Below are 288358 nucleotides of genomic sequence, written 5' to 3' on the forward strand. Positions count from 1 at the left end.
ACCGCAAGAATCCGTGACCCCCGGATTTGAACTATGGTCGGGGCCTACGCCAAAGAACTATACTGTGTTACATTCTAACCTTGGTTGCTAACTACTGTTAAATAAACTCATATGTCAAGTCTTAACCTATCTTCGAGTCTTTCTGGTAGAACTAATAATATGTGTGTGAAGTGAATGAGTGCAACCTATGAAATGACATGAATGACATTTTCTGCGCGTCCCTTACTTAGAAACCCGAGCTTTTTGGAATTAATAAAAAAATCTTAAAAGAGCTGCTAATATCAAACTTCTTTAACCCAACTGTTAAAAAATTGACCCTTTTCATTTTATTGCGTTTTATTTAATTACCCAAGACCAGAAAAGCTTGATAAAATGCTGCACTCTAATAATAAAATATTGGTTAATAATTACAGACTTCGGAAAGAGAAACTTTTATAATTACTTCAAGTTGAAGCAAGCTTTATTTTCAATCTAGGTGAATATAAAATAAATAGATAAAAAATAAACATTTAAAATATAAACTGAAGATAACTATGACATGAATTGCAATAGCATAAAGTAAATAAATAACAACTATTTGAATTAAATGTTTCTAATCACCCTTTTGTTTAAAATTATGTTGCTTGTTTTGAACTTATGGTCAAAACTGATTTTTAAAAAATAGTGCATGTTGTTATTTGAAATTTTAAACAAATATCTAAGTATTTATTTATTTATTTATTTAGACAAAGATTAATGAGAATGTTTTTTAAAACATTTTTATATAATTTCGCACAAACCCCGGTATGGACATAGATATTAATGAGCTCAGCAAGTTTGTTGTAATGCGTATTATGCTTTCGTGAATTCTTGTCAAAACAGATGTTTTTTTACTATTCTGTGTATATGTGTATTTATCGGTGCGCACCTTTGGACATCTGTACATTTCAAATCTGTCAGTCAGCTCGAGTCTTGTCGATCTTAACTTTTTAACGTAAACCAGTCCTGAACTTTTTCTCTTTTAATAACTCTTTAAACATCAAGCAAGTCCTGCATTTTATTTTCAAATTCCTGCATGTTTTTAAACAGAGACACGCATGTGGATGGACACGCATCTTTGAATTATTAGGTTAATCATTTAGGATGATGCACCTTTCAGAAAACATAGAAAAAAACGATCATTTTTTATGTTTACTTAGGGACTGATGTAGGCTACTTATTTTTTTCTGAAAACCTCCCACTCATTAAGACAGCATGGGTCACATTAGGAACTGTGCTGACACACAATACACATTCAATGGTGATGTGCAGTATTGTTCCCGCTCTCAAGTTTGTTATTTTAATAATACAGTGATGCATAGCACATAGGCACAAGCTGTATGGTGCTTTGAAAATGAGAAGGGTTTTCTATGCATATAGTAGAATCAAGTTATTTGTCTTTTTGATTTGTATTAGTAATATATTTTAAAGATATTTACAGTGATAATTATAATAAAACGCAAAAATGCATTTAAAATTTTCATTTTCATGTAATTTGACAAACTTCCGGTTTAATACCCACCCACTTTCGGTTCCATCTGAATACAAATACAGATACAAATAATTTTGAGATTGTTACAAATACAGATACAAATACTGACTCTGCTGCACACCCCTACTATTTTCTATACAAATAAATCAAACAAACACAGTCTAGCCACACAGTAGCAGCCCATATACAGCTTATGCACTAAGTATTTTGGAGCTTTTTATGAGGAACAGGCTATTATTGCCCTGGTCTCAAAACTAATTGTGTGTTACACATCTGAGAACCAAAGTTCCCCTGATCGCCAATAGCCCAACAAAAACCATTTCAAAAACTGTACACAATCACTTCTGTAGGTGTCAAGATAGGAATGAGATCGTGATATTGCCTTTAACTTACAACCTGTTGCATCAGAGACATCTTTTAATAAACAGTCTGAGTTAAGGGGGAGATGTTTTCTTGGCGGTTCTCAGTGGGAAACAGGATTGTTTGACGTAAAGACTTTAAAAGATACAAAAAGAGTAGAAGTACCATGGTGTTCTGCATTGGTGCCACAAAGCAGAGCAATAATATCACACTGTACCTTAAAAATAATGAAACTTCAGTATAAAACTGATACTGAAATATAAAGATGCAACTTTTTAAATACATCACTGTATCTGCAGTAGTGCTTGCTTGCCATGGTATCAAAAATATATACGTATAACCGTATGTTGGTATCATGACAACCTACAAAACATAAACAACCCTATGTTTTTCTAATTGTCCTGCAGCGTTAAAAAGTGTTAGAAATTAATGGCTACTGCACTTTTTATTCACTTTGATGACATGAAATAGCAGCATTACAGCTCATTTCATTATTTATTAATTAGAGGGTGGTCGACGTAATTTTAGGAGCCGGAAAGCAATTGCCAGTTTTATTTCTCAGATCATTAGATCTTTGCATGTTGAGCAAACTTATAAAATGGCTACATTGTTGCCACACGTGAAAATGTGTGTGAGAGAGAGAATATTTGTTTGTATTCCACAGGGCTTTAATGAAGGTTTCTTAATAAGTGTAATAAAAACAATTTAGTGTTCCGACAGAACTGGAGAAGAGACTCAGAAAATACTTTTTAAAGGGTCACATCACAAGGAATAAAATTTTTCTTGATCTGTTGAGATAAGAGCTTTACATTTTATATAAAAACATACTGTGGCTTTCACAAAAAAAAACTCTTCTCACGATTTAATGATAAATGTTTTGTACCGCCTCTTATTAGGGTTGGGCATTACGACCAATTTGGCATTTGGATTTGATTCTTATTTATAGGGTTTCGATTGCATTCGATTTTAATTTGCAGACATGGAATATTTAAATATAGAAGCTAACTAAAACACTAAGCTCAGGGCCGGCGCTAGCTATAGGCAGAGTAGGCAAATGCCTAGGGCCTCAAGCTTGGAGGGGGGGCCTCCATAACTGCTAAATCCATGTGCGCTAGTCCGACAGCAATAAATACAGTTCCCTTTCAGTCGGTCACTACGACGTCACGTCGTGACCGACGAATTGGGAACCGCTTCGCGGGTGACCTATATACTTCGAGAACTATAAGAAACGCCAATGAACTTGGCATGCAGGTATTTGCATAATGCCGGCGCCGCCCCGCCAGGTGCGTATATAAGGCGCAGGTGCACAATACCAAATTAGCTTTATTGCTTCGAAGCCGGCAGACATCTGCTCACGAGAAGCTATTCTGAAAAACTGATCTTCGTAGATCCTGTTCTGTGGGAAGAAAAAAGATCTCAGCTTGCCAAAGTTGGTTGGGCGAAGACACCTCAGCGGAGGCTCGCAGTGTTTTTCTCTCCACCCTTTCTCTCTCTCTGTCTCTTAATTTAGGACTTGAGTTCGAGTGAGTGCGTTGCCTCTCCCTGTGTGTTTCACCAGCTTGCACAAAAGAGTGATTTCCCTAAAAGAGCAGCACGTTTGAGCTTTGTGTCTTTTTAAAGACAGCCACTCATTCGTGTCACGGTTGTGGTCGTCTTTTTAAAGATGGATTTCCGTCCGTGTTCGGTTTCTGGATGCTGTGTGTTCATCGCCCCCCGGGATGGCCACCAGCGTTGTCTTTCGTGTCTGGGGCTCCAGCACGCAGAGGCAGCGTTGCGTGATAGTTCATGCTCCATCTGTGAGGGCATGACTATGGCGGATTTGCGGAGACGGGTGTCGTTTCTCCGGGAACGGCGCCCGCCTTCCAAGTCTGGTGCTGCTAAGAGCGCAGCTACCAGACTTGCGAAGGATGACCTCCGTATAACGGTGCTGGGTCGGTCTGCTGGTTCGTCCAGCAGCTCTCAGCACCCTGATCCGTTGCCAGCGGAGGTCCCGATGGAGACGAGCGGCCCGTGTTCTACGGTGTCCTCGCGCTCTGTCGAGCCTCCACCCGACGCGATGTCCACCGTAACATCGGAAGGGGGGTTGTCAGCCTCGGACGTCGATCCGGATCCGCTCCCGCCTTCGGGCCAGGTTGCGGCTTCTGTGTTCGACCCCGAGATGGCAGCCATGCTCGCTCGGGCGGCGGAGGCGGTCGGCTTGGAGTGGACTAAACCTCCCCCACCTGAACCGTCCCGCCTCGATGATTGGTTCTTCGGCGGTGCCAGGGCTTCTCAGTCCTCGCCCCCGGTGCCTTTCTTCCCCGAGGTGCATCTACTAACTAGTTAAGAATGCCGAGGGTCGGCTCGTGTGTCGGCTTGGAGCCTCTATTTTGGTGCTGCACATCTGCACCAATATGGAAGGCCATCGGGGCAAAAACGTCTAATAAACTGTTTTTGCCTCTCCTCCACCGCCCTGATAGCTGGTGTTGCGGAGCATCCGCTGTCTACCTATCACTGATGTATTCTCTGTAAACCTGTGTAGGCTAGGCGTCCACATTTGTCCCCTACGTGGGGTTCATTTGTGTGTATACTCCGTGGGGTACTAATCCTCCATGTTTTCCTTAGCAGAGCCTGCTCTGCATCTCTCTGCATACTATGTTTTGTTCAGAGACTTTTTATGAGCAACCTATCGGTTGTTTCATATTTTATGTCATCCATTCAACCTTCTTAGGGGATGGCTTCCGCAGTGTTCTAGCTCTGCTCAGTTTAGACGCTTCCCCAGTTCGCTGCTTCACTATCGTGGGTTAAGGAACAGGTAGTGACCGGCCTTCTGCATTTCGCCTTAGGTTCCGCCCCTTACGTGGAGGGCGGAGGGCTTTTTCAGACACTGGAAGGGTTCAGCTGCAGTGGCGTTTTGGTAGGGATTCCCAATTCGTCGGTCACGACGTGACGTCGTAGTGACCGACTGAAAGGGAACGTCTCGGTTACGTATGTAACCCTCGTTCCCTGAAGGAAGGGAACGGAGACGTCACGTCCCGTCGCCACAGTTTGCTGTTCCATTGCTGTTTTCAGGCCGGGCACTGCTGCTCGGCTTCTCAGCAATAATATAGCTAATTTGGTATTGTGCACCTGCGCCTTATATACGCACCTGGCGGGGCGGCGCCGGCATTATGCAAATACCTGCATGCCAAGTTCATTGGCGTTTCTTATAGATCTCGAAGTAGATACTTACCCGCGAAGCGGTTCCCAATTCGTCGGTCACGACGTGACGTCTCCGTTCCCTTCCTTCAGGGAACGAGGGTTACATACGTAACCGAGACGTTTTAAGGTGAGTTCGACTTCATGCGCCGCCGCCGCCGTAAGAACCGCAGGCGTTTGAAATCAAAGTAACGTGAGAATGATTGATAAGCAAACTCCTCTGTATGATTTCTCGATTCGCTCTCGCGGTGCTTTGATATCATCCACCTGTCGGTTCTTGCAGCACCTCATGAAGTTAAAGAAGCCTAGATGAACAGCATTCAAATCTCTGCAGCTGACCCACTTTGAGTGACGCTGAAAGCAGCTATCACGTCCTTTCCCTGCTTAGCAAAAGCGGCATGCAAAGACAGTTCAGCATATGATGCAGGTATTTTAAAATAATGCATTTTAAAAATAATCTTAGCTTTGTTCTGTTTATCAACATAATTTCAGGACAGATCAAACGTGAGCGCTGCTGACTCTGTTTAGACACTTTGAATGGGTGTGCACGATAGCATCGCGTGGGGAGCTGACTATCAAAAAAGTCAAGTTAAAAAAGTTTGTATTTAAAGTCAAACAGCAAAAAAAACCTGCCGTTGTTGTGGATATTTAAGGTATAAAAATTTATTGAAATACATATGAATATAGCCATTGTCTAATAGATAACTTTATACTGTAAATTGGTTCAGCAAGGGGCTGATCACACCAAACGCGTTTATGACAGTTGTAGACGCCTTTTTTGAATGATATTCTATGGGCAGGGAACGTTTGCGCGCTGTTTATGCGCGCTGAATGCCTTGCGGTTTTTGCACCCGGCCGCAGCACGCGCTTTTGAAGGAGCGCTGAGCTGAAAAGCGCCCAACGTCATTTGCGTCTTTCCATTGTCCAATCGAATGAGGGGAGAGGCGGGCCTTTCGTTGTGGTGACGGAGGTTTACAGTTGCTTTGATTTCTTACAGAGTAGGAAAACACTTTCTCAGATTATTCTGAAAATTAGAGGGGTGTGAGGGGCCTCCAACATAAATTTTGCCTAGGGCCTCCAAATATCTAGAACTGGCCCTGACTAAGCTATACCATTGAAATACATTTACATTAACAAGAGGACCACACAACTGCTTGATTATATTTTTCTTGTCCTTAGAGTAACAAACATTGTTACAAGTTATTGACCAATCAGCATCAAGAATGGGACCAAATTGTTTTATAAATGTAAGGTGGTGTGCTTTGAAGAAAGCAAGTGAATCCATTTGCAAAAGGTGTTTATTTGAAAAATCCCAAAAAGGGCCAGCAAACATATCCATTAAGGGTGATCCAAAAACGTTATCCAAAACGGGCACAAGGTCAAGGCAGGCAGAGTTCACTCAAAATCCAAATATACAAGCACGGGTCAAACACAGCCAGATAAACAGGCAGAATACAAATAACAGACTACAGGAAACAGAGTACAGGGAAAAGGGGTGGTTGGGCTAAGCATTAATCAGCCAGGAACAGGTGAACAGGAAGTGACTTATATACAAAAACAAACAGGAAGTGTGAAGCGTGACATGGCATGATGATTTTCAAAATAAAAGTCAGAACAGAGCAGGATATCAAAATACAAGTACAAATAACAAAATACACGAAATACAGAAAAATACAAGACAAAACCTTACAAAAAATAAATAAATGCACAAATGCAAGAATGTGTGAACTAATGCCTTGTTCGGTAAATAGATGTTATGATATCAGTAAAAACTGCTCAGAATACAATAACATTTAAGAAAGAAATACTGTATTTCTGGGGATCATGAGTTGACCTGATTTAAAAGTTTTTAATCGTTTTAGCAGAAAATGTAAACATATTACTGCATTATTTTGCCATCACATCGTTTGATAATTAATAATAATAATAATTAATAAAACCTTAATTGGCTGCTTCAGGTGTGTTTAATTATGGTTAGGGCTAAACTCTGCAGGAGAATGGCCCTCCAGGACCAAAGTTGCCCATCCCTGCCCTACATTACATAATTCAGGGCAGTACATACATCTGTCAGGTAACAGAGGTGTTTCTAAAATCCATTGATTTAAAAAACAGATGAGGATTCCCAAAAAGATGGCAATACTGCATTGCTATACAACTGTCAGTCACAATGTGAGAATAAAAATATAATAAATAAATAAATAAAAAATTACAAAACACACCCTAGCTTACATTGTTTAATCCACGTGGAAACCGAAATCTATTATAAATATGTTTTAACAAATAATGCATCAACAAACTTAAATGCTATGACTAATTTTACAATATACCTTGTGGTATGATACCTTTTAGGTATCACTTACTAAAGTATGCCAAAGCACACATTATTAACACAGAACAAAACTGTCACTTTTTGTTCAATCTTCATGTAAATCTCAATTCATCACTGTATCGAGTTAAACGATTATTTTCAGATGATTAATGATGGGTGAATATTTCCTTCATAATCCATTGATTGACAGCACCTGTTTGACTGACAACACGTAATCACCACATTTATTATTCCCTACCTTATAATATAGTCCACTTAAGGGAGTGTACAGTATAAACATGAACATTAACATAAACATGAACAAGAGTAAATTATTCAGACACGACCTGATTATTTGCTGTTGACAAATTAACTTGTGGCGCCGGAATTCATTCGGTGCGAGCCTTAATTTTATGCAGCATGGATAGCCTATTGCGGTACATTATATAATTGAATGGTGCTCTCTCGTTGATTTAGACACTGATATAAATTGTCTGTCCTCTAAAATAGTGCAATATACAGACCAGTATGTAGCGATTTTTAGTGATGGTCGCTTTCGAAGCGCTGGCACTGCTTCTTGAGGCTTTGAATATTGTTCCAAATAATTGGTTCGGAGTGTGTTTCAGACTGGCCAAGTCACGTTTTTATCAAACAAGGCTTCGAAAATCCGATGATTCACCACTAGGGGGCTTTAATCACAAATGGCCAGTGTCTAATGGTTAGTTTTTTATGCAAGTTCCTAAAACATTCATCCTTCTGAATAATAACACTACAATTTTGTCTACTTTTTTGTTTTTAGACAGATACAATGGCAAACATGTGCATAATTAAAAGGGGAGTAAGTTTTAATGATCTGTTTGCCCTAAATAAAACTGAAAACACAAAATACACTTTTACTTATTGCTTAATTAATTAAAATAATTTATTATTCTGAAAAACATATTTTTAGAAAAAATATTGCTATTGTTTTGTAAAAAGTGTAAAATGTTTGGAGGGATTTTGTTGCGTTTACACTATTTTGACCAGCAGGTGTCGCCAGCGTGTGTGGTGTTTCGAACGCTTCCAAAACTGAATCAATTTGCAAAACAATTGATTCAATTGATTCGAAGCTTTAAAAAAATCTTCGTTTCTCCCATTACTAGTGATTTTTGGACATTGAAGTGAGGCGTTAACTTCCCTGAAGTTTGCGTTTATGATCACGTATTCCTGGGTGGCGCGTCTTCCCTGCTAAAAAAAAAACAATAGACACCATCACATCAAATTCTATTGGTTTTATTGGGAATTTTATTGGTTCTAATGGAATATGGCCCAAAACACACTACAGTGTATTGGTCTTTGTTGGTCTCTAATGGTATGAATTGGTTCTATTGTTTCTATGTCTTGGTTCTAACTTCTTACACTCTGAGGCTATTTTGGGGATTTCCTTCTGGATTTAGCCTACCCAATTTCAAAACCTTCCAATACCCACATGCAGAGGTGTACATACAAAAGTTTGATATCATTTTACAGGAAACCCTTTGAAATTTCATAAAACACTGTTGAAAGTGCAAAACATGGTCGTATGTGATGTCAGTCCTCTAATAAACATACAAATAAATAGGCATTTTTGATGTTTTTTTTTTCTAAAGTCTGTATTTAAAAGTGTATAACTCTGGACCTGGGTGCTCCAGCTACATGCACACCGTTTTGTTTGATTCCAGCAGTTGTCAGCTTACAGATGCAAAAGTTATTTTACTCTAACTGAAGGGAGGATTAATACCCTTTTTGTATACAATTTCTGCCTAAAATATTTGAAGTGTCCCCATAACCACATACAGTGGAATAAATGCAATATCTTTATATAATTTTACAGAAAACCCTTTCAAGTTACATAAAAAGCTGCTCTTTGTGACAAAAATGTTTTATTAAGTTGTTTTTTTTCATATGATGAAACACCAAATTTTCTTTTTTATGTTGTAAACACTGTCTTTGATAGTGTATAACTCTGGTTCTGTGTGCTCTAGCAGACTGCAGACAGTTCTGGTTGTTACCAGCAGCAGACAGTAAACACCAAAAAAAGAATGAAGCATGTCGCATTCAAAAGATATTCTTATTTTACTGAAGGGTGTGAAAATAAATTTTTCATATAAATATTAATTTTTTGTTTTGCACATATAATAAATAGCTAGGGATTAATTATGCACACAACCAAAGAAAATGCTGTGAATGGACTCATTTTTTAGAGTAGGACCTAAAATAAAAGATGGTGTATCATTTTGGCTATATGTGCTATCTTAAGCAGTTCATGCTCAAGTTTGACATACGTTTACAAAAAATTATTTTTTTACCTCATTATTCATTCAACGATTGTTGGATATGTGATGATAATACAACAAAAATGCCCATGTTTGTCATACTTGAAAAATATGAAATATGTGAATATTAAATGATATAAAAAATATGGGGGGGGGGTGATAGTGTAAATTAAGTGTAAATAACTTTCTGACAGTAAAAGATCTCAAAGTGATGCATATCTGCAGAAAGTAGAGATTCTAAGCTTTCAAACAGTATCTCATATTTGGTACTGGGTCCATGACAGACCATTAAAAATTAAAGGAATATTTTATATTAAGTCATAATAATTAATTTTGGACCCAGTACAGGGTCCACAGAGTTAAATTGGCTAATGGAATATGGTAAAAGTGAATGGTTCCTATGGTATTTTAATGCAAACCATTAGAATTTTCTTTAATGGTTTTATTTATTTTTTTCAGCAGGGTTCTTAGTTCATTTTTCAAACTGAGATATTTTTTTTATAAAAAAATACATATTAAAAAGTTATATTGCAGCATCTGTCTACTAGGTAAATAATCTTTATTTAATAAAGAATATATGTGTTTTTAATTACATTTTGTTTTAAAAACAAAATAGTTCTGGAAAGTAACAATTTATGCTTAGCTTAATTCTGAATGCATTAGATAAATGCACGCTTATGGAGTTATTGTTTTGTGTTTCATCTAAAGTAGAGAACAACTTTAATTTGAACTTATTTGCCTTACTGTTGATTTAATTCAGAAAAACATTGCATGCACTTCCAAGGTTTGCATCTCATGGATCCCTTGTTTGTTGTAAAGGAGCCTAAAAGAAATAAAGTCAGAATTTACAAACAATATTGATATAAGTCGCAAAGTTGTCACAGTATTTGAAAACAATCTGACAGGCACAGATGCATTTGCATTTCATTTACAGCTGAAGTACACTTATCAAGGCATGAGACATAATAAACTCTGTCAGTCCTTTGTTGTTTAAGCAGAGGAAAGGTGCAATATAAAATACAGATGAAGTGAAAGAAGTCTGTTTCCTCTGGCACAATTAAACAACCTGGGAGCATTATATAATTTAATCTCCAGGGTGAGATGTAACTATCTATCAAATTGATCAAAGTTGTTGCTCTGTGAAGGTTATATATCCGAAATATGGTGTCTAAAGTGTAAACTTATATTATGAATACCTTTAAGTTACTTTTGCCTGTGATGCAGGAAAGCAAGAGAACACATGACGCAACTATCTGTAAACTACGAGCACTTGGATGAACTCTCCAAGTTGATGGACAAGTTGAAATTATAAAAGTAAAACTAAGAATTGATGCCAAAATTGGTGCAGACAAAAATAAACACATAGCAGGATTGTTTGTGTACCTTACTGACATGTCAAGTCACAACAGTTTCATCTCAAACTGTTAGGTGGATCTCCTCTTGACTCTTTACCCACCCAAGACATACCTTTTTAATTAGAGGCTTATTCATACCACATACGTCACAGTCACATGCCTTCAGTGCCAGTTCAAGCCGGACAAGATGTCTACCCGGCATGCACTGCTTTAAGTAAGTCGCTGATCGGTCTGCGCAGTCGAACGCACCTTTATACTTGTCCAGTTTCATCTGCATGTGTCCCAGACCACCTGAAGTGGTTTGAGCGATGGGATTTACATCCGTCTCGAAAATGTTTCAGTGTGGGCATGTAAATTGGTGTTTTAACGATTGCCTTTGGAGGCAGCATTCCAAGGCAGGAAGGCATCAAGCCATGAAGAAATCCAATGTTTGCTTTACTTCCTGACTCCTGAGATACACTCATCGTCTTGTCTCACAATTCATTGTTAAAAATTGAGCTTCACAGATGCCAATGAAGCTTAGTCAACTTATATGCAGTCTCCATAGGTTCGATATTTCTAGTCTTAGTCACTTTTGAAATAGAAAAACTGATTTATCCTGCTATGTTTCCCTTGCTATCATGTTTAAAAGAATGAAGGCTGTAAAGAATAAATAACATCAAGGTCAACTTCTGAGAGTAGTCTTTGTAATTTTCTCTACAATGCACATTATGCTAATTAAATTCAGCATTCTTTAAATTCAGTTTGCCATCTGCTTCTTAATTTTCTCAAACATTTTAATCTGATGCCAGCTGGAGTGGCTTATTAAAGGGACATTCCAATTACATATCTACCATTTTCTGTGTACCTGCTATGATAATGATTCTCGCAGGTCTGTTTAAAAAACATAAATGTGCAATAATGGCAGATTTTGAATGCATCTGATGAATATGCATATGCTTTATTTTACCATTATCTCTTTTTATATTGCTTTAAACTCACATAATGTCTGCACTGATTACTTGCAACATTTGGAAATGTTGATATATTTTGTGCTTTGTGGATGTTTTAATGAAGTGCATCTGATCTTATCACTCTTTTTTAAAAGTGCAATAAACACACAAACATAGCAGTCCATTTTCATCCCTCTGATGTACTCTTTTTTAAAAGTGCAATATACACACAAACAAAGCAGTCCATTTTCATCCCTCTGATGTACTTAATAAAGTTCTGTGCAGTGACTTATTTTCAGTGGTAAAACTCAATACGTTTACAAAAAAGCAAAAAATGAATTGACAGGCAGTTGACAACAAACTATTGCTCGTGCAATTCATAAATAGACTTCTTACTGTGGGTTTACACCAGACGCGAGTTCAATGATTTGCGCGAGAAGATTACATACAAAACGCTTGTTCGACTTCCTGCGGCGCTGCTATAACTGACAGGCGCCGCATGAAGTCGAACAAGCCTAAAGTCAATGCAAAGACGCAATCAGACGCTTCCTCACATGGGGGATGTGAATGACGCAATATGGGCAGCACATTTGCCGCGAAAAAAAACACACTATTCGACTAGCTGGCTACTCTCAAAACGCTCCCGCGGTACTTTTAAACCATATGACACAGTCACGTACCTTCAGCGCCAGTTCAAGTCAGACAAAATTACTAACCGGCATGCACTGCTTCAAGTCAGCGGCAATCGGTCTGCGCCGCATGAAGTCGAACACACCTTATGTCTCAACTTTTCAAGGGCCAATGCAGGCGTCAGCCAATCAGATTGTCTTCTGCAAATAACCTAGTGCATACCCTAGCCAATAACATTTTATGCAAGACCATAGAACAGAGGAGCATAAAAATGGAGGAAAGATTAATCATTGCATATGGTCAAGAAAGATCCTCTTTGACTCTGACTGGATTGTGCACTGCAAAAAATAAGACAAAAAGTACTTGTTTACTTGTTTTCAGTAAAAATATCTAAAAATTCTTAAATTAAGATGCTTTTTCCTGATGAGCAAAACACCCAAGAATATGTATAGTTTTTTGACAAAAATATCAAATTTAAATGATTTTGTGCATAAAACAAGCAAAAATTAAAAATCTGCCAATGGGGTAAGCAAATTTTTCTTTAATTTTTCTTGATTTTAGTGTTTAAGAAAAAATTTCAAGATTTTTTGCTTTCCCCATTTTTTTTTTTTTTTTTGCTTGTTTTATGCACAAAATCACTTAAATGTAATATTTTTGGCCTAAAAACTAGACTTATTTTCTTGGGTCATTTTGCTTATCAGAAAAAAGCATCTTAATTTAAGAATTTTTTGATATTTTCCTGAAAACAAGACAAAAATACCAAGATAATTTTTTTCTTGAAAATCATTTTTTACAGTGTGTTACATGGTGCACTATTTAAAAAGCTGCCAATGAAGTCAGAGACGGCGTCTGTTTCTAAGTAATCCAATGAAGCTCTGCACTTGATATTTTAACCTATTGTCCCATATTGTATTATTGTTACAATTTTATCTACATTATGACCCACACCCCTTCCAGGTCACCCTTAAATAGACAACAATAGTGAAAGAATAAATGTAAACATGCTTAGAGCTTTTTTTTTAAACACGACTTGACATTCAAACCCACACTGCAAAAAAATGATTTTCAAGAAACAAACATTTTTAGTATTTTTGTCTTGTTTTCAGTCAAAAAATCAAAAAAGTCTTAAATTAAAATGTTTTTTCTTGATGAGCAAAACGACCCAAGAAAATAAGTCGAGTTTTTAGACCAAAAATATCAAATTTAAGTGATTTTGTGAATTTTATTGAAAATCATGCACCTTTCCCACATGAGCACCAAGACTCAATATATGCATCATCATCATCATCTTGTTTTGTGGTGGTCCAAACACTAAATGGTTAATGATGAAAACAGGAACAGAATATTTTTAACATTAAGAAAAGATGCACATCAAAAGCCTGAACAATGTGTATGTGAACTTTAAAACATCAAAGCAGTGCGCTATAAAAGTCTTCTCATACATCATTACTTCTCCTTCAGAGGTTCATCTGCTCTTCTGAGGTCTCGGATAATGAGTGAAATTTTAATTGCCCACTGAACCTTTGCATCTGTTTTGACATAGAGAATAATTAGACATATGATTAGGAATGATTACAGTTTGGTGAGAAAGTTTGGTTGGTTTGAAAATTTTACCTGGTCCGAAATGGTGTTTAGAGAGTTAAAGGCTTACACTGGGATATTAATTCAACTTTTTCGGGTCCTTTTTTACAATCGCCATTCATTCAGCACTAATATAGATTTAGCAAGAGAAACGGAAGTGCATGCATTATGTCAATGAAAAACTGTAAATGCACAATGAAAGAAGGTGAAGTCAGTGTTTAATTTTTAAACATGTGTTTATTTAAAGACACAGAGATGAGGAGGAAAGTTGGGAAAGTAAAGTGATTGTGCAGAAAGTTCTCGGCATTACGCTGCTGTGACTGCGGTCTGTGTTTGCTGTGAATACAAATGGAAACAGCTGGAAAGCTCAAGGGACAACATCTCTACTGAGCTTTGCTTCAAAGTCACATCAAACTAAACTCGGATACTGTGTGCATGTGTGTGTGCAAAGAGGGCTAAGCGGTTTTGTTGTATGAAGATGTATGTGCACCGATAGAAGAGAAACAATAGGAATCTCTGAGTCAACATAATGTGCATGTTATTCCAAAGAAAATGTCTGTCTTTGTACTTGTCTTCAAAACATAATAATTTTCCTTTTCGTCTGACATGATTGATTAATAATAAATAATGCAATGACAACATAGGAAAAGCAACCTGCCATAAAAAAACATTGCTTTCATTTTTCACAGTTTAGAAACCCAAATCCTATTTGAGATCTGCACTGGTTTCCTAAACCGATTTTTGTTCTTCACTTTTTGTTTTTCTGTGTGTCTCTTTGATGGCCAGCAGTACTGATAGAAACATGCACACAGACAGAGAGCATAATGGGCTGTTAATGGATAGACAGAAGTCCAGTCAGAAATGCTTGTGTATAAATCATCAACTGTTTGTATTTTCCATTTCTTCTTTAATGAAGCCAAACTGAAAGCTCTCATTTCCTCTTTCTGTGATGCTGTTAAAGGAGCATTCATACCTCCAGAGGTCACTGTGGCAAATCAATGAAAGATAGAGTTTGTGATTAAAAGCCAAAGAGGGACATTAACAGTACATTCATGCATTTGGCAGAAACTTTTATCCAAAATGACTTACAGTGCATTCATGGTACATTTTATCAGTATCTGTGTAGACCCTGGAAATCGCTAACGCAGTGCAGTACAGAAACACTTTAGTTCATTTACCTGGACTGATCTGTGTAGATGAAGCAGGTTGCATAACATAGCCGGGTAAAAGAACTAGTCTGATCAACTAGCAATTAGTTAGGGATAATCAGTCTTACTTATCAGGTTGAAATTAGATCAGTCTACAACAGTTATGCTCAGTCTTGAAGACAAAAATTGAGCCGTTTGAACAGTCTGAACAGTTTATGCAACCGGCCACAACTGACTTGTGTTGTTAATAAAAGTGCAATAGTTTTAAATGCAGTTTAATGCCTAATTGACTGTGCTTTTTAATCAAAGCCTTTACACAACCTTGCACAGGAATTGTAAGAGGAAGAACAAGAAATCACAAGATTAAAAAGCAATGGTGCAAGCTGCTCCTAAAGCTCCTGCTGTCCACAGCTTATGTGTTAAAGGACCTGTATTCTAGACACTGCTCTTAGATCAGTGTGCAACTGTGCTCAGGTGACAGAAGTAAAACACGTCCATGTTTAAACACATTATTTGCAAAGATTGAGTCAATATTAAAAAACACAACTAAATGGCATATGCAATTCAGAATCCGATCTAAGAAATTAAGATTTCTCACATCATATAATTCACATTTTTATTATTTAATAATTTGTTAAAGCACAATATGTGGGATTTCACTACTAGATGTCACATTTGCAAAACAAAAAAAGGTTCAATAGCATCATGAAGGAAAGTAGAATCAGCATAATGATTTTCAAGAAAACATTTTCTTAGTAATTTGTCTTGTTTTTAGTAAAAATATCTAACAATTCTTAAATTAAGATGCTTTTTCTTGATGAAATATCAAATGTAAGTTATTTTGTGCATAAAACAAGCAAAAAAAATCTGCCAATGGGGTAAGCAAATTTTTCTTGAATTTAGTGTTTAAGAAAAATGTTCAAGATTTTTTTCTGACCTCATTGGCAGATTTTTTTTTTTGCTTGTTTTATGCACAAAATCACTTAAATTTGATATTTTTGGTCCATAAACTAGACTTATTTTCTTGGGTAATTTTACTCATCAAGAAAAAGCATCTTAATTGAAGAATTTTTAGATATTTTTACTAAAACCAAGACAAAAATACTAAGAATTTAAATTTTCTTAAATCATTTTTTGCAGTGTAACCACCACTTCCACATTTGTCCACACACTGCAAAAAATCTGATTTAATTGATTTTGTACATAAAACAACCAAAAAAATCTGCCAATGGGGTAAGAAAATTTTTCTTGAATGTTTAAGAAAACTGTTCAAGATTATTTTGCTTACACCATTGGCAGATTTACACAAAATCACTTAAATTTGATATTTTTGGTCACAAAACTAGACTTATTGTCTTGGGTCGTTTTGCTCATCAAGAAAAAGCATCTTAATTTAAGAATTTTTATATATTTTTACTGAAAACAAGACAAAAATCTTGTCTTACATTAAGACACATTTTCTTAATGAGCAAAACGGCCCAAGTCTAGTTTTTAGAAAAAAAATATATAATTTAAAAATCTGCCAATGGGGTAAGACATTTTTCTTGAAAGTGTTTTTTTTTTTTTGCCTTGTTTTAAGCACAAATTTACTTAAATTTTATGTTTGTTTGTTTTTTGTCTAAAAACATTATTTCATTGATGGGCAACAATGATAGGGATGTGGCATTATTTAAAATAGTAATATCTCTGGATTTACAAACCCCTGGGAACTTTTGGGATAATGTTAATACACAAGCATGGGATACATCCCTGTTTTTTTTTTTTTTTTTTTTTTGCTTTGTTTTTTACAAAAATCATAAATATTGTGGCTGTGTTATTTGACCTTTTGTGCTTTTGAGCTTCACATTTTACCCCTCGTTCAGACCCCCAGCGACTTTCTCACCCATCTCTTTCAGTGAGATGTTTCTAAATCTAGTTCTCATGAACACATGAGTACCATCCACCCCAGTAACTGATGAGAGAAAGATGACGTGAACTCCAATGCTTCGGTCTCATTGGAGTCGCTCCATTCATCATTTGCACAAAGTTAAATGTTTCTTAACTTTCTTGCATCGTTGGACATGACCATCCGGTCACCAACGGTCACTTTCGCTCGTGGCACCGGAAGTCGCGAAGCTTCCAAAGAAATGAATGAGATCATATCACTGCTATTGCTAGTCATTGGCGTTAGTCTTTAAACTCCACATGCCAACACAGTTTACACATTTTTTATTAAAAGAAAATTTGTGGTTTATGAGTAAAAAAAAACCTACATGCACAAGCATCTAAGGTAATAAAAATATATTTTTTACTTCGGTTCTTTGAAGTTCTTGCCTTTAGGCATTATATACTTTAAATGATGTTAACTCCTCAGATAGTAGATGTTTGTGTGTCCTTGGCAGAATAATTACCCAGGCACTCATTGGCCACAGTTACCTCTCCACGGTGCAATCTCAAATCGTGACAAAAGACAGATGACTCAACTCTTTTCTGACAAGACTCTCTCTGAAACCTCCTCTTGTCTTCTTGATGGCTGTCGTGTGCTAGTTGTTCCCGTCAAAAGCACGTCTCAAATCTGTCGCTCTCTCGCCGTCTGTCTGTCTCTCTGTCCCGTTTAAACTCTGCTGCACTGTTCGATGGCTCCTGCATGCAGCAGGGATCACTGGGCTTGTTGTGGGGTTTTATAGAAGATTGTTGAGTCTCGCGAGGCCTCCAAACATTAACGCTCAACCCTTAGGATCTTCATTCAAAGCCCACATCAGTACCTCTGTGGGACCCAAAAAATACAAAGAGTAATGCACATGGCAGTCCCTGATTTTTTCACTCCATGCAGAATTACAAACAAAAGAAGATCAAACAGTCTGGATATCTAAAGCTTTGGAACCAGACAGACGTGTAGTGAGGTAGCAATGAGCTGGACTACACACACCGACACATACTGAGATAACACTGATCTATACATCAAGAAGTTAACTTTTAGTTTTATCCCACACTTAATTGCATCTCTGTGTGCACTAGGTCTCCTTATGAATAATGGTATCTAATTTTGAAAAATGCTAACTTAAGCCGACTAGCAATGAAATCATGATCCCATCCTCCATTTAAATCGCCATACAAAGCCACGCCTCCTCCAAAACACATGAACACGCACAGACCAGAAGCCCATTCATGTCTCATTCACCAGTGAGAAAACTTTGCAGTACAAAGTGAATAACGTTACTAAAATAACCAACATAAACAACTGTTTTAAATCGGAATAAGGTTTCGGTTACATAGACGTAGTAGTTTGCTTGTCATTTTGAAAACATAAATATCGTTAAGCTAATTCGTAAAGGTACTCAAACTACATAAGCAACACAATGTTTAAATATAATATCTAAAGCCATCTAAATTAAATTATACCACATACCTTTTCCAAAAGAAACACTGCAACTCTTTCAGACTCTTTGCCTTCCACAGCCGTTTCCATCTCGTAGAAAAGCAGTAAAGTTACCAATGTTAATTCGTGTTTTTGCTCTTTGCCAATCCAGACAGTTTTTGTCGTTGTTGTTTCAAAAAAAAAAAATTGTTTTGTGTAGGGTCACCATACGTTCATCCCAGACGTGTCCTGGCCAGGATTTCGGGTGCGTCTTCCAGAAGTTGAATTTGTTGACAGCATACGTCATCAATGTTCTCATGTTTCAGTTAAAAACATAAGACATACAATCATAGTTTCATTCTAACCTTAAAATGTAATGGTTGCTTTTCTGAAATAAAACCTCGATGATGTATGCAAGCAACAAATACGACTTCCGGAAGACGCACCCAAATTCCATGCCAGGACGCGTCCGGAAAGAATGGCACGTATGGTCACCCTAGTTTTGTGGCTCCTGTGCATGTTATAAATTCATCAGGAAAGTTTGTTTGCCTGCCTTTCTTCCTCTGTTTACTGATCGGACGTGAAATTGTGAATGAAGTATGATGTCTGTGTGAACAGGGTGCACAGTGGCATGCAAAACAAATATACAGAAGGGGAGCAAAAATCGCATGCGTCCAATTATTGCATTCGGTCCGAGTTTAATGATTTGTTGAACATTTTTTGGTCCTACGCCTTTCACAGATGACATATATTTATACAAATACATTTAGACAACTTAACATAGTGATGGATGTGAGGAGACTTTCAACCAGCATAACTAAAACTGTTTCTGTATCAAATCAGATGCCCTGCTTTTATTATAATAATGATGTGGCTTGAAGATTGAGAGTCAATCACTGGAAGGGGATAATACATTGTTACTAAAATATATAAGGCATATTGACAGCTGTTAAGCGGTTTCGTAGAGCTGTTTCCAAAAAACTGACCCATTTAATTTAATTGGAGAACTAAATGATGACTTTTGGTGCAAGAAAACTTGGCCCACATAAAAAAGTAAAAACAAAATTATAAAAAATTATGATATGACCCCTTGTTTAGATGCCAAGATTTTAAAACTTCAGACCTTTACAGTCGCCTGGAAACTTCAGAGCCTTTTAATCTTTTAACTTATATTTTGTTTCTGATGGCCTTGAGCATACATGTGTAAAAGATAATGTTGTTTAGTAATAAGCTTCACTATCTTTAACTATCAACTTTGATCTAGTATATTTCAGTAATGAAAGACACAAACAAGCGTCAGGTCAGCAGTGGTACAAAATCTCTCACTGCATCAACACATCTGATTAACACTTTGTACTTTCCTCCGGTCCTGTGCACCTGCTGTACTTCTGATGAGCATCATGCACGTAATGATGAGGAGTAAAGAGTGTTTTAACACCTTGTCGTCTCTGATTTCCTTCTCCTTGTTAGATACTTTAAAAAACTTCTCTGGCTAATTCTGGGTGAGACGCACATCTTGTCTGTATGTAAGGGAGCAAGGAGATGTGGTGCTAAAACCATTTAAACACAATTGATTATCTTTTAATTAGTCCTTATCTTCATTACCTTGCTTTAAAAACATTCAAACAATTCACCACCAGGTTGTCCAAGGTACTTGACCTTTAGGGCAACCAACTGGTATTACAATTAAACCCCTCTACAACTTCAAGCTAGTTTTAGCTGGCACTTAATATTAAAAGAAAGTAGGAGTCCCATGCTAGGTTATTTTCAACCCATTGTCGGGTCAAAAAGGGACAAACCCAATTATTTAGTTATAAATTAACCTATGCAGGGTTGTTTTAACCCTTCTTTGAGTCAAATAATTAGGGCTGTCAAAAGATGAATCACGATCAATTGCATACAAAATAATATATTTGTGTGTGATAAGATAAGATATATATAATATCAATTATATCAAAATCTATATATCTATATATATATAATGTAAATGTTTTTTTTAAAATACATGCATTCAATCGTGATTAATCTTTTGACAGCCCTACAAATAATATATATTTTTTCTTAACTTAACAGTTTGTCCCTTATTGACCCAAACATGGGTTTAAAATAACCTAGCCATTTTTAGAGTATAAATTAAGAGTGTGGTATTAAGGGTTTTTTTTTTTTGTCATATTTAATCACATTAAAACTCAATAGTTCATTAAATGCTCGAAAAATTCTCCCCATGAATTTCTTCTGGCACATCTAAAACAGTTTCCATTGCTTAATAAAAACAGATCATCGTCTCCCTCTGGTGGTGATTGTTGGAACAGCAATGAAGAAGTTACTACCAGACATTAAAGGGACAGTTCACCCAAAATGTAAATTCTGTCATAATTTTCTCCTCATGTTGTTCCTCAGGTTCCTCATGCACCTGTGTGCGTTTCTTTTTTCTGATGAACACAAAAGAAGATATTTTGATAACTGATGGTAAGCACACAGCTGATTGTAACCATTGACTTCCATAGTAGGAAAACAAATACAATGGAATTTAATGGGTACAGTCAACTGTGTGCTTACCGTCATTTATCAAAATATCTTCGTCATCGTTTCTCTCAATACTTTCATAATATTTGTTCAGTAATAAGCTTCACTATAATAAGGTTATAAGGTTTGTAACAAAATGAGGATGAGAAAATTATGACAGAATTTTCATTTTGGGGTGAACTATCCCTTTAAACCAGAGGTTCCATAAAACATTTTTTATTTGTACATTACAAAAATGTAACTGGAAATGAATTGCAAAGAATTAAAGTGAATAATTTTTAATGTACATGCATACTTGAAGGTGTATAGCAAGCATGAAACTCAATAAACTCTGGTCATAAGTTATACATAAACAAAGTATTTATTTTTTTAAATATTAGAAAATTATAAATTAGGAGAATCAGGGCAAATTTAATTTTAATATAACACAGCAACATTTACTTTCGGCCCACGACCCTCAGTCAGAATTGATTTCTGGCCCTTGGTAAGAAAAAATTTGGGCACCCGGAACCACACAATCGAGTCAAGATTCTGGGTTTCCAGTAAAAAAGCAGGAAATAAAAAATAATTAAATAACAAATGACATATGACATATTTGTAAGAAATGAATAACAGTCTGACACAATAGCCATGAAACTCAGATGAATGGTTTCACGACCAAAGCTTTTATCACATTGTGCAATGTCAAATATCACAGAGAAAGAGAAAGATCGAAAGTACCATAGTAATATCAATATCATGGATTTTTTATTTTCATTATTTTCTAATAATTTAATTTCTTTTTATTATCTAATCTAATAATAGTACTGTGCCCTGGTGATTCCGTACAGTAAGTAGCCTACCCTACAATAAGACGTAATCCTTGGTTAAATATTAGTGTTAAATATAAATAATAAACATGACGTGTCTTTTCTATATCGTTTTTGACGCATTGCAAACATTTTCAACATATCGACACAAATCGGGTGCAGTGGGCTAAAAACCGGGGAATCTTACATGAACCAATCAGAAGCGATAACGCCACAGAAGAAGAAAGACGTAGATGGCAGTGTAACGTGTTGCCACAGGTATTTCAATATCATTGATATTTAATCTTCTAGTGACTGTGTTTGTTATAGACTCATGAATCTCATCTACAGCATCATCGTTCATTTGCATGACTCCATCAATTTATTTCCTTTTTCTATTTCTGTCACACAGACATCAAAGCAATCTCTTCATCTCATCTCATAAACAGATCCGGGGATAAATTGCGATTAAAGAAATGCAGTAAAATCTTGTAGTGTATTACACAAAATCGTCATTTGAAAGGATGATTATTGCTGAAATATGGCACTGGTTTTATAATTCAGATGCTCGTGTCGTGTACTACTAACTAATTACTACTAACTCGCTGTTTTGTGGAAGCGCATTACAGACACAAGAGGGCGCACAAATTCAAGCTATCAGTTTAATATTGCTGATACAGTAATTTACGGTATTATGATTTAAAAGGTTTATTAAATAGTATGAGTTGTTGGAAATTGCTGCAACCCAGCCTGGTTTATTCAGCAGGGTTAATCTTGTTTCATGAACTTTAAATATATAGGCTACTTAATATCTGGTAATAAAATGCATATTACGCACAATTATTTGTGTTTAGTTCAATCCCTTACGGAAATTAACCTTGATTTTATTATAATAAAAATGTAAAAAATATATTATTTTATTGCATAATGATTACCATTAGTAAAACTATGGTTTCATAACAAAAACCATGGCTTGGTTGCCGTAGCAAAACTATGGTTAATTTGTGGTAACTACGGTTTAAGTATAGTAACCATGGTGTTGTTTTTATGGCCATGAGAAGAGAGACCCATAACTAGCATGACTTTAAACATTAGCAAGTATAATTCTGTGGGGGGGTGAAAGATTTTGGTGAAGAATCAATGGCGTCTTGCATGAGGATCAAACCGCTGATGGATTTACAAGTAGCGCATTTTATGACTTAATCTTAGACTTCATGAACATATAATAATTATATTCATCCATATGTGTGAATATATACATATATTATAACATCACACTTGCTTTTCCCGCATGCACACTGGTGAGTTATGTTTCTGTGCGCATCAAATGATTTTTTTTTTTGTTTATGCATATGGCGAATGGATGATGATGCAGTGAATAACTGGTGTATGTTGTGCGTCAGAATCAGAGGTCCTCCCATCGTGTTTCCATGTTACTGCCCCTCTCTCTTTCTCTCCCTCCCTCCCTCCCTCCCTCCTCTCTTCTCTTTTGGCATCCCCCATCCCCCACTGCTCTATGTGCTTCCATACAGCCGTGAAAAATCAACCGGAGGAAACATTCGCGTACACAGAGGAGAACAGACTAACCCTTACCAGCCCGGAAAGATCGTTCTTAACCGGGATCATAGATTGGACAGGACTGACCCATCTGAAACATCGCACTCTGGTGAGTTTGATTAGATTTATGAAGCCCAGAGCACTCTCCAAAAACACAATCAAGCCACCATTCGAGCTTCACCACCATCAAACACCAGCAATGCCTTTCGCTTGGCCATGTAAGTGATGGTGAAGCGCTTGCTGGCGGTATTTGATAGTGACTTTGGAGAAAAGAAACGCATTTGTTTCAAGTATCCGAACGGAATATCGATGAACGATGTTTGCGGGACGCACGCGTGAATAAGACAGATTTTTCTCCATTCCCTTGTCATGCATTTGTGCATTCCACAGAGCTGAGACAACAGACAGAGAGAGAGAGAGAGAGAGAGAGAGAGAGAGGCTCAAAATGGTGTCTGGAGGAGTTTGAGGCCTTTAAACAATTTCAAAGATCCGACCACAAACGCTGGTATGAGCGAATATCACGCGCGATTAAAGAATCGAACGCATTCGTGTGCAACAATGTAACGGCGATAATGACGCAATAAAGACGCGAGTTCTTTTGTTACAATGTAACGCGCCATCGAGCGCCAATGTTACTTTCTCTGTTGTGTCGCATTGCACATGCAAGATGGTTTTTTTGTTTGTTTTTTTTTTGCAGTGCAATGCATTTTGATTTATATATTTATTTTTGTAAATGATCAGTTTTTGTCATTGCATTTCTTGTTCGATTGATACAAAGGGAAACGTGCAGCACATTTCTCCATAGTGAACAGAAAGTCCGCGTGTTAAAAGACATCTGTCACGATCATTTATTTATGAGTGTATTATTTAGAATAATTATTATTATTACGTATATTACGATGCATGCATGCGTCATTTTGGTGCTACAGTACAGAGAAAATACAACAATGTCGGGCAGTTACTGATACAACAAAGGGTGACACTTTACAGTATCCATGTTACTTAAATTACGTCATAATATAATTTATTCATTACCTTAATAAATGCAACAAAGACTATTTACATGCAACTCTTCATGTCGTTTTTTATTTATTTAATTATTTTGCTGTAATATTATTTTTATTGTAATATGTTGTCATTACTTTTCATCTTATTTTTTAAAGCCAAGACATTCTTTAATATCAGACATTTGCAAGAATGATATGTCCACATGGGGAGTGTGACCGAACAAAAATGTGAATAATTTATAAAGTGAAGCCAACATTGATTATGATCTACTTGACTTTAATGCTTGAGTCAACACAGATTTCTTCCTCATTATTTGCTGTCCAGTCCAACATTCCAATACTAAAAGCGTCAATAGCTCCTGTGATTGATGTGCTTTATGTTACAGTGCTTGAGCAGAGAGCGTTTTGTTTTCATTGATAGATGCATTATCAGCTCCAAATTCAATTTGCACAGAGAAGCTCCATGCCTGTTCAAGGGGTTATGCATTGAGGCAAAGGTGTGTTGGGGTTTAATTCTGTTGAAGCAGTTGGGTTTTTGTCATAAAGGATTTCTTCAATGATGTTTTAGATGTAGCAGGTGTTCTGCTGGAATATAATGGTTAAATGCTTTTGTAAATGATGCAAAAATGGTTTCAATAGTGGCTTTTGCAGCATTTATTGGCACTATTACTCTCATACATATTGCATACATATTCTATACATGTAAGATGTTGAGGAGATTGCTATTACGTTTTTTAAGAAAAGAAAATCCATTCAATAGACTCATTAAAGGAGAGATCAGAAGTATTTGTGACCCTAACTAAGTCGCAGGGCTCACCAATTTTAAAATCCTTGGTAGCCCTTTGGACAGGCACTCTTCACTGTTGGGTAGCCTGAAATAAATGCAAGTAGCCCAAATAAAAAAGACAATATTTTTAATGTAGAAAATTAATAATTCCTGGATTTCAGTGCAAGCAAACTCTTTCTGCTCATCTCCACACTGAATCTACTCACCATTTAGTAGTGATTCAATGGGTCACAAAACTCACAGTTTGGATCATATAATGTTTTTTCCAGTCACAGATTGGATTATTTTTCCGATTAGAAAAATAGGGGCTACTGTCGCTTTAAGAGCGAGCTCTGCATGGAACCACATAGGCCTAATGCAGGGGTCTTGGGGCCATTTCTGAAAGGGACATCTTGTTGGTGTTCATCATCAGGGTGGACATTAGCTTTTGTGTGTCAGACAGCATTGTCCAACTATTGTGTCTCTTACTTGTTTGTCATTATTCGATCCAGAGAACTGAGATACATAAGCTGATCAGTTTTGCACAATTATAGTAAAATTAAGATTCGCCCATGACTTAATCATCCACACTCCCAGCGTTTAGTAACTGGGCGGCTGATATTTCTCATGAATGTTGAGAAAGTCTACAGTTCACCACAGTTTGAATACGGCTGAATGGTGACGCGTTAATTGTCACAGCTTGCGTTAATGTCAGAGGTATTTTTCTTACTCCATCTTTTATGTCCGCTTATGTGAGGCTGTTTTTTTTTATACTGCCAGTGAGCCAAATCCACAGTGGCGAGTGTAAATGGACGGATTATAATAGACGCACCCTCAGCTGTGTTGGTTTACACGTTCACTGTAAGAGACCCTAGACAAACACACACGCACAAACCCTGAGGGGACTTTGGTTTCCCCTGATAAACAGGAACACAGAAGATTCAGATCCGCCTCCTGGCTATAGGGGAATCCCATTAGATGTGTGATGCTGGTTCAGGGTATCAATGTGCACTCGTGTAACATAATATTCAATATTAAAGGAGGAGTATTTAGCCTTAAAACAGAAGTCATCCAGCGGTGGTTGCGTATAAAAGTGACTCTTGTGTTTTGAGGTGTTATCTGCGTACCTGTGAAAAATAGCCAAAGGCATTTTGAACGATTTACTGTTTTCTACTTAAAACCATCCTATGTAATGTAAATAACATTGTGTAAAATATAACCTTGATATCTTTAATATTGACTGAGTACGATCATGTTGCAGATTAAAATCAAACTTTGGTGCTCCATATCTTATTAGATTCACAGACAGGGTTCACATTTAGGCCCAATCTCATTTCTCTGTCTTACCCCTACCCCTTAGTTTTGCACGTTCACGAGAGCGAAAGGGCTATCCCAATTGGGCCTTACACTCACGTGAATGTGCAAAACTAAGGGGTAGGGGTAAGACAGAGAAATGGGATTTGGCCTTATAGGTTAAAATATCACTTTTAAATGCAAATTAAAATTTGGTAAATAGAATGTTTAATAAAGATTTTGAGATATTTGCCCTCTGTATTTCTTAAATGGTTGAGATTTATTTTTTTAACGATCATCTATTAATAAATCTTATATAATATATGTGTATTTATTACTATTAATTAAATTTATGTTAGATGCATTTTAGTTTTTTTTGTTCTTCCAGGACCTGTTGAACAAAAGGTTTCAGAGATCAGAGTAAAAGATGTTGTTAGAGGATAATAAGCAGCTAGTGAAAGCAGTCGGAGTATTAGTGAGATTATCCTAAATACTGTCTGGCTCACTTTGATGTTAATTTCATAATAAAACAGATATACTCTTTGGCTTAAGACTTAAAAGAATGAGCTAACTGAATATATCTTTGACATTTAGACCATTAAAAGCTTAAGGATGGGATGGGTACATTGTTAAAAAACAAAACTGATAAGTTGGTAATGTAATTTTCACTTTAGTGGAAAAATGTCTTTCTTAGTTAGTATTTTTGTCTTGTTTTAAGCACAATTATCTAAACAAATTCAAGTCAAGATGCATTTTCTTGATGAGCAAAATGACCTAAGAAAATAAGTTAAAAAAATGTCAAATTTAAATTTTGTGCATAAAACAAGCAAAAAAAATCTGTCAATGGGGTTAGCACATTTTTCTTGAATTTTTCTTAAGTTTAGTGTTTAAGAAAATGTTCAAGATTTTTTGCTTACCCCATTGGCAGATTGTTTTGCTTGTTTTATGTACAAAATCACCTAAATTTGATATTTTTGGTCTAAAAACTAGACTTATTTTCTTGGGTCGTTTTGCTCATCAAGAAAAAGCATCTTAATTTAAGAATTTTTTGATATATTTTTTTCCTTTTTTACTAAATTCTTATTTTTGTCTTGGTTTCAGTAAAAATATCAAAAAATTCTTAAATTAAGATGCTTTTTCTTGATAAGCAAAACGACCCGAGAAAATCAGTCTAGTGTATAGACCAAAAATATCAAATTTAAGCAATTTTGTGCATTAAAGAAGCAGACAAAATCTGCCAAGTGTTTCTTGAATTCTTCTTGAATTTAGTGTTGAAAATGTTGAAGATTTTGTGCTTACCCCATTGGCAGATCTTTTTGCATGTTTGATGCACAAATTCACTTGATATTTTTGTATAAAAACTAACCTTATTTTCTTATTTTTTTGCTCATCATTTGATATTTGTAACAAAAACAAGACAAAAACACTAAGTAAGAGTCATTTTTTGCAATGTGGTTGTGAGTTTCTTTAGCAAGCCGTTAGTTGTGTATTACGTGGTGCATTTATAAACTCTCAGTGTGAGTATCGATGAACATCATTGCAGTCGTGTGTGATCCGGGACGGATCTGGATGGGCGTATTTTTGGATTTTATGTGGGCAGACGCTGAAATCGCAGCCTCGCTGTGCTGCTCTGTGGTATAAATGAAACTCCTACTGGTTCTGTCACGCCAAACATATTAAAATGTCTATGATTTGACTTCCTCACAAAGGAGTAAACCGAGCAGCCTCTTACTGTTAGAGCGCCTTCGGGTTGCATTGAAAAGCGGCTGTAACTGAATTACGGTAAACCGCAGATCATAAACACACACGTAGACTTATACTACACCACCCAAAGTCTAATTTAGACAGCATCACAGCTGTGCTACAGTATGTGAAACACATGCTTCAAGAAAGTAGTACCCTGAGGTTCTTCAATAGTAACACTTTAGGTTCACTATCATGAACCCCTCCTGGCAAATTGAGTCATAATGAGAAAATTCAAAAATCTGTATTTTCTCATTTTCTATAAAAATCCTTAACAAATTTTTGTAATTTATTTTGGAATCTGGCAATAAATGAAAGAGCTACACCTGCTAAAAGTCAGCAAAATCAATTTAGAGAAAAATCAGGTTAAAGTCCGTCAAGAGATGGTTTTTGTGTCTCGTTGCTCATAATAACAAGCGAGTCCTGCATTTTAATTTCTCATTTCTGGATGTTTTATAACTAAAACCAAAATGTCAGACGCACAAGTGCATGCTTCCGATGGACATGCATCCTTTGTATTAGGAAATATTTAGGGAGGTACGCCTCTCAGAAAACATACAAAGAGCATTGGGATGGCTAGACGAGTGCTTAAGCTATGCATTTTTTGGTCATTTTACTGACTGTTAGACTTTGGCTTTGAGTGTCTTTTAATTAGGAAAAACAAATTTAAATAACAGAAAGATTTATTGGCAGATTCAAAAGATTTATCAGCCAATAATTAAAAATATAGCCACTGCAGTATATCTGTCTGTCATTAGTAACATCAGTCAGTTTTTCTCAACAGTTTCTGTTGACATAGAGCCAAAAAAATAAAGGGGTGGGCTATTTGACTTTGGGAAGTTATTTGGGAACACCCTTGCGACCATTCAGAACATCTTAGCATTGAGGGCATAGTATTTTGTTTGTTATAAGTTATTTGTACTGTATTTGCTAACATGTATGCATTAGCTTTATTTTTTGGATTTACAAGTCAAACCTGTAGATGCGAATCACTTGATTTGACATGAGACGATTCTACTTACGGTGATCCTTTCTTATCTCCTAGGTTTTCTCGTTCATCTCTGATATTTGCTCACCACTGTTCTCTCAGAAGTACAGTAGACCCTCATACACGCTGGGATGTTTTTTAATATCAGACAAAATGAACCAGCTGCCCGTCTGATCATCTGAATGTGTGATTGTCCCTGAAATGTCTGGATAAATGAAGAATATTGCAGCCACACATTTTTGTGTGTGTGTGTGTGTGTGTGTGTGTGTGTGTGTGTGTGTGTGTGTGTGTGTGTGTGTGTGTGTGTGTGTGTGTGTGTGTGTGTGTGGTACGGTCTCTGCCAGCCGCTGGCTTCTCTCCATTGTCATAATATGAGCAGAAATCCTGCTGAACAGACAGATTTTGGTAAATGTGGTTTCTGGGTGGAAGAGTGATTCACTGTATGTGGATGAATACAGTACATGCGTATGTTAAAGAATTACTCAATTTTCATAAAAAATTCCAGATAATTTACTCACCCCCATGTTGTCCAAGATGTTTAAGTCTTTCTTTGTTCAGTCAAAAAGAAATAAAGTTTTGGGAGGAAAAAATTCCAGGATTTTTATTCATATATTGGACTTTAGTGGACCTGAACGGTTTGCAGTTTTAGTGCAGCTTCAAAAGGCTCTAAACGATCCCAACTGAGGCATAAGCATCTTATCTAGCAAAACCATCCTTATTTTGCCCCCCCACCAAAAAAATTACTTTTAAACTACAACTTCTCATCTTGCACTTCGACGTGATTACTTAATAAATAAGGTCACGCTGGCGCATAACACAGCTTATGCACAGGGTTCCCACAGGTCCTTGAAATCCTTCAAAGTTTTTAAATCTGGGAGAAAAAATTCAAGGCCCTGAGGAAGTTTTTGAAAATATACATACATAGATACAGGTCATTGAAAGTGCTGGAATCTATTTTATGCAAGAAGTTTTCTGGAAAAAATCCATATAATTCCCTGTGTAGGATAATATCATAAAAATGCTAGACTTTTTAAGCACACATGCTAAACTGTTCACTTTAAATGCTTATATCTTCTGTATGTGAATGTTGATTCATACCAAAATGCTTTTTTTGCATAGTTTGACACATGAAAATGTCTCGGGTTACATGTAGCTGCATCTCCCTTGCTATACTTCCTGCGTCCCTGTGACGCCATCTTTGGCAATATTTCAGATAGCGATATACTTCCTGGCTCCCGCGTCACCCTGCCTTTGTCATTAAGACTCACCATTGGTTGAATTTGATATACACATTCAGACGCACATTTACCCCTGGAGGCATCCCCAAAGTGTCACCGCAGTGAGGCAGCGAGAGTTCCCTCGAAAGGGAACTGTTTTAATGTATTTTAATAGGTAACACCATCGAGCACCAACCTTGCTCTTGAAAGTCCCCACATTTAGTCCTTGAATTTGAGGGTATTGGACCTGGAAAGTCCTTGAAAGGTCCTTGAATTTGTAGTTAACTGAGGTGTGGGAACCCTGGGTGCAAGACGTGATGTTGTGGGTAAAAAGTACTTCTTTTTGCGAAAATGATGATTGTTTTGCTAGTTAAGACCCATATGCCTTTGTTGGGATTGTTTAGAGCCATTTGAAGCTGCATTGAAACTGTAAACTGTTAAGGTCCACTAAAGTCCACTATACACTGCAAAAATGATTTTCAAGAAAAAAAATTCTTAGTATTTTTGTCTTGTTTTTAGTAAAAATATCTTAAAATTCCAAAATTAAGATGGTTTTTCTTGATGAGCAAAGCACCCAAGAAAATAAATCTAGTTTTTAGACCAAAAATATCAAATTTTAAGTGATTTTGTGCATAAAACAAGCAACAAAATCTGCAAATGGGGTAAGCAAATTTTTCTTGAATTTAGTGTTTAAGAAAAATTTTCAAGAATGTTTTGCTTAGCCCATTACTTGTTTTATGCACAAAATCACTTACATTAATATTTTTTGTCTAAAAACTAGACTTATTTTCTTGGGTCATTTTGCTTATCAAGAAAAAGCATCTCAATTTAAGAATTTTTAGATATTTTTACTGAAAACAAGACAAAAATGCTAGGAAAACTTTTTCTTGAAAATAATTTATTTGCAGTGTATGGAGAAAGATTCCTGAATGTTTTCCTCAAAAAACATACTTTCTTCTCAAATGAACAAAGAAAGACATAAACATCTTGGATGACATGGGGGTGAGTAAATTATCAGTGTTTTTTTTTTATAAAGGTGGAATATTCCTTTAAGGGGCTGTATAGATGTATATATTTAGCAAAATGTTGTGAATTTCTTTATGCTGAAGAGAATGCTAAATACTAGTCACCAGGGAAAACGTTGTAGTGCAATTGGTTGAGCATGGTGCTAGCATATCAGAGGTCATGGGTTCAATTCCAGTGAACACACATACTGTATAATGTATAGATTGAATGAACTATAAGTCGCTTTGGATAAAAGCATCTGCCAAATGCATAAATGTATACTGCACAGCAGACTTTGCAAGGGAGTAGTATGGTAGTATACATTCCAGACATACCCATTGATAAGAACATTCTTTCCTCCTTTTTATCAAGGAAGGAAAAGGTGTCAAGAAGAAAATAACAGAAGCTGGGGAAATGCATTTCTGGTGTTACTGCCGCTCTGAGGGTAAATGAATAGAGAAACCCAGGGCATCAGCACTGACAGGGGCATCTCGGCACACCATGTTGGTTTTCAGGCAATTGTTTGCTGCATAATGGTCTATACAAAATGGAGGTAGTTGCTCCATGAAAGGCAGGATTTAAGGCAGAATGGACCTTTTTTGAATCAGAGAGGGTCAAGCTCTTGCAGGGTAGTTAAAACAATGGCATTTTTTGGGAGGGAGGCACTCCCCTCCATGCCTTGTTCTCATTCAGGTCCGTTAGGGAATCACTAGTTAGGTCTATTGTGTGGCAAGTGTTGTTGAATAGCTAATTAAGCCTCTTATAAGTGTTTTATGAAGTCTCTGTGTGTAAAAGAGAGAAAGAGAGATTAAGACCTGCAGGGTTTCCTCAGGGGCTTGTGAATGGCTCAGGACTTTCCTCCTCCTGCACCTGTAAGCCAGTAACAGATGACCAACACTATAGATGTGTCAGGACATTTCTCATGTGCACATCAAAAGTTAAAGTCTGGCCTAGTTACAGCTCTGAAGTTTGTCATTGACATCTGCCGTCCATTAGCACTGCAATTCATTTTGAAACTGAAAACTCATCCGCTCGAATTTGTTTGCAAAGCTGTCTATGTTGCAATGCTGGCCATTTCAATAAAGGCTTTGAATAAAGAGAAGTGAGGCTGTATTTTGGTAAATTGTGGTATGTTATCTAAAGGTGTGTTCACATTTGGTTTAGATTTGGTTTTATTTAAATGAACTCTGGCCCGATGGCTTAATTGTGATTTATTTGAGTAAGCATGAACGCTGACAACCAAACTTTAGTGCAGACTGAGACCAGTAAGAAATAGGTTCAGCCCACTACTGAATGCACTCTGGTGCAATTCAAGAAGCAAAGATATCTGAACAAACCAAATAAAAAAAATGCACATCATTTCATAACATGGGAAGAAAGTTGAAATAAGGATAATAAATAATAATGTGTAATATATATAGAGAGGAGAGCGGGGCACAACCTAACGCTTTTTTTTGTTTTGGCTCAATCATTAAAATTGTTTGAGTTTGATGAATTATATTTTTACACAAGCAACACACACATCTCTGCTACAAATGACCATTTGAAGTTTGTTTCTAGTACTTACCATTCTTGGACAATTACACCAAACGTGACAGAAGTGCAAACGTTACAACTTACCCCATAGGTGGGGTTGATTGTAACAGGGAGGTGGTTAGTTGTAACACTTGATAAAGATTACGTTTGCAAATATTTCAATACTATTTTGTCTATATACTTGAAGTGGATATTGTTTATATAAGTGTCTATAACAGACAAGTATCTACACTATTCATCCCTCATCTAACAATAGTTCAATTATAAATGGATACAAATGTCTAAATATGTTAGAAAAAGCAGCACAATTATGATTTTTTATATGTGATGCAGTCTGTAAAACCATACTAAAGTCTCAAAATCAAATTCTGAGATAATGAGCATCAAAGTCTGATTTTAGCCATTCATTTTTTTATGGTTTCAATCTTTGACGTGACCTTATTTAATCAATATTAAAGATATGAACAAAAATTTATTTTAACATACGATTTTTGATAAGTCAGGCACATTTATTTTGTTGGCAACCAGCAATCATTCGTGTGACGCCTATTTAAAACAACGGCAAGAATTACGCTAGCGTTAGCTGTTTTCATATCATTAGTGCTGAGGGGTTAGTTAACACAGCGTTAGAATGTGAAATATTTTCAAGCCCACCAAAAAGTTGCTAAGAGCTGCAAACATATTTCAAAATGATGCTGTGTTTTAGTCAACAAGACACTGATTAATATGACATATTGGATTTGGTATCTTACACACCCAACTTAGAAACCGAAAAAACGATTTTCTTACATAACACCAAAACACTCGTTCATCAATAACTCTCTGGAAAAACATTATACCTTTCCAATAATTAGCGGGAGACCTTCTTTTGGCAATGTGCGAAAAAATACCGGAAAAACAAATCGTTCAAACCTGTGCAACAATGTAAACAGGTCCGTGTTACAACCAACCCCGCGTTAGTTTGTGCCCCGCACACCCCTATATATTAAGTGATAAGTGATTTTGAGATTTTCTCTCAATGCTGTTTGATTAATATGAGTGACATACAGGAGCAAAATTAGGTAACTTCCACTTTAAGACAAAAGTCCGTATCCAATATAATGTTACACATGCATTTTTTATTTTACTTTCTCTTAAGACCTAAACGGCGTGTTGATGATACTTGCAAAGACGGGAATTTTGACATGTATGGTAGGGCTGAAACGATTAGTCGACAACGACAAAAGCTGAATAATCATTCTGTTTAGTCGATAATCGGTCTAATAATCGATAGATTATTCGATTATCAAAATAATCGTTTGTTGCAGCCTTAACATATGGCCATATTTAAGGCCAATAAAGCAGCAAAAATGCTCACAAACTCAATAAGCAGCGGATGCGCGGTCTGCATGCTTCTCTTACACAGAAACAGCGCGCGCACATTTAACTCTGTTGTTTGTGTTTCAATGGCTTAGAATCACTTGATTTAAAACTACAGTGCTTAAATGCGTGAACAAACGTTACGTTTTTGTTACCACATGCACAGTAACTAAACTCGATAGAGACGATAGTCCAAAATCCCTAGCGGTTGACAAATTGCTACCGGTTTATCCCCCACCCCTAAATTGTATTAGATTGTAGGAAAGCTGTGTTTGAATGCAGGTATTTATAGACTGTGTTTGTATGAACATTTATGCTTGTGTGAAGGCAAATTATGTTCACAGCTGTTAAATTGCTGTCTCTACCAAATTATAGATATAAATTCACACATGGCTTGGCATTGACAGATGAATAGCTGTCTCTTTGTCTGTCTGATCTGTCTCTCCCCCCTCTCTCTCAGTCTCTCTGTCTGTCTCTCTCTCTCTCTCTTTCAATTGATGTGTGCTGTATTGGCATGACAAATATTTTACTTGTTTTGGCAAAGCATTTACATACAAGTATACAAATCACTCTCTCGCACTCTCTCTTTTTCTTTGTTCTTGGATCTGATTGTAAATATTAGTGTAAATAATCTGTTAATCTCTCGTACTTTTATTTATAACAGACCTTGGTGATGTGGAGGCGGTGCAGCGGTCCGTATTACTGCTGAATTTACGATGGTTCTGCGGGGGCAGCATGACCCCATCAGTGCCGTGAAATGAATCGGGCTTTGTTTAACACGAGACTGTCATGGCTCAGATCATTACAGGATGTCAAAGTTTATACCATAAATGAAATTCACGGAGGTCTTTACAGGAGTATAGTACATTTGTACAGCACTGTCACTTTAAATCTAAGGGCCGGTAAGTGGCCTGTACAGTAAAGTACAGTAAAGTAAAGTGCTCTGTCTGCATATATTATTTCTGTTTAAATTTGAAAAAAAACAGGGGTTTACGTTTGCAAAATTATTTTAACCCTTAACTGGACAATATAATAGTCTTTTATATATCAGAATTCAAATGGTAGTCGGCCGGGGGCGTGGCAATCAAAGGGGCGGGGCGTACACATCATGATGAAAATGTAAATATTTTTATTTAAAACACAAAAATAACATTTTATTTTGAAGAACCTATGACAGAAAATGAACACATACTAGATTATTAATGAATTAAATATATATATTATATACAGGAATAGCTGCATGATGAAGTGAAACTAAAGGGTTAATAAACACAAACTGAAGCAAATGTCTGGCGAACGATGACAAAAATTGTAAAAACAGATTTTTTCCCACTATTAATTATATTATCTTAAAGTAGTGTGACTACTGTCCACGTACAGTTCTCACAAACACGCGTTTTATCAACTGGCTATCCTCCAGACATGACGGACCACGTCTTTATCTTATTTCGGCCGTGTGGTGCGCGTGCATGCTCGTGGTGTGAAGCGCATCCGCGCTATTCTCCGAGATGTCTTATCAACTGGCTAGTTATCCTCCAGACAGTGACGGTCCGGACCACGTCTTTCTCATTTTTCCCGCTCGAGGTGTGAAGTGCGTCCACGCTATTCTTAGAGATGCGACCTAGTTTAGGCGGTAGGGTTTTCCAGCTAAGGCGGGCCACCCGAACTGCAAAGTGCAGCCGGAAACCCTGCAGGGATATAACACTAGCTGCAGGTGTATCTGTTATATCTGTTAAATAGACAGCGGTGTGTACTGTCTGCCATACAGGTTAGCTTGTCTTTCTCCTACTGTTTGCACACATCACACAGCTGGACCTAACAGCAGTAAGTGTTTTGTCCCCACAGCATGCTCACCACTACAGACACACAGATCGTGTCTGATCTTTTCACAGTAGCTGTTTAAGCTCGTATTATCTAAATAATTCAGACGTGTTTCACCTCCCCTCTCACTATGTGTGTGTTTCTTTGTGTCTGTATGTGTGCGTCTGCACTGCGGCTGTCAGATCAGAGTGATGGCGGAGGAAAAACCTCTTTTCCTGTCGCTCCCCTCAGGAGGAAAACTCCTCCGCCACCCTGATCTCATCCCAAAGCGAGGAGACGCTTTCACCTCGTCTGTGTTTTGCTGGTCTACCTGCGGTGGTGCCAGGCTTCAAACTTGGTTCATTTTTCAGATCAGAGATGAATGTGTGGGTAGGAACACAGAAATATGGAAAGTTTTTAAACAAGTAGACATAGAACAATTTCAGAAGGTTGTTTGCCCATGTAAATCTCTCAGTATGGTGGTTACAATGCCAGGGTGTACAGGGCTAGTAGGGTGTCTGCTTACTGTTCCAAGACAAAAGAGCCCATTTCCAAATAGGGATGGGCATATTGAGTAATATAATATTTGAATATTTGAGCTCATAAAAAATTCATATTCGAATATTTGTTTATGACTTTAATTAAGACATACGTTTTTAAAGTTTTATGCTATGTATTTTTTATTTTGTCACAATTTCACAGAGCGAAGGCTGACAAAATGCATTGCATCTCCTGGGATTCTCCTGTATGTGCATTAGGGTTGTGCATCGATGTATTGCGTTCCCCATTAAAAATACCTGTCTGAAATCGATTTTGAATCGTAAGGCTCCGATTCTGTGTTTCATGCACAGCTTGTGCGTGTACTACGGCTCTGTGATCAGTAGGAAGTCCTTATCGATCTAAAATCACTATGAGTTTGAGTCGTTTATAATGTGCATTTCAAAAAGCAACACTCGTTAAACAAAATCATTCAAAATATTATTTATTAATATGAAAATACCTGAAACAATTCGAAGAACAGCAATATAAATATGCCTCTAGATATTTCCTGGAATAGCGTTTGCAATACTACTTCTTCTGTTGTAGCATAAATGGAGTTTCTGCATGAGAGCGCCCTCTGGTTTTTGGATGTGGCGGCATTTCACCGTAATTCATTAAAAATTAATTTATTGGGAAAATGCGCATTTGCACTATTAATTGTCACAGCCCTAATGTGCATGCATGACCTACGTGTACAATTTACGCCGGGTTTCAAAAATCCGGTGGTGCGTGTACAGTACATCCTGATGCCGAAAATTGTGTCACGCACACTGTATGCAGACCCTCACTGACTTGTAAAAAGTGGGCCATACTCCGGCCTTATGTTTTGAGCAATAGTAACGCTAGTACACTTATACCGTATTTCCCAGACTATTTTTTCATAGTTTTCATTATTTCATATGAACCAAGAGAAACCATTACCGTCTACAGCGGTGAGAGTCCGCTCCGGTATTTATGTAATTCAATGGATTCAGTGATGTGGAATGACATCGGGACCTTTTTGAACTTAATTTGGCTTGTCGTGTTAATTTAACCTATTCAGCCTCTCAGGTATGTTCTGTATGCTATTGTTTATTGTTTAAATAACTGTTAATGTTACGTTAACATGTACGGACACCTATTCAGCCTGCTGTTCTGTGCTATTGTTTAGTTGAATAATTTGCCTTTCCAGATTTAATGTCTGTTCTTTGGTTTGGATTTTGTGAAAAAAAATTCTAAATTAACGTGACGTATACTCCAGTGCAACTTATATATGTTTTTTTCCTCTTCAAAACGCATTTTTGACTGATGCGACTTATACTCCGGAGCGACTTATAGTCCGGAAAATACGGTATTTGTGGTGTAAAAACCTCTATTCTTATTAATTTAGAACTGTTCAAAACCGTTATAATTATAGTTGTTTTTGTCTATAGTGTGAACTGATTGTATTTTGGGAATGTGTGTATTTGTGGGTCTTTACTCTTGTAATGCTCCTCACACAGCAAACCCCTCAAGAAAGTTTTTCAGAAGTCAATCTCTGATTTCTGTTCCTCAGGCTGGTGTCTGTTCTTCTCCAGTGGTTGCAGAAGTTATGATTTATTCAGTGTGTTTGTGTTGTTCAGCAGAAGAGAAAAGAGAGATGTGTTTGCCTGAGGGCCAGTCCAGGGAGAAGATGCTGTCATACCTTTAGACTTTAAACTCACAGATTAAGACTCTTACCTCGGTGCATTGTGCAGTGTTTGTTGAGTATTGACTATTTTAGACAGTCTGATATAAGACTAAGTTGATTCTGATTGTGGGCATAATTAGGATATATTAACAAAAAATATATATAATATGACCCTGGAAAACAAAACATTTCATAAGTCACACGGGTATATTTGTAGCAATAGCTAACAACATTTTATGGGTCAAAATCATAGATTTTGTTCATGCCAAAAATCATTACAATATTAAATAAATATAATTTAGTTATTTTGTCAAAATAAAAATTATTTTGTACATTTCCTACCATAAATATATCAAAAATAATTATCATGATTAATATGTATTGCTAAGGACTTCATTTAGACAACTTTAAAAACGATAAAAAAAATATTATTTTGCATCCTCAGATGACAGATTTTCTAATATCTATTTGTTGACCAAATATTGTCCTATATACAAACCATGCATTTCGGGTGATGTATACATCTCAATAAAAAAATAACCCAAAGACTGGTTTTGTGGTCCATGGTCACATATATGAAAAAATTTGATCTTGACTGAGCGTGCACATTAGCTGGACCAACAATAAGTATTGTAAGGACATGGCACTATTTGCATGAAACTGCGATAACCTGCTAAATAATTTAATGTACAATATGCAACACAATAATACTTTTAGTTTGTAAAAATAATTTGAATAATAATAAAATATATTATAAAAAACTAAAAATAGTTTATTTATTTTTATATATATTTTTAGCAGTATAAATGTTTGCATTCTTTCTGGAAATAGAAATCATTTTTTTCTGTCTCACCAGCCTTTCCACTATCAGCTTCGACCTAAACTATGACTAGGCATAACTTTTTGAAGTATTAAAATCATTCAGTTGTTGCAAACTATTGCAAAATGTGTTTTGCAATATTCACATTTGCAATATTTTTTATTCTGATATATCTTGCAAACCTAATTATGGATAAACAATATGGACTTTTTATGGATTTTATCATGGTATATTTGTGCATTTATCTCAATGCAATATATAAATACAGCACCATTAACCTCTTTACTCTTGTAATGCTCCTCACACAGCAAACCCCTCAAGAAAGTTTTTCAGAAGTCAATCTCTGATTTCTGTTCCTCAGGCTGGTGTCTGTTCTTCTCCAGTGGTTGCAGAAGTTATGATTTATTCAGTGTGTTTGTGATTTTGGCTGAAGTAATATGTGCATACAGTCTTTAAAAAAAAAAACTCAGAACCACAAACATTGTTTTTATTTCAAGGGATTTGAGTAGCTGTGCTCAGTCACACTGTTCAGTCACGCTGAACCAAAAAATCAAATAATCTCTCTTGAATGTCATTTCAATAGCCTGATGAGGTGAATGCAATGCTGCTTAGTATCACTGTGCATGTGCGTTTCCCTAAATATTGTTTTCTGTCTCTTAATTCTGCAGGGTAAATATAATAGCCCTATGCAATGCACCTTTCAGCAGCGTGTTACATAACTGAATCATAACAGCCAAACTGTGTGCTCGGCCAGAGAAAAAAGAGAGAGAGCAGAGCGCTCAAGGGCACTGCAGCAGTGTTCAGATTCACCCTGATGTAAAGAGAGAGAGAGAGAGAGAGAGAGAGAGAGAGAGTTATTCATAGAGCATAAGGAGGGGGATGGAGGAACTGATTTGGTTAGAAGAAGTAAGGGAGAGATTGTGTAAGATGAGAGCTATGATTGAGTAGGTATGAGAATCATAAGGACATTAAAGGTGTTTTCTGTATTAAAATAGTTTCTCCTGTCCCAGATTTTTATTTAGAGACTATAGGAAGTCCTTTTTTTCTTCCTGTATCCATGCCAGGTTGCCATGTTTGTCTGACTTATGTCAGATGTGGGAGTACAGAGAGAACCTGTTTGAAAACCGTTATGATTTCTGCTGTTACTTTTTACTTGACGCCAAAAGGTCTCCACATTGCACAAATTGGGTTCAGTTGTCGGACAACAAAAAATAAATCACAGAAGGAGAAACGTAAAGTCCGGACACTGATTAAAAATGCTTCAGATATTTTATTGATAGCCCAACGTTTCGACTTTTGGGTCTTCATTGTGCCTGATGTAGACGTGAAGGTCGAAACGTTGTGCTATCAATCAAATATTTGAGGTATTTTTAATCAGTGTGCGGACTTGACGTTTCTATTTTGGTGACAGAAACTGGTTCAAATTATAAATCTTAAAGGATTAGTCAATTTTCAAAAAAAAAAATCCAGATCATTTACTCACCACCATGTCATCAAACATGTTGATGTCTTTCTTTGTTCAGTCAAGAAGAAATTATGTTTTTTGAGGAAAACATTCCAGGATTTTTCTCATTTTAATGGACCCCAACACGTAACAGTTTTAATGCAGTTTAAAATTACAGTTTCAAAGGACTCTAAACGATCCCAAACGAGGCATAAGGGCCTTATCTAGCGAAACGAGAAAAATAAAAAATATGCACTTTTAAAACACAACTTATCGTCTTTCTCCGGTCCTGTGACGCGCCAGCACAACCTTATGTAATTGCGTAATGCCGTGGAAAGGTCACGTGTTACATATATAAAACGCACATTTGCGGACCATTTTAAACAATAAACTGACACAAAGACATTAATTAGTATCATTCGACACACAACAACATCGGAGCGGTCCTATTTCTCCACACTTGTAAACACTGGGGCGTAGTTTTGCATATGTCATCCGTGACCTCTTGACGTGATGATGTATTACGTGAGGTCGCGCTGGCAGGTCACATGACCGGAGATAGACGAGAAGTTGCAGTTTAAAGTGGTATGTTTTTTTTTCACTAGATAAGACCCTTATGCCTCGTCTGGGATCGTTTAGAGGCCTTTGAAACTGCGATTTTAAACTGCATTAAAACTGTTACGTGTTGGGGTCCATTAAAGTCCATTAAAATGTGAAAAATCCTGGAATGTTTTCTTCAAAAAACATAATTTCTTCTCGACTGAATAAAGAAAGACATCATAATTTTTAATGACATGGTAGTGAGTAAATTATCTGGATTTTTTTTTTAAGAAAATTGACTTATCCTTTAATATTTGCAACAGCATGCTTTAACGTGACACATTCACAGACAGTGCGTTTTTAAAGTACAGTTTTTGTGACCTAACTATGTATCGTTGTTTTTCGTTTGTTACTGTCATTATTTTTAAATATTTCTTCATTAACTGCTTCTCGATTCCATAACCAGAAAAAATGTGGAAATCCAATCGTGATGCAGATATGAAAGAAGCTATAAGCGTCTGTGCTCTCGCTCTCCCCGCAATATTCTCTCTCTTTCATGTACGTACATTAATATCAGTTAACGCTGTCTTTTTTATTGCGCTCTGGAATCCATTAAACCAGCCGTGTATTAGCAGTCAGACATTTTCCCGTACATCCGTACCCTCGTGAACGACTCCACAGGGACGTGGGAAGGGCAGCCTGGTGCCATTTACTGCTGGTTAGTTACCCAAGTGTGCACTCGAACCCTCATTGTGCACCCTTGATGAGCGTGTATGGCTTCTACAAGAGCTTATGAAGCAGTGAATATTACCTGCTCGGAATAACGACTACATTTTATTGTTTCGTTTTTGCTTTATTCTGACTGCTGGACTGTAAAATGTTCTTGTGTGTGTCACAGCAAATCATTTTAAATATCTCATTGTGTCATTTCTGCTTTATTTACATGGGCCATGAATATTTACATTTATGCATTTGGGAGATGATTTCACCTAAAATGTTCTACAGTGCATTCAAGGTTCAGACTTTTATCAGCATGTGTGTTCCTTTGGAATCAAACCTGTAATTAGAATGTTTTTTTTTTTGTTTTGTTTTTTGATGAAATAAATATCTGTATGTGTTGTTTTCTTTTGGTTATGCTGGTCACCCAGCCTAAAAATGCTAAAATCGTCCTGCCAGCAGACCTGGGTGTACACAAGTTAAAACCAGTAAACAAGTTTTGTCCATTTTAAGGTACACTGCACTTTTTTTGAAAATATACTCATTTTCCAGCTCCCCTAGAGTTAAACGTTTGATTTTTACTGTTTTGGAATCCTTTCAGCCGAACTCTGGGTCTGACGCTTGCACTTTTAGCATAGCTTAGCTCAATCCATTGAATCTGATTAGACCATTAGCATCGCGCTAAAAAGTAACCAAAGAGTTTGGATATTTTTCCTATTTAAAACTTGCCTCTTCTGTAGTTACATCGTGTACTAAAACTGACAAAAAATTAAGAATAAAATAAATTAAAAGCTGCGATTTTCTAGGCAGATATGGCTAAGAACTATACTCTCATTGTGGCGTAATAATCAAGGACTTTGCTGCCGTAACATGGCTGCAGCAGGGGGCGCGATATTATGCAGTGCCCAAAAATAGTCCCCTGCTATTGAAAGATACCAATGGGACTATTTTCGCCTGCTACATAATATCATTGCGCCTCCTGCAGTCATGTTACAGCAGGAAAGTCCTTGATTATTACACCAGGATGAGAGTATAGTTCCTACCCATATCTGCCTCAAAAATCACAACTTTTAATTTTCCGTCGGTCTTAGTACACGATGTAACTACAGAAGAGTCAAGTTTTAAATAGGAAAAAACCTCTTTGGGTTTTTTTTTGCAAGATGCTAATGGTCTAATCAGATTTAATGGATTATGCTAAACTATGCTAAAAATGGTACCGCCAGACCCAGAGATCAGCTGAATGGATTCCAAAAAAGTAAAAATCAAAGGTTTAACTCTAGGGGAGCTGGAAAATTTGCACATTTTCCAAAAAAAGTGGAGTGTCCCTTTAAATGTGTTTATGTGCGGTAAATGTTCTTGATTCACCATTATTGCATCAGCTTTTTCATTGAGCTGGTTTAAAATCTTGCACTCATAAGTATAATATTATAAATATTTTTATGAAACAATTGAACTTTATAATTGTAATGATTTGTAAGTTATAATAATTAACCTTCATTAATCTCAAACCTCGTGGTATTCATTGGTGGAAAATTGTACCTTAAAGTCTTGGGAGATGTATTTCCAAAGGCAGGAATTATGCTGTTAGGTCTGTAATTTGAATCTAAAGGCAGCCAATTGTATTGCCTCTGAACGTGATCCGAATGCACACACGCGTTTTAAGTAGATTTCCCGTTTGCATCTGTACGGCAATGGGATATTTCTTCATTACGCCATCAATCATACTGGCCTAGTGAGGAAGACATTAGTTGAGGGAGAAAGTGAGATACAGAAAGAGAGAGAGAGAGAGAGAGAGTATTGATGTGAGAGGGCACCTTTATCCATGATCGTCTCAAGGTGATTCGCTTACCTTTGATTAATGACTCATTGACTGCGACACACAAACAGTGTGAGAGATGCACGTGACAAAAAGATGCATGTATTGTGCACACAGTTCAGTTAAATACAGCGATGATGTTAAAGGGATAGTTCACCCAAAAATGAAAATTCTGTCATCATTTTTTCATTCTAAACCTGTATTACTTTTTTTCTGTTAAACACAAAAGAAGATATTTTGATAAATTATGGTAAGCAATTCTGACTGTAACCATTGACTTCCATAGCAGAAAACAAACATTATTAAAATATTTTAATAAATGATGAAGATGATGTTTTGATAAAGGGTAATCACACAAAGTACTCATTGAATTCTATTGTATTTGTTTTTCCTATGGAAGTCAACCAGCTGTGTGCTTACCATCATTTATCAAAATATCTTCTTTTGTGTTTAGCAAAATAAAAAAAACTCATACATGAATTTTCATTTTTGGGTTAACTGTCCCTTTAACCAGCTACCAGCAGTGCAATATGCTGTTCACGAGGACGCTATTGGATTGCTAATTAAATATACATAAACAACAAATATTTATGATGTTACTGAGACACAACACCATATGATGGCCGATATAATACAGATGTAATAATAGCAAAGGAGACAATGAAGATTGAAATGAGGCTACACTAAAATTTGATAGTGCATTTTTATTTGAAAGGGAAGATTTGGAAACTGATGTTGGATAGGGTCAGAATTAATATTATTAATATTACAATTTTGGGGAAAAAAATGTTTGTGCATAATTTTGGAAATGTCAGGAAAACACATTTCTTTGTACGTTTTAACAAATAATACATTAGAAATCTCATTAGATTGAATGTGACCGTTGCAAGGGTTTTTTACATTTCATTTACTTTTATCCAAAGCGGCATTACAAGTAAATTACAGCACATTTCAAGGTCGTCATCAATTTTACAGACACACAAATTTGTGTCATAAGTAGCATGGGTATATAGCAACAGCCAACAATTCATTGGATGGGTCAAAATTATAGATATTTATTAATGCCAATTAATGCAAATATTGTCCTATCCTAACACACCATACATCAATATAAATTATTTATTCAGATGATTTATAAATCTCTATTTTAAAAAATGGTCCCATTTAGAATTAATAATACACTTGGATGCAAGGCATGGCTTGGGCCTGATCACATTAAATAAGTGTCACAATAGTGATTTAAGTGCAATGTTTACGTTAAATGTACCTCAACCAGCACTGCTTTCCCCTGCTACACTGTTATTCAGTCTCATACTGATCTGTCCATCAGTGTGTGAAGATATATGTGTGCTTTGTTTTTTTATGCTAGTCACTTTATGTGTTGCTTGCTTGCGTTGTCTCTCTCTGTCTCTCTCTCTCTCTTTGTTTCACTCTCTCGCTCTCTCTTTGTCTCTCGCTCGCTTGCTGAGACCGCTGCTTTGCCTGCTTTGTGTTGCTTTGCTTTACTGTGCCTGTGCTTGATGGTTTGCCTTATAATCATGACCTGCTCTCGTTTTTGTTTGTTTTCTTCTTTTGTCATTTTCAGAATTGCATATCCATTCCTCTACCTCTTCATTTGCCTTTCCTTCACTGAGAATGGCAAGCGGGCACCCCAATGACAAATTCAGTTTTCTGTACCCAACAGACAGCAGTCAGAACATTAAGAGGTCAGTCTAGCGCTCGGCACCTTCCTGTGTGTGTGTGTGTGTGTGTGTGTGTGTGTGTGTGTGTGTGTGTGTGTGTGTGTGTGTGTGTGTGTGTGTGTGTGTTTGTGTGTGTGTGTGTGTTTGACTCATTCAGCTTCAGGTGAGTGATTTGTGTTTGCTCTGATGTGTGTAGGGTTACTGCTGTTATCACCTACATAATATCAGATCTGTATGACCTTGACTTGTTCTGTCTCTGAGCCATACCCAGGTTTCCCTGCCCACTGCTATTTTTATACCTTTAGTAAAGAGAGAGCAACGCTTTTACAAAATTAACCAGGTTTTACCATGGTAATGGGTGTAACATACAACCTTATTCAGTCCGCTGCCATGTTTGATTCCAAAACGAGTCTGTGAGGGATAGATGTCCAAAGCGTGCGCTTTAAACTAGGGATGCACCAATATGATTTCTTTTGGGTGGGGAGACGATACAGATATGAAACACTATACAGCTAGTTTATTTCTGCATCAAATTATTTTACTCCACATGGATTAAATCTATTTAACATCCAACTGACCAACATAATAAGAGAGGTACAAAGTAAAATAAAAAATGTTTCGAGATTTTGAGAAAAGCCCAGACCGCATACATTTTCCTAAATGCTCTTACTCTGATCGCATGGCTTACGTGAATGAGTAGTCTCTCACGTAATTAACTAATATACTCTTTTGTTTCTCCTCCCATCGCATGTCTGACAAATTATAATTTGTACAGATTTTATTTAATTATTTTGATAATTATTTTCAAAAAAATGCTGGATTATGCAACAGTCATGCAACTTATTGCCTTCACACAGTTAATTAATAAATAATCGGTATCTGCCTTTCTCTTGCCGATATGCAGATGGTTTCAAATTCATCAAAAAAAAAATCGGCGGCATACACATATGTGCATCACTACTTTAAACTAGAGATGTCTCTATACCACCAATTTTTCATTTTCAATTACGATACCAGAATTCCGAATATCAGCTGATACTGATACCTGCCTGATACTACTGTAATTAAATGTGTATAGTGCTTTCTGCTACCTCTAGTATAATTTAAATGTAAAAAATAATAATTTAATTTAATGATTTACAAGTTACAGGAAACATTAATAATTATTAATGGCAGTGTTTAGGAAAACATATAATAGGTACGTTTGATCAGTTAAGTATGCTAAATATTTTTTCCTTAATTGCATAAAACTGTCATAGTAAAAAAGCTTAAGTGTGCATATGAAGAGTTTCGTTGCAAAACGAGATAACTCCGTTTTTTTAATTTTTCAGAAATCAAATTTTTTGGTTGTGCATTCCAATTAATATCAATTCGACTGCAGATGGTTTGTTTGGATTTAAACCTTCATAACTTAAAAAATACAGCTAAGTAGCACTGTAAAACAAAATAATAACATTAGTGATAGACCGATATATCAACCAGCCGATATATCGGGGTGGTATTTGCGAGTTCCCTTTCAGTCGGTCACGACATGAAGTCTCCGTTCCCTTCCTTCAGGGAACGTGGGTTACATACGTAACCAAGACGTTTTATGTCTATCGCTGCCGTGTTCGCCGATTTTTTCTGGCATTATTTACAGACAGAGTGCTGGAAGCCGCAAGCGATTGGAGGTCATGTGACTAAAAACAATCAACCTTTCCATGACAGCATCTAAGGATGGTTCCATAGCACCCTCACCTGTTTTTACTATTTGTTAAATTTAGGTTTTTTAAGTTCAATAAATGTTACTTTTTTAAATTGAGACTTGTAACATTTGGCTCATCATTGTGTCATTTTTATGATGTAAATTGAGTGAGCAAAAACAGTATCGGCTCCAAATATCGGCTCAAGAAAATCAGCAGCATGTATCGGTCATCGGCTAAGGCTGATGAAACAAAAATCGGTATCGGCATCGGCACTGAAAAATCAATATCGGTCGATCCCTAAATAACATGATAACATAATAATAAACACGTTTTGACATAAATGTTTAAAACGGAGTTATCTCGTTTTGCAACGAAACTGGTCATATGGTATTTTGGGAATTATGCGCTTGACCGGACTTTTTATGCACATTCTGGGTGCAGAATTGATGCGCTACGTTTATGAGGTTTCTGGGTGCAGAATTGATGCACTTGAAGCATCCTTTCATGGGAATTCTTGCTACGCAATGGAAAGTTCATAACTGTTAAAACACAAAGAGAATAGATGCATCGTGTGCTCAGTACATAGTGAACTGCATCCATCCAACAGCTTACTGAGACTTTATAAAATCAGATCTTTAAAATAGCTTACAGTTTTGTGTATGTCTGCGCGTCTGTAAATGACGCATTTCATCCGTCTACTTCACCAGTGGATTAACTCAGTTTGCAAGTTACAGTGTTTCTATGATATTCTGTGTTAAATATCTTTAAATGTGCGTTTGTTCCTTCACATGAAGCTATTGAGTGTATTAAAAGACTTTGTATATATTGCATAAAACGTTTATGGTGCTTTTATAATACTTTGTCCTTTTAATAGCTTGTCAGTAAAAACCACAGCTATAGCACAGTATAGGAATTGGATCGGTCATGTTGTCGTTCCTCAATCCGATATCCGATCCAGCCTAAAAGCCCGGATCCGCCCGATACCGATCCAGAATATCGGATCGGGACATCCCTAGTTTAAACCTATTGTTTTGTACTAGGATGCTGGTTATTTAGCCATCAAAACACAGAAAATACATCATTTTTACAAATTTCCACAGGACAAAAAACCTCAGAAATCATGGAGTGTTAAAATGCAAAGGGGCATATGACCTAATTTTGAGATAAGAGCAGTGTTTTTTCATAATTTCTAATGATGTGCGCATGCTACTTTTTTCTTTAAAACACTAATATAGTCATATAACTTAGATTACAAAAACGCAAGGCATGAATACGTTAAAAACTTTTCTCCGGTGAGTTTTTTAAGCACATTGACCGGAATCAACAGAAGCAGGATTCATTTCTAAATAAATAATATTTGCACACAACTTTGGGGGTTCATGTGGGGTTTTACCTCTAACAATACTTGAACAACCAACTATCTTGTAAATAGCTTGTTATCAAGTCAATCACAGGTTATTAGGTCTTGAAAAAACTCTCGTGAGGTAAACTCTCACGTTCTATACAAACTGGAGATGTCTACTTAGTTGTTGTCATAAAATATTGTATTGTTGCACTATATTGGAGTTTTAAAAAAAGTAAACATGTTTACAACATGAGAAATTAATGATTAGCCAATAACCTAATATGCAAAACAGATATTATGTACACGATGTGCTATTCACATCTTACATTAGGTCATATGTCCCTACTAATTTTAACAATCCATGATTTTTGAGGTTCTTTGTCCTGTGTAAATTTGTAAAATGATGTATTTTCTTTGTTTTGATGGCTGAATGACCAGCATCCTGATACTAAACAATAAGTGTTAAGCGCACGCTCTGGACGTCCATCACTCACAGCCTCGGTTTAAAATCAACATGGTGGCGGACTAAATAAGGCGTATATGATTATATTAAAGACATTAAATTATTACATTTGTTAATAATCACCATATTGACCAATCAGCATCCAGCCTCACTCTTGGCTGTTGCCAAGCAACTTGGCACATAGAAATAATGCATGTGCATCATATATTGTGAATAGCATTGACTGTTCACAATCTGACATCCCATACTGCAGACGACTCCAGGCCAGATCTGTCCCGGAGTCGTCTTCTGTCTGGGATAGCATGGAGTAATGTATTGGTTACAAATTTGCATTTAAACAATATTCAGTAAGCAGCTACGATAAACACAACCTTTCTGTTTCCATAGTGTGTATTTTAGCAGGGCTGAGATTGACCAATCATCATCCAGAACTGAAACTCTCAATTTTATACTGCCGTTTTTATATGTATATTGAAAACTGTAAGCCAATAAAAATTGTAGACTTGGTCTAAGTGTTTATTTCTTTATTCTTTCCCTGACATCAAGTGTAATCTAGAAGGACGTCATGACCTTGATCTTGTGTACTGGTGTTTGTCAATGTGTGATCGCAATCATCACATCATCAGCTCGCTCTAACAGGCACATTCCCCTCTGACACATCACATCTCCTACACACGTACGCATATCACACGCTCGCATCACACCTGCTAACAGTGCACTGTTCACCACAGAGACCGTGGGTGCCTAAAAAGTATTCAAAGGTCTTAAGCTTATAATCGAGATTTAAAGATTTGCATTATGAACATCGCTGTCATCATTCAGGACCTAACAGTCAACTGAATGCATTTATGGGATGATTTTACTAAAATTTATTATTTTCATCCTTTAATTTCTACTGTGTGTGGTCGAGGTCCTTCATCCTCTTCCTTTACTTCCATTTTTATCATTTTATTTTCTCTCTTTTTAAATGTCTTCGGGTGAAAGCATCTTTCGCCTCTTTTATCAAACTATCTCAGCTAATAATAATGTCTGACAAATGTCATGTGCCCCAATGTCTCAATGAAATTGCTCTAGTCATGTTTGATTTGCACCAATAAAATGTCTTTTGTTTTAAAATGACTTGTTTTTGTGAAAACTCGATGTCTTTAAAAATATATGAGCAAGAGTATATGATGTCATGCCCCAGGGCTACTGTTGTGAAGAAATAAATTATGCATAATAATTTATAATGATTGTGAAATGTATTTCAAATGCAACGCTGTAAATCATCTTTAAATGTGTTTTTGTCATTATTAGAGTGATGTTTATCGTGTGAGACTGTAAGGACATGTACCGTATGTTGAATCTTGTTAGGATGTGCGTTTTGTGTGTTTGTGTGTTGGCGGAGAGGGATTATTTTGGTTTGTTTAGGAAGATTATACAGAAGTTACATCATCTGTGTAACTCTTTTGCTCTCTCTCTCTCTCCCTCTCAGTAAAAACAGGCTGTCTTCCACCATGAACCCGGTGTACAGTCCAGTTCAACCGGGAAACCCGTACGGAAATCCTAAGAATATGGCATACACAGGTACGTGTAAACCTTTTTTTAGGGGTTGGTCACATTATGATTTTTTGCAAATGTTACTTTCTTTGTAGGGGTGTGACGAGACACTTAATCCACGAGTCAAGACGAAACACGAGATTGGGTTCACGAGAACGAGACAAGACGATATTTTTACACTTTTTAAGAAACCCTCAATGATAAAATAAATGAATAAGAAACTGAAATCACATTATTTTTAAATGTTTTAACTAATCAAGGACTGGGCCTAACAATTATTTTGCTAACTGAAAATGAAGTAATTTGTTATTTTGGGGTATTAAAAATAGACCCAAGTGAGCAGTAGCATTTAAAATTACATAATAACGCAGATGCAATAATAATTGGTTCAAATAAGGTATTAAAACCAATTTACATTAGACAACATTAACAAATACATTACACTTGTGGCCTATAAATAAAAAGCATTATGTATGTATTATAACAAATGCCTGCAGGGGGCGATAGAGGACTCGTCTAGCGGACCCTGTCTTCACTTTCACTTTCACTTTAGACGGAGAGAAACGCTTATTTTTAGTCAAACAATGTTTAAATCCATATTAATATTTTATTATATGTCCATTTCTTTACAATAGAAATGATACAGACACTGTCATTTTTTGAGCAAGAACATGCAGACATTAAATCATGTAAACTCTGAGTGAAGGTTTAATCTGCTGAGACACATCTGACACTGATCAACAGACAAACACAACGCGTCTCAGACTTCACACGAGTTCACAAACGAACATTATTGAAAACCCAAACAAAAAAGCAAAAGCAGTAAAAGACAAATATAAGCATGCACTGTAATAGGGTCAAACAGAAAGCTGCATCCTCCGGAGGTCGCATTTGCAGGCTGCAAACGTCATCAAGGTTTATTTCAGATCATTAACTGAGTATAACATTCGCAAGTCATGAGCATATTACAACAATTTGCGATTAACTAAATAATTAGTAAACTTTATAATTGTTAGTCTCTAATAAGACAGTGATGAAGTAAATGCAGTTTAAAAATGCAACCTCCGAAAGATGCAGTCTTTTATTTGAGAAACGGCCAGCACCTCCACAAAAAATCTCATTTAATCTCAACACATTTAATCTCGCGAGATCTCGTCGCACGATATCTCGTCACACCCCGATTTCTTTGTGAAAAAAAACATCATACTTGCAGAGCGCTGAGTGAACCGAAATATCACAGTGTTAAAGGATTACGCAACTTTCATACAAAAATCACCAAAGATATTTTTGGGGTGGATTCCTGGACAGGGATTAGTTTAAGACAGGACTAGGCCTTAGTTTAATTAGAAAATATAACTAGTTTTAAACGTGCCTTACTAATGCCTTACATTACTTGTGTGCATTTTGAGGCAAAACATTAGGCACTGATATATTTTAAGATATGTCAGTGCAAGTTGTTTTCAGTTTGGACAGCTTTTACATTTATTTTTCTTTAAGTCAAAAAGAAATTACGTGTTTTGAGATTTTTCTCCATATAGTGGACTTTAGTGGACCTCAACAGTTTACAGTTTTAATGCAGTTTATAGGGCCTTATGAAATTGTTTTTATTTTTTCCCAAATTCCATTTCATTTATTTTTAAATTCCGTGTTTTCATTTTTCTGGTTTTAATGGTTTAAAAAAAAAATTCAGTGATCAAAAAGCATATCTTATCAACTGAAAACATTAATTGAATACAATTAAAGAGTTATTTATTGAAAGCTTTAATTAAAATGACATACAGGCCGATGTATTTTAGTTGTCACACAATGTACTTTAAGCATGCTATTGACAAGCAACCGAATGTTTAGTTTTAGTTTAGTTCTTTTAATCATAATACTATACTCATCTTGTTTGACCTTTCAGGCATCGGTATTAAAAGTAAATATATTACTTATGAAATTGTTTGTCAACAGTCTGACTTAACATAAGCAATAAATACAAATAAATCACTGCACAGTCCTCACTATATGAATAAAAATGTACATCTACAAACGTTGTTTAGTCATGAGTGATTTTCAGTTTTGTGTGTAATGAACATTTCTGACACAGAAAGCAGCTGGCTACTGTCACTTTAAGACCCAAAACTGCACTGTTTTAATATACTGGAAGATGCGAGAATATAATATACTGTGCCTTTAATCTGCTGTGTCCCAGGCTTTGATGAAAACCTGCTTTCGCTCTAAAGGCCACGCTTGTTATAGTTTGTAATGCATAACGAGAAACGCACGTTCCTTTCTTCATGTCCAACATAACACAAGAGGAAAATGTTTCTGCGTATTTCTGACATTTGCTGATCAATGAAACAAAAACTAGCATTTGAAAATGAGTTATAATGGGTTTTAAAAATGACTTAATGCAAAATGTGCCGAATTCCGTGACAATTTAATTTTTATGCTTGCATTCCGTAATTCCGTCTGCGTTTACGCATTGCAGAAATCATAGGACCCTAAGTTTAAAATTCAGTTTCAATGCAGCTTCAAAGGGCTCTACACTATCCCAACCGAGACATAAGGGTCTTATCTAGCGAAACAATCCTCATTTTAGCAAAAAAATTACTTTTAAAACCACAACTTCTCATCTTGCACTAGCCGTGAGATGCGCCAGCGCGACCCTGCATATTATGCAATCACATTGAAAGGTCACAGGTTACATATGTGAAATGCACACTTGCGGACCATTTTAAACAATAAACTGACACAAAGAAATTAATAAGTATCATGTAAACTGTTGAGGTCCACTAAAGTTCATTGTGAATGCGAAAGTGGAATAATCCTATAAAACGTGTTCACATTTAGGTTTAGCGTGTAATGTTAATGAATGCAAGCGCCTTACCTCGAGTGTGTGTGTGTGGGTGTGCGTGCGTGCGTGTGTGTATGCCTGTGTGTCACTCATAGCAGGTGTTTGTCTGCCGTCATAGCAACCGTAAGCTCATATTTAATGTGCTCTCATTGAAGGGATTCTCTCTGTCAATACAGCGTGTTTACACAGCAACATCTCAATGCTCTCTCTCTCTCCATCTTCAGTCTCTTTCATTGTTTCTTTCTCCCACTGCAATTACCCAGAGATTTTATTGCTCAGTTATGTCTTTTATAGCTCATAAGATATAATGCATTGATTTAAAATTAATCTCGTCTGAGAAGTCTAAAGGGGAAATAAAAAACACAACGAGACAAGATGCAGTGTAGAAGTAGCAAAGCTCGAATTATTTGATGTCTTTGTCATTTGCAGATTTGTGACCCTGTACCACAAATCCAGTCATACATTGCACGGGTATATTTGTACCAGTAGACAAACATATATTGTATGGATCAAAATTATAAATTTTTCTTTTTATGCCAAAAAAATAATTAGGATATTACGTAAAGATCATTTTCCATAAAGATGTTTTGTAAATTTCCTACTGTTAACATTAACTTTATTTTTGTAAGTGGATGCAGTTGCTGAGGACATCTTAAAAGGCGATCTTTTTTCATTGTTTAGATTTTTTTGCATCCTCAGATTCCAGATTTTCAAATGGTTGTATCTCTGCAAAATTGTGTCCTGTCCTAATAAACCATACATCAATGGCAAGCTTATTTATTCAGCATTGATGCTTCAAAAATTGAACCCTATGACTGGTTTTGTGGTCCATGGTCATATTTAAGTGTCTCAATTTGACAGATTAAGATAATTTTGAGAGCACTGAATCTGAGATTAAAAGTTTAGCAAATGAACTAAAGAAGCTGTTAGAATTTGAGATTTAGGTTTTGGTTATCATTGGATGATGTTTCAAAATACAGTGATCTCCATTTGCTTTTAATTTAATGTCAGTAACTCTTTCCCCGCCAGCGTTTTTTTTTTTTTTAGTTGCCTGCCAGCGGCAGCATTTTTTTATGATTTTTTACAAAAGTTAAATGCCTTCCAGAAAATGTTCCTCTTTAAATATATAAACATACAATATATTAAATGAAAGAAAAAAACTCCGCTTTCAAAAAAAAAAAATGTTTTATCCTACTTTTATTTGTTTGTTTTATCACCTCTCAAATATGGGTAGGTTTCTTTAAAGATAATTTTTTTTAGCAAATTCTGAGATAACTGTACTAGTCTTTGTGAGGACAGTTGAATGGATTGATGAGTTTTTTAGGTCATTTGATTGGAGAGATGCTGAGATGGAGAATACATAAAGAATCTCTACTGGTGTCCTATAGGATTCAGTGACCCCTAGTGGTTCATGACAGATTTGCAGGGGGTCAATAGAAAAACAAAAGCTTATTTATACATTGACCAAAATTCACATTTCTGTCATTTTGGGATTAATTGTGTTTTATCTCAGGGTTTTCTACAAAGTGAAATAAATGTTTACATGCAAATCAAAGCCTTGTGTAAGATTAACTCATGATCACAAAAACAGCATATGATGAAAATAAAAATTATAGGGATATTTAACAAATGGCCAGGTGTTGTTAAAGTGCGATGATGAGTTGTTAAGATTAAACGGTCCTCTCCCGAGAAGCCCTGCACATCTGACAGCTTGTGTTGTTTAGTAAGCGAGAGATGTGCTGGGTTTCACTGAGTCTTATTGAGATGTGATGGAGACCATCTGTGCTCATCCTTTTCAATAAAGACCTCACCTTTCTCTCTGCTTGACAGAGGTTATACAGAGAGTAATCTGTTTTAGTATATAACATAAATTTGTCTGTCAGATGTTTTTTATCTAAATGTATAGTTCAATGTGTACATTTTTTTTCTCCTTTCCCAGCATAATATATTAGTTTTCTTTAAATAGTTGAGCATCCAGACCGGCCTGACTCCAACAATGACATCAGCATCTTTTTTTAAATCTGATGCATTTCTTTAAATATTTAGTTATAGGCATTTTTAAACTGTTGTCTCTTTATATTTACAGGTTATCCTGGAGGTTACCCGACGACTGCCCCAGCATACACAACCAATCTTTATCAGACGGGCAGCCCAGGATATCCACAAGGTTTGTGTACACATGCACACATTGTACTTGCATATCTAAGCCTCTGTATTTTCTCTTGAAAAGCAAATTATTTAAATATATATTTAGTTTATAAATGTATTACTGCAGGTAAGTTTGTGCTCCACTTAAAGATATAACCATACAGCTGTAACAAACACACAGTGTACACAAATGTGTTCACACACACACACACAGTTCCTAATGCATATAACAGTGTACCAGATAATGGGCAGGTGGCTGATCAATAAATAATGTCTGTATTAAGTTAATTAAGCATATAAGCTAACGTCCTAAGCCCTGGATGTCCACATATGTGGACATGAATTTTTTTGATGTTTGCACCATAATACTTAATTCTGTGTAACGGGAACCTGTTGTACACAAACACAGACAAATACACTGCTTCATGTTCTTAGAAAAAAATTTAGTTATTATATTCATTGGTTCTTCCTAACCGCAAAATAGCTGATAGAAATCTGAGAAAAAAAGACAAACCAAAACTCGGATCTTAGGAGGTTAATGTTACACTTACTTTACATGTGCATTATAATCATCCATGCAGTGCATAGATTTTGGAAAGGACACTTATCCAAAAAAAAAAAAATCTGATGAAATTGTACTGTATGGCTAAAATATCAGTCACCTTTACCCTTATTTTGACTATGCCTGTTCAAAATAATGAAACATCGAGAACTCTCTAAAAGGAAAGAGTCGACTTTAATACACTTCATGATGATCTTTGAGACAAATAGACTGGTGATATAATACATTTGTTAAGGACTGTATGTACTAGAGATGTTCATATTGACCAGTTAACCGACTTTAAGAATTTATGACCGATCAATATTATTATTTAAAAGAAAAAAATATTTGTTAATGCGTGGTGCATTTCGCCACTTTTCTAACTTTAATTTGTGAATGGCCTGTGAATGACGCAAAGTATTTCTGCCTTGACGGTCTGGTAAAGTAATAATTTGTATGAGAAACAGGCCCCGGTACTAGGCATGCATACCTGGGGGGAAGTCAGGATTTTTGGGTGGGCAGCCATTTCTCGACAAAAATTATTCATACACTAAAACAATGGATGTTCAATTCAAGTCTTATAATATGTCCTTTTGCACGTTCAAATTTCCCACTAGACCCGGCCCTGATGAGAAATCATTTGTACTGCATATGTGTCTATGCTTGAGTTTAGCTGTATTTTTACTAAATAACAATTTTATATTAAAATCTTATCAAATTAATTTTATCTGAAAAATTTACTGTAATGAACATCCATAGTAAGTGTTTTATTCAGTCATTGAAATAATTTTGGTATATAACTCATAATGATCAGGCAGATTATGTGAAGCTTTTAGGCAAATAGTCCCACTGGTGATTACATTGAAGTTTAAAAGCTGTATTCAGGTGCATTTCGTGAAGAGAAGCACATTTAAGTGATTTGAAGATTAATTTTCCTCTTGTGTTATGTTAACGGATGTGTTTGGCACAGCTTTTAGTGTGGAGTTTGAAGCGGTGTTTTGCAAAAACTGTGAAATGTGTTTGCTTAAGCAGTCTTGTTTATGGATCAGATTTTGAATGTTTCGGATGTGAGGTCATTTATAGTGCAGCCCTGAACAGATGGTTGTATAAATTTCACCTGTGGTGTTTGAATGCGACCCGTCTGACACCTCTTTCAGATTCATATATTTGCTGTGTAGGTTATTTAGCTTGGTTGAAGTAAAGTTTGAATCTTCCTCTGGAAGATTTCTTGGTCATTTTTTAATTTGAGCTGGGTTTAGCCTGGGCTTGATCTATACACTTGGTCAGCACTTTTGTCAATATGTTTGTCCAGCACATTATATTACTCCCTCTGCTGGCTCATACGTGACCCTGCCTATGAAAACTCTCAAGTGATTTTTTTTGTGATGTACTTCAAATCATCCTACATGATGTAAAAAACATTCTGTGAAAATATAATCTTGATATCTTCGATATTAACAGAGTAAGATTATGTCAAACTTTGATGCTCCTAATGTCATATCATGAGATATATTTCACAGGAAGGGTCACATATGGTTCCCCCAAATATCTGTTTAAAAGCAAGTGGACCTCAGTTTTTTTGACTTTTTAATGTATTGATAATGTGCAGAAGAATCATTCCTCATTTGAAATAGTAAAAATGCATCTTGTTATGCAAACACATGGCTCTCTTTCACCTCCCTTTCTACGGCATCAGCAATTTCTGTTAAATAGTTGAAAATCTGCCCCTAATAAACCCGGCAGCAGCATGCATATTAAAGCATGCAAGTAAACTGAAGTGTTGTGATGCTTATGTGCAGCACTCCGGTGGCCATTGTGTCATTCCAGCACTTCTCTTTGTTTGTTGCTCATCCGCCTCTCATTGTCGCCTCCTCTTGGCAGTAAAGTGACATTGCACTTCTGCACCAAGCTTGTATTAGTAGTTTGTTATACTGTTAATATGTTTGAGCTGGAACCTGTTTGCCTCACATCTTAATGTTTTTATTTTATTTATTAGTAGGTTAAAGCCGACAACTTTAAAATGACTTGTTTTCCCACAGAATTTGGAAAAATGGATGAAAAAAATTTTGCTGACAAGAGAGCCTTATGGCGCTTTTCCATTGCATAGTACCCCACGGTTTAGTTTAGTTTGGGTCGGGTCAGCTTACTTTTGGGAGCTTTTCCATTGGGTGAAGTACGTAGTACCCGATACTTTTTTTCGTACCACCTCGGTTGGGGTTCCAAGCGACCCGAGCTGATACCAAACGTGACGCGAAAACACTGTAGATCACTGATTGGTCTGAGAGAATCGTCACGTCATCGCTATAATGTAAATATTAGCTTTAGCTTACTGCTAGCTTGCGCTGTCTCAAGCAAACCTGTTGTTATCTGTGTTCTGCTATAAGTTTCCAAACACCCTTTTAGCGATGAAAAACATCTGCAGGTTGAGAATCCAGGACACCATAACAGTTTTTTCCAGACTTGCAGTTTGTGGCGGCACATTCGCGACATGCACGTCCGCATTATATATGCTTAAATGCAACTTGAATGAGGCTCAGCGGAGCGCCGTCGACTGACGCCACGGGTCAGGTGTTTGAACAGAAACTGTCATGTGAGACAGAGGTAGTTATAAACGCGATGTGCAAACATCTATTTGTGGTGGCCAATTTTAATTTTGTGGCAGACTGAGAAATAAATGAATGTATGGGAATGTACAGCGACGCTCTCACGTGTATGATGTCACAGCAGTAGGCAGCGTAAATATAACGACACCCCTATAATCCCTCCCACTCCGAAGTGATACTAAACTCGATGGAAAAGCTAACCACGCCAAAGTGAGGTGAGCTGACCCGACCCAAACTAAACTAAACCGTGGGGTACTATGCAATGGAAAAGCGCCATTAGATTACATTTACATATACGTACAAAAGTAGCACGGGTATATTTGTAGCAATAGCCATCAATACATTGCATGGGTCAAAATGATTGTTTTTTATGCTAAAAATCATTAGTATATTAAATATGTATATTTATATTATATTATATTTATGCATTCTTTTATGCATAAATTAAGGATCTTTATGCAAAGATTCTTCTGTAAATTTCCAAACTTAAATATATAAATAAAATTATTATATATTGTTATACATATTATAAAATTATTATTATATTATATTGGTAATATGTGACGTTAAGGACTTCATTTGGACAACTTTAGGGGCGATTTTCTCAATATTTAGATATTTTATATCAGATTCCAGATTTTATTGTATTTTGGCCAAATATCGTCATATCATTTCAAACCATACATCAATAGAAAGATTATTTATCCAGCTTTTTAGATAAATAAAATAAAATAGATAAATAAAATTACCCCTAAGACAGTATTTTGGTCCAGGGTCACATGCTTTACTGCATTTTATATATGAAATATTGACTATGTTTAGTCAAAAATTTGAGGAAATCATTTGCTTCAATTGGTTAGATTATCTTACATAATTACATATATTGAAATGTATTGATGTGAACGTTTTCTATGTTGTGATTAATCCTCACAAACGATTACATTTAAATGTATTTCTGTGCTGCTTTTATAGTTTTGTATTGTTGCAAAGCAGCGTTGCAGCCTTTTACGAACATACAGTAAGAAAAAATTATAGGAAGGAGTAAAGTAAATTATAAAATACATGATATAAATGCAAACTTTTCATAAGATGTTTTATAAGATTAATGATATGAATTGTTAAAAAATTGTTATGAGACTGTTTCACATTTTGTTTATAATAATATGTACAATATATATACTTTAACTGATAGTTTACTTCTTTTGTTCACTTTCTGAAGTGTATGCGAGACATCCAACACATCAGATTAAAAAGTTTCTCTCTCTTGCTGTAGCTAAAAAGAAAATAATATTATGAATATATCCTATTTTCTATGAATAATCCATGAGTTGTGTCTTTGACACCCCTGAACTAAAGGCGTTTAAGGTTTGAAGTGTGCTCACTAGAAAGGCTGCTTGATCTGTAACACGAGTGCTTTTAGTGAGGACTAGTGTGCGTGGTTATGTAGTGCGCAAGCGTGGTTGGGTCTCCGTCGGTCGGTTGTAGTCTAGTTTCAGCTGTTGCTTTGAGCTGAAGTATGTGTGTAACTCTTCTTGTGTTGTTGTGTTTGTTTGGGACAGTGCTGCTGGTGAAGCAGGCCTGGCCCCAGACCGCATCAGCTCCGGGGCCCGGAGAAAGCTCCTATGACCTGGCTGTGGACGCTGGCTCAGAGAGCAGGCAGTACCAGGCATCTTCTACCGCATTCAGTAAATATGATTACTATACTCTACTGTAACTGCTGTGTGTTCCCATGTTGATCTATACAACATTCACACACGAACACAGACTGTACAGTACTGTAAGTAGAACCACTGTAAGACATACCAGTACACACATCACGCACACATCAGTACCTATAGATGTGATCTTCATTGTGAATTTCTGCGCTGGTTTAAATGCATATTTGGCTCTTATGAAAGCATACTTTGGTGATGCATACTATAAATCTCTTTTCATTAAAAAGCCTTTATTCTCTCATAGCTATATACAGAAGGTTTTAATGAAAGGAGTGCCAAGGTCATCCAGTGTCTTTGGAAATGGACTTTATGAGCCCTAGAACAGAACTCTTCAACCTTTTTGAGGCCAAGGACCCCTAATGGATAAAGAGGAGGAGTAGGGACCCTCAGTTCATGTATCAAACTAAAGGGGAAATTTTTAAGATGTAAAATAAATCTTTGGTGTCCCCACAGTACGTATGTGAAGTTTTAGCTCAAAATACCACACAGATAATTGATTATTGCATGTTAAAATTGCCGCTTTGTAGGTGTGAGCAAAAATGTGCCATTTTGGGATGTGCCCTTTTAAATGCAAATAAGATCCCCTTATGACGTCACAAGGGGAGCCACATTTTAATTACCTATTTTTTCGCATGCTTGCAGAGAATGGTTCACCAAAACTAAGTTACTGGGTTGGTCTTCTTCACATTTTCTAGGTTGATAGAAGAACTGGGGACCCAATTATAGCACTTAAACATGGAAAAAGGCAGGTCTCCCCTTTAAGACTGGATGTAAAATATATTAAAAGAATTCTTTTCTGTATTCACAGTCACATGCTGTTAACATACTACATTACATTTTAAATTTACTAAATAGATTATAACTTGGGAACAGTCTGCAATTCATTTCTAATCAAGTTTTAATATATTGTTATTAGCCTATGGCATTTTTTTATGTCTAATTTCTTGATCCCCCAAATTATTTTGAATTCAAACTATTTTTGGGGCGGACCTCTGATAATACCACCACAGACCCCCATTGAAGACCTGTGCCCTATACCATAATGCACCTTTATCACCATTTCACCTCATGAGAGTGACTCTACTATTGGACAGTGTTAAGTTTATACTCAGTATTTCTCACACCGTCCGTTGTTTCACTGAGCTTATTGCAGTGCATTCTGGGATTGCCTTTTTAAAAATTTTACATGCAGAACCAGGATAGACAATTTTGCTGTCTTTGGTTTTGAAAGCCTTGATGCCGTAATGGCGCATTCACACGGGGCGTAAGCGTTGACGCTTCCCATTCACTTTTAATGGGTGACGTCAAGCGTTGGTGAACTGAATTGTGGATCCGTCGGCGCCGCATCAGTGCCGTTGCTCGCGGCAGAAGTTGAACATTTCTCAACTTTTCAAGCGGCAACGCGTGCGTCAGCCAATCATATCGCCTTATGCAAATAACCTAGGCAGAGCCAGCCAATTACGTTTATGGAAGACCAGAGCTTGTGTTGCGGAAACAGGGATAGGCTATTGGCCACGCTTCAGACAAGCTTTCCGTTAAACGTTAACACTTACGCCCCGTGTGAATGTACCGTAAGGGGCCAGTCACACCAAAAGCGTTTATGGCAGTTGCAGGCGCCTTATTTGAATGATATTCTATGGGCAGGGAGCGTTTGCGCGCTGTTTATGCGCGCTGAGCGCCTTGCGGTTTTTGCCGCCGGCCGCAGCACGCGCCTTTGAACGCTGAGAGCGGAGAAGCGCTCGACGTCATTCGCGTCTTTCCATTGTCTAATCGAATGAGGGGAGAGGCGGGCCTTACGTTGTGGTGAGGGATGTTTACGGTGCATTCACACGGGGCGTAAGCGTTAGCGCTTAACGGAAGGCTTGTCTGAAGCGTGGCCAACAGCCAATCACAGTGGCCGCTACACATGCTCCGTTCTTCCATAAACGTAATTGGCTGGCTCTGCCTAGCTTATTTGCATAAGGCGATCTGGTCTGGCTGACGCACGCGTTCCCGCTTGAAAAGTTGAGAAATGTTCAACTTCTGCCGCAAGCAACGGCACTGATGCGGCACCGACGGATCCACAATTCAGTTCGGCAACGCATAACATCACAACAAGTGAATGGGAAGCGTTAACGCTGACGCCCCTTGTGAATGCGCCGTTACAGTTGCTTTGAAGAACCGGACTACACTCGCTCACTCTCTCCTGCGTATTTGTCTCTTTTTAAAGTTTCTGCTAATATGACAGTTAACAGCAAAAGAGCGCTCACGCAGCTGACTCGTTGGTTGCTTAGCAATATAAAAAGCCGCGTCGCACTGCTCTTTTTAAAAAAAGGCAGTGCATCGCGCCTTGCGTTTCGAAGCGTTTAAAGCACGGTTGGTGTGATTAGCCCCTAAGTGTGTCTTTGCATTGCAGTGTTTTAGAGTTCATATCTTACAGTGCATAGTACTGCAGTGTTTAAGATCAAATATGTTGGCTTTGAGTTATAATAGCAGCAGTAGTTCATTAAAATAACTGTGCTGTTGTCTTGCATTCAAGCTCTAGGCTTATCAGCATGTGTGTTCCCGGGACTCAAACCCATCATCTTATGCACTGCTAATGCAAATTGGAACGTTTGACAGGAATTCTGCATTAGATTATTGAGTATAGGTGATTGAATCTGCTTCTTCACGGTGGTTGAAGCGTGTAGCAACTGAGTTTTAGTTTGTTGGATTTATCAATGTGTTTAAACTGTATAGCTAATGATAAGATAAAGTGATGCCTCATGCATACCTGCAAACTAGCCGCTTTTCAGCAGAATTTGTCGTTGTGATTAAAATATGTAATTTATGTAAATCATGTAAATCCGATGGGATTTTTTTGGTGTTTGTGGTTGGTCTGCAAGCACAATAAACATCACATGAGTCAGAAATGGGTAGACTGGACTGAGTAGGCATCTCTCATTTTTGGTACAGCGCCTGAAGTCTTTTGGCCAGTTAGAATCAAGAGAACAGCATCCTCGTCTTTTTGGACCATCCAGTTGTGCCATGAAGTAGTCTGCAAGTCACTTTATTTATTTAGTCAGAGTACTAGTTATAATGCTTACTTTACATGTTAAAATAAAAAATGATTCTTAAGGGCTTATTATAGTTGTGCGTAGGTCCTACGGAGGGGTTCTAGCAGACCTATCACAGCACGTGCGGCGCGGTACACGTCGAGCTACGCATAGCCATTGCTATGTCGTAGGAACCTATGCACAATATAAATGACACTTTACAGAGAGGGAAGCCCCTAGACTCACATACAGGGATTACATTCCTAAACTTGTCACTTTTTCACCTCTTGTAAGTTACTTATTAACTTACTACCTGACAGATGGTGTGTTTAATTGTAATATTGTGAATGTGTATGTTTGTAGTTCATATATGCACTTTTGTCGAATTACAAACTACAGTTCAGTTCTTTACCACTGCTCACCACAAGGTGGCGACTCTCCACATATAAACCCATGTGAATAATTGCTTCTCGAATATGATGTGAGCATCATTCGATTAGTATACAACAGCTGAGATGCTTTGAGTTTTACCTAACAGCATTCCTCTCGCTTTGTCTCTTTCTCATTCTTTTAGGATATACAGCAGGAACGCCTTATAAAGTGCCCCCTACTCAGACCAATGGAGCCCCCCCTCCTTACTCCCCATCTCCTAACCCTTACCAAACGGCCATGTACCCCATTAGAAGTGCCTATCCCCAGCAGAACCTCTATGCTCAGGTAAGTCTCTTAGTGTGATGTTTTGACTAATTGGTTCTTCTCATAAAAGTCTCTTTGATATCATGTTTTTGGTCTTACGTTCACTTTGTCTTCTCTTTAGGGTGCTTACTACACACAGCCGGTGTATGCCGCTCAGCCTCATGTCATCCACCACACCACCGTGGTTCAGCCCAACAGCATCCCCTCTGCCATCTACCCAGCTCCTGTACCCGCCCCACGCTCAAACGGAGTGGCCATGGGTATGGTGGCAGGGACAACGATGGCAATGTCTGCTGGTAAAACGAGTTTTTCAGACTTCTTCTCATTTCGATGATACAGATTTATTTCAAAATCATTAAGTCCCAGTTTCACAGACAAGGCTTAAAGTCGCCATGAAACAGAAGTAGCGATTGTTTTATTTTCCCCGTTGTGACCTACATTCGAGTTGAAATGGCTTCTAAAATAAATAAAGGTAAGGTTGGACTTGTATTCCGTCCATCGAGAACTGATTGGATCGTTTGAAGTTGGGTCATGTTGGTGTTTGCTAATCGCTGCAATCTCTTCCTGGACCCCATCTACCAATCATACCCAAGCCCTGAAAGTGAAGCCAAAATGTCTCGATCGCCCCCGTGTCACTGGTCCCAGTATAGGTCATAAACCCCGCCTCCCCCATGTTATTCAATGGGACTTGAGACCAACTAAACAATTTAATTACACTTCAAATATCTTTTTCCCGAAGCTGCTTTCTGTCATTAACTGTAGTTTTAATCACGCTGATGTAAATTCAAGTGTTTGTTTTTAAAATAACTTTGTTTTTAGTTACTTATTTAATTTTATAAAAACAGTGGTGTCACGTCATGATTGACAGCTGTGATAAGCGCATTCTGCGAGAGCGAGGGTGGGGCCTTGCTTTCGCGGCTTTACTTCCTGCTCACTACTGCGCAGGACTGGTCCCAAATCGCTACTGCGCAGACTCAAGACCCAAGATGTCAGCGCCGTATCGGGACACTGGCGGCTTCACTTTTCACCAATGGGAGAGAGCTAATGGGCGTCGTCCATCTTTTTATACAGTCTATGATCATACCAAATGATCGGAGGTAAAAAGAGGTTGTTTTGAGAAGGGGAGGAAGTTTGCATTTTTGATTAAATAAAGATTTTTAAAAAATAATGAAGCTCACAGATAAGTCATTTGTAAAACAAATACCACAATATTACAATATTTTCTTATTTAAATTTCATTATGACTTTAAGCCAAGTCAAAAACAAGTGTATACTGTTTTAGTTTTTTTTGTCCGTGATACCATATATTCTACTCTATATACTATATATTTAACATTTTCTTCATAGAGCTGCTTTGAAACAATGCCCATTATTGCAAATTATAACAATGTGCACATTTGCGATGCAATAATTTCAATTGCTCTTGCGGTCGTAATCAAAAAATATTGTTGTATAATCTTTTGATTCTTTTCGACAGGTACCTTGTTGACTACCCCTCAGCACACTCAGATCGGAGGACACCCCGTCACCGTGCCAACATATCGACCCCAAGGAACACCTGGGTACAGCTATGTGCCACCTCACTGGTAGAGCCCACCTGCCAATCATGTAAGTCCCCTCCCACCCGACACCTCGGCTTCACCCATACAGTTCGATCCAGTCACTGAATGTTTGTTTTTCTTTCTCTAATCACAGATCTGGAGTCAAACATTGTATGCAACTACTAAAGTCTTACATTGGCGCTCTGTGATCAACAGTGAGGCGCCACCACGTCTGTTTGCAAGAACAAAAGAGAAAAAGTGCAAGGGTCACTTTATGCATTCTTATGTGTTTTTGTAAAAGCTGCTTTTTTATCTTTTAATTTAATTTTTAGTTTTCTCCTCATGTTTTTTGGGATGACGTTCTTGCATTCGTTTTTTTTTTTTTCTTCAGTGTTCCACATTTATATCTGTATGAGCTCCAGAACGATTTCGACCAATCACGCCTCTTCAAGCGATTCCTCTTTTGTGTTCAGTGTAAACGCTGGTGTGTAGGAATGTACCGACGCAATATCAGCACCCCTCGGGTCATTCACTCGATTATGCTGCCAAATTTTATAACCTTTAGATATCAGCACAGGGTTTTTTATTTTATTTACAGCAAACTTTTATTTCGGCATTCACCGCTCTCTCTCACCGGGAACATTTTTTATTTGTTTTTTTTATTTACTTTCATCAGATTTCGTTTCCATCGATAACAAGGGTGTCTTCCAGCTTGTTGCTGTGTTCCTGTAGATTTGTAAGGAATATATCATTAGTAGGCCAGTGCAAATGTGGTTTAACCTTCATTAGGATATCGAGTACATACAGTAATCTTAGTTATTCACTAAATAGGGAACGTTCGAGTGAGCCGGTTACTTTATTAGCTTATGTGTCAGGATAGCGTAAGCTTCTATATCGTGTATATTCAATTTATATAAATGTGTGCACGGGTGCTCTCGCAGGGAAATTGGCGTCACGCTCGTGGGGAACCCACGGTTTACGGCGTGGAAAAAAATGTATCAGTGGCACTTAGCTGGAGCCTCTGGGTGTGATGTCATCAAAGTGGCATTGAACCCAATGGATGTGTGCCAACGTCGAGGACGGATAGGATAGACACTACTTTGACTTGACCATTAAGATCGCATCCAGGATTCAAAGGGATTTTATCGCAACCTAGATAGCACTAAAAGCAACCATGTAGTTTTGGGTCAAGAGTGGCTGATATCTAATCCCTGGTCCTCTGTGAAATCTTGGGTCTGTAAGCCTACAGTTGCACAGATTTTAAGCGTAAAAGGGTAGTCGATCAATGCAATAATAAGAACGGCCTGCTTGAGTGGCTTTTAATTGTAATTTACAAACGTTTTCGAGAGAATTTTAAGTTCGTATATACGAGGCCTCGTATCCATGAATAGTGTATTCAGAAGTGACATATCAAGTATACTACGAAATGTTATACTAAAGCATTGCACATTGACAAATAGACATAACTTAACCAATTATACGGTACACTCTCATATTTAATGATGTAATTAAGAAAAACAAGCATTTAATCTAGAAACCATTAGTCTCGGTATGTCTCTGGACGTAATATTGTTGTCAGTACAAAACACAGTATCGCTCCATTTAAGTTCTTGTTTTGGCTAATCGACCACTGTTTCCATATAGTAAAGCTCAACGTGGGGAGAACCGATTCTCTGATCTTATGTGAAAGTAATAAAGTCTAGTAATGCATGTGTCATGCGTTTGAATGCAGTATAGTGTAATCGGATGAAAACTATGCCCTCGCTAAGCATGGTTGCATCATGTTGAATCGCAGCTTACGGATTGCTTTTATTAATGCGTTACATTAAAACACATTCCCTAAATAAAGGAGAGAAAGTGAATCTCACCCAAACATGTCCAGGTCACAATTTACCCTAAAATATATACGTTGCATTTTTCCTCTTTAAATTCTCATTGCATTAATGCAGCTTTATTATTGCCATTATTATTTTACTTGCATTACAGTAAAAAAATCAAAAGTATGAATTTATTAACGTTATTTTGCTTACATTACGGTAATAAAAATTAGGCGAGAACTGATTTGCTTCATGCTGTTTAAGCAAAAACTTTTTTCTTTTTTATTTTAGGGTGAGATTCACCTAAACATGACTGTAACTTTACTACATTAGGATCTGGAACTATAAAAGACCAAATGGTTTCTAATGTAGTAAAGTTACAGTAATGTATGTTTGGCTTGAGCAAGTCTAAGTCAAGGCCATTCCAACAAATGTAAAAACAGATTATTGATTGATAATAAAATTTTGCCCTCTGTGCCCCTTCTTCAGTATTACATCAAGCAATGAAATATTTACTCTATATCTTTGCAACAATTCAGACTGTATCGCAAAACTATAGTCGACATAATGAAACATTTACAAACCGATTGAGAACTTGGAGATATCACGGGTGATTCATTCAGTACGACCAGAATTTGCCATCCACTCTGACGTGTAACTTAGGCGCTTTTTACGTAAGTGTTATTTAAAGTTTTAATTAATGATTGATGTTCAGTTTTCTTCAATAGGAGATCTTTATAGTTGATCTGGAGTGGAGTGAATTACAGTTCATGTGGTTGAGAGGCATTTCAGAGCACAAGTCTTCAAAGGGTTTCCTCTTCACTTACTTGCTGATTTCGCTTTCTCTTCCTCATTTTGCTGATCCGAGGTCAGCAGACATTCAATATTATTTCAAAATTCCTGAAATACGAAACATCCGTACTTGTTTGCACACCCTCGTATCGCTCCATACGCGTACCCTGACGTGGTGAAGAGGAACGTTCACGTGGTGAAGTAGTAAAACGTTTAACATGCTTTATTCCAGTTCCTCTTCTTAGCCATACAATAACGTAATTTGAAAAAAATAATAAGAAAGTAAAACACTGTTAGGGTCTTTAAAACGGACTGCTATGCTATGATGTTTCATATATTTACCCGTCATCATTCCATCTGGAGATTTTGGTGTGCGTCATTGTTAAAACACACTGTTTCTTGTGAAACCCTGAGAGTTGCTTTCGCCCCGATTCGGTTTTGGTGTGAGCATTCGATTTCCTGTCCTCCGTTTGATTGTTTTGAACTCGTGATGTTAATATTGCAAACCCGTGCACTGTTCTGTTGTGTTGTTTCAGGGCATCGATCAAACGATTGCTTACTAGCGCCCGTGACGCATGCAGCGGGTTATTAGCTCCAGTGAAGTCAGTGTCACGTCAACAGTACGTCAAAGTCTTTCCGCAGTAATGATGGGTTATTTCACTTTAAGGCCATTACAGAATAACACTATTGTTTAGGATAACAGCGATTTACGTTTGACCCGTACGGAGAACGAGACTTTATGGTTTGCATTCGAAATGTAAAGCAAAAATGGGAAAGTCTTCCAGAAGTGATCTCCCTTCATTGAGTGTTAAAGACCTCTTGCCCCATGTGTTACGCACTACAGCGCGGTTTCTGGTGCCAGCGAGATGTCCGGGCCGTGTCCTTCAACCATTTTAATAAGGAGACCCACAGTAGACTTGTGAAATGAAGTGTAATTCTGTTTTTATCATAATGGGTTTTTTTATTGTTTTTTTGTTTTGTTTTTGAAGATCAGTTAGTGATCTCTGTGACATAATTAAGCCAAGTTTGTAATTGTATAATATTTACTGTAAGATGTAGAACATTCAATAACTATTAAAATCTTTCCAAAAAAAAAAAATTGTGCCATTTTTGTTTGTCTGATGATAAATGTATCTGCTCAGTTACTGGGTTTTTCAAGCACAACCATTTCTAGGGTTTACAAAGAACGGTGTGAAATGGGAAAAACATCCAGTATGCGGCAGTCCTGTGAGCGAAAATGCTTTGTTGATGCTAGAGGTCAGAGGAGAATGGGCCGACCGATTCAAGCTGATAGAAGAGCAACTTTGACTCAAATAACCACTCGTTACAACCGAGGTATGCAGCAAAGCATTTGTGAAGCCACAACGCGCACAACCTTGAGGCGGATGGGCTACAACAGCACAAGACCCCACCGGGTACCACTCATCTCCACTACAAATAGGAAAAAGAGGCTACAATTTGCACAAGCTCAACAAAATTAGACAGTTGAAGACTGGAAAAATGTTGCCTGGTCTGATGAGTCTCGATTTCTGTTGAGTCATTCAGATGGTAGAGTCAGAATTTGGCGTAAACAGAATGAGAACATGGATCCATCATGCCTTGTTACCACTGTGCAGGCTGGTAGTGGTGGTGTAATGGTGGGGGATGTTTTCTTTGCACAATTTAGGCCCCATAGTGCCAATTGGGCATCATTTAAATGCCACGGCCTACCTGAGCATTGTTTCTGACCATGTCCATCCCTTTATGACCACATGGGCACAGACCAAAAAGCTTGAGAGCCACTGCCTTGTAAGTGAATATAGTCAGTTGGTACTTAGTTGGTCAGTCATGAACATATCAAAGAAGTCCTTTCAAAATGATTTGTGACCCTGTCTGTCTCATAATCTAATAATGAGATGAGGAGCATCAAAGCTTGACTTCACTCATTGATTTCAATCTTTGGCATGACCTTAATCAATATTAAAGATAGCCTACAATATTTTAACAGAATATAAGGATAATTTTTGTAGAAAACAGTAAATCACAAAAAAAAAAATTATTACAAAAGAGATTTTGTTATGTAAAAAATGTGAAACTAGCACAGCAGTTTGATTAATTATGTTGCATGATGTGACAAAGGTCAATTATTAAAAAAAGCCATTTGACAACACAATGCAGTTTTCCAGAGAACTGTGTAATAAATTAATGTGCAAATATCCTGCTCTATTGTAAGTAGTCTATTGTATTTTGCTTGCCTTTTCAAAAGCAGGCTGGCAAGCATCTGCAGGTTATCTTTCATATTTCACACTTTTGATTAAAAAAGCAAGTGACCCTGGTCCGCAAATAAGGTCATAACAGTCGTTTTTTTATTGAGATTTATACATCATCTGAAAGCTGAACAAATCAAAAGCCCCACTGACTTCCATAGTAGGAAAAAAGACTACTATGGAAGTATATATACTAAGGCTACTAAGCAACAGCACAAAATTTAATTATTTAATATGCTTTGTTAATTTCAAATTCTAAATTTGTTTGTCAAAAAAAAATTTGGCAACTTTCCAATCTCTTATCTTATATTAATTATTAAAAAGCAATTTGACAACACAATACAGTATTCCAGAGAACTGTGTAATAATGATGGTTTATACAGTACATCATATAAAAGCTAAAAAAATAACAGATCAAAAGCCCCACTCATTTCCATAGTAGGAAAAAAGAATACTATGGAAGTCGATGGGGCTTCTGATCGGTTTTTGAATTTTCAGAATGACAGAATTAAAATGTTGGGGTCTCTTTAATATCCTAATGATTTTTGGCATAAAAAAATATAATTTTGACCCATACAATGTATTGTTGGCTATTGCTACAAATATAGCCTACCCGTGTGACATATGACCAGTGTTGAGGGGGCTGGGGGGGTCCCGGACCTCCTATAAGCATTGAGGGTCCTCCTATAAAGTAGTGGTCCGATATTAAGAAAGCTGTATGGATAATTGACTGATATATCGGCAGATAAATGTAATTCCAGTAAATAAGAGACAAAAAGAAAATTGCTGAAACTAAATAAACATTTGTTATGCATAACATTTATAAATATACCCTTTTAAAGCACTTAAATTAAAATATATTTACAAGACATAATTAATGTGGATCTGTCATCTCACGGTACTGTTTGAATAACACTGTTTTTTTATTACAAACAACTAATTTTAGTAATAAAGAATTTACTGGCCGATTCAAAAAAAATGATTGGCTGAGGTCGATAATAAAAAATCCAAATATCTGCCGATATATGGGTCTCTGCAATATATTGGCTATAATCCAGGATCACATTTTTGTAAAATCACAGCGATCCTATAATAACAGGGGGGCTTAGGGGACCCACCATAATCGTTGACATAATTCGAACACTGCTTATGACTGGTTTTGTGGTTCCAGGGTCATATAGTGATAAAGTTCTAGAACTTTGTTTTGTTCATTGTTCAATAAAATGACATTATTTAATGTGCAAAAACACATTAAAGTGTATTTGGAGGGGGTGTAATGGCCATTTGTGTGCTAAATCAGTCCTGTGTCCATTTCCTGCTATAATCAGCCAGCTGCAGGACTCAAAATCCAATTGACTTCATTCATTAGCATCAGTTCATGTATGGAGAATCTTACAGGCTCCTGCTCCTTATCATCAAACATAGATAATCTTCTCTTCAAACTGACCCTGGATTTCAGATAGAAATAAACTAATGGGGAATAAAAACCAAGTATGGAAGAACAGGAATGGTCTTGTCTACAATTACACCAATGTATGGTTATTTTAGTATTTTGGGAGATTTACGTATTGAAAAAATGTTTGCTGTCAGTCATGGGATACATCACAAATGCTTAACATGTCATGAGGGTCATAGTGATCAGTTTGCACTAAGAAACCCTATCCTATTGGTCAGTTCATGGGTTGTAGTTGGTAGCTGGTGCTATATTTACCAGAAAGCCCTTGGGCTCCCGTGGTCATTTTATAACCTGAGGCTTTCATGGATCTTGACAGTCAAGGTTCGGTCCTGCCGGTTGAACCATCATGTGTTAAAGCAGACATGTATGCCTGTTTTTCTTTTTTTTGTGTTTTTCTTCTTCTGCATCTAACTTGACACAGTTGGAAAATAAGCAGTAGGTACACATGACTTGACATGTTGAGTTGTGGTGTGCATGTGGGCAATTCCTTTCAACAGTGTTCCATTCAACCCCCCAAATCATTTCCTGTCTTCCCCGCCTGTTGTAAGTGAAAGGCCAAAAATTAAGGCAAATGAGTACAGAATAATGCTCCACTAAATGAATAAGCAAGATGAATATAATAGACTTTATAATTCAGAGTTTTTGCCATAAATCTCAACATAATGCATAGCAATTAATGTATTTTTGATTCCAGCATTCGTCTTTAGTTGATTTCTCTTTCACTTTAGGTATTTTGTGGCTTGCTGTTTACTTTAAAGACTCTTTACAGTACATGGCCACCATAAATGATTTCCTCTTTATTAGAATTTCTCTGGAACGGGCTACTGTAGGCATGTGGCCAGACAAGTTTAACAAAAGATGTCAAATTTTCCATAGTGAGATATTACAAAGACTTTAACAAACAGGTACTGGATTTCAAACAAACTGATTGTTAGTTGTGTAATAAATGCATAATGTAAAAGATGTGTCAAATTTTCCATAGTGAGATATTACAAAGACTTTAACGAACAGTTACTGGATTTCAAACAAACTGATTGTTAGTTGTGTAATTGCATAATGTTTTTGTTTTAGACTCTTCATTAAGAATTCCTGTTAAACGGAGCATCACCAGAATCATTTCTAAAAATAGACTTTGACCTGGGAATACTGGAAAAACATTTACGGCATTGCCAAAATTTAAGACCTTTGAGTCATCCACTTGACTTATTCATTTGAATTATGTTCAAGCTGAATTATATACAAGAGTAAAAATCTGTTTGATTCACCATGTTTATTTTTACATTTAGAAAAAAATACGTCATAAACTCTTACTGTTTTTCTGAATTGCTGAAACACTAAACTAACACTGAACTTAGTTCCCATGTGGCCTTAACCCAAAATCATTCACTCTTTTGGCAAAACCTTAAAAAAGTTTAGGTTTGTTTGCAAAACTCATGCACTTTTGGAAAACTAAAACACACGTGTCAAAACTCAAAACGTTTCACGCTTTTGCTGTACAGATGATACAGGTGTGTTGTATGTATGTTTATACTAACAAAGAATGGTTGTTTAAACTGTATGAATGCCAAAATGACTGAACAATGTAAAAAAAACTGTACCTTTTAGGGTACAAGTGGCTGTCACTGGGGTTTTACCCTCAAAGGTACAATTTTGTATGTTTAAAGCAAAGTACAAATTTCTACCTTGTAACGTTACCATTTAAGGAACAATTTTGTACCAGAAGCGTTGACAACAAGGTCGTGTAAAACTGTATTTCTCATAAATTACCATCCTTCTGCTACTTATACCAACAATGGACATAAGTGCAGTATGATAGCAAAATATGTTGGAGAGCGTTGCTAGAATATGAATATATTGTTTTGCAATGCAGCAATAGATAGCATTTAAATATTATTAATAAATCAAAACTAGTTAGCAGATTTATAAGTGAAATGTTTTCATAAAAAAAATCTACCCAGTCTCATAAAATTACTTACCTATAGGCACATAATTTTTTGATTGTGATACTGTCAAATATCCGTGTTTTTTCGTGATCGTATCACAAATTTCTGTTTACGAGTCATTGTCACATATTGGTTACTCAACTGCTTTTACCTATTTTCAAACCATTTTCGGTTTAGGGTTAGATTTGGTGTTTGCATTAGGATGTCACTTTAAGTATTGTTTTTTTGTATTTTCTAAATTTTAAACCATTGTAGCCTGGTGTTAGGGGGCGTGCACACCAAAGCTTTTACACCCGCGGCCGGCGCATGTTTTCAATTGATTCCAATGGAAACTTGCCGTTTTTCAAATAAGCAGGTGCTTAGTGGTTTTTCCATGCTTGGCACTGAGCGTCGATAGTTGAAAGAGATTTAACTTTGGGCGAAAAGCTCCACTCGTCAATGTCAGTTCTCACATGGCCGTCTAATCACAGTGGAGAAGGGGCGGGACAAGTATCCCAACAAGCAACCGGCTCACAGCTCAAGTATCACAGCTAAAAAGCGCTCGGCATCATCCACAGCTGGCATTTGGCGTCCTCAAGTTGTTTTTAGCCGTGTTCAACATGGCTGAAATCGAATTCCAGCTGTGGATGATGCCGAATGCCAGCTGTTTTTCAGCTGAGTGCCAGCTTTCTTTGGTAGCTCTGATACTTCAGCTACGAGCCGGTTGGTTGCTGTGGTAATGTCCCACCCCTCCTCCACCGTGATTGGACGGCCATGTGAGAACTGACATTGACGAGCGGAGCTTTTCACCCAAAGTTGAATATTTTTCAACTGTCGGCGCTCAGTGCTGAGCTTGGAAAAACGCAGAGCGCAAGCGACAATGGTAAGAAAATAGGAAAAATAGTTGAGTAACCAATATGTGACACTGACACGTAAACAGAAATTCGTGATAGATCAAGAAAAAACGTAGAAATTTGTGACAGTATCACGAAAAAGAATAAAAAATTATGTGTCTAGGTACGTGAGAGTTGACATAACTATAAAAACAAGTTGAAATTGCTTAACTTCATTTTAAGTTAAAGTAACATAAAAATAAATGTTGATTTGACAAAAATGCTGCAAATTTTTTACAGTGTACCGACTTGAGGTTCCAACTAAAATGGTTACGCTATAAATGCTTGAAATAGTAAATAATATGTGTACAATTTAATTATTTTCCAATCTGTATGAGGTATTACTGTACCTGTGTGGACCGAGAACAGAGAATGAAAAAAAGGTGGAAGAAAGAGAAGAAGCATTGAAAACTTATCATCCTTTCCTTGGAAAAATAAAAGGAAAAGGAAATTACCACACAAAAAATCAAATTAACAAAAAGCTCATCTCATTCGAAAAGAAGCCCTGGGCTTATCAAAAACCTATCCCTAATAATCACAGTACATAATGTTCACATCACACAATTTAAATTAAACACAGTTTTTAAAATAGGGCAATTTTTTCACTCCTCCCTTTATCAAGAATAAATCTTTTAAATCTTTTTTTTTTAGTAGTACCGAGATATATGAACACTTCTTTTATCAAGTTGTTCAAACCATTCCACAATATCACTCCACATATTGAAATACACATACTTTTGAGCTCTGTCCGAGCAAATTGTTGTCTCAAATCTAAAGTCCTTCTTCAGTTATAATCACATTTTACATCTATAAACAATTTTGTATGTTCCCAGGGAGTTGTTTATTTTTGCTTTATAAATAATTTGAGGAGTCTTGAAGTCTATTAAAGTTCAGAGTTTTAAACATAATAAATTATCATGATCATGGTATCCTGCATTATTTACTATCCTTATTGTTCTTTTTTGTGACCATGTGACCAAACCTAACTTAAAAAAATCAAATTGACCAATCAGAAGAGCACATTTAACCCCCACCGTGTGGATAAACAATCACTATGGGCACCCCTGTGGGCTCAGGAATGCATTATGGTCTGTGAGGACCAGATGAGGTTTGTGACACAGAAACAAAAAGTCCTGTTTTTCTCAGTCCTGCAGTTTCAAGAATGTCATCATCTTGTGTCAAAAACATCCCGCATAATTTATAAAGACCTTTAATAACCTCTTGATTTATTGGCATCCGTGATTATTAACTGGAATTATGGGCTTTGTTCGGGTGTTCCCATGCCTGGAGCTCTGTTTGAACTCGTTCCCCGGCATTACAAATGAGCAGAAATGTGCTGGGTAAAGATGGGTCACTTAAAATCTGTTAGTACTTGTGTTGTGAAAGTAAGATCAACTGTGTGTAAAATAACCTGTAGGACAAAAGCACATAAAAGGTCCAATAATGTGACTTGCATTTAAAAAAATAGCAATAATAAATATATAATTATTTAATTTATGTCTGACAAAAACTTTTTTCTGCCACATCAACTTGCAGTTAACTATTTGTTGTCATGTGACAACAAAATAAAACCCATGAAACAGAAAAAACGGTCTTAAACCTTTAATAGACCCCTGTTCCCCTCACATATCCATTTAATTTGTGTTAACGTTTAATATAATGCAGATTTATTATATTACAAAAGAAAACGTATTATTCCGCAAGCAAAAATTATAATCATATTTTGAACCCAGAAAAAACGCCACTACAGACGCCCTCATTCACGGCTGCCCCAGCAACCAATCATAAAACACTACTGGGCGTAACTTTATTCATATTTATGAGCCTCATCTAAAGGGGCGTGGCTACTGCCTGCAGTGTGTCGGTACGCGGAGCTTGAAAACTCATAAGCTGTTGTATGAATCACGAGAGCAGGATAACCACCAACTCATCTCGTGTGGATTTACACTTTACTAAAGTTTACTGTCGTCGAGAATGAATCAGGAGTTAATGCAAAGGTAAGTCTTGAAAGAAATGAAAACTTTAGTCATTAATATCGAGAAATTTGCACCTGTTTATTGCGCATTCATGGCATATATGTATAGCTATAGACATAAACATGACCTGTTTACATAGGCTACTAGTTACAAAGTCTATATACGTTTTGTATGTAGACTAGCATACTAGTTCTACATACATTTTTTTTTTTAAAATATGCCACCCTACTTTCCTTTACATAAAAATATGATGCTTTTCTGTTTGCTCTAGTGTTACAAAATTAATGAAATAAAATTGCTCTACCTTTAATAAATAAATAGCAGGCTATTAGTAAACATACTGTAACATACTGTTTTATTTCAAAGTGAAAAAAGCATTTGAATAGAAAATAGATATGCAGCATAAATATAAATATAATAATTTATTTACAATTTTATTTTACCCTTGTGCATTGTTCAAATTCACTACCCTTTCGTGTTGTTATAAATGAAACTGCTGTAAATATGTATCAGATTAATATTTTTGCATAAATCTGTTTATCAACATCAGTCCTACAAACTGCTAAATGTTTTAAAAAATTCCAGGATTTTAACTCTTTAATTGCCAAGTTAATAAATGATGTCACTGATTTGGGAAAAACACACACTAATAATTCTGTTATTTCAAGCCAGAAATTAAGCTTTGTTTTTGCACAGGCCTACTAAAGGGTTAATGGTGCCACATGGTGATCAACAGTAAAAATCAAAAATTTTACCTCTTTTTTTTATGATTGTGCTTTATTTTGTATCATAAAAATTGTACAATCAAAGCATCATGTAGCAACACTGTAAGCAAACAGTCGTAAAGGATTACAAATAACATTTAAAGTAAAAGGAATACACTTTAAAGAAAAAAAAGAGAAAAAAAATAAAATTAAAGAGGGTATACAATACAATTCTTTCAAAATAAGAAATTTAACGCATTGTAATATGTCTGAACCTTAAATTGGGTAATATTGGGCTTAATCCGAGCCCCAAATTTTACCTCTTAGCTAAGAATGCATGATTATGGTGTCATGGCTTTGCAATAAAAAAAAATGTCGTTATAATGTAGGTCAATGGGGCAAAAACAGCCACGAACAATGAGGAAGAAAAAAATAAAATCTGATGCTGCACAAAAAAATAACAATGCATCAAAGCCAATGTTTTTACTAATCTTTGACAAGCCCAAGACTGTCATAAAAGGTAAAAAAATCCAGTCCACAATCACTTTATATAATATTATATCATTTTGTGTGGTTTTCCCAAAATCAGTAACATCATTTATGAACTTGGCAATTAAAATTATTGGGGATTCCTTTGTAAACATTTGGAAGTTTTGATCAGTACTGAGGTTGATTAACAAATTTATGCAAAAAATATTAATCTGATACATTTTTACAGCAGTTTAATTAAGTGGATGTGTTCATCCCGAACAACATGAAAGGGTAGTAAATTTGCCCATGGTGTGTGTCAATATAAGATTTGTCACCAGAAATCATTTCATTTGCTGAAACACAGAGAAAGTTGTGGCCAAATTAAGACCCATAGTGGATGAAAACTTTCCCCAACAAATCCAGCAAACCAATATCAATAAAGCATTGGCCCTGTTTCAAATGCACAATATTCATTAATGTGTTAGTGCAGTTATGCAGCATTGTAAACCATAATGCTCTTTGTACAGTCTGCATCATTTCTGACCTGTTATTCGGATTAAAATTAAGATGTGTAAACAATTCTGAGGAATAATAAAAATTTGACATGATCTGATCTGATTCACTGGATATCAGTGTTTACAGTAGGAATTCCAGTAGATTAGAGACACTTCAGTAAATGGCTTCTGTGTTTTGGACAGGTCTCATAGATGGACAGCTATTATTAGTAATACAATTATGATGTGAGTGCAATTCCCATAAAAACAACACAAGCATTCCCGGACGTTGCTTAGCTGGAACTGCATGTTTGTTTTACAGTCCGCTCATTCTGCAGGTTTCATCAATTCATAGTCATGATAGTTTTGGAAGTGTTTCATTGTTTTCTGAAATGTCTTCTTCAGTATTGCCGTGCTGTGTGAATGTTCCCACTTGATGTGTTGACCGTTGGCTAAAGATATCTTTACTCTAGTGGGCTATTTTTGCACCCGAGTCATCTGTGATAAACCACATAAGATGTCCACATAAGAAGACACTTTAATCAGATTTCCTCCAGACAGAAGTGAGATTAAATTGAAAGCAAATGTAAACACATTCCCATCCCCTGCTTTTTGTGAAAGTACAACGGTAATCTCATATTTTACTTCTCCTTTAGAGTTTCAAAAGACATCTTAAATGAATCTGAAAGTGTGCTGTGATTTGAAAAGATATTTAATTGTGCAATCAAACGACAAAGGTTTAACAGACAGAGAACTGAATTCTTCCCAAACCAGATTAACCGGGCTATGCTATTTACATTCACTTAAGGATTAAGGTCATTTATAAAAAATACTTAGGAAACATAACTGAAATATGAATCTGTTCCTGTATGTAACACATAGTGTTTGCTGCGTAGGAGGTTGTTGGTTTGAATCCCAGAAAAACACATTCCGACATACTGATGGAAAAATATTTTTTAGCTTAAATGCACAGTAAATCGCTTTGGTTAAAGCGTGTTAATGCAAGTTTCCAAATTTTAAGGGAGTAGCTGCTGAGAAATGTGAGAGTTGACTGGTTGAGCATTTTGCAGGTACACAGTAAGTTCTTTCATTTTTATTTAGCTACAAACTGTTACATCACTTGTTTGTGCTGAAGAAATAGCATTCACAGTGAGAGCCTTGTTGTTGTGCTTGACCTTGCATGGAGACACGGTTGCCCTGAGAAAGTATTTGTTTCAACATGTATTAAAAATCAAATCTGTTGTACTTCTAAAAAACATTGGGAATTTTTAAAAATAACAATACCATACCAGTAAGGTTTTCCATTCTTTTCCAAACATCTCATGGATGCCTCGGAAAGATTATTGCGTGTGTCTGCCCAATCCACTTTCAGACTATTTGTCCAACCGATAAAAGATGAGAAGCATTTTTGGAAACTTGAATGTGTGACCCAGGACCACAAAACCAGTCAATTTTTGAAATTGAGATTTATACTTTCTCAGAATGCTGAATAAATTAGATTTTTATTGATGTAGAGTTTGTAAGGATAGGACAACATTTGATAAGATAAAATCTGGAATCTGAAGGTGCAAAAAATCATAATATTAAAAAAAACCTTTAAAGTTGTTAAAGTAGGAACACATATTACTATGATAAATACATTTTCTATATATTTACAGTAAATATCTTCCTGAAACATGATCTTTAATTAATATCCGATCATTTGTGACCCATACAATGTATTGTTGGTTATTGCTACAAATAAACCAAACTCATGCGTACGTACTGAATTAAATAAATTATCTACTCATCGACCGTTAAAACAGTATGGGTGAGCGGGGCACAAACTAACGCGGGGTTAATTGTAACGCAGCTACTTTACATATTTATACAGGGCCGAGCAATCTGTGCTGTTGGTCTTTTTCTCTTACTGTCAGAAGATCTCCTGTGATTTTGTAAAAAGTTTTGATGTGTTTTGGTTAAGATATTGAACATAAAAGTACATTTCTTCGTCTTTTTTTCTGAGTTGGGTGTGTAAGGGTGTTTTCACATATACACTGTTTAGGTCGGCCTAAATGACGTGTCGCTCCGAGTACGGTTCGTTTGGGTCAGTGTGAACACAACAGCCGCACTCGGGTGCGCACTAAACGGCCGTTCCGAGACCGCTCTAAACAGGTGGTCTCGGAGCGGCTGTCGCCGAACTCTGGGGCGACCCAACTGCTGGACCTCGGGCCGAACCAAATACAGGAAGTTCTCCACATGTTTGAGCCACTGGGCTTCCGTCGTGACGTGAGCCGGGTGTTATGTTGTGGGTTAACAACAAACAAGCCAATCCTGGTCCGTGGCAGAGATTCGCAGTCTCCTTTACGTTTCAGCTGATGATTTTATAAATCCACAGACAAATAGTGACATTACGGGCTTTTTAGCAAACGGCTCCTTGAGAAAAACTTTAATAGAACAGCTATGCAATTTCGCGTTAAAGCAAAGAAACTTCGCAAAGACGTGCATTGTTTATCTCCACATCTTGATAGCTGCGCTCTCCCTGTCAGGCTGGTTGTCGTGGAAACGTGGGGGTGGTCATGAGACGGTAAGAGCTGTCAGAGACCAATGACAGCGATGACCGTTGTCACATGGTGTACGGTGCGGCATTTCGAGTACAGCAAAAAAATATATATGTGAACACGGACCGCACTAACTGAAAAATGATACAATGTATTTTGGTGCGCTCCGAGGCCGCACCACGGTGCGCACCAACATATGTGAAAACAACCTAAGTCACCAAATCCAACCTTATATTATTTTAATCACTGTTTGTTACCTAAAACATAACAGCATTTGGAAACATGTCAACAACTCCTAGTAACTGATAGCTGGGATTAAAAACATTTTTTTCACAGCGGGGTTAGTTGTCACACAGTGTTACAATGAAGCCTCATGTATACAATGAAAATGAAATCAAAACAATATATATACTATTAATCAAAATTAAATACAATATCAGGTGAAATAATTCACAATTTTTTTGTCTTAATTGTGCAGCTCTTTTTAAAAAATCTATGCATTGATGCTTAATAAAAGGATGGTTAGATGAAGGATTATGGATGGATGAATGTGTGGATATCTATCTATTATAGGCAGATTTATAAACAATATCCATCTTTAGTATATAGACAGAATTTGATTGAATTATTTGAGTTTAAACTAAATTGTCTAGCAGGTGTTACAACAAACCCTCTGTTTGTTACAATGTTTGAACTCACTTTTGCTTTCACTTTTGGTGTAATTGTACAATAACGGTAGGTCCCACAAACAAACTTAAAGTGGTCATTTGTAGCAGCGATGTGTGTGTTGATTGTGTAACAAATTTATAAATCTAACTTAAATATTTTTTGAATGATAGAGCCAAAAGTGTTAGGTTGTGCCCCGGTCTCCCCTACGTTCAATGTGAACATGGGTAGTGTGAATGCAATTCAGACGTACTACATCCACCATGTTGATACATCACATGACATATATCATCTTAACTAATGAGGCATTGACTTGGATGGTGTTAAACAAGTGCATTTTAAGCATATTGAACAGCTGTTTTCCTTATATGTTTGCATTTGAATATCTGCATTATTTTTTTTTATATGACAACACCTCTCCTTCGTCTTCTTCGTTGGGTGACTCCTCTCTCGGGGGCTCCCAGAAGAGTAAAGGGGCCATCGAATGCACACACTTCAAAATCTTGCCGGAAGTAGTAGCTCATCTGGGTACTTTTCGCCTACTGTTTTTTGTCTGGTATGAATTCAGACATGGTGCTCTCCGGATGCGTCATGAGTTTAGTTGAGTGATGCTTTTGGCACAGACTTGTTGCATTAAAATGTGTGTCAGGAATTTGCGTTCATGCACATGCATGCTTGCATCACTGAGATCTGTCCAATAGTTTGCGATGTCAGGTTCAACCTAATTTAAGACTCTTCGGTTCAGATTGCTTCTTGCTCTCGAATGTCTGTTTTTGTCCATGTTAAGATCTGGAGACATGGACACAGGTGTAATGAGAGATATATGTAAACACACACTTACTAAACATCCATCAACCACGCAGACTTAAAGGGATAGATCACCCAAAAATGAAAATTCTGTCATAATTTGCTCACTCTCATGTTGTTACAAACCTGTATAAATGTTTTTGTTCTGATGAATGCGAAGGAAGATATTTTGAGGAATGTCTGTACACCATGGGTCTTCAACCGGGGGTCCGCGGCCCCCAGGGGGTCCGTGACGGAACTGCAGGGGGTCCGCCAAATGATGTTTAACGACAAGCTATTTTTTACAAACGTTACATGTCCCCTTTAAGTTGTGCACGTGCGTGGCCGCATAGGTTTGAAGGCGCGCGTTCAGTTTAGCCAGCGGACCAAAATACAATATCTAAAGATTATAAATGTCCACTCAGGAAGCAGCAGTAGCGACAGAAAAGTCATCATAAAACAGGTAAATCTTATGTGTGTCTTTCTTTCAGAATGTCATTTTAGAATCAGTGCGACATGTTGTCTCATCTATATTTCTGAACTTGGACGTACGGGTGTTTCACGCGGTTCAGATTTAAAGCGCTAATTCAACAGGCAAATGACACCACACCACGTCTGCATTTTAAACTGTGACAAAACTATCGCTCGCATTTAAAAATTAATGAAATGTGCGCCGTGAAGGTGCTTTGTGCAAGATTCATAGTCAGGTTGAAATCCGCCTCTCAAAAAGTTTCCCCACAGAGATGCGCTCGGACTCGTTGCATGTTGTTCTCCTGAGTCTGATATGAAGCTATACAGAAAATTAACCTGCGTTACTTAAACTCGTGACAATGATGATACACGACAAAGGCAACAGACCTCAGAATTATAAAGTAGCACAACCTCTATCCCCACCAGAATAGACAGTTTTTGTGCCATTCACCATGATCAGTCTTCTTTATAAACTGAAAGTGAAAATATATCACACTGCAAATACCTTAAAATAATATTATATTATTATTATTATATTAATATAAAAACGAAATCTACTTTAACAAAAAAATTATGCATGTTAATAGTATGGCTGTGTGACAATATGGTTTGTTTCTATTTATAAAACAGTTCCAGTCCTTGATTCTGATTGGTCATCAGTTGTACTTTACTCCACTTTGCATTGGACCTAATACGAAAAGGCAGCCTTTCGTACCTTACTGCTTACTTAAATATCTCTGTTTTACACATTTAGTATTAGGGGGTCCTTGCTCCATGCCTCTCTCATCTAAGGGGTCCCCGACCCAAAAAACGTTGAAGACCCCTGCTGTACACCATTCACTTGGAAAAAAGAATACTATGAAAGTTAATGGGGCTTACAAACATTCCTCAAAATATCTTCCTTTGTGTTTATCAGAACAAATAACATGAGGGTAAGAGAGAAATCATTTTTTTGGTGAACTATCCCTTTAAGATGTTCAAGAGACTCATCTTGTCTGGAAGAAGCTCTATAGAGGCTCTTATGGTATCTTGGGTATTATATCTGATTACAAACACAACACAGAGCAAATATTTGATCCAGACCATGCAACAAACCTTCAGACAGCATATGGTGTTGATCCATGTTTGTTTAAATCAACAGGCATGACCACCACTCCCTCCCATCCAGCTCCATCTCAGTCAACAGCGTGTTATTGCATGAATCCGGTTATGATGTCTGCTGTACATATAAAGAGCTACAGTCATGTTTTTGCTTTGTACTGTCTAGTTGTGACAGGGTAGAAATTGTACTTTTACAGACGTTCACTTGTGCAATAACTTTTTCCATATAAAGCTGCTAATGAAAAGCCAGTTAAACTAAGACATGCATGTCCTGAATTGTTTGTGATACAAATAAATGTTTCTTCTATGGTATCGTTGCGAAGAACACTCTTAAATCCCTTTAATTGTAATTACTGTTTTTGACTTAAATATTTGAATAGTTAAATTGTGTTGAATATATAGGCACCGTACTCAAACATGTTCAAGATATTTCTCTTTCTCAGAACTCATCCTGAGGCCAAAGTGTCACGTTTCCAAAACCTGTCTAGACAAATCTAGCATGCTCCCTTCATTCCAGCTGTCTCTGGGATGGAGAGAGCCAAGATACATGAAGATCTGATGACACCCGGGGTGCGGTGGATTGATGATTAAGAATCGAGGGAAATTGCCCAAGGTGCTTTAAATCCAATAAGACATCTGCAAAGTTCATGTAGGATTGGGCAAACGCAAGCTTGGAGCTCTTGAGAAACGGATTGTATCATTTCTGTTGTGTAAGAAGTTTGATGACGACTAGCAGTGATGAAAGAGAAGAACTGAAAATCTAGTGAACGTCTTAAGGCGTGCTTTCCGTAATCATTGTTTGGATAAGATCTTAAAGACGAGATGCAACCTGCAACATCTTGTGAAGCTTTCTAGTGTTTCACTTGTTGAAATGAAAGCCTACTGTGCATGAAAATTCATTTAATCACAGCCTCTCTTTAACATTATTGACTTTGTATTTGATGGTCTTTTTTTAACTTTTTTATCTTAATGAATGATGTGGAAGCACTTTATTTTTATAAGAATTGAGGCCTTTACATTGAGAAGTGAAAGCAGAAAGAGGAATGTGAATTCAGACTTTTCCTCTGTTGTAACGCAAGCTTGTGTCATATGATGAGTAAATGTGCAAGACCGTTATGCAACTCACTGTAAACTTCATTTGCCTCTAGCTAAACAAAAGCGGCCACATGAATATTTCAACAGTGCTAATTTAGCTGGATTACTTTCAACACGCAATGCCTTTTAAAAGGTAATTATTTATTAATTGAATGTTTGTGGAGGGTGGATCCACTTAATGATTTATATGTTATGTTTGTTCTAGAGATGCACAGATCGACCGGCCAGAGACCGGAATTGGCAGATTTTATGCATGATCAGCCGGACGGCAGTCAGTCTTACAACATTCCGATTCTGAGCCGGAAGTCTGATTCCTGTATGTAGTGTTTTTATAGCGTTTTCATCACGTTACATTTATTATTAAGATGTATTAAAAGTTTTAATGGCTTGGCTACTGAGATACTGTATGTGTGCATGCATGCAATGTATCTTTATTGTTCTGTAATGGTAAGTCAATTATTTTTACATGAATCACTGAAGTACAAATAAAAAAGCATTACTTTCGTGCATTATATCTTTTTACTAGAGCTGGGCATAGATTAATCTAGATTATTACACGGCTCTCTGGAATGCTTGATTCTGATTGGTCAGTTGAGACATTTGCAGGTTCGTTCTTTTCAAATAATAACCGCTCCAAAATAATAACGCATAGCCGGACTACTTGCACGAGTAAAATCGCTCCACGCCAATAAAGAGCAATAAAGATTACTGTCTGTTTGGCGCCATCTTGTGACAAACACTCGACAACCACGACAAGACACAGAGAGCTTACTGAGACTGAACTTGACAAAATAGAGCATGACAGCTACGAAGCCAACACACAAAAAAAGTACAGAATGGGCTTTAAAACTTCTCAAAGACTGGCTAAAAGAGAAAAAAATGGAGACAGACAAGTATGAAGCAGAGGATCTTAATAAGGTATTACGATCATTTTATGCATCTGTGCAAAGTTTCGAGGAAGGAGAAAAATGTTAATTTAAAACAAATTTAAAACTGGTTTTTTTTCTTATGTGGCAAGTAGCCGTGTAATAAGCGGGATAATGTAGAGGCAGCCGGTAGTTATTGGGAAATAAGCCCCTTCAGTGTGATACAAGACCCTCCGCTTCGCGTCGGGTCCTGATCACACTGTCGGGGCTTATTTCCCAATAACTACCGGCTGCTTCTACATTATCCCTTACTTAATCTCATACAAAATAAAAGTATTTTTTTTGCATAACATAAGTTTGTGCTGTGTGTAATTATTATGTATATATAAATACACACACATTCATGTATGTATTTAAGAAACATTTACATGTGTATATATATTTATTTATATTTTAATATATTCTAAATTATATATAAATAAAAAACAATATTAAAATAAAACATTTCTTAAATGTATATATATATATATATATATATATATATATATATATATATATATATATATATATATATATATATGTATGTGTGTGTGTTTAAATGTACATACTATTTACACACATCACAAAAACATATATATTTTGCAAAAAAAAACTTTTATTTTGGATGAGATTAATCTAGACTGTACTTTTTACCTTATATTTATACCCTACATGTTAGCTTTAAAATTATTGTATTAACATTCGAAATTGTATTATAAGATACATGATATTATTGCTTTTTTAGTGTAACCCATTCAAATCTTTAATCTTTTTAAATAGATAAAAACATACCGTGATGAAAATGCAATGAGAAACGTTACACTGAAACATATAGGGAACAGACTTAGACCAAACACCGGTCCTTTTGTTGCCAGTTGCGCAAGCAATAACGTCACAGCCACATGCACACTCACAGAAAAGCAGCACTCGAAACGTTATCCAACGTACCCGGAAACGTGATCCATTTAACATTAAGATCCCGAACCGCCGTGCAGTTCGCCTGTGCCTATTGATTTCTGCCCCGCTTCCGCAAATGACACGTTGATATTAGGCCCTATTTACGCAACACAGTCTCACACCCATGGCGTCAATATTTGACGACACTTGACCATGCGTCAATATGTTGACGCGGAGGGTATACCTTTCGCGTCACTTTTTGACGAACTGGGGACTTCAATACTATTAGGTACGCGAAATTAAACAGTTGTCCACTGACATTGGGGTTAGGGATAGGTTTGGGTAGGGATGTCATTATGTAAATCTAACCCTAAACCGACGCGAAAATGGTAGAAAATGGTAAGAAAATAGGAAAGAGAATTTCGCGTACCTGATAGTATTGAAGTCCCCAGTTCGTCAAAAAGTGACGCGAAAGGTATACCCTCCGCGTCAACATATTGACGCATGGTCAAGTGTTGTCAAATATTGACGCCATGGGGTGAGACTGGGTTGATTTACACGAACACGCTCGAGGGTTAAAACGTAAAGATATTTTATAAGATGTGCCTTTCGTTTACACGCCGACAGTGTTTTTGGGGCTTAAAAACGCAAAAAAGTGAAACCAACCCCCGGAGTGGAAATCTTAAAAACGCTCTACCGTTGTGTTTCCATCTAACGGGTAAAAACGCAAAAGTCTGCTCACGGTGGCTCTCGTCGCGTACGCGTTTACATCACAGGCATGTGCCAGTTCAGGAAATAACAACAAACATGATTATTTCCATACGTCAGACCTTCAATTTGCCATAGCAGCTCTGATAAAGTCTTTGTACGAAATATTCACAGCTAGTATTACTGATCAGAGAAGGCGCATTAATTACCTCTATCAAATTGTTAATGCGCCAATTCATCGAAGGCAAACCAGACGGCTTTGGATGAGACCTGGTTGAACAAGGAAGAAGGTTGTATGCAGGCGCGTGGACTTGGTGTTGTTGTGTGTCAGTGCTTCACATTGCCACTTAGCCGCCTGGAGTGCATACTACATCGAATATCACACACTTTTGCGTCACCATATGCATGCAGATTTCCCCCCAAAACTTGTATAACTGCGGAATAAAAAGTGATAATGCAACGCCACTTTTGCGTTTTCTCTTCAGATCGTTTCCATGTAAATGTAGCCTTAGTTCTCTACTTCCCTCGCCCGCATGCAGGACTCTGCTCGGGGGTGCGCTTCCCAAACAACGACATAACTGGTGGTTGGAGAAACTTACTAGCTTTTCACGACTGTTTCCTAAAAAAAAAACATAGTAACTGTGTCACACATTCGTCGTTTAAACCATGTGGATTCAACAATATAGTTGATGATTTAAAAAAGGGCGGGACTAATTAATTTGTTCAGGGGTGTTTCCCAAACAAAGACGTAACTTGCTGCTGAACCACCATTGTACGATGCATAGTTGGAGAAACTAACTACCTTGTCAAGACTGTTTCGAGAAAACACAGTAACTTTGTCACATATTTGTCATTTGAACCATGTTGGTTCAACAAAATAATTAATGATGTCAAAAAGGGGGGTACTAATAAATCTGTTCAGGGGTGCGTTTCCCAAACTACGAGGTATCTCGCTGCTGAACCACCATTGTACAATGCATAGTTGGAGAAACAAACTACCTTGTCAAGACAGACAATATAGTAATTTTGTCGCACATTCGTTGTTTGAGCCATGTTGGTTCAACAACATAGTTGATGATGTCACGTGGGAGGTGGAGTTAATCTGTTCAAATCCATTTAATGTCAGATTATTGCTGTAAATAACATACATTGAATCTAAAGACTGCTTTTGTTGTCGTGTTTTAGTTCTCTGTTGTTTAATTTCAAGTTATTTCATTCTTTTGCAAAAAATCTTAATCGGCCAAGAAAATTGCAATCGCTGGTTTGTTCCACTATCATTTATACTGATTTGGGGTGCGTTTTCCAAAAGCATCGTTAGCCAACCACTGTCGTAAGTTTCATCATTACTGACAAAGTTCAACGATTTGGTGTTTCTCCAAACCATAGTTCGAACGAACATTCGCAAGCTGCATCGCAAACTTGTGTGGTTTGAACAACAGCTCTTCACCATAGTTTCTTGTTATTATTATATGTAGACTTACGTTGATCATGCTTTTATACAAAATAAGCAAAAAACATGTTGTGCATTCTAAACCCATCATTCTAAAAATATAATTTTTTTATTTTACGTCTTTAAGTTTGTAAACAGAATTAAAGTGCTGTATTTGAAAACTGCACATGTATGCAGTTCTGCGAGCTTTAAGACCCTGTAAAGGTACAAAACAGTACCTTAGGGTTCCACCCCAGTGACAGAAAAGGTACAGTTTTAAACTTTTTTTGGTCGCAAGTTCTGTCGTTACCAATAGGGTTCCATGGTAACAACGACCATAGTTAGCGAACAATGCTTATGGGAAACGCACCCCTGTTTGATAATAAAGAATGGGGAGTGTTTTGTGAACCTGACAAAATCTTTATTTTTGCAATTCCATTTGTTGCCACTAGAGGCGACACTAAAATGAGACACTGCAGCTTTAAGGTGGATCATCTGATCAGTGGTGTGAATAAATTTAGGGTCACTACATTTTATTATTACAGTACAATTCAGCCACAAGAACATAGCCAAATATAGCAAACATAAACAAGGAAAGAAGATTGTGCAATCAGAGACTTCATATAAAACCAGTAAATTCTAACATCGGTTCTCATATCAGTGTCCCTCTTCCTGTCCGCTTGTTCATTAACCCAAAACCCCTGACATTATAATTCAAAAACGACACGCAAACACATTCCACTGCTAAAGTTTGCCAAAACTTTCAATTACTTTTTTATATAAATGTACGTATAAATACTACTTTAAATGCTTATTATGTGACCATACAACTATGCAAGTCAAATGTATAGGCCTAAATATTGTATATTTCAACAATGTGACTTTTAATGTGCTTTTACTAACTGAATGTCTACAAAACTTCCCCTTACTGCATACATGAATCATATTGAGCAACATCGCATGTAAAATGTTTATTGACATTTTTGACATAAATTGCTGGCTGATGAGGTGGTGGTGAATAGTTAAACATGGTATTGCAAAACCTTTTCAAAAGGCATGGAGAGCTTATTCATTGTTTTCACTCTAGTTAGGCTGTATTTTACTGCACTTTGGTTTTGTCTTGATATGGACTATATAAATGCACACTAAATGGATGCATAGTTTTTGGGAAGTTGCTTAGTTAGAAAAAATGGTAAAAAAAAACATAGGTACAAATATGTATACTTTTGGTACAAATATGTACCTTTGGAGTACTAATATGCACTCAGGTGCAAATGTGTACTTTTTGAACGGGTATAACGTCACTTGGGTATCACTTGGGCAAAACTTTTAAGGCTTTTTATCCCTAATAACAACCTCCTTTTAAGCAAGTACGCTTCCATAATTAGTTTGAGGCATATGGATGAGCAACACCAATGTTTCATTTTAGTGATAGAGATTTCAGAAAATAATTTAAATAGAACTAATAATGTTAATTAATAAAATAGGCATATCCCAGTCCATAGCATTCACAACATCATCTCATACATAAATATTTGTTTCTTCTGTTTTTCAGAAGGTGAGGCAGATTCTGTCGAGATGGCGTCTCCAAACATTTCCACTCAGTCTCTACCCTCCTGCACCTATAATGAAGACTTTAAGCGCTACCTCCTCCCATGCATCTACAGCCTGGTCTTCATCTTCGGTCTGCCGCTCAACTTCATCATCATCCTGCGCATCTGGGGCTGTCGGCGCGCGCTGACGCGCACCAAGATCTACATGCTGAATCTGGCGGTTGCGGACTTTCTGTACGTCTGCTCACTGCCGCTCCTCATCTACAACTACGCCAGCAAAGACTACTGGCCGTTTGGAGACCTCGCCTGTCGCCTGGTGCGCTTTCAGTTCTACAGCAACTTGCACGGCAGCATCTTCTTCCTCACCTGCATCAGTCTCCAACGTTACCTGGGAATCTGTCACCCGCTGACGCCGTGGCCCAGACGAGGCGGGCGCAAGCTGGCCTGGATCATCTGCGCGTGCGTCTGGGTGACCGTGGCGGTGCTTTGCGCTCCTACGTTCGAATTCGCCGCCACCGGCACCCAGCGCAACCGCACGGTGTGCTACGACCTGAGCGTGCCGGAGCGCGCGCTCGAGTATTTCCCGTACGGCATCGCATTGACGTGTCTGGGCTTCGTCTTACCGTTTGTGGTCATCTTGGTGCTTTACTGTAAAATGGCAAAGGTTCTTTGCCAACCATGTGAAGCTAGAGGAGACTCGGCGGAGGCAAAGACTAAAGCTGTTAAGATGATCATCATCGTAATGTTAGTATTTGCGATCAGCTTTTTGCCGTTCCACCTGACAAAGACGCTTTACCTGTTGGTGAGGACCTTTCCCACAGCATCCTGTGAACTGAGAAACTTGTTGTCTGTGGTCTACAAAAGCACCAGACCCTTTGCCAGTATGAACAGCGTACTGGATCCCATTCTGTTTTACTTCACCCAACCCAAATACAGACGCAGTACGCGATCTTTACTACTTAAGATCACTTCACAGAAAGAGCAAAAGTAAGGTTGACTTACCCTTATGAAAATTAACCATGGTTTTATTACAGTGAAAAAAACATGGTTACCAAAAAACAATCATGCTTTTGGGAACCATGGTCTTTCTTTATTCGTCATGCCATTCCAGCATCTATGGCTATTTATGGCAAGAACCGGTTAATCTATAAACAAGTTGATCAACACACAGGTTAGGGGAGGGGCAGTTTGGTATCTCCAATTCACCCAACTTGCATGTTTTGGCCCGTGGGACGATTCCGGAGAACCAGGAGTAAACCGTCCACACTGACACAGGGAGAACATGCAAGGCACCTGACCTAGGGACCTGGGGCTCAAAGCGGGGACCTTCTTGCTGTGTATGGTTTTCGAATACCATAGTAAAACCATGGTTTTGCTAGTACTAATCAACACACCAAAAAAACATGGTTACTTCACTTTTACCACAAAAACCCATGGTTAATTTTCGTAAGGGTTGTTGTGAGTGGGCCTTAAATTGTATTAACATACACTTAGACCATGTGTGCTATATCTGAAAATTTTGCTAAAACACACCATGAAGTTTAAACATTAGCTCCTATAATATATCAATGGTGTTTTGTGTATGAAGCGATACAAAAAGCATGAAGTGTATGTGTACAATGAAGATTGACTAAAGAAATGTGACTTCTGACTCATACAGTGTTTCTGTAATAAAAACATTTAAAGGGTTTTTATACCCTGTGAATGGGGAATGTGGATGGGGAGTTTGCCAGATTTTACCTGGCTGGGTTTCATTCAGTTACCAAATCTCTTAAAAATCAAGGTCCCCAAAAGGGTCTTTTTTACAAAACCTTTCTTTTGCACAAAAGCTTCTTTGTTAAGGTCCTACTGACTACAAAAAGGTATGAAGAACTTGTACTTTTTGACTTGGATCTTTGGAGAACCAGAAATGATTTTGCTTTGGCATCGCTGCAAAGACCCCTTTAACAAGCTTGATTTTTAAGAGTGTAGGTTCAGCTGATCTGTGAAGAGGTAATGGATTTTATTCAAAAGCAGATTTTCAGTCAAAGTCTGTAGAAATTAACAAAACTAATGTAAGAAGTGTAGGAGTAAAAATGTGATGGTGTCATTATGCGTCTAATATTAAGCGGATTCTAACAAAAGCTCCATCTGGGTAACACAGGACTGCCACATCTGCAGCACATTATCTGATAGTCATTATCTCATTGTGTCTGATGACTTAATTCGATGTCCTGCATGTCTTTTGTGTCATGTTATTGGTTGCACATGTTCAGTGCCTGATCCAGGAACAGAGAAATTTTGTAAAACTCACTCTGTGTTGATGCGTGGCATTAAAAAACAAGGCAATTACATTGTATTTAAAATACTTTACTTGATGTTTAAGCTTTAAAATTATCAAAACTATAATAGCTGTATTAAAAACAAGAAGAAAATCAAAGCAGAATTCACGTTTGCAAGTGAAAAAAGTAGAAAACACTGCACTGTAAAATTATTTTTTGCTGCCTGGGATTTTTTTTTTTTTTTTCATTTTAACTTATCTTGACTAGAGATTAGTTGTTATAACTTTTAAAATATATTTGAAATAAGTAAAGATAAATAATACTTGTAAATAAATAAAAAATTAAGGCAGCAAATAATTTTATACAATCATTTTATCTGTACTGTGACATAGGCTTTTGCATTATAAATGAATGTATGCACATTTCCTCCACTTGGCCAGTATCATGTCTGTGTAATTTTGTATTTATCTTTATAAAGATGAATTAATTTTGTCATTGAATGAAGGGTGGCACAAGTTCTGCTGAACTACTGGTCTGCGTCTTAAATTGAATAAACTGCCGGTAGATGGCGCACTGTACTCACACAACAAAAGGCAGACACTGCTACCGTCTAAATATTGCATGACAAAGTATTATTGTTGCATTTACATCGTAAAATACACTCTACAATCTATACCATATAATGAAGAAAATGTAAAGTTAATATAGTGCAAATCTATTGTCTTTCTACTTGTGTCTATATTGTCGTTTGTCTGTACAAAAACATTTACAAGTGCATATACAAAATATACTCAATGATAAATGCTTGTCTTAATAACAGTTAATGTTCAAAGAAAATGAATGTTTGTTTCATATATGAATATAAATACGTGAAGTAGATGTTAATATAATAAATAAAATCAAATTTTTGTCCTAAATGTACTTTATTCATTTTGAATCTCTGAATAGTGGAAAAACTTTGTTATTCCATTAAATGTGTCATGACATTAATTTGTCTGATTCATTTATGCATTCCTTATGGGTTTTTAAGGACCAGTCAAAAAATGCATATAATATGGCAAATTAAAATAGCTTTTGCTCCTCTATAAATTCTCTTGTTCTGCTGACCAAAAAAAAAAAAAGATTTTTTGAGAAATGTAACCAAACCGTTCATGAGCCCCATTCACTTCCATAGTATTCTTTTTTCCAACTATGGAAGTGAATAGGGTTCATGATCGGTTTGGTTACAAACATTTCTCAAAATATCTTCATGTTCATCAGAACAAATACATTTATATAGGTTTGTAACAACATGAGAGTGAGAAAATGATGACAGATTTTTCATTTTTGGGTGAACTATCCCTTTAACAAGATTTACTGAGTCATTGTTTTGACTCATTATGACTTTTAAATAAATTAATACTGTTCTTGTGTTATTATAAGCATAGCTTATGCTTGACTAGTGGTGTGGGAGAAGTCAAAATTTAGACAGAGACAGACATTATTGATTGCAACCACAGCCTGGCCACACAAAATTAAAAATAAGAAATGCATATAGTATTTTAAAATATTTTTATTTCATTAATTTGTAATAGAATATGGTTATAATATAGTTAATCTTACACTTTAAACACTTTTTTGCATTTATGCAAAAAAGAACATCAAACAAGAAAATAAATTCAAGTATACAAATCACAAAAAAAAACATAAAATCATAATAATTAACAAATTATTCTAATTTTTAACTATATTCAATGTCCTTTGCCTATTCGAAAAGGAGTAAGAAGAAAAAAACGTATTTAATCCCACCCCTTCTCCACAACTCAAAGCTTACAATAAACAACCCTCATTCCAAATATTCATACATCTTGTTTCTTATTCCTCAAAACAATAAAATAAAAAATAAAAAAGCACATCAATTATATAAACCAAAAAGAAAAAGAAATCTAAAAAAATGTACTATGAATTTTTTTTATTAATTTATAAATGTCTACAACTGAGGAAAACAATACTAAATAATAATAATAATAATAATAATAATATAAAATGAATACAGTGATGTTGATAACACAATAAAACCAAAGACAATTGATAACCCCAGAACTTCTAGAAATTTTTTCACACCCATCTTCATCTCTGTTCCTTTTGAAGACCATACCTAAATTTAAACTGATTTATGTTTGAGCATTGTTTTGATACTTTGTTAAAACTATTCCATATTCTTACTACAGAGCTTGAGATAAACATTTTCTCGTTGTCCAAATTCTGTTAATTTTATCTGTTAAATTATTTGTCCCCCTTAAATTATAACCTCCATCTCTTGCCTTAAATAATATTTGGCAACCGATTATTTTTTAGCTTTAAACATTATTTGGGCTGTCTGATACTTCACAATATCTAAAAATTTTAATATTTTCGATTAATGATCAAATAATGAATGAGTATGCTCTTTTTTTGGAGAACAAGTATTGAATGTAATAAACTTTTATAATTGTGACCCCAAATCTCAGCACAGTAATTAATATATGGTGAAACTAGTGAACAATACAACATGTGGAGTGATTTAAGATCCCAAACCTGCTTTACTCTGATTAATACTATTTAAAATACATTTAAATAGTGTTTTATGTTGTGAACACAAATTTAAATGACTCGTTTTGACCACTAGGGTGCGCTACAGTCATGTAACTTAAACATCAACCAGACCACAAAAAAAGGAAAAAAGTGAAAACCTTCGAAACAAAGAACTGCAAAAGTTTTTATTGTGTGTAAAGACTGAGCACATGAAACAACCGGGTCAACTAAACTAAAGTAGACAATAACTAAAACAAGCAACTGTACTAACTCTATATCTCCTTTAAGCGTGTCCAAACATTATCTATGACAATGAAGATGATGATTTGTCCAGTATTTTCCCAGACTGCTATCTGCTGTCTCACATCACAAAGAGGAAAAGCTTGATCGCCTCACATATTTCCCAGGGGTCTCTCTCTCACTCTCTAACCCCCGACCCCTTGTTTTAGTCCCGCCCTCAAGCAAAGCAACTATCTGCATGTAACAAGCCACAAGTTAGGGAAACACACAATTGTGTCAAAATAACATTGAGCGCACTTAGTCAACGCTGGACATTAAGGATGCGTTTAAAAACAGACAGTCGGCCAAGGAAATGGGATTTACTTTGGAAAATGTACATTATCCAAACTTTCCTCGAGTGCGTGCAGAGTTGAAACATTTGGGAGTTTTCTGCTCAAACTTTGAGCTCTTTCTAAATGCATGGATGGAAACCGTGGATGGAAACCGTGGATGGAAAATATGCGAAGAAAATACAACTAGTTAATTTGTTTTCGTAAACAATCGTCTGTTGTTCTTGAAGTTTTGATTTTCGGTCCGCACAACACTGCCAAGCGAGTTTTGAGGTTAAATGGGCGCATTGTAGGTTGTTTTCAGGGGTAAAGCAACCACCACGAAAGAGGAAAAGTGTGGACAGTTTATCAATGAACTGAAGAAAAAGAAAGAATAGTAAGTGGGAGGACAGGCAACGCGATGGCCGAAAGGGAGATGGAGAGGAAAGCGCCTGTTTATAGGAGCGTTTCTTTCAAAAAGCTGGAAAGATGGAACGCACAGAAGCGCCGATCATTTGGAGAGGATTTGGAGAGGCGCGGTGCCCTTCCCCCAGACGCCGCAGAGCCCAGCGTTCAGCCCTCACAAGCGACGACGCGCACTGTTACTGTATCCAGAAAAGTTTCCAAAATCTCCGCCGCCAGCCGCCAGGGCGCTGATCTGAGGAAAAGGTCTCGTGCGACCTCTCCGTCTGTACGCGAGCTTTCTGAAAAGTTTATTTCAAACGCGACGGGGGCGCAGAGTTCATCCGACAACACTGGAAATGTTAAAAGCTCAACTTTAGTTGTTAAAGGTGGCGAGGATTCGCTTTTGGACGACAGCGGCTGCTTAGCCAAGGAAGTTTTTGAGACTGCTACTGAGAAACTCAAGGAGAGTAAAAGATACGGTTCGGCTCAGGAATCTGTGTCAGGCTCGGATTCAGACAGAGGAGAAAAGCTGAGGGCTCGAAGCACTGTGGCTGACACCAGAACAGGTAAGAGAACCTAATCTAATCAAGTGTTTTATTTTTTCTTTCAAAATTTTCTCTTAAGCTCCATAAAAATTTATATTGAGGTTAGTGCCAAAATCCCAGTTTCTTATTTAAAGAAATAATTAGGTCAACGTTTTATTTTTGTCTTAGGGAGCCCAACATGTAAATCTCATCGCCGTTATCACCCTTCATATGTTGATGCAAACTGGCCAAGCGTTACTAAGATTAGAGAACTTTTTGGGGATGGATGCAGAAAGCAACACAGGTCGACATCTGATGCTGATGACTTGAAATCTGCCTGTCAACACCTCCAACATTCTTTCAGTGCTAAAGACGGTAGCTCGGCCACAGACAAAAGTGACCAACAATTCTTACACCATACGGTGGGCGGCTGGCAAAATACAAACAGCTCTGATTATGACAACAACAGACTGTATCTAGACTTTTCTACCCCAAATTCCAGTGTCGAAAGCCATTCCTGTGAGTTTAGCAGCGGCACAAGTTGCTTGATTTGTGGTCCCCCACAGAATAATAGTGAAAGTCAAAGCCCTGGTAGTAGTGACCTCCAGTCTTCTCCCCCAGCACCCCCACCTCGCAATAGAGCGAGTGTCTTGCCCCTCAGGACTCATTCGCTCGCTCACCGTTGGCAGCAGAGACAGAGGGCAGAGCAGCCGCAGCCACTGGATAGCTCACATTCTTCGCATAACTCCTCCAAACCACAGACGGGTCCTTCCGTGGAGCTAGCCGGCACCCGGGAAAGACTGAGCTCTGGAGACGAGGCCGAGGAGTTAAGTGAAAGCACGGATAGTAAGGCAGTTGTCAGCGGTGGAGGAATCGGCACACACCTCCCCCCATACAAGCATGGCTTCAGGACTAAGGTGAGGGCGAGGTCTTCAGGCAGTGAGGAGGACAGCCCTGCAACGCTAGCTCACCACAACAAGGACGTGAGACGGCGTTCACTAAGGAAGAAGAAGAAAAGTAGCTGCAGCAGGGACAATGATGTGTCTGATGACAGCGACGATCAGCCTGTAATGATGGAGCACTCGGAGAGGTATCATCAGTCTTGTGATTCTCAGCCGGTGAGCCGCAGGATTGAGGGCCTGCGGCCTAGAGGATGCTTTACGGGCCTGTCATGGACACGAGGTAACCCGTCTTCAGGTTCACATATATCTAAAGACAGCTTCAGGCAACTGTATAGAACTTTTGAGGGACCAGTTGGAGCCAGTCCTGTCCCACAGGTTTCACGAGTGTCAAAGGTCACCATACCTTCATTTTTATCCAGTCCAGTGGGGTCAAGAAGCAGTAGTAGATATTCCAGCACAGAGACATTAAAGGAAGAGGATCAACCAGGCAACACCCACATGTGTGGGGGTGCGTCGTCAGCTGTTCTAAGTAAAACATACCACGGTAATGCCACCATGTACCGCTCACCCAGTTTTGGCCACGGAGACAACTTTTCCCGTGGCCAAGTTCGAGTTCGTCCTAGAATGGTGCCCATTTTAAATCCAGCAGAGTCTAAAACGACCACTGCAGTAAATAAGGTATTTCAACATTCATTAAATAATGATAAAGACAAGAACAGGATCTCAATGTCGAACCCTGATATTTCTTCAGAAACTCTCTCGCTTCTCAGCTACATTAAGACAGATTTGTCTGAGTTAAGAATGAAGAGAAAAGGGCAAGGTGATGAGGACGGTCTGAACTCTGCATTTCAGGTTGGTCAAGGCACATCAGTGTACAGAATGGGCTCCAAAACACATCGGCCGCACCCTGGGCGGCCCTCTCTGAAGGACCTCACTGCAACTCTGAGAAGGGCGAAGTCTTTCACATACTCTGAGAAGCCAGCTGGTCAGAGATATTATGGAGGTGGGCCAGGTTTGAGAAGTTCCTCTGAGCAGAGGCTAGACTGTGAAAGTGGTGGTGAGCAGGTGGTGGTTTCTGACAGGGAGGTAGAGAGTGATGACTGCAGGAGTGCTTACAGTTACGAAGAGCCAATGCCAAGCCCTCTTCAAGACCACTATGTGCAGGAAGCCAGACAGGTAATAAGAGACATCTGTCAAATGGGTAAAAGTAAGGATGATGATGATGATTATGAGGAAGAAAGTTTAAAGAGAGAAAGCAGTGTTGCTACAGAAGACACTGAAAATGAAGATAAGTCGAAGCAGGAGGAGAGGGGGCTTGAACATGCTGTTTTTACAGGGTGTAAGGAAGAAGAGACTGACAGAGAAAGTGGAAAATGTTTACAGAAGGGAAATTCAGAGGAGAATGTGTTCTGTGATAAGTTATTGGATGAACTCTCGGGTCATGAATCTAGCCTGACCGATGAAGGAATTGTTACAGAGCCAGAGGTCGGCTCATATGGGGAGCCATCCTGTAGTAAAGACCTGCTGGGCCAGACCCTTACTGTTTGGAATCAGTCAGGGCTATACGAGCAGCAGTTGCCTGATACAAAACCAGATGAATCTCTCTCATCTCATGTTGCCTCTGTTAGGACAGAGCATGAGGGAGTAGCCATAGGAGGAGACATTAGCAGCAGTAAAAATGTAAACCAGGGAGCCTCAGAGGCTCCATCTACTCCCAGTGCTATTCGCAGGAGGAGGAAATTTTCCTCAGCTGGTAACAATGGCTCGGACTCCAGCAATGGCAGCAACGGAGAATCAAATGGTGAGTCTGCGTACAGATCGTTGAGTGATCCCATGCCTCACAGAAGGCGATCGATTGCAGAGGATGGCGGCAAGAGCTTCTCTATGGATAGCAATCTGCTCGGTTCACTCTCTTTAAACTCTAAGGTGAGCAGTTCCGTGCAGTCCTCGGCTGCAGACCTCTCTGAATATACAGGCAGTGCTGCCAGTGACCTCTCTGTTTGTAGCGATAGCCTCCGAGATTACAGCACTGTGATTCAAAGCATCGTGTGCGAACCTGGTGCCATGGACAAACTGATTGACGACAAAGCGAATGGCAAGGCGGTAAAGAAAAAGAGCTTTAGCGATCCCAGCAGACGTGGAGAACTGGACGAAGCTGTCACAGAATTTCAGCGACATCCCAGTGAGCCGATAAGCGAATTAGAACAATCAGTACCACCTTCCAGCAGTGAACCTATATTATCTGAGCAAAGAGATGAGCTGTGGGAACTAAATAGTGAGCGACAGCTTTATTGTCCAACCAGAAGGTCTCGATCCCAATCTGAGCATGTTTTACCTTCCCACCTTGGTCATAATGGAGAAGCAAAAGTGGCGGATGAGCCCTTATTTCCCTTTGACCCAAAGCTAGCTCAAGTTTTGTCACCTCGCATGACTCGTAGAAGTTCCAAGAAACGCACCAACCGCTTTACCCACCAGGTGTCTTGTGATGACAGTGAGGAGCAGAATGAAGATCCATCTTCCGAACGCCCTGATACCACCTCAATCCTTCCCAAGCTTCCAGTCGCAAAGGTCAGATCCAAACATGTCCGTCATGCCAGTGAACCTGCTACGTTTGTCCCAATATCCCCAGAATCCCACAAAATAGTCCAGGGAGAGGACACCCCATCATTAGAGGATGTCACTGAGCAATATATCTTGGGCTTGAACTCTCCTGAAGGCCCGTCGGAGATCCCTGCAGCCACTGGTGTGGCTATACCCAAGGGCCCTACATCGTCACCGTCAGGTCCTTCCAGCAATGCCGAGTCAAAACAAGAGAGGAAGTCCAGTGAGGAACTTGTCACTGCTCCTTTGAAGCTCAAACCAAAAGTGGTGAGTGAAATTCTGGTATTTGTTAATTTTATCTGTATTGTTGATGAACCTGGCACAAGGGCTTGTGAATTTGTTTTTATGGACAGCTGTTTGTCCATTGTCAAGTTCTTCTAATTTCTAATTATTCTAATGTGGTTGAGTAATAGAGGTCTTTACTTTGCTAGTAAAGTTGGTTCTTTTTGCATAGTTCTTAACTTTGACACCTTCATACTGGTGTGCTGGACTGAGTTGGTTTAAACTGATTATTACTCTGAAGAGAACTTGGATGAGAGTTTCCAGGGCTTTTGGGTGTGTGAAAATCATGTCTCTATCTTTTGATGTGTTAATATCCCAGGTTCTAGTGCATCTGAATTTACAACTCATGAGATTTGTTTTTGTCTGAACAAGATGGAAAAAGCAGAACTGAATGATGCTTCAAAGTAATAAGAAGGACATGTTTTTACCCTTTTTTTTCAACATTTATTATGGTCTGGTGCCTGGATAGTGTGTGTATCTCCTGCATTTGTTCCCTAACTTAGCTCCCTGTGAAAAGTTGTAACGTTTTGGCATTCTTAACTGGCATATTTTGAAGGGAGAGCTTTATCTTGTGTATTTATACTGCGGTTTATCCGTTGTGTGGAACATTCAAATGACTTGAATTCATGTTTAAAAATAGCTCTTGTTACCAGACTGAGCTTAAGTACGAATACCATTCAAATATCTCATATTTTGTGCTTGATGGTATATGTGTAAGGGCTGTCTTACATTCTCTCTTTGATTAATTTGTACTCTGTCGGTCTCGGACGCTTGGGTTGGTCATAGTTTCCTTCTGTCCACCTTTTATGGTGTTGTATTTTCCCAAGATTTCATCTGTGCCAGCTTCTCTTTTCAGTCTTGCGGTCCGCTGAGAGCTATTTGGAGTTCTTGCTTGATATTGGCTGATTATATAACTTACAAAGGGTGCAGATGAGCTTGTTTGAATGATAGCATGTTGGCTTACAGAACCCAAATTCCTCTTGTTCCTTTTTTCTTATGTGGGTCATTATGAAAAACATTGTGGAAAATGTTTGCCTAGTCATTTAGCTTGGAGACCAACCATCATTCACAGGGGTACACGCATGTCTGCACATCACCCGCCCCCATCCCAATTCAGTATACAAGTAAGGGCATCTCATAGGTTTGTCATACTAAGTGATTATCATGTTTTTTTATTCCCTCAACCTAACCTCGTCCCTTACACAAATTTGTGCATATCAGAATATCAGTAAAGCTGATCAACAAGGCCTTGTAACTTGTGAACACTCACTATCCAAAGTTATATACTGGAAAGTCAGTACTAATAAATGCATAGCTTGAATGCACTGTAGGTTGCTTTAAAAGAAAATGCATTGGTCATGTAATGTATCGCATCCAAAATATTTGCACAAATCTGTCTTTGACATGTTCGCCGTTTTGATTTGTCCCTCACAATCAAGCCTGCACATCCAGCCACACTGTCAAACATCAGGAGACATTTGTATAGTGCTAAAGAAAACACAAAGTTTAAATGAAGCTGAACGTTTTTTCCTCTTAAGCTTCTCACTTTAGGCTCCTTTCCAGACCCTAATGCTTTCTCTGTGACTCAGTGAAGCTCTGCTTGACATTTCTTTCATGTTATTTCTGCTTTCTTTACAGCATCCAAAGCTTTTGTCCACAAATTCCATTTACATACAGCAGATTCTGAATGTATGGGTTCATCTAAGCCTGCTTGTATTTGCATTAAATCAAGTGGCATTTTAAGTTGATTTACATTTAATTCACATTTACATTATGCATGTAGCAGACGCTTTTATCCAATCTACTTTGGGTAGAAAAATACTTTTTCTTAGCTATACATTTCAGCTATTTGTGGGAACTTTAAACCTGTTGGTGTGATTTTTTTTTCTTTTAGTGTATGTATGTACTCAGTCCCCCATCAATGAGATTGGTATTAAGATGCATTTTGGTCGATCGGATTACTGCTAAATACAGGTGTAAATGGGGAATAAAACATTTTGAGATTGTCCATTTTCGACCACATTAAGGTAGTCGAAAACGCATTCGGCCGGATTGCCACAAGCAGCAGACTCTGTCCTAATATAAGTGCGCATCAAATTAAACCCATCGTTTCTCCCGCTCGCGTTTAAACGAACAAAGCGGGACTCGCCCACAGTCTCCACAGACCATCCGCTCAAATTAATCATGACAGAAGCGGTCAAAAGTGGACAAAAGAGATGGAAAAGTAAAGGTGTAAACGTGAATGTGTGTCTCTCGTACACTTGTGATCTGATTGACGAAAACGCCTCTTAAAACCAGGTGTAAACAGCCCCAATGTGTGTTAGTAGTTCTCAGATTTAATGCTGGAAACCCAAAACACTGCACAGGGAACTACACTAACCTTTTCCACTGGTGGCACTTGCGCTACCAACTTTTTCAGTTACTGGCGCAAAATATGATTTGGTCGCACATATTTTTTTCAAGTTATATTAAGGCGCTCTGGATAATAATGAACAATAATGAAACTGTATTGCATACAGATATGCTTTTTATTTTACTTGCCATCTTTTAAACCACATGCCGCCTTGTTTTCTTAAACGTTGCAGTGTTTCCCACAGATCTGAAATGTACTTGGTGGTGGTAGCCGGTGAAAAGGGCAATTATTACCCACTGACAAATAATGGTCTACTATACATGTGATGTAGAACTAATAATGTGTGACACAACACAATACTTTGATTCATTGAAAATTAATATTAATTTCACATTATAGTTCATTAATCTAACCACCTTAAACTTTCTTTGCCATTAACAAAGCTGACACTGTTTGTCAAAGCACCACGAAAACACTTACTGTTTTTGCACTGATATATGAAGCAATTAGACCCCTTTTATCAAACTCAATATAATACAATACTATGTATAGTATATTAATAGGTCTATAGATTATAAATGTGACTGATGTTATAATGGTTATAATTTCTATTAGAAAGGCACTTTTACTGCTTTTGCTCTATCTTTCTATTTCTCTCTTGCCGATTTAAAAAGCTTAATCCACTCATTATTTCAGATTTAAAAGTCTACTTGCTGTCCCGGTGACAGACTTTACATTGCTTTGCTCGTTCAGTGCAATTGGCTTGACATTAGCATTGCTTTTTGCTACAATCTCTGTCCAAACTTAATATGGATATGGTTTTAGAAAATATATGGTTAATTAATAATAAGATTATTAAAAAAATGTGAGAAAGAAAATGCAGCGCGTGGTCGTAACAAAGAACCATCGCCATAGAAACCGGAGGCACGCTGAATCTGCACTCGAGCTTTAGCGCGGTAGCGCTCATGGACGTTTTCCGATCGACTCTGGTTATAAACACAACATTAATCAGACTTGGGACCCAAAGTAATTAAACTAGGACCTAACCGGACCCGACAAACCATTTAAAATATAAACCCGGAACCATACGGGTCCCGCGTCCTCAGTGAAGAAAGACCTCTGCTCAAGTTCAGAAACAAGGAAGACACTGCGCTTGCGTCGCGTCCCATCCAATTCATTGAGAAACAGCTGAGCACGCAAACGCACACTGATAGGGAGAGACACGACGTGCTTTCACGCAAAATGAAGCCAACGTGTTGATGGCTCAGAGCACGTTATAAAACGTATTCTTAAAGGGCGTGTTGCAGGTTAACCACCACTGTTGATTAATGGGTACATAAATCACTCAAGATATGTATATCATTTTTAAAATGTCTCAAAAAAGGTCTTAAAGACCCTTTTTTTAATGTTTTTGGTATTAACGTTTTTTTTTTAAGCAATTCGGCGATGACGTCACGTTGGGTAGAAGTAGATGAAAGCCTCAGCCAGAGCTATAGAAATAGATGAGACATTTATTGCCGTTTTATTAATACTTACGTTTATAATATGGAAATCATATATACATAATAGGAAATATATAATGTGGTATACTGCAAAGTTACCCTGCTAATTATTATTTATGATATATGTGGAGATAAATAAAACTTTGCAAATCTGCTGATTCAATCCATTCATGTCCTGACCACCAGGCTAGAGAGTTTTAAACATCCTTAATCCACACTTACTAGTCTATCATATAATATCTAAAATATATTTTTATGTGAAATAAAAGGAAGTTTTGTTATATTGTTTATGCGATCATAACGAATCACACGATCATTTTATACACAGAAGCAGCGGTCAGCAGCTGCAGCGGGCTTGAATCCAACCGCATACTGCAATAAACAGGCGTTCGGCGGCTTTTTACATCAAAGGATGACAGGCTAGAAACCAATCACTGATCCCCGTATTTTTATAAATCCTGGACATGATTGGACCGGCCGAACGGGTTGAGCACTTTTACATTTGTTGAGCAGAGAGGCTGCATAGTTTGACCAGCGGGCTGCGGGAACCGGCCGCACATCAGACCGACAGACGGTGTTGCTAATATAACTCACAATGTATAACTATTATCAGACCGGCCAACCGGGAAAGTCCCGACTCTCCCGACTGAAACTCCGCTACTGGCTGTAGGGAAATGTGTGCGTTTTGATCGGTGTTCGAGGCTCTTACCTCGCGACCAGATGTGACGACGTGACGCCTCACTCAGCTTCCAGGATTTGAGTCATGCTGCCTGAATTCGTTTGTGCTGAAGATCGCATACACCCATTTCAGCAGGATTATGGTCCCCCTCAAACCAGCATGCACGAGTATGTTAATTGTTTGTTTACTTTCTACACGAAGTTATGCTAAGGCTATCTGGCTTTCTGCCTATTTCTCTATACTAGCCCATCTATCTGTCTGTCTGTCTGTCTATCTATCTATCTGTCTGTCTATCTATCTATCTGTCGTTCTGTCTATCTAGTCTATCTATCTAGTCTATCTATATCTATGTATTTATCTATAATTTGCATTGATATAATCTGAATATTGTACTTTACTCATCTCTCTAGTCACTCTCAATGCTCTTAAGGCAAATTCTCTCCCCAACGTGACGTCATGCAGTGCGTTGAGGGGGAAAGGAGAATCCTTGCAAACCGCTGTACTTTTTCGTTTTTTATTCCGTTTTATGATAACCAACAACATAAAATACAATGGATAACAATTTAAATGTTTATTATCAACAAGCAAATTGCCCAAATTCGTGGAAAAATTTTACCTGCAAAACGCACTTTAAAATCCACATTTCAGTTTTAATAAATGCTCATAGAAATCATAGCATATTGTCTAAAACATTAGGTAGCACATTTGCGACCCATTAAAAATTAGGGTCGCAACGGCAGTTCAAAAGGTCGCATATGCGACCATTTTGGTCGCAGTGTAGCTCCCTGCTGCACATTCTGGATATCTCTCTCATATAACACATGAAGAGCTAAAGTCTGTGTCCTCTTGTTTTAGGACTGGGAACCACTGTATTAGTAAGCACATGTGTTCATTTCATTGCCAAAAGGTGTCCAAAATGGTTTTTGCCTGCAACAATAATTCCATTGTTTTAAAGTTAAAATCTTAAACACTTCTTTATGTGAAATATTAAGCTTGATAATTGAGTTTGCCTTTTTTTTTTAATATATGAAAGTAAATTACAAATTGTCTTTATTCTATTATAATGCCATTGCATTATTATTCCTGTGATTATGGCTGTTTAAATACATTTTGGTGCCCTTGTAGAAGTCATTTAACACAAAGTTTCATGGTTTAATTCTTCCATTTATTACAAAGTGTTCTCTGTCATTTGAGTAATCGTGTAATCACTAACCCCAGTAATGACATTGATTACGTAAAAAGAAAAAGAGGGAGCGAGAGGGAGACAGACAGACAGCAGTAGGTTAATGAATATTGAGGCTTAGATGGTTTCAGACCATAAACACAGGGTGTTTTACAGGTCTGTGATGTGTCTGTGTGTGTGAGATGGGATAGTTAAGTATTCCCTGAGGTTGTGATGTTCAGTAACAATGCACACGCCCCAGAAAAAGAAAAAAAAAGGCTGAAGGAAAAACACATGTGGACGGGCAGCCGAAAGAAAACGCCCAGCTTGAACTCTTTGTGGTTAACCTGTTAAGACATCTCAATGCTGAAGTAATGAAACATTTTTGTAAGATAAAGAAGGTGATCGTCAAAAGAACTGTGGTAAATGAATAGTCAAAAATCATCTTCATACATAATTTGTTTCAATAAAAGATTTTGTAAAACAATCATTTTATTATTTTTTTATATATAAAAAATAGATTTTAGAGGCAGAACTACTCTGTAGGCAGATAACCATTTAGTTACATAGGGATTCGTAACGATTAATCGCGATTAATCTATTGCAGATTGAACATTTTTGTTTACATCATATGTGTGTGTGTGTGTGTGAACTGTGTATAATAATTTTGTAAATATAAATATGCACACATGCATGTATAATTTTAAGAAAAAAAAAATTATATATTAAAGGAATAGTCTACCCTTTTGCCACATTATGTTATTACCTCAACCTAGACAAATTAATACATACCTATCTTTTTTCAATGCGTGCACTTTACAGCGCGTTGTGAATGTGTTAGCATTTAGCCTAGCCCCATTCATTCCTATGGTACCAAAAAAAAAGTTTTGTGGCACCATACTTACTGGTATAACTCCTCATATAACCGTTTTTAAATAGGGAAAACATGGAAGTGTTTGGTGGCTTCCCTGTTTGGTACCATTGGAATGAATGGGTCTAGGCTAAATGCTAACACATTAACGACGCGTTGTACAGTACATGCATTGAAAAAAGATAGATATGTATTCATTCGTCTAAGTGGAGGTAATAACATAGTTTATTATGGCAAAAGGGTAGACTATTCCTTTAAGTAATTTATATAAAATATAAATTATACATAAATATACACACGTTTCTTTAATGTACACATGATGTAAACAAAAACTTTTATTCTGCTATAGATTAATCGCGATTAATCGTTATGCATTCCTAATTTAGTAACTTACATTGTTGTTATTCAATTCTTATGTTAACTATGCATGAAATGTTTAAACAATCGTGATGTTAATTTTGTACAAATCTATTGGCAATATCAAAACATGCTTGTTTTGCTAATGATGATCATTATGACACAAATGCTTAACTGATATTGAACCATGTTGATTACTTTAAAGAAGTGGCTGACCCTGACTGAGATTTTTTTTACCTAGGTGTTCATGTGATATGATTTTGGTTTAATCATCTTGAGACATAATACATATATACATTTTTATAAAAAATTGATTTTAGAGGCAGAACTACTCTTTAGGCAGATAACCATTTAGTTATAGGGATTCGTAACGATTAATTGCGATTAATCTATTGCAGATTGAACGTTTTTGTTTACATATGTGTGTGTGTGTGTGTGTGTGTGTGTGTGTGTGTGTGTGTGTGTGTGTGTGTGTGTGTGTGTGTGTGTGTGTGTGTGTGTGTGTGTGAGAACTGTGTATAATAATTATGTATATATTAATATGCACACATGCATGTATAATTTTGCCTCAAGATTTTTTTACCTAGGTGTTCATATGATATGATTTTGTTTTACAGTATTTATTTTTAGCTAGAATTGATGATTTCACCAAATGATTTGCAATGGCAGGGAAAGTCATTTTGTGTGTATGTCTGGCATATGTTTGTGCATGTGTGCGCACGTCTTGGCTCCTTTATCAGTCGGACTGCTGAGTGATCCTGTGCAGACAGGAAGCTGGGGAATAGAAACAGGAAGTTGTTGTGGTTACTAATATCCATGATGATCTCCAGAAGCAGGAATGTGATTCTCTGCTGTGAAAGTGCCAGGCGTGAGACAACACACACACACACGATGGGATGTGAGTTTGCATGAACTGTCAGTGCTTTGATGATCTTTTGCTCATAACTGCTGCTCAGTATCTTCACAGGGATTAAAGGCTCAGTCAGGGTGAGGGCATGTGTTTGCTGTCTGCCTGCATTTGGACGGTGGTCTCTGAGTGGTGGACAGTCACGTCTGTGCTAACCAGGCATCATTCATGCTGTATTTTACCTCAGACACTTATGTCATGGGTGTATTTAAGATGTCTCGTCCTGTATAATCGTTTAACTCTTTACAAGACAATGAGACCATATTTACTACATTAATATATATTCCTGGACTTGTCCTGGAAATCCTTGAAAGTTTGTGAATCTGGTGGAAAAAAATTTAAGGCCCTGATAAGTTTTTGAAAATATACATACATAGACACAGGTCATTGAAAGTGCTTGAATCTATTTTAAGTTTTCTGGGAAAAAAATCCATATTATTCCCTGTGGAGTTGTAGGATAATATCATAAAAATTCTAGATCTCTTAAGCACACATGCTATACTGTTAGCTTTGAATGCTTATATCTTCTGTATGCGAATGTTGATTCATACCAAAACGCTTTTTTGCATAGTTGTGTTTGACACATGATAACGTCTCTGGTTACGTATGTAACTGTTTTTTTTCTGAGAAGGGAACGAGGCGCTGCGTCTCCCTTGCCATACTTCCTGCGTCCCTGTAATGCCGTCTTTGGCAATATTTCAGATAGCGATATACTTCCTGGCTCCCATGTCACCCTGTCTTTGTCGTTAAGCCTCACCATTCGTTGAATTTTATATACACATTCAGACGCACTTACCCTTGAAGGCGTCCCCAAAGTGCCACCGCAGTGACGCAGCGCGAGTTCCCTCGAAAGGGAACTGTAACAATGTGTCATTAAAGGTAACACGATGTAACCTCACTTGAAATGTGTCCCCACATTTAGTCCTTGAATTTGAGGGTATTGGACCTGGAAAGTCCTTGAAAGTCCTTTAATTTGAAGTTAACCAAGGTGTGGGAACCCTGATAGTACCTTAACAGTCGATGAGCGTGTACTTCATCTAATTCAGTACCTACTGTCACAGTATGCAATTTCGGATGTCCTATATTATCCTATTCTTGGTCAGGTTGCTTTTCTTATCCTTCAGGAAGAAATAACTTCTTGTTATGTCTTAATGTTTAGGAAAGGTAACAGCACATTAAAAACCATTCATGAAATATTTGCACTAATATGATGCTTGAAAATCCTGAAAGGGTTCAGCATGTCTATGCTAAGAAAGTAAGAAACAAATTTTCCATGGTTTACATTAAGAAAGAACCCCCCCCCTCTCTCTCTCGTGCGCGCGCACACACTCTCGCTCACAGGCTGTTGTGTGGCGTTCATGGCCATTTTGCATTGAAGAGAAAGAAGGCCACATTCCTGGTGCCTGTTTAAAAAAAACTCTCATTCTCTCGTTTTCTCTTTCCCTCCATTTTCCTGGGCTCTTCACCGCTCTCTCGCTTCATTTCCATTCAATCGCTCCTTTTATTTTCTCTCTTTTTCATGTGCAAGTATCACTTTTCCTTTGCAGCGCTCCGGTGTCCTGCATTAATCTTTTGCTCTGTCAGTGTACCTGGTATCAGGGCTCAATCTCATTTCTGGATGAGCGACAGGAATGACTTCATCCCTCCACAATGTTCCTTGACTCTTGAGCTGTCTGAGGAGAGAGATGGAGAAAGAGAGAGATTTGAACAGAATGACTCACATTTGAGCAGGTCTAATGGACAGATAATGGACTCCCCTCCAGAAAGGAACATTCATTATGGAGTTTTAAGGAACATCCTGCTGTGATTATCTTATTTTTTTTTTTTATTATCATTGGTCTTTGCTGTCCTACATTTTTTTTATAATGTAGAGGGAAATACAGTGTCTGTAGCTTTGCTTTTGGATGCAATTTTTCATTTACTTTATCTTAAGCATGCAGTTAGGAAAGGTTTGGTTTGGGTCAGCTTACTTTTGGGCTTATCCACTGGGTGCAGTACGTAGTACCCTATACTTTTTTTCAGTACCACCTCTGTTGGGGTTCCAAGCAACCCGAACTGATACCAAAACGTGATGCGAAAACACTGTAGATCACTGATTGGTCTGAGAGAATCATCACTACCAGCGTCATCACTATAATTGAAAAGATTAGCTTTACCTTCATGCTAGCTTGCGCTGTTTCGAGTAAACCTGTTGTCATCTGTGCTTGGCTGTAAGTTCTTAAACTCCCTTTTAGAAATGAAAATATCCACAGGTTGACAATCAAGAACACCATACCAGTTTTTTCCAGACTTGCAGTTTGTGGCGGCACATTCGCGACGCACACGTCCGCATATGTGCTTAAATGCGACTTAAATGACGCTCAGCGGAGCGCAACGACTGACGCAACGGGTGTTTGTACAGAAAATGTTATGTGATACAGAGGTAGTGATAAACACGATGTGCAAACATCTATTTGTGGTGGTCAATTTTAATTTTGTAGCGGACTGAGAAATAAATGAATGTATGGGAATGTACAGCGACGCTCTCAATTGTATGATGTCACAGCAGTAGGCAGCGCAAATATAAGGACACGCCTATAATCCCTCCCACTCCAAAGTGTTACTAAACTCGATGGAAAAGCTAACCAAGCCTAAGTAATGTGAGCTGAACCGACCTCGCCCGACCTAAATCGCTATGCAATGGAAAGCGCCAAAAGTGAAGCCAAAACTTTGTCACGCCCCCTAGTGGCTGGCTGCAGTATAGGTCATAAACCCCAATCTCTCCGTGTAAAATCCGTGAGTTAACTCGTAACTCATGAGTAAGCGCTGCCTGGACTCAAACCTGATGTTTTACTAGTATTTAGTAAAATGTGGTTTGGTAACATCTCCATTATGCTGCTTTTTGTATTTAAAGGCATTAAAGTAAATTTACATCTGAATCGGAAATGTTTGTGCTGAGGTCAAGTCAAGCAAGCTTACATTATTTCTTTTCTTTAAAAGAAAAATGCATTTCTATATGAGATGCCATAAAATAGACAGCATACTAGCTTTCTCTTTGTCTTTTTCATCTTCTAACTTTGCTCCATGTCTCAATGTTTTTCCACACTCGGATACCTAGATTGACAGATTTTGAATATCCGTGGTGTGTATTTGTTGTACAGATGTATAATTTGCTGACAGGACCGCGGCCAACGCTGCATTTTCACGTCTGTCTATTATTATGAACAAAAAGCAAATGACATCACACTTGTTTATGTGTCTTACCGAAGGTCAGCTTTTTTCAAATGATGCGTTATTAAAACAAGAACTCGAACGAACATTTTGCCAGGGGAGTAGGTGTGTGGAAAAAGCATAAAAAATGCCAGAGCTTGTGTGTGTTTGTGTTTTTGTTTAAGAGGAGGCTAGACCGATCTTCAGATTTCAGTTTGAGAACAGGGTCACAGAATCATGCAACTCAACCTTTCCCATGGTACCTTTGACATAACTCAAGTGTGTTTGCGGATATATTTGTTTAACTTTTATGTAACTCGCATTTTAATGATTTAACATTGAGGCATTGCCTTGCTTGTGTCGTCTCAGTATCTGTTTGTTGACGTGTCCAAACCTCCACTCATTTCAATATAGGATATTATTTAAACAGCCGATTATTTATTCATATCACTCATTTAAGCGAGAGTGTTATAAACTCACGTGTAAACTGAAGTCTCAGGCTCCCAGAATCAAAGACAAAAAACACGTCCATAAATCCATGTCTGGTCATCTCGAATTTTGTAATGGAGATAGAAAATTAGGATCGGGTGGGTTTGGTAGTTTTTCATTATGATACGAGTGTATTATAGCCGTGATTTTTTTGTTATTTCTCTGACATCTGTAAGCGATTGGTCCCGGAAGCGGTTTATGACGTCAGACTCAACAACCAGAAAGTGCTGTTGTGTTGCGCATATCTACAAACCCGAGTATTACTGAGAATTTAAACATTTGACTTGGGATTGAACTCCTAGCAACCACCCACAACACCTTAGCAACCATACAGTTATGTGCTAAGAACGTGAAGTAGCAACGTAAAATCTTACTAAATACAAGCCGACTTGTAGCCTCGTTGCCCAATCACGCAGTGACGGTTCGGATTCGGACCGACTTCATAGACCGCATTAGTGTACTGTAATTATATTTGATTTATTAATTTCTCCAAAATCCAAAGGTATTGAAAGTGAACGTATATACAAAATTGTGGTCCAACCGGTTTCTCTTCCGCCATTTTTTTTTCAATCCTGCTCGATCAATCGTCTTCCTCCTCACACAGCGAAGTATACATCTATGCTGCCTTTAAAAATCGATCAAATGAAGGTATCTTAGGAGACAGGACTTGAAGCAAACATTGGATTCTGACGTGTCTTGATGACTTCCTGCCTTGGAATGCAGCTTGAGAAAGGCAGCATTTTATAGCTTTCAGACGCAGCCACGATAACACCCTAGTGACTATTCAGGATAACTTGGTGTTGTCTGAATTGCACAGACGAGCCTTATTCAGATTTCTTTTAGAAGATGTAGAGATGTCTTGAGGAAACATACTAGTGAAAGTTCAACGTTATCTCATTGCAATTCATTCATACATTTTTGTAAAATTTGCGCTAAATGACGTTAGGGTTCAGCTATTGTTTTTTTATGATTCAAATTACCCAACTTAAAAAATACATACAAATACTCACTAATAATTCATGCATTTGTTCTCTGTCATGTAAAGGGTGACCATATTTTTACCTGTCTGTATATCAAAACACATACAAAAGTGAGACCAAATTTGACTTAAAGTTAATGGACTAAAGTATGACAAACAGTAGCGTAACTCTCTCAAAAGTTTAAACATCAAGTTTTCTGATCTCTGAAGGGCATAGTGAGGATCACATCTGACTGGAGCTGGACCGGACACATTCAACCGCATGTGCGTCCAGAAAGCTGCTCACTTTAGCGCCTTTTTGCAGGTTAAATGGTTTAAAATCACTTGAAATGTTAACATTTGCAAACCTTTGAAACACGTGAAATGATAAACTTTCCTTATTTAAATTTGTGTATTAATCCGCAAATCGCACGTGAGCCGAACCGTGGGTCGATCAAGGATCAACTGCGATCTGTCACACCACTAGCTCCTGTTGCACAACTTAAACATACTGTAAATAATCATGCAGACATACCTTTATCTTGCTCTTTTTTCTTCTACACTGTCCTTTTCTTCTTTCTCTTTTCGGCACCAGAGGGATACATACTTTTTTGTATCATTTATCATTTATTACAGTTACGCGCACTTGCACGTTGGCACGAATTGTCAATGCACGCAATGTGTCATTATATTGCGCATAACTTAAACGCTAGCACTCAGTACTGTAACACATGACAACAGGACGGGTTTGTCTGCTTAAGATGCTGTCATAGTTTGGGATGCAAATGTTATCAGGGCTCGGAGGAAATCGATTTGTTACTTTTGCCCCGCGTTACTTTTGCCCCGGTTCTCCCCTAACCCATTCCACACTATATTATGCACAAAGTGAAACACTGTTACAAGAGCTGTTTAAGATTAACTGCATGGTAAACTTTGTCATGACTCTGTCGTCATTAATAAGCTCTTGTTATTTCATGTCGACTCGTGCACGTCATATTTTGGCAAATGTTACCATCTCTAAAAAAAACACAAAGGAGGTTAACTCCTAAAAAAGCCCTCATTATGATGGGGACCGCCCGTTTGTAATTACACTCTTCGGTTTGCTGATGCTGCTCGATTCTCTTCTCTTTTAAAATTCATAACCTTTTTTATAATAGATCTGTGTACATATATGATGTGTGGTTATTAAAACATTTATACATTTGTTAGTGTTAGTTAAACATTAACATTTCATTGTTATCTTCTGTGTGATGTGGTCTCATTCCCCGTTTAGAAACCAAAAATGGCTCTGCTGTGCGTCTGATGTGGGTGAGACCTCCATATTTGATTCTCTTTCTCTGTAGATCACTGTTCTCCACAAGTTTGGGCAGTGCTGTCTTGGCATAAATCCCGTCTTCGAATATTGCCTTTGTTGAAGCTTTGGAAACAGAATAATACTTTTGTGAGTCATTTTTAAGTGAGAATTTTTTTTTGCTTGTAAATGAAACTTACTCAGCAGTTTGACAGCACAATGAAACCCGTCCTCATCCGTCCAGCGTTTTCTCATTGGTGTCCGAGCCCACTTGCTGTACCTCATAGACAATGCATGTTCTGTAGTGTCCCGTGGCATAGTTAAGCATGTGGGACGCTGGGTCTTTAACGTGTGGGTGCACCGGTTCAACGGTCCCTCACTGACTGACACATGCACACTGACTTGAACTTGGCAGGACAACATGCCAACATCTCGAGATCAAACTGGTAAAATGTGTGCCAGTCTCAGGGAGACAGATGAAGACTTCCGCGCTTGCTCTCTTTTGCTCTTTGTTCGTCTTTAATGGCGTCACTGAGGAGGATTGGGAGGGCTTCACGTCTCCGTGGTGATGGCAGGAAAGAGTATGAGATTCCCGGTCCGGCCTCCAGGAAAAAGGTTTTGGCTGACAAAGGCCTTAAAGTTGGAACTAAAAATCAGGCAGGTTCTGCTTGTTGGATGGCATTATTATTTTTAGCCTGGCTTTTATCCAGTGTCCGAATTAATTTCGATTGACGCGTATTTAATTAATTTTCATTTAATCAAAACTTGTAAACTACTTTTATTGTTTGTAATCATAACATCAGCCAGATATTTTTGCAACCCCAAAAAAATACTTGGGTGATGGAACATTTGCACTTTTGACAACAGGATAGCATCACAAGACCCGTAAGCATGATAGCAAGATAACGTCACATTTCAGGAAAAGTAAATGTTACTGTGGTATAATTTTCTGTGTTTGGGTTTCCAGGCGTATTACAGGTGGTCCGGAACTGAATTCGCACAGCCTGCTATAAGAGTAATGTTTCACAGACCTGAAATAGCATGCAGTTTGTTTTCTTTTTACAGCATCGTCTCATATACGAACCTAAAGATAGACAAAGAATGCATGCAAAATATTTCTAAATCAGACATATAAACTACTAAACGACTAAGTCTGGAGCTTGGTAGAGATTGGGTCAATGCCACGTCTCTCCTCTGAGGTTCATGCCAGGAAACTAAGGCTTTGGAGGGACACTCGTTTTGTGTCCCCTCATAATTCACACGGGTATATTTGTAACAAAAGCCAAAAGTACACTGTATGGGTCAAAATTGTTGATTTTTCTTTTATGCCAAAAATAATTAGGATATTAAGTAAAGATCATGCTTCATGAAGATATTTTGTACGTTTTCTACAGTAAATATAAAAAATGTATTTTTGTGTGTGGATGCAGTTGCTAAGGACTTCATGTTAACAATTTTTTAAAAAGTTGCCCGCCAGCATTTCTTCTATAAGTATATAAACATACAAATATATTAAATGAAAGGACAGACCCTCTGCTTTCAAACAAACAAACAAAGCGGGAAGAAAAAAAACTTTCATCCTATCTTCATTTGTTTTCTTTTATAACCTCTAAAATCAAAAATACAAAATTTTGAGCAAAAAGCTGAAATAATTGCATTTTTGTAAAGGAATTTTGTTAGAGATCAAATTCAACATGATGATCAAAACATACACCGAGTTTAAAATGTTGTTAAATTCGTTTTTGCTTCAGTTTTTTTTATAAAGAGTGCCATCTAGTGGATAGTAGTGGAATCACAGATTGCCGTAAAAACTTGTCAGGAAAGCGTCATTGGCAGGGAAATGTTTTCTCTTAATTGACGAGATAACTCGGCGGGTAAAGTGTTAAAGAGGATTTTCTCAATATTTGGAATTTGCACCCTCAGATTTTTAGATTTTCTAATTGTTTCTCGTCCAAATATTGTCCTATCCCAACAAACGTAAATCTAGGGAAAGCGTGTTTATTCTTATTTATTTAATCAGGTCTTTTAGATGATGTATTAATCTTAATTTTCAAAATGATTAGTATTAAGTAGTATAATTAGTAGTATTGCTAATTCTTATTATTCATATCATCTTAAAATATCATTACTAAATATCAATACAGTAAGAAAAATAGTACCATTATGTACAAATACTTTCTATATTTTATAGGGGTGTAACAATACATTGATATGGATCGATACATTGATTAAATTTCTAATGATACGATGCATTGATGCCACACGTTAAATATCGATGAGAGGTACATTTATTTTGACACTTTCGCATCCTCATACCTTGACGTAACGCATTTCCACCAAAGAGTGCTTTTTTCGTGCTAAGACGACGTTGTTACTGCTATTGTCAAATCGTGGGTTTGGAAATATTTTGTAGTTGAAAAATGGATTGGACAAACAGACAAACACTAAAGACTTTGACTCTTGCCATTTTAAGCTTGATTTGATGTGATATTTCTCCCTCATTATTTATTTTTCCTTATTTAAAAAAGTGTATTTTTTTCTTAGTTTGTTGTTGTAAATGTCCCAATAGGGTCAGATATTGTGCGTTTTTTAAAGAGTTTAATTAAACGTTCATGATATTTATTTTGGTTGCATTCATGAGTTATTAAAAATCTAACTGCTTAACTTGGAAAATGATATTAAAGTATCAAAAAATAATCGAATCGTAATCAAAGAAATGTCTGACGCACCGGCAAATATCGCCCCGCTGGCAGAGATAAGCGGTACGGTATTGTTTCGCAACAAACTGTCTGTTTACTTTTTACCTTAAAATATATTTTTATTTTAATACTCTAAATATTGTTATATGTTTACGGAAAGGTTATAAGAATTTGGGGTGGGTGGGAATTAACTGTCATGGACACAGGGTCGTAATGCAAAAACTTCTTTCTTTCCTTTGACTTTAGTGTGAAATATAACCTAGACAGGTTTCTCCTAAAAACAGCAGGAGGAGGTTCTCCTTTAAAGTTGATATGTGTTGGCAAAAATGAGAGAGCATTTAAACATTTGTGTGGTGTTGTTGAAAGAGGTGAGCAGTCTGTCCTCTGGCTGGACTCTTGAGGTCCTACGTCTCGAGCGAGACCCACAGATCAGCCTTCATCAATCATAATAGCCCTAATTACCCCCTAATGATAATTGAGATAATGGTAATGATGCAGAGTATTGGGAATGCAGCAGAGGAAACGTTAGGGCAGAGCGATCGGAAGCCAGAAAGCGAGTGAATGTTTTACTCGGAGAGACAAAGATCGGGAGAGATGACTGCAGCGGGACTCTGCCTAAATTGTGCCTTTATGTCATGATTGACCTCATATGAATAAGAAGTCTGTACTGCGTAGGACAGGTAATGGATGCGCTGTTTGTGGTTGCAGGGTTTATGTTCGCCTGTCCTTGATCGTATTTCAGACTTACTCAGTGCCCCCACCCCAAATATTTCAGCTGCTTTTTATAACTCAGGAGACATTAATAGAGTTCTCAGCTATTATCTTTCATTGTTTAAACTTGATCTAAAATGTTATTGCATATAATAAATCTTAGCAGGAATGGCTATAAAAGATATAGATCAGATCATTTGGACTTTGAAGAACTTGATGAGAAATGTTTGAGTTCATATCATCTTGGTACTTTAGCGTACCCAGAGAAATTGTTGAAACTCATTTATGATCTTTAATAGCTGAATTTCTTCTTTTTGGCTAGCAGGGACAATATTGAACGGTGAGGTCACCTGAGCTTCATTACTAAGTCAAGATCTAATGGTTTATTTTAGTTTCTGACCTATCTATTCAGGTGTCAGTGGTTTTATTAGGCATAATTTCAAAAGTGCATAACGATTAATCGCAACTAATCGTTTGCAGATAAAAGGTTTTTGTTTACCTAATATATTTCTGTGTACTGTGTATAATAATTATGTAAAATAAATACACATGCATGTATCATTTTAATAAAAAATAAATGTATATATTAAGTATTCATATTTATATAAAATATTAATGATATTTAAATATAAAAATGTGTAAATATTTCTTAAATCTATACATGCATGTGTGTGATTTATATTTATATAATATTTATGTTTATATAATTATTATACACAGAAACACACATATATATTATTAAACAAAACTTTTGTTCTGGAAAAAAATTCAGATTAGTTGCGATTAATCGCTATATAATTTTAAAGGGATAGTTCACCCAAAAATGAAAATTCTGTCATCATTTACTCACCCTCATGTTGTTACAAACCTGTATTAATTTCTTTGTTCTGCTAAACTCAAAGTAAGATATTTTGAGCAATGTTTGTAACCAGTGTTGGGGAAAGTTACTTTTAAAAGTAATGCATTACAATATTAAGTTACTCCCAAAAAAGTAACTAATTGCGTTACTTAGTTACTTTTCATGGAAAGTAATACTTAAGTTACTTTTTAGTTACTTTTGCGTTACTTTTTCTTGGCTGAGGTTTGATCTCTTTCAGGCCTTGCAGGTGTTTTTATGACTGAAAAGTTCTGAATTCAGAAATTGCATATTTCATCACAAAAATGTCGAGCTCTGGCCTACCATCTCAGTTTCTGACTCAAACTGTTCCCACACAGGCGTGTACGCATAGAGTGCATAATGTGACTACGTTTAGTTTAATTCAGTACATAATTTTTTTAAATCAAATTAATTAAACAAAAAAAGTAACTTGCATTACTTTAAAAAAAAGTAACTGAAATATTAATGTGTGCATTTAAAAAGTAATGCGTTACTTTACTCGTTACTTCAGAAAAGTGATATTATTACGTAATGCACGTTACTTGTAATGCGTTACCCCAACACTGTTTGTATCCAACGTGTTTGGAGCACCATTAACTTCCATAGTATTTTATTTTCTTCTATGGAAGTCAATGGTGCTCTTGTTTTCTGCATGAGTACAAATATCTGCCCTTGTGTTCTGCAGAACAAAGCAATTGCTGCAATGTATACAGGTTGGTAACAACATGAAGGCGAGTAAAGGATTTTCATTTTTGCGTGAACTATCCCTTTAAGTTTTGCAAAAGCATGTTCACAATTGTCCAACAATAATCAATCCATTCAAATCTATTAAAGTTGCATTATCATTTATTATCTTTTTGCGTATAAACTGTTGTTGTGTTATTCTATCACACCAGTACTTTCCTTTCTTTCTCGTCCAGGAACAGAAGAACAGACGCAGCTGTAAAAACATTTCTTTTTGTGGCCGCTTCTTGTTCTCTCATGTCAAACGATCGGGTCGGATTTGGGCTTATTTAAAAGGGTTGTGCATTTTTAGAGTTCCTTTAAAATTCTTTAAATGGGTTGTTGTCAAATACGTTCCTTCACATCTCGTTCATTAACCAGAGCCCAAATTTAGCCTGTGTGTTTCTAAGAATTGAAATAGATGATGGTCTTGTCTTCGTTTAACCTTTCGGCCATGTGCTTGTTCAACATGACTTCCTGGCAGAGGTATGTTGGGATATTAGATGACATCAGTATGCTGTAACACAGGAGAAGAGTTTATTAGCTATTTAATTGAATGAAAATTAGACTGGGTTTTTATTGTTTTTTTTATTAAATCTCATGGGTCTCGATCTTAAATTCTGTTTAACGTGCATCGATTACATCACCTTCTGATTGTCTTTTAACTTTTCCTACATGGATAGTTTATATGTCTGTTGGGAGTTTGGGGTCCAGATAGGGCGGATTGGTAAAACAAAATCCCTAGAGAAATCTGAGTAGATAGCCGCTACTTTTTGTTTGTGTTGTGAAATTGTTTCCATAATACTGCGTACTTTGTAATCTCTTAACTTTAGTAAGTAGGACAAATGGGAAGTGGTTGATTTTGGCAAAGGTTCGGTGCTCTCAGATAGGCGCTGCCAACTGTCTGCCTCCACCATCACCTCCTTAAAACTTATGCCCTGGTCCCATCATTCACTATGCCATTACCCAGAATAAACTATTACTTTCTGCCATACTGTCAGTATGATAAATCATTAACTATACTAGTGGGTATTTTGCTATATGTACCGTAAAATTTAGCACTCTATGATTAAACCGTTTTACATGCACATAGTTGCAGGCTTTCATTTTTCACTCTCTGACTATTTTTCTTTCTTCCATTCAATGACTTATTGCAGTTTAAAATCTCTTCTTCATAATGCCCAGATGGTTGTGTTGAAGCATGCTAAAATCACCTGACCCAGTAATCCATCCGAAGTGGACCTATAGGCTATATTTTGTGTGAAGGTCAGCTTTATAAGGACATTCTTGCTCGGAGCACAACACATGGCTCTTCACAGGTCATCAGGGTCTGACCCTCTTTAACCTCTGACCCTTCTTGACTGTCACAGGTAAAGTTATTTATCACCACTCCGTGTAAGAGGTGAGGAGATATAAGTGTCAAACTGAGTCAGCTTACCGGGAACTGACATTGGAATACTTGACCCCTGACCGGGAACTTATGTATGACATGTTTCATATTGCATTACTGAGATAGACATTTATTTACGTTGCATTGTTGCTGTTTTTGAGGTGCCTGCAGGAACTAAATAACTCAAAGCAAATCTGCAACAAGCTTGTTCTAAAGGTTCACTACATATTAGTTGTACCTAGATACAACAGCACACATGCTTGCATTTGGACATGCAAGGATTGTTGTTTAACTCTGTGTGCAGGTTTTTATGTGTTGCAGTTTGTGGTCCTGTAAAGCTCAGTGGTAGAGCATTGCATTAGCAGTGCAAAAGGTCACAGGTTTGAACCCAGGGAGCATGCGTGCTAATCCAAATTTATAACTCGTAATGCACTGTAAGTTGCTTTGAATAAAAGCATTTGCCAAATGCATAAATTGTAGAAGATGGATAATAATGTATATATCATATACACACTTCTGAGGTGAGTCAATAGTTGGTACCGTTCTGGAGGTTATATCAAGGTCATTGGGCTAAATGAATGGGTCTCTCTTTCATTCAGTAGTTGTCTCTTTAGCAAGTCAAGCTTAAAAAAGTGTCTTATGTCCCTGGCTGACCTGACCAAGCTGAGAAAAAAGCCTTAGCACACCTGCTTAAACTACTAATGCATACAGATTAATCGCGATTAATCTATAGCAGAATAAAGGTTTTTGTTTACAACATATATGTGTGTAAACTGTGTATAATAATCATGTATATATAAATATGCACACATGCATGTAAATTTTAAGAAAATATATATATATTGATATATTAAGTATTTATATATAATATAAATTATACATAAATATACACATTTCTTAAATATATACATGCATGGTTATACAAAGTTATTATACACAGTTCACACACATATATGATGTAAACAAAAACTTTGATTCTTTATTTAATCACGATTAATTGTTATGCAACCCCATGCTGTATTTAAAAGTTTTTAAAACATTTTTAATTGGTGAAACATTTAAAAATGAATTAGGATTTTAAAGTTTTCTTGATGCTTTGTAATTACTACTCCAATAAATAATCGTCAGATGACTAGTAGTTTGTTTACACAAAAAATGCTGGGTTATTTTCAACCTAGTACTTGGGAAAAAAGAAAGCATTATGGGTAATTAACCCAAAAATTTTTATATTTATTTTGACCCAAAAATGTTAAAACAACACAGGATTTTGGGTTAAAATAACCCAGCATAGGTTAAATTAAAACCCAACAGGTTGTGTTAGTTCTTTTTTGACCAAATGTTGAAAATAACGAAGCAATTTTTAGAGTCTAGAGACATGATGATCTTCACTTTATAAAAAATAATTGTGCTATGTAAGGTGATGCTATAGATCAGGGTTTCCCAAACTGGGGTGCACGAACCCCTGGTGGTTCCTGGGGAAATTGCAGGAGGTGATGAGGTTCATAAGTTGATAAAAAAAATCTATATTTTATACACAACTCTACAATAAATCAGAAAACTCATGTCAAAATAGACAGGCACGTTTTACGTACCAATAAAAGAAAATGACCACATAAAGGTCCGATAACAGGTACAATAACTATGTAAAATACTACTGATGAAAAAATTTTAAACAGATGAAAAAAGTTTTTTTAAACATGCAAATGTGCTATTACATTATTGAAATATCACCTTAAAATTTCGAGGGGGACTTCAAGTAAATAATTTAGGTCATGGGTGCTCAGCTGACAAAAAACATAGAAAAAACATTTTTGGTGCAGGCAATCAAAGGTTCTTAAAAGAACAATTTCTTACCTTTTTATAATCTAAAGATCTTCAGGTGATTTGAGGCTGTATAGAGGTAATGTTGAAGTCACTGATTCAACATGCTGTACAGTTTTTGTTGTCGTAGCTTCTAGATCGGTGGTCTCCAACATGATGCCCGGGGGCACCAGGTTGCCCGCACAGAGTCTGTGAGTCGCTCGCCAAGGCACATTTTATTAATAGCCTCAATGTTAATATTTATTTATTACATATTTTTATGAAAGCTTAGCTTCTTTTATGTGTGTTAACATTTAAAACATTGGTCATTAAATAAATGATGAAAACATGATGAACACTAAATAGAAAAAGTAAAACAAAAAAGTTTTGAGTAGACTCATTTAAAAAAAATAGCCCTCAATCGCAAAATTCTTCCAGTGCACTGGAACATTAGTTCCCTAAAAATGCAACGCAAAAACCAGTATGTATCGATGGTCCCCATGTTGCCTTACCGGAAATCACGTGACTTTTCTGAAGCTATCGCGCTAGCCAACTTAATAAAGTTCATGAAATGCAACAAAACTTTTATTAAGACAAACTTTTGTTTTAGTTTTAATAACACATCACTAGACAGGAAGGGACCACAATTTACTTAGTATTTAAATGTTTAAATTTAAATATTTCTCCAAATGTATGCATAGATATGTAAGTGAATAGTTAAAGTGTTTTTCATAATAAACTTTTACAAGTGTTTAACAATTAAGTCAGAGATATATTGGTTTTCCTTGTTGTTGATGAATAACAGTTGTAATTTATCACAACACGCTTAAGTAGCCATGTCACAAAAAATAAGTAAACATGTAAAGTAGTCTAGGGTCCTTACTAGTGTCTGAACCTGCATACAGGATATACTGATCATGACCTCGGGAGCTAGGGAACGGATTGAGACACATGGCTTGGATTCTTTTATGCATGTTAACATTTAAAACAATGATCATTAAATAAATGATGAAACATGATGATGATGAACATTAAATAAAATCAAGTAAAAAAAAAAGTTTTGAGTAGCCTTTAAAATAGCCTTTGCTCACAAAAAGGTTTGGAGACCCCTGTTCTAGATCTTTAATTCTCTGTTGTGATTGAGAGATGATTAAGGTTTTTCTGGAAATGTCTGTCCTCTGTCTGCAGTGTGAGAGACAAAGCTGATGTGCAGATGCAGAGTTCCTGTGGTTTATTCCTCTGCCTGTTTATTACCCTGTTGCTATAGGAATCACGGGCCGCACGCAGTACGCGGGAGTGAAGGAGGCATTTTTCATAAGGGCTCATGTCTGTCTATAAATAGCAGGGAATCGTATGGCCATGGGAATAGCGTTCTCTTATAACACACAAACAAACCGTTGGTTTTCTCTGCGACTGTGAGAATGAGCAGAAGAGTGAGAGACAGGAAGAGAGAGAGATGCTGTATAACAGGGTGTGGAGATGATGACAGATACAAATGTATCTTTGTTTGTTTTGTTGCGTTTCAGAGCTGATGATTGGCTTGATTGTGGTGTTTTTTCTGAAACGCCCTTATTTTATACACACATCTACTGAACGTACCAGCTAAATCCAGCCTAAGATCTCCCAGCCTGGTTTAAGCTGGTTACTCTGATGTAGCAGGCTGGTTTTAGAGAACTGGTCAGACTGGAAGACCAGCTGACCCCCTAGCTTAACCAGCTTAACCAGGCTGAAAGCTTGGCTAAGCTGTTTGCCAGGTCTGGAAGTAGCAGGTTTAAGCTTGTCATCCCTTGAAAATCATGTCTTTCTGCTAAAACAGTCTCCAATACCAGCCTGCTTAACCAGACTGGAAGACCAACTAAAACCAGCAAAACATACACACCAAACGCAAGTATAACGATTTGCGCGAGTAGATTACATACAAAGTCAATGCAAAGACACGATCAGATGCGTCCTCGCGCGGGGATGCGAATTAGGCGGCGCGATTGCCTTGAAAACGTGCTATTCGCCTCAAACGCACTTTCGTGCAAGTTGAAAATATTCAACTAAAGCGAAAAATTTGCATGACACAAAGTTAAATCCCGCGAGTAGTCTAGACCAAGCAATGCGTTTGGTGTGTATGTAGCATTAGGCTGGTTTTAGCTGGTCTTTTCAGTAGGGACAAAATGAACCCTGAGCAGATTTGGTACGTTACCGTACTGTTACTATAGTTTGTTGCTGACGTTTCTTGAATTACAGAGAACTTGTTTTTTTTAAGTTATGTTTTTGGGCCACTTTTGCCTTTATTAGATAGACGGTATGATAGGAGAGTACAGAAAAGTATAAGGTGGAGAGAGGCGTACGGGATCGGCAAAGGACCTTGAGCCGAGATTCGAACTCGGATCGGTGAAAGAGCATCTGCACCATGTGACGCAGCATAGCGGGGTGCGAGCGATCGAGGAGCGGCGTGTGCAAAATATAGTCGAGTGCAGAACGGGTTTTTATCCAAAGGCCGGATCAATCGCTCTACTTGCTACCGCTCACCCCTCGAGTCTAGGGCATGCTCAAATCTACCCAGAATTCACCTGTGCTTTCAACAATTAACAAAACCGCAGAAATGATGCAACAAACCCGCTCCATGTCCGCCACGCAGGCAGTGTGTCCCAGGCGTAAGCCTTCGATTAAAAACGGCAGGTGTGTAACAATGATATTGTAGTATGGTACGATGGTTAACCCTTAAAGGGAGGTTCACCCAAAAATGAAAATAATGTCATTAATGACTCTCCCTCATGTCGTTCCAAACTCGTAAGACCTCCGTTCATCTTCGGAACACAGTTTAAGATGTTTTATATTTAGTCCGAGAGCTTGTTGACCCTTCATTGAAAAGCTACGTACGGTATACTGTCCATGTCCAGAAAGGTAATAAAACATCATCAAAGTAGTCCATGTGACATCTGTGGGTCCGTTAGAATGTGTCGAAGCATTAAAAATACATTTTGGTCCAAAAATAACAAAAAATACGACTTTATTCAGCATTGTCTTCTCTTTTGCGTCTGTTGTGAAGCGCATGAATGAGACTAAAGTCACGTGACTGCAGAGGATGACGTGTTTTCCTCAGACATGTTTGCAAAGTTTTTTTTTCAAACTTACAGCGTGCCTCTCCCTCAGACTGTAAAAGAAGCCCGGGCGCACAAAAAAAACTAAACTAAAACAGCTGGGGCGCACCAGATAACACGTCAGCCTTGTCGTACGTCATCTGCATCACTGCAGTCACGTGACTTCAGTCTCGCGCATGCGCTTCACAACAGATGCGGAAGAGAAGACAAGCTGAATAAAGTCGTAATTTTTGTAATTTTTAGACCAAAATGTAATTTCAATGCTTCAACACATTTTGACTGACCCACTGATGTCACATGGATTACTTTGATGATGTTTTTATTACCTTTCTGGACATGGACATTATACCGTACGTAGATTTTCAATGAAGGGTCAACAAGCTCTCAGACTAAATATAAAACATCTTAAACTGTGTTTCCGAAGATGAACGGAGGTCTTACGAGTTTGGAATGACATGAGGGTGAGTCATTAATGACATTATTTTCATTTTTGGCTGAACTATCTCTTAAACAGTTTTTCACCCTGGTAACCATAGCTTCCATCAAAACCAGATTATTTGGTAACAAAAGCCTGTGGTATTATGTTAATTGCCATAATAAATTCTGTCTGTAAGGCAATATTGTCTACATCTCGTTCTCTCTGCATTACTGCACATGCACACGTGTGTGTGATGTTGACCGCATGCCATCACAGCGTTGGTTTTATACCTAGATTCCTGCATTTCATTCCAGCTCCTTGGGACAGAGCCAAACCTTCCGGGGAAAAGGATGGGGGTGATACGATCACACTCCCCTCGCTCGCTCTCTGCTTTAAATGGAGAATGTTCTGGACTTTTGTGTTTCAGTTCGGCTGGATGTGTAGATCGGGGTAAAGGGCCATTCAGAATAATGCCAGTTTGGGTTTGTAGGAAAGAGAGAGAGGGTCTTTCGAGACTGGAGATGGAGGGGTGGGACTTTGATCTAATCACACTTCGGGAGCAGGCGTCTCTGGGCCAGAGCATGGATCGCAGGCAGACAGAAGCCTGCCATATTAGGAGAGAGAAAGAGAGAGTGGAGCTCTTCTTGTGGTTAATCGTTGTCCCTCTTTTCTGGTATTACTCTCGCTCGCTCGCTCTCTTTCAGTCTTTCCCAGTTTTTTTTGTTTGTTTAAATCTACTTTATTGGCATTTTATTATTTATTGCACTTGCATACAACTGTAAAATAGTGCAAAACAACATTCAGTACCTGTCAAAAGTTTGCACATGCTTGCCTAAAAATTGTTACTTGTAAATTTTAAACTATTTATTTTCAAAGCAAAGTCTATAAATAGGCTAGTATGTAAGCAGGCAACATGCATTTAATTTTTAAAGTTTTCAATGTTTTAAAGCATCTTTGCATCTCATTGTCAGAATGACTGACATGTGTGCTGTGATCTAGTCAAAGTTTGGCTGCTTTACTGACGCATATGAAGTTCAGTATTCGGTCCCTACATTCTTCACTTTCATTTGTGTTGTTTCAGATGTGTCTGAAATGTGTAAAACATCTGTAAAACAGGACGCACTGCACGGGATGTTGTCTCCCACAATACAGTGCTCTCAACTTGACCTTCTTTTATATGGAAAAGTGCAACAAGGTCATGATGTGACGACAATGTAGTGTGCTACTGTGTATCATTTATTAATGAATACTGTTTTCAGAATTAGCATGCAACATGCAGTGTGTCCTGCAAAGTTTTCAGGAAGCAGTGCAGTAAACACTTAACGTCTCTTTTATTTACACCAGATTTATGTGTGCTGTTTGTTTATCCGCAGTAATTTGTGTGGCTTACAGTGGGAGATTTGACAGATTTAGTTTTACAGATTTAACAGCATTAATCCGGCTTGTTTTTAGAATGCAATGTGTTTATAAACACTATTAATTGTAAATTAGATTACTCTCATTGCACATTTACCAGGTCAGTTAGCATTTATAATCTCTTGTTGTCAAAGATATTAGTATTAGAGATGAAGCTAATTAGAAGATTAGAGGCTAAACTTCCAGCAAACTCGGATGCATGCTGGAAGATTTACTTCATGTTTTAGTGTCTGATTGCAGACTGTGTGTTCATCTAGAAACATTATTTATCATTTTAATGCTGTTTTTATTTATTTATCTTTCTATTTAACATTAGGGATTTAGATGAACATATAGTTTGTTATACAAAATGTAGAAAACATACCTAATATCATGATACTTTTAGCAGCATCATTTGCACTGCTGTACAAAACCATAGAGGAAATGTGTGCAGGTTTTGTTACCATCTTACACACTTTGTAGATCAAGAAAGTAATAAAGTACGGATTAATCACACATAATGCTAGAAAAAACTTCTAGTATCTAGTACTGTGGATAACAATGTTTATTTGTTCATTTTTTCTTGCCAGTGTCTAGTATCTTCAAGCTTCTTGCATGTTCTCAATCATGTTTTGAGACCTTTTTAGGGCCGGAGCATCGAGGTGCAGGCACATTTTTGAGGCCTTTGCCACAGGCGAAAAGTCATAAAACTTTGCAGTGCTTGGGCTTGGGTGTGGTCGAGGGACTCGGTAGCGCCACCAAACGCAGGCTGTGGTTGGGGTAAAGTTTCTCCAGTGTGCACGAAGCTCGATATGCTTATTGGTGACCTCATATAGGACAAAGTTCACTTGGTTTTTTCTGACACCGTCCAACAGGAAGTCAGCCATCTTGGATGGAATTTGAGATTTCGAAATGTTAGTGCCAACAGCTGCACTTACAACATACTTTAAAATAGATATTTACCCACTTAAATGCATTTTTGTCCACCATGGATGCATGTTTTCTAAGGCCCTGTTTACACATGACGCTCGAGGGTGAAAACGTAAAAAATATTTTATGGGATGTGCCTTTCGTTTACACGTTTTTGGGGCATAAAAACGCAAAAAAGTAAAACCACCCTCCAGAGTGGAAATTTAAAAAACGCTCTGCCGTCACGTTCCCTTCTAAAGGGTAAAAACACAAAAGTCTCGTCGCATACGCGTTAACGTCACAGGCATGTGCCAGTTTAGGAAAATAACAACAAACATGTCGGATTATTAACATACATCGGACCTTCAAGTTGCCATAGCAGCTCTGATCCAGCAGTTGTACGAAATATTCACAGCTAGTATTACTGATCAGAGAAGGTGCATTAATTACCTCCATCAAATTGTTGATGCGCCAATTCGTCGGAGGCAAACCAGACGGCTTTGGACGAGACCTGGGAGAACAAGGAAGAAGGTTGTACGCAGGCGCGTGGACTTGGTGTTGTTGTGTGTCAGTGCAGTTGCCACCTAGCCGCCTGGAGTGCATACTACATCGAATATCACACACTTTTGCGTCACCATATGCACGCAGATTTCCCCCCAAAACGCTCGTATGAACGTGGAATAAAAAGTGGTAATGCACTTTTGCATTTTCTTTTCAGATAGTTTCTGTGTAAACGTAGCCTAAGAGCCACCGTCATCGCTGCTTGCAGCTACACTCACCTAAAGGATTATTAGGAACACCTGTTCAATTTCTCATTAATGCAATGGTGTGGGGGATGTTTTCTTGGCACACTATAGGCCCCTTATTGCCAATTGGGCATCATTTAAATGCCACAGCCTACATGAGCATTGTTTCTGACCATGTCCATCTCTTTATGACCACCATGTACCCATCCTCTGATGGGTACTTCCAGCAGGATAATGCACCATGTCACAAAGCTCAAATCATTTCAAATTGGTTTCTTGAACATGACAATGAGTTCACTGTACTAAAATAGCCCTCACAGTCACCAGATCTCAACCCAATAGAGCATCTTTGGGATGTGGTGGAAAGGAAGCTTCGTGCCCTGGATGTGCATTCCACAAATCTTCATTAACTGCAAGATGCTATCCTATCAATATGGGCCAACATTTCTAAAGAATGCTTTCAGCACCTTATTGAATCAATGCCACGTAGAATTAAAGCAGTTCTTAAAGTACAGTATTAGTATGGTGTTTCTAATAATCCTTTAGGTGAGTGTATATTTCTTATTTGACTTCAGGATCACCAAGCATGACTTATGGTGACTCTCTCTCTCTCTCATACTTCGAGTTATAATATTTTAACCCAGCGGTGCTTGTTCCTGTGTGAGTTTTTTTTTTAAGAGTCATACAGGCACCTGGATATTTCATTCCTGTAGGCCCTATGATGTCATACAGCAGTGATGTCATTCAACACCTTTATGCATGGTGAAGTTCAGAGCTCTCAGCAGCACATCAGCCTCACTTTTGAGAGCTCAATGAGGCCATATATTTTCTTAAAGACATTTTATTCCAGACACTTTTTTGGGTTCTGTGCTTTATTGGGTTTATGTTGAACTCAAATGCCTCGTTTCTAAAGGCCTGCAGCCAAAACACTCACTGACCCTCATTGATACAGGCGCCTTTGTCTATATTCACCCAATCTGACCTGATTTAGTTTGGTTACAGATTGGTTTAGATTGTATTATAACAGATAGTCGTCAGTAAGAATAATTGTTTTAATCTAGGAATAGATTCTTTTATAGAGCAATGTGCCCTGTATTTGTGTGTACTGTAAGTAGTTGAAGTCACAGGTGGTTGATGTTTCACTACTTATGTACTGATTGACTAAACCGAGTTGTGATGTAGATGTTTTTTTATATTGTAAGGCAGATATTTATGGTTCATGTGTGTGGTATTGTAGGTCACTGGGGGAGTTTATCGAAAGAATGTTCATTATTTGTAAGCCCTTGTGATTTGGTTTGTGCCGAGTGGGGTCGGATTGAATTTAATGAAGTCTAAAATCCGGAAAGGATTTTTGCTTTGGGGAACCCTGTACAATGTTCAAATGTCTGACACATTAACATAACAGTAAAAAGTTTAATGTAAAGTGAGTATAATGTAAAAGGCAAATATTTTCTCACTCTTGAGATCGCCGCTGTGCCATTAATGAGTAAAGAAAAGGTGAACTCTTATCTTCCTCGGCCACGCATGAAGAAAAAGCTATTCAGTAACAAAACCCCAGATGAATTCTGGGAATACAACAAACCTCTTTGGCTGGATGTAATGCAGAAAATGATGTCATTAATCACAATGTTGGAATGAAATACTTTCTCAATTCTTTTCATAAACAGCATATTTGGTGCATGGCTCCAGTGCTGTAAAGGAATTGCTCACGCCGAATGTAAATTAGCCCATGGTTTACTCATCCTCGAACCATCCTAGGTGTATATGATGTTTAATAAGGGGTTAAAGCTCGAAAAAGAGCACCTGTTCATCAAAACGAATCTATACAGTTATTAAATGATGGGATTTTGTAAGAAAACATATTTTTAAACTTTAAAAACTATGTGTACGCATGTTGAGGTCACGCTGGAGGCTATTTAACAAAAAACTATTCAACTTCAACTTAGTAGTTTCCTGTAAGGCCCTATGATGTCATACAGCAGTGATGTCATTCGACACCTTTATAGGTTATAGACTTAGTAGATGGGTCAGTGACAAAAACGGTTGGGCAAGATGAGAAATTCAAAAATCTTAAAAAAATAACTTTTTAAAAGTTTGTGTATTTATGTTAATTTTATGCAATAAAAAATTACATTTGCACCATTATTATTTAAAGGTGCAGTGTGTAAATTTTAGCAGCATCTAGTGGTGAGGTTGCAAATTGCAACTAACGGCTCAGTGCACTGCTCATGTTTACTGCCACCGTAAAAAACATGTCAATTGTTGACAACTTCGTAAAAAAAGTTTGTCCGTGAAGGGCTTCTGTAGAAACATGGCGTCACAAAATGGCGTCTTCCACGTAAGGGGACCCTCTGTGTATGTACATAAAAATGTCTCATTCTAAGGTTATAAAAACATAACGGTTCATTATAAAAAGGTCTCTATACACCCCTGATAATATAATTTTGTATATTATGTTGCATTTCTGTCAAGAGATCCTTCTAAAAATTATACACTGCACCTTTAAGTTAAGACTGAATGCACCTGGAAATGTCAAATGGTGTAACTGCTAATTGCGCCAAAGAATGAGAAATTGTTAATATTTTATCAACATTGATGGCATGTAAGCTTAATCATAAAAAAAACATTTTAAAATATAATTTTGTTAGTAATTTCCAAATGTACATTTTAATGCGTTTTTGTAATATTTGTCCTGACATATGCTGAAAACAGCTCTGTTTTCTAAATAATCTTTGACAAATTATGTAAAAATGTATGTAAAAAAATCATATTACACTAGTAACTAGATGATTATATTTTATTCCACATTTTTATGAATATATTTATATTTATATTTTCATTTAAAAAAATGCTAGTTACACCAATTGACACAGGCTGGTTACACCACATTGACATTTTTGCAATTATCCCCCAAATATTCTTTCAAAATGAAATAAACCCAGAAATTTAAGACTTCTCAAAAAAAGTGTATGAAATTTGAACCCTTTTACATTTAATTGAACCATACGGACACACAATAATTAACCTCACGTCATTGACCCAGAAATTGACGGTCTCGAGGATATTGTGGATTTTTTAAGGGCTTTTGTGTATTTCAATTTACACTTTTTGAGGCTTTTAAAAATTTTTCTCTAAGCACAGCTTTTCTTCTACGGTCGGTCTTCTTTTTTTATGCTATTCAAGTTATTTTGCAAAGCCTAAAGGGACAGTTTACCCAAAAATGAAAAATCGTAAAAGTCGTAATTTTCTCACTCTTATTTTTCCTACTATGGAAGTGAATGGGGCTCATGATAGGTTTGGTTATGAACATTCTTCCAAATATCTTCCTTCATGTTAATCAGAACAAAGAAATGTATACAGCTTTGTAGCAACATGAGAGTGAGGAAATGATGACAGATTTTTCATTTTTGGGTGAACTATCCCTTTAAGGAAGATTCCAGAATCATCCAAACTCAACCGGGGGATTTCATGATTCACTCATCCCTCATTCCCTCTTCCTTCATCTCAGGTGTGGTACATTCCTGCAGATGAACATTATTAATTCTTTAAAGTTATTCATTAACAAGTGTTTTATTAATAAGGATAAATAAATTAAGGAATAATTGACGACGGGTCATTGAATTATAAGAAAATAATGCACACCCAAGGTGCAATGCGGCACGACGCAAAGCAGAGTCCCGTTACACTGCGGTGTGCATTATTTTCAAATAATTCAAAGGACCGGAGTCAATTATTCCTCTTATACAACGGTTACCACAAACATTGCTCTGGTGCCTATTTTTAAGACATTTGACAAGTTAGGTGTGCGGTTATCAGAAATTAATGCATACCCACGAAACATTTCTCAGCCAGTCAGAATACAGCATTCAACAGACCCGTGGTATAACATGAATTATACCACGGGTCTGTTGAATGCTGTATTGTTTTAAATGGGCATACACCGGTTAAACATTACTGTCTTACTGTATATACGGCTGTTACAGATGCAGTGTCACTCAAGGTTGAACTCACCTCAATACGTTTTTTTTGTTTTGTTGTTTGTGTCTTGAAGGAAAGTTGGTTGAAGATTCTGTGTTATGTTTGTTATTTATCAGTTAACTACTGAAATCTTGAGCACTTTAAAAGTGCTTACATCTTTGCTATACTTGTACAGTTTCGAAGGTAGCTTTGCAAGCATTTTTGTTTTAAGCATCCTGGAGATGATGCAAGATGTTGCTTGGGCATTCACGTAAATCTTGGTGGAAACATCTGGATGGAGAAACCTCCAGTTTGAAACCGTGTGTGTGTGTGCACATGTGGCTTTGAAGGCATGCAGGGTTTTGTGTGCCCGGGATTGCACATGTGGTATGCACGAAAACTGCGAGATAATCTCAACAGGTATTGGGAAAAAATTCATAGCAGCTGGAATTCTGTGATGAAAAGTCTGAGCAGGCATTGATATCGGCACACAAAGATTCAGTCATTGCTGACATTAGCATTTCTATCACTCGTTCTTTTAAATAACATGAAAGATTGTTGCTACTCTGAATAAAAATCTGTTAATATGTTTCTGTACCAGCATGCATTGTAGTGACCATACAAGGACTGTGAGAAAACAAAAGCCAATGAACCTTAACCTATCTCTGTTTCTCTCTCTATCTCTCTCTCTTTTGTGGCTGGCTATTTTTATAATATAAACAGTCTGTTATTAGAAAAGTGTACCACTGATTGTTCTCCCTGTGTTCAGACCTTCGTGCGTGTTTTTTCTTGGACATTTTAACCTAAATTATTTCTTACTCATGAAACCATGTTTTGAAATTCTACGCTGTCCTTTTCCTCATCATATTTAATGCATTAGTTCACTTTATTTGCCATATTTTCTTATTTAACTTTTTTGCTATTTCTTTATGAAACAGAGTCGTCAGATTTGAATCCAGAAGCACTTTTAAACCTGAAATGAAATCAAATATACATTGTTTTAGTGTTATAGTACTTGAGACTTGTCTTGTCTTGAGACTGGTCTCAAGACCATTTTTTAATCGACTGTCTTGACTCTGTTTTGGTCTAAGACTTAGTGGTCTCAGGGTTTTATTTCAAGACCCAGGGTTCCCACGGGTCCTTGAAATCCTTGAAAGTTTGTGAATCTAGGGAAAAAAAGTCAAGGCCCTGGAAAGTTTTAAAAAATATACATACTATTTTATGCAAGAAGTTTTTTGAAAAAAATCAATATTATTCCCTGTGTAGTTTAGGATAATGTCATAAAAATTCTAGACTTTTTAAGCACACGTGCTAAACTATTTGCTTTAAATGCTTATATCTTCTAGCGAATGTTGATTCATACCTAAATGCTTTTTTTTGCATGAAAACGTCTCGAGATGCGTATGTAACTGTTGTTCCCTGAGAAGGGAACGAGACGCTGTGTCTCTCTTGCCATACTTCCTGCATCCCTGTAACGCCGTCTTTAGCAATACTTTAGTGCCACTAAAAGATTAATGGCGATAGTTAAAAAAGAAATATGCCATCAAATGAATACAAAGAACGACCCACGATATCCAAGATGTGATTCTATCAATTTTGTTAAATGTTGGTCTTGGTTTTGTCTCAGTCTCGACAGTCTTTGGTCTTGTCTTAGTCTCAACACCCTCCTGTCTTGGTCTTGTCAGTTTAGGTGGTCTTGACTACAACACTGCGTAGTTTAATTCAGTACATGTTTTCATTTTGGAATGAAAGATACAAAAAATATTGTCTAGTTATCTTTTCTATGTGTTTGTGTCAGTTTATCGTGTTTGTAAGCGTTCACTTTGATCGCTTTCTGTTGTAGGGCTGGGCAAAATATTTTATATACATCCAATAACAGTGATGTGGTTGCTAAACACATTTCCGATATTTCGATATACATTGCAGCTATCTAAAATGCGTGTTGAACACCGGTTAAATGGCTTCTTCTTTCCAAAGTGTGCTCCCGTGGCGTCTTTGGTAGCTAAGCAACCATGAGCCACACTCTCCGGGACAATGAGGAAAACGGAATGCCTGTTCGGATTTAAATCACTCATCTCTACCTTGCGTCAAATAGGACTTTGCCCTGAAAAGAACTGTCACTCAGAAGGAGGTGCAGGGTTAGTTTGCATTAAGTCACAGCTTCGAATGGTGACACCATATGGCGCTTTTCCATTGCATTTACCCCAGGGTTTGGTTTGGGTCAGCTTACTTTTGTGAGCTTTTCCACTGGGTACCGTACGTAGTACCCAATACTTTTTTTTTAGTACCACCTGAGTCAGGGTTCCAAGCGACCCGAGCTGATACTAAAATGTGACATGAAAACACTGTAGATCACTGATTGGTCTGAGAGAATCTTTTAACTACCAGCGTCATCACTATAATGTTAAAGGAATATTCCATTTTCTTAAAAGAAAAATCCAGATAATTTACTCACCACCATGTCATCCAAAATGTTGATGTCTTTCTTTGTTCAGTCGAGAAGAAATTATGTTTTTTGAGGAAAACATTGCAGGATTTTTCTCATTTTAATGGACTTTAATAGAGCCCAACATTTAATACTTAACTCAACACTTAATGTTTTTTTCAACGGAGTTTCAAAGGACTATAAACGATCCGAAACGAGGCATAAGGGTCTTATCTAGCAAAACGATTGTCATTTTTGACAAGAAAAATAACAAATATACACTTTTAAAGCACAACTTCTCGTCTAAATCCGGTCCAGCACGACCTAACGTAAATGCGTAGTGACTTAGGGAGGTCACGTGTTACATATATAAAACGCACATTTCCGGACCATTGTAAACAATAAACTGACACAAAGCCATTAATTAGTATCAGTTGACATACAACAACGTAGGAACGGTCCTCGTTCTCAACACTTGTAAACACTGGGGCGGAGTTTCGCGTTCGTCCTCTGTGACCTCTTGACGTCATGACGTATTGCGTAGGGTCACGTTGGGGCATCACGACCGGATTTAAACGAGAAGTTGTGCTTTAAAAGTGTGTATTTGTTATTTTTATTGTCAAAAATGACAATCGTTTTGTTATATAAGACCCTTATGCCTCGTTTGGGATCATTTAGAGTCCTTTGAAACTCCATTGAAAAAAACTGTTAAGTGTTGAGTTAAGTATTAAATGTTGGGCTCTATTAAAGTCCATTAAAATGAGAAACATCCTGCAATGTTTTCCTCAAAAAACATAATTTCTTCTCGACTGAACAAAGAAAGCCATCAACATTTTGGATGACATGGTGGTGAGTAAATTATCTGGATTTTTCTTTTAAGAAAATGGACTATTCCTTTAAAGATTAGCTTTACCTTCATGCTAGCTTGCGCTGTCTCGAGCAAACATGTTGTCATCTGTGCTCTGCTATAAGCGACCCTTTTAGCGATGAAAACATCCACAGATTGAGAATCAGGAACACCATACCAGTTTTTTCCAGACTTGCAGTTTGTAGCGACACATTCTCGACACGCACGTCCGCATATGCTTAAATGCAACTTAAATAAAGCTCAGGGGAGCGCGTCGATTAATGCCACGGGTGTTTGTACAGAAACTGTCATGTCATGTCAAACATCTATTTTAATTTTGTGGCGGACTGAGAAATAAATAAATGTATGGGAATGTACAATGACGCCCTCACTTGTAGGATGTCACAGTGCAAATATAATGACACGCCTATAATCCCTCCCACTCTGAAGTGTTACTAAACTCGATGGAAAAGCTAACCAAACCAAACTGTGGGATACTTTGTGATGGAAAAGCGCCAATACCGGGAGGGAGAACGGAAGATGTATCGTTATTGGATTTATATCGTATCAACAGAAATTTAGAAGTATATCGGCGATAAAGTTTTTGGCCATATCGTCCAGCCCTATTCCTGTCAATCTCAAACACATTCTTTTAAAGAAGTCTTTATAAGGTTTTGTTGTGGTTATACGAGTGTCCCAGACACACTTCATGAACAAAAAGAGATGTTGATATAAAACACTTTTTACTATTAAGACAAAGATCCAGGTGGAATTTATGTCAGAAGATGTTTAAGGAGCATTTCTTTTATCTTTAAGTGGTCGGCATTTTAAATCGTGGCCGTCTTTGAATCGTTAGCTTTCTGTGATTTGAGCATTTAAATGTTAAAACACAATAGCGTTTTTTGGCTGTGTGTTTTTGAAGGATTTATGGGGCCTTGTAGTAAAAATTAAGCAAGATTTGAAAGCTATGGTCCGTTTGTAATGTGGCTGTTAATCCGGTAAGTGTTTATGTGAACAAAAGAAAATCTCTCTCTCTCCTTTTTTACTTTTGTTTCTGGTCTCTCAGCCTCGTATCGTTCATCTCTCTTTTACTACCAAACTTCAAACATTATTCATCGTTTTATACACCTGTCAACGTCGAAAGTTTTCACATGCTGGTGCGTGTGTTTGTTTTTATGTTGTGAGTTTTGTCCAGACTGTGTGTGTTTTACAGATAGAAATAAAAGCATGTGTACTGTACATTTGAGAGTGTTTTCGAGAACAGTTTGTATAGTTTCCTGTGTCCATAGTGATGGAAAAAGAAAAAAACGACAAGACCACATTCCCTCCATATTCCCCGATATTTATCCACATCCCAAAAATAGAGCCGTGTTTCTCATAAGGAGGTGGAGAAGCAGAAAGGGAGAGAAACACAGGAGGAATTTCCGGCTCAGAGTTAATAGAGCAGTGAGTTTTGCCCGACTATTATGCAGATGAATATCTATTTATCTTTGTCTAGTAGAGGACATTTTTTGGAAAAAAAGAGGGTCGTATACCAGTAAATGTTTGGCTTAGCTGTTCGTTGTTGTCTGGCTCTGTTTTCATGATATTAATGCCAGATCATCTTTTGTGTAACAGTTGCAACACATTGTTTTAAGTTACGTTTTGAATATTGGAATAATCCAATAGTCTTCCGAAGAAAAAAGCTGCGTTATCCCCCTCATGTCTTTTTGTAGACCTTTGAAGATTTTTTTCTATGTACCAAAGTAATAATGTCACGTAGGGTGTCAATATCCAAAGGAACCCATTTAAAAGTCCGTGTGATTTATGTTTTGCCTTGTTGGTTGTCTGAAGTCACACAATAGATATGTCTGAGAAACAGGCTGAAATTGTAGCCATAATTTATTCAGTCGCAGCTTTCAAATCTCATTCACACATTTTCAAACTTGATGTTTTGGGATTATTACGTCGTTTTCACATCTGCTTGCTGTAACTGTTTGCAGTAATGTAATGTAAAAATATCAGTTGATATATCGCATATTACGTTCAAAACATCTGCTTTGTTGTATTTGTCCCTATTTGGTCATGTTTGTCATTATCTTCTCTGAAACTTACAAGATCATAACATGCTTTATTCATTTTCTTGTACTGTGGTTGCATCTCACTTCAGCCCAGATGGATTCGGTTAACATGGGGAAGAAAGATGAAATAACATGAAGTCGAGCGTGACATAACTGAGCATGTTGTTTTATATGGCTGTACTTTGTTTCATGTGTGTTCAGTTGTTGCGTATGCGACTGTATGTGTATGGATGAAGGTTATTTCAAATAGATGCAAGCAACGTGTGTTCGATTAGTTTTTATACTTTTGGAGTATTTGAATCAAATTGAACCTTTATAAAAAGCACCACTGGCAGTATAATAAAGTGTTATCGGGTGGTTATTTGGTTGGTACTGAATAATTTAACGTATGTAGGGGAGAGCAGGACACAACCTAACACTTTTTGGTTTTGGCTCAATTATTCAAAAAATATTTGAGTTTGATGAATTATATTTTTACACAAGCAACACACACATCTCTGCTACAAATTAACATTTGAAGTTTGTTTCTATTACTATCATTCTTGGACAATTACACCAAACGTGACAGAAGTGCAAACGTTACAACTTACCCCATAGGTGGGGTTTATTGTAACAGGCAGGGGGTTAGTTGTAACACTTGCTAAAAATTAAGTTACCATGCAAATATTTCAATATTATTTTGTCTATATACTTGAAATGGATATTGTTTATATATCTGTCTATAATAGACAGCTATCCACACTGTATTCATTCATCCAGACCTTTTCTAACAATATTTCAATTATAAATGGATACAAATGTCTAAATATGTGAGAAAAAGCAGCACAATTATGAAAAAAAAAATGTGTGTGACCAAGTCTGTAAAAAAATACTACAGTTTCTAAATTATGAGATAATGAGCATCAAAGTTTGATTTTAGTCATTCATTTCATTATGATTTCCATCTTTAACGTGACCTTATTCAATCAATATTAATTATTTTAACAAAAATAAATTTAATACATGATTTTTGATAAGTCAGGCACATTTATTTTGTTGGCAGCCAGCAATCATTCGTGTGTAGCCTATTTAAAACAAAGGCAAGAATTATGCTAACGTTAGTGGTTTTCATAGCGTTATTGCTGAGGGGTTAGTTAACACAGCGTTACAATTAACCCCGCTGGGTCAAAATATTTTCAAGCCTACCTAAAAAGTTGCTAAGAGCTGCAGACATATTTCAAAACGATGCTATGTTTTAGTCAACAAGACACTGATTAATATGACATGGCATTGGATTTGGTATCTTATGCACCCAACTTAAAAACCGAAAAAAACATACGATGAAAAAATTTACTTGCATGCCACCAAAACACTCTTCATCGATAACTCTCTGGAAAAACATTATACATTTCCAATAATTTGCGAGAGATTGTCTTTTGGCAGCGTGAAAAAATACTGGAAAAACAAAACGCTGAACCTTGTGCAACAATGTAAACAGTCCGTGTTACAACCAACCCTGCATTAGTTTTTGTCCCGCGCACCCCTACTCGTATGCCATACACTTTTTTTTTGTTAGCTTGATTTTACTAAGCAATTTTAGTGTTTAAAGGATAGTTCACTTAAAAATGCAAATTTTGTCATTGTTTACTCACTTTCGTGTTATAAATTATTATTGTGCAATTAAAATATAAATTGCATGCTACTGGACCGATGTGTTTGTAAAGCATTTCGAAGGCACCACTGCTTTGACACATGTAGCCTATTGCAACACTTACTTAATAAAAAGGATATATAGACGGTTTCAGCAGTAACAACATAAACAAGCGGCTTTGGTGGAAAACACGTAACTTCTGGTAAACTCTGCTAAGAATAAATAACAACAAAGTCCTTTTAAAGTAGTTTATTTATATAACAAGCTAAATAAAAAACACAAAGATTACCTAGGACATCAAAACATTTGTAATTTTCGACCAGGTATTTGTTCAAGAGTTCAGTTTAACAACTAGTAAGACCATTAAACCAACCGAAACCTCAAGTAAAGTTACACAATGCTGAACACAATGGAAGATATTTTGAGCAATGTTTGTAACCAAACTGATCGAAAGCCCCATTGACTTCTATAGTAGGAAAAATAATACTATGGAAGTCAATGGGGCTTCTGGAAATGTATACAGGTTTGTAACAACACAAGAGTGAGTATTTCATTTTGGTTTTGGGTGAATTATCCCTTTAACTGTTTACAAACAGCTGCTATGATGCATGTTGTCAGTCCACGACCCAAAAATATCATGAAATAGTTTTCACATGATATCATATGGCTCATCCTTCTTATTCCTCAAATGCATGCACAAAACGTGATAAGAAATCGGAGACATTTTCCCAGTAATGTGCAGACCTGCCACACTGTTTCTCTCTTTCTCTTTTTTGCTGTCTTGTTCTCTCTCTCTCTCTCTGTCACACACATGCACACACACACAACACAAACAATAGCTCCTTTCAGCAGCGTGATACAGTAGCACTTTCAGATTCTCCGTCTGTGCAGTAATGCTGTGACGGACAGCTGCTCACTTCACAGTTGCTCTGCAGATGTTGTCAGAATGGAAGGTTACCTTTATGCGTTTTATTGTGTTGATTTCAGTAAGCATCAAAGCACAACTTAATGTACTTGATCTCACTGGCACCCCCTGCTGGCGGGTTACAGTCTGTAAAGTACGCTCCATTGCCTTTTACTGTCTGTATTTAAGCGCTCTTGATTATTGACAATAGCAGTGTTGTAGCAACCCAGGACACAGCTGAGGAACAGCTTGGGAATCTCAAAAAAAAATGAAGCTTTGCATGTGTTCACTACTCAGTGGATGGGTTAAATGGATTACATTCTCAGAATAGGTTATAATGACACTTTCAAACACTTTAAAGGCGACATTTCACAAGACTTTTTAAAGATGTCAAATAAATCTTCGGTGTTCCCAGATTATGTATGTGAAGTTTTAGCTCAAAATATCATAAAGATAATTTATTATAACATGTTAAAATTGCCACTCTGTAGGTGTGAGCAAAAATTTGCCGTTTTTGAGTGTGTCCTTTAAAATGCAAATGAGCTGATCTCTGCACTAAATGGCATATTAATGCATATTAAGGGGTGGTATCGTCCCCTTCTGACATCACAAGGGGAGCCAAATTTCAATGTTCCGTTTTCTCACATCCTTGCAGAGAATGGTTTACTAAAACTAAGTTACTGGGTTAATCCTTTTCACATTTTCTAGGTTGATAAAAGCACTGGGCACTTAATTAAAGGACTTAAACATGAAAAAAGTCCCCATGCTATGATATGTCCCCTTTAAATAGGCTTTATGCCCAGCTGCACTACTTCCTGAACTTCAGCCAGCTCCTTGTTTCCTGTCTTCCATTATTGGACAAACTGATTAATCCAGGTGTGCCTGACCTCAGAGTCACAACAATAATAATCAGACACACTTGGATTAATCAGTTTGTCCAATAATGGAAGACCGGAAACAAGGAGCTGGCTGAAGTTCAGGAAGTAGTGCAGCTGGGCATAAAGCCTATTGACAAAATGCTAATTTTAGGTTTATTTTTGCTGGTCCCCAGGCTGGTTGTGCTGGTCTCATTTGATGGTTTTAAAACGGTTTGGGGCACTTTTCGGTTTTTTAGGTTTTGAGCTGGATAACCAGATAAACAAACTAAGATCTGCTAACCATATTTGGCCAATATTTGGTCTTAAACATCTCAGCATAATCTCAGCAGAAAGGCACCTCCTCTTTATCTTCAGAGCAATTAGAATTCAAATATGTCTTTGAAAATATCACTCAGTTGTAATCTGCTCCCGTTTTGTGCATGATGTCCCTTCATATGCGTCTTACGACCACAATTTTAGTTTACTGTGTGTGTTGATGGAAGTGGTTTTAAAAAAGAGCAGGTGGGCCGGTGAAGAGCGGCTAATCGCTCATACACTTGAATGTCTCATTATGAGACATGCTGCTCTCTCTCGCTCTCTCGCTCTCTCTCTCTCTCTCTCTCTCTCTCTCTCTCTCTCTCTCTCTCTCTCTCTCTCTCTCTCTCTCTCTCTCTCTCTCTCTCTCTCTCTCGCTCGCTCGCTCGCTCGCTCGCTCCCTCGCACGCACGCACGCACACACGCATATATATAGTTGCCCAGCACAGCATTTGTATTTTTATGTTCTGCCCATATTTGTCGATTACATCCTCCTAGACTCTGTACAAGATCAAGGGTGAATCTTTCTTTAAACAGTTTCCTGTCTTATTTAATTTAGTCATTTTAAAGACTTTAATTTAAACATCACATAAAAACACCTGAGGGAGGAAACGGTTATAGTTATTTAGTTGAGTTGATAGGTCAGGTTGGTGTTTCAATGCTTTCACAATTTTTTTTTTGCTCTATTATTGTTTGAAATATCAGAAAAGTCGGTCACAGCTGGGGCATCTTATTGATAGCAATGTATGAATTTATTGACTGTAGTTTATCCTTGCTGTTTCTTTTTATTCTTTTTTTTTAAACACCATGCAGCGAAGTGAATGAAGTTTTTATAATGTGCTTCCATTCAGAAATCGACATGGGAAATGAGTAATCTGCTTCAATTTGATGGGTTAGATGAACATTATAAAATCATATGCTTGTATCTGGGTCATGTATTGTACTGTAGATAATTCAGGACCCCCTTAGCGCTACCAAGCAAGCTTTTAAGAATAATCGGGTTTATTATTAACTGAAAGCAAGTCATGTTTTAGAGTAATGCTGGCTTGGATTCAGTCTGTGTATATACAGGACTATCATTTTATTGCATCTACAGTGACTTTACACTTACAGGTGTATTAAAGGATTCAACTAGTTTTTACATTTTCTTAAGAAAATATTATTTTTCAAGACTTGCCTCCCCTGTAATGGGATGCTGTGAGTGGTGCCAAGGCGTTGTTAGCTAGAAATTGTCATTTCAAAAGCCCAGTCATGGTTTGATCTAGAGATGAAACGGTATGAAAATTTTACATCACAGTTATAGTGACCAAAATCACCATGGTTATCAATATTATCATGGTTTTGTGAACAATTTCTAGAAATTTATAAAAAAAAGTATTTAAAATTGATTTTACATGTAAGTGCACTTTTGTTCGCATAAACATCAAATAAATAACATTAAATAAATAACATTAACATTAATCATGGCACATTTGGGTTTGTGAGATAAATGTTCATCTGATTCATATAAAACACAAGTGAGTAAATTAGATTTAGGTATAAACACAGGGAAAATCAGCAAGTCTGCATATGTTGTGAGAAATCAGGTGAACTTTATGACCCAGGAGTAAACTACACAACACCTGCGCTCGCATTAATCACTGAAGAAACAAACAGAGCTTTAAACTCATCAGATCACATCATTAAATGGAAAATGAATAGAAAAGATGGATCTGTCTGAAGAAATATTAAGTAAACATATGCCAGTACAACTAGATTTCCCTAAATGTGTTTTTTTTTTAATTCATGAAATTCAGTCAGTCATCATAAACACATGGGAGCAGACGTGAATGAATGTGTTTGTCTCACGTTATTGCTTAAATTGGTTGATGCTGGACAGTGTTTTTTTTTAAGCCACGGTAATTACAAAAATGACGTGGTTGGAAATTTTTATCACGGTTAACCATTAAACTCTCTGCTTTGATCCTCTCTTTTCCTCAAACCTTTCTCCCCACTTCACATCTGCTCTCAGTAGATCTTAAATCGCAGCATCTTGACATCCGATTGCTCCGTACCCTCTGAAGAACCTTTTCCAGGTTGTGACCTCTTTGATTTATTGTCCTCGGCAGCCTTCAGCTTCACTGCATTGTTTCACTTTTGTGTCAGAGAGAGAATATATCTGTTATATTGCTTCATGCAGTCGTGTGTTGTGATCTTATGTCAGACAGGTCATAGAGTTCATAACTAATGCCCTTACTGTCAGTAAAACTCAAGTGTTTATATCTGCTTGATATTTGAGGTTCTCTGCAGGGTTACGCCTGTTTCACACATACTCCGTATGCAGTGCGTTTGCGTTGCGTATTGCAGTACGTATGCGGTGGGATCCGTCAAGCATCTGTTGTGCTTTCACACATATCCGTTTGCAGTGCGTTGCTAACCGCTGCTTCTGCGTATGAAATGATCATGTGATTTACACTTTCTGTTGAAAAGCGCCTCATCAATAAACAATATAATAGCCTGCTGTGGTTTTTTTCACAAAACAATATACTTTAGATATTATTTGATAGACTAGTTATGATGTTTAAAATCTCTAGTGTAGTGGTCAGGACACATGAATGGATCAAAGGTCTATTTATCTCCACATATATCATAAATATAAATTAGCATTATAACTTTTGAAGAGAAAATATAGGTGACAGGCATGGTTACATTATAGGCTACATTTCCTACTATTTATATATTTGCATAGACGAGAGTATTTATATAACGGCAATGAACGTCTCATATGGCAAGAAATATTCTCACATAATTAAAATAACAGCATAATGACATGAATAAACAGACAAGAAAGCAAGGGTGACATGCAAATTGTATTATTATTACTGGAAAAACAGCAATATTACTGAAATAAACTCTGAGGTAAATACGCCAAACACGCTGTAACTGCAACAAGTCTAAATAAGATCAATAAGAATTGTAAAAAAAACCATTATTATCTGCCAAAACGTTATATGACAAACATTATATTTAAAGCAAATGTATTCTTACAATCATTCAAGATCCACACATTATTCCATATTATTCCCGTTACTGAGCACATTCGTCTCTCGCCTCGCTATAATAGCGCTGATTGACAGGTGCGCTTCCCCGTCTTTCAACCAGATCATTTTGTATAGTTCTCCTTAGAAAAATTAACCATAATTTTAACTATTTACCAAACGGTTATTGTCAGATTGATTATGATTTGTATTACCTTAGTTTAACAAAAAATTCCATGGTTATGGATATTGTGATGAGACAATATAAATTTGGTTACTGTTGTTTTACTACAAATAAAAACTAAAAGACTATGTTAGTATAATTAAACAATGGTAAAATTAATAGCATACTTTATGTATATGCATGTATATAAACACGGTAGAATATTTAACAAGATGTTATAATATATAATTTTTCAACTCGTGGTGTTTTGCTTTAATTGCTTCATACTGGGATTAAACAAATAAGATTACAGAAAAAACTACTGAAAAACTTTATTTACATCCATTTAGAGTGAAATTACTGCATTTTTTGTGTAAATCCGTGTTCATTCTGACTACAAAACATGCGCTTTCACTTTAAATCAGCGCGTGCAGCTTGCGTGCTGTACAGCAAAAATAGACTCGCTGCCGAAACGATCGCAGCACTGCTGCACCGCACCGCATCTGCAACGGACCGGACGGACCGCATACGTATGCTGTGTGAAAGCTCTAACCTGTTAACATGGCTACGTAAAAAATTACGCACCGCAAACGCACTGCATACGGAGTATGTGTGAAACACGCGTTACACAGACAAGCGTTTACATACAGCGTCCCTTTGCTGTGCTTTTTTAATCATTTCTGGGCATTCTTAAAGTCATTTCAGAGAATTGCTTTTAAACACATTATAAATGTTAGTAATGTATTGCTGAAACATGTTACCAAGACTGTGAACTATGTAATACTAAATTGTGGAGTTACACTGTTAAACGTTTTTCACCATTTCTGAGTTAAGGATTATTTGGGCGGGGCTAAAACGGTGGCTTGATGACACACTTGAGCCATTGAGCAAGGCTCCGCCCCTAACACAATCATGAGCATCCATTCTGGTTGTAGTTAAAGGTTTTGACAACTTATTTTATTTATTTTATTGTTTTAACTCTTTCCCCACCAGCTTTCTTTAAAAAAAGTTTAAAAGCCAGCGGCAGCATTTTTTTATGATTTTCATAAAGGTTTAATGCCTTCCAGAAAATGTTCTTCTTAAAATATATAAACATACAATATATTAAAAGCAAAAAGCTGAAATAATTGTGTTTTTGTAAAGGACTTCTGATAGAGAGCGATAATCAAAACGTGCTGCATCTGAACTGTTTGGTGGGAGGGGTTGCTTCCTGGTTGCATAAGTTGGGTGCCATCTTCATTTACTGTATACAGCTAACAGTGTTTTGACAGGTTCATGCGTAAATAAATTTGCCAATACGGTAACAAAACTTATCTTTAGAACTAAGGGCTTTTATGCTACACAATTTTTGCATCTCGAGTAAAAAAATAAAGACTGTCAGATCAAACTGCACACGTGTAGTGCTAAGTGGAAGTTTTAAGTGCATAATCCAAAACAGTGCAGAAAAATAAGCAAAAAATAATATACATATTAAAAACAATAATAATGCATAAAATACATTACAGTATTCACAATAAATATACACAAGATCTGTACAGACTGTACACTTAAAACACATAATACAGTTGTAGATGTGCATTGGTGATGGAAGTGCATGAAAGTCCATTTTGGTTGAAATTGTGGTGATATTATATATTTGGATGTTTTAAGATATAAATGTTGATTAAGGAAATAAATGTTATCCTTTTGCTTTAAGATAAGGATGCATAACGATTAATTGCGATTAATCTATAGCAGAATAAACGTTTTTGGTTACATCATATATGTGTGTGTGTGGGAACTGTGTATAATAACTTTGTATAGATAAATGCACACGCATGCATGTATATATTTAAGAAATGTTTACATGTGTATATACATTTTTATATTTATGTATAACTTATATTACATATAAATATAAATACTTAATATATAAATATATTTTTTTCTTAAAATTATACATGCATGTGTGCATATTTATATAAAGTTATTATACACAGTTCACAAACACATATATGATGTAAACAAAAACTTTAATTCTGCTATAGATTAATCGCGGTTAATTGTTATGCATCCATTAAGTGCCACTGTTATTTCTCCGAAGAACAACTTTCAACACAAGCGGTGAAGATCAAATCTGTCATCTGTGAATGTTGTCTGAACCTAAGCTAGTCTCTCTGAGTTTTGACAGACTGTTAAACATAAATCAACAGAATAGTTCGACTTGTAGTGAAATGAGATGAAGACAAGCATTGCTAGGTCTGTTTGAACATGCACTGCAATAAAACTGCAATTTTCATCTAGCTTTTGGTGGAGGAAATTATTCAAAATGATCTTTTATGCTACAATCCTTTCGTATTTAAGCTGTATGCGGTTGTTGTAAGTAAGTCATTCTCTCAGGTAATGAAACGTTTAACATGCGACAGCAAGCATCTGTTCTGTCTGCCTCCATTGAGTCAACTGCTGCTATGGCAACCAGGATAAAAGCCACATAGCCGGCATCATACGACCTTTCAGGGAAACCTGAACGATTTACCTTATAAATGCTTCAAACATGAGCAATATTATAAATATTAATATATTTTTTCTGATTTATTTTTTTATATGTTGCCTGGTGTTAGGGTTAGAGTTGGGTTTGGGTAAGGATGTCATTTTATGTAAATCTAACCCTAATGAATTTTAATGAATTACGGTGAAATCCCAGCACATCCGAACGCCGGGGGGCGCTCTCATGCACAAACTCCCTTTGTGCCACAGAAGTAGTAGCATTACAAACACTATTCCAGGAAATGTTTACAGGTATATTTGTATCGCTGTTCTTCAAATTATTTCAGGTATTGTCATGATAATTAAGATTATTTTGAATGATTTTGTTTAACAAGTGTTACTTTTTAAACGCACGTCATAAACGACTCCGACTCATAATGATTTTAGATTGATAAGGACTTCCTACTGACCAAAACGCCATAGTACAAGCACAAGCTATGCATGAAACAAAGAATCGCAGGCTTGCGATTCAGAATCGATTTCAGACTGGATTTTTTTAAATGGGACACGCGATTAATCATTACAGCCCTACAAAACAGTTGAGTAACCAGTGTTGGGTGTAACTAGTTACAAAGTAACTAGTTACTGTAATAATATTACTTTTTTCAGTAACTAGTAGTGTAAGGCATTACCCGTCTGAAAATGGTAATATTATTACAGTTTTCCCGAGCTAGTTACTTAAGTTACATTCGCCAGTAGCACCTTCATCACACAAGGCACAAAACACAGAGAACAAAAGGGAAGGGGAGGAGGGCGTTAATGGAACAGTGATTGGTCTAAGTTTGGCACGAGGTATCATTTACCATCACCGATTGGTCGACACCCGGCAGCCAGCAGCACAGAGTGGCACACTCAAAGACAGATCGGGTAAATGGAAGCGTCAACAACAGCAAGCTCTTTTTCAGAGGAAGGTTCCCAGCAACAGAAAGCTAGTTTCGACGGGTGGAGATTCAGTCATATTTTATTATGTTCAACGGAAGGAAAATAACTTGACGGTGAAGTGCACACTCTTTAATGTTTCTCCAAACGCTGTGCCCCACATCCGGTAGCGGGTAAGGAAGCCAGCATTTTCTTGGCCGTGGCTTGCCCAAATAAACATTCTTGTCCAGAAAAAAAATGTAACTAGTAATATAACTAGTAATATAACTAGTTACTTTCTCCAGGGAGTAATAAAGTAAAGTAAGGCATTACTATTTTTGAGAGTAATATGTAATACGTAATATATTACTTTTTTGAGTAACTAGCCCCAACACTGTGAGTAACCAATACGTGATAATCACATGAAAACAGGAATTCGTTATACAATCACGAAAAAAGGTGGAAATTCACGACAATATCACGAAAACATTACGTGACCATATAACGAAATTTCGTGAGACTGGGCTGGTTATGGTATAGTCAGCTTATTTTGATGGCATTTTTATTTTCAGGTTTTTTAGACACTTCATTGTGTTTATTTCTTATGAAGAATTTTAGTTTTTGAAAGATATATTCATTAAATAATTACTTTTAAATGTGTGGAATGTGTATTAATATTTACTGCCAATTAAACTGTGCAAATTTTTTATTTAAAAATTACAACAATGTGTAAAAATAATTTTATGAACAAACAAAAGAAATTATGAGACTTAAATGCAGGGTTTCCCGCAGAAAATTTGTTAGTTAAGGTGGTAGGGTTGTGCGTGTGTGCGGGGCCGGGGGCATGGCAATCAAAGGGGCGTCATGATGAAAATTAATTTTTTTAAACACTAAAATAAAACTCAATTTGAAGAACCTATGACAGAAAATGAACACATACTAGATTATTAATGAATTAAATGTTTTATCAACTGGCTAGTTATCCTCTAGACAGTGACGGACCATGTCTTTCTCTCATTTCGGCCATGTGGTGCGCGTGCCCTGTTCGCTATTCTCCGAGATGCACTTGATGGCCTTTTGTGCGGCGAAATTTTTTTGGACGACCTAGTTAAGGTGGTAGGGTTTCCCAGCTTAGGTGGGCCGCCCGAACTAAAAAGTGCTGCGGGAAACCCTGAAATGTAAGGCAATTAATTGTCATAATCGTCACAATTTATTAGACAATTAACCAGACAAATTTCATAACCGTGACAGCCTTATGTATACCATTATGTACTATTGCCTATAGTGATTTGATGAAGTGTAGTAAATACTGTAGTAAACTTTTTAATATTTACTGTTGCAGGGTTCAAAACACCGTAATATCTTTACTGCAGATTTTTACTATAGAATACTAGAGTATTATTTATAATGTGGGATAGATCACTTTGTCTGCCATTCAGTCTTCAGTCTTTTTTGTCAAATGAATACTGCAGTCAAGGTTTTGTTGTGCAGTTAAATGTTGGCAGTGTGAGTCTGGCAGACACTGGCAGGTTGTCCTTCAACATCTGGTTTATAACAACTCTGTAAGCGTCCATTGAAAGAGACTTACAGAGAAATGACATAACTCTTTAGGTGAATGGTTGTGCAAGTGAAAATGTGAGGGCACTTTCTCTTCAGGTGACAGGTGATGTATTTTTGGAGGTGAAAGAGATTTGCTCCACCTTAATAATGCATCAATGCAAATGTGTCGTTAAAAAAAAATCACAAAAAATATCCCTGCAGAATGAAAATGCAGATTTAGCTTATGGTTGATGAATGAACAGAAGAGAGACAGATGGGAAAGAGAGAGTGGTAGAAAAACACAAATGCTGAAAATATGCTTTAAAAAAAGAAATTAATCGTGTTTAGAAAGAAGATATTTTTCTTCAAGTTGTGGTGCTTGTAACATCCATCCATCCCTCATCATTATTTTTCTTACTTTACTTCTTCCTTTCTTCCATCCATAAACTGGCTGTCAATCACTGAAGTCCCAGCCTCCTTGTTGCTATAGTAACAGTGAGCCCACACCTCTTCTCTAAAGTGTTGACATTCTCACCAGACTGAGCCAATCCAATTTACCAGACGAGATCTGCCTTCGATTGGTCCGGTCTATGAGTCCATCTGCTTTCAGCTGCTCCCTGCTCTCTCTCTCTCTCTCTCTCTCTCTCTCTCTCTCTCTGCACTAGCTCTACCTGCCTCAGAAGAGAACGAACAGCGTCACACATCCAGCTTTGGTAAGGGGTGAGACACGCTCCCCCTCTAATACAAATTTTGTCAGCTTTGGATTTAAACCTCTCGCGATTACATCATGGAGTCCCTCATGAAAAGCGTTTAACTCTCGTCAGCCTGTTGCGTGTCTCCTGGCGAGGGTGATCGAGCATCCGCTGGCACAGTCACCTGAGGGGCGAGGGACGCGTGTCGCATGCTGCAGATGGTACGGACCCTCGCCCAGTTCACCATCGCCCTGGAGGAGATGCAGGAGACGGGAGAGAGTACCGGTGATGATGGAGGTGGGGTGGGTGATGAGATGATGGACAGGTCTGCCGTTGAGACCAATGGAAACGGGAGCGTGGGGGGCACGGGCATCCCTCAGACAAACACTGAGGTACAAACCGCATTTTGTGATGTTCAGTGTTTTGTGGCACCACTGTGACATTTTATCCTCAGCAACTTCTTTGTAATATCTTATATAATATCGTAGAGATTGAATAGATGGATATGAGTGTTGTTTACTAAAGTTTAGACCTCTCTCTATCTCCTGTTATTCTTTCACCCCTAATAGAAATAAAGAGACTAAATGAAAGGTTGAATCATAAGATTATGTAAAGATACTTCATCTGGTCTGTACTTGTGCACGTGTGTGTTTGTGTGTCCTGCTTAACTCCTCCGAAACCCACCTTCAATACTTCATTTACTGAACTCAGTGTCTTTGGATTATGTGCAGACACACAGAGGATTTTCTGTCTGTGAAGGGGGAGGTGTAAGAATGTCTTATACTTTGCATATGGCTCATGTAAACAGGTTCAACGCTGACCGCCATTTGTCCGTGTAATGATTGGATATGCATCCAATATTTGTGTTTTTCTGTCTGGCAAAGCCCTCTGTAATGTCATTTTCTGTCTAAACATTCTCATATGCAGTATATTCATGTGTTAAACATTGTTTTTACTTTCTTTCGCTACTAAAAATATTAGAAAAGAGAGAGCTCATGTTTGGCTTTGCTTTACTCTTTCTCGGCATATTTATTGTTTGTGAATGTTGTCTTCTACCAAAAATCACCAGATTGATGTGATTTGTGTGACCTACTGTATTGTTGGAAAGGGCAGCCAGAGTCAACATTAAACTTTACATGTGGCACAGATCATTTTAAACTAGAAATGGTGCACGCGATTTTCATTACTGAAATCGAGCTTTACTTATAAATAGGTCTGCAAAACGATTAATCACAACGTTTGCAGAATAAAAAATTAAGTTTAAATCATATATACGTGTGTATAATAATTATGTATAAATAAATACACTCACACAGATGCAAGTATATGTTTAAGAAATATTTATATGTGTAAATACATTTTTATATTTATATATAATTTAAATTATATATAATTATAAATTATTCATATGTAAATACTTTTTTTCTTAAAATTATACATGTGTGTGTGTTTTTATTCTTTTATTCTGCAAATGATTAGTCATGATTAATAATTTCGCAATACTACTTTTAAACCCATCTTCTTTAAAATGTTTAGGGATTTTCTGTTGTGGTGTGCTGAAATGGTGATGTGCAGACGAAGTGTGGGAGTTTAAAATAGGAAAATCAAAACCCCTGTTTCATTCATTGTAACTGGGTTCTCCAAGATTTTGCAATCAAGTCTGATGCTCTTAATTTTATGGCTAAAACTGGTCCGAAACCCGAGTATCGTGGTGCACATCAGTTACAGTCTCATATAGATACAGTACTGTATATGATTCCAAAACGCTATAAATCCATTTTGACCAATTTCGGTAAAAATGTGTTTGCTGTACGAAGATCGCAATCTTTAGGTTATAATAACATTTAAAATTCAAATGAATAATTTGATTTTCAAAGTTTTATTATTAAAACTGATAATTTTCCTGCAAAATGCAATAAATCCATGACAAGTTTTTTTTTAAATGCTATAAATTTATTGAATCAATATATAAATGTGCATTCATCTTTGACATGTTATATTCATTTAGTTGACTAGTGGTATACATTGATTTAAAAAAATAAACATTAATGGCATTAATCAAAAGACTTTGTCATATTAAGAACACTTTCATTGCTGCTGTCATCCTTGGGACATCGTCGCCAAACTTTTTTGACAGCGATCAGCTGTAAAATGTTTTGGTTCTGCTCGATTTTCATTGACTTTGAGTAAAATAATGGAAAGTTTTAATGGAAAGCATGACAGAAGCTTAATACTGTCGTGTGAGAACAAACAACAGCCGGCATTTTTCCTTCACCCGAGTGCCTCTCATGTAAATTACGTTTCTTCCCCGCCACAGAAAACCAGCACAGGTTTATCAATGCCATGAAAAGTATTATTTTGTTTTCGTTTGTTTTTTGATCACGAAGTACAAAGTAGATGAGGAAAACTACTGTGTGTATTCAAAGCGCCGCCATTATTGTTTACAATGCGTGGAATGGTGCGCTGTGATTGGTTAAGTGGATTTACTGCATTCGGATCTGCAGAGAAGGAGGACTGGCGTTTGTTGTGTTTTGGAAAAAAAGGGAGAAAAGATGGATTTTGCATAAAGAATTTACTTTTTAAAACTGACCTGATACAATACTGATTTGAAACAAATTGGTTTTATCAATTTTGCTAATGTAAAATGACCTGACATAGTGACACAACAGGGGTGGATTTTTCTCCGAAAGCCAGTTGAGGAAAACCTGTTGCTGGGGAAACGTCAGAGAGAAAGATGGAGCTTTATAAAAGATGATACGTTGTGGTTTCAGCTCTTATGAGATAGTTGAGGACTCTCATCGCAGAGTGACGACAGTGGAAAGCATCTACTGTGCTGGTGGGGAGTAAAAATTGATGTGTGGTGCTAGGCAACAAGCAAAAATCCCTCTTTCCCTGGCACCGATTCTTCATTTTGATATCACGTTGTTAAACCATAGATTTGTGTTTTAGCTGTGCAGTGGTATCAGATTCTAGTCGCCCGCATATAAATTTCACCACCACCACTCCACAACGTGTCAGAGCACGTGCACTCGGCCTCATCTCAGACAAAACTGCACTTTTATACCAAGCATCAATACTATTAAAATACCATTCGTTACAGGAAAACTTATTTCTGAGTTTCTTTATCTTATCTTTATCTGTAGATGTTGGTATTGGTAGAGCATTGTTTTAACACCTCACGGGTCATAGGTTTGATTCTCGGGGGACTCACATACGCTGTACCCGAAATCGCCTACAGTACAGTATTTTACTGTAGGTTGAGCAATTTGTGATTTAACGCCATTGCCCCCATTTCAGTAAAATATGCACCATCTGTTTAAACCTTGTGAATGTTTTTCACCCCTCCATCAGGGGTTTGTAAATTTTCTTGTTGTCATTAGTGTCTGGTGACCGTTTCTGATTGTGGTGAGCATTGATTTGACTGCTGCTCCATGTTGGGACATGGGAACATGGGTATTGTACATTTGGCTTTTACTCAAGGCAGAGGGAAGCATGGCAGTGGGTTGTTACTTATTCACAAAACATTGATTAAAATTAAGTAACACATTATATGAAACGAAATTCGTACTAAGGAAGTAAACAAAACTTAAGAAGTGGCCAAAAAAATTGTCACTCCATTAGTGATAGACTGATATATCGGGCCGATATTTGCGAGTTTGTGTATCGGCATCAGCCAATATGTGGCTGCCATGTTCGCCGAATTTTTTTTTTTTTTTGCATCATCATCGTGTCATTTTTATGATGTAAATTGAGTCAGCAAAAGCAGTATTGGCTCCAAATATCGGCTTAAGAAAATCGGCAACCTGTATCAGTCATCAGCTAAGGCTGATGAAACAAAAATCGGTATTGGCATCGGCACTGAAAAATCCATATCGGTCAATCCCTACCCAGCATGTATATTTTCCATCCTTTACCATTCCTTAAATGACGATTACAATTATTGTCTGACTTTCATAATTCCCAAACATTATTAAAACATAAATAATATTATAACTCATATAATATATTCAAACATAATAATACTTAAACATTAATATAAACATACATTTTCTTGGTGGGGTATTTATAGTTGTCCTTATTGATTGACTCCATTAAATGTTGTTCAAAAAAAATAAGGAAATGTTTTTGTTTTAAATCACGTTTTTGTTACTTTAAGGGCTGGTAAAGTCATATGCTATAAAGTCACAGAAATCAAATAAATCGTCTGTTTGTTGCATCTCATTAAAAATCGCCAGGTTTTTGTTTTCCTCCATTTTCAAATTCTGTTGACAGTTCAACCCATTTTCTTTATTGTCTTATACCGTAAAAAGTAAAAGTTGGGTCAGTTTAAAAAAATAACTTTAATTGGTAACGCCTAAAATGTCAAAAAAGTTTTATGTGAAAATATTTAAATGTTTTAAGTGTTACCAATTGAAGTATTTTCCAAAGTTTTTACAAAAAAAAAGTAATATAAAAATGTTTGAGGTCGACTGATTTTACGGATACTGATTAACTAAGTTGGTCCCTACTTGGAATAACCGATTAATTGACCGATAGTTTTTAAAATTGATACTGTATAAAAAACACTCAAAGTGAAATAGTGCTGAAATGTATTAAAAAAGTAATAAAACAACAGTACTGAACCGTGAAAATATGCTTAATTAAATAAAGTATTAAAGTAAATACTTCTGTAAAAAACTTCCACTGGTAATTGAAATGACATAAATGTATGTTATATGTGTAGTCTTGTACTAGATTTGCTTCTGTTAAAACATTTAATGATTATATAATCAAAATAACAAATGATTGCAGTGATGATAAAAACGAACTGAATTCAGATTTTGTTAGTTGAATATGTTAATGTAGCCAACAGCTGCATATAGTTCACTTTCTCTCATTATTAATTTAAAATATGGATAAATGATAGATAAAAGTAACCAGCTGGATATAAACTAATTAGAGGTCGACCGATTTATTGGCCGGCCGATTAATTGGCCGATTTTTGGCATATTTTAAAAAATCGGCTTTGGCCGATTTTGCTGCAAAATTAGGCCGATTAATAGGCAGGCGCATCTGCGGGCACCTAAGCGCTGTTGTAGAACTCATGACGCTGCCTCTTGCTGCAAGCAGCTCGCTCCCGTCTCGTGTGTGTGCAGCCATGCCTTGTTCACAAACAGCTTTATTTTTTTGATGGCGGATCGCGCGAATTAAGCAGCCAGTACAACAGCGCGACGGGCTTATGTCTCGCGGTGCACTGTCCGTGCAAAGATTAGGCTCATTTCATGTGATTAATGAGTGATGATGAGTTTTGTTTGCGTGACAGAGAGAAAAGAGCCGCGCCCGCACGCTTTCTGTCTCCCTGCTTTTATTACTCAAAACAAAACTGACCCGATGGCGAAAGGTCGGAAGACCAAATCATATCCACCTAGGAAATGTTTTTCGTGTTGTTACAGTAACACTTTGTTTACAGTTTTGCGCTGCTCAGCCTGGATTAGAACACAGCGCGTCCGATTCGCGAACTGACTCCTTTGAACGGATTCGTTTGAATGAACGGTTGAAACAACAGATCTGTCCCAACACTAAAGTCACAAGACGTCACTGTCAGCACAATCAGTCACTTATAGCGTCTCAGAAATGAGAATGTAAATGTGTTTAAAAAGATTAAAAACCATAGACATTTACTATGTTAACTTTATGATGAATAAATATTTTATCAGGTCTACCAAATAAGGATTTTATCCTACAAAGCAATAAAAGCCATGGTAAAAACTGATCAAAGATGATGACAGCAGAGTGTCAGGTAATATCTGTGTCTGATAAATGCATGGTGCACAGGAGGTTGTAAAACCCTTCAGAAAGACCAGTCATAATTTTTTTAAATACTTAGATTTAAATAGTGACATTTTTGCATTTAAAATATCTGCTAATAATGATGAGAACATTTTGATTATTATGTACATATAGAAAATCGGCCGAACATATCGGCCATCGGCTGCCCTGATTTCTAAAAAATCGGCATCGGCCAGAGAAAAAGCATATCGGTCAACCTCTAAAACTAATGCAAATGGATGGTATTAGTCATAACATTAAACATTTGTGTTGGATTTATCTGCATGTATTTTGTGTAACTGTTTAAGGTACTACCAATATTAACGTCCTGTCAGCCTTGACGACAAACTTGGGTTCCTGCTGTTGTTTCTTTGCTAATGCAGCATCAGTTCAGCAAATTAATTACTTCATAATGATATGAAGCAACAGATGCACTCTGAAAAACTATCGGCATGGATTTTTTACTGAACTTCTGCCGATTAATCGGTTTTGCCTGGTCTACTTAAAAAAAAAAAGATAAAACTTGAATATTTTTAGGTGTTACCAATTGAAGTACATTTTTTAAGTAAAGCAGCTTTCAGTTTTTTACAGTATATATTTGTCTTCCTTTGCTCTAGAAATGCAGTTGTTTGTCTTTTTCTGAAGTTTTTGCATGTTTACACAGTTTAGTTTGCCTGAGCTGACATGAAAATTACTTCATTAGATTTGATTAATAAGGTTCATGTTCTCGCCTCTTTATTGAACCTTACAGCCCTTACAGTCTCACTTTAACTTGCCAAGAAATGCATTTGAAGGTTCCTACTCTGTATCGTCATTCTGTTATTAGGATGATGTCCCATAATGCATCAGGCTGTTAAGAGCAGAATAATTTTGGTTGGTTTTGATGGATACAGAAGAGTTTTCATATGCATTACACATTATAAACATTATCAGCTTGGCTTATGAATATGTAGCGGGTGATGCATCATTTTAGATGCATAATTTGAGAGTTGGCCCACATCCTGCTTTTAACAGTTATCAAATGTTTTATGCATCGACAACAAGCTTTTTCTTATCTAATGGTAAACTTTAAAATAAAAACTTCATGTCACCAAGTCAAAATGACAGATTGTCAGATTACCAAAAAACTAACCTGTGCAAAAGAACATCTAAATAAACATTTTCAAGTCCATCGAGCCCACCTGTTCAGAAATACTCAAAACTCTCATAGCCTCCCACACATGCACAGTCATACAGAGTTTTAAAAATGTCACGCAGCGGATCCAGAGAAACGTTTCTGACTCCCTGTTGAGCATATTCAAAATCCAGCTTAAATGTGTTTTATTGTCAGGTTATATTTAGGACCAATCTGAGACTAAGTAGTCATAATATGTCTGACTAATGACTTCAGACATCTACAGTAAAATCTGCCCTCTTGTTCTGTTCATGACAGTTTTGTCTGTAAAGATTCGTGTTTTTAATAGCATAATAGGCATAATCTATTCTTCATTCATCCAATTTCATTTTTCATTTCTTAAACTTTAGCATTTTCTATCATTTACTCTTTTTCTTGTACTGGTGATTTATGATGTTGTCGGATGTTTATCGTAAGCCCTTTTCACTCAGACATTACGGAAAATACATAGAAAATGTCCAGGATCAATTGAATTTTGGTTGTTAATTCACACTGCCAATGATTTTCCAGAATCTGTGCGTGCATTCACTCACATGCCATAAAGATATCGTTAAGACACGCGACGTGTCCTGCACTTGGTAGGTTTTTCTCTGCAGCGTCTGAAGTTTGCTTATTTTCCGTTATTTCTTTCCTCAAACCCACGCTTGTGCATTTCTTTATAATAAGATGATAAAGGAGCGAGTGATGTGCTGTTAGTATGCTGGTGAATGATCTCAGCTTCAGGGTGGATATTTGATGAGCTCCCTGATCTCTGTTTTTATTCAGTTTCCTCTGACATTTCCATATTTGGAACCATATCCATATTTCTTGTTGTGATGATGCACATGCATTTTTGTTTATTATAAGCTCAAATGAGTGCGTAACATGCTATTCTTTTATGCTGCTTGAATGATTTTAGCTTCAGCACGGATAGTGACCAGCTCCCTGATCTCTCCTTCAGTCCAGTTTGCAGACATTTGTCTTCGTGAATGTTAATCTGCATGTAAATCCCTCATTTTAAAGAGCTGATTTAAAACTTCTTGTTGCTATGACGCCGAGGGGCAACCTTCCGATCTCTCTGATGTAGCCGATACGGAAGTGATTTAAACTGCAATTCATCGACTGGGCGCTTGAAGCTGGCTCCAAACGAGAATCAATTCCCATAGACCTCCATGTTAAAATGGCCAACTTTACAGTAGAAAATAATATGTTTACAGCCCGGTATAAAAAGTTTAATTAAGCCTTAAAAATATTAAGCCTTAAAGTTCTGCATAATTAAGGGGCGTGGCCACTTGAGTGACGGTTTAACAGCCGCTGCTGTCACTGGAACTGACCTAGGCGGCCGTGGTTTCAGCAACCAGCCACCTCAGACATTCAAACGGAAATTCGTGTCATGGGAGGGGCTTCTGCGACTCCGCTGAGACTCCGCTTGCTTCCTGTAAGCACGTCACTACTACAGCAAGTTCCTGATTGGATAACGCGGCGCGGAATTCCGCCGAAGTTCAGATTTTTCAGCTTGCGCGTTTCCCGCAGTAACGCTCAATTAGTGCTGAAGGCGGGTGCCACACCTACGGCGCCGCAAGATGCCTAATTGCGTCTTTGCATTGACTTAACATGTAAATCAGTCTGCTGTGAACCCTGCATAACCGTGGTTTATAACACAAGCCACATTTTAGGCGTCAAATTCGGGTGTACCGCCCCTAGTTTGCCGCTTGAACAGTTTGAGTGTACTCGCTTCATTCGCCCGCGAAATTCTGGTCATCGAGACTTTCATCGAGACTTTTTTTTCCGGCAAAGTTCAATTTTTTCAACTCACGCGTTTGCCACGGCAACGCTCAATTCGCGCCAATCGAGTCTACTGTGCCGTACTGTGCGAGACCTCCAGACGCACATCAACGCGTGTTCACATTGACTTAACATTGAAATCACTCGCGCTTGCCGCCTCTACCGCGTCTGGTGTGAACCCTGCATAAGAATGTAGTTTTCATATTTCAAAACATTTTAACAGTAATAATAATGCAGTAACTGTAAATGATTCATTTGTGACAAGAGTATACAGCAAACCAACACAAACCTCAGTTTTTTGATAATTTATGTATTAAAAATAATACTATATTGCATTTTTTTTATTACGAATAAATGTAAACTGCTATAAAAATATATATATTTTCACCTACAAATACTTCCGTAAAAAAACGTTTTACCAGACCAAACAAAATGCCAGAGTTATATTAATTTGAAGGTGTACATCACCTTTTCACCACCTCCCCACTCAAAAAGGGCTGCGCCAGTTAAAGGGTTAAGCTTTAAAAACAATCTTCAGAAACCTATGGGTGACGTCATGTACACTGCGTCCATCTTTTTTCTTTTTTTTTACAGTCTATGGATGATGCGCGCATCCTCACTACGGCACGCCCCTTACGACATTGTCTTTGTTCACACACAACGCTTTCATAAATGCTTCGGCAATGTAACTAGGTCCGCTTTACGGAAGCGATCCCAGAACATTTACGGAAGGTGTTTGTGTTCACACAGAAGCCTCTCTGCCAATTTTACGGAAATTTTCTGGGATCAAAGTGCGGTGGGTTTATAGTAATACAATGTGCATCACCACAGTACAATTTGTAAGTACTTTTCATATTTCGATTAGTCCTTGTGGTGTTCTCCCAAATGATGAGGATGATATCAACATTACCGACTCTTTGTAAATAAAGATTGAAATAATCTTGGCCTTTCTTAGGAATCCTCTGGTATCGGGTTACGTGCCTTTGGGTGGCATCTCCAGGCCTTTGTAAGCTGGACGTGACTTCCTGTACACTCGATTACATCCCTGTCATGCTGTGTGCGCGTGTAAAGCAAACTATTAAGTATGCTGACAATTAACATACTTAACTGTGAAAGGAAAACGTACAACCTTTTTTTATTTGTCCACTTCTTTTTCTTTAAACCTGTCTCTCACTCTTTCAGTCTTCTTACAGATGGATTTGTTGTGTGTTGGTCAGGCTAACTGTGTTTGGTGAAGGTTATCGTCTCATAAAAGGAAACATACACATATTTGGCTCAGAGGGCTGACAGTAGCCTGTAAACAGGAAACTCTTATTTTGATAAGAGACCCATTATAAATCGTGTGTGCGTGTTTCTGCATGTGTTTGTGCATCACGCTGAATCGTATTATATTGTTTGTCTTTACAGGACATGAGAAAACATGTAATCATGACCCTGCTGGACACAGAACAGTCTTACGTCGAGTCTCTGCGTACGCTCATCCAGGTAAGACAAATCTCTGAAATCTTCTGACAATTTCCAAAGCACATTTGGGTTATTATTGAAACAAAAGCATTGTGTGATTAGTTTGTTGCTTTAAATAAACTTCCAGAAGATTAAACACTGAACTCGCATATGTCAAGATTAATAAGAGCCGAATCATCTTTTCCCATCCCTTCTGACTCACGATGTCCTATTCCAGCGGTACAGAGGCTGCTGTAGGGTTGCCATGGTGACAAGGTGAATGAGCCGTGGACTAAAACATCATTGCAAGCTCGAGCAGACAGTACACCTCCAGAATGGCCCTTATTACTTAGCATTTATAGACGAGACCTGTTTGAAAGTGAATGGGCAAAGTGATTTGAACGTTTCAATCAGCATCAAACACCTTTCGGCGAGGGAATCTTTGTTGGTTGAGCCAACAGTTAGAATAAAAACACGAGCTTGGGTTAAATATGTTTAGTGTGTAGATGGGGAGATGCTGAAAGGTGTGGAGAGGTGCATGATGGGTGGATGAAAGACATGGAGATTTATCCCTACAGTGGCGTGTCTACTGGCGTACAAAACGCTGGAGAAACATTGGCCAGATGTGCTTTAGTCAAAACATAGAATCAAGCAGAGCCTGACAAACACTGATACTGTATGTGCCAACATTGTGTGTTCGTGCGTGCGTGCGTGTGTGATGACACTCAATGCCTGAAACTGTAGAAATTAGACGAATGTCGATTGATGGGTTAAAAATCTCTGCACAGTAAAAATAATATATTGTTTAGTTTTTTACTTGCACCTTGGTACGTACCATTATCATACATTCTTAGAAAAAGGTACAAGAGCTTTGGCTGGGCCGGTATACTTTTAAAAGTACACCTTTGTATCTAAAGAGTGCATATTAGTACTTACAATAAACCTATTTGCACCAAAATTGTACACATTGGGACTTTTCTAAAGTGTGTCGTCCCATTGACAGCTCTTTTACACTTTTATTACAGTGTCCTATCCTATGTATTTTGAAATATGTACCTTGGTAGTACCATGCATGTGGACCATGTGGATTCTCAAAAAAAACATGCATATTGATAAAATGTGTACCGTGAATGCGCTGTAATTCGCTTTGAATAAATGCTTCTTCCAAATGCAAAAATGTGCATTTAAAAATTCTCATCAGATATTGCAAAATGACTCTCTGTTGTTGTTCACCTCAGGGCTACATGAAACCCCTGAAAAATCCTGAGAGCTCTCCTCTCTGTGATCCGTCTCTGGTGGATGAGATGTTTTACCAGATCCCAGAGATCCTGGAACATCATGAACAGTTTCTGGAGCAGGTGTTGGACTGCGTCAACCAGTGGCATGACAAACAGATCGTCGGAGATCTGCTCGTTCAGTCTGTGAGTTCCTGACTTAATTTTTTTCCGAACCGGGAACTGGAATGTATCCACATTATTTGTTAGTTTGCACTATATAATATGTGATATGAGCATTCCCGTATTATAGGATATGGAAGATAATATGAAGAGCTCCAACTGCAAAAAATGATTTTCAAGAAAAAGAATTCTTAGTATTTTTGTCTTGTTTTCAGTAAAATATAAAAAAAATTTCTTGATGAGCAAAACAACTCAAGAAATTATGTCTAGTTTTTACACCAAAAATATCAAATTTAAGTGATTTTGTGCTTAAAACAACAAAAAAATCTGCCAATGGGGTAAGCAAAAAAATCGTAAACATTTTCCTTAAACACTTAATTCACGAAAAATTCAAGAAATTTTTTTAATTTTAATTTTTTAATTTTTTAAGATTTAATTTTTGCTCAATCTTCCCTTAGGGGCTCCGTAGGTCGCAAAGTCAAAATGCATGTTTCATGATAGAGCACGCAAAACTAAACTTAAAATGTTTTACTCCAATGTCACCTTAGGGGCTCGGTAGTGACCTGATACTTGTTTGGTTTGTGTGTGTGTGTTAGAGAGAGAAAAAATATTTTTTTTAATTTAAAAAAAAAATATTGACTAACAGGATTAGCATATTCTAAAAAAATTCTTTAAAAAAAATTATGTTTAGTTTTGATGGATACATAATATTTTTTATATGCATAACACATACATTCAGCGTTACACATTATAAACATTATTTCATTTTTATAATTTTATGTCATTTGCGATGCAACATTTGAGAGGTGGACAGATATCCTGAACATGTGTTTGGTCACTTTACTAATGAGAAGAAGCTTTTAAAAGTTTTAAAATGTTTTATGCATTGACAAAATTCATTGTTCATCAAATAGTTTAGCTTTAAATCATCTTTTTTGTGGAGGCTTTCAGAAATATCACGTTTTTGGCAGAATTCGTTTAACGGTACAATGATTTGCTAGCAATTTGGCAGATTTTTTTTGGTTGTTTTATGCACAAAGTCACTTAAATTTTATATTTTTGGTTTAAAAAGTAGACTTATTTTCTTGGGTTGTTTTGCTTATCAAGGATAAGCAGAAGACATTTTTCTTGAAAATCATTTTTTGCAGTGTAATTTATCACTGACTTATAACATTTTTATTGCTATTAAAGTGAAATTACTGAACTTAAACATAAGTCATTTACAAGACAATGATTGATGAGCAAAACGACCCAAGAAAATAAGTCTAGTTCTTAGACCAAAAATATCAAATTTAAGTGATTTTGTGCGTGAAACAAGCAAAAAAAAGATTTTTTACTAGAAAAAAATGTTTTGCATCATTTTTTTCATTTACAGTAGAGGGTTTTGCATCTAAACTCTTTATGTAATAATTTGAAGTTTGCAGCCATGCATGCTTTTAAGGCTAATTTTGCCTCATGCGACATCATACAGTATAAAGTTTGAGGTAATAGTAAGTCTTTTTACAGCTCAGAAAAAAGTTTGTGAACAAATTGTTCAATTTATTTAATCAAGAGAAGTTTATGTAGTACACATGCCAGACCATTTTCACATTGCTAGCCCTGAATCGTAAACATTTTCCTTAAACACTTAATTCACGAAAAATTCAAGAAATATTTTTAATTTTAATTTTTAAAATTCAATGATGTTCCACTCTCATAAAATGTTGATGGTGTGCATTCCCCTCATCATTATGAGACATGATTCTAATGTCATTCCAAGCCCAAGAAGAAACAAAACTTTAACTCACCAATCATAGCTCTACTGTCTCTACATTAACCAGTCCCGTTTTTGTACACATCTGGTATTGTACAGTGTTTTTGTTTATTCTGATGTTTTTTTCCTCACAGTTTTCCAAAGAGATCCTTGCTAATATCTATTCAGCATATATCGATAACTTCATGAACGCCAAAGATGCAGTGAGAATCGCCAAGGAATCCAAACCTGCTTTTCTGAAGTTTCTAGAGGTACGCCGGAGCTTTTTCCTGCTTCTTAGTCCATTTTTTGGGAGGCACACCATTATGTATGCATGTTTGTCCAAGTATTAAAATATCTGAAGTTAACACTTTGAATGGTGGTGGTCACAAATGTGAGGCTCAACAAAAAGATTTTCTTCCTTCTTAAATGCATATTTATGTAAACATACATCATCATCATCATCATCATCATCATCATGTTTACAACTGAATGATGAAATGTTTATTTGACATCTCTACTTGTTTGAGGTTTACTGCCATCTGTTGGCGGAGTCTCAGACTGAATGTCAGCTGAGAGTTATCTTGTACAGTATGCTTGGATAACCATACGCACGTGGTTAAAATCATGATAAGGTTCAGTTGTACTTATAAACGTTGCTCTGTTTTGTTTGTTCTCTTTCGTTCTCTGTTTTTCTTTCTCTTTCCTCTTCAGCAATGCATGCGTGAGAATAAGGAGAAACAGGCCCTTGGCGATCTGATGATAAAGCCCGTACAGAGGATCCCACGATATGAACTGCTGGTCAAGGTTAATCTCATCTCCATTTATCATTTATGTCAGCTGTTTTCTTAAATCTTTTTGGATTTATTTAGTGTGCGATGTTAAAGCACTGTTTTTAATATGCTTTTTTTCTTGCTAAATTAAGATTTGTTTCCATCCATCTGCATCAAAAAATTTGATTGGTAGCTTGGTTTTCATATTGTAGGAAACTATAATTTTAGTTATGTACTATATGTTTGTTGTGCATGTGTTTAGATGATTTTGTGCATGTGTGTTTTGTGTCAGGATCTCTTAAAACACACACCAGAGGAACATCCCGACCACATCTTTCTGTTGGATGCTCAGAAAAACATCAAGCGATTGGCCGAGAGAATCAACAAGGGTCGACGGACGGCAGAGGAGCTGGAGAAAGAGACGCGTGTCATGCAGGAGATTGAAGCACATATAGAGGGGGTCGAACATGTGAGAGACTTCATTCAAATGTATTTCTATTGTGCCTTGTAGCAAAGCAGTTTTATTGTAAATACAGAGTAGTACAGGCAAAAATATTTATATATTAAGTGGCCTTGAGCTATGGACAGGTGCTATATAATTAAAACTTTTCCTAAATCTAGATAAATGAAATATGTAGGATAAAATAAATAAGATATTTTGTATTACACTGCTTAACAATTTTTGTCTTGTTTTCAGTAAAATTATCTAAACATTCTTAAAGGTGCAGTGTGTAATTTTTAGAAGAATCTCTTGACAGAAATGCTAAATAATATACAAAACTATGTTGTCAAGGGTGTATAAAGACCTTTCATAATGAACCGTTATGTTTTTATTACCTTAGAATGAGACATTTTATCTGCATACCGAGGGTCCCTTTACATTGAAGTCGCCATTTTGTGCTGCCATGTTTCTACAGATCCCTTAACGGACAATTTTTTTGATTAAGTTGTCTCCGACAATGACATGTTTACTACCGTACAAGCTACCGTAGCTTCTCTAAGCGTTTCAAAGCGAGGGGTGATCAGTGAACTGTGCCATTGGTTGCAATTCACAACCTCTCCACTAGATTCTGCTAAAGTTTACACACTGCACCTTTAAATTAAGATGTATTTTCTTGATAAGTGAATTTGTGCTTAAAACAAGCAAAGCAATCTGCCAATGGAATAAGAAAAGTTTTCTTGAATAAAGTGTTTATGAATGAAGTAAACTTATTTCAAGAATTCATGTTTTATTCCATTGGCAGATTTTTTTTGCTTGTATTAGGCACTAATTTACTTAGTTTATATTTTTTTGTCTAAAAACTAGACTTATTTTCCTAGGTAATTTTTAAATTTAAATCTTAATTTAATGATTTTTTGATATTTTTACTGAAAACAAGAGAAAAATACTAAGTTAGAAAGTCATTTTTTGAAGTGTATTAAAGGTACAAGTATTAAAGCGTTATTTCACCCCAGAATAATTTTTGTCATTTATAACTCGTTTCACTGCAAAAAATGACTTCCTTACATAGTATTTTTGTCTGGTTTTCAGTAGAAATATCTAAACATTGTTAAATCAAGATATATTTTCTTGATGAGCAAAATGACCTAAGAAAATAAGTCTAGTTTTTAGACAAAAGCTATACAATTTAAGCGTATTTGTGCTTAAAACAAGCAAAAACATCTGTCAATGGGGTGAGAAAATGTTGCTTAAATTAAGTGTTTAAGAAAAAAGAAAACTTTTCTCACCCCATTGGCAGATATTTTAGCTTGTTTTAAGCTTAAATTCACTTAAATTGTATATTTTTTGTCTATAAACTAGACTTATTTTCTTAGGTCATTTTGCTCATCAAGAAAAAGCATCTTAATTTAAAAATGTGTAGATATTTATACTGAAAACAAGACAAAAAGTAAGAAAGCCATTCTTGCAGTGTTCACACTCGTCAAACCTTTATTCATTTTCAGAACACAAATTAAGATTTTCTTTTATGAAATCCGAGAGCTTTTTCACAACTTTCAAAGCTCAGAAAGGCAGTTAAGATATTGTCACGCTGCAAAAAATGACTTTCTTACTTAGTATTTTTGTCTTGATTTAAGTACAAATATCTAAAAATTCTTAAATCAAGATTTTTTCTTGATAAGCAAAATGACTTAAGAAAATAAGTCGAGTTTTTAGACAAAATGTATCAAATTTTAAGTGAATTTGTGGATAAAACAAGCAAAAAAAATCTTGAATTTTTCTTTAATTGTTTAAGAAAAAAGTTAAAGATTTTTTTGCTTACCCCATTGGCAGATTTTTTTGCTTGTTTATTCCACAAATTCACTTAAATTGTATATATTTTTTTGTCTTAAAACTAGACTGCAAAAAAATAACATTCTTACTAAGTATGTTCTTTATGAGCAAGATATCCTAAAAAATTAAGTCTAGTTTTTAGGCAAAAAAAGTAAAATGTAAGTGATTTTCTGCATAAAACAAGCAGAAAAATATGGGGTAAGGAATTTTTTCTTGAATTAAGTGTTTAGGAAAAAAGTATTTTTTTCTTATCCCATTGGCAGATTTTTTTTGCTTGTTTTATGCACAAATTCACTTAAATTTGATATTTTTTGTCTAAAAACTAGACTTATTTTCATCTTGATAAGATATTTGTACTTAAAACAAGACTAAAATACTTCCTGTGGTTCAGACTTAATTTCATGAAGTGAAGATAATACTTTTGGTGCTTATGAAGTCAATCGCATATTCATGAAACATGCATGTTTTAAATGGCAGCCATAGATATAGATATAAATATAGATAGATGCCCCATTAACGGCTCACAACCATGGAGTGGTCGAAAGAGTCATCTTTTTAAAATAGTGATACTAACTGCATATTTTCAAGGTGAATGTTAGTGACACTAACTGTAAAAATAATTGTTTGTGATTATTTACGATATTTACAATAGTTATGCTATTAGGAAAATATGTGTATCAGAAAAATTCATGCAAAAAAAAGTTAGTAAGAATTAGTCAAAATGAGTCCTAAAAATAGTGTGACTTATGTAAATAAATACGACATGGAATTGAAGTAGGTTGCAAACATCTTTTTATGGTGACTAAGCGCTGTCGCACACTACAAGAAAATTGGGGCAGATTTGGGCCAATCCCCCCCCCCCCCCCTTACAGCAATCAGAGGTAAAGTTGCAATCACCTTGGTAGTGTAGTGATTGAATCTGCTCGGAAGCCGGTCAGGCCGTTCCAATCTACAAATATTGGAACATGTTGAATGTTTGCAATCAGAAATCCTTTTGGGAAGCGGAGCATAAACGCACATGCATGCTGTAGATTTTCACATGAACAAAATGTGAACAAAAACCTCAGGCTTGTGATGTAACGTTCATTTCATCGTCAGGACGTCAACTAAAGCTTCTGTCCAACTAGTTTTAACGCATTTCTTCTTTCCCATAGTCCACCAAGTCATGTTTGACTGCGAGAGATTTTCGTCGGGAATCTGGTTGTTTGTGAAGGGAATCTGTGTAGTGTGTGGTGTGCCGACTTGGTCACATGGCCAAAAAAAAAGTTTTTTATTGTCATGTCTGTGGTCACGTTTTAAAAATCTTAAGCCTAACTTGAAATATTTACGTCTTGGCACACATTACAGTACAAGTTTGCCCTAAAGCGATGTCTAACAATGTTCTTTCCTATCAGATCCTCAATCCACAGAGGAAGTTTCTGAGACAAGAGATGGTAGTGGAAGCGGTAAGCAAAATGATTTTTCTTTTAAAAGAAAACAAGATCCTTTTACAAAGCATATGGGCATCCTAAACCTCCGTCCTTCTCGTTTCTATAGAAAACGGTGGGTGGTAAGAAGGACCGATCTCTGTTTCTGTTCAGTGATCTGCTCATCTGTACCACACTGAAGAGGAAGTCCGGATCTCTCCGCAGAAGTTCCATGAGTCTGTGAGTTTCTTTTAATAGCTTGGAGATGTGAGGAGGGCCTGGGAAAACTGATGTTTAGTTTAGAAATCCCACAGTCCCCTGAGCTCTTCTGCTTCACAGGCCGGAGCAAATGGAGTTTAATTTGGGATCACAGTGATCTCTAGTGGAGAGTCACTGACATAGCACTTATCTATTCCAGTTTTAAAATGTCACAGTAGCTGCATTTCCATTACCCTTTAAATGTGTAAATTGATATTGTGATTTGAAACCAATTTTGCACAAACTCCAATGTTTTTGCGCTCGGATGAGGTGGTATTTCGCAATACTGCAATGGAAACGTTTGTTTGAAGATGACGCTGTCTGTACTAAAACCTCCTAGAAACACCTCAATACTTGTCTGTTCCCAAGTATAAGAGGCTTTCTTGCCAGTAATGTTTGGATAACACTCCTACATCTCTTTTGATTTAAAATAATGTACTATTACCTCCAAGAAACATCTTTATGTTGCCGCTCCTAAGTATAAGGGGCTTTCCTTGGCGTTAATGTTTGGATAATACTCTTACGTCTCCTTCGGTTAAAAATAATGCAAATAATTGGGAACGCAGCTAGTGATGATTCTGTGTTTTGAGAATTGAATTCAGTTTCTCATTTATATCGCTTTTTCCTCTTTTTTGTGTGTGTCTTTTTAACCCATTTCCCTGCCAGCCTTTTTTTTTAAAGTTGCCCGCCAGCATTTTTGTAATTATCACTAAATGTCTTCCAGGAAAATTTTCTTCTAAAAATATATAAACATACAAATATATCAAATGAAAGAACAGACCCTCTGCTTTCAGACAGAAAATAAACAAAACGGGGAAAAAAGTTTCATCCTATCTTTATTTTTTCTCTCTTTATAAGCTCTTAAATATGGGTATTTTCCTTCAAAAATATTTTTTTAGCAAAAAATAATTGCATTTTTGTGAAGGAATTTTGTTAGTGATCAGATTCAGAACAATTATCAAAACATACACGGACTGTAAAGTTAATAAAAAAATTTTTGCTTCATATATAAATTGGATAAGTGCCATCTAGTGGATAATCGCAGTATTACAGATAACCATAACTCATCAGGAACACGTTTTTTTCCATGCAAATGTTTTTTATTTATTGACGAGATAATCAGTTATGGCGGGGAAAGAGTTAAAAGCAGCATATAATAATTTTATCTGTAGATACCAGAAAGAAAATTAAGGTTGACTTTGGAAACCCTACTAAAAGGCCAGCTAAAACCATCCTAAGCTGGTTGGTTGGATTTAGCTTCTTCAGCCTGGTTAAGCTGGTGCAGCATGATGGTTTTAGAGCGGTTTTGGCCACTTTTTAGCGGGAAGGGAGACCAGCTTCAACCAGCTACTTCCATCTTAAACCAACTAAGACCAGCTATAAAGTATCCAAACCCCCACTAAAACCAACCTGCTTAACCAGCTAAAACAGCCAACCAACTTAAGCTGGTTTCAGCTGTTTTTTTCCATAGGGAAAGAACAAAAAAAGTTGTCTCAAGCATCTCTCATGAACACATTATTTGATTCATTAAATGATTTATATATTTGATCTCTTTCAGTTACTCTGCTGCTAGCATCATAGACACTTCAAGTAAATATAAGTTCCTGTGGAAACTTCCCTTAGAAGACTTGGAAGTGGTTAAAGGTAATCGAATCACATTCAGCGCAACACAATGTTGGATCTTCAAGTTCATCGGCTAACTCTCGTTCGTCTGTTTCTGCCCCACAGGTTCAAACCAAGCTACCAACAGAGAAAACATCCAGAAAACCATCGGGCGTTTGGATGAAGATCTCAGCACCCTCGGTCAGATCAGCAAACTCTCAGAGACCCTCAGTTTCCCCCATCAGGTGAGTTTTTATTGTACTTGTGTTATCAAGGTAATGTTTTTATTATCTTCAGTAAAATTACAAGTTTTTCTCTCTCCTTTAGAGTTTGGATGATGTGATAAAGGATCTCATGGCCTCAGTACATCGTGAGTTGGCTGAGAAACAGTCTTTGGCCTTTAGCATGACATTATTGCCCACTAAACTGGAGATGACCACAACGTCAGCCGATAGCACTTTTATCTTTGAGTTCAGCAGTCCTGATGCACGCAGTAACTTTGAACAAGCGTTTGAGGAAGCCAAAAAGAAACTCGGTAAGAACTCAAAACTTTATATGTTTATAATGTAAGCTATTCTTATCATATTAAGTACTTATTATTTCCTCACAGAGCACAAGAGGGAAAGATAATATAGTTTGTGAAACAGACATTTAGCACATAACACGCTGGTCCATAAAGTAATATGTTAAGATGCACAATATAAACAGAAACCAACCACACCTTAAATATATGTATATTATAATGTTATAAACACACTGGTTATATATTCATCAGAAGTCTAACAAATAGTGAATACGTGTACCAAGGGTCAAATTAATTTATGTCTTTGCCTTGTTTTCAGTGGAAATATCGAAAAAAATTCTTAAATGAAGATGTATTTTCTTGATGTCCAAAATGACCTAAGAAAATAAGTGTAGTTTTTAGAAGGAAATATAACATTTAAGTGAATTTGTGCTTAAAACAAGCCAAAAATTATCTGCCAATGGGGTAAGAAAAAAAGTTTTTCTTAAACACTTATTTCAAGAATAATTTTCTCACCCCACTGGCAGAGACCTGTTTTAAGCACAAATTTACTTCAATTTTATGTTGTTGTTTTTTTGTTGTTGTCTAAAAACAAGACAATTTTTTTAAAGTCATTTTGCTCATCATGAAATACATCTTGATTTAAGAATATTTAGATATTTCTAAGATAATTTTAAAGTGTTTAAGAAAAAAGTTAACTTATTTCTGGATTTTTTTCCTACCCCATTGATTTTTAAAAAATTCATTTAACAAATTCATTTAACTTATTTCCCGCCAGCATTTTTTGTGATTTTCACGAAAGTTTCACAAAATGCCTTTCACACTGCAAAAATGACTTTCTTAATTAGTATATTAGTCTTGTTTTCAGTAAAAATATCTAAAAATTAAGATGTATTTTCTTGATTAGTAAATGACCTAAGAAAATAAGTCTAGTTTTTAGACAAAACATATCAAATTTAAGTGATTTTGTTCTTGAATTTACTTAATTTTTTCCATTGGCAGATTTTTTTGCTTGTTTTTAAGCACAAATTCACTTAAATTTTATATGTTTTGTCTAAAAACTAGACTTATTTTCTTAGGTCATTTGCTCATCAAGAAAATACATCTTGATTTAAGAATTTTTTGATATTTCTACTGAAACAAGACACAAATACTAAGTAAGAAAGTCATTTTTTTGCATTGCAGGAACATTTTCTTCATTAAACATACAAATATATTAAATGACAGAACAGACCCTCTGCTTTCAAACAAACAAAATGGGAAAAAAACTTTCATCCTATCTTCATTTGTTCTCTTTTATCACATCTCAAATATGGATAGGTTTCTTCAAAAATACCAAAGTTTGAGCAAAAGCAGAAATAATTGCATTTTTGTTAAGAAATTTTGTTAGAGATCAGATTCAGAAAGATTATCAAAACATACACAGAGTTTTAACTGTTGTTAAATAAGTTTTTGCTGTAGTTTTTTATAAATTGGGTAAGGACGCCATCTAGTGGATAATAGCAGTAAAACAGTCATATTTTGTACTGTACTGCATGTATTACGTGTCAATGACTCAAATATTCATGAAACTCTGGGATATAATATGATCAGCTTTTTCTGTCATTTTTGCAGCTATGAACAAGGACCAGTGGGACCCTGAATTCCTGAAAGCCATTCCCATCATGAAGACTCGCAGCGGGATGCAGTTTTCCTGCGCCTCCCCGAGTCACAGCTATCCGGAGAACACGTATGAGGTTTGGGTGTGTAATAGCGATGGATACGTGGGTCAGGTGTGTCTGCTGAACATCAGAGATGAACCCACGGTGGAGGCCTGCATCGCCGTCTGCTCCGCTCGCATCATCTGCATCGCAGCCGTACCGGGTTTGAAGAACAAGTAAGAGAGGTTCCTTGTGTCCCAGAACGTACCTGTTTGTGTGCCAGATTCTCCTGTTAAAGACTAATAATAGTTTAATCTCTCCCTTGATGAGTGCCATGAGACTTTGTGGTAATTAGGTGTGTTCAGTGATGACATTATAAATACTTGATTTTGTGTTTATTACAGCAGAGAACGGATCGGCCAATCTGTGCCTCCTGTCCCACCCGACTCAAACCCCTCATCCTCCGTGCAACCTCAGCTTCACATCTCCATCTCTGGCTCATCTCTGGAGCTTACCGAGCCGCCCGTAGCCCCAACCGCAGAGCTCATACCCTTCGACAGCGATGACACGGATGATGATGACTCCCCCAGCCCTTCATCCACACTGCAGAGTCAAGCATCACATTCTACAATCTCATCCAGCTTCGGCCGTGAGTCCGAACACAGATGCACGTCATTACCATCTACTGTTTTCCTATTAATAACGCCTTTTATTTATTTCAGACGATGAGACGACTGTTTCTAAGGACATGGCCACTGAGACGACCAGCTCTGAGGAGGAGCAGGAGTTTCCAGTTCCCAGTTCGTTTGGAGCGCCTCGGCTCACTACCGACAGTCCTGTGGACGGCCGAGCGATGCGGAGGTCCAGTCGAGGGTCCTTCACCCGAGCCAGTCTGGAGGATCTGCTCAGTATCGACCCAGAGGCGTATCAGAGCTCGGTTTGGCTAGGAACTGAAGATGGCTGGTGAGTCTATCATTGCTTGTGGTGTAATTTATAATTTGATTTATGAGTGAAATCAAATATACACTGCAAAAAATGACTTTATTACTTAGGATTTTTGTCTTGTTTTCAGTATAAAATTTTTTAAATCAAGATGTATTTTCTTGATGAGCAAATGACCTAAGAATAGAAGTCTAGTTTTTAGACAAAACATATTAAATTTAAGTGAATTTGTGCTTAAAAACATAAAATCTGCCAATGGAATAAGATTTTTTTTCTTAAATTTACTTAAAGGCACACAAGGCAAGTCTGAGTATTATTTGTCTACTAGCTCCCCCTAGTGTCTGGGAGTAAATGCGTTCTATATCTAAGACTATACGAGACTGAAGGACACCGGGTAGGATACAGCGAACTTGCAAGTGGGGTATTCTTCCTACAGACGGTAGGGGCGGGCGAGAGAGTCTTCATTCGTCATGTAATGAGTCATTTAACCATATACCGACTTACGAAGATGATTTATTAACATAAAAATGCTGCCTTGTGTCCCTTTAATACAAGACAAATTTAGCAAAAAAAAATGTTATTCCATTGGCAGATTTTTTTGCTTGTTTTAAGCACAAATTCGCTTAAATTTGATATGTTTTGTCTAAAAACTAGACTTATTTTCTTAGGTCATTTTGTTCATCAAGAAAAAATATCTTGATTTAAGAATTTTAAGATATTTCTACTGAAAACAAGACAAAAATACTAAGTAAGAAAGTCATTTTTTGCAGTACTGAAATGGACTTTGACAAAAAAATTCTTAGTATTTTTGTCTTGTTTTCAGTAAAAATATCTAAAAATTCTTACATTGAGATGCTTTTTGTGATGAGCAAAACGACCCAAGAAAATAAGTCTAGTTTTAGACCAAAAATATCAAATTTAAGTGATTTTGGGCATAAAACAAGCAAAAAAAATCTGCCAATGGGGTAAGCAAAAAAATCTTGAACATTTTTCTTAAACACTAAATTCAGATTTTTTTGCTTGTTTTATGCACAAAATAATTTAAATTTGATATTTTTGGTCTAAAAACTAGACTAATTTTTTGGGTTGTTTTGCTCATCAAGAAAAAGCATCTTAATTTAAGATTTTTTTATATTTTTACTGAAAACAAGATAAAAATACTAAGAATCTTTTTCTTGAAATCATTTTTTTTTCAATGTGTAATTAAGTTTTTTTTTTACTGCACTGGCAGATATTTTTGACTTCTGCCAAATGCATATAAATGTAAATGTTTGTACAAAGCATGTTAATGTGCATGTTATTATAATACATTACTATCAACTATTTAAATGTCCATTAATGATTTGTTAAGTGTTACAGTCCAGATGTTGAAATGGATATTGGCTTAACATTAATTATTTATTGTGCCAGGCAATAAAACAATTGAGTGAATTGATGTTGTTGATATTATTTACAATATACAAATATTTACACATTTAGGAATAACAAACAAAACACTAGGGGGGAGAGAAGTGATGTAAGCGATGCTGAATCAAAAAAAGGAAAATGTAATAATGTTTGTTAATATTTTGAAGGATCATTATTTTGAAATTGTACAAAATTTTCCCTAGGCATCATATAAAACCCATGAGTTTAATTTAAAGCTGAAGTGGATAAGCTCATGAGGATGCAGCTTCATGCTGTCATTTCACCTCAGGTTACCTTGAACTTGACTTCATTAATGTGTTCCCAGAGAAAAACTCATTATCTCAAGCTTAGATCTGTCTGTAACGTCCACAGCGCTGTCGCTTTTCCATACAAACATTTAGTCGTATGTATACGGAAGTATGTGTGATATGTTTGCTCATGTCCTAACAGTCGACAGTTACAACAAACAAAAGAAAATTTATTAAAAGAACTATTTATTTAGTCATGAGTCAGACTACACTTTGTTGTGTATGACCAGCGAGGACATTGCAATGGAAAGATATGTTGATGTTTATTGTCTCTGTATTTCTCTTGTTGCCATTCAGACTCCAGAGTTTCAACTTCAGCTGCATCACTTTTGAATGATGCCATTCCCTTGCGTTAGAGGCACCTTTGAAATGCCACTGTAGATTCATTTAGTCATTATAATATGACAAAAATGAGAGGAAAGCTTAATGTTGTTTGTAATGCATCTGTTGTTCTTCAGCATCCACGTGTACCAATCATCTGACAACATCAGAAACAGGAAGAACAGTATGAAGATGCAGCATTCGGCATCTGTTCTCTGTATCCTGTAAGCAGCCACCTCATTAATCTGTTGCCATGGTAACTCATGCAGCATCCACATAGAGACCGAACATCTTGCCGCTTTGTTTTTCCAGGTATCTTGACAACAAAGTCTTCGTGTCCTTGGCAAACGGGGAGGTGATTGTCTATCAGAGGGAGGCAGGTGAGCACAGATTGAATTATTTCTGCCTGAACTTCTAAAGTATTATTTATAATGATGTGTTATTTATGAAAAATGTTTGCTTTCTGTCACAGGAAGTTTTTGGGATCCTCAAAGTTCACAAACGCTGTGTTTGGGCTCTTCAAGTGGACCCGTGACCAAAATGGTTCCCGTGGCAGGAAAACTGTGGTGTGGTTGTCAAAACAGGGTTCTTATTGTGAACACCAGCACTTTAACACAGGAGGTGAGATGTCAGCTGTTGGCCTGGACTGACAGTTTTAACCATAAAATCTGATCTGCGTAGTCTCTCAGTCAGTCGTCTGTGCATAAGGAAATTATGGAGTGTACAAAACAAAATGTGCCACACCTAACCGGGTTTAAATATTGCAACATGATATCTACGTACTTGACATCATATTTGATGTTCAATACTTTTAATTACTTAGAAGCGGTGATGTAACTGTAATTGTTGCAACTTTCACTTCCTGTTTTATTATTCAGCATTCGTTCCAAGTGGGTCAGGATAGCGGACGCTGTGTCACCAGTATGGTGAACTATGGGAAAGGTGTGTGGATGGCTTTACAGGGAAGCGCTCAAGTGCGGCTCTATCACGCTTCCACCTATGAGAGCCTGACGGAGGTCGATGTGGCACCTGCTGTACACAAGATGCTCGCAGGTACTGCCTAGTCTGCATTCATTCTTCCACCATTCTTCAAAATTTCCACCAGATGTAGCCATCAAGCCAAATATTGAATTCATCAAGAAATCAGAACATTTAAGTATACAAGTTGAGTCATAATAAATGGTTTACACAGACATACAGCTGTTTGCCCTAGGGCGATATTTCTGGATTTTATAAATTTATAAAATTAAAGTTTTATAAATCCACCTGGTGGATAATAGCAGTATTGCTGAAAGCCAGAAATATTCGTCATTCTCTTTATCGATGACTTGTCAATGGGGGGAAAGAGTTAAAATATAAACTAAAATGCATTAAAAATATAATAAAGGTTTTGGGTGTGTGTTTATTGGCTAATTTATGATGGTTTCAAGGATGCCCCATCTAATGAGATTTTAGTGCTGAACTCCATTTTATAAAGCACTGCATCAGATAAAAGATAAAACTTGCGTCTCATTTCTTCTCGTAGGTTCGGATGCTATTATCCGACAACACAAAGCGGCTTGTTTGCGGATCACTGCTTTGTTGGCATGCAAGGATCTGCTGTGGATCGGTACCAGCGCCGGAGTGGTTCTGACACTGGCCATCCCACCTGTGTCCACCAGCACCGGGCCGGGCTCTCTACGGGCCCCCCTGGTGCCGATGGGCTCGGCTCACGGTCACACCGGACATGTGCGATTTCTCACATGCATCGAGCTGCCCGAGGGCTTTGACCTCAACTTCCCGCAGCAGTCAGACACAGGTCTGTTAACTGCTAATAAATGCATATAACCTTCATAAATATGTAACCTTCATATTTACCCGGTTTCAAAATCCATCTGGGTTAAATAATTACATCCCTACCAAATACAGGTCTGAAACCTTTCAAGGGCCGCCCACTTACCTGTCAATCAAACACTGCATGAAAGCTTTTGCACCATCAGACCTGTCTCTAAACTGACCAAATAACCCGAGATGAATGTTAAAACCGCAATTTAAAAAATATAAACAAAAACGCATTAAATCTATAAGATGCTGAATATGTTTCTTTTTATTTTAGTGAACTCCACACAGAATAACTCTGAGAGCGGGAGTGGAGGACTACAAAGACGTGACTCTGCCCGACGGCGCGCATCCATGCTCCTGCCCGCCAAATCTAACCTGCTGGTTATCAGTGGCGGGGACGGCTACGAGGATTTCAGGTTGACCAATAGCAGCGAGACGGTGGGGCGGGACGACAGCACAAATCACTTACTGCTGTGGCGTGTGTAATAAAGCCCCGCCCCCTCCACACAAGCCGCTGGACTAGCCCACGCACTTCCTCCTTCCTGTTCGCCCCTTCCTGTTCTCTTATGCATTGCGCACAAGTGTGTAACATTTTTAAATGGGGCGCTGTGTTATGGGTCAATGCCACCTGTCTTTGTTTCTCTGCGTAAGAGATCGATCTTGCTTACCGTGTGGTGAAGTGTTTCTGTGGGCGCTTTTAAATATTGTGTTGAAGTTCAACTTTAAAAACGGCTTTTAAAGCCCCTCGCAGAGGAGGAGACCGAAAAGGAGAACGAAACGGCATGAAGAAAATGGACATTATTTAAAGAACAGGCTGGAGAGAAGGTATAAAACGCATTGCATGAGACAGAGAGGATTGTGGGTAATGTGTGGATGGTCATTTTTGTCATTTCTCAGTACGTTTGTGAACAGTCCACACACTTTTGTGGTTCGAGTGATCGGCTGCTTTCGTGATTTCATTCGAGAATGAAGATGTTTTTGTTAAACACCTCTGTTGTGCTGTATGGGACAAGATGAGAGTAAATTTTTAAAAGTAATAAATGTGCAATACGAGGCGAGAGTACCTACAAAACACTATATCACACACACACACTATATCTCCAATAATCCGATTTATTACACAAAATCACTTTATTATGATTATCATTTATATGTACAAAAAAGATTTCACTACGTTATGTAAAAGAACACCAATGACATTCCATATATATAGATAATAAGACAAAAAACTTTTGTACAGTATTTATGTTTTTCAGTTTTAGTTTATACTTTAGTTTTTTATAGCACTTAATTTATAAAAACTGTAGTCTGGTTTTCTCTACTGAACGATGCTGTCACTCAACTTGAGTTATTGAGTTATGATTACTATTATTTGAAACATAAAATGAAGACCTGGTACTTTATTATACACCAAAATGAAAAGGTTAATACATTATGCATAGATAATACAATGGTTTTGAACATCTGCATAATTTTTTGTCTTTGGATTATGAGGTCAATCTGTCAATATGTCTTTAAAAGCTTTTTAACTTTTCCAACCTTTGGTGAATCAGGAAAGACGATGATGCTTAATGCTTAAATGAAGCTGACAAAGACAGCATTTAGTACGTTGCATAATGTTCAGAAGAGACACTGTGTGTTTGTGTATCTAGATTGCGACACACATATTTCACGAAGACAGACAGGTTACGGCTGAATATAGTTCCTTATGAGACATAAGTGCTAAATCTTTCTGTTCATGCCGCCCACCTACAGGTGATACAAGTTCCTGTTAAATGAATGAATCACCTGCCGTAGTGTGAATGATGTCATCGCTCACCTCAATCCACATTACACATAGTATTGTGTGATTTGCTTTGCGTTTTTTCCCTAAACCATATCATATGCTTCAGTTTATTGATCTGTCAGATGTGAATGTTAGTGCTAATAACATCTGGTTCTTTAAATTGTCAAAAATTCACTTTCCCTTTCCTATTACAGAAAAGCTGATCAGAGAATCATATTTTCATAAACCGAATCTGCATTTGTTTTTCTAACTGAAACGCATAAGGCGAGTCGTATTGTTGTAAGTAATTTCTCTGCCCCGTCTAGTAAAGAGGTCTTCATTGTTTATTGTAAATATTGGTATATATTGCCTTTTCTCTGTACATAGTGCTCTCACAGTCCACGACTGTTCATATGAATCCAATGGCATATTTTTATAAGTATTTTCATTCGTTTGGCAAGTGCCGTCTCATTTAAATTAAAACTATTACTGTATTTTAAGAGAAGAAGAGCGTTTATCTGTGGCTTTTGTAACAGTTGTTATGCTTATTTCATACCGTTACTGATATTTGTCTTATTATGTCACTGTGTTTCTTTGTAATTAAACATTTCACTGATGTCAGAATCCTCAGGTTTCAGTTAATTGTGTCAAATCTTGTTTTTCTTGATGCAACTTGTCTGCAAATTTACACTTAAAAAAATTGCTGGGTTATTTTTAACCATTCTTTAAGTCAAAACAAACCCAACCCATTGGGTTGTAATTTAACCTATGATGGGTTGGTTTGACCTAGGGACGTAGCCATCATTTCAAAAGTTAGGGGGACAAAATGTCAAATGTTATACCAGTTTTATTTTTTAGTTAACTTTTGTGTAATTGACAGGTTTTATTTTTAACCTCCTAAGTCCTGGATGCCTTGTTGATGCTAGAGGTCAAAGGAGAATGGGACGACTGATTCAAGCTGATAGAAGAGCAACTTTGACTGAAATAACCACTTGTTACAATCGAGGTATGCAGCAAAGCATTTGTGAAGCCACAACACGCACAACCTTGAGGCGAATGGGCTACAACAGCAGAAGAACCCACCGGGTATCAATCATCTTCACTACAGATAGGAAAAAGAGGCTACAATTTGCACAAGCTCAACAAAATTGGACAGTTGAAGACTGGAAAAATGTTGCCTGGTCTGATAAGTCTCGATTTCTGAGTCAGAATTTGGTGTAAACAGAATGAGAACATGGATCCATCATTCCTTGTTACCATTGTGCAGGCTGGTGGTGGTGGTGTAATTGTGTGGGGGATGTTTTCTTGGCACAATTTAGGCGCCTTAGTGCAAATTGGGCATCGTTTAAATGCCACGGCCTACCTGAGCATTGTTTCTGACCATGTCTATCCCTTTATGACCACCATGTACTCATCCTCTGATGGCTACTTTCAGCAGGATAATGCACCATGTCACAAAGCTTGAATCATTTCAAATTGGTTTCTTGAACATGACAATGAGTTCACTGTACTAAAATGGCCTCCACAGGCACCAGATCTCAACCCAATAGAGCATCTTTGGGATGTGGTGAAGTGGGAGCTTCGTGCCCTGGATGTGCATCCCACAAATCTTCATCAACTGCAAGATGCTATCCTATCAATATGGGCCAACATTTCTAAAGAATGCTTTCAGCACCTTGTTGAATCAATGCCACGTAGAATTAAGGGGGTCAAACATAGTATTAGTATGGTGTTCCTAATAATCCTTTAGCTGAGTGTAAAACAGAAGGAAAGAAAGAAAGAAACAAGAAACAAAGGGAAAGAAGGACTGAAAGTAATACAATAGCTTGCCATTGGGACAGTACCCTTCAAATGTTCATAGTTGTACATTATGGAACACATTGGTTATAAAAGAGTTAAGGAAAATACAGGCCCAAAACTTAAAATAGTAGGTTGAATTGACTTGCAAATTTTAACTTCATACTGCATATTTTTTACGTCCAGTCTATCTGCTAAAAGACAATTTTGTCTTTCCTTTAGGGAACACTAACAGATAGATGACCTCAAAGATACACTTGGGGAAAAATTGTCAACATAGCTGTCAATGGGGCAGTACCTTACCTTTTCAAAAGGTCCTATGTATCATTATGTACAGATATGTATACATTTGGTACTAATATGTACCTTGAGATACAGAAATACATATTTGAGGTACTGAGTTACTAAAAATAAGCTCTTTTTTGTACCAATATGTACCTCTGAGGCTTTTTTAGGTGCAAACCCCAGTGACTGTTGTGTGTATATAAAAGCCACACAAACTGTAGTTTTGATTTCATGAGATCTTTAACACTTATGTGAACACATCAGCAATCAAACCCCACAGGATTAATCCAGTATTTGTATTACTAGTGGGTTTGAATGACTGCCCAATGTTCATACGAACTAAATGAAATACACAAGGCCAATTCACGTCATGCAGTGGTAACTAGCTGCGCGAGTGCACAATGAAAGCTTTATAATCTCACGCGATAGACGTTTATCCTTACAGTGCATGTTTTGTCTTTGGTTTTATTGTGATGCATAATTCAATGCTTATACAAAAGCAAGGAATAAGTCAGGCTTACGGATAACCCGCCGTGGCCTTCTCTCGGGTTACAGAGTACATCAGGCCGTTTCAAACCGTAAACCCTATCCTCTCAATCCTATAACAATCCTATAATTAAATACCCAGATTCCCATATAAAAGCATTAATGAATGCACGTATGCATGCAGGATGAATTTTAGCTAGGTGACCTCCATAATCTTTGACACTACAAAAAAAGTTGGGTTATTTTTCAACCCAGGCCGTTGACTTCAATCTATTTCTTCATATTGATGTCAACAGCCGAGAAAATATTTTTGCTCCACCTTTTCATTTCGGATAAAATTTTTAGTAAATGTTCTTATCTATTCAAGTTCATTTTAAGAAGTGCCGCCCTAATTGTCAAGCATTAGTGTGAGAATTCTGTTAAGACACCCTGAAGCATCTGCGCATGATTGCGTTCTCTGCATAGACACGTGAACTTGTACTGGAGGGGGTTTGACAAAGACAAAGGATACAGCTATGTGTACACATATAAGCATATTTGGCCAAAAAAAAAAAAAGATAAAATGTCTTCAAATTTTTCTGCACAGTAAAGAAAATTGTTTATAGTGTCACCAGAACCAAGAGTATTAAATCACTGTATGAGTGTCATTGCATTAGACAACATCAAGTGTCATTTACTAGCAAACAAACAATGCTTTTGATCTTTCTCAGAACTCACTTCACCTTTCTAAGATGTTTTTGTAATGCCTGTTAGAAGGTGATTTTATTAGGCCTAATCTGGTTTAGCACATAGATTTATAATCCCAATTTAAATAAACAAACTTAGTATGTAATATTCACAATCTTACCTGTGATATTTCTTTGAGTAAGGGATAAAGAAATGACATTTAAAGTAATAGTAAATATGTGCCATTCTGTCTGTAAAATCCAGGTTAAAGGGTTTAATCCAGGACTATTAGTTATATTATAACATAGTTTTTACAAACATGCCTTACAAAAAAACATTACTGGTGTGCTTCTTGAGACAAAACACTGGCACTGATCTAATGTTAAGATATGTCAGTGCAAGATGTTTTAAAGTAAGGAAGCTCAAACATGCTTTTTAGTCTGAGACTACACTTTAAAAAAACATTAACACAACAACATTATTTTGTGTATTTGATATAATACAATGTGTTCACGTGGTTTATGCTTAAAAAAAACATTATTTTCCACATACCTTACATTTTTGTAGCTCCAGATATCCATGCCTTCCTCAAACGCTTTGATTTTGTACCAAACTCATCGATCTGAAAAGTGTTGTGTCCCTGATTGGCCAGCTAATCTGTATGTTGTGATTGGCATGAATACCTCTGACATCAGCCGGCAATGTGACGCTCCTTACCATGTTTGAAAGATTCGCTCACAATGCAATGCTGACAGGAGTTAACTTACAGGGCTGTGAGTCCGAAGTGGGAGGAATTATGATAATGTCGGTCTTGTCTACATCACCAATCCCAGGAAGTGTTGCCTACAATCCGTGTGTTTTTTGTAGTCCAAGAAAAGAGATTTACGTTGGAAACGATAACTCGCGTCATCATTTACTTTGGGGTTGTACTTTGTGCATATAATTAACATGTATTAATTACATACCAAAGGAAATGTAAAATCCAACGGCGGCCGGTGACTTCTTTTTTTGAGGGCACACGATGTGAATGTATGTAGCCCATCATGTGTGTGGTTCGTCATTTCAAAATATGTGTTCGGCACGTCGAGTGAACCTATGTGCATCACGTGTTTTGTCAAAATAAGTGCCTGCTGCATGCATCCAAACGGTTTATGATAAAAAAAAAGATGCTCGCATTTGCCAGATATATAATCTCATGCGTAATTAGAGTTTACTGTTAATGGAGTATCTTGCGTTTATCTTTTATCATAAACGGTTTTGTTGCATGTGCAGCAGGCACTTATTTTGACAAAACACGAGATGCACATGATGAACATGATGCAAATATAAAAAATATTTTGAAAACACAAGCAACACACATGACACTCCGAACACATATTTTGAATTTGCGCCCCTCGGAAGAGCACTCACCAGCCGCCACTGTTAAAATCGTGAATCAGACCATAGGTGCGCTTTAAGCTAATTTAACTTTATTTTGCTAATTTATAGCAACTCCTCTCTAGTCAAATTGTAAATTCAAGTTGATTAAACTTAAAAATGTTTGTAGGATTTTTTAAAATTACATTTAAATTTAGGATAAGTTCTGTCATGAAAACTGCCTAAAAGTCTCATAATCTATTGATGAGATTTGGAGCATCGAAGTTTGATTTCACTCATAGATTTTACATTGATCTTAGTCAATATGAAAGATATCAAGATTATATTTTTAACAGGGTGTTCTTTACATTATGTATTAGATGACTTTATGTAGTAAATCACAAAATGACTTTTTTTCTTTTCTTTCTCTTTTACTTTGCTTCTTCTTTCCTTTTTTCCTCTTTTCCTTTTCTCTCGTCTTTATTCGTAGAGTTTTGTATTTATGTACATATTGTTACGATGTTTACGCAATGCAGTTCTCCAACTGTCAGAGAGAGAGAGAGGGGGAGAGAGAGAGAGCGCACGCACGCATGCGCGGCTGTATGGTGAGTTAGTCAGTGTGACGTGGTTCCCTCGCTTCACTTTGTCTCTTTGGTTCAAATGTTGGCTCGCGCACAGCTCATCTCTCTCTCTCTTTTTTTCTCTCTCTCTTTATTTAATTATAGCTTGAGGTCCGTCACGGCGATTACCTATAAGACTCGTGTGATTTCAATGTAAAACAGGTAAGATAGAAACTTTATTCATTTTTAATATCAGTTTGTTTCGTCAGCAGAGCGGATGCGGCACATTTGCCGGTAGATTGTCATATGCGAGTTTTAAGTCCTTTATGTTACAACTTATAACCTATACTGTAAACCGAGATAGTGTCAATGACTTGTATTGAGTTTTACATATGTAATTTGGTGTTTTTGTGGTGAGATATGACGAGATCGCCTTGATATATTCACTGAAGTACAGTGTAGGACGGACAAAAGAAATGTGTCGAGCTGAGTTCATGTTCAGCACTACGCTACTGTATTTATATATACAGTAACTTCAGTCAGTATTTTATTATCATTTAAACCTCTACTGGGATTTGTTTTACAGGTATAAAGTTTTACAAAGGAAACAAGTGACTTTAGTAACAGTTTTTAATAACTTTATTAAAACTTGATACATTTATATCATTTAACTTTAAATGTAAAATAATAACGTTATATTTATCCAAAATTAAACTTGATGATCTAAACATTATTTAACCTTATTTTATATTGTTTTGAAATAGTTTTTATTTAGTTATTGCTGCTATATATAAAACTTAGTTGATTTTAACTTAGGACTTTAAACCGAACTACTTCTTAAACTGTTTTAAAGTGATCCCATATTAATTTTACTCCTCAAATTTCTGTAGAAATTACAGTATTACTAGCAGCTGGTTTCCAGTAACTTACTGTAGATTTTAATTTATGTTACTTACTGGCAAAAGTTAAATGAATATCAAACATTAACAAGTCTGTACCTTTACAGATTAAAACTAAAATAACAGCCTCATGCAAAGCCTTCTGGGAACCAAAATTTGAAACAACAGAAAAAAGGTTGATGAGAATTTCTGGTTCCCAAAATGCTTTGCATGAGGCTGTTATTTTATAATTTGGTTTTGTAAAGACAAAAACTTGTTAATGTTTAATGTTCATTTAACTTTGAACAAACTATTGCCAGTAAATAACATAATTTAAATTTATAATTTACAGTAAGTTACTGGCAAACAGCTGCATAACTACAGCAAGTTATTGTAAAATATAAATTGTTTTTGTGAACACTGTTGTATTAGTAAATAATGATCTGTTAGGATTATATCATTTTTAAGGTGTCTTACCTTTTTGTTTATTTGATTGTGATCTTATCCTGCTACTTTACAAAAGCATACTTGGAAAAAACTAAGTCTGCCAAGAAAACAATTGAAAATTGAATCCTGAAATCCCATCACTGCTTTTAAAAAAGTCCCAAAACTGCAGCCAGGATAATCACGTTAACCTTTATTTCTAAATGTCAGTATTTACTGTGGATATTAATCTGCTTATATGCAAAGTATCTGATGCATGAGAGTCGCACATGAAAGAGTTTTATACAGTAAATAACACAATGAAATATTATCATCATTTACCTCGATCCCACCTCATCCAACTGGATTCTGGATTTGTCCTGGTCGTTCCCAGTGAACTGTGATACTCATGATGGCATGTTTAAATACAGCTCACTATGCTGCATCGCCCACTAAGCAGCTTTACACAGTTACACTCTTTTACACACGCCCTCTGGCTTTAGACATTGGCACGCACTGCACCAGCTGCACTTTATAGTGACTGCATAATTTATAGCCTGTACTATAAACAAATTTGCTGGGTTATGATACTGTATACAGTATATTGTGCAATGTATGGGGGTAGATCTTCTGTATAAGCAGAGAAAATGTTGTCATCCCAAAAATCTGCAGTATTGGCACTGAGCCTGAGGTTTCAAAAAGCAATGACTTTGTAGTTTTGTATCTTTTTCAATGGATTATAAGCAAACTCCATAAAACACATTTTATGCTTATGTTTGGAAAAACTGTGGAATGCAATTTTTAGCATTAACCAAATGCTTGTTTATGATGTGATCTGATAAACTTATGTCATTAACAGCTTATAACCACATACTGTTTGTTAAGGTTGGGCCATTAAACTTACTAATGCATGTTTTGTTCACAACATATTGCATAGCCAGACTAAATTATTGACAAATTCTGGTTAATTTTGGAGCTCAAAAACCACCCACTTAGACAGGGAGGGACTTTCTGTAGTGACCAGTCACAGTTTGGAGAGGTGCCGTCTGAAGTATATTCAGCAACAGACCTGAGGCAAGTACATTAAAATATGTCAGGATAGTCTGAGGTTAGCGAAAGATCGGCCACTGTGTCTGTTTCTTAATCCATCAGCCAATCAGCATTGATGTTTCTGTATGAACAAGACTTATGTTGCAGAATCCAGTGTTTGTATAGTTATCTGTGCCTTTTTCACATGCTTGCATGTATTTTATTGTTTTGATAGTTAATTTGCCCATCCTCGTGGAAAGCAGACATCCTGATGTGACCAAATGTTGTTACATGATGCTACTCTATCCAAAACCCTAAAAGGGTTTCTTATCTGTAATTACCACTGCTCTGTTCTTGACCTGAACCGAGGAGACAGCACCAATGCAGAGTTTTGAAGTGGGAAGCTCGTTGGCAGGAAGGCACGGCACGCTCCTCTCAAATGTTGAGAGGAAAAGTGGTCTGGTTGTGATTCAAACCCACTACGGCTGGATGCAGGAATCAATGGTTTAATTTCAAGCTTTATTATTTGTGTTGGTCCATCGTTTTTCCAGACGTAACCCACATTTACAGCAAAAAATTCTACTTCGTGTGCAGACCTGCGTTGTTCGTGCTGCCCTCTGTGTGGTTTGGGCATCGTTGGCACACGGAGCACACTGACCCCATATCAGCAGAGATTTGATTTGTGTCATCGTGGGTTTTGGAATCCATTCAGCTGATCCCCGGTCTGGCGGTACCACTTTTAGCATAGCTTAGCATAATCCATTGAATCTGATTAGACCATTAGCATCGCGCTAAAAATATCTAAAGAGTTTCGATTTTTTCCTATTTAAAACTTGACTCTTCTGTAGTTACATCGTGTACCAAGACTAAAAAGATTAAAAGTTGTGATTTTCTAGGCAGATATGGACTACTATATAATCAAGGACTTTGGTGCCGTAACATGGCTGCAGGAGGGGCAATGATATTACAAAATACTCCCCTTGGTAACTTTCAATAGCAGGGGACTATTTAAGGGCAGTGTGTAATATCATTGCGCCTCCAGCAGCAATGTTACGGCAGCAAAGTCCTTGATTATTACGCCAGAATGAGAGTATGGTTCCTAGCCACATCGGCCTAGAAAATCACAATTTTGAATTTTTTGTCGATCTTAGTACACAATGTAACTACAGAAGTCAAGTTTTAAATAGGAAAAATATCGAAACTCTTTGGTTATTTTTTAGCGCAGTGCTAATGGTCTAATCAGATTCAATGGATTATGCTAAGCTATGCTAAAAGTGGTACAACCAGACCTGGAGATCGGCTGAATGGATTCCAAAATGGTAAAAATCAAATGTTTAACTCTAGGGGAGCTGGAAAATGAGCATATTTTTTTTAAATGGAGTGTCGCTTTAAGTTTAGGTTCAGTAATTTCACTTTCATGTCAATGAAAAGGTTATAAGTCAGTAATTGAAATGCTTTATTTTCACAAATGACACTTAAGTCATTTTATTGGTATTTAACAAACGTGGCTGTCTTTCACTGCAAAACCCTCTAAGTGCATGCAGGCTTTTTTTTGGCAAAAAGCATTCCCACCATACTGTATCACTAATGTCCTTTCTGAATAAAGCCAAATCCGGTCTATATTCTAATATATTCGTCAAAGGGCAAATCTTTTACCTAAAAACTTAGAGTTCGAAAATTGAAATCGGACTCATCAAATAATTTTTTTCATACACTTTTTTTTTTTTTCATGGATTTTGCAAACAAACCGGTATTTTTGAATTGTCTGAGGCTGGGATTGAGCAGATTTAAATGGAAAGTATTTGATGAACCTACAATACGTGCCGAGAGCATTCGGCTAATATCATTATCTAGTTTTTACGGAGGTGGCATGTAGCGGCTTTTGCATCTGAGCTCTTTATTTATTTTTAGGAAGACAAAAGTGGATGATTGTAGTGATTAAATGATACAGTATGGATTTGTTATTTTAATAAATGACATAGTATTTATGTTATTACTGTGGCTTTTCACCATAATTAAAATCCACACTCATGGTAGACACATTGTTCAGCTGTTACATTTGTTTTTACACTACCCATGACCACACAGACCAACACAGAGACCAAAGACAGAGTGTTGCTATTCAGGAAGTGATGACACTGCACTTGGTGTTTGCATGGGCCACATTTGGGCGTCAGAATTTTCAGGCTGTTACTAGAGGACATGGGACAGGAAATTCCCCCTCGAGCAATGTGACCCTGGCCTGCATTCATTTTTTAACAGAGAGCAGTGTGGGTAATGTGACATTCCGACAGCGGAGGCGAATTACAGATTCAGAGACATGAGACATGTGGAATCGGGTGACGCACCAAAGACAAAGGTTTTAATCTCTATCATATTAGACTCTAGGACTTTGTGTCTCACGGCAAAGTGGTTCCTTTGTAACGGATGTAAAATAAAACTAAAAACCTTTGAAAATATATATATACAGCTATATAAAGTTTATTAGAGACAGGTTTTCTTTGCTTATACAAAACCAAGACCTGCCTGCTGACGTTGGACTCACATATGGATACGTTTAACATTCCTGGTAGGGAGGGTGAAATTCCCCCTTCGGGAATAAGGATTGTTCCACTTTCCCATTAAGGAAGCATTTTCCTGTAGTTTATTTTCCGAGCTGTTAAAATGAACTTGTCTTCCCTCAGATTCCTGCCTGATCTCATTGTTTTCCAGAAGAGTTTTTGTTTCTTTAATGGACTGTTTTCATTTTAAAGTCTGATCTTCTCCCCAGGTTGTTTTGCAGACCTGACTGTGGGAATCTCAGATTTTGGTTATGCAAGCTTATTTAACATTTTAAGGTTTTCATTAGTATTTAATTTATATCTAGGTGTATATATTTGTGTGTACAGTGCTGTGTTTTATTCTGCACAGTTTGCTCAGCATGTCAATCAAACGAGTGGAATCCTGCACCAATGACGCGTTTTCTCGCTGTGTCAACTTACACTGTCACCATCAACATGGTTTTGTTTACTCAAGTAAATTTCACATGGAAAATTAAAAGCAATCGTAGACAACAACCAACAAATCTAAAAATAGGCACATTTAATACTTATGATGAGGCAATCGTGTATTTAATAGCTTTCTTGTTGTAACTTTAATCTTTACGAATAGTTTAATTTTACATGATGGTACATAAGTATGGATAATAGCCATATTTGTTTGGAAAGATGTTTGGCAGCTTCTTTCTATTGGCACAATGACTGTTATTTAGTGGTGACATCAGGGCCTTACATTGGACAGGGAGATGTTTCTTGGACAGTAATACTGTAGTTTTTTCTTTGTTTTTCTCCGGCAGAAACCACAGTAGTATGAGGCACATGATGACCCATAATCCTGTTTTCACGTCTCATACCTAGCCTTTTAACAGCAAACATTTAAAAACAGAAACATGATCTACTACCAAAACAACTAACAACACCTTATTAACCTTTGCTGTTGACTCTTAGAAAAATGCTGTTTGGCAAATGCTGCCTCATTTTTCCATAAACATAGTTGCACTTTTCTCTTTGTTTGCTAAAATTTTATATAATTACTTTCACATTTTGCACAAGTGGGTCTGTTTTGTACAGAGCCCCTAAGGGGACATGGAGCAAAAATTAAATCAAACTATCGCGTGCGCATGTGAAACTATAGCGTGCGCACGTGAAACTATTGGGAAACTGTTGTGTTTTTTGCTTTCGCTTTCACGTGCTCACACGATAGTTTCACGTGCGCACGCAAAAGTTTCACGTGACCACCCAAAACTTAACTTTAGATTTTTTTTACTCCAATGTCATCTTAAGGGGATCGCACACCGGCCGCGCAGCTCAGCGCCGCGCCGTTCTAAAAAAATCAAACACATTGTTTTCTATGAGTATACGCACACCGGCGCCGCCAGGTGGCACCTGTCCGCGCCGCCCAGCTGTGACTCAGGAAGTTGTTCAAATCCCTGTCGCGTCACACAGCGCATCTCACATAGTTTAACATTAAATAACATCATATTTGTCCCAGATAATTAAGGATTAACATTGGCTGCTAACGTATATTTTGCATTTTGAAGTAGACGCTATCTGACGAAGCTCACGCTATTTAATGTGCACTTCCGGTTTACAATACCTCCGAGTTCTGCTAGGCGCGACGCGGCGCTGAGCTGCGCGGTCGGTGTGCGATCCCCTTTAGGGGCTCGGTAGTTTTGATTGTTTTAGAGGGGTTTGCGCATTTTTTCCCTACATGGCAAACTACCTTTGTAATGTACATACGAAGAAATGCCGCTCTTTGACTGGCATGCAGATTATCCTTGCTTGTTAAATCACACTTTTATTGATTTTGCGACTATTTACCTTGGTAAAAGTAAGTAGACTCGGACCAGTCCAAAGAAGGGGATACACAGAAGCATGTTCATTTTTTGGGGGGTACACCATTGTAATAAAGAATACCTTGTTTTCGCTTCTACAGTACATCATAAAATACTTGACACTGTTTTATAAAACAGCCCTTTTGCTTGATGAGGTTTTATTTTGCATGGCCGTGTCTTTTTTCAGATGTGGTAAAACGTTCCCCTCCACCAGTTAAACAGAAGGATGTTGGTGGTCACTGCCCGCAGCACGCGGTTGGCATGTAGCTTGAAACACGCAGGATATATAATATAACATAACATGCTGTTAGCAGCCAGATTGTTCTTCTGAACGACGAGTAAAATGAATGAAGAAAATGAAAAGTGTCTGGCTATATTTGTCAGCATCTGAATGTAGATAGGGGCAGCAGTGTTAAAATGTCAGACAGGAAGTGACACGTGATGTTACAATGCCTGTTGACATTGATGCCATACTAGAAAGATCACATGGCTTCAGATTTTTTCATTGTAGGCATGTTGAATAGTTTAACATTTGAGCTGTAAACTCATGTACGAGGTTTGGGAGGTCATTGGGGTTCATTGAGTCACAAACCTTTATCAAACGTAAGCCAGGAAGTACCATCATTTCACAGCTCGCGTGAGATTATAGTTTCCGGTTGTGGTTGAAATGTTATCAGTCAGCATCTGTCCCCTGTCTATGTTAATTTTGAAGTGTGACCCCATTGGAAGTTCATCAAAAGTCAATGTAGATGATGGCAAGGCTGCAGTTTCTCGTGTTGGCTGTAGAAGAGCGATCTTCTCTTGTTTCTCAGTTCTGGCTTTGTCTCGTATTATGGCTTGATTCTGGTTTAAACTTATGACTTGTTTGATCATCTAGATCTGAGCTACAAAATGCCATGCTTCCAAAAGTCAACCCCATCATCATGTTCGATCTGTAACTCGATGGATCCCTAAATAGATCATTCTTGTTTCATGCTTGTTGTTGTTTTATTTACTGTATGTTTTCATGCACTCCCAAAACCACATAATGGGAAATTGAACAGTACAGAGATAGAGATGCCTAAACTGTAATTACTGTCCATCAGGGCTTTATAGCTTTTTAATGAAAGACATAAATTTGAACAAGCACGAGTCGTGCGCGACTGGCAGCTGATCTTGAAATGTGAAGGTTTTTTGGTGGTTCAAGGGTGGGTGATGGAGGTCCATTTATTCCTTGAAAGCCTTGAAATTAAGTGAACATCACAGCCCTTTTTTATTCATGCAAAAGGGCAACTTTATGGTTCTTTGCCAAAACCGTAAACTCAGTTGATTGCTGTGTTGATTTATTTGTTTAACCAGTCTTCTTCAGTTGTGGTGTTCTCTGCCAAATCTTTTAACTGGAATGTCACAGGTTGTTCTCTACACAAAGGTGATGGGGTGTTTAATGTTGCGTTCTCTGATGTGTCATGGGGTTTAAACTTAAAGGTTTAGTACATCATACATCTCTAGTTTCTCTCTCCATACCTTCAATGACTTATATATTTAATCTGAATATATTCTATAGGTTTGCCAGGTCTGAGAATTCATTTGTGTGGTTTGTGGATCAAACTTTTGCTGTAGATGTGTGCCAAAGTCTGTGCAAACATAGCTTGAACAAAATGTTAAAGCTTGCAGAGGGTAAAGTTTATGCATTCATTTATTGTAAAAAAAATGTTTCTGCTCTTTATTTTTATTGACAAAACCTATTCATCAGACGTTGGTCTCTGAAAACATATACTTAAAAAACTCATGATGTCTTTAACAAAGAAAAGTGCAGGCTTAGAACCTGAATGTAAAAGCTCATATGATTGGAAGACTATGTATAGGGGGCGGAGCTGTCATAGGTTGTGGGTGGAGCAGTGGTTTTGAGTGGCATTATAAGAAATGGCAGCAATATGCAGACAGGTAGAGTGTCACACTGTCGCAGTGAGCAGAGCATCCTCAGACTGTTACCAGGGCAACAGCAAACAACATCACACTGGGGTAAGTGTTGCTATCAGCATCACTTTCTGTCATGTTGTCATGACAACAAGATCAAAGCAATGCTAAGATCATGTATGCATTTGGCAGATGCTTTATTTAAAGTGACTTACAGTGCATTTAAGCTATATATTTGATCAATATTTGTGTTTTCTGGGAATTGAACCCATGACCAACCCATGCTTTACCAATTGAGCTTCAAGGATAAATAATAGTTTTATTAATTTCGCTTTTCTGTATTGACTGTTTGTAAATTGAATTGTAAACTTTACTGGATTGTAAAGTGTAATACATTTGTTTTTTTATTTTATTTAATTGTTTATTGATGAGTTTTTATATTGCCATGCTGTTATACACTTGCATTGTTTGCTGTATTGTTGTATTTAGTTTGAATAATTAGATATGTATTAGTAATAATTATTTCTAAATTTATCAGTATTAAAAAATATGTTGATAAAATACCAAAATGTACTATAAATGTTTTGTATTTGTTGAACCTCGGTTAAGAGCAACTTTATTCATTCATACTTGTGCGTGTTCTGGATTTTACTGCAGCTGGGTGTTTGAATGCCATATTACACAAAAGCAAAAGTAAAAAAAGAAAAAAAAAATTATTATAAAATGCAATACTAAAAGAATAACAAAATCTTTAGATCTTAGGTGAAAGTAACTTATAAAAGGTAAATGTACAGTATGTGTGTGGTTCATTGTATTGTTCAGAGATTGCTTTTACCTAAATCTCTCCATTGGAAATGAAAATGGACATACATAATGCAATTTTCCAAAATCCATCTGGCCAATTTGGTTTAGGGAAATTTTAAAAAGAAATTAAGATCACTGGGGTCTTTTCTCACCAGCCGTCTCTATTAGATCTCATTTGAACGTAGAGAAGCGAAGAGCTGATTCAGGTTGTAATGTTTGTAAGGTCTTGGGTGACGCTATAGCTCAGAAAATCCTCATGACCCTGTGATCAGAGAATCGGTCTATAATTTGTACTCACTCCAGTAGATCCAGTAAGTGCTTTCTGCCCTGACTGGGCATGTTCGGTCTAAAAATAGGCCAAGAAATGCAGAGCTGCCCAAAACCGCAGGTCTGTTTAGTCCAAATAGTTATTTATATCACACTTTAGTTTGTAGATTATATTTTTGCACTTAGAAACCCACATCTGTGTTCCTTAGATGAGAGTTACAGTGCATCCTCATGTTTTTGAGGTTTTCGCTGTCTTTGATGTTATTTTTGCTGTATGTGTCATTGAGTGTCTGTCATGTTTTGTGTTCAGATTACATGAGTATAGAAGAGCATCTTGAAGACGATGAAGAACCACCTTTACTCTTCAACTCCAGTGTGTCTCATTGTGAGTATAGACTTTTTTTAGGCACATCACACATACTTTTAACCCAGAAATCAGAAAGACAGGATTTTTCTGTACTAGATCAAACTAGTGTTCACTTTACTTTACTACTGTACACAATACCATAAATAAATAAAGGTGTGTGTTGAATGAACACATGCACATCATTTGTAAGACACAAAGGGGCAGTTTTTGATTAATCCAGGACTAGGCTTTAGTTACATTAGGACATTTGTGAACTGTACTGGCAAAATGAGTCGGAATGTGCTCGGTCTAATTTTGAACTACAAGTGAAGGAAAGTATAAATATCGATTGAGGTTTTCATTAAAATAAGTACATTTAAGACCTTGTCTAGCGATCCCAAGGCTCCAAATAGTCATTAAACATCTAAAATGATCTTTATTTGTATGTTTTCTGAGAGGTTTACTGTCCTAAATGCATAAGATGCATGTCCATCCACATGCGCGTCTGACATTTTGGTTTTCGGTTTTAAAACATGCATGAATTAGAAAATAAGTTGCAGGCAAGGCCGCCTTAATGCACGGGCTTACCTGGGCTGAAGCCCAGGGGCCTCCCAAGTTCAGGGGCCTCCCAAGTTCACGTTTATATTGTTTTGTAACTTGTCAGGTTATCTGTCAATCACTCTAACTGCACGTTACATGGCTGCTGATTGGTCCGTGGTAACTTACCGTGAAATAAAATATCAGACGTAACAGATTTTTCTATTCCGCGTAATGTAATTAAGTGCGCGTTGTCAACTTGGCATTCCTGCATGTAAGACTGAGTGTGACAGAGAAACAGGAAATAATCCACCATCAAATGAAAGAGTAATTTCTGAAATTTCATGATAAGCACTGAGGTGCAGGTCTCTCTCTCTCTCTTTCGCACGGGCGCTCGCTCTCTCTGTGCTCGTACAGCTGCGTCTCTGGCATGCAGAAGTCTCTCCAACTGTGCGCAAGATACTGTGCCGCGGCCGCCAAATAAAGAAAGGAGTTCCCGAACATATTAATGCTGTTCGTTGTTATAAAGTTTAAGTTTACTCGCGTTTATATCAGTGACGCGTGCGCAGCTGGAGCAATGTAGTTTGACGCGATGTAAGCTCACATTACACATCTGTTGGTTTAGATAGACGACGCAACGGTAAATGTGCAAGTCAAAGCGCGACAAGACCACCTCAAATGATCATCCCCTGATCGCACCATTCATATTTATAATCTCCTTATCTAAAGATCTTATATACGGGTATGTTCCCTGTCTGTTTTGTGCATATTCATACGTGTTCGTTTTACATGCGTAGTATGCATAAATACTACAGTAAATACAATGCATACTATATCTTCAATAGCCTACAAAATAAATAACTGATTAAAAAACAAGATTCTGTCTATAAAGACTTATCTTTTGTTAACATTAATGCATTTTCACTTCAAAACTAACTTTAACTTCTTATATTTTTAAAACTGTGGTGAGCATTTAGTTAGTGAGTGGCAATTTTCTGCAAATTTGTATATTCCAAAAACTATATAAACATAAAGCTTATAAACACTCTCATACATTTTGGTTTTATTTTCACCACAAGTTGCTGTGTGTGGTTGTTAAATAAAGTGTCTTGTGTTTATGCTCAAGTGGGCTCAGTGATATGTTAATAATGATATTATGGTGTTTTCTGGCTCAAAGAGGGAAAACTCACTGTTGTATGTATTTAAAGAAACTAATGCATTTTGTGATGTAGATTACCTAGATATTACACTTTTTTTAAATGAGGCTATAAATTGAGGGGATGGGGGGCCTCCAAAATCTCTCAGCCCCAGGGCCTCACATTAGGTTAAGGCGGCCCTGGTTGCAGGGTTTGCTTGATGATAAAATAGTTATTAAGAGACATAAAGTTTGGCACCTGATTGATTTTAAAGACTCAAAACGATCTTCCTTGCAATGACTGACACATCTGAAGCTTGCGCGAAGATGCGCGACCCAATATAAATACCTATACACAGAATTACCGTTTTAAATATCTGTTTTAACAAGAATTCACATCGATATCCGATATAATCTGTAATGTCTTAAGTGAAAGTTTGGTTAACTGTTGGGGACAAATATCTGATCCTTGCAGTACAGTAGATCTTGAAGCTGTCTGACTCAATGTCAATCAAACAATAAAAGATAGAAAATAGTTGAACATATTTTTTTTTATAGTATTGTTTTTGACTTTGTGTTTGTTAAATCTATTAGTTTTACAAGTGATTTTAAGGTATGGATGCGGTGATTTTGTTTTTGAATTTTCAAAATTCTTTAATTCAATTTTTGAATTAAATTGTTTAGCTCTGTCATTTTTTGTCAGTTTTCAACAAATCATACATCGCTTTGAAGGTTATTTTTTGCTCATTCCGACTTAATTTGCCAGCACAGGTCACATTTAAGTACTTCTTACAAACATAGCTTACAAAAAACATTACTGTTGTGCTTCTTCACACTTTTAAATAAAACTTCATAGTACTTAAATCTTTTGTGGAAACCGATTACCTAAAATGTTTTAAGTAAACCAACTTAAAATGTTTAAGTAAATAATATTTGTTAATTACAAATAATCCAAACTTAATAGTCTAAGGGGCTGTTTACACTTGGTTTTAAGATGTGTTTTCATCAATCGGATCACAAGTGGACGAGAGAGACACATTACTTTACACCTGGTATTTAAATCCGTCTCTTTTGTCCACTTTCGACCGCATCTGTCCTGAATACTGTGAGGGTGTGGTCTGTGAGACAGTGGGCGAGTCTCTCTGCTGTCATTCAAACGCGAGCGGGAGTAATTATGAGTTTATATGGACGCAAACTTATATTATGTCGGAGCCCGCTGCTTGTTTAGCAAGTATACATGCTGCACAGTGTTTTGTATGTTTATTTGTTGGAGCTTTCTCTGAATTTTCAGCGCAATTGATGAAATAGGATCGCGCAACTTTCACGCTTTCAAAACGAAACTACGGAGAACACCCGCAGTAGTTTTATCAATGAAAGGCTAAAAATAGCGCTGTTCACCGTATGTTCACGCCAGAAGTAAAAAAAAAAGACGTAAAACTTGTGTTTAATACCTCAGATTAGATAAATGGGCGGAGAGAAGGCGGTCGCGTGTGGCTGTTCGAACACATTCAACCACATTGCGTTCCGCAACTCCAAAGCGATCCGATCGAAAGTGGTTTCGACTACCTCTGAATGGGGTTGAAAGTGGTCGAAAGTGGACGCATTCAAAACGTTTTGAACACCGTTTACACCTGGCATTAACGTCGTCCACTTGTGATCCGATCGACGAAAACGCATGTTAATGCCAAGTGTAAACAGCCTCTATGTTTCATTGTATTTAATATTTAAGTACACTATACTTTTTACCTCAAGTAGTATTTACCATTTATTTTTTGTTCACAAGACTCAGAAACACTCATGTGTATGTAAGTGTGAAGAAACTGATCTCAGTGCAGGCATTGACTTCCACAGTTATTGTTTATATAATAAAAGCAACACACATCTGACCTACAGCCTAAGCTCAGGAACTACACTGAACAATTATAACCACAAAACTAAAAAAATGCAAACTCTTCTAAATCTCCAACATAAATCAACACTATTGAGTCTTTCTCTTTACTAAAAATATCACATAAAATATCACTTCATTTCAAATAATGCTCTCGTAATGCAGGCTTATGCAAAGCGTGCTGGGAACGGGAAATCCTCCTCAACCAATCGTGTTGATTTAATGTTATACTGAAGTAAATTTGCAGTGCAAGACTCTTTCTTTCTTAGCTTAACTGGCAGATTGAATGCCATAAAACTCATCACGAATACTAAAAGTTTGACATTTTTTGCAGTGTTTGTTCAAATAAGGCTGTGGTATTGAAAAGACTCTGTTTGGAAGTTATAAAAAATTAAATAATACAAAATTTGAGTTAGCAAAGTTCTTTGACTCATTTAATTTGAGTTTGTGGAACTTAAAAGTGGTAAAATTGTTAAACACAAAAAAGAGAGTTTGAAAGTACAGTTCACTTATTTTAAATTTGAGTTTACAGTGCAGACAAAACAATGGCATTGATATATGTTAAGATAAGTTAGTGCAAGATGTTTTTAAATGAAGGCAGCTCAAATATGCGTTTTAGTCTGGGACTAGAATAAACCCTGTCCCGGAAACTGCCCCAAAGAGTCACACCGTGGCTCCAGTTTACTATCAACAATAAAAGTTTCTAAAATAATTTTTTATTATCAAACAAGCATAATGTAAACACACATTGGCAGATTTTGTCAATATTTCAAATGAAATAATTTATGTCATTGTTATTTTTAAGCAGGTAATGTTACACCACAGTATGGTGCAGTACTTGTTTAAAATTTGGCCTTGAGCCACATTCACACAAACACAATGAAGAACTTTTCCTGGTGTGTTATATTGTGTTTCTACCATCTATACTATACATTTCTTGAGTTTTACTTACAATGGGATTGTTTAAACCAGTGGTTCCCAAACTTGGGGGCATAAGATGGTGCCAGTTTTATGAAATTTTATAATGCATTACTCTTATCATCACCTTTATATCATTAGTAAGGCTACTAACCAACATTACTATGATTTGTTTAAGTCAAATTCCAAGTTTGAGATTGTTGGATGATTTTTCTTTGGGGTGTGCAATGGATGCACCATACAAGAAAAAAGCTTAATAGTTTGGGAACCACTGGTTTAAACTGACTGTATAAAGTAGGAAATATGTTCAAGTAAATGGGAAAATTGTAATTTATGTATCAGGAAATGAATGTGTATGTTTAGTCAAGATTAATAATTATTTTCGTTTAGTCACAAAACTTGTGTTGTAGTAATGAAATTCATCTGTTATGTGTCATTGATGACAAGTTTCTCTTTGTCTCATTCCAGTTCACAACACTGCACCGTCTTTCCAGTTTCTAAATCCAATAAATCATGAATTCAGAGTTTTGTTTTCTATGAAATGATTGATCATTGATGTGTGTCTCGTCTCTCTTATAGCTGCTGGAGTTATGGGGGGCATTGGCAGCGCCGTGTCGGTGGGAAGACGGCTGCGTGTGTGCTATCTGTCCAGCTGGACAAGAGCCCACGGTGAGAGAAAACAGACGCACTGAAAACACACACACACCCTGTACACACACACACACGCGCACACGCACACACACACACACACACACACACACTGCATAACATGCCAGAATAGTCTTCACTCATCCAAATTATCATCTTTAAGGAGGAACAATGCAATATTTGACAGAAAATTTCATGACATACAACAACTCGAAAACCAAGAGCTAAACATGTCACATACTGTTTCTTTGGAAAGCTAAGATTCTTGATTCGAATGATGTAGATACAATCAACACAGCAGGCACAATTAATGTCCTTTTTAGGCATTTTTTAGCCTTTTTCAGGAATGCTAAGGGGTTAAACTTTGTCCCTTACACTCTTAAAAATAAAGGTGCTTCACAGCGATGCCATAGAAAAACCATTTTTGGTTCCTTAAAGCAGTGGTTCCCAAACTTTTTCAGCATGTGGCCCCCCTTGTGTACAGTGCATTCCTTCGCTGCCCCCCAAAGAAAATTTGTGACAAAAAACTGTTCTAAAACTCAACATTTTTATAAAAAAAAACATTAAATTATACAATAAAGTAGTGCTTTTGGTTAGTAGCCTTATTTTTTTTATGTTTAATTACACAGAATTCATGATAAATTAATGTATTTCATAAAATGTCATAAAACTGGGGGCCCCCTGGCACCATCTCACGGCCCCCAGTTTGAAAACCACTGCCTTAAAGAACAGTTCAGTCAACGGTTCTTAAAAGAACAATTTCTTTTTTACCTTTTTATAATCTAAAATAAAAAATGTGAATAATTTCACAATGTAGAAACAAAAAATGCTCCTAAAAGGAAAGGAGGCTTTATTTTCTTTTTGCAAAATATTTTTTCTTTTTTCTTTAATTTGATTCTTGGGGTTTTGTAAGACTGAATTTGCTACTCCCTCCAAATTCCTTCACAATCTAACACCGCAGCGTGAAGATGTACCAGTTTCTTCTTTTACACCGTTTGTTATGATATAATCTAATCCATACGTGTTTGCTTCTTAAAGGCCTGTGGGGAAGTTGAAGGTCCCGGTGTGACCGGATTGTGCCGGACTTGCCCAGCAGGCACCTTCTCCGACAGTCATGACGCTGAGCCGTGCCGCCCCCCAACATCCTGCAGTGATCTCAACCGCTGGGTCCTGACCGAACCGACCTCACTGTCTGACGCTGTGTGTGGAGGATGTCTTCCTGGGTAAAGAACAAAACATACTGTATACATTTCAATTTTTGTGTCACGTGTTTTTACAACAGTGTTTCAGAATGGTTTGTTTATATTTTGGCATATTTTTCAGGTTTAACCCTGCTGCTACTCGGAAGTCTTTGGTCCTCCATGCCTGCGTCAGGAGTAAGTGTTTAGCAATTTATACACTTTTGTGTGATTGTTGGTCATTGTATAAAGAAAAGCGCAACAGAAGTGACCAAACTATAACCAGGTTTTTTGGAGATGGTGACCTTGATGTATGTTTTACTAGTCTTAGACATTTTGTTCTCTATAGCATTACAGTACTTTTAATATTAGTATTCAACCATGACATTAAGTCGTGTTGTGTCTGATCTTAAAAAGCAAGCAGCAAATTACTTTTTAATGATTTGAGGTGCGTGGTTTTGCGTTCAAGCTTTCCATTGATGTATGGTTTGTTTGGATAGGACAATATTTGGCTGAGATTTGAAAATCTGGAATCCGAGGGTGCAAAAAAATCCAAATATTTTAAAGTTGTCCAAATGAAGTCCTTAGCAACCCAACAAACAATTGATTATTCAGGATAGTAAGCTATTTCTCCCTCAACTATTAAAGGAATAGTCTACTCATTTTCAATATTAAACTATGTTGATACATCCCTCTATCATCTTAGTGCGTGCACGTAAGCGCTGAAGCGCGCTGCGACACTTCGATAGCATTTAGCTTAGCCCCATTCATTCAATGGTACCATACAGAGATAAAGTTAGAAGTGACCAAACACATCAACGTTTTTCTTATTTAAGACGAGTATTTATTTATACGAGCAAGTTTGGTGGTACAAAATAAAACGTAGGGCTTTTCTGAGCGGATTTAAAAGGGTAACTATATTGTATGGCGAAATAGCACTTTTGGGAGTTCTTCGACTCGGCGAATGGGGCTAAGCTAAATGCTATCGAAGTGTCGCAGCGCGCCCCAGCGCTTACGTGCACGCACTAAGATGATAGAGGTATGTATCAACATAGTTTAATATCGAAAATGAGTAGACTATTCCTTTAACTGTTGAAATAAAATAAGTATAGAAATTTAACTAGTCCTACTCGGTACATGCTCAACTTTCATAACTGAGAAATAAAGATGCTGGCAACAAAATTTGTTTATAATTAGGGGTGTAAAAATTAGAGGTCGACCGATTTATCGGCCGGCTGATTAATTGGCCGATTTTTGGCATATTTTAAAAAATCGGCTTTGGCCGATTTTGCTGCAAAATTAGGCCGATTAATAGGCAGGCGCATCTGCGGGCACCTAAGCGCTGTTGTAGAACTCATGACGCTGCCTCTTGCTGCAAGCAGCTCGCTCCCGTCTCGTGTGTGTGCAGCCATGCCTTGTTCACAAACAGCTTTACTAAATGATGGCGGATCGCGCGAATTAAGCAGCCAGTACAACAGCGCGACGGGCTTATGTCTCGCGGTGCACTGTCCGTGCAAAGATTAGGCTCATTTCATGTGATTAATGAGTGATGATGAGTTTTGTTTGCGTGACAGAGAGAGAAGAGCCGCGCCCGCACGCTTTCTGTCTCCCTGCTTTTATTACTCAAAACAAAACTGACCCGATGGCGAAAGGTCGGAAGACCAAATCATATCCACAAAGAAAATGTTTTTCGTGTTGTTACAGTAACACTTTGTTTACAGTTTTGCACTGCTCAGCCTGGATTAGAACACTGGATTAGACTCCTTTGAACGGATTCGTTTGAATGAACGGTTGAAACAACAGATCTGTCCCAACACTAAACTCACAAGACGTCACTGTCAGCACAATCAGTCACTTATAGCGCCTCAGAAATGAGAATGTAAATGTGTTTAAAAAGATTTGCCCTAAATAACAGTCTCAACTAAAAACCATAGACATTTACTATGTTAACTTTATGATGAAAAAATATTTTATCAGGTCTAACAAATAAGGATTTTATCCTACAAAGCAATAAAAGCCATGGTAAAAAACTGATCAAAGATGATGACAGCAGAGTGTCAGGTAATATCTGTGTCTGATAAATGCATGGTGCAGAGGAGGTTGTAAAACTCTTCAGAAAGACCAGTGATATATTTTTAAATACTTTGACTTAAATAGTGACATTTTTGCATTTAAAATATCTGCTAATAATGATGAGAACATTTTGATTATTATGTACATATAGAAAATCGGCCAAACATATCGGCCATCGGCTGCCCTGATTTCTAAAAAATCGGCATCGGCCAGAGAAAAAGCATATCGGTCGACCTCTAGTAAAAATACATAGATCGATACGTGGACATTAAACATATTTTTTGTTAGTATGTTGTTGTAAATCATAGATATTTACAGTAGATGTTGCCTTGGCTACGGCAGTTCATTGGACCGAATGCGTCAAATAGAGCCGCCATCTTGAAACAGGGGAGCCTTGCATTAGCGTCATTGCAGGCAATGGTGTAACGGAAATAAAATTACCATAAATCGTCATGAATGCAATTTTCTAGGTTTTCTTTTGGTTCGTTCCAACAGTCAGACATGTATTTAGCATTGAGTCCAGAAAAAATTAAAGTTTTGATATTTTGAAAATCTACTTTTTCTGACTACAATGCATAGTGCTAGTAGGCCTAACATTAATATGCAGCACAAAAGTCCGGCATCGTCCATGAATTCGAAGTACAGGCGGGGATAGCAGCATTATCTAGCTACTTCCTATGACAAGACCTCTGTTCCAACATGGCGGCGGTTTTGACGCATGCTTAAAACCCCAAGCCGACATCTAGTGTATATATATATATATATATATATATATATATATATATATATATATATATATATATATATATATATATATATATGGTTATAAATGTTCCAATTAGGACAGAGATTGTGCCATTTTCAAAAGTTATTTAAATGTTTACGTTATATATTTTGGTTGCATTTATGAGTTATTAAAAATGTAACTGCTAAACTAGGCACAAATATCTATAAATTAATTGCATCGTAATTGCATTGCATGCAAATAAAGGTTTGATGTATCGGCGTTGCATCACTGGTGGAAAAAAATCTATATTGTATCATATCGTAATGGTCTGTCTGATTTACACCCCTATTTATAATCTCCAGAGCCACACAGCCGGCGGAGACGTAACGTTGGTAAGAGCAAGTCTGGAGTTGGAGGTTTGAACTCCACCATCCCTCACAGCCCTGAGGAGAAGACCACCGAGTATGCTGTGTTTGCCCTGGTGCCCATCTTCTGTGTGATGGGGCTGCTGGGAATTTTCATCTGCAACCTGCTGAAGAAGAAGGGCTTCAGGTGTAACGCCGACAAAGACGGCATGGATGAAGAATCTGCCACACCACAGAAAGAGGGTAAGACACCGTCACACGTCATGTTTTCCAGCAGTCGTCCTGGTGTAAAGTAGAGAGTTTTTATAATGGTGTACCAGTGTGGTACGGAAAAGAGTAGAGATTTCCAACATGAATAACCCCAAAGGCTTAATTTTGACGTCAAAGCCGCCTCCTCAGGGTTGGGAACACAGAATGAGACTCGTAATGAGAACATATGTTTTTGTCTTTCTGTGAATAAATGGGTGGTGCCGCAGTCGTGAGTTTGATCCTTGTGTTAGTTGTACAGTAGTAGCACTCTGTTAAATAATGATTCAGGTTTTGCCTGTAACACGAGTAAATCTCTAAGAAACAGTGTGTGAACAACACATCAATCAAAGCATGAGCATCGACTAGGGATTATGGGGAGGATTTTATTGTCTTAAAGTGTTTGAATGAAGAAGTCAGGTTTAGTTTTTGAATGATTTGTATTCTTATTTTTGGAGTTAAATGAAGGAAACGCTTTGCCGGTCATCCTAGAAATGTGCAGTGTCTTAAAGTCTTACACCACCGTTTTTCAATATTTTACTATGTTTTTACCTCAACTTAGACGAATGAATACATACCTATCTTTTTTCAATGCGTGCACTTAATCTTTGTATGGCGCGTCGTAAATGTGTTAGCATTTAGCCTAGCCCCATTCATTCCTTAGGATCCAAACACGGATGAATTTAAAAAGCCACCAAACACTTCCATGTTTTCCCTATTTAAAGACTGTTACATGAGTAGTTACACGAGTACGTTTGGTGGCACAAAATAAAACTTTTGTTTGGATCCTAAGGAATGAATGGGGCTAGGCTAAATGCTAACACATTTAAGAAGCGCTTTACAAAGATTAAAAGTGCATGCATTGAAAAAAATAGGTATGTGTTAATTCATCTAAGTTAAGGTAAGAACATAGTAAAATATTGAAAACCGGTGGTGTTTTCCTTTAAGATATGATGTAAGAGCACAGTGACACTCACTTTTACGATGGCATGCATTGCCTACAGATGGCAATGTGTGCTGTTTCAGTCTCACCTGCGATCGCGTGCTATCAACAACACAAATTTTACGGTTTTGTCTATGTTTTCTTGAGCATCGCTGCTGCAGTAGACTTAAATGAAGCTGGCGGTGCCTCTACTAGCGGCTTTTCTTCTTCGGTCACCACGCTAAACGGTCCGCAACACACACACGCAGCATGCACGCACGAACACGTGTGGAGGAAATGTGAGGTTGGCAACAGATTTGCATACTACAAGTTGATTGGACAGTTACACTCACGTAAACACACGCATAGCTTATTCAGAACCGTACATTAGCGGTTTTATGCGTTGTTTTTTCACAAACTATATTAGAAATGCATGGTCGAATCAAACACAGTGCACCGCGGTCACGTGCATGCTGAACCGTGGGAGGATAACGGGATGATTCGATTCTTTACCGAGAACCGTTACACCCCACCACAGGACAAACACGTCATCGTCTGAGAATACGTAGTGACCGTTTGTCCATTTAGGGCTACTGTAGAAACGTGACAACAAAATCCATGTAAGAGAACCCGCAGTTTATGTAGATAAAACGTCTCATTCTACAGTAATATAAACAATACAGTTCATGATGTAAGATCTTTATACACCACTGATAGTATAGTTATGTATATTAGATTGCATTTCTGTCAAGAGATCCTTGTTAAAGTTAGAAAATGCACCTTTAATTGGCATCTTCTGAAGCCAAGTGGGTCTCTCTCTCTCTCTCTCTCTCTCTCTCTCTCTCTCTCTCTCTCTCTCTCTCTCTCCTCATCTATCTTTAAGCAACATGTACACTCCCTCTCTATATCTGCTTTCCTCTGGTGAATAATTCAGTCTGTTCTCTGTACTGTCGATGTTCTCTTGTTCTCAGTAAACTCTTGACTTCTTCTGACTGATCAATCTCAATTGGATCTGAGACACATTAGTCAAACATTTTACACACAATGAAACATCACTAGACAAAACAGCTTAGGCCATACTAAATTCAATTGTTCTTAGGGCTGAACGATATGGCATAAATGTCTATTGGCGGTATACTTTACTGCTGTCGATATGGTATGGACCCGGTACCGGTATGAATGTTTAAAAAAAGCCTTGGGATAAGATGCAAAGAATGCCCACAATCATAAACTTCTGAAACAAATGAATTTGTCAAGTCTTTGAAACCTTTTCCTATAATACTATATACTATAAAGGTGCAGTGTGTAATTTTTAGAAGGATCTCTTGACAGAAATGCAAAATAATAAACAAAACTATATTATCAGTGGTGTATAAAGACCTTTCATAATGAACCATTTTGTGTTTATTACCTTAGAATGAGACGTTTTTAACTACATATACCGAGGGTCCCCTTACATGGAAGTCGCCATTTTGTGCCGCCATGTTTCTACAGAAACCCTTAATGAACAAACTTTTTTTAACTAAGTTGTCTCCGATGACATGTTTGTCTGGTGGCGGCTACCGTAGCTTCTCTATGTGATTTAAAAAACTAGGGGTAAGCAGTGGACTGAGCCATTGGTCGCAATTCACCAGCACCTCACCACTAGATGTCGCTAAAATTTACACACTGCACCTTTAAAGGTGCATTGTGTCATTTTTAGAAAAATCTCTTGGCAGAAATGCAAAATAATATACAAAACTATATTGTCAGGGGTGTATAAAGAACTTTCATAAAGAACTGTTATGTTTTTATTACCTTAGAATGAGACGTTTTATCTATACCGATGGTCCCCATACATGGAAGCTGCCATTTTGTGCCGCCATGTTTCTACAGAAGCTCTTAACGGACAAACTTTTTTTTACTATGTTGTCTCCGACAATGACATGTTTATCTAGTGGCAGCTACCGTGGCTTCTCTATGCGTTTCAAAAGTGAGGGGTGATCAGTAGGGCTGTGTATCGCCAACAATTCCCCGATACGATACGTATCCCGATACAAGGGTCCCGATACGATGCGCATCACGATACAAGACTATTTTGAATTACATTTTTGTTCAGAATTTAGTAACATTATTATTATTATTATTTGTTTATTGTACATTGAATAAGCAGTGTTGTAACAGTTGTGTTTTTGCCATTCATTTATTAGCTATTAGAAATATTTAAAATCCCAGAGTTAGTACTTAACTTATGTTTTTTTAAAAGCATATTTATAAAGATGGTGCCTTACTCTTGTCTCTCATTATTCTACATCTATGAATATCTATAAACATGCAGTCAGACTTAATACTATTTAATAGAAATCAGATTATTAATGTGACAGTTATAGTTTGAAGTAGCTCTGTATCTCTTCTCTAGACATACAGTTTTCACATGCAAATCTTGGTCGTGTTTCTTCTCAAATGCGTTAGTACTGTTTTATAAGAGCATGGCTAATAAAGCCCTTTGCAGTAGACTAAGATATCTGTGCTTTCATACTGAACTCATTGACTTTAATGCGCGCGCGCGAGAGAGAGAGAGCGCGAGTACGCGGCTCACTATGCAGACACGTGCGCCAGCGAGACAGACACGCAAAGTGAAAGTATACTCCGCCACCTTTAACTCTACATACTTCGCGGGACACATGCGTCCTTTCCATATGGATCACAGATCAACAGCAATTCGTCACGTTACTTTCAAAAGTACATCCGAATCGATACGGAAGGTGCTGTATCGATGCGTGCATCGTCAGGCGTCCATGACGATGTATCGTCGTATCGATATTTTGAACACAGCACTAGTGATCAGTGAACTGAGCCATTGGTTGCAATTCGCAACCTCACCACTAGATTCCGCTAAAATTTACACACTGCACCTTTAAAAACATTTATATTTAAATTGATGTTCATTTTAAATTTGTATTTAGCCTTCATACAAAACTAAATGTAAACTCACTGTCAAATAAACATAAGACTTTTAGGCTCACCTTACCAACCTTAACCCTTTGAGAGATGTTGGAGCATTAAATTGTCATCTATACTTAATAAGATCTTGTTTGCAGTATACATTTCTGTTTGTGTCCAAGAACAAAGCATTTTCTGTCAGTATGATTTGTATATTAGGTTTGTGCTGTAACCGCTGCTTTGCACGACCACAAAATGTATTTCCCCAAAGCTCCCTGATGCACCAAATGTTTCCAGGACAAAAAAGGCTTTGCTAAAGAAATACCTTTCTGTCCCACGGCAAATTTATTACAATCGGATGTAATTCATTTGATTTTGATTAAATTTTATTTATTCAAAATTTTTATTCACTTTTTACAGTTTAACTGCAAACACATTTAAGTGCAGATTGTATAAACATATATAAAAACAATTTTTTCATTGAATTGTTTTATTTCAAATCATTTCAGACTTCTTTTTGGTTATTGCTATAAAATTATTGCTGCTTGGTTTGATATTTTAATAATGTAATGCATGATAAAACACGTTTTGAAGCTACATGTTCATAAATGTGATTTGAACACCGTGTACTGTATGATGAGACTAAAGGTGGGTCTCAGCTCTGACGTTTGTTCCTGGTTGAATAGAGCGAAGTGCTGAGTGAGCCGTTCCTATAACGTTCCCAGCTGTCTCACCATGGAACTCTGGGAAATACAGTGGCCTGTTACCATAGAGACCATAATTCCCTGCACACAGAGGCTTTTGTATGTAATACACAGAATGCATGACAATAGAGATGGGATTTTTCAGCAGTTACAGGAGTTAAGCTGTAGTGTGGCAACATTGTTGTCGTGAAATGATGAATTTGTGTCTGCACTGAATCATGATGATGTGTCAGTGTTTTTAACTCGTGTGAATACGGTTACTGAGGAATAAAATGTCACACTGCGGCCTCCTGTGCTATTAAAACCTCTAAAAATAGCTTTTAATGACATCATGAAGATCTGAATACACACCTGCGGAAGAACTCGAAGTAAAATATTTGTTCTTGGTTAAACAGACTTGGGTGGATCTTATAGAACCTGTTAAGAACTGGCCTGGGGTCATATTCCACCACGAAATCGAAATTAAGATGTTACAAATTGTTTTACAATGGTAAATGGATGTGAATTAAAGTGCACGATTCAATGCATTTTTCTTCTCTATTTTGAAATGAAATATGACCAGTATAACTCTTTATCAGATTTGAGTTTTGTTTTTTGAGTATGTATTGGATTAATGATTTCAAGCAAATGTTTCTTCTCTGTCTTTAGGAAACTTGTGTCCATATATTGTTGACAACCCCAATGAAGATACCATCAGCATTCTGGTACGGCTCATCACAGAGAAGAAAGGTGTGTTTGCTTCTGTAGTCACTTATATTTGTATCGTTTCTATATTGTAAATATCTAAGACTCGTATCACACGGACACAGTTTTAGATTCTTACTGCGTCTCTGTGATTGTTTGTTTCAGAAAACGCTGCTGCGCTGGAAGAACTTCTGCTGGAATATGATAATAAACAAAAGGCTCTCAACAAGACTTCATCTATCAAGTGAGAACATAAGTGACACGAGACACAAACATAAATGCACAGCGAGTTTCAAACATTTGTAAAACACACATCAAAATAAGACAGATACTGATTGACTCTGATGCGACGACTCGACAGAGTTTATATCAGTGGCGGCTCGTGACTGCTCATCCGAGGGGCGCTCATTCAAAATAAGTGTTTGGAGTGTCGTGTGTGTTGCTTGCATTTTCAAAATATGTGTTTGTTGCTTCATGTGAACCATGTGCATGTCTTTTGTCAAAATAAGTGTCTGCTGCACACGCGTCAAAATCGTTTATGATAAAAGAGACGCTCACGTTCACATAATACACGCAAGACACTCCCTTAACAATAAACTCTGAATACGCATGAGATGATGTGAGTATCTGGCAAACGTGAGCGTCTATTTTATCATAAACTCTTTAGACGCATCTGCAGCAGGCACTTATTGTGACAAGACACGTGATGCACACAGGATCTCTCAACACGCAGAACACATATTTTGAAAAAAGGAACCACACACATGACGGGCTACGTACACGTTGTGACAAACTTCTCATCGAGTGCCCTCGAAAAAAGAAGTCACCGGCCGCCACTGGTTTAGACAATGATCAGATGCCCCCCAAAAAATAAACCTTTATAGACATATGTGTTGATTACATCAGGAAAAAATGTAACACATCAGATGTTGATTACACTGTAAAGAAATATACACAAACTCCTGGGGTTACGTAAATTATATTTTGGCACTTTCTCTGTTTTTCTCACAGAATTCCAGCTCTCCCTAATTTCTCTCAGTTCCGCTCGTTGCCCCGGCTGTGTTCCCATCAGCATCATTTGCACACTATAAACGGTTTGGCCCCTCGCTCCGGTCTCTACTGTTCCCGCTGCAGTCAGAAGAAATGGCCCGAGCTGCTGCTGCCCGCCATGCCGTTGCCCACTGATAAACACAAATACCCAGCTGACCTAGTCAAGACCACCCTGCCCGAGGACGTCACCATTCTGTCTGTAGGAAGGTGAGCAGGGCAAACATTTGATAATCTTTTGTAATAATGCTACATTACACCCGCAGGTGGTTGTGACAGTGGGATTGTAAATTACGGCACATATATGCATTGACGCATCACTTCCTGACTTCTATGTTATCCATATTTGAATCCAGGTTCCAAGTTGCTCAGATTCCAGAAATGAAGTCCGGCTGTAAGGATGTGACCCAGACAGAATCGAGTGACACGGATTCGGTGGACAGTGTCCATACTGAGCCTGCGGAAGAGAGGTCTCTGCTTGGCGTGTCCTCAAACTCCGCCTCTTCAAAGTGCAGACAGGATGTAAGTCATTTAATATGTGGGAACAGGAACATATCCGTGTGTTTGTGTTGTTATGATTCTTTTATGTTACATTCTTTGTAGTTTCCTTCTTGTTTCTCTCTCTCTCTCTCTCTTTCTTCAAAGTATGTGGTAGAGTCATCGACTGTAGGTGTGGTGCATTTGTGTTAGTAAATAAATGACAAACTCTTGAATTTCCCATTATATGTAAATGTCAATCTCTCTATTATAACAGCACAACTGTTTCCTTTATGTGGAGTCGTACAGAAAGTGTATTTTTAAATACATATTCCTGGTTTCATTGTGTTTATAGTCATTGTGTATTGTGTATTTTATTTAAAGATATTGTGGAACAAATATAATCATTTTCCTGTTTGACAGACATTACCCACCATCGTAAAGATGACATTTAATAATACAATCACGTAATATAATGAATATCATGTTTCTCGTATAATCAAAAAATAAAAATAAAATCAGTTCCAAATGTCATTTTAAGTTGAGCTACACATTTATTAAGATTATTTAAAAAAAGGCAAAATAATAAAATTTTGCAGATGCATTATTGAAAGGTCAGCTTTAGATGTTTAACCTTGATCTGACTCTGAGAGATCAGTTTGCTCTGTGTAAACTTTGGCTTAACATTGTTTGTAAATAGCTCTTGACATTTACACACAAATACCTGAAGGTCGCCCTCCACAATGTATCCAAAAAAAATTGTGTGCTTTATTGGAAATAATGATTAATAGGAGAAAATATTGTGCTTATATTTTTTCTCCCATGCACTAAATTTTACAAAAGTTTTTGTTGCTTCAACCCAGTTAATCGAAAGGAAATTAAATACAATGGCGCCCCCTGATGGCTCTTCACGTTACTGCATCAAGAAAACATTTATTTGCTAAGAAATTTGAACTCATCTGTCTCTTTCTTTTTTTTTAGATAAACATATGAAGGGTTGAAGAAGGCATTCATTAAATGGACGCTACCTTCTTGCAGATGACATCATCAGTAGGCGACACATCAGGGCAGAAATATGCTGGTGATGTCAGTATTTATCCCTTTAGGAGCCTTGAATTTCATACTTTATAGGAAACGTTGTATTTATTGAACTTTTTTATTTTATAATGAAAGCAATAAGCTCCTTCTCTGGAGTCATTTAAAAATGTGTGCTTCCATTAGACCGAGGTCTTCAGTTCGGCTCAAAGCCGCTGCTGCTGACTGATATGTTGCACAACGGCACGCAGAACAATGAGACACTAGTGAGACATCTTTACATTCATAAAAAAGTATTATTAAGAAACTCACTTAGACTAATCTACATCTCTCTTTTATAGTTCTCTTAGTCTTTTATGTTTTTTATAGTATTTTAAATGAATTGCATTTGTATTGTTATGGTCAAAAGTTTGCAAACGTCTTGTTTTGTTACACTAAATAAAAAATATGCAGAAAACATCATCAAGCATCAATTTCATGCATCAATCTTTAACATTGTTCCGAACTAAATGATTTTCCTGTATGGCTCAGTAGTAAAGCTTTACATTAGCAGCGCAAAAGGTCATGGTCACCTGATTAAAAACATGTATGTCTTGTAATGCACTGTAAGTCATTTTGGGTAAAAGCATCTGTCATGCATAAATGTAAATGTAAGAATTTATCAAACAGGTTATGGCCAGGTGTTTTTACTATAGGTATAGTTATATAATGACCAATTAACAAAAAAGGTTTCTGTGATATCTTTGTCTCTGGATTTGAGTGCCTCATTTAGTGTAAATGGGTTTTTCTTTAGTGTCCACATAGGTAAAAACAGTACAATCAATAGTAAAAGTATCAGAGTACTTCAGTCTAAGCAGCTGTGTGGGTTGAGTTATCATTTGGGTCTGCTGCCAAAACAGGCATGACAAGAAACATGGAGAAATTTATAGCAAAGATTGCACAATTGTGATACTTACGGTATAGTAACATTGCTATTATCATAACCTTATTTAGGATTCTGTGCTTGCATACTAGTTGCAACAGCTGAACAGTTATGCAACAGCATCAAATATAGATATACAAAATAGCTATAACAAATTCATCAATGAATGTGTTATTTTTCAGTCATGATATACAGTTATGAGTCTAAGATGTTAGTATGCCTCATTATTGCCTCAAAGATTAACATTTAATATCAGTGGCGGCCTGTGACTTCTTTTTTCGAGGGCACACGATGCGAAGTTTGTCACAATAAGGGCTGTCACGATTATAAATTTTGGCGATTATGACGATTCATTGCCTGTTTTAGGGCTTTGATGTTTAATTCTCATTGATTTTTTGTTAGTTCATGAATTTATTTACACATTGTTGTGATTATTTGAATTAAATCTTTTGCTAGATTTGCCTGGCATTAAATATGAAATCTTTAAATGCTGTTTTTCCACTGTATTAAATGGGTTTGCAATGTATTTCATTACAATGTCAGTCAAGGAGCGCCATTAGATACTATCTCGTTTATACAGGCGCTGCAGCTCCCCCTTGTGTTTTTTGAAGAGAAATGCAATCATTGCGGTGATCTAAAATCATCGCGATGAGGTCAAACAATCGTGATGAGATGATTATTTAATCATTGTGACAGCCCTAGTCACAACATGTGTGTAGTCCGTCATGTGTGTGGTTCATAATTTAAAAATATGTGTTCGGCGCGTTGAGTGATCCTGTGTGCATCATGTGTTTTGTCAAAATAAGTGCCTGCTACAGACGCGTCTAAAGGGTTTATGATAAAAGAGACGCTCGCGTTTGCCACATACTTATATAATCTCACGCGTAATCAGAGTTTACTGTTAATGAGTGTCTTGCGTGTATTTTGTGAACGTGAGCGTCTCTTTTATCATAAACAGTTTTGACGCGTGTGCAGCAGGCACTTATTTTGACAAAACACGTTATGCACATGGTTCACATGAAGCAACAAACACATATTTTGAAAACACGAGCAACACACATGACACTCCGAACACATATTTTAAATTTGCGCCCCTCGGAAGAGCAGTCACCAGCCGTCAGTGTTTATTATACCACAGGGTTGTTGAATGCTTTGTTCTGATTGGTTGAGAAATGTTCCACAGGTGTTGATTATTTTTCTGTAAAACGCACAGCTAAACTGTCAAATATTTTTAAATAATTTTGTGGCAAAATAATTTTAACTACTTAATTAATTCTAAACTAAATTAATTAAGTTAATTCTTGTTTTTTAGCCAAATTTTTGTAAAAATAACAACAAAAGGTGAGTAATTCTAAATAAACACATTATTTAGTAAATTCAACAAAATTTTATCATGTAACATTTGTAAGAAGGAAATTAAATTAATATTTTTTGGTTGAGACTACTTGAATTATTTTAGTAAATATAACTGGCAGTGTACTAAAAATAATAGGCTGCATTTACTTAAAAATATAGTGCATCATTTTTGCATCCGCTTTTTGCATCCAATTGCTTAAATTGCTTAAAATTCTATGTAAAACTTACTTTAAAAATGGGATGCAAAAATGATGCACTGTATTTTTATTTTTTTTTATAAATCCAGCTTATTATTTTTTTCAGTCTAGAAATGTCTGGGTGAAATAATTTATCTCCGGTCCTTTTAATTATTTGAAAATAATGCACACCCGCCTTGCTTCATGCCACATTACCACCTTGGGTGTGCTTTATTTTAGAATAATTAAATGGCCTGTCATCAATTATTCCTTCCTTACAAAATGGTTACATCTGGTTACTTTTTTATTGTTTAAACATAGTAGCAGGGCAAGAAATTTAGGGTGTTTGCAAACTTTTGACCCTGATGCCAGAAAATCTTTAAGTGTTGATGATAATATGGCTTCACATATTCAATGTTAAGAACCCAGACTCAAATCTTCATTTCCTATCAGCCTGTTTGAATCAAAACAATCACTGCAATTGCAAAATGAAGTAATACATTATATTCGTTTAAACTCGTACTAGATGCTTTACCAAAACAACAATCATAAAGTAAAAAAAAATAAATGTGGTGCATGAAAATACTGACTATACTAAAAACTAATAAAGGCTTTGTTAAAGTAAATTATTTCTGTATATTTGTAGATCATATGCAATCTTAAATGCGATTGAATAGTTTATCTGATCTTGCACACATTTATGATATGTTTTCTTCTATACTGATATCAAATGGTTTGCTTGATCAAATGTCTACATCAGGCTTGTTGTTTCAATCTGGCATAAAGCATAAATCTGTATAATTCCTCACACCGTTCTCTTCAAACATCCCTCACAAGATCCTTCTTCTCACTTTTATTCATATTTTCTTGGGTTAATAGGAACTGAAGATAAAAACATTATAGTCTGTGAAACCAATGAAATGTTCATCGACAACTGAGATCATTAAGAAAAAATTATATTCATTTAAATATTTGTATTTCTTTCATGTATTTATTTAATTTATTTCTTTTTAATAGTGACACATACGTCTAGTCAAAGTTAGCAGTTTTGTAGTGATATATACAGTACATGCACATTTTATATTGAACTCATTTTTATACAGCATACATGTTTTTGTTTTCAAATTGTTTCTTGAAAAGGCAAGAATATCATCATATCTAGGTTATACTTTCAAGTTGAACCACATGATACGGTAAAAACTAAATTCTGTGCAGATGCTTGTATTTATTATTTTAAAATAATTTTGTTTTCCTTCTTCTTTATGTTTATATGTTTTCAATAAAGAACTTTACTGCAGTCTATGGTATCTGAAAAGTCTGATTAGCATGCATTTTGTTGCTTATCCATATAGATTTAACTGTTGACATGCTTAGCTCTCTTCAACAGTAGATCAAGTTGTTTCGGACAATAACCTGGAATCAGGGCCGTTGTCGCGGAGATTGTCGGGAATGTGGCCTCGGGGCCCTGAGACGAGGAGGCCCGCTTGGGTCTTTTATTGTATTGTTAGTCAGAGTCTCAGAAAGGGGGGGGGTGAGACATCCATAAATTCACTCTCAATCTCACCTATAAAAAGTTCTCACAGGACACATGAATTTGAGCAGAGTCACTGTCTGTTGATGAGATGATGAAGTTTCCCAGCGTACCTCTGAACTGAAAGGTTTTTACGGGACAGTTCTTTTAAAATGAAAGCATCACAGAAAAATGTCTTATTAACCACCCAGCCAAATTTAAATGACATAAAACTGCAAAGTAAATAAAATAAGTTTTCGCTGTCAGTGCTGAAACCACGCCCACTTGCAGGAAAGCAGCCATCTCTCTCAACTTTCAAATACAGCTACAACCTGATGGATATTGGTGATTGTGTTATGGGCGGAGCCATGTTTGGTGGCTCCAGTGTGTCATCGAGCACCCTTTTTAGCCCCGCCCAAATAATCCCGAACTCAGAATTGGTGAAAAACTGTTTAAGGGTGTAACTCCACAATTCTTTTCTACATAATACAAAGTACTTGTAACATGATTCATCAATACATTTATAACATTTATAATGTGTTAAGAAACACTTCTTAGAATGAATTTTAGTAAGATTTATGTATTCTGAATTTCCTCATGCAATACAATAACGTGTGTGTGTGTACGCGCATTTCATTGTAAGGATTAAAGGGTATCGTCAAACCTCTTGGTTGAATCTGACTTTTTGTTAACTCTGTTTCTAAAACCCTGTCCTGCCATGAAGTAAAGGATGGGGTCAACGCAGCTGTTGATGCTAACCAGCGGTCGTGTGACCTTGTAAGCCATGCTGATGTACTCTAGCGTCTTGCAGTTCACCTGCTGAAAGCGAATGGCGTAATATATACTACGATTCACGTGGAAGGGCAGAAAACACAACATGAAGTTGAGAAGGACGATAATGATCATCTTCACAGATTTCTGCCTGGAACGCTGTGACGATGGGCTTCTACCCACTCCAGTTTCTAGAAGCTTCCTCACTATTAGACCGTTACAGACCAGCACCACCCCAAACGGTAGGACGAAAAGCAAACCCATAACCACTGAGCTATAAACCAGATAGTAATTGAAGAGATCCTTGCTGGTGGTGTCATAACACACCTGTATCTCACCAGCATCTCTCGTCCTGGAGAAATAGAGGATCGGTGACTGGAAGATGAGCACGATCACCCACATGCACACAGAGACCAAACGTGCCTGGCGAGCTTTCATCCAGGATAAAGAGCGCACCGGGTGGCACACGCCCAAAAACCTGTGCATACTGATGCAGCTGAGGAAGAGGACGCTTCCATAGAGGTTTGTGTAGAAGAGAAAACGAATGAGTTTACACATGGGCTCACCGAATGGCCAGTCGCTATCATCGACGTAGTAGAAGATGAGGAACGGGAGAGTTAGGAGGTAAAGGGTGTCACAAACTGTGAGGTTGATTATGTAGATGGTGGTGGGATTCCAGGGTTTGGTTCGAAACAGGATGAAATACATGGCGGTGATGTTTAGAACCAGACCCACCACAAACACCAGAGAGTAACTCACTGGAAGAAGAACGTAGGTTAAGGTCTCATTGAAAACACAGGGGTTCTGATGGCTGTCATTGATTAGATTTGTGTTATTATACATTCTGATCCAGACCTGTCAGAGAGATAAAAAAAAAGAATCAGAATAGTCAAGTCAATTAAATTTTATTTATATAGCGCTTATCACAATTGTATGTTTTAAAGCAGCTTTACATTAATAAAAGCAGGAGAAAACACAGAAAAATCGTAGGAGAACAAAAGTAGCAAGGTACAGCGGCTAAGATTAAACCTTACCATCGGGCGTAGTAATAATGTAACGTGAGAGTTCAAAGTTAAGCCAATGTCAGCTGACTCCCTAGAGGTTGAAAAACTCCTAGGAGAAAAAACACTACTTTTATCGGGGGGACTTATATTTTAAAAATGTTTATTTCTTTTACTTTTGGTGATTATAACTGAGGAAAATCCCAAAATAAGTATACTATCTCAGAAAATTAGAATATAACTTAAGACCAATAAAAAGAAAGGATTTTAAAAAAATCTTGGCCAACTGAAAAGTATGAACATAAAAAGTATGAGTGTAACGTATCCACAGTGAGGAAGACGAGGATTCGAGAATACAAATAACAGAAGTTTTACTGATATTAAACATGACATACACTTGAACATAACATTAACAATAACCGACAAAGGATGAACTGAACAGGGAGTATAAATACACAGAGCTAAACAGGTACAGGTGGATAAGACCAATTAGGACAAACAAAGACAGGTGCAGTCAATACGTGACGGTGTGTGACAGCATGCTCCCCTCGAATAGGCGCGTCCTCGCGCCATGGTGACAGAAGGAAGGGGAGTGAGGAAAAGGGGAGGAGGCTTAGGTGGAAGGCGAGGAGGAGTCGGCACTCTGGGCAATGGTGGAGCTGATGGTGGGAGGAGCCAGAGTGGAATGGATGACGCGTTGAGGGAATCCCAGGGTCCAAACACCGGAGGCGGAGCCATGACGAAATGAGCAACCGGCAATGAGTGGTCGAAGGACCGGGACAACACCACAGCAAAGGAAGCAAGGAGGCCAGCCGCTGACTCCCAGGAACGACCTGGAGTCCCGAAGGAACCCAGTGGAGTCTCCGGGCAGACAGGCTGCGGCGGTGATGAGGGAGTGGTGAGGCAAGGTGCAGGTGACTGGTGTCCAAGCTGCGTTGGCGGTGTGGAACCGGAGAACCAAAGCGTGGCCGGAAACTCTCTTTCAGGCCTTGCTGTAGGAGAGGTCCGAGGTGAGGCAGAGCGAAGGAGCGTGATGACAACAGGGGTGCCGACGGATCCAGCACAGGAGGAGGAATCAGGGTACAGGACGGATGAAGATTTACGTACGGGACCAGCAAAGACACAAGGGTGGGAATCAGGGTGGGATTAGGATCCGTCAACCACAGGTCTATAAGGTCGATGTCTGCTCCTGGCTCTGAAATGGACTGACCCACATGCTCAAGCTCTGGCTTGGGTACAGAAGCCGCCTCGGGCTCTGGAGCAAGGAAAGAGAGCCCCTGCAACCGGAGTGTCATCTCCAGGTAGCCCAGGAGCCTTCGGTTCTCTAGACAGAGAAGAAGGTGTAGTGCGGGTGAGTCCATTTTGCTTGTTTGGTTGGTTATTCTGTAACATATCCACGTTAAGGAAGACGAAGAGTCGAGAACACAAATAACACTGAAGTTTTACTGATATTAAACATGGCATACATTTGAACATAACATTGACAATAATCGACAAAGGATAAACTAAACAGGGAGTATAAATACACAGAGTGATAAGGGAGCTAAACAGGTACAGGTGGATAAGACTTATTAGGACAAACGAAGACGGGTGCAGTCAATACAAGACGGTGTGTGACAATGAGCATGTACAGCACTCAATACTTAGTTGGGGCTCCTTTGCCTGAATTACTGCAGCCATGCGGCGTGGCATAATGGCGATCAGTATGTGGCACTGCTCAGGTGTGATGAGAGCCCAGGTTGCTCTGATAGTGGCCTTCAGCTCTTCTGCATTGTTGGGTCTGGCATATCACATCTTCCTCTTCACCATACCTTCACATAGAGTTTCTATGGGGTTAAGGTCAGGCGAGTTTGCTGGCCATTTAAGAACAGGGATATCATGGTCCTTAAACCAGGTACTGGTAGTTTTGGCACTGTGTGCAGGTGCCAAGTCTCGATGGAAAATAAAAAATGCATCTCCATAAAGTTGGTCAGCAGCAGGAAGCATGAAGTGCTCTAAAACTTCCTGGTATATGGCTGCGTTGACCTTGCACCTCAGAAAACACAGTGGACCTACACCAGCAGATGACATTGCACACCAAACCATCACTGACTATGGAAACTTTACACTGGACCTCAAGCAACGTGGATTGTGTGCCTCTCTTCCTCCAGACTCTGGGACCATGAATTCCAAAGGAAATTCAAAATTTACTTTCATCAGAGAACACAACTTTGGACCACTCAGCAGCCCAGTCCTTTTTGTCTTTAGCCCAGGCGAGACGCTTCTGACGCTGTCTGTTGTTCAAGAGTGGCTTGACTCAAGGAATGCGACAGCTGAAACTGTGGATAGTGGTTCTTGATGCATTGACTCCAGCTGTAAAAAAGCTCCACTCTTTTTTAATCTCACCCACATTTTTGAATGGGTTTTGTTTCACAATTTTCTCCAGGGTGTGGTTATCCCTATTGCTTTTATACTTTTTCATACCACATCTTTTCCTTCCCTTCGCCTCTCTATTAATGTGATGGACAATCTGAGCTCTGTGAACAGCCAGCCTCTTTTGCAATGACCTTTTGTGTCTTGCCCTCCTTGTGCAAGGTGTCAATGGTCGTCTTTTGGACAACTGTCAAGTCAGCAGTCTTCCCCATGATTGTGTATCCTACAGAACTTTTCTGAGATACTGATTTAGGGATTTTCCTTAGTTGTCAGTTATAGTCATCAAAATTAAAATTTACAAATAAACATTTGAAATATATCAGTCTGTGTGTAATGAATGAATATAATATACAAGTTTTATTTATTTTCTTGTGAAATAAATCAACTTTTTGATGATATTGTATTATATGCCCTGCACCTGTGTGTATATATATATATAGATATAGATGTAGATATATAGATAGATATATATATACACAGGTGCTGGGCATATAATAGAATATCATCAAAAAGTGAGTTCAACTATATATATATATATATATATATATATATATATATATATATATATATATATAGCAGTTGGTGGACGAGAATAATGAGAAAACTATTTTTTATATTTTTTGTAATACTTAGAAACATTATGTTCACACTTATGTATGGTGCTACTATGTTTCTCACAGAATAAAAGGGACGAATAAATTAGTTTTTAAACAGCATTAACATTGTGGTTAACACACCCTAACATAAATGACACTTCTGCCAAAGATTAACATATCAAATCCATCAGTGAAGAAAATTCAGCCACAAAGAAGCTAAAAACCTTTTAAGATTGTCCATATGAAATGGTGTGTGTGTTTAATGTAATGCACTGTCATTACAAATATATTATCGTCCTTACAATTTTAGTGAAAAATTTTAATTATTAAACACCAACAAAAATATAAAAAATATCTACTGTTTGTTAAAATTCATTTGGCTTTATTGTGGTTTAAAATCTTGACAGTTTTATCTTATGATAAACTAATAAACAGGATGATACAAACCATTAATAATCATTATCATGCAAATTATGCAAAAATAAATATTCTTATGTTTCTTATACTCACACATAAGTAGATATCTTCATGAATATAAGAGCGGTTGTTTCTTGAAGTCATGTGCCCTACCTTTGTCACTTCATACTGTTTCTCTGCTGTGGGCGGTACAGTTTGTGTTCAGCCTGCTCTCATTGGTTAGACATCAGCCAGTAGCATGTCAATCGTACAGACATAACCGCACTGAGATTTTGTTTTAGTTCAACAAGTTCATTACCAGCACATTCAGTGCTAATTGACCTAATGGAAAATGAAGGAGGGCCTCGATCTGAGGCATATCTTGAGGTCCAAGCAAACACACCAGGACTGAATAAACTGAGGTATATAAAACAGGGCCTCTCTTTCGTGCATGAGGGATCCCAGTAGATACTTGTGTGTATACAGATATGAGATGAACAATCGAAAAGTTAAAGGGATAGTTCATTTTAAAATGAAAATTCTGTCATCATTTACTCGTCCTCATGTTGTTCTAAACCTGTATGAACTTCTTTTTTCTGATGAACACAAAAGAAGATATTTTGAGAAATGATGGTAAACACACAGCAGTAAGTGACCATAGACTTCCATAGTAGGAATGTGCTTACCATCATTTATCAAAACATTTTCTTAGTCATTTATCACAATACTTCAAAAATATTTTATATATTTTTCCTACTATGGAAGTCAATGGTAGATATTCAATGGTAGATTTTCATACTTCATACAGAGTAGATATAATTGTACTGCACTGGTTTTACTGTTGTTGAGTGTAAGAACTAAAACAATTTAATTAAACATAACCAGATACGTTATCTGGATGGTGGATGGTGTTATTAAATGGTGCCAATAACAAATATCATTTCATTTAGCAGATTCATGTTCATGTCCTTTAATCGAGTACCATGAAGGCTTTCTGTTTTACTTAGGTAAATAAAGTGAGGTATTCAAGTTATTAAACCTTATATAGTTTTATGGACAAAAGGAACATGATCAGCAGCTACAAATGAAATAACTATAATAACTAGCTCACATAATGTTTTATCATATAAAACAACCATGCCCTGCACATTTTGTATGTTTCTCTCATCTGAAACAATCATTCTAGTTCATGGTTGCTATGGTACTTTTATACACACACACACACACACATTCTGGTTTCCATGTTTTGTGGGGACATTCCATAGACGTAATGCATTTAATACCATACAAACTGTATATTCTATTCCCCTTACCTGCCCCATTCCCTAACCCCAACCATCACAAAAACCTTTCTTGTACCTTAGATTTTCAATAAACATCATCTTGTTTGATTTATAAGCTTGTTTCCTCATGGGGACATCAAAATGTCCCCACATGGTCACAAAAACACTGGTATTCCTATCTTTGTGGGGACAATTGGTCCCCACAACGTGATAATTACCAGGTACACACACACACACACACACACACACACACACACACACACACACACACACACACACACACACACACACACACACACACACACACAACACAAACACAAACAAACACAAAACATTTTAACAGTTTATTTAAGTCCACTTAAACAAAGTCATTTACAGGGACAAAAATGGTACAGATGCAGTTGCATACATGGACAGAATCATGGACCAGTTGCATACATCAAATCTGCACACACAATGCATGACACTCAGTTGCTATGGATATAAATAGCACCCCCCCGGAGGCCGAATTTTTTCTTACTCTGCACAGACCTTCATGGCCAAGAGACAAACAGGCCCACCACGTTTCGCTTCGATCGGCCTCCGTTAACCCTGTCTAATAGCTGCTCGTTCTTGATTGGCCGATGGCGGCCATGTTTTTTGAGCTATGTGAAATTCCTTTTACACATAGATAGTACCCTAGACCCAGCGCAACCGTGCCAAATTTCAAGTTTATCGGTTCCATATTTCTGCAGTTACATCCCTTCAAATTTGAGGTGGTGTTATAGCGCCAACTAGTGAGCATTTTTTTGCACGTGACCCCAGAATAGTCCCCTGTATATGTGTACCAAATTTGGCGTCGATACCTCTTTCCAATCCCAAGTTATAGCCAATTAAGTCCAAGAGGCTCCGGCCATTGGGGGTGATTGGGCGTGGCTTGGCGACGGCAGGTGTCGAAAGTTCAACCTGTTTTTTGATAACTTTTGATATTCACACTCCAAGGAATATTACAGCAGTAGAACAGTTCCGATCGGACGAAAAACCTAGGACTAGTTCAGTTTTATTTTTTTCGGCAAAATCGAAAATGGCAAAATGAAATCTGAGATATACATTTTATTCGCCTTGATGCAAGGATTATAGGGATATAAGACATTTGAGATTTGGACAAGATTTGTGGGAGTTAAGGGCATCAATGCGTTTGCCAGGTTTGTTAGGATAGGACAATATTCGGTTGAGATCAGGTCTGAGGGTGCAAAAAATCTAAATATTAAAAAAATCACCTTTAAAGTTGTCTGAACGATGTCCTTAGCAACTGCATCCAAAAAATAAAGTTTGGATATATTGGACATGATCTTTAATTAATGATTTTTGGTATAAAAGCAAAATAGATCATTTTGACATACAATGTATTGTGGGCTATTGCTACAAATATACCCCTGCAACTTAAGACAAATTGACATTTCATTTCCAGTTGGAGGGAGAAGACAATTTTTGTACATTATAAAGTGAAAGCAAAACATATACCATATATAAATCCAATTTACAATTAAAAATTGTAAACAGAATGTTAAATCTCATATTGAAGTCAGATGATCCAGTCTTTCTGTGATTCGACAGTGTCTCAATTGTCAAGCTGTTTGATGTACAGTAAATTTAAGATTTTTTTCTTTACTAGAGGCTTCTAAAGAAAGATTACGTCAGTTATTACAACAGACCTGGAAGTGTGCCGAAATGTAATCAGTATCCTCTGCCAAGAGTATTAAAGCCTTTGTTTAGATAATAACGTCTCAACACACCTCAATAATATAAAAAACAGCTGTACTTCCAATGAAACTTTTAAATAACAAGTAAATTTATCAAAGTTATCAAAATTTGGAAAAAATAAGATGGATTCTCTGCTCTCAACTGGTGGGGGCGTGTCCACTCTCTGCGCTGAAGCCACGCCCACTCGCAGGAAAGCCGCCATCTCTCTTAACTTCAAATAAAGCTACAACCTAAATGCATGCTCGCGATTGTGTTAGGGGCGGGGCCATGCTTGCTGGCTCCAGTATGTCATCAAGCCAACATTTTAGCCCTGCCCAAATAATCCTGAACTTAGAAATAGTGAAAAACTCTTTAACTTCACAATTCTTTATTACATAATTCAAAGTATTTGTAACGTGTTTCAGCAATACATTTATATACATTTATATGTTTAGAAACAATTCTCTAAGATGACTTAAAGTAAGTATGACTTAAAGGCAGTTAAAGTATGATTTTTGTATTTTGAATTTCCACATGCAATACAATAACTATGTGTGTGTGCTTGTGTGCACACATCTCATTGTAACAATTAATAGGTATTGTCACACATTTGGTTTGAATTTGACTTCTTTTTAACTCCATTTCTAAAACCCTGTCCTGCCATGAAGTAAAGGATGGGATCAACGCAGCTGTTGATGCTAACCAGCGGTCGTGTGACCTTGTAAGCGATGCTGGCGTACTCAAGCGCCTCGCAGCTCACTTGCTGAAAGTGAAAGGCGTAATATATACTACGATTCACGTGGAAGGGCAGAAAACACAACATGAAGGTGAGAAGGACGATAATGATCATCTTCACAGACTTTTGTCTGGAACGCTGTGACGATGGCCTTCTACCCACTCCAGTTTCTAGAAGCTTCCTTACTATTAGACCGTTACAGACCAGCACCACCCCAAACGGTAGGACGAAAAGCAAGACCATTACCACCGAGGTGTAGACCAGAAAGTTATTGAAGAGTGCCTTGCTGGTGGTGTCATAACACACCTGTATCTCACCAGCATCTCTCGTCCTGGAGAAATAGAGGATCGGTGACAGGAAGATGAGCACAATCACCCACATGCACACAGAGACCAAAGTTGCCTGGCGAGCGTTCATCCAGGGCAAAGACCGCAGCGGGTGGCACACACCCAAAAACCTGTGCATACTGATGCAGCTGAGGAAGAGGACGCTTCCATAGAGGTTTGTGTAGAAGAGAAAACGAATGAGTTTACACATGGGCTCACCGAACGGCCAGTCGTTCTCATCGGCGTAGTAGAAGATGAGGAACGGGAGAGTTAGGAGGTAAAGGGTGTCACAAACTGTGAGGTTGATCATGTAGATGGTGGTGGGCTTCCAGGGTTTGGTTTGAAACAGAATGAAATACATGGCGGTGATGTTTAGAACCAGACCCACCACAAACACCAGAGAGTAACTCACTGGAAGATAAATGTACGTTAAGGTCTCATTTAAAACACAAGGGTACTGATGGCTGTCATTGATGAGACTTGTGTAATTATACATTCTGATCCAGACCTGTAAAGAAATGAGAAATGAGAAAACACATTTTTTTCAACATAAATGTTTCTAATACTTATACACATTATGTGCACACTTATGTATGATGCTATCATGTTTCCCACAAGTGATGAATAAATGAGTTTTTAAACAGCATTAACATTGTGGTTCACACGCCCTAACATTAATGACACTTCTGCCAAAGATCAATTACATCCATCAGTGAAGAAAATCCAGCGACAGACAAGCTAAAAACCTTTTAAGATTTTCTTAAAAACTTCCTTTCCATATCAAATTGTGTGTGTGTTTAATGTAATGCAAAGTTGTCATTACAAATATATTATCGGCCTTACAATTTAAGCAAAAAAATTAATTAATAAACACCAATACAAATTTTTTAAAATCCTACTGTTTTGTAGAATCCCTTTGGCTTTATTGTGGTTTAAAATCTTGACAGTTTTATCTTTTGATTGCTGTTTCCTTACTATAATAAACTAATAAACAGGATGATACAAACAATGAATAATCATTATCATGCAAATGATGCAAAAACAGTCACCATATAGAAAATAAATATTCGTATGTTTCTTATACTCACACATAAGTAGATATCTTCATGAATGTTTCTTGAAGTCATGTGCACTACCTTTGTCACTGTTAGATCTGGTCTCCACACCACAGAAAAAATATAACGATCCAGCCCCGGACACCAGATCACGTCAGAAAATATAAGTTTACTTTGTTAAAGTATCTGTCAGATACAAGGCTGATCAATTGTTGCTAGAAGAGAGCATAAACAGAGTCGTAAACAGAGGCGTGAGACGGAGGTTTTAGATGATAAAATAGAACAGAGTTTTATTGATGACAGTTAGTTTCAGTTGCATATGCCTCAATGTTCAAACCTCGTCTACCTCGTCTACCCCGTCTACCCAGGAATACAGCATGCACTTGTTATATCCAAATTTGCTCAGCTGCATCATCCCTTAGACCTTGGGCTTTCATAAACATTCTCTTTATCTATCTTGTTTACACACAGACAGAACAGTTCTATGAAACTTCCCAAATGTGAAACTGAACCACAAAGAGACATATAAAATATAGAAATACAATGAATTAATGAATGATATAATAAAATATAGAAATATAATAATGAATAAATGAATAAAAAACAATAATGTAATAATAAAAATGATAATAATGAAATTGATAATGATAAAATAATATTAAATAATCAAACAATAATTAAATGGATAATAACTAATGATTATAAAATGATTATGATGATTATGTAAATAAATGATAAAACATAAAAAAAAACACAATAATAAACACATTCTGCACGTGAGGATCTAAGGTAGGATCCTTCACTCCCCCCTCTTAATCATATAAGACAAAATTAAATGATTATAGCAAGCAAACTTTCATAATCTTTATCAAAACACAGCTTTAAAAAGCTTGGATGGCCAGTCCTTACTTTTCCCTTCTACATGCTCTTAAAAGAACAGGTCATTTCTGTGTTTCCGCATACCAGCGTCGGTTGAGGGAGTATGTCTTATACTGAATAATGGCCTTGATGGGCCTGTCACAGTCAAGTGTCTAATAAGACAAATCAACACTCTTATGACAATGTACAAGATGACAAACACTTCTGAAATTACAACTACCAAAGGTGCCTTCAAATGATTCCAAAGTGGTCCTAATATTGATGTAAACCACGCGTCCCAATCAGATGAGAAAAGACCATGGTCTTCATTTAGTTTAGCTATTTGTTCGTGTAAAACTTTAGCAAGATTATGAACCACTTTCTCGGAAACGTCTGGATTATAAAGGCAACATTCGGCTGCAATTACCTTACATGTGCCCCCCTTGAGAAGCCAACAGCATGTCAAGCGCCATTCGATTCTGCAAAACAACTTTTCTAATTGCGCTTACTTCGTCCGAAATATTAGCAATAGAAATAAGAGTGGCGTTCGCTGTAACTTCAAATGCTTCGTGTAAGGCTTGCACTTCGTTTTGTAAATCAGTTACTTCTCAGAATGGAATAAAGAATAAATCTTCCTAACCATTTCTCGGTATCAGAAATCGAACGTTTAGTATGTCTCATGATTAAGTGCTGCGTCACATAATCCTCTAACACTACTCACATCGCTGTTAAAGGTACAAATAACAGGTTACCTTTTAGCCCTTAGGAAGTAATGGATAAGTTTTGTTACCACAAACGAAGTGTGTACCATTAAAAGCAATTAGTGTTTCATTTGTCATTATCAGAAGAGCTTTGTCACATCTGGAAAACTGGAAACGCATTTCTAGTTTGTTATGTTTACCCCGTTTCCTTCAATATCAGAAAGAATTCCCTTCAAATTTACATTTAGAACAAATAGATGGCTTGATTCAGTACTGTTGTACACAGGTAAATACCAGGAATTACTTGGATGGGATAACTTTTTGTAGTGGCAAACACTGCTTGTTGAATAGCAGACTGCTTTCTCATGAATAATCGACAACCTTAAAAAAACACATTTGTACGAATTTGACATTATCAGTAGTTCAATAATCATACACGTTGACACCAACTTCGCCTTGTGATTTGGTACAATTAGAATTCCCCCCAAAAAATCATGAAAATATACTCTTTACCACCCCTAAATGCCTATGCTATGGCCATTTCCAACTTTAACAACTCCAGCCATTTTCAGCATCTCTTCCCAGCAATAGGGCATAAGATAAACAAATTGTCTGGTAAGGTTGCAACTTTGATACCAAAACCATCAACTGGTTACTACCAAAACCATCAACTGTGTAAACCATCAACTGTGGATCACTACTTGGAGTGTTTAAAGATGAAATAGAGATGTCGATTATCAAATCAATTAGAATTTTACAAATGTTACCCATGTTACTTTGTTCAATGATGGAGATTAAATGGACGTACATACAGATGTAGATTTTTGAAGAAAAGATTAACATACAACAATTGGAAATATTACGCATCTTGGCGTATGTATGAGCTAGAGTTAATGCCGAATTAAGATTACTGTGATTTCTAACCATGGATGGAATAATGGATCTGAATTGTGAATCAGAAAAGAAATCAACACAGCAAATAACATTGTCTTTGTGTTAATTTGGCTCATACACTTCAGTGTCATAATTAAAAATGACCCATTTGCCTATTTTTAATCTGGATAAATTTTGTATAACAGCCAAGTGGCTTAAATTTACAAACAAAACCCCGTACATATGCTGTACATATGTTAATTAATGGCAATACAAATACTGAGTGCATACAGTTAGAGTGAATCCATGAATCATTCTGAACAGATGTGAAACACACATCACATCTCTGACTCTGTGTCATGTCATGAAGACAACACTTGCAACCATGTCAGTTGTGATTCTTGAAACTCAGAATGTCTCTGTTCATGGAATCAACCGGAATCCACGAAGTCTCGCCAGTCCGTCCTTCCGGCAGAATCTCGAAATACAGCGGAGTTCCAACTGCTGTCTGCTGGAGGTTGGCGCCCATGAGACTCGTAAACATGATAAGCTTAATTTTTCAGCGAATTTCTTGAAGGCCGCCGACATATATCTCTGCGAAAACATAAAAACAAAAGAAAGGAAAACAAGAGAGCTCCATGGCCAAAAAACAACTTTGTATAAACAAATTTGTTAGGAAATATCTTGTTTTGACTATTGCTATAACTAGTTTTGACTCCCATAGAAAATATAGAAAACAACTTGTTTTGATTCTCATTGAAACCTTGAGAGTTTGATCCATAATCTGACTTAGCTTGAAAACTTGGATGTTGAACGTCGACCTATGGGCAAGACAATCCAACGCATCCCAGACCTATCTACCTATCCATCGATCTAACTGATGGCTGGCTAGTCTTCGGAGGGTACCAATTAGGAGATAGGAGATCTCCTACCCGGAGTAGCTCCAAAAATAACAAACTAAAATAACAAACAGCACGCCAACCACACAACTGGCGCTAGGAACAGCCATGCTGGTCATGCTCTTACTAACCGGAAAATGCGTTGGACCACCCATGTTTGAATCCTACAGCGTTTCGATTGTTTAGTTAAGATTTGGGAGTATAAGCTAATTTTGCAGACTAATATTTGTCCATCTAGGTTTACTTAGCAACTGCACTGCTGAGTTTTATTGTTGAATTTTATTCGCTGAATTTTATCGCAGAATTTTATTCGCTGAAGGGGTACCTAGTATGACCGCATAAGGATAATCCCATCTTGGTTTTAGACCTGAGTGATGTAAATTTTTATAAATTATTTGCCCTGGCACAATATTATGTTGTCCATAATTTTTACAGCATCCTGAACCTAATTTTGCTTTTTTTGTACTGCTTCAGTCAAAGCCATACAATATGTAAAAAGAGAATCTGATATTAAATGTAAATTTACTTCTGCAAGGTCTGAAGTTTCTGCTATGCCATTGAATCTCCAAAAGCCTACAGACTTCCTGACATACCTGACCAGTAAAGTATTTACCCTGATCAGAATCAATAATGTTTAATTTCATCTGGAATGATGTCTCGAACCAGCATATTAGCCATAAAGGCAGCAAAGCCTTTCTTTGTGAAAAAACCTTTACACCAAACGAGAAAATTATCAGTTATAGTTGTAATATCTTGACAACCCTCGCATTTAGGTAAGGTTATAAAGTCACTCTGCAATTCACAAATTCACAAAACAGCCCTGAGGTGTTCTGCTTACAACTGATAGAATTTGGGGGTGCCGAATTGTGTTTTTGAGAAGTTACGCATCCGCAAACAATTTCTTTTGCATGTTTCCTAAAACCCCTCACCCACCAATTTGCCTTAAAATGTGAACACATTTGAAAAACGCCTAAGCGTCCGACACTGTGTATCTGTGTGACCACATAAGGAAAAGACTTTTGGCTTTACGAATTTGTGTTAAAATTTCCAAATATTGTCATTTGCCAATTTGCAACTATTTTCAAACCATTCTTATTTCTCCTTTTTGGAGCATTGAATTTGAAAATCAGCTTCTCAGCTATGTCTGTGAGCTGTTTGTCACCATAGATGACACTTTTGAGCAGTAAGAGTTCCTCTGCCGTTCATGCGGCTGGCAACCGTAGCTGCCTGGTCAGCAAGGTATTCCCTTAAATCACTAGAATCTCCCTTCAGGTGGGCTTTTACCACAACCTGTTCCCGGGACATCTCAGGAAACCTCTCTGCTGCCAACCTGCTCGAGATTTATGCACAGCTCCCCAGGCATAACAAAAAATTAAATATAAATGTTAGGTTTTTTGTTACTAGCTAATTCACATGTTTTTGTGATTTCGCCTTTCATTTTCCTTTTGTTCACAAAAGATAAACATCATTGTAAATCAAATTGGAATTTGTGAGTGACACATTGTCTAAGAACACTTAATGTTTGTATAATATCTACACAGTCACAATCATGGCTGTTTGGAATTGCTTCAGACAGACCAAGTAGTTTAGCTGGATTTGATGGTGTGCCTTCTTCAATGTCATACGAGCAGCTTTCTCTAAAAAGATAATAAAGCATAAACAGAATATGTTTATCAAATGGTTATCTTTTGACCAAGCAAGGCCAAATACACTGCCTGAATCGCTCGTAAACAAGGCCCCAGCTTTGTAAAACAAAGTCAAGTTGTTGTGAATAATACCCATACAGTACAGACTTATTTCAATCTTCTTGTATTAAAACAGATGTCATATAACCCTTTTGTTCGTTTACATACAATGTAAAAGACTTTCTGTGATTAATCATGCAAGTGCAGGAGCTTCGCATAAGGCTTCTTTCAATCCCTCAAAAGCTATTTTAACTTAAGGAGTCTAGTTAGCTGAGTCTTGGGCCTTTGGATTACCAAATTGTTTAAGGGTTGTGATTTTTCTGCATACCCTTCAATCTAATTACATTTGTAATTACATAAACCCAGAAAAGAAAGAGATCTCAGCTCTTGAATAGTTGTTAATAGATTTTTTTATTACCTCATAGCAACTAGGTGTTATTTGTCTTTTACCCTGCAATACACTTTGAATTTGGGATCTTTATTATACAAGAAATCAAAAATCTGACTGACGTCTCTCTCATGTTCAGTTTTGTCTTCTGAACAAATCAAAATATCATCAATATATTGAATGATGACTGATGTTAAATCAAAATCTTTCAAATGTCTTTGATGTCTTAAATGTCTTAAAAGTCTTTTGCAAAGACTGCTGATATCAGGTTGACCTTAATTGTAAAAGTAAATAATGATAGAATTTCTTTTACAATAGGTACAGACCAAAATCCATTAGTCATATCAAACACTGTAAACCATTTGTGTTCCGGTTTAATCAAGCTTAAAATTGTTGATGAGTCAGACACAAGAGGTCTTATCTTATCAATGTATTGGTTTGCTTTGCTACTCTATAATCAACTGTGAGTCTCCATGATCCATAACTGCCATATTACATTTCAATTCTGAATTGTAAATCTGCATTCAAATTAATCAAAACATCCAAACCATGTAATGGCTGAATTACGTCACCTACTAAATTGCAACAGTGACTACATGTGGGACAAACTGAAAAATGAGAGGAAGATCTAAATATCATGGATGAGTTCCCATTTATGCTACGAACCCCTGTTTAAAATATGCTTGTTGGAAAAGGGTTAAGCAACATAAATGACATGTGACACTCACTCACACATCTCATTTCCCCTATTCTCGACAGGTGATTAAATGTTTAAATTATACTTAAATTTTACTTTAATACAGAGAAACATCAAAATAGAACACAAGTTATCTCGATAGGCCAACATCATCACGCACACAGAATTCACAGCTGCGTACCGCACAGCAAAGCTGCTGCCTAGGCCATAACACTGTGTTTCTCTGAGAAATTTCAAACTTTCTCCTGTTGCTTCTGTAACATGAAGTTTCGTTTCTGATTTTAGAGAAACTTCTGTAAGAAAATCAGATAGAAAGATTGTTATCTCTGCTTCTTATCAATGAGAAAATAAAATTTGTACTTAAAATATGGACCCTAACATATAGAATAGAGTAGGCACATAAGCACTCTCTCACAAAGCTTTAAAGAGAGAAGAGAAAAGCTTATCGTTGTTTTGTTTTTACTTCAGCAATTGCTGGAAGAACAGATACAGCCTCACAAACCCCCTCCTTTGCTCACACAAATGTTCAGTGATTCTCAACACTTTCATTTATCCTTCATTTACAACTTGCAATTTCATTTCAAACTACTTACTATTGTACCTTCCTACATCAAACCAAACCTAAAGGATTTATCCAAACATCTCTTTTAGCTCTATCGTCAGTTAAATGTTCACTACTCAAAGTTTCACCAAGAACTTCTTCAAACTTTTTCTGTCTGCTCATAACAGATTGACTGAAACTATGCTGAACCCATCTCATCTGACCAATAAAGAAAATGAATTCTCTTTCAGAGCTTCCAAACAGTTAAAACTGATCTTGGATATGACATTCCCTACTTCCTTTGACCATCAGAAATTTACTCCACTTACTCCACTTCCTCTAACCTTCATACACTTACTTTGAGCCCTCAACTCTATAAAAAAAACAGAACAAGAATGCACCCTGTCTTTCACACACACCATTGGTATCTGAACATTTATTTACTGAGCATATTTTATTTAGTTAACAAAATGAGAGTTGAAACACTTTACCTTTATTTTACCCATTAAAATTTTTGAAAAATATTCTGTGGTTGTGTACGCTCCTGTGGAGCTTAATGAAATAGTCCTTTTATCAGACAGTTGATAGCAGCTGTAATCTTAACAATAATTTGGAAGATTCAACCACAAACTTATAATCCTGTCCCTTAACTGTTATGTTTATACATGGCAAATTTCGAAAATCAACTTCCTTAAACATTGTACAATTAAACGGCATATATCATATATATCATGGTATATTAACTGGCATTTACAAAGGCAGATCTTCATTGCCAAGCACAGCATAGAAGTAGCAAAACCAAAATACAATACTCATCTGAACTCACGAAGGACATGATTTACCCTTTAACAAACATCATTGTCTGTGTCAAAATCTGAAACTGGTTGTTTTAATGTCACTACCAGTGTCGCATGCATTTAAAATCTAGTAAAACCAACGTAATTTTCTTTTGATCAAAGAGTTGTAACTTAAACATAAGCCATTTTAGATTTTTGTCTTATAACCCCTTCAGCATTCCCTCCATAACTTCTTTTATCTCTGTTATGTTTGTCTTGATTTTACATTTTCACTTTTCAATTTCTACATTTAGACAAAGTGACAAAAATCCAAGGGATACGCTTCGATTCTCGGGTTATAATTTTTTGAATTTTACACATGTTTTTTTTAACTCTTTATATACGTCTTTAATATGTCTTTACTTTTACCTTTGTCTTGGGAACCTAAAGACCGCCCAACGTACTTTGATGTTATATTATATTTGATGTTATATTTAGCAACTGAATTTTTCTTTTTCCTCTTGTTTGATCTTAAAGCGCTCTTTCAGCTGTTGTTTTAGCTTTTTAATTACCTTCTAGCTTGATTGATTTTTATCTATTAACTGACTGCTCCATTATCAAAGTAATATAATCTGACCAGTAGACAAGCTACCAACACAGTACGTACTGAATTTTCCAAAATGTCAGAACAGAACACACTCACTCTTGCTTTTGCTTAAGTGGATGAGTCAGGAGAGAGGACACCGGACCAGCCGTGGTTAACCCTCCGTCTTCACTCGCGGCTTGGAGTCAGCAGCCAGTGGTCTGGAAACATTTACATCTGGATGTGCGAGAGAAAATCCCGACTCCTCGTTCGGATAGAGACAACAAAAATGTTTAAAAAATGTTATTCTATCCTGCCGACTACGCCATAACTGTTAGATCTGGTCTCCACACCACAGAAAAAATATAACGATCCAGCCCCGGACACCAGATCACGTCAGAAAATATAAGTTTACTTTGTTAAAGTATCTGTCAGATACAAGGCTGATCAATTGTTGCTAGAAGAGAGCATAAACAGAGTCGTAAACAGAGGCGTGAGACGGAGGTTTTAGATGATAAAATAGAACAGAGTTTTATTGATGACAGTTAGTTTCAGTTGCATATGCCTCAATGTTCAAACCTCGTCTACCTCGTCTACCCCGTCTACCCAGGAATACAGCATGCACTTGTTATATCCAAATTTGCTCAGCTGCATCATCCCTTAGACCTTGGGCTTTCATAAACATTCTCTTTATCTATCTTGTTTACACACAGACAGAACAGTTCTATGAAACTTCCCAAATGTGAAACTGAACCACAAAGAGACATATAAAATATAGAAATACAATGAATTAATGAATGATATAATAAAATATAGAAATATAATAATGAATAAATGAATAAAAAACAATAATGTAATAATAAAAATGATAATAATGAAATTGATAATGATAAAATAATATTAAATAATCAAACAATAATTAAATGGATAATAACTAATGATTATAAAATGATTATGATGATTATGTAAATAAATGATAAAACATAAAAAAAAACACAATAATAAACACATTCTGCACGTGAGGATCTAAGGTAGGATCCTTCATCACTTCATACGGTTTCTCTGCTGTGGGCGGTACAGCTTGTGTTTAGCCTGCTCTTATTGGTTAGACATCAGCCAATAGCATGTCAATCATTTAGACCGCTGACTGCCTCACACAACATAACCACACTGAGATTTTGTTTTAGTGATGTTTAATGAATCACTTTATGTTTCTTGAGTAATTTGTAGTGCTTTCCCATTTTTGTCCTGCCCCTTGTCTGCCACAGATGTTTATATTTTAGATCAATCAAACACTTAAGCCATGTTTATAATGGCATACTAGCTTAATACATACTGCACAATGTAGACTGTACACTGTCAGAAAAACCTTTTCAATCACTGGGGTGGTACTCTGAGGTTCCATTTTGAGCACTTACTCCAGCTTCAGACCACTCTTTGTGAATCTTCCCCACATTACTCTCCAAGTAGCGGTTATTCCTATTACTTGTACACTTTTTTCTACCACATCTTTTCCTTCCCTTCGCCTCTCTATTAATGTGCTTGGACACTCTGAGCTCTGTGAACAGCCAGCGTCTTTTGCAATTACTTTTTGTGTCTTGCCCTCCTTCTGCAAGGTGTCAACGGTTGTCTTTTGGACAACTGTCAAGTCAGCAGTCTTCCCCGTGATTGTGTATCCTACAGAACTAGACTGAGAGACCATTTAAAGGCCTTTGCAAGTGTTTTGAGTTAATAGCTGATTAGAGTGTGGCACCAGGTGTCTTTAATATGAAACCTTTTCACAATATTTTTATTTATATACTGAATTTGGGATTTTCCTTAGTTTTCAGTTATAATCATTAAAAGAAATAAACATTTGAAATATATCATTCTGTGCGTAATGAATGAATATAATATACAAGTTTCACTTTTTAAATGGAGTTATTGAAATAAATCAAATTTTTGATAATATTCTAATTATACTACACTGAAAAAAAAATATTCATTGAATTTTATAAAAAAATTTAAGGTAAGTGAATGCAATACATTTATTTAAGCTACATGTAAACAAAAAAGATTAGTAAAGTAAAATAAAATATAAAACTTTTGTTTAAATGTAGATTAAATAAATTTATTGCAACCACTTACCTTAAAAAAAAATTATTATATTCAATGAATCATTTTTTTCAGTGAACCAGCACCTGTCTAATGATTTTTATTACAAATAACCATCAGCTGTTCACCATTAAAACATTACAAAATTCCTTATCTATTTTGGGCTTTATTGATCCACCAGATATAAGCCACTAATAAACCCCAACAAATAACCAATAGAGACCAACAGAGATTATACAGTTTCCATAAAACCAATACAATTCCCATTATAACCATTAAATCTGTCTGTGATTGTTTTTACTGTTTTTTTTTCAGATAAAACCTGCAACAAGACAATTGTTACTTATTGTTAAGCATACTTATGAGAAAACACACCCTCACCTCTTAAGATTTTTGCAACTCAGCCTTTACAAACATTTTGCTGTAAAAATAGATTTTTTGAAAAAATGAGCTGAACCTACATTTTCAAGATGTTATACAGAACTTCATGACTTCTGATTTTTTTAAATGTTAACTCAGAAGTAAAATCAGTTCTCCATTGCTTTTGCTTTTATTATTTTAATAATCCTAATATTTTTTTTCAAAACAACAACAACAACTCACAAATATGTTTACAGTAGTATTAAAGATATGTGTGCGTGTGTGTGTGTGACCCTGGACTACAAAACCATCATGTGGGGTCTGGCACCATCTTGGATGGAAAATATTTGTTAGGATAGGACAATATTTTTTGAGATACAACTATTTGAAAATCTGAGGGAGCAAAATTTTTATATTGAAAAAATAAAAGTTTGTTTAAATGAAGTCCGTAGCACTGCATCCATTCACAAAAAATAAAGTTTTGATATATTTATAATAGGAAACCTACAAATATCTTCATGGTACATGATCTTTATATAACATCCTTATGATTTTTGGCATAAAAGAAAAATAATTTTAACCCATGCAATGTATTGCTACAAATATACCCATGCAACTTGGGACTAGTTTTGTGATTCATATTTCATTTACCAAAAAAAAGTTTTCCTATATCATAAAGTGCAACCAAACAGAAATATATATATAAATCTAATTTACAATTAAAAATTGTCAACAGAAGTCCTACGTTGAAGTCAGATGATCCAAACCAGCAATGTCTCAATTGTCAATCTGTTAGAGTTCAACATAGTGTGGTTGAGGGAGATTTGACATATACAGACCTTTGGTTTGATACTGACTTCTTACTGATGCTGTTTCTAAAACCCTGTCCTGCCATAAAATAAAGGATGGGGTCAACGCAGCTATTGGCACTGGCCAAGGGTCGCGTGACCTTGTACGCCATATTGGCTCGCTCTTGTATCTTGCAGGGCACCTGCATATAGCGAAATCCGTAATATATACTACGATTCAAGTGGAATGGCAGGAAACATAACATGAAGGCGAGAAGGACGATAATGATCATCTTCACAGACTTCTGCTTGGAACGCTCTGGCGATGGTCCTCCACCTACTCCAGGCTGTTGAAGTTTCCTCACTATTAGACCGTTACAGACCAGCACCACCACAAACGGTAGGACGAAAAGCAAGACCATAACCACCGAGGTGTATACCATAAAGTTATTGAAGAGTGCCTTGCTGGTGGTGTCATGACATGCCTTTATATTACTATCACCATCTGTCAACCTGGAGAAATAGAGGATCGGTGACTGGAAGATGAGCACGGTCAGCCAAATACACACAGAGACTAAACGTGCTCGGCGAGCGCTCATCCATGACAAAGAGCGCACCGGGTGGCACACGCCCAAAAACCTGTGCATACTGATGCAGCTGAGGAAGAGAATGCTTCCATAGAGGTTTGTGTAGAAGAGAAAACGAATGAGTTTACACATGGGCTCACCGAACGGCCAGGTATTCCCATCGGCGTAGTAAAAGATGAGAAACGGGAGAGTAAAGATGTAAAGGGTGTCACAAATTGTGAGGTTGATCATGTAGATGGTGGTGGGCTTCCAGCGTTTGGTTCGAAACAGGATGAAATACATGGCGGTGATGTTTAGCGCCAGACCCACCACAAACACCAAAGAGTAACTCACTGGAAGAAGAATGTACTTAAAGTTCTCATTGTGAAGACAGGGGTACTGACGGCTGTCATTGGTTGGTCCGCTTGTGTTAAGCATTTCCTTTTCAATTTAGCTCTGTAAGAGAAAAGACAGCGTTAAGATTGTTTGCCTATGAAAAACCTGTTTTGCATTTATCTTATATTTACTTTTGTATCATGTGTCTGTATATGTATGCATTGCATATTATAACAGATCTTTGGAGATCTGAAAGTGTTGTACGCATACATTTATGACTATAAATCAATATAAAGATGTTCCAGTAATGACACAACCCTAAAGCAATCTCATGTACATCAGAGGCAAACATGCATTTATCAGTCCATCAGATCAAACCACAATATAACTCCAGAAGCATAACCAAAATAATTTACTTCCTATCTGTACAGGCGTAAAGCAATTACAAATCCCTTTGCTGTTTTTATTATCTGTTTAGATTGATTGTTAAAATCGTTTGAAAATAATTGTTTTCAAATCTTGTCACACTAAGAGTTTAATAAGCAATTAAAGATACCACAGTAAAAGATAACATTACATAAACATTATCTATAGTAAATATGTATGCACAAATAGAAAGTAACTCACATAGATTCTACTGTGTCCTTCAGAAAAGTAATTAACACTTGTGACTCCTCTTGGTCTGCATACAGTCCTGCTTTATGCATGCTTTATAATGCTATGTACTATTACTGTGGGCGTGTCTACAGACCTCAGCCTGCTCTCATAGGTCAAAGCGTCAACCCATCCCATACGGCAAAAAATACATAAATATATTTTAAATATATGCTAAATACATTTTGTGAAATTTTATGCTCAATTGAATATATTTTTGAATTTGGAAATGTATTTAGTTTTAACCTTCATATATCAACATATATTTCAAAATGTATTTTTAGAGGCAACAAATACATTTCTAATTTTACATCACATATTGCAAAAATGTATTATTCGCATAAATGTATATAAATGTAAATGTATAAATATGCTAAATGCAAGTTAATTTTCAAAAGTTGAAAATATTTGTAATTTTAAAACATAAACAAAGTTTTTATTCTAATGTAACGTGAAAATATTTCCTTGGATTGAAATATATGGATGGCTAAATATATATTTTTAATGCTTCAAATTCCCCAAAAATATATCGTTAAAAATTTATTTTTTTAAACAAATTGCAAAATATATTTCAGCAAATATATTTTTTGGCAATTTTTTGTATATTTTGAAATTTTTTTTGCAGTATGGGATAACACGTCAATCATTCAGACTACAGAGAGAATTTGTACAGGTTGTAAGGTCAGTTATTATTCACTCCTCCTATAGTCCAATAGTGAAGTTCATAATATTTTGGTTGATTTAATAATAGATCTAGACACTAAATTGAATTATTTGACCTTGAAAGTTAAAATAAAACTGTCTATGATGTTAATATCTGACATTTTTCCACAAAGACAGAGATAATTGTGAGAAGTCTGGTGAATGTTTTTGTTATATCAGTAACTGATTTCTTGACAAACAGCAAAATGAACAGAATTTCACACATCCCCTTCTGTTTGGGAAATGTTCTCTTTCTACTTTGCTTTTGTTGACACTAAATACTTTCTTGCTTTATGTGTTCCCCTCACCACACTCACACAGTTAACTATTTATTAAAGGGCTTGTTCACCCAAAAACTCAAATTCTCTTATCATTTAATTACACTCATGTTGTTACAAACTTGTATATAACAGTTTCTTTATTCTGTTGAACACAAAAAATATATTTTGATAGATAAATGATAGTAACCACACAGCCCAGATTGCATGCAAACCATTGAAACAATGTTAAAAACAGTTGATTTGTCAATGTTAACTTCATTGAGTCAATATCAGGTTTGCACCCTCCATTAATATTGAAAAAATATTGAGATTTCAACAAATCACCATTATTGTGATCAGTGTTTGCTTTAGTTGGGTCCTTGACTCTTGTTATTCACGAAGTTAAATCTTTCTTTTCTATTTTTTAGTGTTTGTTTGTGTTTATGTAGAAACACATCTGCATTGGAAAAGAAAGATGTGTTTCAAAGTTAAGTTGAACTTGAAACTGATTGCTTTTTATGAAGAATTCAAGATTATATAAAATTAAGCTGCTTTACATGATTATGTTGATCCATTTTTGACATTTATAATTGTTTTGGTTTCTAAATACACTGTGACAAGACAAACAGAGAAACTGCTAACACATTCAGACATCATTACTCATCCTACAAATCTCGATAATGGTGACAATCATCAAACAAAAACATAAAAAACAATCAACTGCAATGCATGCTGGGAGTTATAAATTAGTTTAGTACTACGATGATACCCAGAATGCATTGCAGCATGAAGCTTTCTTTTGTTAATCGTCACCATTGATGAGATTCATAGACCAATTCATGATATCAGAGATAGATTCAGTAGTTTAACTTTTTAAATGTGTTTTTGTAATCCTCAAAATAACAGACCTGACACTGTTTCCAACTAGTACTGTAAAATAATTTTTTTGCATAACTTTAACAGTATTTCATTAATATTATTTAGGTATATCTACAAGAATTTAAAACTACTTGATAACATTAGATCTTTGTTTTCTTTGCAATAGCAGATGTATTTTAAAACACTGCTTCAGCAGCCAAAGAAAACTTACCTTTAAAACACAAGAGTAAAGGGCCCAACTAAAGCAAACACTGATCACGATAATGGTGATTTGTTGAAATTTCAATATTTTTTCAATATTAATGGAGGGTGCAAACGTGATATTGATTCAATGGTATTAACATTGACAAATCAACGATTTTTAACATTGTTTCAATGGTTGCATGCTATCTGGGAGTTTACAGTACCCACTGACTTCCATAGAAGGAAAACAAATACTATGGGAGTCAGTTGTATTGTAAACTGTGTGCTTAACAACATTTATCAAAATATCTCCTTTTGTGTGAGTACGTGAAAGTGAGTAAATGATGACAGAATTGTCTTTTTTTGATTAACTATCCCTTTAGGCTCAAAAAGAACCCAATCCATTATGGCTGCCTCAGTCAAATATTTGCACATTTTAGGTTACTTAACAAGGAACTTTTTACAGTATAATATATTTTCAAAGCATATCTTTAAATTCTTCAAGGTTTTTTAAAAGAACCACAAAACACAGCAAAGCTTTCCACTGACCTCTTCTTATGGTTTTCAGATTAAATTCAACTTACTTTTTATTAATTGAACCATTTATCATTGATATATTTTAATATATTTTGTAAACATATCTTTAAATTCTTCACTAACAAAATTGTGGTTATTAGGGAAAATGTCAAAGCTATGCAAGCAGCCTCCACTTTATCCAATAGTACACTGAACACTAGATTGCCACAATAGTCATTGAGTCATTAAAGCTACTACAATACAATTAATTGAAATCATCCAAATCACCATTGTGTATATTAAAAAAATATATTTTAACTCATCACTAGAACTAGGATACGGTTTCAAACTGGCAGTTATTAGACCCCTCATTAAAAAGCAGCGCCTCGACCAAGGAGAGCTTAATAATTTTACACCAATTTCTCCTTTTTTTTTCAAAAATATTAGCCAGCTATGCACATTCTTAGTAAATAACAGTACGTACAGTATGAAAAGTTCCAATCAGAATTCATGCCCCACCATAGCACAGAGACAGCACTGCTTAGAGTTACAAATGACCTCCTTTTAACACCCGATCTTGATGAAATCTCAATTCTTATATTGCTAAACTTTAGTGCAACCTTTGACACAATAGATCACATAATCTTACTCAATAGACTAGAAAACTATTTGTGCATCAGTAGTCAGGCATCAGTGGTCAATATTTAACTTACCGCTATCACCTTGTTTGTGTAAATGGGGAAAAGTCATGTTACTCTTATGTTGAATATGGCGTACTGCAGGGATCGGGTCTAGGCCCTGTCCTTTTCTCGTTATTAATATAAGCTCTAGGAGACATTATCAGGAAACATAACATCATTGCTATGCAGATGATACCCAGCTTTACATCTCACATCCTAGCAAACCCACCAGTTTTCTAAGCCTGGGGTTCTCATGCAAACTTATGCATGGTGCATCCCTTTGTGCCCCCCCCAAAGAAAATATGGCATAAAACATTCTAAAATGTAACATTTTAATTAAACAAAACATATTAAATTATACAATGTAGTTTTGTTGGTTAGTAGCCTTATTTTTCTGAGGTGTAATGAGACAAAATTTATGATGAAAAACATTTATTTTATAAAATGTCATAATACTGTGGCCCCACCACCACCTCGCACCCCCAGTTTGAGAACTGTCAGTAACTGGATGCAAATAACTTCCTTATGCTAAACTCCAATAAGAAAGAGATACAAAATATGTCAGATTATAATTTGTCCATAGATGGCTGCACTGTTGTGCCATCTTCCACAGTCAAGAACCTAGGTGATCGACAGCAATCTTACGATAGTCACTCGCAGGTGTCACACAAATCAGAGAAACAAGCTTCAGCTAGTTCAAAACATGCAGCAAGAGTGTTTACTCGATCTAAGAAGTATGATCACATAAATCCAATTTTTACACTGGTTAAATATTGCATACATTTTAAAATATTGCTAATCACCTTTAAAGCCTTAGCGCCTCCGTATCTTGTGAATTACTATCCAATGTACTATCACGTACATTGTGGTCACAAAATTCTGGTCACTTAATTATCCTTAAAATATCAAGTGTCTAAAGGTGGTCGATACTTTTCCTACTTAGCCCCTAAGCTCTGGAATGATTTACCGAATGTTCGAGAATTAGACACAGTCGATCAATTTAAGTCTAAACTAAAGACATTTCTCTTTAACAAAGGTTTCGCATAATTCATCTAGTAAATATACTTATGCCGCAATGGTTAGCTTGTCTGGAACCGAGCACACACTCATCTAGTATGACATTATATGCGAGCAGCCCCTACGCTAATAGGATTTTGTTTCTCTTTCCATGTCTCGTCCTTGAATCCGAGGACACTGAGACTAACAGACCCAGTTCCTGTTGCTGTGATGCTCATCACACCACTGATCCACTGGCCTCCCATCATCGTGAGGCCCAGCCGACGTCTGACCAGTGGACCACCGACCACTTCCCTTTAATTTCTAAATTTTTAAATTCTTATTCAATCTTATAGTATAGTTGGACAACCAACTGCTTCCTTTAACTTTTAAATAATTTTTTTCATTTTTTTAATTCCCATAAAATGTTATAATAATATTCAATATATTGTATATATTCTATAGGATCAGCTATGTCTGGCTCTCTCTCAAGGGTTTCTTTTCTCCCAATGACTTTTTCCCCACAGGGTTTTTCTCCTAGGAGTTTTTTCAACCCCTAGGGAGTCCGCTGAAATTGGCTTAACTTAGAACTTTCTTCAATACGTTACACTATTACTCTGCTCACTAGCTGCTGTACTTTTTGCTACTTTTGTTGTCCTCTGATTTTTCTGTGTTTTCTCTTGTTTTTATTAATTAAATGCTTTTACAATTACACAATTGGGAAAAGCGCTATACATTGAATTGATAGTTCTCGTCCTAATGTTATTACAAACCTGTATATAACAGTTTCTTTATTCTGTTGAACACAGAAGAAGATATTTTGATAGATAAATGATAGTAACTACACAGTTGACAATACCCACTGACTTCCAAAGAAGGAAAACAATTACTATTGAAGTCAGTGGTATCGTAAACTTAACAACATTTATCAAAATATCTCCTTTTGTGTAAGTACGTGACAGAATGATGACAGAATCTTTTTTTTATGAATATCCCTTTAAGCTTAAAAAGAACCCAACCTTACACTTTTATAGTCAGGCTGCTTCAATCTTATAAAAATATATTTGCACATTTTAGGTTACTTAACAAATAACTTTTACCGTGAATATATAGAAAATAATATATTTTAAAAAACAACACATTCAAACTTTCCACTGACCTCTTTTTATGGTTTTCAGATTATATTCATCTGTACCTCCTTTACGGTTCCAAAAAGAAAAGAGCAAGAGACCTTCACCAGACGTGCACAACAAGGTCCACCATCGTGAAAAGTATGCCAAGATGTTCAATTACTGTATGTATCGCCTCACAGCACTGTATTAATTATTACCTTTAGTTAACAGAGTTACGAAAGTGAACTTGGTGTGGTGTGTGTCTGCTACATGCCCAAGGAAACTTGTACTCATGTACTTTAAAAACCCATGTACAGTTTGTAACTGATTTATCATTAAATGCTTCGGTCACCTAAACAACTAGTCATTACACTTTTTAATCCAGTAATAATTGTTTAGGATTAATTTCTATATCGGCGCATGACAAAGTTTTGATCACAAAAAAGCTATTGAATATTTTACCATACTGTTCTTTAAATGTTGACCCTTTGTGCGCATGTTATTATGATATCTTCCTATTAAATACTTTAATATAGGCTTTTCAGCCTATTTGAACCCAAAATAAAATAAACTTGTTCTTCTAAAAACACAGTTTAACCTTCCAGTTATAATCAACCTTCATTATGTAATTGACTATTCTATAACATTATGGATTAGTTATTTACATTATTTTGCCAGAAGCTATCACACACATGCAATGGTTTTTGAAGTCATATTTATGCTGGACAATGACAGAAGCACTGTATTAAAACCCATACGACAAAAAATATATAGAAGTTTATATAATATGTATAAAATTTAAATATAAAATGTGTACGTATGTATACAATTATAAGTATATTTTTGCAGTTGAAAATATATTTAATTATAAGCTTTTCAAAGATTTTCTTCCAAAACGACGTGAATAAATGCTTTAATATATGTTTATTTTTAAAATAAATTTCAAAATAAACAAAAAATATATTGGTGAAAATATATTTCAGCGCATATATTGTATAATATGTTCATATTAGATCCTTAAGTCTCCACACACAGTGTGCTTCACACTAGACTGTTTTACAGAAAGTGATTGTGTTTGATGGAGAGATATGTAAATTAAGCATGTAAGCCTTGAACAATGAAAATGTGCTGATGACTACTTAACACGTTTTCATTCTTTCACACTTTCCTTTCACACATTCTATTCAAGAAAACTTTACATTGTACAGACAGACAAAGGAATAAAAAATATGTTGTCAGCTGATGGGGATGTAACCAATGGGAAGTCATTTAATGAGAGACTTTAATTTTAACATGTTAAACATTTACATGTATGCATTTGGAAGACACTTTTGTACAAATCGACATAAAGCGCATTCAAAGTAAACACTTGTTTGTATGTGTGTTCTTTAGGGACTGAACCAACAACCTTTGACAGTGCCTATCAGGCACTGTATGTCTGATAGGTAAGGGATAATGTAGAGGCAGCCGGTAGTTATTGGGAAATAAGCCCCGACAGTGTGATCAGGACTATTGTATCACACTGAAGGGGCTTATTTCCAGATAACTACCGGCTGCCTCTACATTATCCCGCTTATTACACGGCTACTTGTCACATAAGAAAAAAACCGGACATGAATAAGAATTTGAAACATTTTATTGGCATATTTGTTTTAAATTAACATGTTTATCCTTCCGCGAAACTTTGCACAGATGCATAAAATGATCGTAATACCTTATTAAGATCCTCTGCTTCATACTTGTCTGTCTCCATTTTTTTCTCTTTAACCAGTCTTTGAGAAGTTTTAATGCCCATTCTGTATTTTTTTTTTGTGTTGGCTTCGTAGCTGTCATGCTCTATTTTGTCAAGTTCAGTCTCAGTAAGCTCTCTGTGTCTTGTCGTGGTTGTCCAGTGTTTGTCACAAGATGGCGCCAAACAGACAGTAATCTTTATTGATCTTTATTGGCGCGGAGCGATTTTACTCGTACAAGTAGTACCGGCTATGCGTTATTACTTTGGAGCGGTTATTATTTGAAAAGAACGAACCTGCAAATGTCTCAACTGACCAATCAGAACCAAGCATTCCAGAGAGCCTGTAATAAGCTACATATAACGTCTTGTAAATGTATAAATATGTTCAGGTGTGTAGATCTTGAATTTTTGTTTGAATAATTGTGTTATGTTGTAAAGTAAACTGTGCTGCCAGTTGATCTACCCAGAGGACTTCTGTCTTTCATTTATTCTTTACACCATTCTAGCATATATGGCTATATTCATGGCAAGAACTGGTTAATCCATACACAAGTTGGAAAAGGAGTAATTTGGTATCTCTAATTCACCTAACTTGCATGTTTTGGGCTTGTGGATTATAACCATGGCTTGAACCAATGACCTTCTTGCTGTGGGCAACAGTGCTACCTAGAGGATTTCTGAGGGATCACAGAGAGAATCGGTTGCTCTGGGATTGATTAAAACTGTCTGCAGTCAAACATTATGCTCTGATCGATGGTTTTTCGGTCGGCTGCGGATCCTTGTTGCTGTGCAGGCGCCTGTGAAAAACAACCCTGAAATACTACAAGCACACGCCACACTGGGGCGCTGCGTGTGTATGTTGATTTATAAATCCACTACTATCAGCAATACATCAGTCACATGAAACAATAAGTATTTGTGTATTATGCATTTTAAATATATTTCAATTTATTTTAAAAACACACAGATGCCAAATATTTACATTTAGGCCTACTACACTGTAAAAACAAATTTTTGCTTGGATTTACAAGTCATCAACATTCAACTTTCATTTTTTTATCTTGACTAGTAAAACATTGCTGTAACTTATAAAATAAAGTTGAATTAGCTTAACATATTTCAACATTATTTTATAAGTTACAGCAAGAAAGTCATCACCAATCGAGATAAAAACAAATAAAAGTTGACTTGTAAATCCAAGTTAATTAAAATCTACAAATATTTATGGAAATAATAACAAATTAAATTTTATTGTTGCATTTTTATTATGAAGAAATGCTACCCGTTACGCAGTTAAAAAAAGTGAGGCGCGCAGCATTAGAAAAAAATACATAAATAGAAGGAAATAAAGAGTCATTGTTTGAATTTTATCCAACGCGAGTTCAGTATGATGTAGACACGCATTGTGAATATTTATTACGTCTGCGTGATCTTACTGGACTGACCAATCACATGACATAATTAATATTCATGAGCTCCAGATGCTCTGGGGCGCCTTTTAGCAAACTGGGTGAACGTCCCGTTATAAGTAGGCGTGTCCAAATTCACGCTGTGCTGCGCAGACTGCACAGTACCGCGAGAGCGAAACGAAAGCATGAGGAATTGTCTGCCATCTAATCGCTCTCGCGGTACTGTGATGTCATTCCGCTTCCGCTCAGGCTGCGCATCATTGAATCGAGCATTTACTAGTCAAGCCAGTAGGATTTGCCTTGGCGGATTATAGCGGAGCACCGTGTGTCCGGTCCGCGGCGCTGTTGTGCTGGGTTTACGGTTCGAGCCTGTTCGCGTTTTGGAGGCATAAGGCTTGTTCGACTTCATGCGGCGCCGCAAGAACCGACAGCCGGATGACGTCAAAGTACCGCGAGAATGATTCAAGAAATCATATTTCATCTCGCTCTCGCGATACTTTGACGTCATCTGGTTGTCGATTCTTGCGGCGGCGCATTAAGTCGAACAGGCCTATTTTCTCTCTTTCAACACTTTCTCCCCGATCCGCAGTGTTAGCTCAGCGTCTGTCCGAGCGGACCCGCTTTATCATGGCCGTCTGAATCCGGATTTGATCCAAATCTGATCTCCTTTCCCCCCTTTTTCCCGACGTCGAGAATTATTTATCGCATTGGGAATCGTTTCTTGTGGAATATTACTTTATTTGTGCCAATGTTCAAACATGCAGCCTCCGCCGAGAAAGGTAAGAGATCCACTTTAGATGAAGCTGTTTTTGTAGATGTGAAAAATACGCGTGATGTGTTTTTTTATTGCAACATTGTTGCATTCACACGAAGTTGCAACTTTGTATTCGTCCGCTGCTTCTTTAGAAACAATGTAGCTATTTTTTTTTCAAATGTTACAAAGCAATCGCATCGTTCTTTCTTAGCTACTTCAGTTTTATTGTTACTATTAATCGTCGGATACTCCCGAAATTCAGCTCACATCTGCCGGAGGATGAATGCGTGTTTTTAAGCTGTTGTGTCCTCAGCTAACGGTTAAAGCCACGAGTCGTTGTTTTTTGTGCATTGTTGTATTTTTTTAACTCTGATCAAAAACACACAGGTCTTTTTTTAAACAGACTGATCGTTGTCTAAAATTGTACGGTAAACACTGACACTGTGACATTACAGTGCGTTTAAATGTCATGTCAAGCCACTCTTGTTATTGTGAGTTTAGGATAACGTATCGTGCAGAAATATGTGCATTACTGTACACATCCAATATGACAGCAGGGGTGTTGGGTTTCAATTTCACGTCCCACAGGCTATATGAAGGAATGTGAAATTACAATGCAAAAAAGCCTCTATTCATGTAACCACAGACGTGCATTTCTGCATTGGATTATACAGCAGTCTTGAGTACAGTCATTAAAGGTGACGTCTGATATTTTTGCCATGGCTTTGTCTTGAAAAGGGGAGAGATGATAGCATGTAGCTCAGATTTACCCCTCAAATTACCCTTTGTTTTCCTCAATACAATGCAAATATTAAACAGATGACGTGAGTGTTATTTGTTAGCTTTCATCGTTTGCTTTCAAAGACATATGCAGGAAGGTTTTGACGTGTAAATCAAAGGTTAAGTTGATGTGTTTCAAAGACAATTAACCCTGTATGTGCTGAGGACGTCTACAGACATTGTGGACATTTCCACAGAGATCCATACTCCCACAGCGGTGTGTAAAAGATGCTGTTGTGTTGTGGCACTATTGTTTTGCTGTGACGCAAAGCACAGGGCTGTTGTGTGAGTATAATAATACTTCACATGTACATCTCAAAGTGTTGATGAGAGCCGTGCAGTCAGCTGTCATACTCTGTGTTATGGTGCTACATTGTGTCCTGCTGCTGCTTGTACTGCTGGATGCTGGGAATCTGTATACTTTTTTCAATTCTCCTTGGTTTTAACCTTTAGGGAGTTGTTATAGAACCAATTATCTCTTCACCTGCCAAGCGGAGAACTTTGGTTGTAATTAACATCCCTCCCCAGATATTAGTCAACCTGTCTGGGCTCATTGGTCCAGGCCCATTGGGTTTTCTTTGATGCATGTGGGATTAGATTTACTTTGTTGTCCTGGTCAGATTCGAACCCTCCAAATTTTGTGGAGATGATGCATGAACCAACTCCATTCTTCATATTGGCAAATATTTGCGTTTTGTAATCCCAGATTTTATTATATTTTGGGCTGCAAAACGATTAATCGCGACTAATCATTTGCAGAATTAAAGTTTTTGTTTACATCATATATGTTTGTGTACTGTGTTTATTAATTATGTATATATAAATACACACACATGCAAGTATATATTTAAGAAATATTTACATATGTAGCCTACATACATTTTAACATGTATATATAATTTATATTATACTAGGGCTGCATAACGATTAATCGCAACTAATCGCAGAATAAAAGTTTTTGTTTACAACATATATGTGTGTGTATTGTGTATAATAATTATATATATATAAATACACACACACATACATAATTATTATACACTAGGGTTGTGCCGATAGACGATAGTATTGTGTATCAACGATCGCCAGACTTATCGCCAATAGAAGGCTTTCATGACAATAGTTGGCGATGATTATTATTATTATCATCATAGTTTCACATTACCTTGTTCATTGTGTTAGTTACTTTTCCTCGCATGAGAGGGTTTGTGGGCTTTACATTGCCGGACAGAGCTTGTAACGTGTGCGGATTCCTTCTTGTACACACCTGAACTTAATGCGTTCATCATGGACTCTTGCTCGGACCTGAATGTGCGTGGGACTCCTTCTAGCACCTAAACTTGTAAAGCGCATGATTTGGACTCTTCCTCACACATGAGCTTGTAATACACGCGGCTCTGACATTTCCTTGCACTAGAGAGGTTGTTAGGAGTGCAGAGGTTTAAAACCAGCAAGTGTGTTGTTCCGGCCGTGTTGTGGCATGCAAGAAATTTTTGAGCGCCTGGGAATTAATGACATACTCGGAATAATGGCATCCGTTTTAAGAAGGTTGCGGTCATGACAGTGTTTCCCTTGCTTCTTATTTGTACACCAACCAAGTGACTTGTCATAAATGAGTAAAAATGAACCAATAAATAAATGAGAAAACTACTGCCCCGCCCCCCGATAGTATGTGTATCGGCGATCTCACAGGCTGACGATCTCAAAATGGGGCATATCGCCCCAACACTTATACACAGTACACACACATATATGATGTAAACAAAGACTTTGATTCTGCATATGATTAGTCGCGATTAATCGTTTATTAGCCCTATTATATTCTTATTATGTCTTATCAAGAATAATTTACAATTCTTCAAATGCCAATTACCATTCTAGCCATTCAAAGCTATTTATGATTCAGATTAGTTTCTATTGTTTCAGATGAAATGCACATCTGCAACTTTTACTTCCATATACTTCAGAATGTGAAGAATTAAAAGTCTAATCCAAAACCGTCATCTGGCCCCTGTTCTTTGGCCAAGCCTTCATGTTTCATGTGAAGTGTGTTTCTTGGCCTCAATGAGATCCAGTTAAGAGTGGACTGGCATTATGTTTTCGTGGATGGGATGGCTCATCAAAGCAATTCATGTCACTTCGGACAATCGATGTTAGAGGTTGTTAGTAGGAATTTTTCTCTTGTTGTTTAGAAACACTGCGAATTTTGTCGCTGTGGCACTTTCGGCCGAGTAGAGATGAGATCTCTCTGGAAACACAATAATGAGCTCTTGTGGGACTGTCTGTGTGTGAATTGCATGTGCCATCCACTTTCTAGTCTCTAATGATGTCCTCTGCCCTTCAGGTAAAAGTGACACAGGAACTGAGGAACACACACATCGATCAGATTGGCCGTCTTCACCTCAAACATCAGACAGAATGTGATTTATTAGAAGATATGAGGTAAGTAGTAATGCGAATCAACAGCTTGTTGTGTCTGATTCTTTACCCAATAACTATGTCTCCATCAACCGACGGCTTGCAGCACAAACACTTTTCATTTAGTTGCACTAGATGCACTATAACTGTACTATTTATCATTTTAGTGCTAATGTGTGCCCCCCCAAATAAATTAGCTTAAAGGGACACCCCGCTTTTTTGAATCCATTCAGCTGATCTCCGGGTCTGGCGCTACCACTTTTAGTATAGCTTAGCACAGTCTATTGAATCTGATTAGACCATTAGCATCTTAGACCATTAAAACTTGACTCTTCTGTAGTTACATCGTGTACTAAGACCGCCAGGAAAATTAATAGGTGCGATTTTCTAGGCAGATATGTCTAGGAACTGTACTCTCATTCTGGCGTAATAATTTTTGCTGCCGTAACATGGCTGCAGCAGGCGCAAAGATATTAAGCAGCGCCTGAAAGTAGTCCCCTTGGTAACTTTTGATAGCAGGGGACTATTTTCAGGCACTGCGTAATATCATTGCGCCTCCTAAAGCCATGGTACGGCAGAAAAGTCCTGATTATTACGCCAAGTTCTTAAAAATGTACACTGCAAAAAAATATTTTCAAGAAAAAAAATCTTAGTATTTTTGCTTTGTTTTCAGTAAAAATTTCTAAAAATTCTTAAAATAAGATGCTTTTTCTTGATGAGCAAAACGACCCAAGAAAATAGTTTTTTGACCAAAAATATCAAATTTAAGTGATTTTGTGCATAAAACAAGCGAAAAAATTCTGCCAAAGGGGTAAGCAAATTTTTCTTGCTTTTTTCTTGAATTTAGTGTTTAAGAAAAATGTTCAAGATTTTTTTGCTTACCCCATTGGCAGTTTTTTTTTGCTTGTTTTATGCACAAAATCACTTAAATTTGATATTTTTGGTCTAAAAACTAGACTTATTTTCTTGGGTCGTTTTGCTCGTCAAGAAAAAGCATCTTAATTTAAGAATTTTTAGATATTTTTACTGAAACAAGACAAAAATACTAAGAATTATTTTCTTGAAAATCATTTTTTGCAGTGTACCTCTTAACTAGGCGCGTAATATACAATATTGAGAACTTAATCAAATCAAATCATAATTGCACCAAATAAAAGTTTGAAAATCAGTATTGTATCGTATCGTAATGAACTGTCCAATTTACACCCCTATGATTTACAGCTATTGTTAAAGAAAATACTCATTGTTTAGTATTGTATACTTTTTTTATACCAAACTACAGTTAGAAAGAATTTGAGTTTAATCGTCATGATGAGGGGCCACAGAGAAAGCGATACAGATTTTGCCTATATTTGAAAATGGTCGCATCACAGGACTGGGATGTGACACAGGCATTTCCTTTGGACTTCCTGCTCGCAGGCCTGCCATTCCCACAGCTGGAAGTCATAACAGAACGGCTCTTCTCTTTTTTCTTGTCTTTTCCTCTCCGCGTGTCTTTCTGTCTGTCGGTCTTCTTTTAAAAGGGATTTGAGGGAGTGGGGGAGGGAGCTGTAAAAATCGCAGAGTTTGGACACAGGATTTACGGACGTGTGTGCGTGTATGTGTTCGTACATGCTTCTGAACGTTTTAAGAGATGGCACAACCTCAATGAAAACTCGAGACCAAAATTGCAGTGCAATCATTATTTTGTACAGAGGCTTAATTTGTCTGTGTGAAACGACATTTAAATGCCTTAAAAGAGAGAAAGGCTCAGAATCATGGGTATCAAAATTGACTTAACAGCTATTCGGCTAACAAGTATTTTGATAAACAATCAATTTATAAATCACATATTGCCATATACCCATATTATGTCTTGGTCACAATACAGTGCATATCTGTACCTTACAGTTGAATTTAAACCTTCAGGTCTTAATTTTTGAGGTTAAGTTTGTCGTACACGTTATTGGGAGAAAGGAGAAACTTGAATGCATGCAAGTGAGAAAGATGTTCTGACCGTGTTTGCGTGTCGCTTTGCAATTTGACACAGAAACTCTAGCAGCAGATTTTAATAGCTTTGCACCTCACAGCCAGAGACCTTCAGCTGGTATTCCAGACTCGAGGCGGTGCAGAAGACAAAAACAGTAAGAGATGAATGTCATTCTGTGAGTCAGCTAAACCATCGGGAATCCTGCCGAATGTGCAGTTCTTTCACTGCCGTGATGCATCGTTCCCTGTCAGGGTACACGCTGCTTTTGAAGGTGAAGTGTGTTATTTTGATGTGAAAATACCTTCTGGGGTCCTGAGTTATTTTTAGGTGGCACTCATCATTAAACAAACATCACTGCTGGTTTAAGTGTTGTGTCATCTCACCATGTGGTTTAAGTTTGGCAGGACTATACAAGGTAAAAAAATCTTTATTTTGCATTTCAGTTCACTTCAGTTCATTGTGACTGAAAACAAATCTTTGAACTGGTCTTTTTTATGGAGGTAGCCAAACTAAACTAACGTTCAGCGCTTATATGTGCATGCATATATAGATTGCTTTAGATAAATGTGCCTGTCAAATATAACTTGCATTGCAAGTGTAATATTCATTACTATTTATGGTAGTCTCAAGAAGACGCCTGTCTACATGGAAAAAACAAAATGTCTGTGAACCTAAAGGTGTTTATGTCTTTTCCTTCTTTCTTGTTGTAGATATTGTGAGTCTTTTTTATTTGTCCTCTCTCTTTCTCATGTGTCCTCTCTCAGACATGCTCAAGGTGGTCTTATGGGTTAAATCAGAGTCTGAAAGAGCTTCATTGATTGAAGTCTTGTGAGTCTGATCCACCCGCTGCCCCACTAATGTCCTGACGGGAATCTCCAGACGGGAGGAGGGTTTCCATGTGCTCACATGTGTAATTTTAACTGTAACTTCCCCTTCGTCAGTACAGGCATACAGTGTTACATATATCCACTGGTGAGATTACACCGAGTGTATTTTGGGTAGCAGCGGTGATTTGCAGACTGGAAGCAAAACCAGACATGGTGTGAAATGGAGAAAAAATTACGTTAGAAAAGAAGCTCATTTTTGTCAATGCACATAAAGGGACTTGATTTGCTAGGGGATTGTAGCTTACAACATTTTTAGTTAACGTGTTTTTCACGCACTTTAATGGCTTTGTAAATTTTCACCACTTGTTTGCACTTTTAGCACCTTGTGTTGCACTCACATGTAGCTTTAGTATCTGAGATGTGCTTATGTTTTAGCATGTTTGTTGGTTTTTTTTGTTTGTTTAGCTGATTCCACCTGGAAAAACTGAAAGTTTGTTTATTAACTCTTTCCCCGTCAGCGTATTAAAAAAGTTGCCAACAGCAGCATTTTTTATGATTTTCACAAAAGTTTAATGCCTTTCAGAAAATGTTCTTCTTAAATATAAAAACATGCAATATATCAAATGAAAGAACAGATCCTCTGCCTTTAAACAAACTAACAAAACAGGAAAAACGTTTCGTCGTATCTTCATTTGTTCTCTTTTTATAACCTCTCAGATATGGGTAGGTTTCTTCAAAAAGAAAAATTTTTGAGCAAAAAGATGAAATAATTGCATTTTTGTAAAGGAATTTTGTTAGAGATCAGATACAGAACAATGTTACAGAGTTTTTACTGTTTTGGGATCAGTGCATGCTCCAGTGTTTTCTAAGTTGTGTAATAGTGCCACCTGGTCTATAATAGCAGAAATATCGGTTGCCGTAAAAACTCGTCATTGGCAGGGAAGCATTTATTTTATGACGAGATAACTAAATTTGCATTTAGTAGAGTTGTTCCGATTCCGATACCAGTATCGGAAATGCGGCCGATACCACAAAAAATTCTGGCATCGGAATCGGCGAGTACTTGAACCCATGTACCGAATACCGATCGAATACCATTTTCTTAATAAACCTAGTTATGCCCATTATAGATAACACTAAAGCTAACGCTGCAAAGCAAAACTAACTTCTTCTTTGCTGCTCTGAATGCAAACGCCAGAAAGTTACCACGAGTGACGCAACCACTGTTTACTTTGAGCGCCGAAGAAATGAAAGCATGCAGCCGTATGTACGCTGTTTGTTAGTATTTCAGACTAATAAAACATTGACATGTCTCAACGGAATCCGCGCCCGCAGATTTTTGCGGAGAACTCCGCGGATTTAATGCCTGTGATTGACAAGCACACATACCCTGCGTTTGAGCGTGTTTGTGACCGACCGTCATTGACAACAAGCACACATACATAGCCTTGCACGTTTGTAAGCGGCATTGATAAGTACGTAAACTCTGCAGGTGCTGTTTGCTGTGATTGTTTTTAATGATAAGAGCATGAATCATTTGATATTTGAGATGAAATAAAACTTACCACTGAGTTTTACCGCAGATCTTACTTGTCTCTGTTGTCTGTGTGACGCGACAAGCACTCAGCACATCATCATTTCAAATCTGTTTACAAGACGAATGCTCTTGTTATGTTTAATATAAAGTTTACATTGCACTGTAAAAATGATGAAATTATCTTCATATGTGCTTAATTCATAATGAGAACATATTAACACAAGCTTTTTATTCTGCTATAATATATATTAACAATAATATATGTCATTTTATATAGGCTGCAAACTATAATTCTATCTTGAGATGCACATTATCTGGTTCATGTTCGTCCAGTTTAATTCAGAGGACTCATTGGTTTGGTGTATTCATTTTAATTGTAAGCCTTTAAAAAGTAATTATTTTAGATGCAATTTTGTAATATTTAATAGCTTAAATTCTCTAATTTCTTCTAAAAACATTTAAAATCATCCCGCAGAATTCCGCAGATTTTTCCAATTATTCTAAAACTAAAATACCCTTTCAGTGTTAGATTTGTGGCTTGTTTTCTCTTAGGACAAATAAATATTACTGTAAAATATCCTAAAATAAAAATAGCCTACTCTAGTTCACTGTATGTATTTGTTCATGTTTATACAGGAATAAGTCTGAAGCACAACATAAAACAGTTTTACATATCCATTCATACAGGGCTAGTAGTATGTACAGTTGTATATTATACAGATACATACCCAGGTATCGGATCGGTACTCGGTATCGGCCGATACCCTGAGCCCAGGTATCCGTATCGGGAAGAGAAAAATGATATCGGAACATCACTAGCGTTTAGTCCACAAAAGCCGTTTGTTTATGTTGTTGCTGTTAAAACAGTCTATATCTAAAACTGACAACAAAACTTTCCAAAGCGAAAAACAGAATTTTACCAATAATAAATATGATAATGGATTTTTTTTTAGCTCCTTTGCTTCAATAACATAATTTTTTGTGGACAAGCGCTGCCTGGTTTGGGCATGTATTATGCAAATTACTAACCACGGCCACTCATTCAGAGTTTAAGAATGAGTTTAAGAACAAATTCATGTACCTACACACCTGTTGTGAATTAGGGGGATGTGCGTATAAATAGGAATAACATACGCAATTATTAGTAAATAAGACCAGTGTCCTATCAACATGACTCAGGTGTACTGTTCATATCAAAGTTGCAGGGCAAATTATTTGCTTTGAACAGCATTAAAGAGTAAGAGAGTTGTTGTTTTTAAATGGATGGATATCACTTAAATTGAGCTTCTTTGCCCTGGATCTGTTTCTCTTGACTCTCTGAGCTTTTTTCTAATCTTTGTTTTTTTGTAAATGCTGCAGGTTAAGGTAGAACTTAAGATGTGCTACAGTATGATCTTACTCGGTCTATTAAAGATATCAAGGTTGTATTTTCACAGATTGTTTTTTTTAACGTTTTATAGGATGATTTTATGCAGAAACCATTAATCACAAAAACCTTCACAGGCAGGGTCACATAGTATAAAATGTCACAAGATTTTTGTCAAAATTATTCATCCCCAGACTGAAGTATCTTCTTGATGGTACACTTGAGTTCATCAGGGTCTTCAGTCAAACATTAAGGACCCTAACGTCAACACTGTTGTCCACAAACACAGAAGTCATGCTCTCAATCATTCTTTAATGAATGAGCTTTTCTTTTGACCACCAATACACACACACACACACGCACAACCCCTCGACTCTCAATCGCTTTAATGAAATTGAGTCTGACTGCCTCTCCAGCTTTTCAAGCCTAATTTGATCAGAGAGGTATTTCATGAAAAGCCTTTTCATCCCTTCTGCAGTTTTCTCAAGCTCAAAATACATCTGCTCACTGATTTCAGACCAGCAAGGCCTTGCGTGCCACACGTGGACCATAAAAGACGTTTGCACAGAGTTTTTGTCTTGGTCAGAGCATGCAGAAGATTTAAGCATTAGGCTGAAGAAGAGGTGCTCAGGGGTTTTAAACACATTGCTGTGTGGTTGCTAGGATGTTCTGGGTGGTTGTTATGAGGTCGCTTACTGGCCCCAGTGGTAAAAAGGTTACCCATAGGTCTTTATGATTGTCTGCTCTGTAGATGTGCCTCATGCACCTCATTTAATTCAAATCTGAGCAATAATTTTCTTTGGCAATAGCATCACTTGTGTTCATTCATAATAACCAGTTTGAAGCTTTAAAATGGGCAGAAAAACCCATACCAGAAACTTTGCATAAACTTTGCATTTTCCATTTCAGTTTCGTGCATTCACTCTGTTTACGACACAAAGTTGTTGTATGACCAGAAGATCATATGGACTACATTTGAAGAGGGTCTTGAAAATCCCTAAACCTGATTATAGCACTAGTGAGTTAGCAAAAACCACTACCTGTGTCATGAATCTGGATTATAGCGCTTCCCTGTTTCTGCTAACTTGTTAAAGAGCAGAAGAACAATACAGCAGAGAAGTTCAGACATGCCTTCTGTCCTAGAGATGATCTGACGGGTGTGTGCAAGGGTTTAATAGGGAGAAAAGCAAATGACGCTGGTTTTGGAAGGGAAAACGACTCAATTTCCTGGAAATATGTGGCTGTGCTGAGAAGACAAAAGGTGTTATAGCACGTGATTGGAACAAACCAGTATCAAAAATGAAACTTAGCCAGGCGTGATGGAACCTAAAATACTTTTTTGATTGTGTTTGAGGAAAACTTTTGAGAGGAAAATGATAATAAGTAAAGGTAAAGAACTTTAGTGTTTGACTAAAGCAGATTCTATTATATCTGATCATTATCAAAAGCAGGTTTTTTTAGTGGTGCATGGTCATGAATTCTTCCAGAGTACAAAAAAGGTTGACTAATAACTGAACATTATTGTAGATTACCATTGTGAATATCTACAAACTATTAGAGCTTACATTTCATCCAAAAATCATGAAGGAAGAAAGTCACTTTTTTGCATTATAGCATTATTATAACTCTTTCCCCACCAGCGTTATTTTTTTAGTTGCCAGTAGGGATGTGACGATACTTCGCCGTACGATACTTCTCGATACAAAAAATGCCATGATGTTGCATTGTGCGTGATGGGGATATTTATATGATGACGTTCTTTTAATTTTATTAATTGACCGGTCAACACGTGATTTACTCTGCGCCAGCGTCACCTGTGCTTCACCGCAGTCACACAGACAACGCTTGAATCACCTGCAGCTTGAACTGAAGGTCAGCAAAATTACTTCGGTAGAAACAGAAATTGATATATAGATGATGCCCTGTCATCTTTTAAGTCCAACGTCTGGCAGCATTTTGTTTTCATATCACTCGACGGGAATCTTATTCAATTGCACGGACAAAAACATATCCAGACGCGCGCTTCTGTCTGTTCAGCGCTTAGAAAATATGCTAGAAAATATGTTCTCTGCTGTCATAATTTCCAAATCTTTTATGCCATTATGCCTCCAAACATGTTAACAATGTTTATGTTAAGTATAATGAACATGATACTTAAATATTTTTAAATACATGTTGGAATAGGACATTGTATAGAAGTGTTAGGCTTTCAAAAAAGTCAGAAAAAATAGGGGGCATGTGCCACAGTAGAGCTTTATATCTAACGCCCCTGCTAAGTCCCTTAAATCTAATTTTATGTAAAATATCAATTTTTTCAGTGACAGACCTGCCGTACAAAAGGTTCATGTTAAAATTCTTTATTAAGTTTTATGTACAACAAAAAAGTTACTGAAATTGTTAATATTATAAAAAGGTATCTAAAATTTAAATAACAGTTGCATTTGTTAAATTGCTCCAAAAAACCCGTGATGTGTATCGTATCGTGAACCAAGCATCGAGATACAGATCGAACCGTCAGCTTAGTGTATTGTTACACCCCTAGTTGGCAGACAGCATTTTTTGGGGGGGTTTCACAAAAGTTTAATGCCTTTCAGAAAATGTTCTTCTTTAAATATATAAACATACAATAAAACATCCCTTGATGCATCCCTTGCGCCCCCATATCAAACTTTTATTCATGATAAATAGTGATTCACCAACATTAAAATTATGGTTCGAAACGGATACCGAAAATCGATAACTACTAATGCTTACATTTCACTCAAAAATTATGGAGGAAGAAAGTCACATTTTTTGCATTGTTGCCTTATTTTAAGGCAGTGGTTTTTAAAAATGTTGGCATACGCCCATTCTTGTGTAGGGTGCATCCCTTTGTGCCCCATCTCAAATTTGTTTTATGATAAATAGTGATGCACCAACATTAAAATTATGGTTCGAAACGGATACCGAAAATTCTGGATGCAATCAAAAAATGACTTAATTAAAATTATAAAAAAAAAAGATTTTGTATAATTATATTAATATTAGACTTTTTAGTTTCATTTAATGAATCTGAGTTTGACTAAAAAAAAAAAAACAATTAAGTAACACACCAAAAGTGGAGGGAAATGGAACAAATATTCTTCTTTTAATTAACAGAATTAAATTTAACAGCTTTTAATCTAAATAATGTAAAGTTATAGAAAACTATTATATGTAAAACAGTAATAAATTAATAAAAGTAAACCTTGTTAATGCTACATTTAATTAAGATACACAATCATTTTAATGAAAAAAAGCAAAACAAAGCATGGCAGTGAGCCTCTGTTCTGCTTAAGTCAACGGCTTGAAATTTGGGTCAGTGACGTCATCACCTGCCGCATAACAGTCCAGCATAAGTTATTAAAAACTGTGTACTTCATCATAAGTTACTGACAAACCTGATGAGAACATTAAAGGGATACTCCAGCCAAAAATCAACATTACCCCCTGAAGGTTTACTCACCATCCAGCAATAGGAGATACGCATGTCCATTATCTTTCAGATTAGCACATTTGAAATTATTTCAGTAAATGTCATTGCTCTTTCAAGCTTTTTGATGGTAGAAAGCAGGAATCAACTTTTGACTTTAAACCCCAAAAAGGTGCACCCATCCTTCACAGAGGTAAACCACATTGCTTCAATGGGTTAATAAAGGTCTTCTGCAGGTAATCAATGCGATATTGTAAGAAAAATATCCATATTTAAAACTTTATTAATTGTAATAACTAGCTTCTGGTAACAACATCATGGGGTAATTTTGATATTTGGACGGAGTTTCGCTTTAATAACTATATTTGATAGCCTGTTGCATTTTGCATTACAGTAATGAGAATTTGAATAGAATTATGCTGAGTTGTCAAGGAAATAATCTGAATTGTCGTAAAACAGCTTGTTTTCTTTTATGCCCGATATAATTTCTTATCTCTTTTTATTCAATCACACACACATACATAAAGTATACTGTCTGTTTTCTGTTGTGAGGAGGTTACATTGGTCTCACACCCAAACCACCAGTAATTGGAAAAGTTGGAAGTGAAACGCAAGGCCTTAACCTCTGTGACCTCATCTTCTCCTCTCACCAATAGCTCAGGCGCCTCGGACACTTTTAATTAGATCGAAATCACTCCTCCTAATGCTTATTGATTCTCTTATCGCTCTTCCCTGCGTCTGTCCTGTGTTTACACTTTCCTCTTCCTTGCTCAGACAAACATCACCTTCACTGTTTTTCATATAACAAAGATGCTAAGTATCATCCCTGTTAGTAACGTCTTTTAATATCCGTGTCTGAGAAGAGTCGAGGAAAGGCTTAATGAAGCAGAAGCAGTTTAATACCTGGAACCACATCATGTAATGTTTACTGACCTTTTATTATTTTACAGTTTCCTACACAAACACACTTTATGGATATACTGTTTTGTTTTTACTCTTTTGATGTTGTTATTGTGTTATGTGGTAGCTCATTGGCTCAGGTCAGGAAGGATTGGCTTCTCCCGATACAGCTCTGGTCGCTACTTCAGTCTAATTCTGTAGGATTTGTCGAGTAGTTTTGTTGATCATTAATTGTGAATGGTAGGTCAGACTGCTAATAAGCGTTTTCTTCTACAAGTACAATCATTTGATTATAGGAGAGTTCTTTATAAGATTGTAAATAACACTTTTAGTGTAATTGTAATCATTTGGATGTGTTAATGTAATATTTTAGGTTGACTTTAGTCAGACACCTGACCTGTTGGTCTCGGAGCAGGAAGCATCTTTAGACTGCGTTTTTTTTTTTCTCAAGCTCAGAAGAAGCTGCTCTGTAATTTCAAATCTCTAATTATTGACTCGTATCTAAACTCATTTCCTCTCAATGACTCCTCTCTTACCACTTCAGTTGTTTCCTTGTGGGACCTTGACGGTGTAACTATTTTTAAAGAAAGTATGCTTTGAACAAAAAAGTGCAACAAACCCCACATGAAAAAAATACTATACTATAGTACTCTACTGTAGTTACCACAGTATTTACTATGATAAACTGTATTGAAATTTAGTATACTATACTGAAAGAGTAAACTATAGTATTAGGGTTGCAAAATTCTGGGAACTTTCAATGCTGGAAACTTTCCATGGGAATTAACGGGAATATATGGGAATTAATGGATTTTAATGGGAATTTGAAAAAAATAGCAGAGTTGCATATAATAGAAAACTTTAAATGTTCTTAAAAATGTCTTGCAGCATAATTTAGTTTAAATCAACAAGATTGAATTAAATCTCAGTTGAATTTCTCCCCTGCACATTCCTCTGTCACATGCACACTACGGCTGAAACTCTCGCGTGAAACGTTGTTGCCCGTTGTTGTGGAACAGGTGTTGTGCTTTCACGCGAGAGTTCAGTTTTCCCAAGATGGCGCCCGCATGGATATGTGATCCAGACGTGAACGGTAAGTGTTTGTTTTTAATAAACTGCCTGTACACTTGCAAAGTTCTCAATGCTTCGGTTTACATATAGAGACCCTCATTGTGCTACAGTGTAAGTGTGGGGTTATTTTGAGCATTATTAGTAGTATAGACATAGCGATTTCGTTTTTAATGCACTGATGCCCCGAAGGCTACCATAACATGCTAATTTGCGTTTAGCAATAACACTGGTCACGTTAGACTAACATGAAAACAAACTCCAGTGAACGGTCGAACTTGGTACACGTTTGTTATTAACCCTAGGATCATTTCAAGGCGGAATTTCCCTTTAATCGCATTATTTTTATCGAATTATTGCGTTTACATGAGGTAAAGTATAATCGCAGTATTGACAAAATCCCATTATAATCGCATTATTAGGGTGCATGTAAACGCGGTCAATGTCACCACACATCGCAACTTTTCCTCACATCGTGCAGCCCTAATGCACACAGCACACTGCTTACTAAAGGGCCATTGAAGCCACACCCACTTCATGTTTACTTGCATTCTTCTATAACATGCACAGATAATTTCTTGAATCCTGCACACAAAATCATGCCCAGATGTCCATCTTTGCATGTATTCACATAAATTACAAAAACATATTTAAAGGTCCCGTTTTTTCTTTGATTTTGACGCTATGGTTGTGTCTACGGTGCGCAATATAACATGTTTTTATGTTTCACATGTAAAAAAACAAGGTATTTTTCACAAAATTTACTTATCTGTATAGCGCTGTTTTTACTTTTCTAAAAACAGGCTGATGTCTTCTTTGTTCTATGAAGTCCCTCCTTCAGAAATAATGTAAGCTTCCTAAAAACCTCTCTCAGATAGCTCTATTAGGTTGGGGGATTTTGCTCCTATTTGGCTCCCCGTACTGGCTTAACTTGCAATCTCGTTACTGATTGGCTGACTTTGCTGCCACTCAAAAAAATGTAGCCAATTATTTTTAGGTGGGGGGGCAGTGAGATGCCTGTGATGTCATAAGCATCAGTTTTTCAGATTGGGCCGTTTTCTGGCTGACATTTCTAAAAGAGAAATTTTTATGAGGCTGAGATGTTTAGCATGTTTAGCACTTTTTGTATGTTCGTGAATGTGGGTAGACTACCATTATTCAACAAAGACAAGATTAAAATGTTTTTTCATTCTCTGTCCCCTTTAAAAATAACACCAGAGAAATGTCTTTGCAATGTCTGTGTTAAATCCGCTACGCGTCGTGCCACATTATCACCTTGGGTTTACATTTTTATACTTTAGGTATACTCAGGGAGCTACACTGCGACCAAAATGGTCGCATATGCGACCTTTTGAACTGCCGTTGCGACCCTAATTTTTAATGGGTCGCAAATGTGCTACCTAATGTTTTAGACAATATGCTATGATTTACTATGAGCATTTATTAAAACAGAAATGTGGATTTTACGAATACGTTTTATAACGTGCTCTGAGCCATCAACACATTGGCTTCATTTTGCGTGAAAGCACGTCGTGTCTCTCCCTATCAGTGTGCGTTTGCATGCTCAGCTGTTTCTCAATGAAGGTGCGACGCGACGCAAGCGCAGTGTCTTCCATGTTTCTGAACTTGAGCAGAGGTCTTTCTTCACTGAGGACGCGGGACCCGTATGGTTCCGGGTTTATATTTTAAATGATCAATCGGGTGCGGTTAGGTCCTAGTTTAATTACTTTGGGTCCCAAGTCTGATTAATGTTGTGTTTATAACCCGAGTCGATCGGAAAACGGCCATGAGCGCTACCGCGCTAAAGCTCGAGTGCAGTTTCAGCGTGCCTTCGGTTTCTATGGCGATGGTTCTTGTTACGACCACGCGCTGCATTTGCTTTCTCACATTTTTTTAATGATCTTATTATTAATAAACCATATCTTTTCTAAAACCATATCCATATTAAGTTTGGACAGAGATTGTAGCAAAAAGCAATGCTAATGTCAAGCCAATTGCACTGAACGAGCAAAGCAATGTAAAGTTTGTCACCGGGACAGCAAGTAGACTTTTAAATCTGAAATAATGAGTGGATTAAGCTTTTTAAATCGGCAAGAGAGAAATAGAAAGATAATGGTAAATGGACTGCATTTATATAGCGCTTTTAACAGACCTATGGCCATCCAAAGCGCTGTACATGTTGCCTCACATTCACATTCAAGATAGAGCAAAAGCAGTAAAAGTGCCTATCTAATAGAAATTATTACCATTATAACATCAGTCATAACATCAGTCACATTTATAATCTATAGACCTGCACTGTCTATTAATATACTATACATAGAATTGTATTATATTGAGTTTGATAAAAGGGGTCTAATTGCTTCATATATCAGTGCAAAAACAGTAAGTGTTTTCGTGGTGCTTTGACAAACAGTGTCAGCTTTGTTAATGGCAAAGAAAGTTTGGGGTGGTTAGATTGATGAAATATAATGTGAAATTAATATTCATTTTCAATGAATCAAAGTATTGTGTTGTGTCACACATTATTAGTTCTACGTCACATGTATAGTAGACCATTATTTGTCAGTGGGTAATAATTGCCCTTTTCACCGGCTACCACCACCAAGTACATTTCAGATCTGTGGGAAACACTGCAACGTTTAAGAAAACAAGAAGGCATGTGGTTTAAAAGATGGCAAGTAAAATAAAAAGCATATCTGTATGCAATACAGTTTCATTATTGTTCATTATTATCCAGAGCGCCTTAATATAACTTGAAAAAAATATGTGCGACCAAATCATATTTTGCGCCATTAACTGAAAAAGTTGGTAGCGCAAGTGCCACCAGTGGAAAAGTTTAGTGTAGTTCCCTGGGTATACTAGAGTATGTATAGTATGTGCTAGTGTAGTGTGCTAAATAATTTATTATAGAAAGGTTCAAACATACAGTAGTATCTAGGAATTTTACCACAGTTTAATCTAATAAATACTATTTAGTTATTTACTTTTATTATATATAGTATTTTTTCCACTGATTTCCGAGTGCATGATTTTCCAATGTAATGTATTACTCGTAAGTAATAAAGCGGCCAGGATTTTTAATACATGTTTAATTTTTGATTATCCTACCAAATTGTAGACATTTTACACAAGATTGGATTACAAAAGGTAAATTTTAATTCATATTTATATGAAAAACTTATTTGAACCACTCGCTGATTCAAACATGCAACATAGTACAGTACTTAATACAATATAGACTGCTAGTTTAAAACCTAATATTTGCAATTTTAGGAATATTAAGGATGATAAAATAGGATCCAGTATGCAAAGGATATACTACACAATGAAGAATGGGCCATGAGCATTTCATAGTGTTTCATTTTCGACCGTATGTCCGAACTTTTTCGGCTGTATAGGAGGGAATGCAGACACGTCAGTCGACGTGACCTCAGGCCAGATGACCTCTGACCTCTGCTCTGGTGTTTCCTATGTAGGTCAATCATGGTAAACAGTTTAACATCTGGAGTTCACATGCAGCAGTGTCTGACTGCGAACCAAGCAGTGCAATGTCATCGTCCTGTTTAGTTTTTACCACACACACACACCAGAGCTGTTAACCCTTTACCATAATACAGTTTACCTTCTGTTGCCACTCATCTATTTCATTTAATTGAGAATTGCATTGTTTTATTGCAGTTTAATATATTAAAACATTGCATGCCAGTTGTATGGGATGTGGTTTATGATGCAATGAAATTGAGGTTTTGTGGAAACAGCTGCACTTGTTTTTTTGTGTACTTTCCGTTATAGATGCTGTATGAGATATGCATCTCTTTTTTTCTAACAAACAAAAGCATAATTGCATATCATGATCATTTTCTTTATCAGCTTATTTAAATGCATAAAGAATTACATTTCTGTAAAAGCCTCACCGTTTTTAATCGCCCTTTATGATTTTCTCATTAATAAATTCATCCAGTGACTAATGCTGTAAAAAAATACAAATGTCCTATGTTGTCTTTTTAATGAATGTCTGGTCATAAAGTAAAAAAAAACAGAGATTGTTGAAGGGTAAGAACAGATACCGTTTGAGAGGGTTATGCACATCAGGCTGTCAGTATCTCGGTACTGGAAATCACCTTGTTTCTGCTAAAGTGGTTATATTTCGCTAAATGTTATTGCCTTAAACTTTGTATTACTTAACTTTAAGGTTCCTTCATTAAAAAAAAAAACGAGAACAGAAAGAATTTGATAAACTGAGAATTGTCCCAAAGGCCTCCTTTCTGTTTTGCTTTAAGTTGTGAGCAATAAAGAGCACACATGCTTGTTAGCATTCTCCAAAAATTTGGCACACAATCTTGGTCCATTTATTATATGATGTTAAATGTTTTCAATATTAATTCAAACTAATGATCTCAAACAGTGTACAGTTTGGATCGCATACAGACATGAGCCGGCAGATATGGTGATTTTCTGGTGTTTTCCCTCGAGAGATTGTATATTTACGGAAATCCATGAACTGTGATGATAAGCTTTGCATGTGTTTACCGGCCAGTAGACCTCCTGTAAGTGAAAAATGTTAAGTAAGTGTGTATGACATACCACACAAAATCTCTTTACCCATTAACTGTGGTGCTGTGTAAGCAGCCTGCGCTGTTTTTGATAGGACCTCAGTTAGTTTGGGTTCCTGCATATTTCTATCTGGAGGGGGTGCAGAAATTCCTGTCTTGCGTAAAAGCAGCGTCATGGAGTCCGCACACACACGCAAATATATGCTGGTTCCCGGTCGGCATTAACAGATCCCACTATAAAGTTCAGCATTACACAACACTTTTACACACATGCCGTGAGTTTAACAGAGATGAACTGGAAACAGGGTACAACGTGGGATTATGGGAAAAGGAGGGAGTTGGAGATAGCAGATAAATAGTAACTTTACCATCTGTTTGACTCAGACTTCATTTATTTGTAACACAATCCATAAACAGTTGAAGAGAAATAGAGAGAGAGAAATTCTCGAAGTGTTAGCTGTCTGAATGCTTGCTGCCTTCTGGCTCACAAACCAAACCAGTCACACCAAGAGTAATGTTAAAACAACTCACTGACTCAGACTCTATTGCCTGAAGATGTATTGCCCCACTGAGATCTTTCATCATAACACAAGTGCACTAGTTTTAAAAAGATAACAAATTGACCCTATTATAAATAAACAGTTAAAGGGGTCATATGATGTTGCTAAAAATAAATGTTATTTTGTGTATTTAGTGTAATGCAATGTGTTTTTGGTTAGAAAAAAAATATTATTTTCCACATACCGTACATTATTGTTTCACCTCTATGCTGTGATTGGCCGAATACCTCAAGCATGTGACGGAAATGTTACGCCCCTTACCATATTTGGAATATCAGCTCCCAGAGCCACATACGTTCCTTTCCGGACCCCAGTAAATTTTTGAAGACATATCAAAGCACAGAGCGGGGCGAATTATAAAAAAGTCCACGTCTGTAAGTTTGTGCATCGCAGAAGTCGAACACACCGGTCGCCATGGTTTTTAGAATGACTTTTCGTAAGACAATAAAATTATGCTTTAGTCGCATGACATCTGAAGTCGGACACACATTTTATGTCCTCCAAACAAACATACTGTGCCATTTTTAAAGAATGATCATGTGACTTTTCTGAACATCAGGTTACCTGTAAATGCAGAGGTCCATTGCAGTTTTGTGATGTATTCCTTTCTCAAATAATCTGAAAAACCACCTCACCCATGTATAAAAACATTTTTGGCGATATATGGGAGTTTATGCAAATTGCATTGTTTCTATTTGGTGCATTTTCAATTTGCACAATTTGAAGGGTAATGGAAATGCAGTTTTTGTTATTCTAGTATTATTCCTCCTGGAAGATCAGTTGCTTATGATCTTTTGTTGCTTTGGATAAAAGTGTGTGCTAAATATCTCTGATACACATTTGGGGTCTTGCTATGCACTATTCATAAAGTATACAAGAATCTTTAATCATTAAAGGTCCACTGAAGTGCATGGGAACTTGTTGCATTATTTGATGTGGTGATGTAATTTCAACTGAAACAGGAAGTCATTACCAAATATCAAGTAGGCCTTCCACCTTTTTAAAATAGCCAATAGCGTTTTGTTTATGGCACAGTCCAGCAAAGCTGCATGTGGTGTTTGTCTCGTGTTCTCATCAGTGATGTTTACAATGGTTGTGGTGTTTAATATTTTAACTCTCTTTCCCCGCCAGCGTTTTTTTGTTAAAAAGTTGCCAGCCAGCGCCAGCATTTTTTATGATTTGAACAAAAGTTTAATGCATTCCATATAATGTTCTTCTTTAAATATGTGAATATACAGACCCTCTGCTTTCAAACAAAAAAAATTTCATCCTCCCTTTGTATTATTTTTATAACCTCTCAAATATGGTTAGGTTTCTTCAAAAATATAAAATTTTGAGCAAAAAGCTGCATTTTTTGTAAAAGACTTTTGTTAAAGATCAGATTCAGAACAATGATCAAAACAAACAAGGAGTTAACTTAGTGGATGCTAAGTTGGATAATAATCCCACCTGGTGGATAATAGCAGAAATATGCATTGCCATAAAAACTCCTCATCGGCAGGGAAGTGTTTTCTCTTAACTCTTTCACCGCCAGCGTTTTTAAAAAAAGTTGGCAGCCAGCGCCAGCGTTTTTCATGATTTTCACCAAAGTTTAATGCCTTCCAGAAAATGTTCTTCTTTAAATAAATAAACATACAATATACCAAATGAAAGAACAGACCCTCTGCTTTCAAAAAAAAAAAAAAACCGTTTCATCCTACCTTCAGTGGTTCTTTTGCAATCAGCTTTTGAATATGGGTAGGTTTTTGCAAAAACACCACATTTTGAGCAAAAAGCAGAGATAATTCCATTTTTGTGACAGACTTTTCATAGAGATCCCATTCAGAGCGATCTTTAAAACAGACACGGACATGCAGCAGCTTGCCATAGGGCAATACTTCCGGTTTTAAAAAGTTGCGGAAGGTGGATAATAGCGGTATTGCGGAAAGACGGAAAATCTCGTCATTGGCGGGGAAGCGTTTTCTCTTAATTGACGAGATATCTCGTCAATGGCGGGGAAAGAGTTAATTGACCAGATAACTTGTCAATGTCAGGGAAAGAGTTAATGTACTGTGCGGGACAGTTTAGTGTCTAAAGAGCATTTGATAGGACAGGACATTTGGCGATAATGTCATAAAATAATTTTTTAGTGCACGTGACGACATTGGAAAGGGGGCCCCACACCGGACGAGAAGCGTTGTGCCATGAATCTATAAACAGAACACATCATTTTTTATGAATGTACGCACACCAGCAGCGTCTCTTGGCGGCTGTCCTCTATGACTCTGGACACTGCTCAAATCTCTATTGCACCACTCACGTAGTTTAACATTAAATAACATCATATTTGTCCCAAATCGTTAGCAATTAACATTGGCTACTATCGTATATTAAGCATTTTGTAGTACATGCTATCTGACTAAGCTCGCACTATTTAATGTACATTTCCGGTTTACGATACCTCCGTGTTGTCCTAGACGCAATGCGGCTCTGCGCTTCTCGTCCGGTGTGTGACCCCCTTTAAGTTTTAAGTGCTTATGTCTGTTGAATGTGAATTTTGTTAGCGCTTTGGACTACAGTGGTATATATATATATATATATACTTGAGGCTTATGTATTTACTAATAGGAAAAAAATATTTTGATTTCATTGGACCTTTAAAACGTAATAATTTGTTTCCCATCTGAAACCAATTTTCAGCTGGTGACGCATGCTGTCTGATATTATTTCTATATTAAGACTTTTTAATTTGAAAGCCCTGATCTGTATTTTCTTGTGTTTATTTGCAGAACGTACAGTCAGAAGAAGGCGACACTGGAGAGAGATTATGCACAGGTAAGATTATGCTGTTTGCTGATAATGGTAATGATGATGTTGTTGTCTTTGTGTTTTACATCTTTTCACAAAAGTGTGGATTGCAGATTTTGGCTTCGTTGATATGGTTATTTATTTTTTGTTTCAAACATGAATTTTTCTTCAGGGAACCATCAAATCTACAGAAAATCCATCCTGCTCTATTTTATTGCTAACATAGGAACACTGGAAATCATTTTCATTTTATTTCTCTGTTGATCAAACACTAATTTACACAGTATTTCATCAAACTTAGCTTTGAGAAAACACACAGTAATAGGTCTGTAGGGAAGATAGTGTGACAGCTCCAATGGCTTGGAAGATTTCTTTTTATATATATATATATATATACAGGGTTCCCACGGGTCCTTGAAATCCTTGAAAGTTTGTGAATCTGGGAGAAAAAATTCAAGTCCCTGGGAAGTTTTTGAAATTATACATACATAGATACAGTTCATTAAAAGTGATTCAATCTGTTTTATGCTAGAAGTTTTCTGGGAAAAAATCCATATTATTCCCTGTGTAGTGTAGGATAATATCAAAAATTCTATACATTTTAAGCACACGTGCTAAACTGTTTACTTTAAATGCTTATATCTTCTGTATGCGAATGTTGATTCATACCAAAATGCTTTTTTGCATAGTTATGTTTGACAAATGAAAACGTCTTGAGTTACATATCTAACTGTTGTTCCCTGAGAAGGGAACGAGGCGCTGCGTCTCCCTTGCCATACTTCCTGCGTCCCTGTAACACCGTCTTTGGAAATATTTTAGATAGCGATATACTTCTTTGCTCCCGCGTCACCCTGTCTTAGTTGTTAAGCCTCACCATATGTTGAATTTGATATACACATTCAGACACACTTACCCCTGGAGGCGTCCCCAAAGTGTCACTGCAGTGACGCAGCACGAGTTCCCTCAAATGGGAACTGTAACAATGTATCTTAAAAGGTAACACGATGAAACCATGCTCTCACTTGAAATGTGTCCCCACATTTAGTCCTTGATTTTGAGGGTATTGGACCTGGAAAGTCCTTGAATTTGAAGTTAACTAAGGTGTGGGAACCCTGTATATATATATATGACAGATGAATGAGTTCACCTAACTTCTGTGAACCCAGACCAACAAAGCAAACATTTTGCCAGAACTACAAACTTTGTTTTAACTTATTTTGCTTGAGCGTTGAAACATCTTGTGCCACGCACAAATTTAGAGACTTATTTTGTCATGTTATTGACGTTTTAGTGCATGCTTTAAATGACTAGTTGACTTTACACAACAGTTGCGTTAGGTTGTGTAATTTTATTGTGCATAGGGTAAAATGATTACAAAAGTTCAGTGCTATTTATCAGAGCTCATTGGACTTTTAATGACAGATTTTATTGGCAGGTAAAATGTTTATTGCATTTGTAATATTGGAATTATTGTGAATTCTGATTTCAAAGAAGACAATGCTCAGGTGATTCAGCTGAGGTAGAGTTTGATCTGTGTATTCTGAAACTGAAATAATTACAAAGATATAAATCAAACTAGATTTGACCTGCTGTGAAGAATCTGAAGTTGTAAAGGGTTGCTAGGCCTAAGATGATCTTGCGCTGCATCTGAAGTCACAGTATGTACTAAATTGTGTCTGTACCTACAGTGCACGATACATGTAATAAATGCTTTATAAACAACTACAGAATGGTCTTAATAAAAACACAGACCAGATGTATAACACATGGAAGCCCATCTGAGGATTTGGACATTTGTGACAAACAGTTTGGAGGATATAAGTTGTAATAAAATTACGATTTTGAGAAATCGCTTTATTACAAAACAAGTTACTCTGGCTGTGTCGCAAAAACTGTGCACGTGCAATAAACTGACAGCAGAATGCAAGCTCACGAGGACTTAAACTTTGACCATAAACATTTGTTTGACAAGATTAGAAATCTTTGCTTACTCTTTGTGTATGATGTAACCCTTTATAGCTGCCTTATCCATACAACATATGATATTTTGACTAGTTAATGATTGTGTGTTCAGAGTTTTATGGTGTTGTCAATATTTGACTGTGTATTGTATCCATATTTGCTTCTTGAATGTTTAATGGATATTGGATTTACATCCCATAATCCATTGGGCCAACTAAAGAGACGACTTCTTAAAGGAAACTGACCTGAGGGTAGTTTGTCAAATTGGCTTCAATTGCTACTTTTTGTTACTTGCTTGTTGTGTAGCTAGTAATTGTGTTTAGTTACGAGTACGAGCAGATGCCAGGTGAAGGGGGTGGGGCTTAGCGGTCTCTCCCATATAGCTCCAGCTCAGATGTAGTCATGGTAACCCCATCAGTCACACTTAGTCAAAACACTTCCGAAACGTGACCGGTTTCATTACGCTGATTTGCCTAGCTAGGTTAACACTCCGCTCAAGGTGCAGTAAAAACCTCACTTTATCAAAATTATAAAAATGCAGTTGAGAGGCATCCGTTCCGGACCGTGAGGCGTTTCGCAAACACGCTCCCATCATTTATCATTTATCCAACTTGGCACACCGGTCTACTCACGGCCCGCACATGAGCCCGCCGCGCTCTGCAGCTGTCCACACAAATAAACATTGTTTTACAGCTCAGCTCAGACGAACAGAGGAACTCTTGTTTTTAAGGCAGAATGGGGGGCAAACGGGGGGCGTGGCTTTTATGCAGTCTATCCTATGTGCTCAGCCGGTGCTCAGATTGACTCGATTGCCATCACGGCTAAGATGAGACATCCAGCACCACTTCTCATAGACAGAGACATCCATACGCCAGATATGCTAAGTGTCTCTCTCTCTCTCTCTCTCTCTCTCTCTCTCTCTCTCTCTCTCTCTCTCTCTCTCTCTCTCTCTCTCTCTCTCTCTCTCTCTCTCTCTCTCTCTCTCTCTCTCTCTCTCTCTTTCTCTCTCTCTCTCTCTAATGAGCTCCCCATGTCCTGTAGTTTCTGATGCAGAGAAAGAGCTGGGTGGGGAGAGATAGATTCAGAGATAGATTTTATTTTGGAGCAGTCATACATAAGACATGCCCAACACGCACATGCACGTTTAAAATGTGCATGCATGCTTATGCATGATCTACATCAGACAGAAATATTCCTGACATTTACCACACTGTTTCTGTTAGTTAAGGCAAGTATCACTTTTCTTCTGGCCTAGGCCATAAATTAGTAATATGTCCATCATTCCTCCACCAATATTTCACAACTTGTGCTTTTTCCCAGTGCTGTCAATAAAATAAAAATGAAATTTGTAGATACATCCAAAGAGGATTTGAAATCCAGGTGATGTCTATCAAACAGTAGTCAACTAGCAAATGACAAATTTGACCTTTGGCTTGTATCATATTGGCCTCAGGCGAAGTCTTGTAACTAGTTGTCAATAATACATGTGACAAAGGTCACTTCCTCTTGTTGCTTGTGATGTCATCATACCATGGCTCTATAAATAACACAGTTTACAATAAAATAAACACAGCATTCCTCTAGATCAGAGGTTCTCAAAGTTTACATTCACTTAAAATCTTCATTTTCGTAGGTTCGGAAAAACTGGTTATTACAAAAATTGTCAAGCATGGTTTATGTAAATCATTTGTTTATATAGCAAATCAACACATATAGTTTGGGGGGAAAAGTATTTTCTAACAAATTACATTCATAACAAGTGTATTTTGTAGTGTTGTAGTTCTCGAGACCACTTTTTTAAGGTCTTAGTCTCGTCTTGGAATCGACCACATTTTTACTCGGTCTCGTCTCGGTCTCAGACAAAAAGGACTCAGAATTTTATTTCAAGACCAGTCAAGACCACAACTGATGGCACATCACAAATTAATTTTTTATCATTAATTTTACGCAGTTTATTCAGGTTTGGCATATGATGTTGGCATTGTTTAAGCACTGTTTAAGTTTCTCCCAATGACAATTTTTCAAATTTTAATAAAAAATTAAACCTGCATTGTGTTTGTTTAAGTTGATTTCAGCTCTTTAGTGTTTGTTCACTTTTATTTGCTTATAAACAAAGATAAATCCCCACATATCTGCAATGCCTTTGATTATTTTATCAACTTCTCTGATGACACACACACACATGCACGCACACGCACACACAAATCATTTGCATATTCCACATTTTATCATTAGTGTTTTTAATGCAGTGACTTGCACTGGTCTTGGTCTTGACTTGGTCTCGGCCTGTCTTGGTCTTGGGCTTGACTTGGTCTCGACCCTTTAAAGTCTTGGTCTTGTCTCTGTCTCTGCCTGTCTTGGTCTTGGTCATGACTTGGTCTCGGTTTAGGTGGTCTTGACTACAACACTAGTATCTTGCATTTAAATAAAAAATAAATAAACATGAAACACAAGAAGTATGCCAAAAGTAACCAGGTGCAAAATACAGAGCAACCTAATTAGAGATATGGCACAGTTTGTTTTCCATCAGATGCATAAACTGTGGCAAAAAAAGGTGTGGTTGGTTTAGACACTGACATAAATTAGAGGTGCACCTATAAATTGGTCGATGATGCTTGCTATGCTTCTCAAGGAATTACGATGAAATGCCGTTACATCCAAAAGCCAGAGGGCGCTCTCGTGCAAAAACTCAATATGCGCTATAAGGATGCACAATCATTTGCGTGCGATAGTCAGTGCGCATCTGGTCATTGAAGCCGGTCCCTTGTAAATCGCCATCACCTGCTTTCAGATGGAGTGGCATTTACTTCACAAAGCTGTAGTTCACTTATAATTAGGCCTGCGATAATCTATGCTCAGCTTGTAAGTGAACTACGTCGTTGTGCAGTAAATGCGGCTCCATCTGAAAGCAGGTGATGGTGATTTACTACTAATCAAGAAACCGGGTTTACTGACGAGATGCGCAATGACTATCGCATTTTCATGATAATAAAGAATACGTATAATGATTATGTTTGATGAATGTTGCTTTTTTAAATGCATGTTATAAACGACTCAAACCAACAGTGATTTCAGATTGATAGGACTTACTGATCAAAAGCCGTAGTACGTGAAATAGCTGTGCATAGTATCTGAGTGTGATGAGGGCTACAGCGTCACAAAGGAAATTTTTAAGTAACTTGTTTTATTTTTGAACCAGGAATTCTCTTGATGAACTGTATGAACTGCAATTCTTGTGCAGGTGTTCATTTCAGAGACTTGAATTCAATTCAAATGTATTTTCATAACGCTTTTGCTGTTTTGCATTGTTGAAAGCTGCTTTACATAAAATGCGTATCAGTATAAAAAAATCACTATAAAAATAAAGCATAGGAAACAGAAAACATGATAAAATATATTTACTTTACGGTGCAGTGCTCTGCATGTCGTGCTTCCTTAAAAAAGTATGATGTCTAGTTAGGCAGGTCTCTATCGCGTTCTCATTTCCCAATGGGTGCATTAGGCTGTAATTAAAGTTTTAATCTTTCACATTTCTTTAATGTAGATATTCTCAGCAGTATTGTGACATCCGGCTGTCAGCTGTACTTATAGTGTCAATAATCTCTCTCTATGAGATCTGAGAGTCAGAATCTCTCTCTCTCGGCTCATCAGTTGTGTCTTTGCTAACTGCGGTAAACCATCTGCACATTTAAACATTCACAAGAAATTTCTCAGACAGGCTTTTTCATCCAACTCATCACCAGGCGAGACACACTTGCCCCGCCGTCCGCAGTGCAGCTCCCCCTCCTTCTCTCGCTCGCTCTCTCCCCTTCCTGGGAAAGTCTCAGAGAAAGGTCTTTTATTTGCATAATCGTCTTTAGTGGCATTGTGGGCGGGTCCTCTGTGAGAGCAGCAGCCACCACTGGTCGACTCGACCACCTGTCCACAGCAAATCAAGCGCTTCTTTGTAGAGCGGCCACCCCTCCTCACTGCGCCCTCTCACATCCACATGCTAATGAATACATTTATTAAATATGATTTAAATGAGTAGAGGAAAGCCATTTATTTGTTTGTTATTTAGGGATTAACAGATTTTATATTGCCAGCATTGCTATTTATTTATTTAGTTTTAAACTATTTATTTGTTTTATATGACTTAACGCTTGAATTGATGTTCTTTTTGTTATATTGTTGCTTGTATTGTTACTGAGTTGTAAGGTGTCCATAATTGTCTTGAAAGCTTAAATAAAATGTTTACCTCAGGGAACGCACATAATGATAAAATGTGTAACTTGTAATGCACTGTAAGTCAATTTGGATAAAAGCGTCTTCGAAATTGCATAATTGTAAATGTAAATCTGTGTTTTAGGATTGAACCCATGATCTTTGCATATAAAGAAGATATAAAGAAAAATGCTTATTGCATTTCATAAAATTTCCATACTGTCATAAAACTTCACTTTATTGATTAATGCTGAGTATAATGGTACCCAATATGTCATAGTCAAACCTACTTCCTGTTCGCCATTTTGAATTATATTATAAACATAATTTTAACTCGTCCTAGGTGGTTTGTCTGATTGGCACCAAAATTGGCACAGATCATCTCCAGGCCATGGAGGCAAAAAGTTATTAAAATCTTTTTGTTAACTTTAATCGATTTTGAATAACACAAACGAGGCCAGATCTCCGCAACGCTTTATTGTATTCATGCCTAATTTGGTGGATGTCATGTTTTGTACATTTCACTGACATTGTCTGAATGGTGGCTTTATTTTTCTTCAAAATATTCATGCAAGTATTTAGTTATAGGTGCCGTAACAGATCTAACTTATATTATTAACCACTACTGTATTAACTTCAAGCACACGCTTACTCTCCATACATCGGCCATTCAACATCATTTGTGCATGATCATACTGTGAGAAAAAGAGATAGAATTGAAGGAAGAAATGGCAAAGAGTTGCAGCCTGGGTAAAAATGAGAAAAGTTCCTCACAGGAACACATGGACGGAGGTTTGAGAAGAGATCATGTCATCCTTTGGGGTCAAGCCCAAGCCTTGTGACTCGATGTCCGTCACCTCCTGATGGGACCATCAATCATGGTTCAGGGTGGGACTGATGGAACCAGAGGTGAAGTGTCTCAACTTAAGAGTGATGGATGGACAGGCTGAGCTTCAAAAGAGTCTGAATTAAACATGGGATTTTGCATTTCTTTCAATTTTATTGTTTCTTTGAATATTAGGCTTGTAGCCTTCAATACTGTGGAAGGGTTGGTATTATTACATTAAAAAAGTACTTTCAACAGCTCTTCTGCATGTCCATATGTGGCTTTTCCACAACAAAACAACAAAAACATTATCTGAGGCAGGTGGTTAAAAAAAAATTATAATAGAAGATAATAAACAATAATACTATTACTACCTCTTATTAATGTACCAAATATGAATGTTAACAACAAACATGTAATATGCAGCCATATAGTAATATGAAGTATAATATAAATATATAATAGATATTTATAATAAAAAATAATTAATTTATTAAAAATTAAAAATATCCTCTTTCCAATTTATAAATTTAGGTATTCTTTAACCATGATTTAAAAGGTCAGTTTTCAGTAATGATGCAGTCATTTTTTCCATCATGTTAATCCGTTTTAGTCTCTGTTTCCATTCAATTACAGTTGGTGGTTTTACAGACTTCCAATTAGCAGTTATGTTTTTCTTAGCAATTAGTAGTAATACACGTATAATATATCTTTGGTCAGCATTGAAAACATCACCTGATATAACCGTAGTAAGAAAGACCGTACATTTAATTGAACATGTCCTTTTACAATTTTCTCCATCTTTTCTTTAATATTTTTCCAGTATTCAAAGATTATTGGACAGTCCCAAAATATGTGTGTATGGTCGCCTGTTTTGTCACATTGTCTCCAGCATACAGCTGAAGAGGGGTCTTTTACAAACTTTGAAATAACCAAAGGAGTATAAAAATAACGTATTTAAAGTTTCCGGTCAAATTCCTTCCATTGTTGGCTGTTAATTCCCTTATGGCATAAGGGAATTCCCTTCTATTGCTGTATAGACCCTTTTACTGTTTGTACACAATGATGACGTGGCAGCGTATGCGCGCGCATTTAGGCAACGGAAGTATCGTAAGAATCAACAGTGAAGCAACACAAACAGTAAGTTATTTTAAAAAAATTGACTTTATCAACATTTTCACTACAGCTACCAGATCCGTATACTATAGTGGAGTGGATAAAAGACGTTAGCAGATGGCCAAAAATAAAGTTGCCAGATACATATATACGTATATTAGTATATTATATTAGTGCAACCAAACGCAACAACGGGACATTTTGATGTTGAGAAACCGTTTTAATAAACTTTCTGAGTTGCTACCACGTTAGAACCAATGGGGAATAACACCACTTCTGTTGCCCAAATGCGCGCGCAGGCTATTTGATCACGTGAGCTGTAAAAGGGTCTATTGGCTTCTATTTCCCACTTTTCCTTGATATTGTAGGTGTTTCCACCCATATCTGTGAACAATCTTTTATAGAGATAAGAAAAATTTTTATTAACAGGGAGACGTTTTTCTGTAAGTGTTATAAAATATTGTTCTATGCCATTTGGGATTTTGCAAATTCTTTCTTTTTCCTTATGGTTGTAATATAATGCCTGAATTAAAATCACTTAACGGAAGATCAAATTGTTCTTGAAGTCGTGTTAAAGACTTAAGGTGTGTTCCTTCCTTATTTGCTTAAGTAACTTATTATAGTTTGCCTCAAAAAGTCTTGTAGTTTTAGGTGTGATAGTAATCCCCAAATACCTAAAACCTAAGGTGTTTTTTTGTTTTGTTTTTAGGAAAACATATAGTGGACTTTAGTGGACCTTAAGAGTTTACATTTTCTATGCAGCTTCAAAGGGCTCTAAACGATCCCAACCAAGGCATAAGGATCTCATATAACAAAAAAGTACTTTTAAACCACAACTTCCTTGCACTAGCAGTGTGACGAGAAGTTGTGGTTGAAAAGTACTTATTTTTTGCAAAAATTATAATTGGTAAGATTATGTTTAAAAGTGCTTTTTTTAATTGCCAAAAATGACCTTTATCGCCTCAGTTGGGATTGTTTGGAGCCCTTTGAAGTTGCACTGAAACTGTTGAGGTCCACTAAAGTCCACTATATTAAAAAAATCTTGGAATGTTTTCCTCAAAAATCTTAATTTCCTCTCGAATGAACAAAGAAAGACATAAACATCTTGGATGACATGGGGGTGAGTAAATTATCAGGATATTTTTACGAAAGTGGAGTAATCCTTTAAGGTGAGCCAATTATGGTGTAATTTTTTTGGCTTTCAGCATGGGTGGAGCCTGACGTTCTCCCAGGTGCAGAGATGGCTTCGAGCATACAGCCACATGCTTTACATATCAGACCTGCTTTGTAGATCTCAGAGGTTATTCATGTATTTCTGAACTTTCCCGTCACCAGCGAAGTGTCCAAATTTAAGATTCTGTGAATATTAGTTGCAATGTGCTGTACAACTACAGATTGATATTTCCATGCATACTGGCTACTGACAGAGTTGTGGTGTAGGGAACAGGTTGCCACGATTGGCATATGATAGAAGGGGGTTGTTGCCATAGTGATGCCGGCCAAGGTGAGGGGTTAGGGGTCGGGGTCAGTGATGGTGCATGTTGTTTTGATTTTGAAGGGGCTTGTGTCAGGTCATTCCAAGGCCAGATGTCTATATCATCGTTTTCCCAGGCATTCCCGCACATTAACAGTGTACAGTTTCTTAAGATTTTTCTTTCATAGGAATTTTTGTCACGTACCGCAACACAACGTGTGTATTTAGCTCGCTCGCTCGCTCACTCTCTACTGTATTAATCAGAGTGACAAAGCGTAAAATAGCCACGATCGATTCTCACACTCCTCTGTGAGCGGTGCTAGCACACTTTAATAGTATTTTAATGCACCACGTCTTCATTAAAATCCTGATAATGTGGCGTGCTGGCCTCAAGGACGGATCGCATCCAACAGGCCGCCGCCTGTGATTGTAGACATGTGGGAGCTTGCTGGAAGCTTCTGCTAATGTTAGATGTGTGTGGTCTCAGGATCTTTACGAGAATTTGTGTAACTGCATCTAGCAAGGGGTAGTTTTGAGATTTTTAAGGTTTGCAGAGAGATTTTCCCAAAGTTATCCGGTTTTATTTTTGTATTCTCAGATTCATGCAGGTTCTAGCACTTCACAGGACTTGTTTGTGGCTTGGATTCTCAGAGGGGTCATGAAAGATGTTGGCCAACAGGTTAAAGGTCAAAGGGTGAAAAGGGGGACCAAATGTTTGGTCAGTGTTGCAGTATGTCCAGACCCTGTCTGTCAGAAATGGGCGTGTGAGTGTTATATAGAGGAGATGAATTAGGTTTCACCACCACCCCCCTGTGTCTCTGTATACTAAATTCTCAATGTCGACTTCATCTTTAGACCTTTTGCACCTGTTTCTGTCTTGTTTGCGGTTGTGTTTTAAAGCTGCGTTTTATTATAAGTGTTGTTTTCTAAAGTAAAAATCTGTTGCTCCTGAAACACCCTAGCAACCACAGGGCAAAACCAAAGCGTCGTTGTGGCTTTTTGGACCCTATCATACACCCTGCAATGCAGCATTGTGTCTTTTGCGAAAATGCGCAAGTGTCTTTTTGTTTCAAGTTTCATCTTGGCGCAATTATCATTTTTACATTTAATGCCACGTTGTTAAAATATCAAATGCATTTGTGCCCATGGACCTTCTGGTCTGAAAACGAGGTATGTTCAGGCGCATTGTTGGCGTGTTACTATTTTGAGGCAACTAAAATAGAGTAGGGATGCACCGAATATTCAGACACCGAATATTTGGCCACCGTAAATTTTCCGGAAAAAATCACAGAAAGACTTTTATCACAGAAACAATACGGCCGAACAGAAACCACAACCTGCACATGCTTGTCTGAAGCAACATGTCTACGGTGTGGACGTATTTGACCACAAATAGTCGCTAAAGTGAGCAGCTTTCTGTACGCAGACTACGCACATGCGGTTAAATGTATCCGGTCCAGCTCCAGTCAGATGTGATTATCACTATGCCCTTCAAAGATCAGTTGTGTAAACTTAAGAAAGAGTTGCGCTTCTGTGTCTCATAAAGCAGTGGAAAAAAAACGTAGCGTTTTTATCTGGAGCGACTGTATATGCTGCGTCGTATACACGGAGAGACGCGTTTCAAAAAGCAAGCGAACATAAAATCTTTCTGTTATTGACAGGGCACACACAAACAAAATGATCTCCACAGTATTCTTTTTCTAATAAAAACATTTTTTATGTCTTAAGTGAGGGTATAGATTACAGAAACCAGTCTGTGCTTATTTGGTCTTAAAGAGACAGTAACCTCCATTATCCTACTTAAGTCTGTGTTTTTAACGTTAATCAAACAACCCAAGACAAAGAGAAAATCACTTCTGTAGCTTTAAAAATAATAATTAATTATATTAAGTTTATACAATAAAGACAGTTTCAGACCTTACTTAATGTGCAACTTTTTTATTTTTTATAAATGTTTGCAATTTCTTTATTATTTTTTCTCACTCCTTTTTTGCTGATCCGAAAAATAATCCGATCTGTGCCTCAAAAACTGTAATGTGATCCGAACCGTAAGTTTGGGGTTCCGTCACACCCCTAGTAAAGTTAGTACACAGCGATAGCCATAAATGCAATGGTACTAATAATTTTCATAATTTTTTTCAGTGATTCGGTTTTCGGCCTAGGTTTTCCCAGTTTCCAGCCATGAATTTTTATTTCGGTGCATCCCTGAAATAGACTATGCCATTGACCAACTAAAACCTGGTCAAAAGTCTAAAGTGTCTAAAGCGCAATATTGTTTTTGTTATTTAAAGAGCGTTTGTAATATCCGCAATACTGTTTTTGTTATTTACGCTACGGCACGCCCCTTACGGCATTGTTTCTGCCTCTTTGTTTACACAGAGGGCTTTCCGTGTATGTTACGGCAATGTTACTAGGTTCACTTCACGGGAGCGATACCAGAACATTTGAGGGATGCGGACAGAAGCCTCTCTGCCAAATTTACGGAAATTTTCTGAGACCAAAGTGCTGTGTGAATGGGGTTTTAGTTTGTTAGAGAAGGTGTTTACTTAAGCTCTTATTTTGAAAAATAAAAGCTTGAAGTCTAGACTTAAACTCTTCACTTATATGCTAGTTTTCGAGAGACCTCAGACCACACGTCTGTCTCATTTTTCTCTCTGAGAGAAAGCAGGAGAAAACATCTCACCCCGTCTTCCTTTCATGGGGAATATGAGAGGAACTCTCGGCATATGGCAGGCAAGAAGCCCGGGGGCATAAATTACCATCTTACCCCAAGCATGTTCCTTCATCACAACACAAAGCATATAAAGTGCATTAGATGTCAGACAGTGCCCCATTACAAGTGCTTTGATGCGAATCTGCACACAAGGGAATTGTCTTGTTTGTCGTTCAAAACGCTGACCGGAAACATGGACACTTCTCTTCTATTTGCTGTGGACTCTTGGTATCCTGCACTAAAGTCTTACATAACATGGATTAAACTCTATAGCAAAATCTCTCCGTTGAGTCTGTGGTGGGAACCACATATTTTAACAGAAATGAAAGCAGTTTCGTTTTCAGTGAAATGAAACCTGTGAAAGATCTCGAGATCCTCCAGATGTGGAGGTTGTGCATCATGGGTCTTTGAACCGAACAAAAATCACAATGTGTTAACGTCTAAAACCGGATGTTGAGTAAAGGTTTTCAGTTATATGCGGTTGTATTTTGTTATTTCTTTGTCTCAAATAGATGACTGTGGTGTAGAGACTCAATAGATATTTATGTTCTAACCCTAAGGTGCAGTGACTTTGGAAACAGTTTTTTTACTGAATCTCATACATGTCTAGATTGTTTAGGAATTTTATTTCATCCCAAAATCTAAATAAAAAGTAGCATTGTATCAGGCATAAACACTAAAGCCTGGTTTAGGATCTTTGAGAACTTTTGCATTGTGACATTTGTTTTAAAGCGCACTTATTATGCCCATTTTTATAAGGTGTAATATAAATCTCAGGTGTGCCCAGAATGTGTCTGTAAAGTTTTAGCTCAAAATACCCCGCAGATCATTTGTTATAACATGTCCAACATTGCCCCTTTTTTTGCTGTTTTTGTGTCGGTACCTTTAAATGCAAATGAGCTACAGCTCCTCACTCCCCTACCAAAAGAAACAAAGAGAGCTTTCATTTAAATACATATCTGATTCCTGTGAATACAGTCTGAGACAATAATGTCTCGCTATTAAGATATGTTGGACAGCGTACAGCTTGCTAAGGGCGGACACTAGGTAATGCAGGACTGTCAGTCAGTGGCCATGGGTTGGGCTTTATCAGTGTGATGTCACATTAACAAGATAATCAACAAGCATGCTTGGCGAGACTGCTTTGGTTTATTGGGGATTAAAAATGGAATGGGAAGATTTTTTGTAATTGTAGGTTGCTAACACACTTTTATGTCCAAACACCTGTAAAAGTGGATTTTGCATAATAGGTGCCCTTTAAGTAAACAAACACATAAACATGTCTCCCTTATTGTCATTGCTTTAATATAAAAATTTCATAGCAGTATTTGTTGTAGTGTTTTAATTACACATTTCACAGTAAAAAAAACACATCGGAGTAAACATAATGAAACTCACAATGCAAAAAATCCTAATGGTCCTTAAAATGGTCCATTTTTATATTTAAGGATGAAATGAGATTCAGTAATTGTTATTGCAATATCCCATAGAGTTTTGGACTGATTCATAGCACCTTAGAAGCTTTAAAAAGCTTTATAATCGACCTAACCGGTTGGCTTTTTAAAATAAACCAAGCTTTTCTTCATACAGTCCCAGGGGTCTGTACTGTGGTCTAGAGTCAGACTTTACACAAGCAAATAAATCATTTTCTCCACACTTGCCTCCTACTTATTTTCGTAGTGCCAAGCCGCCCTGCGCTCCGCCTGTTGGGCAATGCCAGGCTAGAGCCATCTGAAAGCCCATTCACCTCTCGGTCCAGAACCGTGAAGAATGAGCGCACGCCCTCCCCTCATTCAATGAACTCCTACTTTACTAAAAGATGGAAGGACAGACCTGGCTAATGGCGGAAAAGCAAAGAGGGTAAACGGCGCTTTATCAGAGCTCAAAAGCAGTTCAGTGCCCACTCAATGCCCCTATTGTGCCCCAGAGAGAGGATAGGCCAGGTCGGGCCCATTCTGGAAACTGTCTTCACAATAGAGGAACACACAAAGAACAGCCTGTGCGGAATGAAGCTTCAAAGCCTTTTGCCAAAGTGTGTTGCACAAACACACACAAAACACTACAGAACCTCCAGAGGAACACACGACTCTGTTTATGTAGTATTTTTTTGCGGTGATTTTTTTGGTTTCCTGTTTTTGTGATGTCACTTTTTCTGCTCGAGGAATTTTACCTTGTAAACACCTCGTGTCTATCTTTCTATCCATTTTTATCCATGTTCCACATTTTACACTGCATTTGTTATAGGCCACTTTTCAATAGTACATTCATGTGTATGTTATTTTAATTTTGCCTTCATTTATTTTGAGAGGTGTTCCTGGTAGTTGCTAGGGTGTTGTTAGGATGCTCTGTGTGGTTGCTAGGGCATTTCCTTATAGTTGAAGCCCGTGGAGCCCATCCTCCGGTCTCTAAATGTGACTCGGGTCCCTTTAATTTTGTGCATGTGTGCAGTGACTGTGATGAGTTGTGAAAGATTATAACTTGAGGTTTTTGATTACTGTGTGAAAACGTACTTAAGTGATGCCTTCCTTATCAAGGGCTTGGGTTGAAAGATCCAGAAATGATCGAATATATAGATATATACAAAGCTCGCATTCCACCACATCCCAAAGATGCTCTATTGGGTTGAGATCTGGTGACTGTGGGGGCAATTTTAGTACAGTGAACTCATTGTCATGTTCAAGAGCTTTGTGACATGGTGCATTATCCTGCTGGAAGTAGCCATCAGAAGATGCTAACATGGTGTTCATTAAGGGATGGACATGGTCAGAAACAATGCTCAGGTAGGCCGTGGCATTTAAACGATGCCCAATTGGCACTAAGGGGCCTAAAGTGTGCCAAGAAAACATCCCACACACCATTACACCACCACCACCAGTCTGCACAGTGGTAACAAGGCATGATGGATCCATGTTCTCATTCTGTTTACGCCAAATTCTGACTCTACCATCATGAATCGAGACTTATCAGACCAGGCAACATTTTTCCAGTCTTCAACTGTTCAAATTTTGTGAGCTTGTGCAAATTGTAGCCTCTTTTTCCTATTTGTAATGGAGAGGAGTGGTACCCAGTGGGGTCTTCTGCTGTTGTAGCCCATCCGCCTCAAGGTTGTGCTTGTTGTGGCTTCACAAATGCTTTGCTGCATACCTCGGTTGTAACGAGTGGGTATTTCAGTCAAAGTTGCTCTTCTATATATATATATATATATATATATATATATATATATATATATATATATATATATATATATATATATATATATATATATATATATATAAACAATCATCTTAAAGAGCACCTATTATCCGATTCATGTTTTTACATTTCCTTTCGTGTCTAAGTTTGAATTGCAAGCAACGGCTCAGTCCACAGCTTACCACTCCCTTTTGAAATGCATAGAGAAGCTACGGTAGCCACCACAGGACAAACGTCATCGTCTAAAATAATGTAGTGATGAAATGCGCTCTGCAGAACAGTTTGTCCATTTAGGGCTACTGTAGAAACATGACATCAACTTCCATGTAAGAGGTCGTGGTCTATGTAGATAAAAAACTGCTCTTTCTAAGGTAATACAAACAATACATCATTTCAGATATCAATGCTTCACAGCATTTTTGTCAAACGATCCTTCTAAAAGTTACACGATGCACCTTTAAAAGTCTTTAATCTGTTTCCATCATGTATAATGCAATATCACTCTGCTGTGTTTTGTGTTGGCCTGGGCCACTGGTTTCACTGTTATTTTTGCATTTGATGTCATGAGTACATCAGGAAAGAGACTTTAATCTCTCGTTCTTTCACGCTTTTATTCTCTCATTCTTTTTCGTCTGCGGCGGATATCCTGCTGGTGGGCCGACTGCTCCAACCTCTGCCTGCTCCTATGAATAAACAGGAAGTGAGTGTGTAAGCGCCGGGGCTTCCTGTGGCATTTTTACTACCACACCTATGCCCAATAATGGACTTTTTGACACGGTTCCCGTATTCATCAGTGCTGTTTGCTAATGTAGTCATCACTCTTAATTTAAGAACAATATGGTGAACTCATCAGGCACAATTTGAGAATTGTACCTCTCATGGTGATATTTTTAAGTGGTCAGGTTTGGGTTTTTTTTGCCTTGTGGACAGTAAAACACGTCAGGCATTTAAATTCTGGATAAACCCCTGATATGGCCATGTACTAAGTTGACCACACCATGTCAGAGCATGGGTTTAAAGTGGTAGTTAATCTCCAAACTACACAGGAAGAGCAACCTCGTCCAGCAGGTGTTTATGGAGACGAGATGTTACGGTTGCCTGTAATTATCCGTGATTGACTGCGGACGTCTTGAATTAAATTCTGTGCTTCTGTAGACGCAACACAAACGTCTAGACCCTTTATTAGGATGAAAGAAACTATCAAGTCTCAACTCATCTCCAGAAGCTTCTGTGTGGCCGCAGATTAATATGACAGTCGCTTTAATGTTTAAAGTTTTAAGTCCATAGGAGTGAAGTGTAGTGGTGCTATTAGTGGCCGATTAGTTTTCGTAATTGATTCAGATTTTATTTATGGTAATGCTGTCCTGATTTTAATGTGGATTTGTTTTGGCTTTGCATGGACGGTGTTTGTTGTCACCTTCAGCCATTTTTACAGCTGTTGAGTCACCATTGTTGTTTACATTACATTATTTGGGTTTTTTGGCTAATGAATTATACTTAAAAGACAAGAGGCAGAAAGAGAGTTTGTAACCATTGTGGCTCTTAAAGGGACCCTTCACTTTTTCTGAAAATATTCGAATTTTTCAGCTCCCCTAGAGTTAAACATTTGATTTTTACCGTTTTGGAATCCATTCAGCTGATGTCTGGTTCTGATGGTAGCACTTTTAGCATAGCTTAGCATAATCCATTGAATCCAGTTAGACCATTAGCATCGCGCTAAAAAATAACCAACGAGTTTCAATATTTTTCCTATTTAAAACTTGACTCTTTTGTAGTTACATTGTGTACTAAGACCGACGGAAAATAAAAAGTTGAGATTTTCTAGGCCGATATGACTAGAAACTATACTGTCATTCTGGCGTAATAATCAAGGACTTTGCTGCCGTAACATGGTGCAATGATATTACGCAGCTCCTGGAAATAGTCCCATTGGTAACTTTCAAAAGCAGGGGACTATTTTCGGGCACTGCGTAATATCATTGCGCCTCCTGCAGCCATGGTACGGCAGCAAAGTCTGTGATGATTGTAATCCACTTGGATTGAATCGTGCAGAGGAAGACATCGGGTCAGCTGATCTGTGTCCTGAAACAGACCAGTGTCTGTAACTCCACACCGCTGGGAAGAACGGCGTCTTTCTTCTGCCTTATTCCCCGCTGCTCACACAAACACATGCCATGCTTTCATCCGCATGCACACTGTAGATGCTCTGTGCTCACAGCGAGCGTCTTTGAGCTGTTGTTTGCTTTGTGGGAATCGGGCAGGTGTGGACGGACCGAACTGAAAGCCAATGGCTAATGGGCCTCGTGTCGCAACACTAGCACTTACTCGTTTTGCTTTACAAATATGAGTTTTAAAATGAATAATTCATCCAAAAATGAAAATTATGTCACCGTTTACTCAGCCTCATGTTGTTACAAATCCGTGTGACCTCATGGAAAAAGACATTTTAAAGACTGTGCTAGTCTTCAAATGCCTAAAGTAAA

The 288358-nt window shown here is 37.0% G+C and overlaps 8 protein-coding genes across 16 annotated transcripts in view; 5 read left to right on the forward strand and 3 right to left on the reverse strand.

The window, feature by feature from the left end:
• Positions 1-22119: 22119 nt before the first annotated feature.
• Positions 22120-68994, forward strand: fam168a (family with sequence similarity 168 member A). Of its 3 annotated transcripts, XM_065257851.2 has the most exons (10): positions 22120-22225; positions 23479-23612; positions 45328-45448; positions 50392-50483; positions 55382-55462; positions 60147-60272; positions 63891-64033; positions 64134-64308; positions 65490-65620; positions 65708-68994. In XM_065257851.2, the coding sequence occupies exons 1-9, from the start codon at positions 22155-22157 to the stop codon at positions 65600-65602; spliced, it is 1056 nt and encodes a 351-aa protein (XP_065113923.1). In that variant the 5' UTR covers positions 22120-22154; the 3' UTR covers positions 65603-65620; positions 65708-68994. The 3 variants fall into 3 exon arrangements, with proteins under 3 accessions (XP_065113923.1, XP_065113922.1, XP_065113925.1); XM_065257850.2 differs by lacking the exons at positions 22120-22225; positions 60147-60272 and having other exon boundaries at positions 23413-23612; XM_065257853.1 differs by lacking the exons at positions 22120-22225; positions 45328-45448 and having other exon boundaries at positions 23473-23612.
• A 7548-nt stretch (positions 68995-76542) lies between these two features.
• On the forward strand, positions 76543-93675 carry LOC135773868 (P2Y purinoceptor 3). 4 transcript variants are annotated; one of them, XM_065283756.2, is made up of 5 exons: positions 76558-76676; positions 84332-84598; positions 85037-85116; positions 85189-85299; positions 90478-93675. In XM_065283756.2, the coding sequence occupies exon 5, from the start codon at positions 90501-90503 to the stop codon at positions 91464-91466; it is 966 nt and encodes a 321-aa protein (XP_065139828.2). In that variant the 5' UTR covers positions 76558-76676; positions 84332-84598; positions 85037-85116; positions 85189-85299; positions 90478-90500; the 3' UTR covers positions 91467-93675. The 4 variants fall into 4 exon arrangements, with proteins under 4 accessions (XP_065139829.2, XP_073671890.1, XP_065139827.2 ...); XM_073815789.1 differs by lacking the exon at positions 84332-84598 and having other exon boundaries at positions 76547-76676; XM_065283757.2 differs by lacking the exons at positions 84332-84598; positions 85037-85116 and having other exon boundaries at positions 76543-76676.
• A 2106-nt stretch (positions 93676-95781) lies between these two features.
• LOC135773867 (rho guanine nucleotide exchange factor 17-like) lies at positions 95782-179838 on the forward strand. Of its 2 annotated transcripts, XR_010543588.2 has the most exons (22): positions 95782-96808; positions 96956-100536; positions 161013-161090; positions 162287-162469; positions 164333-164449; positions 164892-164984; positions 165243-165419; positions 168617-168667; positions 168759-168868; positions 170445-170530; positions 170615-170733; positions 170816-171023; positions 172626-172887; positions 173056-173300; positions 173374-173614; positions 175767-175853; positions 175942-176009; positions 176102-176250; positions 176508-176682; positions 177155-177427; positions 177725-178903; positions 178945-179838. XR_010543588.2 is itself a non-coding variant. In XM_065283751.2 (21 exons), the coding sequence occupies exons 1-21, from the start codon at positions 96259-96261 to the stop codon at positions 177934-177936; spliced, it is 7065 nt and encodes a 2354-aa protein (XP_065139823.2). In that variant the 5' UTR covers positions 95782-96258; the 3' UTR covers positions 177937-179838. The 2 variants fall into 2 exon arrangements, 1 of the variants encoding a protein (XP_065139823.2); XM_065283751.2 differs by having other exon boundaries at positions 177725-179838.
• Positions 179839-184429: 4591 nt separating this feature from the next.
• On the forward strand, positions 184430-212348 carry relt (RELT TNF receptor). Of its 2 annotated transcripts, none has more exons than XM_065257844.2 (11): positions 184430-184587; positions 194345-194419; positions 199438-199527; positions 200545-200729; positions 200830-200882; positions 203847-204092; positions 209292-209372; positions 209493-209571; positions 210339-210584; positions 210731-210896; positions 211833-212348. In XM_065257844.2, exons 2-11 carry the CDS (start codon positions 194378-194380, stop codon positions 211842-211844), a joined length of 1200 nt encoding a protein of 399 aa, XP_065113916.1. In that variant the 5' UTR covers positions 184430-184587; positions 194345-194377; the 3' UTR covers positions 211845-212348. The 2 variants fall into 2 exon arrangements, with proteins under 2 accessions (XP_065113916.1, XP_065113917.1); XM_065257845.2 differs by lacking the exon at positions 184430-184587 and adding an exon at positions 193005-193068.
• A 4147-nt stretch (positions 212349-216495) lies between these two features.
• LOC135739897 (lysophosphatidic acid receptor 6-like) lies at positions 216496-218983 on the reverse strand. Its single transcript, XM_065257989.1, has 2 exons — positions 218144-218983; positions 216496-217476 (listed from the first exon to the last, which is right to left on the reverse strand). The coding sequence occupies exons 1-2, from the start codon at positions 218981-218983 to the stop codon at positions 216496-216498; spliced, it is 1821 nt and encodes a 606-aa protein (XP_065114061.1).
• Positions 218984-224620: 5637 nt separating this feature from the next.
• LOC135739896 (P2Y purinoceptor 2-like) lies at positions 224621-226563 on the reverse strand. Its single transcript, XM_065257988.1, has 2 exons — positions 226486-226563; positions 224621-225601 (listed from the first exon to the last, which is right to left on the reverse strand). Exons 1-2 carry the CDS (start codon positions 226561-226563, stop codon positions 224621-224623), a joined length of 1059 nt encoding a protein of 352 aa, XP_065114060.1.
• A 10367-nt stretch (positions 226564-236930) lies between these two features.
• Positions 236931-242147, reverse strand: LOC135773258 (P2Y purinoceptor 2-like). The gene is made up of 2 exons (XM_065282737.2): positions 241972-242147; positions 236931-238413 (listed from the first exon to the last, which is right to left on the reverse strand). The coding sequence occupies exon 2, from the start codon at positions 238393-238395 to the stop codon at positions 237403-237405; it is 993 nt and encodes a 330-aa protein (XP_065138809.2). The 5' UTR covers positions 238396-238413; positions 241972-242147; the 3' UTR covers positions 236931-237402.
• A 5827-nt stretch (positions 242148-247974) lies between these two features.
• LOC135739791 (F-BAR and double SH3 domains protein 2) overlaps positions 247975-288358 on the forward strand; it is an 89901-nt gene continuing 49517 nt past the window's right edge. For both annotated transcript variants that reach the window (XM_065257842.2, XM_065257843.2), the window contains exons 1-3: positions 247975-248195; positions 251295-251392; positions 270371-270416. In XM_065257842.2, coding sequence (XP_065113914.1) covers positions 248175-248195; positions 251295-251392; positions 270371-270416 — 165 coding nt within the window. In that variant the 5' untranslated portion in view covers positions 247975-248174. The remainder of the gene's footprint in view (positions 248196-251294; positions 251393-270370; positions 270417-288358) is intronic.

This window comes from Paramisgurnus dabryanus, chromosome 9 (assembly GCF_030506205.2).
Source record: "Paramisgurnus dabryanus chromosome 9, PD_genome_1.1, whole genome shotgun sequence".
Taxonomy (NCBI): domain Eukaryota; kingdom Metazoa; phylum Chordata; class Actinopteri; order Cypriniformes; family Cobitidae; genus Paramisgurnus; species Paramisgurnus dabryanus.

Excerpts from the sequence above, each read along its gene's own strand:
- LOC135773258 (XM_065282737.2), bottom strand. The coding sequence starts at position 238,395 with ATGCTTAACACAAGCGGACCAACCAATGACAGCCGTCAGTACCCCTGT.
- LOC135773867 (XM_065283751.2), top strand. The coding sequence starts at position 96,259 with ATGGCCGAAAGGGAGATGGAGAGGAAAGCGCCTGTTTATAGGAGCGTT. Across the intron at positions 165,420-168,616 it reads ATATAGAGGGGGTCGAACAT|ATCCTCAATCCACAGAGGAA; the intron begins GTGAGAGACTTC and ends CTTTCCTATCAG. Across the intron at positions 170,531-170,614 it reads AGACTTGGAAGTGGTTAAAG|GTTCAAACCAAGCTACCAAC; the intron begins GTAATCGAATCA and ends TCTGCCCCACAG.
- LOC135773868 (XM_065283757.2), top strand. The coding sequence starts at position 90,501 with ATGGCGTCTCCAAACATTTCCACTCAGTCTCTACCCTCCTGCACCTAT.
- LOC135739897 (XM_065257989.1), bottom strand. The coding sequence starts at position 218,983 with ATGGACTCACCCGCACTACACCTTCTTCTCTGTCTAGAGAACCGAAGG. Across the intron at positions 217,477-218,143 it reads ATGCTGTCACACACCGTCAC|GTCTGGATCAGAATGTATAA; the intron begins GTATTGACTGCA and ends TCTCTCTGACAG.
- fam168a (XM_065257851.2), top strand. The coding sequence starts at position 22,155 with ATGAACCAATCAGAAGCGATAACGCCACAGAAGAAGAAAGACGTAGAT. Across the intron at positions 22,226-23,478 it reads AGTGTAACGTGTTGCCACAG|CCGTGAAAAATCAACCGGAG; the intron begins GTATTTCAATAT and ends GCTTCCATACAG. Across the intron at positions 64,034-64,133 it reads AGCAGAACCTCTATGCTCAG|GGTGCTTACTACACACAGCC; the intron begins GTAAGTCTCTTA and ends TCTTCTCTTTAG.
- relt (XM_065257844.2), top strand. The coding sequence starts at position 194,378 with ATGAAGAACCACCTTTACTCTTCAACTCCAGTGTGTCTCATT. Across the intron at positions 209,373-209,492 it reads GCTCATCACAGAGAAGAAAG|AAAACGCTGCTGCGCTGGAA; the intron begins GTGTGTTTGCTT and ends TGTTTGTTTCAG. Across the intron at positions 209,572-210,338 it reads AACAAGACTTCATCTATCAA|AATTCCAGCTCTCCCTAATT; the intron begins GTGAGAACATAA and ends TTTTTCTCACAG.
- LOC135739896 (XM_065257988.1), bottom strand. The coding sequence starts at position 226,563 with ATGATGCAGCTGAGCAAATTTGGATATAACAAGTGCATGCTGTATTCC. Across the intron at positions 225,602-226,485 it reads GGGTAGACGAGGTAGACGAG|GTCTGGATCAGAATGTATAA; the intron begins GTTTGAACATTG and ends ATTTCTTTACAG.